The sequence below is a fragment of the Antedon mediterranea genome, chromosome 5 (genome assembly GCF_964355755.1).
Source record: "Antedon mediterranea chromosome 5, ecAntMedi1.1, whole genome shotgun sequence".
NCBI classification, from domain to species: Eukaryota; Metazoa; Echinodermata; class Crinoidea; order Comatulida; family Antedonidae; genus Antedon; species Antedon mediterranea.
In genome coordinates this window covers 23834957-24103085 of record NC_092674.1, presented here as the reverse complement: position 1 = coordinate 24103085, position 268129 = coordinate 23834957, and the positions used below count along the sequence as shown (strand labels likewise).

The window sequence follows — 268129 nt, the reverse complement described above, 5'->3', positions numbered from 1 at the left end:
ATTCTCTTTATTAAAAAAAAAGTATTCTTTGCATGCTCGGCCTACAATAGCAAATTTCATTGGTTTTATACGGTGGCGAACTTGTATCGTTCGTGAGGTTCTCACTGACGCAACGCAAATACGAAGCGTAACGTGATGGATGTCAGCGCATCCTGGGTTGGTCAAACTACACGCGTTACGCGTACGTTGTTTCATAAAGCTTGGTTCCCACTATGCCGCAGCGATAGTAGGTAATTTGACCAATCACGACGCGATGGATCATCGTAAACATAGCTTAAGGGCAATTCACATTAAATCCGATAACGAACTAACGGCGAGTCGTAAACGATCCCTGTGCTCTCCGGTTTGGATCTGGTATGAATAATGATAACGTTTTGACAGAAACATAAGCCGCGCGCGTGCTAACAGCTATACAATTGTTATCAACTTTTTAACGCGCAACAGATTATGTCTGTTCAAGGCGTCGATTTTATCCAACATAACATTTTAATGTAAACTCAATGTGACGTCATTAACGAATGCACTTACAGATATTAGATATTATAATACACAGTGAAAACCTCAAATATATATACATTCAATATTTTTTCCAAGATAATTCTTTATGAGGTCAGATAAATCTAAATTTCTTCTTTCAAGTTATTGAATAAATATGGATAAATCCATAAAAATATTTTATGTCATATTTTAATAACGTTATTAAATAAAACATTGATGGAAAACCTCTAGTTTATAACAACAAAAACATGTCTTTTAAGTTAGGTAGGTTCACATTTAAATTTCATAATATCCGTGAACAAATTCAGTAGCAAAGAATAGAATTATCGTAGCGCAACTTAAACAATAACAACTTTCGAACCTCCCAACCACACAAAACTGTACATATGTGACGCCTGTATTATGTTAATGTTATGGCCTATTATACACATGTGACACTGTATTATAGAATGTTCCTATGATACTGGACACATTATACATACAGCTACTGTACCAACAATACCTTTCAATGTCATTGCCATTGTCAAAGAAAATCTCAACCATCACTAGGTTTTAAATTAAGATTGCGAACTACTGCATATATTTACACATACCACTGGCAATTACGCACCAATTTCCGCCCTTTAAAAAGGAAAATATAGAGTAATTTATAATTTACATAAATTAATATTCATAGACCTTTACAAACTTTATGAATATTCATTAAAAAATGTTACTTAATTACCATTTCCAGAATCACTTCCAAACTATTTAAATATATTAAGTAATTTATGCATAATCATAACACCTGGAATTCACCCAAGTTACATGTCCTCTTACTTCATGAGCAAAATAAAATAAGTGATCATTCAACTAAAGTTACTGTAATATTATAAATAAACACTCTTCTCTGCAAATACCAGTACGATTACCGCAGTGGACATTTACCGCAGTACACAGTACGGTTACCGGTATACAGTAAAGTTACCACAGTATAGTGTACAGTTACTGTAGTATACAGTACAGGTACCGCAGTATACAGTAAATTTACCACAGTATATTGTAATTTACTGCAGCGGTATACTCAGTTAGTATACTTTACAAATACTGTAGTGTACATTAAAATTACCGCAGTATACAGTAGTTACCACAGTACACAGTACAGTTACGAAAGTATACAGTAGTTACCAATGTATTTTGTAAGTTACTGTGGCAGTACACATTACAGTTACCAAAGGATACAGTAGTTACCAATGTATTTTGTAAGTTACTGTGGCAGTACACAGTACAGTTACGGCAGTACACAGTAAAGTTACCAGGGTGTACAGTAACCACAGTATACTGTACAGTTACTGCAGTATTACAATTACCACAGCATACAGTACAGTTAACGCAGTATAGTACAGTTTACCAGTGTGTACAACATTTACTGCAGAATACAGTACAGTTACCAGAGTGTAATTGTAACTCTAGTTGAGTGATTGTAAAGTTCATAATAATAAGAGCAACATTTTTACAGACAACATAAAACATAATTTCTTTAGAGAATGCCTTAAATATTTTAATCAAACATCAAGATATACAGTATTCATTAGTCAATTCACTGATATTTTTTTTTAGGGGGGGGGGGGGATAACAAGGAAGAATGTTTTATTACAAATAAACATAATCTTTACATTGATAATGTACATAATTTAACATAATAATAAAACAGTTAATCAACAACAAAAACTAGCATTAAGAAATATAGCTCTGTCCAGACCATAGTTTTGCTTTAATGGTATTCACACTACTAAAGTTGTTAATTATGTTCTCATTACTAGGCTACACATGAGGCCTGTTCACACTGCTTGGGTTGCCAATACTGCCATGTTGTCATTACTAGGCTACACATGAGGCCTGTTCACACTGCTTGGGTTGTTAATTATGTTCTCGTTACTAGGCTACACATGAGGCCTGTTCACACTGCGTGGGTTGCCAATAGTGCCATGTTGTCATTACTAGGCTACACATGAGGCCTGTTCACACTGCTTGGGTTGTTAATTATGTTCTCATTACTAGGCTACACATGAGGCCTGTTCACACTGCTTGGGTTGCCAATACTGGCCATGTTGTCATTACTAGGGCTATGCATGAGGCCTGTTCACACTGCTTGGGTTGCCAATACTGGCCATGTTGTCATTACTAGAGCTATGCAACTGATTATTGATACTCTACTGAATGATACCTCATTATTTTAGTTGTGCTACAATCAGTGGAATGTTCATATTGATATTATTGCCCTGGACTCGCTGCATTTGTGGAAAATTATAACTCATTGCTTTGTCTTTATTACAAATGCTCGAGTGAAACAGTTATTTTTACATTTTTTCCTAAGAAAAGCATTTATAGTTTGAAAAGAGCTTTATTTCCTACTGCAACTATTTTGCAAATACTGGATTTGCACCCAAAAAAAAGTAAACAAAAAAACATTAATTAATAGATTTAAGTTAATAAATAGTCACCAGTAAAGTTTATCGATAATTATCAATAATTATCGATCAGAGCACTGATACAGCAGATACATAAAACTCACAAAGGTTTGTGTAAAAATCGTGTAAAAGACAGACACCGATTGCAACTGGTTATGAATTTTGGTGCAAACGTGAGCTCCTAGCTTAGTAAACTGTAACGAATAATGCATATGAATGCGGGTATAAGCCCACTATGGGAAATAAATCATGATACCAAGGGCGGACCGACTGGGACAATGCTAGTATAGCACTTTACCACCAAAGTGAAATTATGGACTTTATTCCATATGAATTTAATGTCTATTAATAGGCAAAAAAATAACAAAATGCATGGGAGGATGACCCTAAACGTCAGGGGTCTATATTAACAATGCACCTCCATTTCAGAAATCCTTGATCTACCCAGGGGTCGAGTACATTTTGGTCCTTGTTGGGGTATAAATCCGCCTCCAACTTGACCCAAATTTCCTGTTTAAACCAATGTTCAAAATGTAGAGATTTCGGTATCAAAACAGAGAAATTAAAATTATATAAAAACTATTGAAAAAAAAAATTGTTTACACTACACTTAAGTACCGTGCAGCATAACGCTATCAATCCATTTTGCAGTAATTTATCGTTTCTCATGTAAATTTACTAAGCTAGGATCTCTTGTATGCATCAAGAAAAGTATGCCAAGTAAAGCACAATTTTGTGCAAAGTTAAGGGCCATACTACTGTACCTTCTATGGTATTTCGGCCTAAAAATAGAAAAATACAACATTTGGTAATATTGGACCGCTACCCTTGGATATTTAGGAAGAAAAAGACAAACATTCTTTTGTCAACTGTAGTAATTAAGTTCAGATAATAAGGAAACATTTATATACAGATTAAATTCAAATGGTCATTTTGCCTGCAGGACCAACACAATAATTATAACCAAAAATCTTAACATTTTTACATAACTTAAGAAATGCTGCTACATACAGTACCATACTAGGAATTGCCTACATTTCTCTTACAAAACAAAAAAAATACAAACATTTTATCAAGGTAAAAATTTAGGATTTACAAATACGAGTGAACAACCATGAGGTTTTTATGTATGTAGTTTGCCAATGCGTTGTGCAACTGCCCTATGTGGGGATAAATAAAGATTTGTATTATAATATTGTTCAGTCCACCATAGGTGCAAAGCACACTTTTTAGTCTAAAACCTTGTCTATACTGTACTATCAAACTTTATGTGACAAACAAATGTGATGTGCCCATATATATGGACAAGATGATGTCATATAACTACCATTTGGGCATATCACTACCATTATTTGGGCACATCACACTTTTTTTTGTGAAACTAGTTTGATAGTGTAGACAGCTTTCAAAACCTTGTCTATACTATCAAACTTTATGTGACAAACAAATGTGATGTGCCCATATATATGGACAAGATGATGTCATATAACTACCATATTTGGGCATATCACTACCATTATTTGGGCACATCACACTTTTTTTTGTGAAACTACTTTGATAGTGTAGACAGCTTTCAAAACCTTGTCTATACTATCAAACTTTATGTGACAAACAAATGTGATGTGCCCATATATATGGACAAGATGATGTCATATAACTACCATATTTGGGCATATCACTACCATTATTTGGGCACATCACACTTTTTTTGTCAAACTAGTTTGATAGTGTAGACAGCTTTTAAAACCTTGTCTATACTATCAAACTTTATGTGACAAACAAATGTGATGTGCCCATATATATGGACAAGATGATGTCATATAACTACCATATTTGGGCATATCACTACCATTATTTGGGAACATCACACTTTTTTTTGTGAAACTAGTTTGATAGTGTAGACAGCTTTCAAAACCTTGTCTATACTATCAAACTTTATGTGACAAACAAATGTGATGTGCCCATATATATGGACAAGATGATGTCATATAACTACCATATTTGGGCATATCACTACCATTATTTGGGAACATCACACTTTTTTTTGTCAAACTAGTTTGATAGTGTAGACAGCTTTTAAAACCTTGTCTATACTATCAAACTTTATGTGACAAACAAATGTGATGTGCCCATATATATGGACAAGATGATGTCATATAACTACCATATTTGGGCATATCACTACCATTATTTGGGAACATCACACTTTTTTTTGTCAAACTAGTTTGATAGTGTAGACAGCTTTTAAAACCTTGTCTATACTATCAAACTTTATGTGACAAACAAATGTGATGTGCACATGATGATTAACTACCATATGTGGGCATATCACTACCATATTTGGGCACATCACATTTGTTTGTTAGTGCTACAAGTTTGATAGAGTAGACAGAGATAGTCAGGCCAAGCATACATAAATAATTAGGTTGTAGAACTTTATACTGTATGTTAAATTAAAAAACCAGCCTATATATAAAATAACACATGGTAGATTTGTTCAATAGAAAACAACAAGTTGCAGATGGATAGACTCAACGAAAAAACTCCCGCAAATAATCAAACAAAATGGTGGTAAATTCTTACGCTTCTTTACGCATATTTATATGTTATTCATAAGGTACATCTTCCCAATCATAGTCAACTCTTTAAAAATAATTTATCTTTATGTGAAGACAAATGAAGATTCTATAAATTAACATCATAATTACAGTTTAATAATTCAACCTCTGATTACAGCGTGGGTTATGTCGCCCTCATGATTTCTAATATAGTTGCCGACTGACAAGCGAGTACTACTACAGTCAATTCTCCCAATACCAGACCAACTTCAGCTGGGTTAATATGTCTGGTTTTCTAGAAAGTCTGTCTATTCCGTATGTGTTTTTGATGGTATAATTTTCAACCACAAGAAAAGTCTGGTTTTGTGAGAGTTTCTGGTTTTCAGAGAGTCTGGTATTGGGAGAGTGGACTGTATTAGTCTGGAGTTTCATAATTAGACTTTTAGAGGTGACTGAAAGAAAGATTCTGTTAATTTCAAAATCTTTAGTTTGTAATTTAGTTTCAATATATTCAAGGTTGTTAAGTAAATTATTATTTTAATTTTAAATAATTTAAAAATGTCATTTTACTGCAGTTACTGCAGTAAATATATTTTTTCTTTACAGTACTATACATTGTACTCACATGTTATTTAAAAAAATAAGGACCAATATTCTGCAATCTTTATTAGATTGTACCTAGGCCAGTCGCAGTCTAGCAATTGTGGTTTGATTCACAAGCACCTTGTTAATTGGATCACCAAAGGGCGACATAACCCTAGCTTAAAATAAGTTAACATTCAATAAACATCAATAATAAATATTATCATCATCAATACCTTAAATAAATAAAAAAATAATATACTGTGTGTTCTTTGTATCCAGAACAAATTTTACATATCTTAAAAGTAATTGTTGACAAAATAGGTACTATTTACAAATATCTTAAAAATAATAAGCAAAGTAGCAAAACATGGGAGGAGGTGCAATTAGTGACGACGTTGGTGATGATTTGGAGCTAAGCTGTGGGTAGACTTGAAGCCAATAGTAACGTGCTATTCCCACTCTTTATCTTGATAGATGCACCGTGTTCCCAGTTGCCCAATATGGTGGTTGTACCATTACAAAAGCACACAACAGTTGCTCTCTTCTGTCTTGCCACGATTTCTTGGACCTGTAAAAGAAAGACAAGATAGTGGTTGAAATGATGACACTATTACTGTACATGTAGTTTGTTGCTGACAATGACATGATCACTAAGCTCTGTCTACACTATTAAACGTTACTGTATATGTTATTGTTTAAAAAAATGTGATTTGCCCATACACAGTATGGACATGATGATGTCATCACTACCATATTTGGTATCATTACCACACTTTTTTTGTCAAACTAGCTTGTGTAGATAGAGCTTTATACAAAACAAAAGGATCTTACAGTATCTTAGGTTCAAAACCAGAATTTTTTTCCTGACTATCTTAAACAGGGTTAGGGTATATACAGTAAAGCCAGTGTCGTAATGGCTATCAGCGCTCACTGGTAAACCCATGGGCCCAGAGCGTTGTTCCGTCACATTTATTAATTAAAAAGCAATAAAACTTTTAAGATTCATATTTTAAAATAAAATAGCTCACGTACAGAGACATGAATTCATTTAAAATAATAAAAGAGACAGAAATATATAAAATGTCAGGATAATGATATGAATATAAGTAAAATGATATTCACTTTGCATTATACTTGTGTAATAATAATCTGTCAATGTTATTAAGGATCTTTAGGTTACAGTAGCTATTAATAGTGATAATGTTACATTTTATTTGTCTTCAACAAAGCAGACCTTAGCAACAGTCTGCATGTTGCATCTTTTAAAAGGATTGAATGCTTTAGATCAGTGTCAAAATTATTTACTATATTTACTGTATTAACTATACACCGTTTACTCTTTAACCTGCTTTACAATCAGTTTGGCGATAATTTTGTTTGTAATCATGTACAACCTGTTTATTATTTATATTGTCTCTAAAAATAACCTATAGATTAATTGCAATATAAAAAATGTAGTTAATTACAACAATTACAGAAAAAATCCTTTTGACATGATCCTTTAAACCAGCGTTACACAAACTTTTTATTTCATGGCCTAAAATCTTCTTGCCAGCACCAACACGTATCTACTGTACCCTCACCGTCATCCACTATGGTTGGAGATGAGGTACAGTAAGAACATTTTAGGAAATATGGACCTCTAGGTCCCTGGAAATTGAATTGTATTTTTTGGAGGGTAACAAGCCGCACAAATAATAATAACAATGAATAAACATTTTCAGAAACATCAAACCATGTTAGAATAAAAGCGCTTACAACGCTAAATTATCGTTTGTTTTTTTTCCCACAATTTCCAAAGCCACAATTTTCTACCAAGTGGTCCATAGTTTGTAGAACGTCGCTTTAAACCAAAAACCTTGTATACTGTATTATGAATAAAATATTATATACCTTGTGAATTAGGCTCTGGTAATGTTTCTCTTGCCAGTATATGCATAACAGTTGTCTTTCCAATAGGCAATTGTAAAGCTGTAAAGACAAAATCATTTTTCAAAAGTTAATCGATTTTATGACGTCCAACGTCTTAATCTTAGTGACCATGACGTCATTTGGTTGGATTTAAAAGAAATATTATTTTTATCAAAGACAGCATCAGTTATCATATAGTTCTACAGGTATAATTAAAAACTTTTCTATTTTATTTTGTTTTGTAAGAAAAATATATGTTTACAGTTTCTACTATGTATTTATTGTTGATCCTTATCATCCTATAGTAGCAGTCTTAAGTCCCCTACAAGCAATACAGAGTGGCACTAGTCAGACTGGTCTGCAATCCATACAGTTACCATCCACATGCTAGTACGATTGCCTAAACATTACATGTACTGTGTGTTTACATTGTCTACTATATTTATTGTTGATCCTTATCATCCTATAGTACTGTAGCAGTCCTCTACAAGCAATACAGAGTAGCACTGGTCAGACTGGTCTGTAACCTATACAGTTACCATCCACATGCTAGTACGATTGCCTAAACATTACATGTACTGTGTGTTTCCAGTTTCTACTATATTTATTGTTGATCCTTATCATCCTATAGTAGCAGTCTTAAGTCCCCTACAAGCAATACAGAGTGGCACTGGTCAGACTGGTCTGTAACCTATACAGTTACCATCCACATGCTAGTACGATTGCCTAAACATTACATGTACTGTGTGTTTCCAGTTTCTACTATATTTATTGTTGATCCTTATCATCCTATAGTAGCAGTCCTCTACAAGCAATACAGAGTGGCACTGGTCAGACTGGTCTGCAATCCATACAGTTACCATCCACATGCTAGTACGATTGCCTAAACATTACATGTACTGTGTGTTTACATTGTCTACTATATTTATTGTTGATCCTTATCATCCTATAGTAGCAGTCCTCTACAAGCAATACAGAGTAGCACTGGTCAGACTGGTCTGTAACCTATACAGTTACCATCCACATGCTAGTACGATTGCCTAAACATTACATGTACTGTGTGTTTACATTGTCTACTATATTTATTGTTGATCCTTATCATCTTATAGTAGCAGTCCTCTACAAGCAATACAGAGTAGCACTGGTCAGACTGGTCTGTAACCTATACAGTTACCATCCACATGCTAGTACGATTGCCTAAACATTACATGTACTGTGTGTTTCCAGTTTCTACTATATTTATTGTTGATCCTTATCATCCTATAGTAGCAGTCCTCTACAAGCAATACAGAGTGGCACTGGTCAGACTGGTCTGTAACCTATACAGTTACCATCCACATGCTAGTACGATTGCCTAAACATTACATGTACTGTGTGTTTCCAGTTTCTACTATATTTATTGTTGATCCTTATCATCCTATAGTAGCAGTCCTCTACAAGCAATACAGAGTAGCACTGGTCAGACTGGTCAATAACCCATACAGTTACCATCCACATGCTAGTACGATTGCCTAGAAATTACATGTACTGTGTGTTTCCAGTGTCTACTATATTTATTGTCGATCCTTATCATCCTATAGTAGCAGTCCTCTACAAGCAATACAGAGTGGCACTGGTCAGACTGGTCTGTAACCTATACAGTTACCATCCACATGCTAGTACGATTGCCTAAACATTACATGTACTGTGTGTTTACATTGTCTACTATATTTATTGTCGATCCTTATCATCCTATAGTAGCAGTCCTCTACAAGCAATACAGAGTGGCACTGGTCAGACTGGTCTGCAATCCATACAGTTACCATCCACATGCTAGTACGATTGCCTAAACATTACATGTACTGTGTGTTTACATTGTCTACTATATTTATTGTCGATCCTTATCATCCTATAGTAGCAGTCCTCTACAAGCAATACAGAGTAGCACTGGTCAGACTGGTCTGCAACCCATACAGTTACCATCCACATGCTAGTACGATTGCCTAAACATTACATGTACTGTGTGTTTCCAGTTTCTACTATATTTATTGTTGATCCTTATCATCCTATAGTAGCAGTCCTCTACAAGCAATACAGAGTAGCACTGGTCAGACTGGTCTGTAACCTATACAGTTACCATCCACATGCTAGTACGATTGCCTAAACATTACATGTACTGTGTGTTTACATTGTCTACTATATTTATTGTTGATCCTTATCATCCTATGTACAGTATCAGTGAGTCTAGAACCATTATTACGCAATATAGACAGTTAAATTGTATGTCGTATCAAATGGTCTTCCGTGTAATCATTTAAGTCATTTAATTAAGTTAAAAATAAACAGACAGACAGCCACAATAAAGATCACGTCTACAGCTTTTATACACTAGATAATGACTATTGATTGCAATATAAACATGATAGTTTGCCTTACTTCAAAATAAATTGTACACGTCTCTTTTGTTAACATAAATATGAACATTTTATGACCATTACAAAGTCAATAATCATATTATTGATTAATCCGTATATTTTGTTGGTATAAATAAAGCACAGTAATTATGTATTGATTGCTCTTAAATTATAATAGGTGGCATGTTTTACATATTACAATTTCTGTAAAATCTACCTATAATTTTTTTTTTTCCAATAGGAGCAAAATTAGTGCCCTATAAAGGCTAAATTAGTGCCATATAGAGGCTCGATTTGTTCCCTACAAAAAATACAATAAATTTGACAAACAATTCTTACATTTTCTACATTTTTTAGCAAGTACAACAGTTCTGCATTACAGTTTTAAACTAGTTCAAATTACTTATACAGTATCATTATTTCATCCTTAATAGTAGAAAGAGAGTGGAAAAGGATGAAGAAAGAAAACATGTGAAAATTTAGAACATGCACAGTTACAGAACACTGGAAATATAGTATTACATTAGAGGTGAAATTATTAGTGCAAGGAGTGATTTAAGACTGCGACATATCAAGAGAAAAGTGATCAACTTTACCAAAATAAAAATGAGATGACACTATCAAACTAGTTTGACACAAAAAGTGTGATGTGCCCAAATATGGTAGTGATATGCCAAAATATGGTAGTGATATGACATCATCATGTCCATATATGAGCACATCAACTTTGTGAAATGTTTAAAGCGTATATAGTGTTTAATGACATACTGTATTAACTATTATTGTATGTTTTTCATTTAATCAGACTATCGCAGTCTATTATTAATACGATGACACTAACTGTGACGCACTACTCCTCACCTAATATGAACAACATAAATTATGTGGACGTTGAAGTGGTCACCATTAGTTACCAAAGACAAAACAATGTAGACAACATGTACAGTGCTTAATAATAATACTAAATAGTAGTTTAAAAGAGTATGCTCTTAACAAAACAATTTGATAGTAATGTGACTTGATAAGTACGATGCACTAAAAGGATTTTTTTTGTTATTTAAATCTTATACAAATTATACGAAGTACTGTACACATGGCACATACATACATTTAACTTTATAATTGTAATTAAAACAAAATTAATATTCATGAATAAATTGATAGAAATAAATAAAACATTTGGAAGTGGAAAAACATCTGAAATTACTGTAGATTGTATATTGCATTTGATATTACTGTAAAGTTCAATATTAATATCATAATCGATGTTCAAAAATGAAAAACACAATTCTAAAGCTCTGTCTACACTATAAATCTAGTTTGACAAAAAAAGGTGTGATTTGCCCAAATATGATAGTGATAATACGCCCAAATATGGTAGTGATATGACACCATCATGTCCATATGAGCACATCATACTGTATGGTATGAACATTTTTTAAGCTCTGTCTACATTATCAAACTTTTTGCACGACAAAAAAAATGTTCATAACCAGAACTTGAAAAAATATTATAATCCTCATTTTTAGTCAATTAAAAGTGAGTCATTAATTTCCTATTTCAATCTCTTTTTATGTTGCGTGCCCACGTTTTAAGAACAATGATCGATTTGCTTCACTGCTCTCTGAAAAAGTGGCATTGTGAATTGTGATGGTAAAATAAATTTTACTAACAAATACTCAGTCTAATCTAACTGCTTTTAAAGCTTTACTATCACTATCAGATTCTATGTGCCCATATACTGTATCTGTATGGACATGATGATGTCATTCACTTACACTACCATATTTGGCCATATCACTACCATAATTTAGCACACTTTTTTGTAAAATTAGTTTTATAGTGTATACAGAGACTAACACTAATAACTGTCAAATGAAGTTATGACATGACAAGAGATGATGACTTGCTTTATTTACAAAACAAACAGCAATTAATTCATGGCAGACTGAACACAAACATATCGAATACTGATGTCTTAATAAACAATCAATAAAGTATAATATAAAGGCTTTAGCCCAAAAGATCAAAGTTGAAAACACTATTACTACAGTACTGTATATCATTATGATTATTATAATCAATATCATCATTAACTACAGTATACTTCCCTTATATTCAAATTCTCTATTGAGGTTTCTTAGGGCCTGTTTCTGCTGCATAGCGCCGAATATACTGTTTACTAAAAAAACATAATATTTAGGCCGACTGCATTTCTTCTAAATTTTCCGCTTACATTAACAATGCATTACCCACAATGCAAGATACAACAGCTGTCAATCAACTAATTGTTATTTTATGTTGTACAGCTAAAGGTTGCCCAGCGATAACCGGTTAAATGGCATTCTAACACCGAATCAATTTGGTATTTTTAACCGTTATTGATTGATTAAACTTATTGTTAATACTATTACTATTACTACAGTATGCTAAATATTAATCGACCTCTCACTTGCAATGAGACACAAAAACAACAACTTTTTTTTATGAATCATTTACCTTTAAGCTCTGTCTACAATATCAAACTTTATGTGACAAAGAAATGTGATGTGCCCATACATGATGATGTCATATCACTATCATATTTGGGCATATCACTACCATATTTGGGCATATCACTACCATATTTGGGCATATCACTATCACACTTGGGCATATCACTACCATATTTGGGCACATCACATATTTTTTGTAAAAATAGTTTGATATTATAACATACAACAAAAATTAATCCGTCGTGAGGTGGTTTCCCGAATGATCGTAAAATCAAAACGGAATTAATACAAATATACAGTAATTGAAAAGGAAAGTTTAAAACAAAAGAAAATCTTAAAACACTGAATAAAAGTCACAATAAACAGAAAAAGATAGATAAAATTATCAGTAAGATTTATTTTATGGTCATAAATGTACAAAATCACTATCTTTCTGTCATTGTATACTACTATAGCATCTTGTACTTGATAAACATAAGTAGCAAAATACACTAGCATTTTAGACAGCGAGTCTCCGGTTTACATTCCCTTAAAAAAAAACCAATTTATACAAAAACAATAATTATGTCAATCTTCTCTAGTGCTTGACAGGTAGATGCCACATTTTTATTAGCCTAGTTATTGGAATGAACGTCGAATGAATGATTCCCTAATGCTCTCTGTACAATACTACTATCAATAGCCTACTGTAGTTATTGGAATTAACATCAAATTAATTATTCCCTGTTCCTCTGTACAGTACTATCAATAGCCTACTGTAGCTATTGGAATGAACATTTCCCTAATGCTACTACTGTATCTGTACTACTGTAAACAGTATTTGTAACTCCAACATACTGTACAGTACAGTACTGTACTGTACAGTACTCTACTCTACTGGTCCGTACAGTCATTCGTCTTGAATAAATTTATTCCAAAGCACTCCGAAACTAACTTGCTTATGAGTTGTATTGTGATAATGATAATAGATAATAAAGATTTACTGTGCATAGCGCGGGTATTGCTAAACACCGCAAACCTTCAAAAATACATAGCAAACCCCACTGAACCAACATAAAAGTGATTGAATCATGTAGTGTACAACCCACTGGGTATATAATATCAATTATTAAATTTCTACTGTTAACTACTTTTTTGGTGATAAAACATCGTTTTTTGGTTAAAAATTAGCAATCATTTTTGACCAAAATTGATGTTTTAACCCAAAAATAATTATTTAACAGTAAAAATGTAATATTTTTTTTACATGGATATACCCAGTGGGTTGTACACTACATGATTCATTCACTTTTATGTTGGTTCGATGGGGTTTGCTATGTTTTTTTGGAGGTTTGCGGGGATTTGCGAGGTTTAGCAATACCCCATAGCGCCATATCCGCAATAGCGCTCATTGTACTGTGGACTTTTCAACAACATTCTTCTCTCCTAAGGGTAATGTCACCGGCTTCCAATTACGGTGCCATTAAGTCTCTCCGAAAAAGTTATTAGTTACATTAAAAACTACAGGCTGCAAGTGTAAGAAAATAAAACAATATTTTACCTCCTAGTGTAACATTTCCATGAATAAATCTGCCTTGGTAGATAAGCCGTAATATAATAGCTGAACTTACTCGGTCTGCCTCCCATTCTGATAAAAAAAGATTAATTCGCAATTAACGTATGACAGTAAATGTATAATAATAAAGATTTGAACATTGGCTGAGCTAAACTACAGTTTACACCAATTTTGATCATCTGTACCATTTTTTTGTAGTTTTTCCGTAAGTCTATATTCGAGAAGACCGGATTTACCAATAGAACTATGGCTCTATGGTCGAGGAAAGACTTGAACCTGTGATTTTATGGCTATAGCTTCCAGCACCCCTTAAGCTGAGAATGAGATCCCACACAACGTAATACTGTAAGCGTACCACAAGTAATTTGACCAATTACAATGCGATGTATCATCGGAACTGTCGCTTGTGATTGGTTCATATGCACTGCGTCTATGTCATTGCATCCAATTGGGAACCAAGCTTTACCACCCCATCACTCAACACCTTTGTGTTGACTTAAAATTCAGTACAGAGCCAGAGGCTTTCTTAAATTGTGTACCAAAATGGTCTTCCCTATTTAATGGTACTGTACTGTAGACAAGGTTTACTTTTAAGTTGACAAAAAGCCTAGATAATATTAAAAACACCGCATAATAACATTAACAACCATGTCTACAAAAAAAGTCCACACTGACATGCAAGAGTGAATCTTAATGATCTTAAGTGCATTGGTTTACTTAGCATCATAATGACACTGTGAATGCGACAAGAAAAATAATTTCAAATTAAAAATTGACAGGTTAGTAGTTCCTAGCATTACTGTACTGTATGTTACTAGCCTTGTCAATCATTATAACAATAACAAAATGTGTAAATTTATGCTTCATCTCATCTTAATATTATTGCACGATTTTAATTTAAAAACATTTTTTTTTAGTTCATTCGCATTCAACATTAAGTAACTTAACCATAATAGGTTGGATAAACTAAAACAGCACATACTGTAAACACAATATTGTGTTTACAATAGGTTTTATTTTAGTTTATGAAGTCGAGTTGTTTCAGGACAACTACAGTATGTGATTAGGTAAAGCGTGGTTCCCACTAGCGACGCAACACAAGGACGTAACGCAACGCAAGTGAATTGACCAATCACAAACGATGGCTTATTAGCTTGTGATTGCTAACTGTCTATAACTTCGCTTGTCATTGGTTAAAACGCTTGTGTTGCGTTTACGTCCTTGCGTTACGTTCTAGTGGGAACCAAGCTTTAGGATTGAACCCTTGATCTTTGTATTACTATTAGAAGACAAGCACATAAACCCCCCCCCCCCCACCCCCCCGCTACAGTACTGTACAGTACTGATATAACTCCACTACCAAAGCAGTAACTCTACTTTTGCAAATCTTTGTTGTACTATAGAAACAATAATAATAATAATAATAGTCCTTTTGCAAATATTCGTTGTACTATAAAAATATTAATAGACCAACAATTTCCCTTTTAGTGGATCAGCATATGAACTTTGATCTTCATATTTTGATTGTAAGAATTTAAAATGAAAAGTACATTTACTCTCACTTTATAAATGGATATGTGCAGTATGCGTAATAAAGTGTCATTTCATTCCATCCCACGGTATCGGGGTTTCAGAGATGGGTTTTGAAAACCATTTTTGATCTTTAAATTTCATTGGAAATCAACATTTATTCTAAATTTTATATGGATCTAAGGGTCATTCCATCTCAGTTCACCCAAAAAAAATGGAATTTTAAACCCTACCTCTTCCAATTTTGATGAAATTTGGTATATGGGTGATTCATAGCAATTAAAGCCAACATTTCAAATTTTAACTTTATCGGACCAACGGTTTTCGAGATATCGCAATTTCAATTTTCGGTTTTTACGCAAAAAAGCGCGCGGCCGCCACGTTTCAAAGAGCTGTATCTCGGGAACTATAGGTTCGATTTTAAAAACAAAGGTATTTTTGTAAAGGGGAGACCATAAGGAACCTAAATATACTAATTGTGTTTGTTTTATGTTAATTTTAAGTTGAATAAAACTTTGACATATATTTTGACCTTGAAATTGACCCCGTGGAACACGCCCGATTTGTTGGTGACTATCACGAAAAATGTAGCCCTACGTGTCAACTACAACATATAAAAAAATTGGAGGGGTTTTTTTCTTTGTTTCCATGAAATTACAATTTGAAGTTGACATACCTCTTCCTTTTAGTGTATTTTTGGTGTTGTTATACTTATACACAGTGTGAACACTAACTGTTAAGGTGTCTTATTGTTACGCTTTCTCATCAGGCCCACTTAAACAGTAGATGTATTTTGATATGAGAAATACTGGGTAACTCACATACTTTTCAAATCAATTTTGACACATAGTTTAGTGTCCTTACTATGTTATTATGCACATTAACATATGCATAATAAGTGATTGCAGAGAACATACAACAGTTACTGTATATGCCTTTTTAAAGGTTGTCATCCCCTATATAAAAACAAAACTACCAACCATGAAAAAAGTTCATTATTTCACAGATGGATGTGGCGGCCAATACAAAAACAAATATTACTTTATTAACCTTTGCCACTACCAGGAAGATTTTGGTTTAGACGCCGAGTGGAATTTTTTCGCTACATCACATGGCAAGAGTGCGTGTGATGGCATAGGTGGAACAGTTAAGAGGCTTGTCACTAAGAGAAGCTTACAGCGTTTGACTGAATGTCATATTATCACATCTCTCAGTATGTTCGACTACTGTGTAATTTTTTATTTCTATTTTATGTCTTTAGGCAATGTGGCCAAGGATTATCAATAGTGAATTAGTCACTGTCCTATCAGATAGGTGGTAATCCCCCTGATACAGGGGCTATTGTGTGAACCAGTTCACCGGGGTAACCCCCTACTCTTTTTCGAATAATGAACTGGGTCCTTTAAAGTACACACATGTTATAACTGTGTACACTGGACTATGGTTTATAGTCCTTATCCGAGAAGACTTGAAGAGAGGAGCGAGTCGGCCTCGAACCCTTGCCGATGTTGTTGTCTTTTAGGTACGGTAAACGGCGCCCCTGCCTTAACCGCTCGGCCATATGACTCGCTCATATGGACATTCCAGGCATCAACTTTTTTCATGTGGGAATAGATGAGGTATCTACTGTAGAAAAAGAAATAAAGCCGAGATTCAACCTCGCCCAGACCATCAAGGGTACATTACAATATCATCGCTTTGTTCCCGTTTCTCTGGCACAGATGCAGGTCTACAAACTTAGTACCCAGATAAACCCTCCGGATGTGGTAGTGATTCAAGAATCTTTCAGTGATGAAAATGAAATTGTTGCTGATACACAACCCACCATTATTAGACTTCAGAATTTTGTGTGCTGTAGTTATGATGGTGTCCCATGGATTGGTTTGGTGGTGGATGTCTCACTCTCAGAAGAGTTTGGGGATTTTCAAATTAAATTTATGCATCCTCATGGGTCAGCGAAAACCTTTTATTGGCCGTCCAAAGAAGACTGTTGTTGGATTCCTGAATCAAATGTACATTGTATTATAGCCTCTCCGTTTATAAAATCCTCTCCGTTTATAAAATCCTCTTCGACTAGGAATTACAGTATTTCCCAAAATGATCGCCACAACATTTCTAAATACTGTTTGAATTGTCCAGATGACAAGGAGTAAAGGCCAGACATAGACAATTGTAACATTATAATAATATTTAGTTTGTAAATAAAATTAATTTTGGAATACATCAAATTGACATTGAAGTAATGCATGGACAGACACCAAAAATACACTAAAAGGAAGAGGTATGTCAACTTCAAATTGTAATTTCATGGAAACAAAGAAAAAAACCCCTCCAATTTTTGTATATGTTGTAGTTGACACGTAGGGCTACATTTTTCATGATAGTCACCAACAAAACGGGCGTGTTCCACGGGGTCAATTTCAAGGTCAAAATATATGTCAAAGTTTTATTCAACTTAAAATTAACATAAAACACACACAATTAGTATATTTAGATTCCTTATGGTCTCCCCTTTACAAAAATACCTTTGCTTTTAAAATCGAACCTATAGTTCCCGAGATACAGCTCTTTGAAACGTGGCGGACGCGCCCTTTTTTGCGTAAAAACCGAAAATTGAAATTGCGATATCTCGAAAACCGTTGGTCCAATAAAGTTAAAATTTGAAATTTTGGCTTTAATTGCTATGAATCACCCATATACCAAATTTCATCAAAATTGGAAGAGGTAGGGTTTAACTCATTGGGTGATCTGAGATGGAATGACCCCTGTGCTGTATGCGTAATAAAGTGTCATTTCATTCCATCGCACCATCACGGTATCAGGGTTTCAGGACCTGGTTTTGAAAACTATTTGTGATCTTTAAATTTTGATTGGAAACCAACATTTATTCTAAATCTTATAATTGTACCTGTGCTGTATGCATAATAAAGTGTCATTTCATTTCATCCCACGGTATCAGGGATACAGAACCTGGTTTTGAAACTATTTGTGACCTTTAAATTTTGATTGGAAACCAACATTTATTCTAACTTTTATAATGGATCTGTGCTATATGTGTAATAAAGTGTCATTTCATTCCATCCCACGGTATCAGAGCCAGGTTTTGAAAATTGTACGATGAAAAAACCAACCAACCTTGAGGCCAATTGTCAAATACGTGATTCACTACATCAGTTGCAGAATCATTAGGTGTGAAGAAATACTCTTTGCTGTTTCCATTTACTGGATGTATAAGGCGTAACCCAATCTAGAAAAAAAAAAACAAAACAGGAATGTGATTACTGTACAATGTATTACAAAACTACAGTAGTGTGTTATACACTTAACCACTGTTTTCAACCCAATTCTGTATACTGCATCTTCGTATGGCATTCCAGTATCATCGGCACACTGTAAAAACTGTACAATTGTCACACTGTTTATCACATGTGGCAAACGGACCAAATACACTTGTTATTAAATTTAAAAAAATGTATATTTGCATACAGTACAGTATATTATACATGTGATACATTATGTGACACTGATTTAAATATAATTTGATTAAATAATACTTGACAAATACTAAAAAATAATACAGTACTGCTATAAATGAACATACAGTACAACTGTCATACTGTAAATTTTGGAAAAAATCCTGCTTAAAATTCACAGACAGAATACAGTAGGCCTACATATTATTGATTTCATAAAATAAAATCACCAATCAGCTTATATTACAATTTTCACTATGTTTCTGAAGCTGTTTTGATGTACATGTAATTCCATATGATTTTGATATGGCTATTATAACAATTTATTTATTTGATTTTATTCATTGCTGAAATATGTGCAGTATTGATTTTTTCATTAAATATCATGTTTATCCGCAGAAATAAAATGCATTCATGTAATCTCTATCAATGAATGAAAGTTCAAAGGTCATTTATTGATTGATGATCTAAAGCTGTCTACACTATCAATACAGTGGTTTGACAGAAAAAGTGTGATGTATTCCCAAATATAGTTAGTAGTGATATGCACAAATATGGTAGTGATATGACATCATATTTTTTTGTCAAATAAAGATAGTGTAGACAGGGCATTAGAGTACATGCTGTTGAATGTCTAATGCAACAATCTCCCTTATACAGTATTATCCACTTCTTTAAATTCAATATTTTGTCACAACTAATGAAACATGCCTTGATTTTCACGGATTACAATAAAAAAGAAAGGTACACAGTACTGTAAAAAAGAAAGGTACAGTACAGAAAGAAAATACTGCAACTTTACCTACGAAGTAGCTTCATAGATAGAACGTAGGCTCCATTGTTTGGCTTCGTAACCTAAATAAACAACCCTACGATGTTCTTAGTGACGTAAGGTGTGACAATTAATGTGTTAAATTTAACTGGCGGAGGACCAAGTTGTAATTACTAAAAAATATATAATATTTTTTAATCGTAATCATTTCCTTCGTGCGTGTTTACCTACTCAAAAACAGCGAATATAAATAAAAATTTCCCACGGTGTAAACGTAGAGACACATCCAACACAGGTGAACCTCAACAAACAGGCCAACTATTATAAATAATAACGTCCAGTCCATCCAGAAACGATGCCGAAAAAAAGATCGTAAACAATTCATTCTAAATATAGTATCAGAACGTTCAATCGCTCGCTCAAAAAGACTGCCGACAGAAGACCGTAATACAGACCTACTGTAGTTTTTTGGTCACATGGCATGAAACGCGATACTCTCTGCTTACCACAACCTCTCTTTTTTTTTTACTCAGTACGAGAGGGTGACTGCCGTCTGACGAGACGATACAGATAAAACAGTAATTAAGATCGTGTACCTGGATTTTGTGTCACATGACATGAAACATAATACTCTCTCTAAACTGCTCAGTTCACATGTTTTTTCCCCTCCAAATTCTGGTCGGGCCTTTTTCTTTATACATGTCGTAATCATTTTTTTTTTAAAGGCCTATGTATGTTAAATCTTAATATGGAATATATATTTATTTTGCATATATTTTGTTGGTGTCCTAGCCTATGTGTCGTCGTTTTTATAATTTGCTAACCCAACAAGGTAGGATTAAATAATTTATATTGTAGGCCACCGAAACAGGCTAGCCTCGACTCTCTCTACGTGAGCTGAGCTGATGTCTTTTCCTCGGCGGATTTCCGTCCAAATTAGGATAACCGATGCGTAGGGCGGCTACAAAAATTGACATCTACTATCTTTCGATAGGATTTTAATTAGCAAACAATACATTGTTTGTTGATGAATGTGAACTTTTCTAATAAAGGATGTTGGACTTTCTAGGACTGCAGCATCTGTCAACAATGTCAATGATCTGGGAAGCTGGTTCCAGACACACACACGAGAGGGGGGGGTAATCTGATGGCTATTGAATGAAAAAAAACCTGTGTGCACAGGCGATCATTGTGTCGGGAATTATAAAAATACTGTGCTGTAGTTCAGAACAGAAACCCCATCAAGAACTTTTTTAAAACAAAATAAAAAATTATAAAAAATGCCCTAGGCTAGCCTACTTTGGTAAAGTTTACCAACTCTCAGCAGACTGACATAATAGGCTACTGTAGGCCTACTACTAGATCACAGAAGAGGCTTTGGTTAGTTTTTAATAGGCCTAGTAGTAGGCTAGGCCTAGGCCTAGTAGTAGGCTAGGCCTAGTCTGGTGGCATCAGCAGAGCTGAGAGGGAGCTCGGAGCCTGTTTGTCAACAAGCAAAAATATTATACAATACAAGAGTTGAAAATAAACATGTTACCTTTTCACGTCTTTCTGACATTATTTTCAATTATTAATAGGGCTTATACAGTTATTATAACAGTTATCGTTGTTTTAGTTGTTTTTGCCCTCACATTGAAAGTCTTTGGTAATTTGTACAACCAAAATCAGCTGTTTTTTTCAGATCAAATCGTCTGTCCACCACTGCTGGGTCGTTGTTGACGTTTAAATCGTCCAGCCTTTCTCAAAACGTCAACAATCTTTAGGTAAAGCGAATTACCACCAAAATAATTATAAAACGGAATTCAACACCATACAAAATAGAGTAATATGTAATCAATACTATAAATCAAGTTATGCCTTATAATCAATAACTATTGGCTTTGTTTCTGATTTTAAATTCTCCTTGGTCCTTCTCCTCAATTCTTTACATCAAACAGCCATTTTGCCCCAATCTTCAACTATGGCATTGTGGGTATATGACGTCATTCTCAATTTGCTTCTGTAAACTAAAGAGGGCGATACTTAAAAAAGAGAAGAGAACTTATTATCAACAGTAAGTGAGAAGCAAATTAATTACGGTATCATTCCATGATGACCGGAATTATATATATTGTAAACCTATGCCTATTTCAAGATTCCGAGATAACAATTTTTGCTGATGACACCAAGATTTTTAGAAAAATAAATAATTTAGATGATGCCAAAAAGTTACAAGATGACATTGACAAGCTGTTTAAATTGTCTATAAAATGGCAACTACCGTTTAACTTAGAAAAAAATGTAGTGCCATGCATTTTGGTAGGAAGAACATTACATTTCAATACAAGATGGGTCATGCAGAAAACAAGAAACTACTACAATGGGTCTCCAAAATGACAGATCTCGGGGTCGTAATTGACGATAAATTAACTTTTGAATCCCATGTGGCTCAAGTTGCTATGAAAGCAAATCAAAAGCTGGGCATCATATAGGTCTTTTGATTATTTATCCTGTCACTCCTTATCTCTTCTGTACAAATCGATTGTAAGACCATCCATGGAATATTGCAGTACTGTTTGGCAGCATGTTTTTTTGAAGGAATCTGATAAGTTGGAAAAGGTTCAACAGCGTGCATCAAGAATGATAGCAGATTTACGTCAGTATGAATACAGTCAACGGCTTTCCAAAATGCACCTTCCTACTCTAGAATACAGAAGATTGAGATCCACAATGATTCAAGTATTCAAAATGTTCTACGGTTTCACTAAATGTAACAATGAGGATTTTTTTAGGTTAACCACTGAATCTAGAACCAGAGGACACTTTTTGAAAATTAGTAAACCTCGTACTCACTTAAGGATACGGCAGAAATTGTTTACAAACTCTATTATCGACACATAGAACAACTTGCCTCAGGATGTAATAGAAGCTGCAAATGTTAATCAATTTAAAAACCGACTAGGAACAGTTTTGGAAACACCACCCACTAAAGTTTAGTAATAGAATATAGTCCAGGAGCTTATGTCGAAAAAAAGGCACTTGTAGGCTTTTGATGTTAATTGTCGGCACCAACGTTTTTCTGACTCAGAATTTTTCGCTGAACAAGAAAAACTTTGGTGCCATTTTTTTCGACCATGGCAAGTGGCCGCCATTTTGATTTTCAATATGGCGGACTAACTTTAACAAAAATGATCGTGAGTGGTATCATTGGAAAGGGAATTAAATACTGATCATTTATTTCCATTACACCCATACCCCAAAATGCATAGCAACAGAGATAATCGCAATTACATTATGTCATGTGACCAAAATGAGGTCAAAGGTCAAATTTCGACAACTTATAAATACCATTGTGTTTGGTATCAACGGAAAGCTTTTTTTATACTTAGTACAGCTGTACATATAGTTTTTACATTCATCACACCATTTTCTAGAAAGTTTAAATTTTGTATATAAATAATATAGCTATTATACACCTTATTTCAAGTTTAAAATAAGTTAGTTTATTACTGTAACAATGTGTTAAAGCCCTACGACCTAAGTGTTTTCGACCTAATTTAAGGTCACAAACTACATTTTATGTAAAAATAAAAAATACTATATGATCCTATTTCGATAACTTTTTTCGTCTTTAAACTGTTCAAAATGTGAAAAATAAGTTGATTCTAATAATAATAATTTAATCGGCCCGCTAAATCCCACAAGGCATTGATATTTTCGTGTTGATATGGATGCACGGCCAGTTTCGGTCGGCGATCGTCAAAACAAATAAGAGAACCATAACTTTTTGGCGAAAATACCAGGTCTGCCCCAATTTGTATTAACGGATTCTGCCAAAAAAGAAAAGAAAATTATTTCAGCAATGAGAAAACGTCATGATAAGCATATAGCAAGCGTACGATGTTCGTACGTTACCGTTATCTTTTAATCATAATTAACTTTAGAACGTACATTTAAGACAAGACATGACCTGGTTTATTGTTTTTAAAATTATATATATATACATTATTTTTACAAAACGACAACAATTGCAGGTTTTGGGGATTTAACATACAAAATGACTATCAGATGTATTGTATAAATGAAGCCTATAAAGTATGCCACCATGTATAGTCAGGGGCGGACACAGGGTGTTGCAACACCCTTAATTTCATACTAAATGTTTTTTGCCAATAAATTAAAATTTAGATCCCATTTCATCATATATAAGAGCCTATATGTAAATTGACAGACTGCAGCGTACAATTGACCAGCAGTCAACAATACCGCGCACATATTATGTAGATAATTATGTTTGTGAACATGCTCAGAATGAATTTCTGACTGTTTAGTAGAATGCTTGTGCATCATGCGAAGGTACTGTATATCTTCATTTCCCATGCCCGTAATATTGGACCAAAATTCCGTAATAATTATGGACGTTCCGAACTTTGAAATAACAGTGTTAAAATTGCTTCTTTCTGCAAATTTCGATTTTTTCCTTTCTGGAGCGTGGTTTAAGTAACACTGTTGTACAGTTTATAGTAGATAAATGAAATTTATTTTTGGAAATTGTGGTGGTTTTACTGACTTATTCAGCATTTTTTCCAAAATATTTTTTATCTAACGTTTTTATTCCATAGTCGCGTAGTGTGTTACCGGCGGAAAAAATATGCGGTATACGATCAGTATTGATGTTTGCTACTGTAGCCCGATATCGAGTGTCATTTCCGGCAGTGAACTAGAGCTGCCATTTATCGTGAATTTTACGTGCGAGAGTACCATGCTAGGGGTGTCATTTAACCATGGGGGCCTGTGGCGCATATGCTCAGAATCGACAGCCCTGGATTCTTGGGCAACCCTATTCAAATGGTCCTGCTACCGCCCCTAATAGTACTTCAGAACTACCAGTGGATATATAAAATATACCAAGATAATAACAGTATCTTTCAATTCAAGATAATAACATTTCCATATCTGATGTGACCATGTCCAAACTGACATTCAATATTGTGTATTGGGTACACTTAGCTAACGTAGTCAAATTTCAACATCGCTTTCCTCTGAATCAGAGGCGGTAGATGGGTCAGTGTTTTCACATATTAATTTAATTTTGTTAAACTATATCGGGCTACAGTAGCAAACAGCAATACTGATCGTATACCGCATATTTTTTCTGCCGGTAACACACTACGCGACTATGGAATAAAAACGTTAGATAAAAAATATTTTGGAAAAATGCTAAATAAGTCAATAAACCACAATTTCCAAAAATAAATTTCATTTATCTACTATAAACTGTACAACAGTGTTGCTTAAACCACACTCCAGAAAAGAAAATATCGAAATTTGCAGAAAAAAGCAATTTTATTTTATTTATTTTATTTTATTTCACATCCAAACAGCGAAAAATTGCCAATTACAGGATGCCTTAAAACTCTTAAGATATAAATATAGAATTAAAAGCACATAAAAATACAAAACATGAAACATACAAAAAGGCAAACTTAAATCGATTTAAGAATTTTAGACCTAAATTTGGACAAAGTGTCAAAAAAAATATCGATAGTTTTATCCTTATAGAAATTGAATTAAAAAGCTTGGATAATCTTTGAATGAAACCATTTTTGGTTACGTTGACTCGACAACAGGCAAGAGAAAATAAGTCGGTGTTGCGAGAGTTTGGTCGACTAATTTTGAGAGAAAAAAATAATAAAATATTGCATTTAAAAAGGGAGTTGAAGCATTAAAGCTCAGGTACAGGCATGAATTTTAATTATAATATTTGGTTAATTGTACCTAAATCAAATATTTGTAAAAGAAATCAAGACGAAAAAACATGAATTTCCCTTAATATGGTCAAATACAAAATTTTGCAAAATTCTTCCATAAAAACCAGGATTACTTTTTTTCAGTAGTTACGTAGTTAACCTAATGTCTGTTGACTCCCTAGAAAGTGAAAAAGATGGTGGATATACGGTGGATAATTTTTGCTATAGCATGAAAATAAAAATCTTAAGTTGAATAAAAATACCAGAAATGTAATATTCAAGTTATATTACATATATTTAGTCATCTGTTAACATTTTTTACCACACCATTTATTTTTCATAGCTTTTTAAAATGCCTCTCTATTTACAAAATTTGTGTACAAAAGAATAGAGATTTTACTGTGTAATTTGAACTATCCCCCCACTGATAAGAAAGTGCTTATTTTCAACAAGCTCGTGTAACACAAATAAAATCCCAAAAATTATGAAACATAGAGGAAACTATAGATCGATAATTATTGGAATGTATGATCAATAGAAATTTTTTGCCCGCACCTGGCACTGTTTAACACTGTTATTTCAAAGTTGGGAACGTCCATAATTATTACGGAATTTTGGCCCAATATTACGGACATGGGAAATGATGCATGATGCACAAGCAATCTAAACAGTCAGAAATTCATTCTGAGCATGTTCACAAACATAATTATCTACATATATATTTTTGCGCGGTATTGTTGACTGCTGGTTAATTGTACGCTGCGGTCTATCAATTTACATATAAAAAGTCTATGATTCTCTTATTTGTTTTCATAATGGCCGACCGAAACTGGCCGTGCATCCATAACATGAAAATATCAATCCTCGCACGATGCCTTGTGGGATTTACATCGGGCCGATTAAATTATTAGAATCAACATATTTTTCACATTTTGAACAGTTTAAAAACGATAAAAGTTATCAAAATAGGATCATATAGTATTTATTTTTACATAAAATGTAGTTTGTGACCTTAAATTTGGTCGAAAAAACATAGGTTGTAAGGCTTAACATATCGTTACAGTAATAAACTCACTTATTTTAAACTTGAAATAAGTTGTTAGCTATAATTATTATTTATAGACAAAATTTAAAATTTCTAGAAAATGGTGTGATAAATGTAAAAACTATATGTACAGCTGTTTAAAGTATAAAAAAAGCTTTCCGTCGATACCAAACACAATGGTATTCATAAGTGGTCGAAATTTGACCTTTGACCTCATTTTGATCACATGACATAATGTAATTGCGATTATCTTTGTTGCTATGCATTTTGGGGTATGGGTGTAATGGCAATAAATGATCAGTATTGTATTCCCTTTCCAATGATACCACACATGATCAGTTTTGTTAAAGTTAGTCCGCCATCTTGAAAATCAAAATGGCGGCCACTTGCCATGGTCGAAAAAAATGGCACCAAAGTTTTTCTTGTTCAGAGGAAAATTCTGAGTCAGAAAAAAGTTGGTGCCGACAATTAACATCAAAAGCCTACAAAATGACATAAGCCCCTGGACTAATATACCGGAGGGACACACAAGCATTGCTTTAGATGTCCAAGATCAAGGTAAATCAAGGTAAATCAATAAGAGGAGTCCGTCTGTGAGAGATGTAAGGAAAGGGTCCGGGAATTGGTTGAACCCTGCTGTGGACAATAATTGCTTTCGATCTTTCAGAAAAAAACACAAACACAAAAGCTATATTTTGTTGAAATAATTTAATATTGTACGCAGGCAAACAAAAACGTGTTATAAACTGCTTCTTAGTGGGCGGAAGGTGGTTGGATAAAAAATAACCGGTAAATATTTTCACTCCCGAGGACGATCAAAGCATATTGATGATCGAAACGGTTCTTTTCTGAACTAATAATATACGTGGTGTACCGCAAAGTTTATATCAACAATATTTTAGAGATTTTGATATTGACGGTAAGATCCAATGAGGAAATCAAGGAACATGTCTGCACCGGATTTTTTTAAACCGGACCAACCGTTTTATAAATAAAATTCATTTTTCTCAGAGTGAAACGAATTTAATCATATTCACAGGGTGTGTAGAAAGCGACGACCTCGAATTGGACGACCCCAACGACCCGGGCGACCTCGAATTGGACGACCTAGAATTGGACGACCCATAACACGAAACCGACGACCCCTATAATAGCCTAGCCTAGCCTAGGCCTAAGTATGGTATAACATCCCGAAGCCGAACATAACCAAAGATCTTTAAACCATACCTTATATAATACTCGCAAAGCAAGCAATTGATTGAAAAAATACAGAAATATCGCCATTTGATACTGAATGTATCAAATTCGACACGAACAAACGAACAGATATGGAACGCCAAGAGTGCATCATTAAAACTGCATTCGACTCGATTAGCACACGAAATATCATAAACATGGCAAACCAGGCCCCTTTTTCAGCGGCAGGTAAGGTTTGACCAGGTACTCCATGGTTTGACCATGGAGGTATAAAAATATTTTTATACCTCCATGGTTTGACCGTATACAATGCATGTGTGAAATGTAAAGCTTTCTTATGGCCCTCCCCCATGCAGGATTAGGCCAAGTTGAGCCGCCGACAAGTTGAGGCGCCGCCAGAAAAACGTTATTTTCTATGAAACGCCAAATGCTTACTTTCGCCGGTGCTCGTTTCTATTTAATAGAAGTTCTATTTATATTAATTATTAGATATAACGATGTATATTCCAAAGTTTATATATCACGGTTTTTAGTATATATTATTAAATATTATAATTAAAGAGAAATAATTATGAATATCTGACTTGTAGATTCCAAAATATAAGGCCTAAAACATGACCGAAAATGATCGTTTTTAGCCAAAAATGACGTAAACATGTTGCCCCCTCAGGCGGCAGTTGAAGTAAAATAATTGCATAAAATCACCGTTTTTTAGTAAAATATTTTGTGTATTAACATTGTAAAATTCAATAACATATGATATTAAAAGATAGTAAATAAAAAATAATAATTATTTAACCTCATTCGAAGAATATCAATACTCTAGTATTAGTCCTGAGAGACAACGTGATTTTACGTGGTAGGCATACACGCGAGAAAAATATTATGGAGTGCACTGCATTTTTACCTTGAAAGATTAAAAACAATTAAATTATTAAATATGACTACTTTCCTTTGCTGTTTCAAACCAACAAAATTGTAGTATGTAATTATTATTTATTTTCATGACACAATAAACTTAAAGACCATGAACTTATGTAGGGCCTACTAGGAGACCACTCTATCACTACGCGAAATGTCGTAAAAGACGCACTGGCCGTTTCATAGAAATTACCGGCGGCTCAACTTGTCGGCGGCCCAACCGGTCATATCCCCCCATGCACATGTTACTCTGCTTGGTAGGCCTATAGTGTTCGTTATAAGAAGACGAGGAGATGTAATTATACGTCCATGGTTTAACCATGTATTGTATAATATTTATTTCTTTTTAATTTATTTTTAAAATGTCGAATGCAGTTTTAATGATGCACTCTTGGCGTTCCATATCTTTTCGTTTGTTCGTGTCGACACAATCAGTATCAAATGGCGATATTTCTGTATTTTTTCAATCAATTGCTTGCTTGCGAGTATTATAAAATAAGGTATAGTTTAAAGATCTTTGGCTATGTTCGGCTTTGGGATGTTATACCACACTTAGGCCTAGGCTAGGCTAGGCTATAGGGGTCGTCGGTTTCGTGTTATGGGTCGTTCAATTCGAGGTCGTTCAATTCGAGGTCGCCCGGGTCGTTAGGGTCGTCCAATTCGAGGTCGTCGCTTTCTACACACCCCATATTCACATAATAACTTTACAAAAAATTCGATTCGGTCTATTAATTCTCGTCGAGTATCCTGAAATAGTCGTATTATGTATTTACTAAAAAATTACGAGCGAAGTTGCCCTAGATAAAAATACGTGCTTAAGCATGATGACTGTTTTATGTGCTTAAAACCTCAGTATCAACAATATTACTTCTAGGGGTATTTCAACGTAGGCCTACTAAAACTATTTTAGATAAACGACGAACTTATAGAATATTAAAGATACATCCTAACGTGCAATTGTAAAATGTGACGCCGTTTTACGGAATCTTACTGAATACAATTTTGCAGAGAGTTGGGTATTAAACAAAGGCCGCTTAAATGTTTGTTTCAAATGATAATGTCCATTTCAATGACCATTGTACGACATATAGGCGTAAGTTTCGAAAGAGGTCCTGGGATATAGATAGTTCAAAATATGTCAGTCCTCCTCCTCAACAGACCTTTAACTGTTCTCGATCCCCAAGGGAATCATGATGAAGTGATGCCGATTCAGACGCACTCTGCCGTCTTGTCAAAGAATGTCTGGTAACACCGGTGTAAAGCTCGTGTCGAAAGATTTAAGCTTACTATGTTCTATATTGAGAGTGAGCTTATTTTATGGACCTATGGTTTAATAGCCACTCATTATAACTAACATTACCATACGGTGTCATGATGTATAACCTATGAATTTATCGTTGATTGCCTGAAACGAACAAAGAAGACGATTGTGTTTCCATTACTAATTATCAGTCTTAAGATTAGCTGGTTAGTCTTTGGTTTCTGTCCTACGCCTGTTTAGTGGGCCTATCTAACGAAGCATTTTGAGCGTTGAGATTGTTCTTAACGAAAAAACATTGTTTAACGCTTTCTATTCGAATGATTTTCTGTTGAGCACAACCCGTTCACAATTTACCATTACCATAACAACGAATCTTTATGACTGTTGACTACGAAAGTTCCACAATCGAATAGGCCTACAACAATTGCATTTGGACGTTAATACACCTTTTTTTTAAATACACCATAATGACGGTGTATTCGGTCATTCATAATCATAATTGATTTTAACGATAAATTTACAATAAATAAGCATTTCAAAAATAATTTTAAAATATAACTTTTTAATTCTTTTCTTCAAAGGATTACAAATTTTAACTGTTGAAAATAATTTTGACAATCTTAATTTTTACACATCTTTCATTGATCAAATTGAATACAAATCTGATTTATAATAGTACAAAAATTTTATATTTTGCGACTACTATAGTTGTATTGAACATTATAATTTTATATTGTATCTCTTTCTACGTGTTCCGTTTGTGACATATTACACACAATTGTTCTGGTTTAGTCTTATTTTCTATTGCTTGTTCTCAAATTCTGCAGTAACTGACGTAAAGATCCAACCTATTAAATTTCACGGGCTTTCGGAACGCAATACATTTGTTTCGTACATGAGTTGAGGACTTATGAAACGTCACAAAATAAAACATGAATAATTCATTGGTGATATCCATAAAGTATCCGCTTCCGGAACAACACCTATAGCATACATGAAATACAGGAAATGCCGGTCACACCACAACCACCTGGAATGGTTATAACCATACTCATGGTAAGGTGAATCCCAATCCTTGTTATGAGAACAGAAAATATACCAGCCTATCCTGGTTGTAATTAGACGAGGACGGACGCAACGAGCAAGAATGTTTAGGCCTAACTTTTACCATCAATATTTGGGGGTTGAATATTTTATTCGACGTTGACTTCTTTTTTTGAATTCACCTATTATTATTTACCTTTTAAAACCAATATGAGGTGATTTGGGTGGGCGTGAGATGGGGTGGTGCAGTCACCTAAATTGAGTTGTGTGCGTATCCGATAGTATAGCAATAGATAGGCCTACGGTAATTATTATTTTCGACAAAATTGACATGTTGACGATTTATATAAATAGGATATCATGTCATTAAAATGTGGCTTCATTCTTGTCAAGAATAACGAGCGATCTTGGCCTAGTTTACATTAATTAAAAGAAGTCGAATTTCTAGAGACCTCGCTTACATAATGTTGCATACGTCATAATCCTACTGAAATGAATAATTATGGTGATACAAAACTTTTTTTGTCATATCAATATTTGTTTTAGTATCATAGGTTACATTAGTTACGAAGAGTTAAGCTCTGTCTTCACACTTTATGCGACAAAAAAAATATGACACTACCATATTTGGACATATCGCTACCATATTTGGGCACATCACACTTTTTTGTCAAACTAGTTTGATAGCGTAATGCATAATGCGGCTTAGTGCATAATTCAGAAGCGAAATTTGGCGCGAGTCGCTGAAGTTATCACAATATCGGGTTGTAAGCACAGCATGCGCGAACGGTATAGTATCAACTCCATTTCTACGACACGTCTTACAATATTATTGAAAAGCCCCATTTATAAAAAGAAGTAAAAGTATACCATTGAACATAAAGCAGCAATAAGCCTATACAATATACAGTAAAATGGCATAATTCGACAATAGAATTATAAAACAGGGGAACAATAAAAATTACAGACGTAACTTTTTTTAAAAATTGCAAAATTTCGAATTTTTCAATAAAATTTACCTAGACACATTGGCCATAGAAAACATCGCAATCAATCCCAAGAGTAATCGTCGACGAATATGGCTTTACATTCTACTCAACGTGTAAACTTTGAACCTAAAAAATATACATGAAAAGATTATAAGAAGATCACTTCATTACAAGAAGCGGATTTAGAGATGTCGGAATATGTAGGCGGAATACGTCATACCTAAAATGACTGTTGTGTTTTTACAAAACATAATCTTTCTCTCCTACGATTCTCGCTCTTTGTCTAGGAGCGTACCATAGGCTATTTCGAAGAGTGGAGACATGAGAGTAGGCATCAGCAATCGTGAAGGATATGAACAATGTCACATGAAAGGCTGTATTTAACATAATTACATGAAACAGAATCGGTTTCTCACAGAAAAATTGCGTATTTCTAGACCAACCATCGCGTATATAACAGTAGTGTACTGGCCTTTATTTTTCAAATTACAAATCTTAGCAAACTACTGGTGTCATAAGAATTATTTAAGTGAACACATATATTACGAAACGTAAAATAATGTGTTCATTTACGACACCGTGCCCAAAGCGAACAGAATACGGCCAGCGAACACAGTGAATACACGACGACATCCAATAAAGTTCGAACCGACCGACCGGCAAAACCCTCGGACCCAACACAGTACAACTACTGTCAGGACAACGGGACGAAACGACCCGATTATCTGTCCTGTATCTCCTCACATTAATTGTCTATCATAGGCAAATCCTGTGAAACATATGCATCACATGTGGCTTATGGCCTATGATACATGTGTTACATAATGTGACAGCGTATCACATGATTTGCCCATGGAGATACCTCCATGATTTGCCTATGATACTCTACACATTATTGAACCGTCCACGAAACGCCAACTTGTTGAATTTGTACAAACCATTTATCATAATAGATTATCTTTTATAATACAAATAAAATTCTATATCTACTGAGTATTAAACAATTTCATTTGTCGTTCATATTTTTCGACAAGTTTTTTCAAGTTCGCATTTTCTTTCTTTAACTTTTGAATTTCACTTTTGTACGCGTTACTTTCTTTTTGAAGATATCCTGCGCGAATGGCAATTTGGTTTTCTTTGATTCGCCGGGCATCACGTGACCGCTTAGCTGCCGTATTATTTTTTTTTCTTTTCTCCCAATATTTGTCATCTTTTTGCTCGTCTGGAACGATTATTTTTTTAGATTTCTTGATCATCGGTTGAGGCTTCAGTTCATCATCATTAAAATTTGCAGTCTTGGGGTCAAATGTCTGTTGACCCGGTACCGTTGCCAATGCTATTTCCGTTGCTACTGGTTCGAAGTTAACGTCGACGTTCAGTGGTGACTGTGAAGTGGAGGGTGAAGAAGAGCTACCATTGACGGCGGAGGCTAAGATAAAGAAAATTATTATTATTTTCTTGAAAATCACAATAGCTTAGATGCAGATAACCATTAGTAATACCTATAATTAATTAATTAATTAATTAATTAATTAATTAATTAATGTGTACAACAGATAGCTAGGCCTACTATAACGAGCGACAGGGGTTGAGATGGACCAGTACACGTACCAGTACACATACATGGAGTAATAAGCTAACTCTTTTCCATGACAGGAGCAACACCAATGCTTTCTGACGATACACTAGATGTTCGTTAATTGCGCATAAGCCAGTGTCTGTACACTGCACCTCCAGAAGACGTGTTATATATCTTTATATTTCAACGAGAGGCTTGGACCTGTGCCGACTGTAAGCTTGGTTCCCACTAGAACGTAACGCAAGGACGTAAACGCAACGCAAGCGTTTTAACCAATGACAAGCGAAGTTATAGACAGTTAGCAATCACAAGCGAATAAGCCATCGCTTGTGATTGGTCAATTCACTTGAGTTGTGTTACGTCCTTGTGTTGCGTCGCTAGTGGGAACCACGCTTAATGGCTACGGTTTTGCGGGACCACTGCCTTAACCGCTCGTTCACTCGACTCGACATAACATAATTGTTTTTAGGGAAAAGATGGAGCATTATATTTACACTCACAGTGTTATTATATTTAAATTGAAAAGCCTAATTGATAATCTCTGTAACTTACTATCTTCTACTGGTTGGAAAGAATTCGCGGTGGCATCATTTGAATCATTCAAATTCACTTGTGACGCATCTGTCAGTTGAAATGGTGAGATCTGATCACGCTGATTTAACTGTGGGCTCTCTTCCATTCGTGGTGGTGATGAGTTGATATTTTCCGTTAGTTCCGCATCGGAAAAATTCGGAATTCCGTTCTCAAGAAGAAATTTGTTCATGTCCATATATTCCAGTTTCAGATCGTTGTAGGGTAAAGTGCGATCCCAGAGAGTTGGGCCCAGGAATGCCGCAGCCATATCTGCAGACACGCCGTTTGGCCCAACCCAGACATCTTGGTTGAAGTCGTCACATTTCTCTGCTTTGTCTGGATTCGTTTCTGAAAGTTAAACAAACGCATATGAAATCTTTTGTTTTGTTACTACTAAAGTAGAAATAAGTTATTTTTTTATTATTATCAAAAACAACTATTGTTTATTACGGTACAACGTTCAATCAACCAATTAATTTAACTTCATTATAATTATAGATTATCGTATAAACGTTCAACTAACTCAATTCAAAATAACATTTATTTCTTTTTTTATTATTATAGCATAGTTATTCTGTGGGGTCTGTTATAATGTAACAATCCCAAAGTTAACACATAAAAGACACAGAAAACAGTTATGGCTAATCAAAATGGATGTGAACTTTTCTACTGTCTAGGACTGCAGCATCTGTCAATGATTTGAAGAGCTTCTCCATAGTTCCCTGTTATGCAGTTTGAATGAAATTGTTGTTGGTGAGCTGAGTGTTTCTTTGATTGTAGAGAGATATCCCAAACGTCGAAGACTACAACTTCTTGTTCCTTCTACTTTCCCCCATAATGGCAGCAGTTGTAATTAATTCTCCTTTTCCTAATTTTGTACCCAAGATATTTCATTTGTTATCTCTTTTATTTTAGCAGACTCTGTTGTTAATTTTATCTGTTGAAAATGTATCAACTTAATTCTAATACATCTTTGGTTGTTTCCCTCATCGAGCATTTTTCATTTCCTTGTAAGCTATTGACCAGTTCAAAGTTCTCAGATATCTTGATGTCATCTCTCTGTTCTTTTTTTCCTTCCTCGTCTTCTTCTCATTCTTGGTTGCCACTCTGTGACTCTTTTAGTAGATCTATATGTCCGTTTTCGTGCTATTGTTTCCTACTCATAGGCCTACATTAAAGCTGTGTCTACACTATCAAACTTTATGTGACAAAAAAAAACGTGATTTGCCCATATATGGACACTACCATATCTGGAAATACCACTACCATATTTGGGCACATCCAGCTTTTTTTGTCAAACTAGTTTGATAGTGTAGACGTAGACAGTAACTTTAATTGGATTTAAAACCACGGATACGTTTTCATGATTCTTATTTTTAGCATGGAAATATAGGTCCGGTTCCCTTGATCGTTATATTTTACCTGAATTTTAATTTTGTATTATCATACTGTAGGCCTAATTGGATCTTATTGTAATGTAAATAAAATTAAATAAATAAATAGCTAATTTTATTTTATTTAAAAAAATACTATTTGAAGGAATTGCTGACGCACTAATAGTGGCTTCTATTTTTCCTGATCTGTCTTTGTTGTTTTTTTTTTGTCAAAACAAATAAATGAAAACCTATAAGGAATAATTGACGATGATTATAGTTTGAAGAAAAAAAGTGTGATGTATCCAAATACGGTAGTGATATACCCAAATACGGCAGTCATATACCCAAATACGGTAGTAATATACCCAAATATGGTAGTGATATGACATCACCATGTCCATATATCACATTAAGTTTGATAGTGTAGGCAGAGCTATAGAAGAGCCAACGACTTATCCAAATAAATTATCCAGTATTTTTAGCACAGTGTAAATAAAAGTATTGCGAATTTGATTATTTTTTCTGTATTAACAATTGTCTTGTTGTTGTAACAACGTAGAATATATACAAAGATTAGCATTATTTGGTTTTCAAAATCCGATATCATAAATTATTCGGTTGAATTTATTGATATCGTAAATTGGGGAATTACAACTAAATACAATCCTCGGAGAGAGAGAGAGAGAGTGCGCGCAGAGGATTAACGTCATCATAACAATTTATGTAAATTTACGACTGCCGTCTGATTCCGGAAGTATACCGGCACATATAACAAACGTGTTGATAGATAATTTAAACAAGAAATATTTCTTACAAAAAACGCTGCTTGCTTATTGACGTAACAGTTTTAAAGATATTATTGCCCCTCTGAAAAATATTTTTTATTTCAAATTTGTTTTTGAATTTGTCATTTTATTGTCACATAATAGTTATTTTACCTGAAAAAATGTAATTAGAAGCAAAAAATACTTCAATTGTCTCTCAGACAATGGTGTTTGAGTTATAATTAAACGTTTCTTTTCTCTTTTTATAATGTGAATTTTGTTACAGAAGTGAATAACTTTGATATGAAACAGACTCAATTTAGTTTATTTTATTGCTAAGGTCAAGTTAGATACTTCAAGTGTGAAGTATCATATTACAAACAAAAACTTTCCTGGACTGTTTTGATTATTCAATGATTATCTGACAGCAAAATACAGTATTGTCATGGGACTCATAAATACCAGAAATACAGTTGGTACCTATAAATTATAGTCGAGTTTCCATTTAAACAAAAATGTCAAAGTGTAGTACTATAACTGCTGCTTGATTTCATCTAATAAATGAGTCATCTCGTGTGACGTAGCGGGCTAGAGCAGCAGCGTGAAAAAAAGTGGCAAGTGAATATGCAACCCGTTTTTTTTACATGTGTTATTATATTTTTATTTTGTACGTAAATTTGAAATTTAAACCCTTTACACATTAATTAAAATTAACAAAAATATTAATTTATACACCATTACCACGACACCACTTGGCGAGCGCTGTTGTACACGCTGTTGTTATCACAAACTCGACAGTGGGGAGAGGGCTTGTTTGAGATGTTTGGGATGTTGGGGGGGGGGGGCGGGGGTGATGAAGTCTAATGAACTTTCATGACATCCTTCTCTGTACTTTCTCATTATATGCGCATGCAAATGCTGTAGGCCTGCAGTAATTACATACAGTCACAAAAGCACATTCTGCCTTGGTTAGACATGGCCTATGACGGCTGTGAATGTGAAGGACAGGTTATTCGGCAATACAGAATTTGTCCTTACAAATTATAGATCGGTTGATAATTTGCTACTTTTCCAAAGCTTTGTTATTGTTCTATCCCTTCTGCTCCATCGAGTGCATGATAACGCAATGTGGGCGCGCGCGTACAAATGACATACCGTATAAATTGGTGACGTTTTATGGTTTCATTGTGCATACTTTTCACGTTATATAATTCATTTAGTTGTACGTTCAATTGTTGATTTATTATTACGTAAAAAAGTTGACATATTGGACTGATAAATACCATATAATATAAACATTTTTTTTTTCAAAGGACAAACTGCACAAGCAAACTTATGATGATCTCTATAACAACTGTTGGCCCTAACAGTTCAGTTGTTAAAATCTCAAATTTGTATATACGGTAAGTATACTGTATATATGCCATCTTGTTTTTAACGACAGTTATTCGGCCGAAAACAATATTTTAGCAGGGCCATACACTTTCTCTGTTGATTTTGTCGAGTAAATAGCTCGACACAAATCCAACCACTGTTTTGGTGACGAGAATACACTGGCCTGGCTACTGCTGGGCTTGGGCAAGAGTGACGCATACGGATACAGTGTTATTTAGGGACGATCATTAACCAGGGAGGTATACAAATATTTCTATACATAGTCATTTATTATTGGAAGCCATACGTCATAATGGATGGCCATCATAAATGAAACATTATATTGCCCCTAGTTCGGCACCGTCTCTCTGCTATGTTTTCAGTGGCACACGTTTTATGATGAAGTTAGTTCTCAATTACTGACGCCTAAAATCACTTCCAGAGCCTAAAACATAAGTGGCTGTCATCTTTAAATACAATTTGACCGCCAAAATATACAGTTTTATTAGCCAATGTTTTTTTTTTGCCAAATTAGCCATGATTCACGGACTTGTTTTCAATAAACAAGTTTCATGCAATCATCTTTTTTAGACGGCGGTTATACTGGATTTCGAGAACTTGATTTTTGTTAGATTGTTCTCTAAAATCAACCTTGTCCAATCTCTACTGACACAGATCGTAAACAAGTTAAACCTCATATAAGAAATGGATAGAGTAATTACATCGATATGTCCTTTAGCTAATTATTTCCCGAAGCTAACTAATATATATAACACTGCAGTAATTACTAAATACAATGCACGAATTAATAATTAATCCTTGATCCGCGATTGCGCCTTGACTTTCACAAAATACAGTTTTGATATGAAAAAGGTAGATAAAAAATAACCTTTAGGCCCTATACAAGTTGATAACACAAAGGTCAAAGTGTATATTCATAAAATTAGTTTAGAACCGTGATAATACAGTTATTATATTTATTTACAGATATTTATGAAATAGATATTTATGAAATAGATCTTCCTAAAACCTGTTGATCAAATGTAGCCTACATATAATAATTATTAATTTATGTCAATGTTTTCTTTTTCTAAAGTAAATTTACCACACCTCTACACATATGAACAGATCTGACAGTTTTCTTGGAATAACTTACTTACTTTCTCTGTATTTTACCAAGGTCATCGTATTCCCTCTAATTAGCACTTCCTATTCTCACCCTGTAAGTATCATTGTCGTTATCAGGCTGTATATTACCGTAATATCATCCCAAAAACATGGTTCCCCAATGCCCACACTTTCTCTCGCACCGTCGGGAAAGATTAGCCACCTTATAATAATAGATACACAGCGTAGGGACAACCACTATTTATTAAAGGGACATGGGGTTCGGGACCCAACCAAGTTTCCCCCGTGTCTTCTGAATAGCGGTTAGCTCGTTACAAATATTTCCCCTCCGGTCCGTTCGTATATTTTTATATCTGTATATTTGTTGTTCTAGTTTTCCTATCTTGCACAAGCAAGAGTCTCCTGAATTGGGACATCCCATATGAGTGGTTCTACTCTCAGACTGTAGGCCTAGCCATGCACTAAACTCATACTGACTGGCTTATCAAGCGCCGCAACCACCTACCAAGCAACATCAACCAACCTTGGTATCAACACATAATAACACTCATTTATGTAAATGTGGTCGGAAATAATATGATACAAATATACAATACTTTATCGATTACGGTACATATCGATAAATAAATTTCATTATGAAATTCCTGAATAATGAATTCCTGATGAATAAACATAATGCCTTTCAGTCTTGTTTTTTTTTTAATCTGTTTTGTCGTAAAAAATATATCGTTGCTCGTTGCTTTGTAATTAGCTACAAACAAGTACCATCTTAGAGAATTATCTTACGATGTACATTATATACAGTGAATTTCACGATAGATTTAGTTACCAAGGAAATAGGCTCGTCATCATTCAAATACGCGGGTATAACTTGCAGAGTACAATACATACTATATTATGTATCTATTTGTGTTTGAACTTAATAACAAATTATATGCAAAGTCATTTATCGAATAGTCATATTTTTCATGTGATTTGTTCAGGGAGTTGTATTTTACAACTCCGATTTGATATACCATGGCATAAATACCTTCACATGCAATACAATGAAAAATATACCTAATAATACTCCTCTGACAATATATTCGTATGTCAACAACCCCGCAATCATTATCTACAATTCTTACAAATAATATTCACTCATCATAACATATTATAGTAGCAAAACAACCCGACTACCAATTGACACTGTGACGTCACTAACTTCTACGGTCAACACACTTTTCAACCTTCAATAATACAGAGAGAGATTAGGCTATGCTAGCTTGTTTTTGCTGCAATTTTATACATGTACAGTGCACTCGACTTACCTTCACAGAGAGGAGGCTGGTTGTTTAGCAGGCTCTGGCTTTCAAGCAGATACTTTAGCGTCAAAGTGTCACTACTGTGAATGGATTCAGCCATCCTAAAAGGTACAGTATTACCAGGACGCAATTTGGTAATACACGTACGTCGTACCAACACTAATCTTCCGCGTTCACACTATGAATACTGTATTCGTTTCGTCGCGTGTGCTCATTGTCATGTGGTGATATTGTATTATATGGGCTATTCCATTTTAAATTGGGGGAAGATTTATTTCCAAAAAATCATATTGTGATAATCAAAATATAGGCCTACTGACTATTACTATTATATTATAATATCAGTATGAACCCATTTTGGACACAACACATGGAAGTCCTCTGAATTATTATTATACATTTCCTATTTGTTTTTCAATCCTGATAGCAGTGTGTCCCAAAGCAGGGATTTCATTAGAGGTCTAGTAATTTATCGTTCTTGAAAGGGTAGGACTATATTAATACAATAATTATTGGATGTAGGTAGACTGAACAGTTTTTAATCAAACCACCCGCACCCCCTCTTGCATCACAAAGAGAAAATATGCATTCACTAAGTTAGTCGAAGATGTATATCCCCGGCAAAAACATGAACTATGAAGATCATTGAAAAAAGGCCTGCAGTCTCATAAAGTTAATCACTTCCGTAGGAAAAAAAAGTAGCAGCAAAATATAATATTATAATAGGTTTATGATTCCACCAAAAACCCATTGGACTTCCAGTTCCAATTTTTCAGGTAAATACATTTTTTTAAATAACTTTTGGTGGAAGTGAAAAACTGTTATGCGACATTAAAATGGCGTAGGCCTATTCAACAAAAACATTTTTTTCCTCAGAAGGTGGGAGGACAATATTATCTTAAGTTAAATATAATATAAACGAAAATAGTGGGTCTAGGTATACGTCTCGTAAGACAGACGTTAGCATACATTTTAGATTAATCCGATCGCTGAAGTGTCAATGGTATGCTGTTAGTAGGCTTACCTATCACGAGAATATCACACAATAAATGCAACTTATTCAATGAGAATGATGTAGAAACAATATTACACTGCAGAAGCTAACTAAACAATGCTGTCACATTAATCCTCGATGTAGAAAAAATGGAAAATAAAAAAGCACTCCCATCATTTACCTTATAATTCTAACTATTCTATATTCCAACCTTATAAATGGAAATGCATCATGGAATGTATGTTTTAATTAAGACATGGGTATTCTAATCGTTCATCGGGGCTTGCCCTATCCCGAAGTCAATGGTTCAATCCTGTCACAGGTCTAACTTCCCATGGTTCAATCCTAGTCACTCACTCACGACCGTTTCTCGAATCGGAAAAAGTCGATTGTCATCGAATGATCAGTCTGGGTTCCAGGCGGAGTTTTGACTTAATACTAGTAAAAAGATAAATATTTTGGCACATATGGCGTTTCATAAGTATACTACTTGAGCTTGTATTTCAGAAAAACATCGAAAAGCCTCGAAATAACTTTTGGGGAAAGTTATGTTATGTTATGTTGTTCGATTTATATAGCGTTTGTACAATCAAAAGATTGTCCCAAAACACTGAGAGAAAAAAACAGAACGAAATTAAAAAGAAAAAAGATGGGTTTTTAAAAGTGTTTTGAAAACTATGATAGAGGATGCATTTTTAATAGGACCAGGAAGATTGTTCCACAGTTTGTTAGGAGCTGCAACTGCAAAAGCAAGTCTATCATGATGAACACAGGCTAATAAATCAATCATTCTCGATCTCCTCATGCGGGTACCTCTACTTTTATTCCATTTTTCCACACTTTTTACAATTTTGTAATCATAAAAAACCGATAAACTTCACGATCAGTGAATACTTAAATACCAATAACCCGTAAGATCTACCAGACCAGGAAAAACACTGGCCAGATGTTATGCGACGTTAGGATTATTAATTTCAAATATACCTAGCACGTGCCACTGCCCTTCAAATGGAAAAAGGCGACGTTTAAAAAAAACACAGAGGATCAATAATGTTTGTTGACCATTTCAGTATAGACTAACCTATCTTCTCAACAGGAAAAATATGTTTCTTATCAAATGCACACACTATAGAATTATTTAAACAAAGAAATACATACAATTAAGTCTTCAATTGTTTATTTACACAAAGCATAAAAGGAAAACATTACAAAGCAATAATTGTTCTAATATGTGTCATGTTTCGGAAATAAGATAGACCCAAAGAGTAACGCTCAATCTACACTATCAATATTTGTGTTTAAAAATATGATGTGACCATATGGACATAATGATCACTACACCATATTTGGGCATATCACTACCATATTTGAGGAGATCAAAATTTTTTTGTCTAGTTTAGACAAAGCTAAGTTCGCTCTAGTGTTTCTATCGCCGTTGATATGATCAACCAAAGTTACATATTAATTATTAACTTTGTTACATAATCATAATTCATTCATTTTCATTCATTCATTGTTGAAAATCATGATTTCAATAACACAAGACCGTCAGAACAAAATTAACAAAACATTTATAGTAAAAACATGATATAAAAAAATTGCTTAAACAGTACAAATCTAACATGTTTATATGTAGATTGAGGTACACGTGAAACATTGCAGTCAGTTTTCAATTCAAGCCAGGGAGCTGTTATTCATCTTTAACAATTCAATTCTAATTCTCTAATAAAATATTTGTTTATCTTGTAAATGTATATCTCCCTGTTAAAACTAAGACTATATTGTGCCATTCTCCAATGGAAATATTAATAGAAATAGACATTTCAGAAAGCAGAATCCCTGTTTAATAAAACGGATTATACTGATTTTATGACGTAAATTGAAATTCATGAATAACATCTTAATGAAGAAGTCTTCCGTTTGTAACACAATAAAACTGTTACAACCACACGACATCGTGATGAGCGTTTGATCGCTATTCATCATTGCTGCATTAATTAACATATTTAATTAAAGGCCTAATTAACTTAAAGATGTATTGTCCCCCTGAAAAAATAAGTTTTGTAAAATATGAAATTTTACATTATAATAGTTATTTACTTTTACCAAAAATAAGGATCGAAAAAAAAAATTACCTTAAAAAACTAAGATTTAAAGCAAACAATAGTCAAATTGGCTGCCAGCCAATTGGGTTTTTGTTAAATGTAACCGTTGCTTTTGTCTTTTTATAGGTGAAAACATTATTTTTTTTGCATTTTTTTTTCCTACGAAAGTGATTGACTTTCTTTAACATCTTTAATGATTACAGCATTCTAGACTTGCCCCAAGTCTGTATTCATTGTCTTTTTTTATGTTAGTCTGCAAATACAAGCTCAAGTAGTATTTCAAAAACCTGAAAATACAAATTTACCGGAAAACCTCGAAAAGAAACGTTTCCAAAATAGGATTATTTATAATCAACACAAATTTCAACTTAAAGTTTCGAGGCCTAATGAGGCATTGTTAGCGTATTGTAAGGGAATCTAATCATTTGAATGAAAATAGGCTTATATAATTAACAAGGCAATCTAACAAAAGGATGCTGAGCTCCGAAGATCAATGGTAGGTATCTGTGGCTGCGAAACGATCTGTTTCACGCCTGCGACAGACTGCGCGCTGTTGGAGAATAATGTACAGCACTGTTGGTATTTGTCGCAGCCAGACATAAGATCAAATGACTGTTATGAGTTCCTATCTTGGCAAGGCGAGCTCAGTTTCCTGTCGTTAAGCCATAAGACATGTGTTAAGGCAGTCGCTAAGTATGCATCATATTAATATAATAATTCGATATTATAAATGTTGCTGTAGTTAGACGATTTGAAAACTTATCTACATACAATAGGCTTATATAACATTGTAAAAACAGTGTGGAGCTTTTAAACACGTAGTTACATGTTTAGCGTGTTTAAAACCTAAAAACGTGTTTAGCCGTCAACATGTCACTATTATGTTCAGTCAACATGTTTAGGTACGTGTTTAGCATTGCGTGCATACAATTTTAATGTGACGTAGCGGAAAAAAGCTTCACACATGAGCTCCACACGTGGCAAATTAAACACGTTTAAAACCTAAACGTGTCTTAAATTGCTCCACATGTTTAACAATCAACAAGTCACTGATATGTTGAGTTGGATACAGACTACATGTTTAGAATGTGTTTAGAATCTAAACATGTTTCATAAAGGCTAAGGCTAAATGTGTGTAAAACGTTATTTTTACAGTACATGTGTTAAGGCAGTCGCTAAGTATGCATATTAATAGGCCTACTGGCATGGAGCTATAGGCCTACATTCTAATTTATAGCTCCATGCTATTAGTATAATAATTCGATATGTTGCTGTAGTTTACTTGAAAATTTCTCTAGCCCTACAATTTAGACTTATATATAACAAACATGTTACATAATTATAATTGTCAGTAGGCCCATCTAGAGACCTTACAGCAACCTGTGTTTGAATCCAAGATGTGAACAACAATTTCATAAATCAACAATGATCAAGTGACTGTGATAAAGTTCAGATCAGTTATCGATACATTTTACCATATGAAAACAAGCAAATTATAATGTCGCCCTCTATCGATACAGTATGAAAACAAGCTAATTATAATGTCGCCCTCTGTCTAATAATAATAACTTTATTGTTTCTCCTTATAACAGAGGCATAATTCTCAAGGAATGTGCAACAAAATAAAATAAATATGGAATTATCTTAATACACAATCAAATACCAACATTTATAAAATGTTATTACATTAAAAAGTTTATAAACATTATGGTATAAAAATACATTCAATACATTTGAGCGAAAAGTAAAAGATTGTGTTATGAAAGGATATTAAAAATTTCGTTGCATTCTCTCCATGCAGTTGTTAAAAATAATTTACAATTATTTGTCAAAGATGTTACTTGCTAATACATAGTTAATATTGGTTATACATTGGATTTGATCGATATTCTTCATGAATTTCTAGCTCGTCAAAAAAAGGTGATATTTAAGTTCAGGTGAGGTTGATGTGAATAAGTTCCATATTTTATGCAAATCATTGTTGTATAGATCTTCTTTAAATATTGAGTTTCTAATATTTATTAAAATGCCGTATGAAAACAAGCTAATTATAATGTCGCCCTCTATCGATACAGTATAAAACAAGCTAATTATAATGCTCTAGCCCGCTACGTCCCATTAGGACTACTCAATCAGAAGCTAAAGCAAGCAGCAGTTATAGTTCTAAGGACGACAGTTTTACGAAAATGGAAACTCCACTATAATTTATTGATTCCAGCTGCTACAGTAGACCCAAAAAACGTCTGGTAAAAGAGTCTATTAGGACATATGTCATGCTAAAATTACAAATCCCAAAGCATTTCTGGTATATTCACTGTCAGATATTCATTGAATTATTATCGAAACAGTCCATTCAAGTTTGTGTTTGTAATAGGATACTTCACACTTGAAATATCTAGGGTGATGAAGTGACCCCCCAGACTTGAACAAAATAATATTTATTAACATATAAAAAGAGAAAAGAAACCCAAAAACCATTGTCTGACAGACAATTTAAGTATTTGTTGCTTTAAATTACATTTTTTTTCAGGTAAAATAACTATTATGTGACAATAAAATGATGACACATTTAAAAACATTTGAAATAAAAATTATTTTTCAATAAGCCAGCAGCGTTTTTTCTAAGAAATATTTCTTGTTTACATTGTTTAGTTAAGTTTGTGAATTTGTAACTTTTACTTAAGAACGCACCAATTGTCATTGATTGAGTGCCACCGATTTAAAGGTGTAAGTTCAAATAAATAAATAAAAATATGGCTCTGACCCAACACCCTCCCCCCCCCCCCCCGCCCGCCTCGTTTACAAACGGAGCATGGACTAAGGGGTCCTCCTAAATACCAAGACCTACCAAGAACCTGTCAATGTAAAGTGTTCATTTAACGAAATATGATATATATAGGGTTCTAGGACACCTACCCCTAGACAGTTACCCCCCGGATGTTTACCACCCGGACAACTACCCCCTTAGGACAATTACCCCCCGGACAACTACTTCCCGGACAACTACACCCTTAGGACAACTACCCCAGATAACAACCCCCCGGACAACTACCCCCCGGACAACTACCCCCTTAGGACAACTACCCCCTTAGGATAACTACCCCCCGGGTAACTACCCCCGGTCAACTACCCCCCGGTCAACTACCCCCCCCCCCCCCAATCCAAAAGTAGACAAATGTATAGGACCAGTTTCTGTAAAAATGAAATTATCTGTTTTTAACGGGTGTTTCGAAACTAGAGACCCGAGACCAGAGACCTGACACGAGACCCAATACGAAAAGGGAGACCTATATTTGGGTCTCCCTTTTCGTATATTAGGGTCTCCCTTTTGGTATAGTGTGGTCTCTCTTTTCGTATAGTGGGGTCTCCCTTTTCTTATAGTGGGTCTCCCTTTTCGTATATTTGGGTCTCCCATTTTGTATATTTGGGTCTCCCTTTTCGTATATTTGGGTCTCCCTTTTTGTATATTTAGGTCTCCCTTTTCGTATATTAGGGTCTCTCTTTTCGTATAGTGGGGTCTGCCTTTTCGTATAGTGGGGTCTCCCTTTTCGTACGTGGGTCTCCCTTTCCGTATATTTAGGTCTCCCTTTTCGTATTGGGTCTCGGGACTCTGGTCTCTGGTCTCGGTCTCTAGTTTCGAAACACCCGTTTTTAACCGATTATTCTGTTTAACAGCACGCTAGACCCTAGATGTGCTAGATTTAAAGTACCATATTTTTTGAAAAAACGGCCTGGGCTGTTTATTGTTCAGGTGGTTTTTAGGTGGACATTTATTGGAAGAAAGTTGTTTATTCAATGGGAGGGGGTATAATCTAATAGAAATAGACGCCGATTATTCCATATGATGTTTCATGGGAGTGACATGATCACCGTTTATTTGAGGGGAATTTATTTAAAGATCGCCGTTTATTCGGTGAGTGAACATTGAGAGGTCAAATATCAAAAGTGATATTATTCATCAAGTGTACAAAAATACATATATGACAAATTTGAGACAAAAATTAATTCTTTTAAGACCAGTGGTTATCGAAGCATTGTCCTGACGCAAAAATTATTATTATTATTAGCGAACCCAGTCTTTACAGTAAATACAGAGAGTACTATATAATACGTTCGACTATGCTATGATCATGTGTGACAATCTCAGTTTATACCAGGCTATATTTATGTTCAATCTTTTACTTTTGTTTACAATAATGAATAGTAATTCGTCAAAGTAACGAATTAAAATATAGTTATTAATTCCTATTATACACTGTTGCAGAGTCGACAGGTTGTTGAATGGCCTGGGTGGTAGTTGTCCGTCCGGAGGGTAGTTGTTCTAAAGGGATAGTTGTCTGGGAGTATTGTCTAGGTCCAGGAGGTAGTTGTCCTACGGGGAGTATTGTGTCAGAGGTAGTTGTCCGCGGGGTAATCACCCAGGGGGGGGGGGGTAATTGCCCGGGGGGTTATTTTCCGGGGGGGAATTGTTCATAGGGGGGTAATTGTCCGGGGGGTAGTTTTCCAGGTGGTAGTTGTCCTAAGGGGGTTGTTGTCCTAAGGGGGTAGTTGTCCTAAAGGGGTAGTTGTCCTAAGGGGGTAGTTGTCCAGGTGGTGGTTGTCCGGGTGGTAGTTTTCCGGGGGGTTAATGTCCAGGGGGTGAATATCCGGATACGATATAGACTTCTAATAGCATTTCCAATAATAAAACCTCAATTTTAGCGCGATATAGACACCAAAATGTTAAATGTAGGCCTACAACACAGTAGGCCTATACTACGACTAGCTGCGTCGAGTTTTTATTTTTCAAAACACTCAGGTCTAGTACTGTCTCAGTGTGTGAGTTCATCTCACGTTTATTTAAATTCTCATTGGTGAATATATTATATACATATAAGTACATTTGTGACAATTAAACGTAAGTGTTTAAAGTAGTTAAAATACAGGTATATTTACAAAGATGCTTGAATTCAGTATTAACCATATTTGTTTTCATTAAAATTTTAGATACGATGTTAATTAAAATGTCAAAATGAAAAATGGCGGTAAAATACATGATTAAAATTTTCTTGTTAAACTATCTTATTTGTAATCTTATTTGTGTTCGAGTAGAGAGGCTAGTACTGTTATTGTAAAGCAGTCATAAACAGCAGACTTGTTGCCAAAAGGGTACGTGTCTAGCCAGGACTGAAAGTTACAGACGAACGCTTTTCTCTGAATCGTTAATAATAATTTTTTTAAAGATAGCGTTTGCGACTAAATGTCTCGTTTTTCACGCTGCTGCTCTAGCCCGCTACGTCACACGAGATGACTCATTCATTAGATGAAATCAAGCAGCTTTATAGTACTACACTTTGACATTTTTGTTAAAATGGAAACTCCACTATAATTTATTGGTACCACCTGTTGAATCCAAAAACGGCTGAGAAAAGAGTCTAACGACAAATCCCAAAGCATTCTGGTATTTATGAGTCCCATGATATAATTCGCTGTCAGATAATCATTGAATTATTATCAAAACAGTCCATTGAAGTTTTTGTTTGTAATAGGATACTTGAAGTATCTAGGCGTGATGAAGTGACCCCCAGACTTGACCTTAGCAATAACAATAAGCGAGCAGCGTTTTTTGTAAGAAATATTCTTGTTTAAACCTGTATTTGACGATGAGACTGGAATCGAATGAGATATATTCGTCAAATAAATGTTGGAAATTTGCTTTCCTGTGGCATAACACACATTAAAATAATTTTAAAACAGAACTCATAAAAACAGTTACATACATGAAACAGTAAAAACATTCATAGTTAAAAGCTTATTGATTAAAATGTTGGGCTGAATTGAATTAAATGCACTTGAAAAATATATAAATGTAGATCTAGGCTATCCAGGCATTCAGGCAGTTGTCAACAGCATTGTTAGACCACTTACAGATAACTATATGCTAATTGGTTTCTTTTGTTTCAATTGTTGTCTGTAACCAGGGAGTTGTTAACAACTCCCTGCTGTAACTATAGTTAACAAACAAAAGGGTGTTGTGATCGGAGGCTCCAAGCGGAGCACATACCTTAGCGTTGTATTTTTCCTTAATGTTTCCATAGCATTTGTCCAAAATGGCTTCCCCTCTCGTCGGTTAATCAATATTATATTGAACAAAATTCTGTTTCAATTGTATTATGTTAGAATTTTGTTTACAACATCATTATTTCAATTTCAATGTTTTTTTAAACTATAACATAATAATACACAATGACATAATATTAAACTAGTTTATAAAATTGAATATAAATACAGTACAAGTATTTGGATGAATAACTGCCATTAAAGATTTGACATAACCAGTATCCTCTCTAGGTAGGTAAAATGGGCGTAGCATACAATGGGATTTTAAAAACCGTATCAGGGTTTTTTTTATATCTCGTTTAAACAATAACAAATACGCCATTTAAAATCAATTATAATTATATATATAAAGAATCATAATATCAAGTGTACTTTTTATGTACCCGTTTCTGCTGGCTAGAAATACCGTTTTTTAAAAATAAATCAACCCGTTTCTACCGTGAGAATATACGTACATTTTAGATAGACATGCTTTTTGTAAAAACTCGTAATAAAATTTTGTTTTTATCGTGAAAAACGGATGACGAAACGAAATTTTTTAATGCAAATGTTGTCAGATAAGCATAATTTTTACATTATTGTTCTGTACATTTGTATGATATGTTTTACTATTACTTTATGTAGGCCTAATTTTGTATTAATTTTTTTAATGTTTTTATATACGTGAAAAGCAAGATCATCAAGTTCAAGCCAGAGTGCTTGACGAAAGAAAATAATTGATTCGAATATTTTGCACGCGATATTTTTTTTAAGAATTAAAAGGAAACCACAATATACTGCCTGCTTCAAACTCTGACCTTACTTCATTATGTTATTGCATCAATGTACTTTATTATCTCATCAGTCTGTAAATAAAATTGTTATGAAACCGAAACTTGAACCAGAAATGAAATAGGACGGGCCTTAAAAAACCACGAAATCAGGCCTTTTAAACAGTTAGCCTATAATTTTTATTTTTATATAAAAAAATTAAAACGAAATGTCTAGATGGCTCAATAGAATATTGTACGGTATATTGTACGATGATGAAAGTATAGAAAAATTATCAATCGTTATATATAAAATGCTTGCCGGACCCATATTGTCTACCTAAGTCACTGGTCTACATACCAGTAGGCTATGTGAGGGGTTGTGCTGAACCGAGTATGGTGTTAGTGTTATGGGTTTAATTGTTTGATTATAGGCCTACACCCGTCTCGGTCGGTCCGAATGCTAGGCAAGCCCTTGTTAATGTCAAATTGTTGAAGTTTGTTGGTTTCTTTTCCAATTTTCTTTTTAATTTTAGTAGGCCTACATTATTATGGAAGGCCTACGCGAATCTTTGTGAGAGACCGATAATGGTGAGACTGAAGTGGGAAAATGATGAACCTCCTAAATGAATGATTGAAATGCATATTAATTTACCGTAGTGTCAGTCAAAAGGTTCGAAATAGCGCTGTCCTATGATTCGCGCCAATACAAAAACACTGCAAGGACGACTCAGTTGCAATTTGGGAATAGTAGGAGGGGGAATCATTTGCCGTGTATAGTCTCGGAATTTCTTGCTTTTGATGAAATACGATCTTTTTATTTTCTGATTTTTCTTATCATAATACTTACTTTTGGAAAATGTAAAGCGAAAGTTCTGGAAATCAATAAAGTTTGCACATTTCTTTAGTTTGCATTTCCTAACCTTGTACAGTATTTAAATTCGGCTGCAAACAACACAGAACACTTGTCTTTTTGCACTCCATTCTTACACACGAACCGCAGTATTTTGCGCACGATCCGTAGTATTTACACACAGTACTTGACAGTTGAATGGAATGACGTCATCTTTTTCACACGCGCTACATAGTAAAATTAGGATATAAACAACGTACAAAACAATAATGCCACATAAGTGATTGATAGAAACGGTAGCTGCTAAAGAACATTCTGTTATTATTACGAAGAAGTGCATTTCTACAAAATATTCAAGATGCCGAACCCATGTGAATGCAAGACAAGTAAGTACATAATAATTCATTTTAGTTTAAGAATCCTTAGTCGGCAGTGTGATCATTATTACTATACACTGTATATAGTTACTACTACTAATACTCACTTGCCTACTATGGCAGTTCAATTCTATGGCGATGGGAGAGGGGGATATGACCGGTTGGGCCGCCGACAAGTTGAGCCGCCGGTGATTTCTATGAAACGCCCAGTGCATGCGTCTTTTACGACATTTCGCGTAGTGATTAGGATGGTGTCCTAGTACACAAGTTCATGGTCTTGGTTTATTGTGTCATGAAAATAAATAATATATAATTACATATTACAATTAACAACACAGCAAAGGAAAGTAGTAATATTTAATAATTTAATTGTTTTAATCTTTCGAGGAAAAAATTCAGTGCACTCATAATTTTTCTCGCGTGTAGTAGGCCTACCAAGTAAAGTCACGTTGTCTCTCAGTCAGGACTAATTAATAGAGTATTAACATTCTTCGAATGAGGTTAAATAAATATTATTTTTTATTTACTAATCTTTTAATATCATATTTTATTGAATTTTACAATGTTAATACACAAAATATTTGACTAAAAAACGTGGGTTTATGTAATTATTTTACCGAAAAATGGAGTTCATACAACTGCCGACTGAGGGGCAACATGTTTACGTCATTTTTGGCTAAAAACGATCACTTTCTGTGATGTTTTATCATTTTGCAATCTACAAGCCAGATTTTCATAATTATTTAATTATAATATTTAATAATATATATACTAAGAACTATGATATATAAACTTTTGAATGTACATCGTTATCCCTAATATAAATAGAACGAGCACCGGCGAAAGTTAGCATTTGGCGTTCCATAGAAAATAACGTTTTTGTGGCGGCGGCTCAACTTGGCTTAATCCTGGGAGAGGTAGCATAGCATTGATAACAATATACAGTAATAATCATTGGCAGGTTGGGGACAATATACAGTAATAATCATTGGCAGGTTGGGGATCCGCAGGTGGTATGGTGGAAGATGTATTGTATTTTTCCAGGTGCGCGCCACATACAGGTGGTATTCCAAGTTTACGAGTAGGCTAAGCATGCAAATGTATACCCTATTTTTATTTATAATAATATAAGCTTAATTTTTAGGCCTCCTTCCATTTATGGGGGAAACACGCATACAGGCCGGTATGATCATGAATCCATGGTACGATTGACTGTTTTTCAAAGAAATGCCACATAATTGATCGAATGGTAAACCGTATCTTAATGGTATTCGCTCTCTTCTGATCCAATACATTAACCACATCCCCTGCTAACAATAAGATCTCTGATATGCCTGGGAAAACTTCCTTTGAATTACACCTCCCCTTTTTGTTCTTTTCTCTGTGTAGCCGGTAACTGTATCTGTGCTGGTCAAACCTGTCCAGATTCATGCAGAAACTGTCAGTGTGGACCATCCTGTAAATGCTCAGAAGGTGGATCATGTACCTGCAAAGGTGCAGCAGATTGTTGCGCAGGTAGGTTGTCTATAAATAGGTATAGGCCTACAACATCGTCCCTTTAAAACCCAACAGTTTATGAATGTCTCGGGGTGGCATCCTTTCCTAAAAACACAAAACTAACCGAACTCGATGGTCGTCGTACCTACGTCATACATAAACCACGCCTATTTTTAAGGCGTTGTTCACACAATAATTCGGATACATTCGACTTCTCCCTTGTGATTGGTCAAATTGCTTGCGTTACACGTATACATCCTATGTGGAAACCTAAGCTTCACCCGTCTTACTACTGTACTAGCGTTATTTAAATACCGTATTTATATGTTTTTCTACAGGATCCGACTGCAAGTGTGGGCCAGACTGTAAATGCCCTGCTGGATGCTCATGTTGCAATTAGACTGGTAAGCTACGAATCATTAGGCCTACACTTTTTTTCCTCATGGGAGTTAATTGTAAATAACAAAATAAGTGCCAAAATACATTACCATATGCTCAGTTTGATAGTTACAACAGGATATTAGTGTTTTATGAAATTAGTTGTTTTTTCTCTGTAATTGATCGCACTTTGATGGCCTGATGCCAAGGCCTGCGTATTATGTTGAAACTATACACCACAATAATACTTTGCTTTGTTTTCATATAGATTGACAAGTCGTATTACGTCATAAAATCTTCAAATGATTTTCAACTCGACGTACACCAGCAGGAACACATTTGACGTCATTTCATACAAGACGCGTATCTTGTAATACTCGGAACCAAATAGCCAGACTCAACATGAACTAGACATGAAACTCGTCACTTTGACGAGTTAGTTATCCGCTCGACAAACGCCACGTGCACGTCATACGTTAGAATATTGCACACAGAAAAATATTAAGGCATTATAACCTGAACTGAAGAATATGATATGTTATTTCTGAATTCTGTTATTTTGTGTCATATACATAGTATACACAGTACAATCTGTATACATATCACAAACAGTGTAAAATAGGTGAAATTACGGGACCCGTATTTTATTGTAATTTTTAACATCTTGACGGTTTCAAAATGAAATGCAAAAGTAGAAATTTCAGAATGAAATTATCTCGGCAACAACATATTAACGTGTAGAAGAAATTTGAATACGTGAAATATTGATGCGCGCTCTTTTAAATGTAATGAAATATAACGCAAAAGATGAAAATACAACTTTTTTTATATAACTGGCCATATGATGACGTCACAACATTCGATTGGCACAATTTTCACATGATTTTGTATCTACAATACAATAGCTTCCTGAAAACGTTTTAATCGTGATTATCACATTTTATTCTTACGAGCTATAACAGATTAAAATTTACTGTAAAGATGAAATTAATGACCAAAGTAATTTAAATTTTTAGGCACGATGACGTTAAAAAAATTAAAACATTTTAAATTCATGCAAAAGATAGTTGATTGACCTAGAATATATTAAAATCGGGGTGAAAATGGACAACGAATAAGTGGAGATGCGCTCTATTAAATGTGATGAGCTATGATGAAAGAGACAAAAATCCTATATTTTATATTCGCGTGGCCATACGATGACGTCACAATGTCCGGTTAGCCATATTAATGTATGATCCGATATCTACAACTCATCAACTTCCAGAATATGTAATTAAAAAAAAAGTTCCCCATGTAGTTTAGAATCTATGAATGTTTAAAAATAGGCATAATTTTGACGAATTTTTGAACTTTTTTACCAAAAACGCGTGCAAATTATCTAATTCGACGTGCTCGTATGACGTAATTTTAAGTCGAAATTGTTTAAAATTTGGTAACATTACTAGAAAAGGCTGAAAAAACATAAATCACGCGAAAAAAATATGTTTTTAACACTACGTGTGCACCGCGTGCGTAAAAATTTTTGCGCGCGTGGGAATTTTTGACATGCTCAAAATGACATGAAACGGATAGAAAGTTGATTAGAAGTTGATTTTTCGCTTTCTAAAATTTTAAACGCGCGTGCGCGCGTAACTTCTTGTGAAACATGCTATTTTTAATCCATACAAAGTTTGCGCTTGATATGACTTAAATTTTCACAAAGTGTCAAAACAAAAATATGTTTGGTTTTTAGTCTATGATCAATTATTGAAATTCATAAAATCGCGCGTAAGTCACGTTGCGCAACTCTGACGTCATTCAAAAATAGGAGGTGCACAAGTTCACGTAAATTTCGATATGTTGACAAAGTTACGATATGTTCTGTTTACAAGTTTTAGAGAAACATGACGCACAAAAATGACAGAAAGAAAGAAGTATAATACAGGAAAAAAATTTGATGAAACAGGACGATTACAAGGAGTTATCCGCTACTAAGCGGATAACCAATTAATAATTAAATTACCTTCTTTTTAAAAAACATATCCGACACTTAACCGCGACACATAGGCTTATAACTGTTACTATTTATTCTGTAGAACCCTGGAACAATGTATTCTGTTTAAATGATTTAAAAATTAATGTAAAAACGTGCAAATTATCGATAAACCGTTGTATTTGTTTTTGTATATAATCCAGAAAATAAAGAACTTTAATCTTACTTTTGTGTTGTATTTTTTCAATATGGTTAGTTCAATCAAAGTAGCGATACGTGTGCACATACAATCTGATTATGTCACTGGCCACTAACCTACGCTTGGTTCCACTAGGGCGTAACGCACGGACAGGCGATTTGACCTGTCGTATATCATTGGTCAACTCGCTTGCGTTGCGCTTACGTCGTCCTAGTGTGAACTAAGCTATGTGTTGATTTTGACAGACAGCTACGACGAATAACTCGCGTGCGTTGTTGCAGCACCGTATGGAACTGATCCGACATTTCTTGTTCGTTGTTCAAACTAAACGACCGAATTATAAATCATCGGTACCACCTAATCCATTAATAGTGTCATCTAAGCCAATAAAATTTACCAAAATGTAAGGTTTATGTATCCATGAGTCAATGTTATCCATGAGTCAATGTGATCCATATGTTAATACGAAGGAAGGAAACTCTTAATTAAAACAACTGCGAAAGTTAGTCTTGAGAAAAAATAATTGACGAATGAAATTATGTGTGATTGCTCACTGTGTAAGCTCTGTCTAAACTATCAAACTTCATGCGACAACAAAATGTGATCTGCCCATATATGGACACGATGACATATCACTACCATATTTGGGTACACACACTTTTCTGTCTAATTAGTTGTAGACTATTGTCAAGCTTTTAAAAAGCTTAAACAAATATTCAGAAAGGCACGCAAAACGAAATTGCAGCACTCGAATATAACATTGCACCCTCTATGACGTAATTAATAATAAAAATATTTTTGTAGGATGTGACCTCCCATCCTACAATCAAATGATAAGAATTTATTTAGAGGTATAATGACAACTCTATATCGAATCAACTGATATAAAAGGCAAGTGTCCAGTTCCTACATAACGATTTAAATGAATTATTACGGTAATATATACACAAATATCGTATACGACTTTAGACTTTAAACACAATTTCAGACCCAATACGACTTTAAACACAATTTCAGACCAATCTTCCTAAGCCTAAACAGCTCTAGATATAGTACTGTATATTAATACGAACCTAACCACCAACAAACATGTCTAATTCGATATCCGGATAAAACTGACCCCGTTAAACATTGCAAAAACCAATTATGATAGACATTAATGTAAATTAAATGTGTCACAAGTTATATGTACTTTATTAGAGGACGAGAGCCTGGGAACCGCCACACAAACCAGCTACCTTCTCTCAAGTTTGGTATAATTTCCTCCACATACAAAACATCATTCAATTCGTATGATGACATTGCATTTGTGGATGCATATACACGATTTCACATACTGTACTGTTGAGTATCAAAGGGTTTTCACCCCATATACAACTACAGTACATATCTAACCTAAACTAATCTAACTGTAAACGCTCCTAAAATGCCTCCACCTCCGTCCAAACCAAATACACTTGTGCAATTTAAAACGGTTGATATTCTGACATTGTTGATGGAACGCCAAATAATAGTACAGTATTAAACATTCATTTTCGAACATCAGATAATAAGCAGAAAATAATATTTGCTTACAGTTTGGTCAGTTGGTAATGTTGTGTCCTACCTAGGCCACATGTGTAAGGTACTGAACTAACATAGTAAGGATTGAAAGTAGTACATTAGTAGTATCTCATTAGTAGCATTTTGGGGGTTCTGAAAGAAAGGTGCTTTTATCTGCACAATATGCTAACTTCGGTGAACCTAGGAACTAACTCAACTGACTGGGCCAGAAATGTACCAGAATATGACTAAAGTAAAACCTTGTCTACACTATCAAATTTTACGTTTCAAAAAATGTGTTGTGCCATATATGGACATGATAATGTCATATTACTACCATATTATTACCATGTAAGGGCCACAATGGAAATAAGTTTGACCTTTGGTTACTTTTTTGTGTTACCCTGAATTCATTATTTGTATTTTTTATGTTGTGTTATTTTATGAATTCGAATAAAGAAATGAAAAAATATTTAAACATAGCACATTTGATAGTGTAGACAAGGCATAACCCCTACTCTTTCCGAAAGATGCAATGGGCTCTTTTAGTACAGACAAATCGGACATGGCCAATGGAGCTTAAGTCCTTATCTGAAAAGACTTGTTCTAATAATTTATAACTACTGTGAAGTACCTTTGCATGAATTAGGAGCTTTGTGATTGGTCCGATTCGTTTGCCCTACTCTGACGTAATTGTATTTTATTCCAGGTACAGATTGAGAACTCCTGCGAAGGGTTTTGTGTGTAAACGCATTACCGTGCATGCGACTGTATTCTTTTAGTTCTGAGATTTTTTTCATTTTTTTATATGTCATACGCATCCAACTGTGAGCAACTAGCCAATTAAGAATGGATAAACCATTTTATAATTGATTGTGCTTACATACACGCTCGTCACGCATGTACCAATCACCAAATTCAAAGGTACAATATCGTTCTTATTTTATTGGCTACGCTGATGGTACCCTTTGACCTCAGCTACGTCAAGTATAATAATCAGCCTTAGCCAAGACAACTCGTTCTTAGCATTAGGCACATTTTACTGTACACAGCTTATTGGCTACTCCCTAAGCCTCAAATGAGACTTAGGGAGTCGTGAGTCACAACCCTGGCACTAGGTCAGGATTAAACCTTGGAAGGCAACCATGTTAACCACCAAGCTAAAGTGTCATTAGGGACTTTACGAAACACGATGAGAAGCCACAGGACGGTGCTCATAAATAATTTATGCGTGAGCTTTAACAAAGTGGATGGAGCTTAGTGTGAAATTCCGTCGTCTTAACATTTTTGATGACGATAAAGTTGCTATTTTCCCGTTTACGGAAAACGGCTAGAAATAATGTGTATATATAACCTTAAATATACTGTTCAAATTACACGTAAACATTGAATTCTCAAACTCTAAATAATATTTGAACTTTTAATTTAACTGTTTAATGAAATAACATTTTATTTGGTTAAAATGGCTGTGTTAAAAGCGGAGTTTAAATGCCCTAGCTAGGAAGGCCTATGCTGTATCACCAGAGCCAAGTGATTCAGAAGGGTCCCGCGCCACGAGAGGGATCTGAGAGATATACTGCCGGCTGCCGTCTTTGCGCAAAGGTGCATAAATAATAAAACAGCTATGTTGACTGTGTATGATTTTAAGCTCTAACGAACACAGGATATTTGTCATCCTCCCCTAACCGTCGTGTTTCATAAAGTCCCCACTATTTATACAAGGTCTACATTTTCTACATATGCTGAAAAAGTATGAAACAAGAGACCTTCAATTTTCTGTACATCATATGTTTTTATTTAATAACAATGCGTCATATAATCAACCAGTACCTCTAGTCTTCGTTGTCAACATTGACAGTTTGGAGTCCTGCAAGATAAAAAGGAAAAAAACCAACAGAATTAGATACTTTTTTAATTGGACAGTTTGAAATGCAAAGAGTTTGTCTAGAAAAGAAACATTTTTCGTCAATGTAGCACACCCAAAGTATATTTATTGGCATAGCAAAAAAATGCAAATTCCTAATTTCAAAATTCATTTTAATCAGGAGTGGCTAATCAAAAATGTGTATTTTCCCCGGAAAAAATATGTTTGGTTGAATATGTTATTTTAATGTCACAATAGTTATTTATTTTGACCAAAAATTGGATCGAAAAGAAATTTATTTATCTGCAAAAACTGTAATTCAAAGAAAAAACGATCAAATTGGCTCCCAGTCAATGGGTTTTTGGTTGTATTTAACGATTTATTTAGTCATTTTTTATTTCCTGTTTTTTTTCTACTGAAGTGGTTAACAAAATAATAAAATTCAAAGTATTTATTAATCTTCATTTTCCATGTTTTTGGGGGACAATACATCTTTAATATGTTCTCTGCTAGACAGCTGTGAACAGTGAAATGTACCCAATGCTAAGAAAGTGCTATCTAGGCTGATTATACTTCAGTGTAGACAACAAGGATGATATTGTACCTTTGAATCCGGTGACTGGTACATGCGTGACGAGCGTGTACAACTTGTTGGCAGAATCTTCATCTTCGTTTCGCTTTCTTGCAAGTCTTACACGTACCCTGAAAGGAACGCTCCTGTATGGATGAACAAATTTATGTAAATAAATATTATTGTTTGTAAATATTATTTGCATACAAAATCTTTATAATCTGTCCTATCAAGAGCCTTTAATTTGTGAGTAGTGAATATGAGAGTGCAATTTTGTTATATGCGAATGCAATTTTGTTATATTCAAATGCAATTTTGTTATATTCAAATGCAATTTTGTTATATTCAAATGCAATTTTGTTATATGCAAATGCAATTTTGTTATATGCGAGTGCAGTTTTGTTATATGCGAGTGCAGTTTTGTTATATGCGAGTGCAGTTTTGTTATATGCGAGTGCAATTTTGTTATACGCGAGTGCAATTTTGTTATATGCGAGTGCAATTTTGTTATATGCGAGTGCAATTTTGTTATATGCGAGCGAGTGCACTCTTTCATTACAATGAACAACCGCATCATCCGCATGTGACACTAGGCTTTTGACTGATCATGTTTGAAAATAATTATTCTACTCTGTGTCCAAAATTGGAGTGCTACCTTCTCGAATGGTTATTCTTATTAATTAATTATTTTTACCATTGCACTCATAAGCATTCATTATGCTATTTGTATATGAATTAACAAACTAACCTGACACCACATGACCAGATGTGTTTGTTTAGTCTTGTGTCTATCCTTACATCGGTTGTCCCCATCATCTTGGTGGCAAATGTTTTAATCTCTTTAATGGCACGAGGGGCCTTTCGTTTGAAGGAGCTATAATAAAGGATACAAAAAAAATAAATCAATTAGTGTAATTTTTAAATAATTTGGACATGAAATAAGTGTTACTCATTGCTGCTGAACTAATGCATAATTATCATAAATATGAATGTTGTCAAAGTTAAAAGTGTATTATCACCAGATTCTGAATCGCTGTACTGTATCTCCTCCACATATCACCAGGCCTTGTCTTTTAAGGTGAACTAGTGCGATCACTCACCTGACACACTCCTAAACCACCCTCGAGGAGTGCGATTTAAGAAACGCTTAAATACACATTAAAATACAAATAGCACCCCTGAATGTATTGAGGAGTGCAATTTGTAGCACACCTATAATTTTTAAAAGACAAGGCCTGTATCCATCATTAACGGATACTGTTCGAAGTATAATTGGCAAATTTTGTAATAGTGTATCCCATGTGGTGCCTGTATTTTGTTAGGCTTATGTGATGGGGAATAATTTCGCCAGTGTAGCATGTAGCAAAAATCAAACAAAAAAACATTTCTAAAATTGTGTAGCAAAAAATAAAATACAAAACTATGTTTCCGGACTCAAACATTTTAAAATTAAATGTTTCCATGTACTGTGTAATTACAGAAATTGCATTTGATACTGGAAAAATTATACATGCAGTACAAAGACTCTGTTAGTATTGATAAATGTTGTCAAATAGTCAGGTTAACAGTTTCTATGTTTCCCAATATCAACATATTATGTTGATATTGAGCAAATTTTATTTTATGTGATCAGATACCTTCTACCACACAATAATATAAAAAGTATTCCTAAACTGCACTTACACGCCGTGGATTCTCTTGTGAAGATGGATGGTGTACTCGCGCGTTACCACCTCGTTCAAAGCCGAGCGGCTTTTTTTCTCACCCTTTTTAGCCATCTGAAAAACAAGGAAGTAGTGTCTAGTAGTATTTACAAATTATTGAACTCTAATTTTTTTTTAGGTCAGAATTTCAGGGAGGAAGTCTACATAACTAGTTTGTTACTAGTATAGGCTAGCCTACCTAGGCCTAGTACAAGTAACTCGGATAGCTATCTATTCTAGGTCTCCGAGTCAGTAATTAATTCCCTCCCATTCTCTCCACACATCAAAAGTTCTTTGATTATTTGAGAAAACCACGATTGGAGGTCAGTAGGCCCACGACACCAGTGAAGGGACGAAGTGACCAGGCATTGAGTTTTTAAAAACAGCCCAACAAGTTTCAACAATAATCAGGCAGGTAGGCCTACTCGAGGCCGAGGGCACACGGTCCAAACACAAACGACGATTTCATAGGTATTAGACAAAGCTGACTAATAGTCAACTGAAAAAACATAACTAACTCAGAATCAAAGATCAAATTCCAAAACCAGCATAGCTAACTAGAATAGGTAGCACTCTAGGCTAGCCTCCCTAGACCCACTCCACTGTGTCTGTGTTACAGAAAGAGAGTTTGCAACATTTCAGTTCAATTAAGGGGCTGTACAACTTTATTGTATTACAAAATCTGCATATGTTAGTGTTTAAATATATCATAAGCAAATTCCAATAATTTTATTTGCACATTCGAATAGAATTATTGTGATTTTTATGGATTTCTTTTAGGTATACAAAACAACACTTACATCCACGAAGAAAATTACAAAAAGGAAGTTTAAAGGTATGATGGGAAGGAAGGCAAGACTTGGATTATTATAGAGGGGGCTATGACTGAAAAGGTATCCATCAGAGCTGCTTATAATGGCTCTGAAAAGAATTATTATCGTGTGTCAAATTTAGTTTTCCACTGTGGGCGAGTTTGGTTTTACTACTTGCGCACAGTGAAAATAAATAGGATTAATTTAGCACTGTGCGCTACTATACCCATTTTGGTTGTAATTTGCGCACAGTGTGATAATAAATAGGATTAATTTTGAACAGTGATAATACATGGGATTTAGTTTGCCAATGTGCGCTACTATACACATTTCGGTTGTACTTGAGCACAGTGATAATAAACAAGGCCATATAGATGGCTGCAGTCGCGTGCTCATTAGTGTTTACCGACCGACCAACCTACCAACTGACCAAAATTACTGAACATGTTTAAAAATGTTGAAATGTTTAAAAACATTTATATTTTTTAAATTTACACGTGCGTAGCCTGTCACTTTTGACGTGCTCGTATAACATAATTTCGAGTTGAAAAGTAAGTCAAGAAAACAGAAATCGGGCAAAAAGAGTGCGCAATAACGTTTAACGCGCAGTGCGCGCGCAAAAATCTGCGCACTCATGGCAATTTTGTAAACGCTTAAAATTGCCTGAAACGTACTCTTATTTCATCGAAAATAAATTTTGAAAATGTTAAGCGCGCGTACGCATGCGTTACATGCGCTACGCACGTAATTGTATTGCCATATGATGATTTATGCCCTGAAATGTATGAGTACCAAATTTTATTTAATTGTGATTTATGGTTGTGAAGATATGATTACAAACGTGATTTCGTTAAATCGTGCGTACACCGCGTAATTATTTATTGCGCACCGTGAAAACGTAACCACATCGATTCCTGGCCATAAGGGAATATAATGTGAAAAATTGACCTAGCTAAATTAAACTGATATCAAGATAAGGTAAGAAAGCGATAAAACGCATAGTGATACCAGACCGACCGACCGACCGACCGACCGACATAGTGAACTATAGAGTCGCGTCCACGCGACTAATAAGATTTAGTTTAACACTGTGTGCTACTACTATACCATTTCGGTTGTACTTGCGCACAGTGATAATAAATAGGATTTAGTTTAGCACTGTCCGCTAGTATACCCATTTTGGTTATACTTGCGCACAGTGATAATAAATGGCTGATAGTAGCGAACAGTGCTAACCAAATAAGCGCCTAAATCTCTATAGGTACAATTTAAGAAAAATCAAAGAATTTAGCATTCCAAAAGTAAAAACGGAACGATCAAAAATGTTTATTGTAAACGTTGGTCATAAGTGGTAGGCATGATATCCTTTGCTGTTCTTTGATGTGTTTTCCGTTTTGTTTAATTGGATATTTTTTATGGATTTGGATATTTTCATTTAAGTATAATAGCAAAATGTCACCAAAACATGGTGCAAGAGGGGCGGATACATTTTGAATATGATGATGTAAGTTCCACACAAAAACGAAAAGCAAAAAAATAATAATTAATAAAATAAATTTTAAATGGTTATTGTGTTTTTGGCCAAATTATGCTTGATTTTGATACAATTATGCTACATACAGAAAATATAATAGATATCGCGGTGGTGGCGTTAGCAGGGGACGTGTGAGAAGTACGGTTAGTGAGGGTGTTTTCTCATTGGTCAGAAGTTCAGTATCGTTTTTATTAATTAAAAATTTTTCCCGGACATTATCGTTCCGGAAACAATCAATTGAAATGAATATATTTTAAGTAATAAAAGAAAAAAAAATAATGCCATGACATGAGGTGAATGATGACATGTTATAATAGACGGGAACCGATTCCGCTTGAGATTAAAATGAAAATGATAGTTTCATTAAAATCAGATAATTATCCAATAAATGCGATCATTTTTAACCTAAAATTGAAAATTATTATTGAGCGCTTACTGATTGATCACGCGCACTTGATTATTTGATTGACTATTAATTAACTGATTCAATCAGTGATTGGTTCGTTGAAAAAATTAAACAGATAGGCCTACTTCCTTCATGGCTAGTGCGGACACGCGCACGGAGACGGCCTTATAAAAAAAATGATAAAGCGCCCTCAAACCAAGTACTGTACGTGGATTTTGTAATCGTTGACCCATGACGGATAACAACATTTAATCCGCAAAACGAGACAGAACAATGGTTGTTTATAATCAAAATATTTATAGTTTTATGTATATCTGAACCACCGTTTGTTAAGGACATTTAAAGTAAGTATATTGGAATCATTTTGTCTTTAAATTAACGAAATCGGTAGGTTAGTTGAGAAGTAAGCCCAGTTTGAATTTAGGCTTGTGGATTAGCCCGTTAGCCGGATCGTCGCGATCGTACACCACCGCCCACAAAATGGGTTGTGTTTGCCGTCAATTTAATTCAAGGTTAAATCGGTGTCAGCTAAAGCTAGGCCTAACCGATTGCCGTAAAATGGCGTATTACCTATTGTTTTGGTATTACGTGGCTCATTTATAATCTAAGTAGGTGTGAAAGTACATTTTATTAGTCCATATATTGATGATTAATGTGATCTTCACAAAACTTGTCTTTAAAAATAAAAATTTTTAATTGTCAAAATAAATATTTCCTAGTTTAATTCGTGCCAATTATAAATGATGTCCAGACCTATATAATATAATTATTATATTATTATATAGTATAAATCTGTTTTTTTTTAGATCAAAATGGAAAAGGATCCATTGCTTAGTGAAGATCCATGTGTTAACAGTTTGTCCGATGACAATGATATTGGTCAAGAGAAACCGGTTATAAACACTGTCATACGTCCAGGTAGACTTACGAGTATCACATCAAAGGAGCCAGAGAGCAGCAGTGACGATGATGATATACGGATACGGGGATTTTCAGTTTCATCGGAGTCGCGCCAAAACATCGAGCACTCTACTAGGTAAAGACGTACTGAAATTTAACTCATTCACTGACATTACTGTACTGTATTGTATATTTATACTACTACCCTCGTTTCTTCAAATTATTTTATTATTATTCATAATCTAATATCTAATAGTAATACAGTGTTATATAATAATAATTACAGACACCTTTCTATCTAATAAAATAATAGTTTTTAGATTCTAAATTAGGCCAAATACAAATTTTGAAGCTGCAATACATTTTCTTAATTATTTGCTATTTTAATTTTTTTTTAAAGAAATGGTCATATTCATTTTTTTAAATGAGAAATTCAATTTTCAAATAACATTACATTATCATAATCATTAAATGTTATACAATATTGCTATTAGTGATTAAATAAAATTAAATGTTATTGAAATGACAGATTTTTAATCAATTCAAAGTACCAAATATGGGAATGATGGTTACATATCGCCATTTTTAGTTTAGACCCTCATAAAAAAAATTTAAAAAATGAAGTCACCTGAATTTATACAGTATTGTAATGTAATTTTTAAAATGTGTCCCTTTGTGCATAAACAGAAAAATAACATAATTATAATAATTGTAATTGTAGTACAGTATACAACTCAGGTGTACGGAGTAGGGCAAAAACAAAAATAAATAATGTTGTTTTTTTTAACAGTAATTTCCAGACACTTGCTCATCTTATAAAGGGCAATATAGGAACGGGTTTGCTTGGTTTAGCAGTAGCTGTGAAACATGCTGGAATTCTCGTAAGTTTTAATATTTACAATATATTATATATTATATAAAATTGTATACACTTTTTTTTAACTCGCTCTCACAATTATGTATATCTTTAAGACATGTTTAGACTATCAAACTAGTTTGACAAAAAATGTAATTGTGTAAGCTCTGTCTACACTATCAAACTTTATGTGACAAAAAAATGTAATTTTGTAAGCTCTGTCTACACTATCAAACTTTATGTGACAAAAAATGTAATTGTGTAAGCTCTGTCTACACTATCAAACTTTATGTGACAAAAAATGTAATTGTGTAAGCTCTGTCTACACTATCAAACTTTATGTGACAAAAAAAATGTAATTGTGTAAGCTCTGTCTACACTATCAAACTTTATGTGACAAAAAAATGTAATTTTGTAAGCTCTGTCTACACTATCAAACTTTATGTCACAAAAAAATGTAATTGTGTAAGCTCTGTCTACACTATCAAACTTTATGTCACAAAAAAATGTAATTGTGTAAGCTCTGTCTACACTATCAAACTTTATGTGACCAAAAAATGTAATTGTGTAAGCTCTGTCTACACTATCAAACTTTATGTGACAAAAAAATGTAATTGTGTAAGCTCTGTCTACACTATCAAATTTTATGTGACAAAAAATGTGATTGTGTAAGCTCTGTCTACACTATCAAACTTTATGTGACAAAAAAATGTGATTGTGTAAGCTCTGTCTACACTATCAAACTTTATGTGACAAAAAAAATGTAATTGTGTAAGCTCTGTCTACACTATCAAACTTTATGTGACAAAAAAATGTAAAAAAAATATACTGTAGACATGATGATGTCATATCATATTTAGGAACATCGCACTTTTTTTGTCAAATTAGTTTGATAGTGTAGACTGAGATTTAGTCTATTGTTATCTTCAATAATGGACCAAAATGATTAGATAAGCATGCTCAATTTCATTCAGTTTCTTTTATGGCCTCTTTCTACTGAGAAAGAAAATAGGAATTTAAAATTAGGATTTTCTTGCCAGCAGAAACGGGTCCACCTTAAAGTTCAATGACGATTGTTTGAAAACGATCAAGTTGAAATGATACAAATAGCAATTACCTTTCCTATAACTCGGTAACATTTCAATGTTTACATAGAAGATCGCTGATTATTGTTTACAATATCGTCGAATAACGTCGATAAAAGAGGCTTAAAAGAACCGATTTTTAAATACGGTTTTAAAAACCCCAATTGACTCTGGTGTCTATCGTCAAATACCGGTTTAAAAAAAGTTTCTTTAAGCAATTTTTAGCTGCAAGGTAAAACTGGTATTCACAGAATAACAGGCCCTTAGACTTGTATTCTCAAACATTTTACCAAAAAGAGTACAAAAAAAGTATTATGTGAATATTTTTGTCTTTACAGCTTGGGCCTCTTGCCATCAGTATCATGGCGGTGGTAGCAACTCATTGTATGTCTGTGCTGGTGGAGTGTAGCCATTATCTGCAGTCCAATAAGTATATACTTTATAATTATTAAGACTCTAATAACGGACCACATAAATATTGACAATTAAAGACCATTCCATTTTTGCACAATTTCAATATTAATAGATAAAAATTAAAAAAGACAATAATTAAATTAAAGACAATTACAGACCATTATTTTTTCACTATATCCAACTTCAATATTCCAAAAAAAATTATTGTTATTAATTAAAATTATTATTAAATAAAATACACTCTATTTTTCTTATTAGATTCCATTGGTATTAAACAAACAAAAAACATATTTGTGGCACTGTTCAATATTTAAGTCTCCTAAAATCTATAGCAAAATTAATTGTTTTGAAAATTTCACATAGAAAGAATTTGTTTAGAATTCATTGTTTCAGTTCTTATCCTGTGTAGTAATTGGTTAATTAGCTTTTCCAGATTAATTTAAACAAAACAATTAACAAACAGAAACCAAAATAATTGTTGCCAAGTACCAGTTGTGGCCCAAACAAGCCCATGATAACAACTATTTGTTACAGAAGTAGTGTTTCTATTATTATGTTTTAGTTCTTACAGATAATTACAACTTTCAAAACAATTTCTTTGGATTTGAACCTACGATCTCACAATCAGTTGTCCAACATGCAACACAATGTGCCACACGCCCATGCCACATACAGTATATACTGAAACCAGAATTGTTTTCACGGAAACTAAAATTGTTTTATTTTTTACAGAGTTGATGCTGTATCCTTATCCTATGGTCAGGTTGCAGAGTACAGCTTTCAGTATTCAAAATTCTCGTTCTTCCAGAAATATTGCAAGTTTGGAAAGTATGTATTTTATACACAGAAATTGTATTTCCTTTAATATAATTTTTTCAGCATTTTGAATTTGAAAATATATCAATATATTTATTTATAAATCAAATCAAACCCTATTTTTAAACAAAATTTGCAATAGGACCATATAGTTTTTATTTTTACATTAAATGTAGTTTGTGATATAAAATTAGATCTAAAAAACATAGGGAATGGGACTTTCTAACAGGGAAGTTACATAGACATATCTATAGATTTGTAATTTCCCTGATACATAAAACTGTATCTGTTTATGCAATGGTAATGTTAGCAATTATGTAGATCCTATACCGTCCTTATGTTATATTGCTGAATGAAATAGGAAGTAATATCCAGCTAACAGGAAAAGATGTGCCAATAAAATTATATAAATATTAGTAGTAAAGGATTTAATGCCCTAATACGCCTAAAAATTATGCAAAAATGAAATTAAGCAGGAAAAAATTCTTATCAAATCTTAATCTTCTTGTTTCATGTTTTTGCTGTTGTTAATTTCTTAGATCATATTCAAGCATAAACTTGTAACAAGTTGTAACCAGATTTGATCTTTGATATTACACCTTTTAATACACGCATACACGGACCCTGAGAAGGGAAAGCGTAATTGCGCTCTATTTTACTACTACTACTCATTGGTGAGAGATCTCACAGGGACAAATTTATTCAAAATTCACACTATGCAAACATGGTTACAAGTTGTTAAATTTTGCAGATGTGAACAGTTGGTCCCAAGAACCAAACAACTACATACTGTCTTTGTAATATTGTAACTTTTTTTCAGATATGCAGTGAATTTTTTCCTAATAATAACACAGTTTGGATTTTGTTGTGCATACTTCCTCTTTATGGGCGATAACATCATGCAGGTATGTAAACTTAACAATTGTATTCATTCTACTAGCTGCAGCTAGTACAAAAACGATAATATTCTTTAATACACTTTTTGTAGCCTGAAACTTTAAGGAAGAAAACAGTTAGGTATAGACCACAATAATCACCAGTCAAACAAGCGCCACATTCAATTTAATTTCCACAGACAAATAAGTGCCACATTCAAATAAGCTCCAAACAAGTGCCAGTCAAATACCAGTAGGCACCACAGACAAATGAGCACCACAGGCAAACAAGCACCACATTGAAATAAGTACTGCAGGCAAATAAGCACCACAGTTTAATAAGCACCGCAGACAAATAAGTACCACAGACAAATAAGCACCACAGTTTAATAAGCACCGCAGACAAATAAGTACTGCAGGCAAATAAGTACCACAGACAAATAAGCTCCAAACAAGTGCCAGTCAAATACCAGTAGGCACCACAGACAAATGAGCACCACAGACAAATGAGCACCACAGGCAAATAAGCACCACATTGAAATAAGTACTGCTATGCAGGCAAATAAGCACCACAGACAAATAAGCACCACAGTTTAATAAGCACCGCAGGCAAATAAGTACTGCAGGCAAATATGTACCACAGACAAATAAGCAACACAGTTAAATAAGCAACACAGTTTAATAAGCACCGCAGACAAATAAGCTCCACAAGCAAATAACCACTACAGAAAAATAAGCACCACAGACAATTAAGCCATGGTGCCACAAACAAACAAGCGACAGACTAATAACTCTAGACAAATAAAATATTGTAAAATTATACTGATACTAGCACATGTTCATTTACAGTAACTTTCTATTTTGTGTTCTATTTTTAGATCTACCAGCATTACTATGGAGTGGATGGCGTACCAGACATCAAATGGTTTATTGCAATGCTATTTCTACCAGTCGTAATCTACTGCTACATTCGTGAATTAGATGACCTTGCCATCTTTTCTATGATTGCAAATGTTTTACTAATTGCAGGGATAGCTATCATATATGAGGTACAAATGTTTTCCTAATAATCGTATTCAATTTCCAAACGGAAATAAGTTTTATATGATTTAAAACTTTCTTTGGTTATCCTGGTTAAATTAGTTTGTTTTTATTGTGTGTAATGTTGTTCATGTTTTGAACCAAACAAATGAAATCAATGCTACAACTATACTAGCTACTATTCAGTTTGTAACTCTTCTATGTAGTGAATATTATGTTATAATATGTTTGTTTAAATAGTAGAGTTGTCAATTGGTGGTTATGATGCTTGGCTACCAATCTAAGGGTCCTGGGTTCAAGTCCTGTCATATGTCAGGACGAAGACTTGTAATAAGACTTTGTAGAACATCTTGTGTGCGTACATGTTTGTTGTGTGAACGGGATTGCCACCTTTAAGAAGTGAATGAATTCGCTTATGGTTATCCATAGGCATTTTGCCTAAATATATCAAAACAAAACCAAATGAAATAAACAAACTATAAACAAAATGAAACAGTCAAAAATCAAACAACCAAAAAGAAATAGGATATGATAGTGCAAGTAATTTAATAATTATAATGATTTTGAATTTGTTGTTGTCTAGTACATGTTCACACATCTTGGTGAATGTCAACCCGTGAGTGACCTACCTCTGGTGGCGGATGTTTCTCAGTGGCCTATATTTTTTGGGACTGCTATCTACGCGTTTGAAGGCATAGGAGTGGTAAGTCACAATATTAACTTTCTCAATATTCCTGTCAATGAATTAGTCAAACATGGAAAGAAAATAAGACTATTAAATAAAAGCAAATAATTAAAAAATAAAAATAACTTAAATATGATTTGGTTTTAGTATAAAGCATGACAAGTTTCATAAAATTTGGTATTGACAACTCACATATAAATAGTTCAGGATATACAGTACACAATTTTAACTTTTATGACAAACATAATAAAAATGAGGCTCAGGTCAAACCAGAAAATTAACCTTCTTTTTTAATAAAAAGAAGAAAAATTTAATTACGCAGATGATTTCTAATACTGTACAATGCCTATATGGAAACACACAACAAAACACAGCACACACTATTTAAGAATTCCTATATAATTGCATCAAACCTAGATTGGACAACATTTAGTCCAATTGCTCAGGAAAAACATCAAACAAAATCCTCACATACACACTAATAGGACTGTTCATGGTCAATGAGTTCAGGTTGTCATAAAATCTAAACCTTCTTTAATATCAATATCTTTCAAGAGAAACTCTACAGTTCTTTTGAGAACTAAATATACAGAATGTACCACAAACCTTATACATCAACATTTGATTTCGCCATGCAAACCTTCAAACAATATAATATCTTGGAGGTTTCGCAACCTTACGAATACGATAACGACAACGGATATGTCACGCACACGTATTCGTTTTTCGTAAGCCAATACAAATCTGTTTCGCATGGCAATGAAATATTGAGGGCGCGGTCCAAAATATGACTGCGATAAATTTGAGCGAAGCGCAGGTACGTGTTGCTTGGTGCTTGGCTGCCTAGTAGGCCTAGCGTAACATCAAAGCGAGTGAAGACTTTCAAAACTGCTATTTATCAAAATTGACCTGGCATTTTAGTAAATTACTTTAGTAAATTACTTTCAATAAAGGTATAATTATATTATAGTCATGAATCATTCCTGATTCAAATGCAAAATGTGTAAAATAGATCAAAAACTATACTCGTTTTGTAGTTACGAATATGACTGGTGATATTCGTCAACACGAATACGCTTTACGAATATGAAATGGGGATCAGCTCAAAAGTTTCACAAATGTCTATTAACTTATTATTATTAGGTTCTACCTCTTGAAAACCAGATGAGGAACCCTCAGGACTTTAAGAAGGTTTTGTTTGGTGGTATGTCATTTGTAGGGCTTATGTATCTTATGATGGGAACCTTTGGATATCTAACATTTGGAGAGTGTTTACAAGATACAATTACTCTAGATATACCACAAGATGGGTAAGAAGACTTTCGAAGTTAATTTCAATTTTTTTTTAATTGTCCCCTTTTATGGATGACAACAGGATTCTGGCCTTTTGTCAATCAGAGGCACAGAACATACACAAAGAATGTTGTCAAAATTCTGTTTGCTTTTACAGTTTGTATATAAGGATAGCCCACTAAGTTCTTAGACTTGTTTCCAGTGGGGTCCTTCTGGTGCTGAATTGGGCAGGACACTGGGAGATGATCCTCTACTCTATTTCAACGAGTGTACTTTGTTCTTTAACGTGTTGCTTGCACACAGCAACAACGGAATCTATATTCCAAACTGCCAGTTGCAAGACACGGAAATCGTTGATGGGATTTGAACCATGGAGCAAAGGAAACCTATGGCATTTTACAGTTCAGCACACAACACAGAGACTACCGTCTGATTAGCCAGCTGCACTACTGAATATGACGTTAAAAATACACTAACCTGTAGAATGTCAACAGACAAACATGAATAATAATGGGGTTTTTTTTTATACAGGTTTTACATCGTTGTAAAGTTGTTGTTCATTGCTGCTATTTTTGTCACATATGGCCTTCAGTTCTATGTTCCTATTCAAATTCTCTACCCACCAGTCAAAAAAAGGTTCAATCTTCAGAACACTACATGGGAGTATGTCTTCAGGACTGTACTAGTATTTATTACATGTAAGTAACATATTTAACAAGAAATTGTAAGAATATATATAAATTCCCTTGAACCTCATCCAATCATCCCCCATTTAAAAAAAGATAAACTGGATTCTTTAAAGTATGAGCAAGAAGTCTACACTCTACCTCCAGTTTTTAATCCTTATCCTTAATGACTTGTTCTAACACCAGATCTACATGGTTGACAAGGCCTTGAACCTGTGCCGATTTGATGGCTATTGGTTGTCCCTGCTTTAAACTCGACATTATTTATGCCAAAAATAAGTTATGGCAATTGGAGCTAATAAAATGACTGCATTTATGCTCTTGTTTTTGTTTATGTCAGACATCTGTCGTAAACGACAATGTCAATTAGTTTTACATTTATCTGAATAATGGATGAAATTGATGGCTAATTGGTCCTAACATTGATCAAGAGCTTCTCTCGTCCAGTGCCAACCTTGACCAGAGGATACTAGATGCAGGGGCTGCCATAAGAGCCAGCAGTGCTGATTTCAAATGCCTAATGGGACCCTAGCTCCATTTATGCAATGCTGTACCAACATCCTAAAATGTCATCTCACAAAAATGTAATGCATTTATTCTAAAGATGTCATCATAATTTGTCTTTATTTTTTGCAGTACTTATAGCCATAGCAATACCTAAGCTTGCCCTAGTTATTTCACTAGTTGGATCATTCGCCAGCAGCTTCTTGGCACTTATCTTACCACCAGTCTTAGAAGAGTTAAACTACGCCGACCTTGGCTATGCATCAGGGAGAACAAAGTTAAGATTAACCAAGAATTTGATAATTGCAATTATAGGTTTTATTGGGTTTCTGATTGGCACTATAGTGTCGATACAACAGATAATTGAAACCCCTGCAAGGCCTTCACAATGTGACATCAAATGTCCGTTGGAACCATGAAAGAGTAAGTGAAGAACAGAACTGACAATCGACTATATAAATAGTGGGTATGTTCAAACCTACACACAATTATGGTTTTGTATCAATTCATATTTTAATTAGCATTCATTGATTGTTATAGGCCGCTATAATGATGCACTAGTTTATAGTCATAGTCATAGTCATATATACTTTATTGTCCATTTAAAAAAAAACAGAAATGTTGTACCAAGTGCTTTTCCTTATCTAGCTTCAGCTCAGTGGCGTAATGGCTCCGAGTGCTCACTGGTTAAACCGAGGGGCTAGAGGAAGAAAACAAGCATTAAAATATGTTAAAACGCTAAAAACGGTAAAGGCCTCCAGCGTTGGAGGGCCACTTAGAGTCCCTAAACCAGGAGCCCTGGGTCTCTGCGTTACGTCACTGCTCCAGCTGGTAAATAATCTTTCATATCTCTCCATATCTTAACACATTCCTAGTATACTGTGTGTGATACAACCACATAAAGGCCAAAGCAAATGGATTATATGGTTCTCGTCAATTCTGCTCACGTCAAGAAATAACTAGATTGACGGTGAAAAATGAAAAAAAAGGCAATAGAATTCGTTCTCTTCTGGTTATATATTTCACACAAGGTGACTTTGCATTTAATGTTAATGTAAAAGTGTAGGCCTAACAGGGTCTAGGACTGGGATAGGCTGACTTGGATGATTTTGTGGATGAAACATGTTTGAACATGCCATTAAAATCTGATGATGAAAAGTTTACCAAAATCTCGCACTGAAATGACGAAAAGCTTATAATGAAATTTCCCCTGGCCAAATATGGTAAATTGATGATATATAAAATATGAAGACTTGTATTTTAATTGAAATTCGGTGGTCAACATTGGGTGTCAGATGACCTAATTACCCAAAAGTAAGGGTATAAAATTATTAGACACGTAAAGTTGTTGTTGAACATATCTTGAGTACAACTAAAATATAAATGATACTTTTTAAATATTTTAGTATTTTATTTAAAAAAAAATATTTTAACCAAAAAATATTGATGTTTCTATAATAAAATGATAATATGCTATAAAATAAGTAAATAATACATTTTTGTAAATCTAATGTAACAGTTAATGTATGTTTCTAATTGTTTATGTATATTCTGGCTGAACTCTTAATTTGAGGACATTAACCTCCAATGTCAGGTAAAGTGATATAATAATTGCTTATTTGTGTAAATAGTTTAACAGTAAAATATATATTTTACCAATTTTTAATAACCAAAGTATTTTAAAGATTACTACATTTTATTTGTGATGTGCTATTTTAAGGACTTACAATTATAATAAATAAGTTTTCAGTTTAACAAAAAAAACAAAGACAGTTTAAAAAGCCTGGTTACCAATCCCTACAGTGGGCCTACATTGTGTCGATGCTGGCCGGGCATTAGCGATTCTATTTCATGAAAATGCTTGTCTATGCCACAGCTAGGCCGCCGCCTAGTCACTTTCTTGACCCTGACCTAGCCTACTTAGTACCTAATACCTTGATTCATCTTCTTGGTTGACTCGGCAAGTACTATCTGTTCATCTTTGTCTCACATCATTAAATACACGTTTTAACATCATGATAAATTAGACAAACAGTGCACATCAAATTCGCTGTTATTAAAACCCTCCATGATTGTTAATTAGTAATTAAGTACGACATGATCTTGCCTCTAGGATTCCTATCTGGTCTGCTGTATGCGCGCTTAGCCGCCGCACCACAACACGTGCATTGCTTGCAAAAACAATGCCACGCCAACAAAATGAGATGCCGATGACGTCGACTAAATTCAATGTGTGATTGGTTAATAGTTACCATTTAAACTACCAATCAGCAAAGTTTTGTTTGTTTTGTTTTACCACATACATAGTGAATTAACAATTACATAACATAATTCAGATAAATAGCAAGTTAAATTTCTGAAATAAAGTCGACTAAGATCAACTTTGATGATTGTTTTGTATGCGTCAAATATTGTATAGCGCGCGAATGTTGTAGCGATTAGAAAACGGTGTAAAAAAACAGACTTTGACATTTAAATGAAACAAATCATTTATGCTATAAATTCACTCAATGGAATGGTCTAGTCTTGGAAAACCCCTTCTATGCATTCACCAATAAACAATGTAAAGGGTCAGTCTGGTCGTGGCGTAAGCGTAACTGTAACTGAATAAGATGTCCTACAGTGTTACGGGCCAAAGTGCGGATTGGTTTATTCATAAATTATAAATACTTATATTGTACTAAATATTTGATAAGAGATTGATATAATCATTAGATGATACGTGTTACTACAATTAATATTAAATATTTTACACAATTCAGAAAACAAGGCATCGTAAATTTGAATTATTAATCAAGCTGCAGCGAACACAATTTTAGACGATAATTAGACCTACCCACCTGTTGTTTGATAAATTATTGTATTCACTTCGTTGTAAACAAGTTTTCAGTAAACGATCAAACCACAGGACAAAACAGTTAAGTGATCGAGCCAAAGACAATAAAAACATCATCAGCGCAAGTTTTTCATCGTCAAACTACACAATCTACACGTCACATGACTAGAATACTCTATGTCACCGAAAAGAAACTTCTTTATCCTCAAGTTCTAATAGGCATAGATTACGGCCACGATAAATAGGACTTCGAAGATCTCACTTGACTGTTTCTCAGATTGGGTTACTGTTGCTAAATTGAGATATTCAATTAAACGTAAAGGGAGCAAGACTAAAAGGTAAAATAGGCACCTCGGAGGATATCTGTAAGAAATATACTTTACTCGTGATGCTGTCACTAAATTCAGATAGTATTTTGTTGCTAAATTGAGATATTAAAAATAAACGTAGAGAGAACAAGAGTCGCAAGGAAAATAGGAACTTCTTCGGAGGATCTATCTAAGAAATTACTCGAGATAGTCAATGAAAGTACCTTTCGAAGTACCTTTCGAAGATCTCACTTGACTGTTTCTCAGATTGGGTTACTGTTGCTAAATTGAGATATTCAATTAAACGTAAAGGGACTGCAAAACTCGAAGGTAAAGATAGAAACTTCAAAACTCTCAGAAATACTTTACTGAGGATATGGTTTTTGTTGATAAATTTAGATATTCAATGAAACATAGTCAGAAGTAAGACTTGAAGGTAAATTGTAACAACTTCGAAGATCTCTCTCAGAAATATAGTTTACCGAGGATATTGTTTTATTGCTAAATTAAGATATTCAATGAAACATACAGTAGATATAAGTAAATCTTGAAGGTAAAGATAGAAACTTCGAAACTCTCAGAAATATAGTTTACTGAAGATATTGTTTTTGTTGCTAAATTAAGATATTCAATGAAACATAGAAATAAGTAAATCTTGAAGGTAAAGCCGGAAACGTCAAAGATCTCTCTCAGAAATATAGTTTACTGAAGATATTGTTTTTGTTGATAATAAATTGAGATATCCAATGAACAATGAAACAAAGTCAGAAGTAAGACTTGAAGGTAAAGTGTAAGAACTTCGACGATCTCTCTCAGAAATATACTTTACCGAGGATATTGTTTTATTGCTAAATTGAGATATTCAATGAAACACAGAGAAAAGTAAAACTTGAAGGCAAAGTATAAGAACTTTTTTAATTTCTCTCATAAATATAGTTTACTAGGGATATTTGTTGTTGTTCATGCTTAAGCCCTAATTGAGATATTCAATAAAACACAGATAAAAGTAAGACTTGAAGGTAAAGTGGAAGAACTAAAACGATCTCTCTCAGAAATATAGTTATTGTTTTCCCGCTAAATTGAGATAGAGAAGGTAAAGCAGCAGCAGAAGCATTACACTTTTCAGGGAACTTTCTTGAACGTTTAGAAAATTTAAGCAAAGAAAGAAACACAACTGGACTTGTAGCGAACTATGTACACTCTAACTACCAAGATATGTCTGACGTGCTTTGCCTCTATCGTCATATTGTTAAACGCTCTGGTTGCCTTTGCCATCATTCTTGTACGAGGTTTGCGGAAACGAAATAACATATTTCTTTTGCACGTCACCGTATCCGATATATTAAGATGTTCTGGACTTATTGTTTTTATCATTTTGTGTGACGATTGTAGTAATGCAAAGACAATCCCAACTAATATTGCAACATTGTATTACTTTAAATTATTTATGCTTATGTCAACATCACTTACTATTCTCAACATTTCGATAGAGAGATACGTAGCTGTTATCAAGGCACCAGCACAATACAAAGTAATATACACGAACAAATTATACATGAAATTAATAGTGGGTATTTGGATTATAAGCGCTTCTGTGACCTCACTTGAACTGTTATTTACAACTTGTAGATTCGAATTCCGACATGTGAACTTCACCATGTGTTGTTTAATTGTATTTGTAAACTTTGTACTTGGTGTTAAAATTGTACGTGGTATAAGGTCAAGCTATTTTAGAACATCTGGTAAAAGGAATCGCACTTTTAAACTTAGTTACCGAATTGCTTTATTTGCCATGATAAGAAGCGCTATATTTATATCTGTGTTAATAACACTGTATATTATAGATAGTATTTCATTACACAAAAACAACTCCCATAAAAAAGCAAATGACCCGGACCGGCCACTCCAACCGCAACCGTATTCAAATTTCAAACCAGACATCAAACCTACGCTGGGGGAATTTCCATTTCTTATCGTAATGAACATTGTAATGTCAATAGATTCGTTCTTAACTCCAATACTGGTTTGGAATTTTCACCCCTTCTTTAAAAAAGAAATTAAAAACGCTTTTTCTAAAAAATGAGTTTATTTTCATTTCATCGTACTGAACGATATCTTTTTCCACAAGCCATAAAACCTACAAACAAAAATTACAAACGATGACAATTATAAGTAAAATATACTGTAAATATTGTTTTTATATATATCAAATATGTTTATAGTAATGTAGTTTCAATGGTTATTTTGTAATTGTTAATGCAAGCAATGGAATTTCCAGAAATGGATGAGAATAAATTTGAATCTTTGATCTCATCAACATCGTAATCTCAGCATGAAGGAATTATTTACCTAGATTATTCCTCTTTCATGATCTCAGGAAGATAATAAAGGCAGGATCTGTTGTTACCTACCCGATCAGGTAGCTCAATGATGATACAAAAATGTGTAAATAATTTAACATAGGCATAAGCTTTAATCTTTTAATGTAAGCCTATATCTACATTTGTAAATTCAGCATTCTATTTGTTTGTATTTATATATTTTTAACCTTAGGCCTATCTTTTTTACTGTTTCTATACGTTCTTAAATGCTATATAATTGATAAAATGGTTAATGAATATGCCTATGTATTTTAAATGAAATGTTAGCCCTGCTTTTAGACGTACTATTTTCCATTTTATATTTTGACAAAATAAATTGAATCTTAATAGTATTAGTATTAGTATTGCTTTTTTCTATTTTCCATTTAATTCTTAGCTCTTGGTAGCGCATTTTTCGCGTCGCCAAACAAGATGCTGCAAGATAGTAATACGCATGCGTACAAACTGACGCTGTCGATTCGCCTGAATTGTATTGTAGAAAAAACTTATCATTGTTCAGAAGTAGTCCCCTACGTAATCTCGAATTTCTCACTTCGTACAACGTAAGACAGTCTGTTTTATTATTAGTATTTATTAATTCATACAAGTATTAAACATGTACGAGGTCTGGTGAAGACATTTTCATTTAATTTAGGTAACCAATGGTGATAATGCACTCATTTAAAACTTATTTCAACGTCATCATTTTGACTTCGCATACAACGCTGTAAACATACACCCACAGCTTATTATGATTATCTCGCTCTTATCTTGGATATTGTATTTTGTATTCATGTCAATATACAACACACCAAGCTGTGAAACATCATAGACACCAGTTCTTACTGGTAAATACGTTCGGATTTGTGGATACCGTATTCTCTTGTTTATTACCGGATTTTCATTTACATTAATTAAATGTAGTATGTGTTCATGTTTTTATGCGAAGAAGTCTTTGTCAAGATGAAGAGGTTGAAGTACAAGCAGCGAAACTGGATCACGTGTCAAAGTAAAGGAACATTTCGATAACATCTTTTTAAATATCTTTTAGAGCGCATCACTTACTAGTAGTTTTGTAACACAACCATATTGATTACGAGTTAATAACTACTATAATACTATAGAGCAAAGATGTTTGACCGTGAACACAATATGAGCTCATCAAAAGTTGAAATGGTCGTGCCTTTGATGTGCTTATTGTCTGTCGACATCCTGACCAACGGTTTGGTTGCTGGTGCGATCATTCTTCTGAAGAACTTGCGGAAGAAGAACATATTACTTTGTCACCTAACCGTATCCGAAGTAATACGGTGTTTGGGGTTTCTTGTACATTTGATATTCATGAAGAACAGAAAAGGTAATCGGCCTAAGGGTTGTCATGATAAACTATTCGTGTCAATGCTTTGCTTTAAAAACATTGTGTTTATATCAACTGTACTAACTATTCTGAACATTTCGATAGAGAGATACATAGCGGTTGTTAAAGCCCCGACACAATACAAAGTAATATACACGAAAAAATTGTACTCGAAAATAATAGTGGCTATTTGGATTGTGAGCACTGCTATGGCCTCAATTGAATATTGTTTAGTTGTAACAAGTTGTTTACGATATATTTTTATTCATAGTGTGTATCTTTTAATTGTACTTGCTAATTATACATTTGGTGTTAAAATTGTACGCGGTATAAGGTCAAGCTATTTTAGAACTTCTGGACAAAGGAATCGCACGTTTCAACTTAGTTACCGGATTGCTTTATTTACGCTGACAAGAAATACTTTATTAACATTATCGTTTATCGTATTGTTTGTTGTCCCTGCAGTAATTGACCCACATGCTGATTATGGACCCATGTCTAATGGTACGATAGCACCTAACGGCACGGCAGCAGCAAACGGCACGGTAGCAGCAAACGGCACGGTAGCAGCAAACGCCACTGTATCAGCAAACCGCACGGTAGCAGCAGCAAACGACAAGACAGAATGGTGGATCAGTCATCACATAATGCATATATTAATATCAATAGATTCGTTCATCACTCCTATATTAGTATGGACCTTTCACCATTCCTTCCGGAGAGAAGTGATAAAAGCTTTTCAAAAATTTAGAAAGACCAGAAAAGAGCGAAATTAGACTGTACTTTCACTCTTGCATGGTGATACCTTTCTGTAGTCTACAAACGACTAACGGTAACAGCAAGAGCAGCTATTCATGTTCTACACAGTAATTTGACCCCTCCCCCGTCACGCTTTATTGCTTTCAGATCCGAAAGTTTATTGTTTGACTACAAAACATTGGCCTAAGTCGAGCTAGGCATGTTTACGGCTTTCTCTCTTTGCGGGTGAAATCACTTATTGCAGGCGACGATACACTGCATTTGTTATCCAATGAGAAGAGTTATAATATAGACATTCGGTTTGTTTGTAAATAGGAGGACGCGGCACTATCATCAAAACTACGTTAGATCTGCTCGAAACACTCACTTGCACTTTGCGATTTCTAGTACAGTTGTGCACTAGTCTGAGGGGGTCACAATTACTTTTGCAGAAACTTTATACTTTAATCTACATATTTCCTTGTACCATGTTTCTAATATTTAACTTATCGCTGTCTCCTAATCATGAAGATTTTGATCAACAATAATCGACAAGACTAAGCAAAGATTGTATAGCGCCGCAAGATAGGTAACTGGGTGAGACCTTTGTAATCCATGGACGCCATTCCGGCGGACAAGTTTGAACCGGAATAAAGTCGTTGTCAAGGCAATATCCACGATGTTTCGGTTAAAGAACGAAGTTGTCTAACCAAACATATCAATGTAAACACACAGAATTAATCGGAAAGTGTCCAGATCCCAAAGAAACTTTTATTTTTTATTTGTTTACATAATTTCTTCCCTTTTCCATGAAGCAATTTTTAAACCATTTCATTTAAATCACAATAATAACCTGTCCGCCCGAATGGCGTCCATGGATTTACTGGGCGCGTAGTGTTATAAGATAGGAGCTTGGCAACAGTTACCTATCTTGCGCCGCGTAGCGGCGCTATATAATCTTTGGACTAACGCCCGTATTCTTAAACCGGACTTTAGTCGTAGTTCGAAGTTCGACTTGGAAAAGTCGTAGTTCGAGCTATTACTTCAAATTCGATTCAAAAACGAAGTAGTCGAAGTTTGCAGTTCGACTTAATGAAGTCGAGCTTTTAGTCGAGTTGCACACGTCTGGGTAACAAAGCCTATACATTGGCCAATGACAAGAGAGTATTTGAGGAGCAGACCTAAATTTTGCCCATTGATATCACTTTCCATTTCTTACAACACTTGTTACGCATCAGGACTATATACATGAAAAATAATTTTAATCGTTAATTATTAGAACAATATCAGTATTAATTTAACAGTGAAGTATATTTGATTAACAACAAATAAAATCTTAAAAATATATTTAGGAACCATGGCGGTACGGTAACTTTTATATTTTCTAGGCCCCCAACAAAGTATGATCGCCACGAACCATGCACTTCATAGCGTGACAAGAAAGCGCTAGGCCCCCTAAACATTCCATCGCGTGGTGAATTGCCGCATCTCCCATTGTCGCTATGGCGTGACGTAGCTCAAGTCGGACTTGCGCGAAGAAAATAATGTAATTTGTATACAGTTGTAAATAAAGATGATTTTCATTATTATAATTTATACCAATGTATATTTAATTAAGCTAATATAACTATAGATATTTCATTCTTCAATATCTGGCCAATATAACAACTCAATGACTGTTACGTTTTTTATAAACATCGTTTAAAAACCATTTAGTCGACCATTTTAGTCTGCCCCCTCCAGGACTAAAAAAATCGATCAAAATCCGTCTCGATTTAGTCGAGGTTGGCCTGATTTAGTCGGTGATTTAGTTGAAGTTCGGTTTATGAATTAAAATGACGTCATTTTTTTAGTTTTAGCTCGAACTACAACTAAAGTCCGGTTTAAGAATACGGGCGTAAGGGTCTTTCCGGCACCGAAAAATCCAATCGAACGTCAATGTTTCGTTTTCAAGCGGCTACGCTCATGTCGATTGGCGCATGGCCACGTGAAAAAGAAACATTGTTGTTCGATTCGCCGGACCGGAACCGTGCCGGCGGAACAGGTGTGAAAGTAAGTAAACGAACTGTCGCAGTTCAAGCAAAAACAGTTAAAAATGATGTAATCTTAATTCATATAATATTGTAGCGACGTATTGACGTAAAATGCTGTATCGCAGGTTTGATTTCACGCAGGCGGAGGCAAACACAATTAGGGCAGTTGCTTACGTTGCGTAGATTGCGTTACGTTGCGTAGCTAGTGGGAACCAAGCTTTAACCACTCGGCCACTCACTCAGGTTCTAAAACATTAAACATGACGTCATCTTAATTAAAAATATTGTGCCTTTGTTGTTTATTATAATTTTGGCTGAATAAATTGAACTTTACACTTTACATTTATTCGCACGTAACGAACATTTCTGAGGTCTGATTGGTTGTGCTTAATACACCAACTAAAAGTATATAATTACAAACAGTAGGCCTACAACAACAGTCTGTTAATAACATTATCATTAAAAATGTACGATGTCAGGAAGAGGAAATTTAATTCAATTTAAGTGAAATATAGCCATAATGCACTAAAAATTTATATATCATCAGTATCAATATCACAAACAGCCCGACATCAGTACTGGTTAGCTCACTCGGACTATTACAGTGATAGATTTAACCAAGGGTAAACACTATGCTTCCTCTAAAAGCTAAGGTGTCTTTGGTGGTGTGCTTATTGTCTGTCGACATTCTGACCAACGGTTTGGTTGCTGGTGCGATTATTCTTCTGAGGAACTTGCGGAAGAACAACATATTACTTTGTCACTTAACCGTATCCGAAGTAATACGGTGTTTTGGCTTTCTTCTATATTCCGTGTCCTCCAATGACACGGGTATGCACAGCGGCGACAGTGACTGTCATGCACCGGTAATGTTTTGTTTTAAAAACTTCATGTTCATATCAACTTTACTAACTATTCTGAACATTTCAATAGAGAGATACATAGCGGTTGTTAAAGCCCCAACACAATACAAAGTAATATACACGAAAAAGTTGTACTCGAAAATAATAGTGAGTATTTGGATTGTGAGCACTTCTATTATCTTTCTTGACTATTGTCTAGTTGTCATATTTTGTAATCCAGATGAAGATATTTTTATGCACAGTATGTATATTTTGATTATACTTGCTAATTACACATTTGGAGTTAAAATTGTACGCGGTATAAGATCAAGCTATTTTAGAACTTCTGGACAAAGGAATCGCACGTTTCAACTTAGTTACCGGATTGCTTTATTTACGCTGACAAGAAATACTTTATTAACATTATCGTTTATCGTATTGTTTGTTGTCCCACATGCTGATTATGGACCCATGTCTAATGGTACGATAGCATCTATACGGCACGGCAGCAGCAAACGGCACGGTAGCAGCAAACGGCACGGTATCAGCAAACGGCACGGTAGCAGCAGCAAACGACAAGACAGAATGGTGGATCAGTCATCACATAATGCATATATTAATATCAATAGATTCGTTCATCACTCCTATATTAGTATGGACCTTTCACCATTCCTTCCGGAGAGAAGTGATAAAAGCTTTTCAAAAATTTAGAAAGACCAGAAAAGAGCGAAATTAGACTGTACTTTCACTCTTGCATGGTGATACTTTTCTGTAGTCTACAAACGACTAACGATAACGGCTATTCATGTTCTACACAGTAATTTGACCCCTCCCCCGTCACGCTTTATTGCTTTCAGATCCGAAAGTTTATTGTTTGACTACAAAACATTGGCCTAAGTCGAGCTAGGCATGTTTACGACTTTCTCTCTTTGCGGGTGAAATCACTTATTGCAGGCAACGATACACTGCATTTGTTATCCAATGAGAAGAGTTTAATATAGATATTCGTATACTTTTTCCTGACCAGCATTATCTTTGGGGTGCCTCTGTCTTGGTTGTTGTCTCTGAGCACCCGGTCGTCTGTGGCAAGGCAAATGTGTATCCTGTTCCTTTGTTTGGTCACCTAGGTAGGGGTCTGGGACCGCGACAGAACGAGAACGGATGGGGACCCTCCAAAGAAATTGCATTTTATTTGTCAGGCATTTGTATGATTTGTTTTTATTTTTTTGAATGCGCCTTGAGCACTCTTGAGTGGTATGTGCGCTATAAAAATCCTGTTATTATTATTATATATTATTATTCGGTTTGTTTGTATATAGGAGGACGCGGCACTATCATCAAACTACGTTAGATCTGCTCTCGAAACACTCACTTGCACTTTGCGATTTCTAGTACAGTTGTGCACTAGTCTGAGTGGGTCACAATACTTTTGCAGAAACTTTATACTTTAATCTACATATTTCCTTGTACAATGTTCTCATATTTAACTTCTCGCTGTCTCCTAATCATGAAGATTTTGATCAACAATAATCGACAAGACTAAGGGTCTTTCCGGCACCGAAAAATCCAATCGAACGTCAATGTTTCGTTTTCAAGCGGCTACGCTCATATCGATTGGCGCATATCATGGCCGCGTGAAAACGAAACATTGATGTTCGATTCGCCGGTCCGGAACCGTGCCGGAACAGGTGTGAAAGACCCTTAACGCCCGTAAACAAACTGTCGCAGTTCGAGCAAAAGCAGTTAAAAATGATGTAATCTTAATTCATATAATTTTTTACTTTTGTATTTAATTTTAATTTTGGCTGAATACATTGAACTTGAAAAAAGATAATTGGCAATAGGCCTATAAGCCGTTTTGACTGGTTGCGCATTTTCAGCGTGGCATAAAGTAGTAAGTAACGAATATCTAACCTTCTAGAAGTATATTACCAACTGCACGCTGTTATTGATATTATCATTAAAAATTTACGAGGTCCGGAAAGACAAATTTATTAATTTAGGTACCGGTAGCCAATAGCGATAACGCACTGTAACTTCAACTTACTTTAACGACATCAGCTGACTTAGAACAGCTCAACAGCCAGTAGTGGTGGTTAATATGCTCGGATTTTATTCTCTTATATTATAAAAGATATACAGTACTAATATAATATAATATATATATATATATAGAAACACATTAGGCAATGATATATATATATATATATACTGTATATATCACTTGCACTGATGAAGGGCTAGTGTTGCCCGAAAGCTCTGCTAACTTTTCTGGCTGTTTTACTTCTCGTTTTGATTTAGCTTTTCGCTTTTATGTTGTATCTCCATTGAGATCCAGCCACTGATACCCACAGCATTGTCATTTTTTCAGTAATTTGCCTTTGGATTTATATTGTTAATAACAAAGACGATATTAAGCTGGAAACGTGTGGAAATGAGTGAATATTTAGTTCAAATCTTGGATATCTTTTAAGCCTGGCTAGGACGCAACGCAAGGACGTAGACGCAACGTATCGACGCAACGTTCCAAACATAACATTGCGTGTTACAAGTAGGGCCGACGACGTAACCACGGTGCCACAGACGTTTTTTGCGGGGTTTGTTTGTCGTACGTCGCAACAGTGACGATTTAACTTCTCATTAAGAAGGGGATGTAAAATTGTTGAAAGAGTATTTTCTTGAGTTGCAGGTTGCGTCGTAGTTTTTTCTAGTGGGAACCAAGCCTTAGAACGCATCACCCACTAGTAGTTTAATAACATACAATAATCGCATTAACTATTACAGTAATAGCTTTAACCAAGGATAAACACTATGCTTTCCCAAGAAGCTAAGGTATCTTTGATGTGCTTATTGTCTGTCGACATGCTGACCAACGGTTTGGTTGCTGGTGCGATCATTCTTCTGAGAAACTTGCGGAAGAACAACATATTACTTGGTCAACTAACCGTATCCGAAGTATTACGGTGTTTGGGGTTTTTCTTGCATTTTTTAATAAAAAGCAACGAGAAGAAATGTCATAAAGAACTCGTGTTTTATTTTAATCTCATGTTCATATCAACTTTACTAACTATTCTGAACATTTCGATAGAGAGATACATAGCGGTTGTTAAAGCCCCAACACAATACAAAGTAATATACACGAAAAAGTTGTACTCGAAAATAATAGTGAGTATTTGGATTGTGAGCACTGCTATGGCCTCAATTGAATATTGTTTAGTTGTAACAATAGATATTTATAAAATTTATAAAAATATTTTTATTCATTGCGTGTATCTTTTAATTTTACTTGCTAATTACACATTTGGTGTTAAAATTGTACGCGGTATAAGATCAAGCTATTTTAGAACTTCTGGACAAAGGAATCGCACGATTCAACTCAGTTACCGAATTGCTTTATTTATGCTTACAAGAAACACTATATTAACATTATGGTTTATAGCATTGGTTGTTGTTAACGGCACAATATCTGTAGCAGATAACGGCATAACAGCAGCTAACGGCACAATAGCAGATAACGGCATGATAGCAGCTAACGGCACGATAGCAGATAACGGCACGGTAGCAAATAACGGCACGATAGCATATAACGGCACGATAGTAGATAACGACACGATAGCAGGTAACGACACGACAGCAGCTAACGGCACGATAGCAGCTAACGGCACAACAGCAGCTAACGGCACAACAGAAGCTAACGGCACAACATCAGCTAACGGCAAGAGAAATAAAAGACCACCGTGGTACATGTCACATATATTAATATCAATAGATTCGTTCATCACTCCTATATTAGTATGGACCTTTCATCATTCCTTCCGGAGAGAAGTGATAAAAGCTTTTCAAAAATTTAGACGCAACTTAGGGTGATTTTTTTATCTGTACAAATAACGAGAATGTTAATAGCTAGTCTGTATATGAAAGAGTCGAATCGAGTCGAGTCTCGGTTCGAGCGACATGCCACAACATGTACATTATTTCATGGTAAAAATGTTTTCAAGATATGTGTCAGGAAGAACTACTAGCACTTCGCGATAGATACTCACTATATGGAAATATGATATTGACATATTATGTCAGTCTCTACTACACAGAATGTTTCTCGAACTATGGAAAGCGAATTACGAGGAACAGGCGAGAGAGCATGGGGCGGGGCGAGGGGGGAGGACAACTTAACCTCACAATCCGTAACGAATATGAAAACTCTCCAACGCAGAAATATGAACATTTTGTAGAAGTGTCTTCAAAACGAAACATGCGCGAGAGAAGATATCGAAACATGAACTTGATTGCCCATACTGTAAATAACATAAATATTTAATTGTGTAGAAATATAAATATCCGCAAGAGACTTAAGCTCCGTCTACACTATCAAACTTGTTTAACAAAAAAGGTGTGATGTGCCCAGATAAGGTAGTGAAATGTCATCGTGTCCATATATGGGCACATCACATAACGTTTGATAGTTTAGGCAGAGCTTAAAAATGCATTTTTAAATCAAATTTCATGTTATATAGCTGAAACATTTACTACTTTTAAACAAATAATAATTTTATGTTTTTTTTAACTTAATACCTAAAAACTTGCCCTTTTGAAAATCTAATATTTGACAGCTCAACTCAAGTGGAATGGAATGAAAATGACACATGGTCTTATAAAAATGTTTTAAACAAAATTTAAAAAAGTATTTGTTTAATTTATTCAATCAAATTAATAATTACAAGAAAAGTTATACCAATAAATGATGACCTAGGCTATTGTATCTTAACTCACTATTTAGTCCCAAAACAGAGAGGGAGTAAGTACGGTTGTTTGTTAAAACAGAGGGAGTAAGTAGTACGGAATAGCAGTGGAGGACTGATTGTTTATTTATTATTTATTTATTAGAAGAACAGTACTGAAAGTACTAAGCGTATTAAAATATGTTTTCACTCAATTATTGAAAAACCATAGAGTTCACTAACATAATAAAATATTGCAGATACTGAAATGAAAATACTGTATAGTGATACAGCCAACTCTCCCAATACCGGACTCTCTGAAAACCAGAAACTCTCCCAATACCAAACTTTTTTTGAGGACCAAAAGGTCCCAAATTTAATTTTACCATTAAAAACACATTCCGAATACCAGACTTTCCGGAAAACCAGACTTATTTGGCCGGCCCAAAGGTGTCCGGTATTGGGAGAGTTGACTGTAATAATATCCATATTATGAAGCGTAAGAACATGTATAAAATTTGGTTCATTTTGTGACTAAATAACATATTATATCGTAGATGAAAAATCTTTTCATATTTATTAATAAAATGTTTCTGTTCTGTGTTTCAAACTATGTACACCATTATCATTTTCTTGTTCAACATTTACATAATTATTTTTTTTAGCGATGCCTTTACAAGAGTCTGGACAAACATTTATAATTTAATTTATAAAAAAAAAACCATTCTCGCGAATTCAGGAAGAATGGTTGCATAACATCTTATGAGAATGCAAGATTAATTGAATGCGAGACAATGTGAGAAGATGACATGAATTGTGAGAAGTCATATACAGTGAACTCGGCGTACGCGAGGTAGTCTTACATAAGGCAACGTTAAAGAGCAACTCATATGGAGAGAAATACGAGACTCACACATGTGAGATATGGACATGTGAATATCTGGATGTATTACCCATGATACAACAAAAAGGTGCAAATAGATCATGTGAGATTCTACATGAAAATGTGAGATCCTCACATAAACATGTGGGATCCTCACATGAACATGCGAGATCCTCACATGAACATGCGACTCTCACGTCACATGAACATATGCACTTATGAATATCTGGTATTAACACATAATAGACCATCAAACTGTGAAAATACATGATATAAATTCATAGGCATTACAAGTGATACAGTCAGACAACTATCGAAAACAAAACAAGCGACAGACATTTGCGAGAATCACATGAGTATGCGAGATAACAACATGAACATATCAGTCATTATGAGCATACATACGTTCATGAGAGACAGGCATATATGAGGCATTGACATGAGCATGCGAGACTGACATTTCTTGACTGACATTTCTTGACTGGTCTTTATGCAGTTAGTTCTAACATGTAACTCCGCGTCAGCATTCTCATCTCTTCTAACCCATAATCCTCAGGCATTGGCAGCTTGCCAACATGATGGGCAAGCTGTATAGATGGGATTCTACTGTCTTCAACATTCTGTAATCAAAGTAATTATTGACATAGTTAACTGCTGTGTAGTATTTTGTTACAGCATATAGTTATTATAATAGGGAGGTTTCACAACCTTACGAATACGATAACGTAAACGGATACGTCACACATTTGTGAAACTTTTGAGCTGATCCCCATTTCATATTCGTAAAGCGTATTCGTGTTGACGAATACCACCAGTCATATTCGTGACTACAAAACGAGTATAGTTTTTGATCTATTTTACACATTTTGCATTTGAATAAGGAATGATTCATGATTATAATATAATTATAGATTTATTGAAAGTAATTTACTAAAGTAATTTACTAAAATGCCAGGTCAATTTTGATAAATAGCAGTATTTAAAGTCCTTACTCGCTTTGATGTTACGCGGCTAGGCCTAGGCAGCCAAGCACCAAACAACACGTACCTGCCAATTCGCTCAAATTTACCGCAGTCATATTTTGGACGGCGCCCTCAATATTTCGTTGCCATGCAAAACAGATTTTTCATGGCTTACAAAAAATGAATACGCGTGTTTGGTTATCGTATTTGTAAGATTGCAAAACCTCCCTAATAATGGGTAATGGATTCGTATTTGTACTGTGCCTATTTCAACTGTCGCAAAGTGCTGTGAACTAGCGATGCAACGCATTTGTACCCCTTAATATTCTTCGAACCCTTTACTGCTCCCTCATTCTTCCCTATTTGAGCTACTGTAACATTGTTTGGGCCAACACTTACGTATCCAAACCTAAGTAAACTGCAAATAATACAAAAGAAGGCTATCAGGATTATAACTGGCGCTCCACCGCAGTCCCATTCTTCCCATTTATTTTCCAACCTTAATCTCCTCAAACTCACTGATATAAACTTAATGCAACAAGGCAAATTTGTATTCTCCGCCCTGCATTACACTTCTCCAAATCATTTAAGCAATGTTTATTTGCAATTTTTCTATTCACAATTACCCTACACGTTCTAGAACAGATATTCACATACCTATCCATAAAACCAATTATTTTCAAAAAAGTATTAGATAATATGGTTCATCAATTATGAACAGTCTACAGCCTACCATCCCCAATTACAAATGCTGTTTCAATTACTTCATTTTCCAAAAAATTTAAACGACAATCGAATGTCGCAATTTTATTTTTGCTGCTGCTGCTACTCTGATCTTCTGTGATTTTGAGTTTTATTTTCTGATACTAAAAACTGATTGATTTTATTTTTATTTATTTATTTATTTATTTATTTCTATTTATTTCCCCCCGTCTGTGCGTTTTTTTGTTTTTGTTTTGTATGCTTGTTTCTCGTAATTCCCACTCTTATATACATATCCATTTTATTAGCATAGGCATACCCAGCACAAGATACCCACATCTTCTCGGGATTATGCCTTCCTGCATAGCCTCTTTTCTTTTGTCCATCCAACAACAATCATTAATATCCATATTTTTTTCCCTGATCATTTCTGTATACTATTTTGTATTGTTTTGCTATGGTGGAAAATAAATGTCTTTTTGAAATGAAAAAAAAAACGCAACCTATACAATGTAAGAAAGAAAATGCTCTTTAAATAATTGTGTTTGCCCCTGCCTGCGTGAAATCAAATCTGCTTGGTTGCGTGTCAACGTTAGTTAGACTTTTGCCTGGTTCACACTGCATACTTGACTACAAACTGTACTGTGTTTTCCTGTGTTGTTGCATTGTGTTGCGTGAAATTAAACTGATTTTATTTCCCGTAGGGGTGTTTGCAACACTGTTGCGTCGGTTGCATTCCGTCCTACTGGGAACCACGGTTAATGGTCCCTTTTGTTGATCAACAGCAATCATTCAATAATAACGACAAGGGCCAAGATGGACAAGTACACCATGGTTCATTAAAGTGTATAGATTTTTTGTCTTATGGTCTTCACTGTCCCTGCTTAACCGCTTAGTCGACACACTGTTTACAAAATGCTATATACCCAACATTCAAACATAAGCTAAATTTATGCTTTAGATAACTGTTGCGCTCTGCCTACAATATCAAAGTTTATGTGACAAAAAAATGCTATGTGCCCATATATGATACATGTCACATCACTACCATATTTGGGCATATCACTACAATATTTGAGCACATCACACTTTTTTTGTCAAACTTTTTTAATAGTGTAGACAGAGCTTAAAGGGGGGTTCCGGGTTTAAAATGAATAGTAAAAAATGTAAAATATATTTGTTTGTCTCTTGAACGGTAAAAGTTTCAATTTATATAAGCGCCCAGTGAAGCAGAACGAAGGCTGTGAAATGAGGCCAGATTACAAGTGCAGCTACGGCAAAATCACACTGTGGTTACAGAATACGAAATTCGTGAAATGGTCAATCTTCCGACGACTCGTTATCATTAACCATATCAATTACTTTTGTAAAATTATACTTATCTTATGTAATTTTAGTCGGTCTTCCCATTTATAAAATCAATTTTCTATGAAAATCCATCAAAACAGTGAAAAATTAGATAAGTTTGCACTTTACGTTTGCCGATTTTCGCACTGACTTAGGGAAAGCCTTCAAAATCAATGAAGCGTAACGTATACAATCCTGCACCACCTGCTGAGCGAGGAGAGCGAGACGACGATACACGTGCTCTCTCTGCCCATGCCTGGCATCGTCACGTGATAAGCAGATACAGTATACAATACCAAACTGGTCGGGTCGAGTATACCCCGTCTATATCACAACATGAACGATGTACAGTATTTGATTGAAGGTCGACTCAACCTACCGGAATGGTATAGATAATATAGCTCGAATGAAAGAGTTGGAATATTTGTAAACATAAGTACAGTATTGCTAATTTTAACAAGTGTAGCCTATAGTAAAAGGCCTGGTAGTATCAATTCGCATAGGGTCTACTACACTAGCTAGCTCAATTTTTAACTGGGCCGGATCGGCTAGGCTAGGCTAGCTAGGTCTCCTTCCTACTACATACCGGTCTACTTGCTTGATGCAGTATCCGCTTTTTTGGAGAGTAAACTAACTAGGCCTACTTATTAGACGTGCGGACGGCGATCGGACCTTGTTTTGCCTCAATATTTACAGCCGATTTTTGTAGAACGTTTTAGGTTTAGGCCTAGATTGTTTAGGAGTTTGGTTTTGATAGGATGGGTTTGGAATCCACTGAGTTTTGTTATTTATGGGCCAATCGTTTAGTAATAGGCTAGCTAGGCCCATGAATGATGGCCCCAATGCAATGTTTTAACGTAGCCATCGTGGCATGGAATCCCTAGTCAGAAATGGCTCTCACCCCGGCATGAATAAAATGATTTAGGCTAGGCCTAGCCTACTAGTACGTGAAGCCGATATACGATCTGTACTATTAATTCGAGGTATAAAAATAGTATAATTTATGACTCCGTAATCTGTACTAAATTTTGTATTTCATTAAATGTCAAATAAATATATGCTACTACTGTTATTATTACACTTTAGGCCTAGCTTAGCAAATCTACAAAAAAATGTATTTCACAATGATCGGGTGGTCATCGTTTGACAGAGGAGAGAGAACATAACGTACAAGCTTGACGTCGCGAGTTTGGAATCCACTGATGACGTGATTTTGTGAATATCTCATGAATATTAATGAGCTTCCCTAAGCTGCTGAAAAACAGACTTTCCATGAATTTACCCTAAAATGTATATGAAATTTAATTTTTTTAATTTCTCGTTATTACTTCTTCATTCTGACATGTCTATATTGTTATAATGTTTTTTATTTAATAAATAAACGATATTTAAAAGCAATTTTAAACCCAGAATCCCCCTTTAAGTTGCCATACATTATACCATTAGGTTAAGATAGAATAATCATACCTGTAAACGAATAACCGCCTTCATCATATTGGCAAGCTTTTTCGACATTTCTGACTGGCACAGCCTGTCCTTAGCAGTTCTACATTGTAGGCTTCGAACACGGTTGCAAAGAGACGCAAGCTGCGGTTGCAGCTTCTCTAGATCAAACGCATTACCGATGCCTCGTTGCAGCTCTTCAAGTTTTTCTAGAATGTGAATGAAGTCCAGAAATACCATACCATTTGTACTCCAATCTTGGATGAAACTGCAGCGATCATCAAATGAAAGTTCACTCAAAAACTCTTTTAAGTATGAGTACTTTTCTGTTGATTAATAAACAGAGTATATCAATACAAATTATGTACAGTACATACATACGTACATCATATAACTTTATAGACTCTAGTAAAACCTATCTACTGTACAACTTATATATTGTACACATTATATAAAGAAAAATGTATCTACTGTACAACTTATATATCGTACACATTATATAAAGAAAAATGTATCTACTGTACAACTTATATATCGTACACATTATATAAAGTAAAATGTATCTACTGTACAACTTATATATTGTTCACATTATATAAAGTAAAATGTATCTACTGTACAACTTATATTTATAAGTTACTTATTATTCCATTCTGTAAGGGGCGGGTTTCCCGCTGTTGAATGAGTTTGAATAAAATAAATAAATAAAATAAATAAAATATATTGTACACATTATATAAAGAAAAATGTATCTACTGTACAACTTATATATTGTACACATTATATAAAGAAAAATGTATCTACTGTACAACTTATATATTGTACACATTATATAAAGTAAAATGTATCTACTGTACAACTTATATATTGTACACATTATATAAGTAAAACCTATCTACTGTACAACTTATATATTGTACACATTATATAAAGTAAACTTATCTATTGTATTGTATTATTTATTGTACACATTATAAAAACAAAACGTATCGATTGTACAACTTTTTGAATAGGTTCATGCCAAAAGCATTATAAACAATTTCTTTTTAATGAATAATTTGCATAATTGAAGCATAAGTTACAATTACGAGCTGGTCGCTACTAGTTACAGCCAAAGCATAAATAATAAACATTAATATTAAACGAAAGAAGTAGGTTTCATTCCAGGATTTCATTAATAAAACATTCAATTGAACTTTATTTAACCACGGACGCCCAGATCAACACAATTTTAACAATATTATGTACAGTATATATAAATATATATTTTATATGAAGGGCTAGTATTGCCCGAAAACTCTGCTAATTTTTCTGGCTGTTTTATCGTTTTGATTTAGCTTTTTGCTTCTTTTATTTTGTATCTCCATTGAGATCCATGCCACTGATACCTACAACATTGTCATTATTTTCAGTAATTTGCCTTTGGATTGAAATATATATTTAAAAGTATTGCCTTACCATTAATGAAGGAATCTGCAGCTAGTTCATGTAAAACTATCTTATGGCACTCGTTCCAAAAGCCCGCCTTCAATAGATGGTATGCCTGGTCACTGTGGCGCCCTTCATATTTTGCTCGTAATGACTACAGAACAAGACAAAAATAATGTTAAAAGTTAAAGACACATTCCCTACATACTTGACGATTCGTAAAAATATTGCATATGTATTACTTTAAAACCAATGAATCCAGGTCATTCATTGCTTGAAATGTACATTTTATGGTAAATTATGATAAAAAGAGAGAAACAATGAACTACCTAAGTAGCTCACATCAAATGTCCTCCCGTGAACGGTCTTTAAAGACGAAAAAAGTTATCGCAATAGGACCATATAGTATTTATTTTTACATTAAATGTAGTTTGTGACCTTAAATTAGATAGGTAGATAATCGGACTTTAAAGGCTCATTGTTGATTTGTTCTTCAAAACTGAGGATTCCAACAATTATTTTACACAAATACGAATTACTTATCAATTATTGTACAATAGTATTATTACAAGTTGAATGGCGAGAAAAAAATATTAAAAAGTTAAAGATGTATTGTCCCTTTTGTCAAATTCCAAAAAAAATAAAAATTAGAAGATTTCGAAAAAAAGTGGGTCATTTTGAAGTATCATAATAGTTATTAACTTTCCCCAAAAATTAGTCGAAAAAAAAAATTATTTAACTGAAATACAGACGTTTTTTCAGTATTTCAGTTAAATAATTTTTTTTTTCGACTAATTTTTGGGGAAAGTTAATAACTATTATGATACTTCAAAATGACCCACTTTTTTTCGAAATCTTCTAATTTTTATTTTTTTTGGAATTTGACAAAAGGGACAATACATCTTTAACTTTTTAATATTTTTTTCTCGCCATTCAACTTGTAATAATACTATTGTACAATAATTGATAAGTAATTCGTTAAAAAAAAAACTGTGACTTCCAGTCAAAGTTTTCGATCAAAACATATCTCATAATGCAACGCGCTTGTTTGGCTACTATGTATGCATAATCATAAAACTTCCTCGCGATCTGTGTGAAAACACCTTCTCAACCGTGACGAGTTGTAAACAATCCTAATTAGGATCATGCATAATGCATACTCTTGGTTTGAAATCTTTGTTTACTTTCGCTTGTGACGATTTTCCAGACAAAATGTAATAAAACTAATTTACCTGTTAATTACGTAAAATTGTGGTTTTTGGCACGAATTTTTGACTTAAAGTGAATAACTTTAATATTACTTTGATATGGCCAATTTAAATTTAGAATATTTTGACTTTCATTTTTTTGTGTTTCAAGGGACAATACATCTTTAAGTTAAATAGGAGTCAATCTTTCAACGAATGAAAATACTCTTCCCATTCAAAAAATACAAAACACTTATTGAAGAGAATCCTGGCGTTTAACTACTGTATTTACTTTGTATTATGAAATATAATAAATATAAATCGTACAGTAGTAGTTTTATAATAGGCAATTCAATATTTCATATCTATTTTTTTCATACTATTTTTATACATGTCTTTGTAATACAATATTTTTGGACTTGTTCTGCCTTTTGTAAATGTGTTTATATACCAGAATATATATTGTTATGTAAAAGGGTCCTACAAAAAACGAAGCTACAGCTTTTTTATGCAGGATCCTTGTTATCAGTTGTATTGCAATTATGATGTAATTGATGACTAAATAAATAAATAAATAAATTATAAACTAGAAAGCCACTCCGAGAGTGCATACCTCCGCCTACTGTAAAATTCTCCTACATAAGATTTCTCCGGGAAAAAAATATATATTTATATATATTTGTGTGTGTTTTAATGCTGTTAGTGTTATAAATGATTTAGGCTAATTTCACTACAAGCATGTGTATGTGAGTTTGGTGTAATGGTTATGTAACAATTAGCCTTTCAATTAACAATAGCTTCAGTTGACTAACAATAGAACAGCAACGCGAAAATCAAACGAGTGAATTTGAAAAGAAATAGGTTTTTTAAACTACTCTCATAAAAAAAGGTGCACATTAAATCAAATTAAAATTACAAATCACCAATTATAACTCTTGCCTCTTGTACAAAAATGAAGTGTTTTGGACAAGTAGTTCTCAAGAAAATGCAATTTTAGTTTACTTGTTACTTTAAGACTGCTCGCCGGCTTTTGAAAAATTCTGTCCTATCTTTTATCACTAGCAGGTTTGAAAAGTATACTAAAAAGTGGTCCAGAATTGGGACCATGGTCCCAAATGGTCCCAAAATTTAATGGAATGGTCCTTGACCACATATCTATCTGTATATTTATTTTGGTAAAGATCTTATAATTACTTTTTGAGTAATCCTGCTAACAAACAAACAAACAAACAAACAGACAGACAAACTGTGTTGCTCTTATTTTAGCTGCATCTTGCCTTTCCAAGAGAGGGCGTATGTAATTAGGATCCATGTTATAAGTTTCGCATTGACTACATGTGTTCTAGAGTTCGGCTTCTAAATGTCTTATTGTGCCGAGATAGTGTGTAATTTACTAAACTAGTAGGCCGCACATTGCTTGTAAGTTGTTAGAGTATTATATTACAATAATTAGAATTATATAACCACAGTAGTGGCCTAGATTATTAATGCTATACTACATTGTGGTCGTAGGCCTATGCCTGCGTAGATTGAATCTTATACGATCGCTCGAACAGCATGGCGATAAACACGAGTCTCCGTGTTCTATTTTGTATGCCGTATCTATAGAAGTAGTCACGTCCGTATGAGGGCGCTGTTGATTATTTGATGACTTTGTTTAATAAGTTCTTTAGGCTTGTAAACCTCCGTAAGAGGGCGCTACGTTTGATCTGTTTTGCAGATAGTTTATATTTATGTTATGTTTATTACTATTTGGAGCTGGACTTAAGTTATGCTTAATTTCAGTTCACCCTGTTTATGGCTGAATTTGCTGTATTAACGAGTCAGTCAACAAGTGATTGTGTTGCAGTATTTTTTGTTGTGGATTGAGTTTATCTACTGAATAGCGAGGTTGATGGTTCAAGCTCGTGAGGTCAGCACACAAACAAACACACGCGATCGATTACATATACCTCCTTGGCGGAGGTAAATAAAGGTAAACAATATAGTTTGAATATTGCATTTATGTTTTATACCTTTGCTTCATGTATCCATTTTGCTGGTATCTGTAGCTCTTCAAGTAAAAATCTTTCTTTATTGCAAGTTTCTTCAGTTCGTTTTAAGCTGCACTGACGACACAACAACTTTTTCACAGATAATTCACGTCTATGAATATAAAAAATGGTTAATTTTTTATTCAGTAGTTTTATAGTTTTTTTAATTTGTTATCAGTTCACTATATGTTATAGAAAAAGACACATGCGAATACTTCCAAACCTATGGCTTTAAAAATTTGATCGCAGATTAATTTATTTATAGGCGCCGCACACTGCAGGTTGGTTTTCAAACGTGTAACAGTCACAGCTCTATGTTTGACAACATTTTAAAAACTTGTACAAAACCGGAATGACATGGCATGTACCGGCATGGTAAATGGTACGGTAATCAACCAATCAAATGGCAAGGATATTTTTTTAATATTTGTGTTCAATACGTACCTTCTATTGTTGGGAATATGTAACAGAACAAAGACAGCCCAGTGCCACAGTCCTAGTGCTTCTAACTGAGCTGCATAGCTTGTGTGTAACGTACACATTGCCTGTTCAGATATGTGTGAGTAGTGTAGAGCCTCCAATACTTGGGATAAATGCCAACTGTAACGAACAACAAATAGAAAAACAGGGTTTTGAGAATTAAAGGAAGTTAACATTTTATATTTCAATGTACATCATACATCATTAGTAAAGTAAGGTTTTGCAGTCAAGTCAATTCTTGTAGTGGAGCTGTAGCTTGGTGGTTAACATGCCTTCCAATTCCATGGTTCAATCCTGACTAAATGCCGGGCTTGTAACTCATGACTCTTTAATTTCCACTCCCTAAGCCTCAAATGAGACTTAGTTTATAAGCACAAAAAATTATAAAACATTTTATCAAGTGACTTGCTGTTGGTCGATCCCCAAATTTCACATAGGTGGATTGAATATCTAGTATATATATACATATATATTATATCTAAAATAATATAAATATCTGTCTATCTAATATTCAGAATTAAAGCAATCGTGTACGTTTTATCAAAATGTGATGATATCCTGGTAAAATAAACAAATTTTGATTTACAGAGAATCCCACACTAAAAAAGGCTATGTACCAAATTGAAATTTTTAATCTTCAAAACCTGCTTGGTATTGTAAATAAATGAGGGCTTTACAATACTGAGTTCCTCTTCCTAACATAAACTTACCTCAACCTATAGTCCATAGGGTAGCATGTGTGTGTGGTTGGCGCTAGTGTACTGTCCAATCGGTGCGATTTTATACTATAGATTTTTAATAAATGATAACACGTGTCTGTCACATCATCTTCACAATCCTCGGTCTCATCAACTACTAACGATTTTTCGTCTTCAATGTACGAGGGGCGTGGGGGATTGCAGTAGTGTCCGAGGTCACTCTTGCCCTGCAAAAAAAACCAAAAAAACAATTTAACTAAGTATAGTACTTTTACTTAAGCTCTTTTGGGACACCCCTTTCTGTGACCCCCCCCCCCCTATTTTGGGACACCCATCTTCTGGGACAGCCCTTTTGGGAAACCTTTCTTCTGGGAGACAAATCCTCTTTTGGGACAGCCCTCTTTTTTGGACACCCTCTCTTTTGGCACACCCATCTTCTGGGACACCCCCATCTTTTTGGACACTCCTCTTTTGAGACACCCATCTAGCATAAGTATACGTATCCCTTAATGTTATGGGTTTACACTGTATTTTTCCTTTTAATACACTTTTTAAAAGCAATAAACCATTTACCATAGCTCCTTTTTCATATTCTGACAAAGCTTCTGATATAGATGCAGTAGGTGGACAAAAATACCTACAATAAAAAAAAACAAGTATGTCAACTTTCCACTTGTTTTCATTTGGAAACACCATCCAAAAATACAATATAAAACACACACAATATTAGTAACTATACACCTTTCACATTGCCTAGCTAAACTTTGGAGTTTACACACACTGAGGCACAAGCCTTCTTCAAACTTAACTGTAAATTGAGGAAATTCGGATTAGGCTCTCCACCGACAGCAATGCAGTGCCTACCAGATCAGCACATCGGGAGACGATCCTCCACTCTTTTCGAATAGTGTACCATACTATGGTGACCCCCTGGATCAAATTAAGCAATCTCCTTCAGTGCGATCCTAGTCAAGCTAAGAAGCTAACCCAGTCAAGGAAGCCCTTCAACAGTCAGACCCAGCATATATTTGGATGCTAGAAAAGACTGCCTCTTGGATGCGACTGGCATCAGTGGGAGGAATGAAACTGTACTGTACTGAACCAAGTCCTTGAATTGCACTATATGTACATGGGACCAACAGCTTTACATCCCATCCAAGAGGTCGAGGCAATGAAAGTAAAGCATCTTGCCTAAGGATGCAATGAGTATCGCACAGATAGCCTCAACCCCATGCCTATCACATGCTAGTCAAATATTATCATTACACCATCACTCCCAGGTATATACAGCACCTGCCGCTATTTCCAGATGGTCTCCCATCCAGAACGCAACTGGCCCCTAAGTTTATTAACTTCGGTGAGCTGACGAAAACCAGTGTTTAAATGCAGTAGTTAGTTAGTAGACCAAAAGAGTTTACAAATAGTTTTTTTTAAAGTGATTTATTCATATCTGTTCATGGGAAAAATTATATTATTAAGGTTTTAACATACCAAAGGTGAATAGCTAATGCTCTTTTCCAGTCCATCTCCTCACAAGTGTTTATGTTACCAATTGATGAAGGCCATACAAGTTGACCACCTAGGAGAGCATACACGCACAGATGTTCTTTACTGATGTAACAGTCGGCCTGTAAGTAGTGAAATAAATCAATTACTTATACCCAATTCACACATTACTGCACAAATGTAAACATCTGTCTACACTATCAAACTATTTTTGACTCACAAAAATGTGATGTTGCCCAAATATGATAGTGATATGACATCATCATGTCCATATATGGGCACATCACCTAGGTTTGATTACAAAGTGATATCACAACTGGACAGAGAAGAAAGGTAAAAGCAGAAACATAAAAACCAAGTAGGGATCTGTGTGTTTGTACCTCTCTTAATAGCATCAACAGTCACGATCGTACAAAAAATGAATGAAAAACCAGACTTATACTACACTACCTTCACTTGTTTCCAATATAGAAGTTGTTCTGTAATCAACTGCCTGGTCCTTTCACATCCCTCTGCTTGTGATGTTAACATTGCTAGCCTAGGCTCACCAGAATCCTGAGCCAGCTTGCTAGCCTCTGCAACCAGACCACCACTTAATAAGGATAGGACACCTCGCACATTGCCATTTTCCTAGAATTATATTCAAACAGATTTTCAGCTGACAGAATTGGATGCGTTTCTTTTGGTAAGCATGCTATATATTGCAAATTGATTTTTAAACACTTTATGTTATTAGTTATTATTACTGGCTACTGCTTACTTGATATTTAAAATCTTGGACTTCTTTCATAACTTGATCACTAATTGATGACGTCAACCACTGTGTCAAAGCCTGCCTTCTTGCCTTCTGCCTTGCATAATCATTAGATGTGAAGCCTGCAAAACGAGTAAAGTAACAGAGATCAACAATACAGTATGAACCCTGACCCACCCCAACATGTAGATCCTGTAGTAGTAATGTTTTGTTTACATATACAGCTAGAAACATATAAACATAAAAACTTTTACAAAATCCACCGAAAACAAAATACAGTGCACTATTTATGTATTGAATAGCTAAAAATCAAATCACAGGAATGTAAAATCAGGGTATGTGAAGAATATGCCCTACTGTAAAAAATTGTCTTTGTAAAATGTGTGTTACCAATTATTTCCAAGTTTAAAATAAAGAATAATGTACAGCACAGAAAATTTCATTTGCAATTAAAAAAAACACAAAACATATCATTGTGTATTGACAATAAAATAAATTAATAACTCGTTAAATATTCATTAACATGCACCATACCTTCTTCATTATCCTCATCATTTTGTAAGTGGCCCCAGAGGGCGACGCACAGGTCCCACACTCTTTTGGTATGTTTCAGTTCTGCCGTATCTTTAGACAGATTGTTGCGTACATCCTCTCCGGAAACTGTTGAATACTCATGAAGTGTTGTGACACCAGGTCGAGGGGCAAATACTGGACACGTTGAATTGTTTGTGGAGCAGACACTGTTGTTGAGTTGTACAGACAGAGACCTTTCATGTAGTTCCTAACAAACAAAAACATATAAATGTGTATTAAAATAAATAACTCGTAAAATATTCATTAACATGTACCATACCTTCTTCATTGTCTTTATCAATTGGTAAGTGGCCCCAGAGGGCGACGCACAGGTAATCATTTGGTAAGTGGCCGGGTTTGCATAGTGTGAATACAATTTTGTGGAAAATGTCCTAACATTTCACAGGGGGAACACACTGATGAGAGGTCTATTTTTTTTTCTGAGATGTTCTAAATTCTTACTGCGCGCACATGTATTTTCTTGACATTAAACGGACCAATCATAGTAATCAAATACTCGCAAATACGCTTCTTTCCTTCCAAGATTTCTCAAGGTTCGCGTATGCGTGTATGAAAACGTGTAATAAATCGTTAGATCAAACCTGGTTACACGTTGTAACAATTTATGCAGATGTGAAAAGGGTATTATATTTTCGTTTATGTATGTGCAAGTTTTATGTAAAAATAGCTATATAGAATTCTTTTCTGAAAAGCAGTTAAATGCATACATTTTGTTTGTAGTGTGAACAAAACATATCAACAAACATGTAAAATAAATTATTGTACGACAGCTATTCCCTGGAACAATATGGCAACTCAAAACTCTTGGATCTCAAGTTATGAGTGCCAACATTATTTTTTCCAATATTGCTACTGCTTATTTAAGCATGGTTCCCACTAGGGTGCAAGCGCGATGCAAGTAATTTGACCTATCAATGCAAAGGATGATGGTTGGTCAAATTACTTGCGTTGTGTTGAAGTCCTTGCGTTGCGTCCTAGTGTAAACCAAGCTTTATTATTTTTTATAAGTTAATTCAAACTATTTAAATACATACCATAACGTTATTATCATTTGGTTTTAAATGTTCTCCAACATGAAGCTGTTCGATTGTGATTTGAAACGGTGAAGACTTTGTTCGTGGTTGCTCTGACATGGAAGGTAGAAAGCCAAACCCAACTGGTTCTACTTTAACTGAGGAGAAAATCAGTATCAAACGTACATAAATAAGTTTATATTGTGCAATGAATACATTAAACAATTTAAAATTAATATTTACTTTCAGAAGCTCACCAGCCAGATGTTACAATATGAAAAAAACATCAACTTAAATGATGCTTTGTAATTTAATGTATTCTGAAAGTGACACACACTAAAATGTGATGTGTCTATATATTGACATGATGATGTCATATCACTACTTGATGTAAAATAAAGCTGTACTTTTATATTCACGTTTACATTCATAAACTAATATGTGTATTATTTTTGTTATTACGGTAGAAATTAGGAACATGTTTCATTCAAAACTGAGATTAAAAAGGTTGCAAAGTTAATATCGTTTCTACAATATCTAATAGCTCCCCTAGAAAAACTATAAAAAGGGTGTTTAATACACATTTTTATCACGTGCACCCATCATCCAGAACAAGTATTGTTTACTATGGCTTACTTTTTCATCTCATCGTAGCCCAGGTCGTTAATTTCTAATGTGTCTAGCCAATTTCTACGACTACTTATTATTTCATATAACCAACAACATGTAAAATTGTATTTTTATTTATTTTTTTTAAAACTTGTTATTCAATATTTGATCAACGATTAGTCTTACACAAACCGTGAGTGGCTAAGCGGTTAAGACAGTGGAACCGTAATTACATAGCCATAGCATCGGCAACAGTTCCAGGCTCACTTGCTCCATGGTTCTGGTAGTAGAATAAGTCTTCTCAGATAATGACTATAAACCGTAGGTCCCGTGTACACATCTAGCTCATGTGCACTCTAAAGAACCTACTCGTCTCTTTCGAGAGACCAGTCTTTGACTGATGAGGTCACCCGGTATAAATAAATAACAAACAACCAGTTAGTCTTACCTTCATCTTTCTGACCTAACGGCATCCCTGCATGAACCAGCTTCCAATTCGGACCAAAACTTGCCCTGAATGACCGGCCCATCATGAGCGATGCATCTGAACAGTAATGTGACTTGCCATTGACAACAGACTCTTTCAGTGGGACAAGCATTGGTTGCCGTCTTGCCCCCACAACCCTAGGCCCTTTGTCATCTGGTTGATAGCTGTTAGGAAGGCGCAGGGATTGTGAGAGGGGAGGCAACAATGGTTGAACTGGGTATTTTGAAGTAGCAAAAAGCCCTGTTAAGAAGGGTAAATAAGTAAAAATATAACTTTACATATATATTTTTATTTCAATTTAACAATAACATTCATTTTCACAAATAATAGAGCAAACTAATAATGAACATATTAAAAATAAATGCAAGAAAAGAAATATAAGTGGAAAGGGATGCCACAGCAAGCAAGCTAAAACTCTCAATCCCAGACTCTCTGAAAACCGGACACTCTCCCAAAACCAGACTTTTCTCCAGGCCAGACATATTTGGCCAGTCCAGGAGTGTCCAGCATTGGAGAGTTGCCTGGAGTATTATTAGAAGGTTATATAGAGAGAGTTTTATAGAATGTAGTTTAAATAGAAAAGTATATCTTTCAACTAAAGAAAATATTCTCCCCTAAACAGTAACGTATAGAATTATTATTCCTTTGGGACACTCTTATTAAGATGAATAAGGAGAAACATATTTTTTTACAGTCATTCCTATTTAGGGTAAACTCCTATTATGGGGACACTTTGTTGGGGCATGTACATTTGTACAAATAAACTTTCTTGCGCAAGATTAATAATTTAACATACCTGGAATAAAAGACTCTCGTTTATAGCTTTCCTCTTTTACGCTATCGTGAATGAATTTAGCGGGACTTGACGAAGGCATGGGTCGAACTTTTCTTGAACGAAATTCAAAGCCTAAAATATTACACACAAAAAAATATCAAATAAACATATAATTGAATTTTAAATATTTTAAAACTATAGTTTTAGCAAGTCTAAAGAAACTGCCTTAAACAAAAAGAGACCATATTGTACTTGTTATTTGTACATATATATTATTTCTTAATCAACATTTACTTACCTGTATTATCAACATCAATGGACTGTTCCATTTTAGGCAGGGGTGAGTGCAAAAAGAGGCTATTTGTTGTGGATGAAATAGGTTTTGGAATATCTAGACAAAGAAATGAAAGAAAGTGAGCAATATATAAAAAAAACATTTTTGTTTTTTCATACGCATCCAACAGCAAGAAACTCGCCAATTACAAGATGGACAAACAATTCTATAATTTAGCATGCTTATAAACTAAGTCTCATGAGGCTTGGGGGGGGGGGTTGAAAGAGTCTGACACTAGGTCAGATTAAACTCTGGACCTTGGGATTGGAAGGCAAGCATGTTAACCACCAAGCTACAGCTAAGCTACATAAATGTAACAAAACAAATGTTCTGCAAAGTATAGGAAGAACAAAATGATATGATAATAATAATATAAAATAAATGATTATTTGAGGACTGTCTTCACCCACCATATCCATTGACACCATTCTGCATGCCAGGTCCTGAACTGTCTTCCTCATCCATAGCAAAAAAGGAAGCCTTCATCACTTGCATTCTATGAGTACTAATGCCCAAGGTCTTTGCTAGGTCAGAGGTCGTCACAGGTTCAAAATTCTCTTCCATTTTTTCTTCAGCTTCAGTGCGAGGTACTGTAAGAATTTGAGAAAAATATTTTAAACAAATTTTAAAATGTGATTTTTTATGTTCAAAAATTTAGAATCTATCCAAAACAAAATGTACAATGCTGTATATGTTTTTATCTTATCGTTCTATCCTCTTTATCTTGCAGTGGGTTACCTTTTTTCTCAGGATGTAAGTTATAGTTGCAAGTTTTACATTGTTTTTCTTGCAATTATTGTTTCTTTCTTTATAATCTTTATAATCTGTATGTGTTGCTATTTCCTCCTATAGATACTGTAATCAAGTACCTGCATCACTTTATGTAATCTGTATGTGTTGCTATTTCCTCCTATAGATACTGTAATCAAGTACCTGCATCACTTTATATAATCTGTATGTGTTGCTATTTCCTCCTATAGATACTGTAATCAAGTACCTGCATCACTTTATATAATCTGTATGTGTTGCTATTTCCTCCTATAGATACTGTAATCAAGTACCTGCATCACTTTATATAATCTGTATGTGTTGCTATTTCCTCCTATAGATACTGTAATCAAGTACCTGCATCACTTTATATAATCTGTATGTGTTGCTATTTCCTCCTATAGATACTGTAATCAAGTACCTGCATCACTTTCTATAATCTGTATGTGTTGCTATTTCCTCCTATAGATACTGTAATCAAGTACCTGCATCACTTTATATAATCTGTATGTGTTGCTATTTCCTCCTATAGATACTGTAATCAAGTACCTGCATCTCTTTATATAATCTGTATGTGTTGCTATTTCCTCCTATAGATACTGTAATCAAGTACATGCATCACTTTATATAATCTGTATGTGTTGCTATTTCCTCCTATAGATACTGTAATCAAGTACATGCATCACTTTATATAATCTGTATGTGTTGCTATTTCCTCATATAGATACTGTAATCAAGTACCTGCATCACTTTATATAATCTGTATGTGTTGCTATTTCCTCCTATAGATACTGTAATCAAGTACCTGCATCACTTTATATAATCTGTATGTGTTGCTATTTCCTCCTATAGATACTGTAATCAAGTACATGCATCACTTTATATTATCTGTATGTGTTGCTATTTCCTCCTATAGATACTGTAATCAAGTACCTGCATCACTTTATATAATCTGTATGTGTTGCTATTTCCTCCTATAGATACTGTAATCAAGTACCTGCATCACTTTATATAATCTGTATGTGTTGCTATTTCCTCCTATAGATACTGTAATCAAGTACCTGCATCACTTTATATAATCTGTATGTGTTGCTATTTCCTCCTATAGATACTGTAATCACTACCTGCATCTCTTTATATAACATGTATTTTTTGCCATTTCCTCCTATAGATACTGTAATCAAGTACCTGCATCACTTTATATAATCTGTATGTGTTGCTATTTCCTCCTATAGATACTGTAATCAAGTACCTGCATCACTTTATATAATCTGTATGTGTTGCTATTTCCTCCTATAGATACTGTAATCAAGTACCTGCATCTCTTTATATAATCTGTATGTGTTGCTATTTCCTCCTATAGATACTGTAATCAAGTACCTGCATCACTTTATGTAATCTGTATGTGTTGCTATTTCCTCCTATAGATACTGTAATCAAGTACCTGCATCACTTTATATAATCTGTATGTGTTGCTATTTCCTCCTATAGATACTGTAATCAAGTACCTGCATCACTTTATATAATCTGTATGTGTTGCTATTTCCTCCTATAGATACTGTAATCAAGTATCTGCATCACTTTATATAATCTGTATGTGTTGCTATTTCCTCCTATAGATACTGTAATCAAGTACCTGCATCACTTTATATAATCTGTATGTGTTGCTATTTCCTCCTATAGATACTGTAATCAAGTACCTGCATCACTTTATATAATCTGTATGTGTTGCTATTTCCTCCTATAGATACTGTAATCAAGTACCTGCATCACTTTATATAATCTGTATGTGTTGCTATTTCCTCCTATAGATACTGTAATCAAGTACCTGCATCACTTTATATAATCTGTATGTGTTGCTATTTCCTCCTATAGATACTGTAATCAAGTACCTGCATCACTTTATATAATCTGTATGTGTTGCTATTTCCTCCTATAGATACTGTAATCAAGTACTTGCATCACTTTATATAATCTGTATTTTTTGCTATTTCCTCCTATAGATACTGTAATCAAGTACCTGCATCACTTTATATAATCTGTATGTGTTGCTATTTCCTCATATAGATACTGTAATCAAGTACCTGCATCACTTTATATAATCTGTATGTGTTGCTATTTCCTCCTATAGATACTGTAATCAAGTATCTGCATCACTTTATATAATCTGTATGTGTTGCTATTTCCTCCTATAGATACTGTAATCAAGTACCTGCATCACTTTATATAATCTGTATGTGTTGCTATTTCCTCCTATAGATACTGTAATCAAGTACCTGCATCACTTTATATAATCTGTATGTGTTGCTATTTCCTCCTATAGATACTGTAATCAAGTATCTGCATCACTTTATATAATCTGTATGTGTTGCTATTTCCTCCTATAGATACTGTAATCAAGTACCTGCATCACTTTATATAATCTGTATGTGTTGCTATTTCCTCCTATAGATACTGTAATCAAGTACCTGCATCTCTTTATATAATCTGTATGTGTTGCTATTTCCTCCTATAGATACTGTAATCAAGTACCTGCATCACTTTATATAATCTGTATGTGTTGCTATTTCCTCCTATAGATACTGTAATCAAGTACCTGCATCACTTTATATAATCTGTATGTGTTGCTATTTCCTCCTATAGATACTGTAATCAAGTACCTGCATCACTTTATATAATCTGTATGTGTTGCTATTTCCCCTATAGATACTGTAATCAAGTACCTGCATCACTTTATATAATCTGTATTTTTTGCTATTTCCTCCTATAGATACTGTAATCAAGTACATGCATCACTTTATATAATCTGTATGTGTTGCTATTTCCTCATATAGATACTGTAATCAAGTACCTGCATCACTTTATATAATCTGTATTTTTTGCTATTTCCTCCTATAGATACTGTAATCAAATACCTGCATCACTTTATATAATCTGTATTTTTTGCTATTTCCTCCTATAGATACTGTAATCAAGTACCTGCATCACTTTATATAATCTGTATGTGTTGCTATTTCCTCCTATAGATACTGTAATCAAGTACCTGCATCACTTTATATAATCTGTATGTGTTGCTATTTCCTCCTATAGATACTGTAATCAAGTACATGCATCACTTTATATAATCTGTATGTGTTGCTATTTCCTCCTATAGATACTGTAATCAAGTACTTGCATCACTTTATATAATCTGTATTTTTTGCTATTTCCTCCTATAGATACTGTAATCAAGTACCTGCATCACTTTATATAATCTGTATGTGTTGCTATTTCCTCCTATAGATACTGTAATCAAGTACTTGCATCACTTTATATAATCTGTATTTTTTGCTATTTCCTCCTATAGATACTGTAATCAAGTACCTGCATCACTTTATATAATCTGTATGTGTTGCTATTTCCACCTATAGATACTGTAATCAAGTACCTGCATCACTTTATATAATCTGTATGTGTTGCTATTTCCTCCTATAGATACTGTAATCAAGTACCTGCATCTCTTTATATAATCTGTATGTGTTGCTATTTCCTCCTATAGATACTGTAATCAAGTACCTGCATCACTTTATATAATCTGTATGTGTTGCTATTTCCTCCTATAGATACTGTAATCAAGTACCTGCATCACTTTATATAATCTGTATGTGTTGCTATTTCCTCATATAGATACTGTAATCAAGTACCTGCATCACTTTATATAATCTGTATTTTTTGCTATTTCCTCCTATAGATACTGTAATCAAGTATCTGCATCACTTTATATAATCTGTATGTGTTGCTATTTCCTCCTATAGATACTGTAATCAAATACCTGCATCACTTTATATAATCTGTATTTTTTGCTATTTCCTCCTATAGATACTGTAATCAAGTACCTGCATCTCTTTATATAATCTGTATTTTTTGCTATTTCCTCCTATAGATACTGTAATCAAGTACCTGCATCACTTTATATAATCTGTATGTGTTGCTATTTCCTCCTATAGATACTGTAATCAAATACCTGCATCACTTTATATAATCTGTATTTTTTGCTATTTCCTCCTATAGATACTGTAATCAAGTACCTGCATCTCTTTATATAATCTGTATGTGTTGCTATTTCCTCCTATAGATACTGTAATCAAGTACCTGCATCATTTTATATAATCTGTATTTTTTGCTATTTCCTCCTATAGATACTGTAATCAAGTACCTGCATCACTTTATATAATCTGTATGTGTTGCTATTTCCTCCTATAGATACTGTAATCAAGTACCTGCATCTCTTTATATAATCTGTATTTTTTGCTATTTCCTCCTATAGATACTGTAATCAAGTACCTGCATCACTTTATATAATCTGTATGTGTTGCTATTTCCTCCTATAGATACTGTAATCAAATACCTGCATCACTTTATATAATCTGTATGTGTTGCTATTTCCTCATATAGATACTGTAATCAAGTACCTGCATCACTTTATATAATCTGTATGTGTTGCTATTTCCTCATATAGATACTGTAATCAAGTACCTGCATCACTTTATATAATCTGTATGTGTTGCTATTTCCTCCTATAGATACTGTAATCAAATACCTGCATCACTTTATATAATCTGTATGTGTTGCTATTTCCTCATATAGATACTGTAATCAAGTACCTGCATCACTTTATATAATCTGTATGTGTTGCTATTTCCTCCTATAGATACTGTAATCAAGTACCTGCATCACTTTATATAATCTGTATGTGTTGCTATTTCCTCATATAGATACTGTAATCAAGTACCTGCATCACTTTATATAATCTGTATGTGTTGCTATTTCCTCCTATAGATACTGTAATCAAGTACCTGCATCACTTTATATAATCTGTATTTTTTGCTATTTCCTCCTATAGATACTGTAATTAAATACCTGTATCACTCTCTGTAAGTTTAGCTATGATTTGATTATTAATCTTTGTATTAATCTCTGATTGTATTGTAATTTGTTGTTAATTGTTTTTATAATGTATTATTGAAATATAAGATTGAAAATAAAATAACATAATTTTTAATTGGTATGAATTGCATTGAAAAATGAATGAAACACTGGTTAGATAGATGAAATATTAGTTTACATAGAATTTTATAGAACTTACCACTAAAAAGTTGGCGGTCATTTGTAAGGTCATCACCACCTAGACCCCTAAAATATCCATTGCTCCCCTGGAATGGCACCTCCATGTCCTGATCAATAGGCATCTCTTCCTCCTCAACAGCCTGTTGTCCATTAAGAGCTGGCTGTTGACTGGTCTGTTGTTTAGGCTGCTGTTTGAGTGGTACATTCCTCTTAGCAAACTTTAGAAAACAAATAATACAGTTTAAAGATATATTGTCCCATGAAAACAAATTGTTGAAAATGACATTTTGACGTCACATAAGAGTTATTTATTTTAACCATGAAGGGGATTTGAGAGATCTCTTTTTATTTTTATCCTCAATGCTTTAACAAAAAATTACATCAAACACAAAATTATTTAACTAAAAAAAAACAGTCAAGTAATCAACAGTCAAATTGACTAGAAGAAGAAGGTTTTTGGTTGAATTTAATTGTTTATTTTGTATTTTTATACGTGAAAATATAATTTCTTTTATTTTTTATTCTATGGAAGTGATTAACATTATTAAAACTGCTAAATGGTCTTTTTTACTAATCTTAATTTTTCATGTTTTTTTGGGAAAATACAAGTGGACCCCCTGTTAAAGGGTTACTTCCGAGACCCAACATTACATAATATGAAGTTCAGTTAAAGTCAAAGCTTTTGAGGACCTTCAAATATATATTGTATTAATTGAATGCTAGATTTACCTGTTTTGTTGCTGGCTTTTTTGGAATTGTTTTTAATTTCTTTTGATCCTTCACAGTAGCTGTACTGTCCTCTTCTTCATCACTGTCTGATAATCCATACTTCGAAAAATGTTGTACCTATCACAAAAAAATTATTCATTTTATTATTTATAAAAATAGTTATTAAAAATTTTTTTGTTGAATACGCCATGTTATAAAATAATAATAATTATTTGACCAAAAATTTAATCATAATAAAATTCTTTACCTAAAAAAACCCTCTAATTTAAAGGGAAGAAAGTCAACCAGAAGCACTTTGTCTGACAATGGGGTTTTAGTTAGATTTAACCATTTATTTGGTATTTTTCATCAGTGAAATAGTTGATTTTGTTTTCTGCAGAATTGAGGGTTAAGACAAGCGGTAACAGTAATAAAAATAAAGAATGTATTTGATTTCAAATGACCATTTACACACAACGCGGAGCAGACGAAAATTTCCGTTTAGAATAGATACATATTTTCCATGTGGGACAAGCTACGCGCTATTTTGCTTACCATTACCGCTCTTCTGTTTAAATTGGCCTTTAAGGAGAAATTACTGCAGTGTGAGAGAAAATATTGAAACAAAAGAAATTTTCCCTATGGATAGAATGGGCAGTATTATTGTTATCTAATTAATAAATAATAAATTACCTGAAATACCCAGGAACCAGTCTCAGGTCTGTACTCTATAAACTTGGCTCCTAGTTTGATTGTCGCCTTTTCTAACTTCTCCTCAAAGCCAATAGCTACGAGCCTCTCAGGATCCTGAAAAACATTAATTTTATTTATTAATCCTTTTTTTTTATTAACCAAGAGAGGGCATTATTTGATTATTATTAGTTCAACTTTCAAAATGAAAAAATCATGTTCCGATACTTTCAAAAAGTGTACTGTGATTGGTCAGTTAAATACCAGGACACAAGCACAAACTTGGAACAATTAAGCAAGAACAGACATCTTATTTTTGCAGATGTGGTATAAGTCTCATTTGGAGGGAGGAAAATAGAAACGTTTAAATATCTGTGGCCGTATTCTCCAATCACACTTAAGTGAGATATTTCCCTTAAATAAGTATTTAAGTATTTCCCTTAAATTTATTATATCTTAGATAGGAGATCTATATAATTTTAAGGGTAAGTGTATCCCTTAGCCTAAGTGTGAATGGTGAATACGGCTACAGGACAAAGCACACATGCGTAGTACAAACTTGGGTTACTTTTTTCAGATGTGAAAAGGGTATAATTCTCATTTGAGACTTTGGGAATAGAGTAGAAACAGTCATAAGTTACACAATCCTGGCATTGTCAGGATTGAACCCTGTGAAGAATATTAACCACCAATCTACAGCTTTACTGTTTTGAAATAATAACCAATATCTAGGCTTATATATTTTGTTGTGGCCTGTACGTTCAATGATAATTAAATGGTTTTGCCCCTAAGCATTCCCAATATTCTTATATCAAAAACTAACATATACAAATTTCTATTACATTAATTGGTTGTCTTGTTGTCTTGTCAGTAGGCCAGGTGCGATCCAGCGTAACTTCTGCCTTTTTATTTAATTCCTCTCCTACAGATGGTTTCTTGGTGTCATCAGGGTAGATAACTATCTCCTTACGGCGAAAATGAACTAATGAGTAAAAAAAATGGTGTTACATAGACAGATGCTGTCTCTTCATTCCCCTACCTAGCCCTTAAATTGTTCACAAAATAAATAGCAACAGTATCAATCGTTGAAATGGAAGAAAATAAGATAATTCTTTATTGTCATAAACAAAATATATTTGATTTCCTGTACAAATATTGTACAGTCAACTCTCCCAATACCGGACTCTCCCAAAACCGGAATTCACGAAAAACCGGACTTTTTTGGAGGGCCCAATTTGTCGCTATTCTAAATGTACTGTAATTTATCATGAAAACCGGAATACCCAATTCCGGATTCCGGACAAATTATGAAGTACAAAACACGAAAATTAGCGTCTGAAAACCGGACTGACAGTTAAAAAACTCCAAATATTTACGAAAACAACGTAACATCGTCGTCGCTGACTCGGATTCAATACATTCACAATGTACAAAAGCTTTTAACCATACCCTCACCATGCATGAAGTGCGCGACGTTTCGTGGTACGATCAAATAATGTTGCCATGGAGCACTACACTGTGATTGACAGGTCAGTTTATTGTTAACCCACGAGGCGGCAATTGCTTTGTTGCGTATCGAACTGCGGTGGGTTTTTTCACATCGAAGCGCTATGTCTTAATGTCTATTGTTTTTAGCAGGGAGTTGTTAACAACTCCCTGTTTTTTAGCATATGAATTGTTTTTTAATAAAGTTCAATTTACATTCCACTTTGTGTCTTTGTTTTGTTTAAATTATTGTTAAATTCACAATTGCAATAGGACTTTAAAAAGGAATGTTTCACTAAAAACGTGCATCATTATAAATTTGGAAATCATTATGGCAAAACGTAAACGGAATGAACTTGACTTAACTAGTGTTAATAAACTTTGAAATGTTACCAATTAATTATTGTGTCATTATTGCTTGGCTCGTTTACCTAATCAATTTTCATCATTGCTATCAAATTACGTCAAAATAAAGGAGCTTAAAAAACATGTGGTCTAGGTGTGGGCGTTTTTATTTGATTATGACACCTCTGCACATGCGCATCAATCAAAGCCCTTCACCCATGCTGCTGCTGCTAGCTAGCTCACGAAAAACAATAAACAGACCGAAATTATGTTCACCGTACGTACGTACGTAGGCCTTTTTGCCGTTAAAAACACATTGAGAAACAATAATTTACTATTGTAATGTTTTATTGGTACAGTAAATAATGTAACTTTTAAAAAAGGTATTTTGAATTACTGTAGCTTAATATTAATAAAGTAGGCCTAGCCTAGGCCTATCAGTATTTATTTAATTAAAACTAGATTGACACAATCATAGCCTAGCCTAGGCATTCCCTACGCTAGGAGACCGTACCGGGCAGCATTCGGACCGGTGATTCAAAGCATTTTCAGTGACAACGTGATGACTTAAAAAATATGTTTTCAGGAAACCGGACTTTCGAAAAACCGGAAAATATATGCCCGCCCAAGGGTGTCCGGTATTGGGAGAGTTGACTGTACAGGGATGGTAACATTTTTTAAGATAAAGTTAATATATAATAATATTAAAAATAAAAAAAACATCTAAACCACAGAAATTCACTTGGTAAAAATAGCGCATTGCATGTGATACAAAATCGACAAATTGCAAGGACACACTGGTGTGTTATAATGTATAATCACTGTATTTTACTAATACTATTCTATCCCCAAGCTAATGTTATTGTTATGGTACTCACCAATCTCATCCAAATTCAAGCCTTGAGCATTGGTAGTACCAGGGAAGAACACACTACCATAGCCCTCTCTACCGATGGTCAAGTCCTCCACCAAGCATTCACCGGTCTCTTCAAAGATGTCTGCAAGCTGATCCAGAGGAGGAATACAGTAATAGCCTGGGCGTCGTAAAATGATGCCAACTGGGTGTGGCGGTGGGGTATTTTCATCTTCTTCTTGCGCAGCAAGGAATGATGATTGGTCGAGGTCGGAGAGTAAACTTTGATCTGCTGTTTGGTTGTTGTTGTTTCTAGAAGTTCCAACACCAAGGTGGTGTATGGTGCAATTTGGGTCATCTTGTTCTTGGCTCCTACAAATGAATAAAAATCAAATTTAATATTATTAAATTATTATATAAAAACAACCTCTATAAAGAAATACAAAATTAAGCTAAACATAGAGGTAGACTTTAACAAAACAAGGCAAATAAACAACGTTCCATATGATGTCCTTGATTAAAATAAGACCACAACAATTTAGACATTCTGATCCCTTTGTTGGCTCAAAATATTTGGGGATTTATTTTTCCAACATACACACACGTACACACAAAAGACCTTATATGCCCAGTGATTAAAGCTCTATTTACAACATTTGTGTACAAAAGAATACAGATTTTACTGTGTAATTTCAACTATCCCCCCATTGATAAGAAGGTGCTCATTTTCAACAAGCTTGTGTAACAAACAAATAAAATCCTAAAAATTATGAAACATAGGGGAAACTATAGATCGATAATTATCGGAATGTACAGTATTTTCAATAAAAATTGCTTGCCGTCCGCACCCGTCCAACAAACTACTTTAAAAATGTTGGTCAAGTAAAAATACACCATTCTCTCATAGGGAGATAGGGAATTATTATGCCAGTATACAGTCATCTTTCTACCTCTCTTATAAAAAAGAACCTAAGTATACATTATAAATTAGCAGCCTGGTTAAACCAAGGCAATCTAACAACAGGCAGGACGATGAGCTCAGCCAGATCAAAGCGTTCACCTCTAATTTCTAAAAACGATCAGACCAAAGTCTGTTGTGCGAGTGAGTGGCCAAGCGGTTAAGACAGTGGAACCATAGTACCTTGCCATATTAAAATCGGCAATGGTTCAAGCCTCAATCGCTCCATGGTTCTGGTGGTAGAATGAGTCTTCTTGGATAAGGACTATAAACCGTAGGTCCAGTGTACACATCTGGCTCATGTGCACTTTAAAGAACCTAGTACATCTTTTGAGATGAGTAAGGGGTTACACCAGTGTACTAGTATGCACACAGCCACTGTCACACTCATCAAGAGGGCACCTTGAATGTCATCATACACTGTTTAGGGTCACCCTCTATAAATAAGGTGAAATAAAATAAATGATAGCCTATGATAAATCGAGCTCAGCGTCCTGTTGTTCGATAGACTTGGGTAACCTAGAGCCACTTTGGATTTTCCCAGGTTTATATCTATACATCAATGAAAATAATTTTTTTTTTCTTTAATTACGTAAAAACTATATTTACCGGTAAAGACAACTTAAACGTGACTGATTTATAATAACCCTGGATATTTTAGACCCTGGACAGCCTTGATAATTCTTGACGAATTGCAGTGGCACACAATTACATCATATCATATTTATAAAATATTGAGGGGGTGTTTATAATTTTGGAAGTTATATCCTCTGTATAGAAACTAATTATCTACTGTGAATCCAAATAACCAGCTAAAGACAATACACATAGTTGGATATATAATAGAAAATTTGGATATACTATAAGAGTGAGCACAATTAGAGTGAATACAATAGGCTGTTCGTGCCATGGATCACATGCTTCGTCTACCAGACAAGAAGCACCCAAGCATATCCACAGTAAGGACAGTAAAAGGGTGATATAAAGAATAGTTATTTGCAGAAAGCAGATATCGTCCATTAGATAAAGACGCGTGTCTCAACTAAAGATATTTACCACACATTTTTCCTCCCACCCTGGACAGAGAGTGGCATATTTGGTAAGTACTGTAAAATAGATATATAGGCAGACTTGTACATAAATCCCACACAAAAAAACACATATTATAGTCTTTTTTGTGGTTAATCTAAATAATTGGCAGTTTAGTAGAGTTACAATACAAATCAGAGGGTGGGTAACAAACACTAAAACATACAAAAACTATTGAAAAAAAACTATAATTGATTACTATGTATTTAGGTAGCAAGAAAACAAACTAGAAGTAATTGTAAAAACTGATACATAACCCAATTGTATTATTTTATTTATATATAATAATGATTTATAAGGTATTCTTAATTCTAGTATTCTGACTTGCCAAATAAAACATTAACAGAGTCTGACAGGGGTCAAAGGATTTTCACAGTTCAGTGAACAGGTCAAATAATAATAAATAATATCAGTCAACCAAGTACATCAGAGCTTTCATTTTCTAATTTCAGCTTGTAGACTAAAACACAATGATTTGACTGACGTTTAGAAAGGTATCATGGCCTCCAATCCCCCATTTAAAGAGATTCCGTACCAGCATCTGGATAACCTACTTTCCATTGCCGAAACCAACAACACTATCGTATTCAGGGCTACATACAAGAAATGTACAGTCGCCGTTAAAGACAGCCGGTTCTTCTGCCAAACAGAGCTATCACATCATGCCACCTTAAGCCACCCAAATATTGTAAAATTTATTGGTGCCATCACAAAAGAGCACAGGAATATGATAGTGATGGAGTATACGCCATCAGGAAGTTTATCTGATCGACTACAGAGTGGAGTCCAGATACCGGCACAACTAAATTATTCCTGGTCAAATGATGCAGTGGCTGCCATTGAGTATCTTCATGGAAACAATATAATTCATCAAGACATCAAACCAGCTAATTTTCTCGTCTTTCCGAATGGTCTTAAAGCTTGCGACTTCGGTATTGCACGCACGTTGGAAGCAACGACCAGACCTTCGCAAGCGGGTGGAACAATGAGATACATGGCGGCAGAGAGGTTGAACAATCCACCGCTTGTCAGTAAGAAATCAGACGTATACTCTTTGATGATTGTCATCTGGGAGATCATGACAGGAACACGCCATTTTGATGGTAAAACAGACTTTGAACTGGCAAGGGAAAGACTAGTTCCAAGTCCTCCGTTATCAGTACCACAAAACTGGCCAGACACATTGAAAAACCTTGGCTTCCTGTGCTGGCAGGAAGACTATCAGGACCGTCCAACTATCACCCAAGTTCGAGATATGCTATTTGAAGTTACAGAACAAGAAGAACGTTTCCGTGTCGTTGAAATTGCCAACATAAGAACAATGCAACAGGTACCTGGTTACAGAAATAAGCTTTTATCCATATTAACAAATCAAAATGGAAACTTTCTTCTTGTTGTGACTGCGATTTCGTATACAAAGTTTCACAAGCGAGTCAAACTACTACCAATAAATTGCTCAGGGGCGGGCTTTACTCCGAGAAAACATCTAAACAATCAAAGCATACGCAATGCAAACATATTCAGCCAAAATCGTACAGAAGACATTGCCGCAAAACGAAAGAAAGACGGCACAACAAAGATAATAAAGTCAAATACGAATGTTAGTTTCTACTTAACAGACAACAGCGGGACAAAGTCTCAGCAATATGTTTCATCAATCGCAATTGATTCACAAGGTAACATATATGCCATGTGTCGGCAAAAATTACCATCACTATTCTCAGCCAAGTTTCACCGAAAGCGAAGCGTATTAAACATTTCAGATGAACTGCCCGGGCAACCATTGAGAGACGATAAATATGAATGGTTCTGTGTAAAATACGATCCTGACGGTACACTCCTACAGGAGTTGTTTACTTCTCCAGGATTCATTGCAAAACAGGCGAATCCAACTCTTAAAATTCACAAAGACCACATCTATGTAAACTCATGGTCATACAGGAGTGTCATAGAGAAGTACACAATTCATGGTCAACGCGAAAGAACGCTCCTGCTGACAAACATCAGGGATTTTACAATTGCTCCTTCTGGCATGATCGTAGGACTTACAGACAGAACAGTCGTACTTTACAATGATAATGGGAAACTCCTTGAAGAATTTGATCATAACCTTGCAACTGAGCCAGTTGTACAGCAATTTGTTGCAGTTAATGGTAGGCATATTATTGTCGCGAACAGGCAATATACTAAAGTTTTCAAAATACTATAGATGTCTATTGTCAATGGACATGACTACTATAAATAATATAGTGATCCCAGGCTCAAGTATAATCCCACCCTATCAATCTCAATCAAGTTTTATATATCTGGGAATATCAGTCAGGTATAAAGGTAATTGCGCTTTGTATGACGCTATACAAATGTTTGATTATTAATACAATCAATTCTTTAATCAGAGTTAAAATGATTCTAATTTAGTTAATGCAATAACTTTTTTTTACTGTGTATACAATGTATGGTTTTAGTTTATTCAAGTAAAATTTGGAATGGCAAATTTACTGCTAGCTAGAGTGCATGATTACCCAAAAAAGCTTGCTAGAAAATTGTATAAAACAGGTTAAAGTGTAGTTACTAACTGCACTAGAGTAGTTTGATACGGTTCAACAAAAAGATTATGCACACATTTTTAAAAATTAATATTTAATTTAAATGTTAATTGTTTGTAATGCAATATGGAAGGAATAGCAAATTTTAAATATTTTAAATGTTTTAAAGTACAGTATATTACAATGCATTATTTGTTTGTGTCCATTTCTGAATTTAAATTATAATAGTTTTAATTAATATATATATGGAAATATACATTTCTAAGCTTTTAAATTTTATATATATATCCAGAATTACACTGCGTCATTTGAACACATTAAAAAAAAAAAATGTAAATATTAAGTAAATAAATCGTCACAATTATCATTTATGTCATTCCATGAAAACATATTAAGAACAGCATACATATTGTATTTGCTAATAATATATATGCTACTAAACATCGGTGTTTTTATTCTGGTTTTCTGAAAAGAAATCGGGTTAAAAAAGCATTGTGGAATAGGAACGCACTTACAGCACAACGGTATCTATAAATAGCTTAACATTAAGCAATCAAAAGATGGTAAGTGTGGGGTGCCACAATAAACCACACAAACAATGTTGAAAAGTTCAAAATACGAAAGGTTATGATTGCATGGCATTTAGATAAACACAATTGAAAGAATTCTTTTCAAGCATTATTATTATACTTATTGTCAACTACCTGAAAATAATTTGCTTAAAGAAACAAAACAGTTGAAATGGAACAAGTGTAAATCTAATGGTGGTGTTCGATCATGCACGACATTAAAATGGTAGTACAGTACAAGTTTGTTATATTTAATTATTTAAGATTCTGTATAATGTTTAATTGTACAGTCAACATTAAACAGAATATATGCTTTATGTACAAAACCATTTGGTAGTAATTGTAGCCACTGTAAATTCACCAAATGATTTGCTATACTATAGAAACAAAAAGTTATTAAAATGAAACCTGTTTACAGTATCTATGGTGCCCGGATGTGTATACTATCATGGATGAGTGCTGTAGGAAAATTTGTATAACAAACAAACCAACACACTTACCATACACTTTTATATTTAATGATGAACAGGAAGTCAAAATAACAGAATATACACTTTTGACAGTAGCTATAGATTTACATGGTTTTTAATACAAATTCTGAAGTTAAAAAACCTGTAAAAGTTGTATAATCCTTGAAAATAGTAGAGTTTCTTTATTAAATTATTGTTCAATGAAATGGTAAAATATGTCATAGAACTGTGCTTATGTCGGGTCAAATTATATTTAATAGCTTTTTAAAAGTATTAATGAATTATTATTCATAAAACAAAATATTAATTCATCAATTACAATTTGAATTTAATTAAGTAGAACTTTTGTCTAGGGGAAAACTTCGTTTTGTTTATTTTTCCCCTCTTCAAACAGTTAACTTAACATAATTATATGGGTGGATGGAGGTCACTTCACTTCAGGGTACAACAAAGTGCTAAGGGGTCTTTCACACCTGTTCTGGCACGGTTCCGGTCTGGCAAATCGAACGCCAATGTTTAGTTTTTATGACGCTTCACACGGCTATGTGCCATTCAATATGCGCGTGGCCGCGTAAAAACGAAACATTGGCGTTCGATTGGATTTGCCGGCGCTGGACAGGAACCATGCCGGAACAGGTGTGAAAGACCCTTAAGGCTGTCTCAAAGGAGGGATTTATTTTATTCAAATAATGTCAAAGGCCCTGTTTCTGCTGCCAACTAAATACCGTATATTATACGGTATTTTTTGAATACCGTATATATACGGTATATTTTTGGCAGCAGAAACTGCGCTCATAAAAAATATACCGTATTTTGTATACCGTATTTTCCCCACAAAATTTGTGGATAAAATACGGTATTTACAAATTTATACCGTATTTTTTGTACCCGTTTCTGCTGCCAATAAAAAATACCGTATTTTTTTTTTACATGACAAAAGGTCACCATTCGTGTTTTTATTTTCTGTAGCTGTTAGCTGCTTTACACACATGTATAGATATATTCGGCGAAAATGTGGAGCAAAGACGTCACAGTTTTACTAAATAAATGTGTGTGGGGAAGCTAAAATGTCTGACCAACTAAAAGGTAATAAAAGGGACAACCACATTTATAAAGACATTTCTAAACAAGAAATATTTCTTACAAAAAACGCCGCGTAAATTTTTGACTGGGCAGTTGTAAGAACAGTCTTCATTAATCTAATATAATAGGTCGGCCAATCAAAACGCAAGTGAACAATTGGGACTTTACTTGTGATTTATGTCATTGGCCTGTCAGCACAGTCGTTTCTTTCTAGAATTAAACGCACAAACTTGTATTGGGAATAATGTATGTGGTTATTACTATCGCATTTAGGTATTGATAATAATAATAATATGGCTTTTGAATATATAATTACTGTCTGTAGAATAACATTTATACATTTTCGGTTCGTGATCAAAAGTTATATGAATGGATTTGTAATAGGTATTTATAATAATAGTATATGGGTTGTATTATTGCTAAGCTATCACCAAATCGCGTTATAACATTATTTCTCAGGGTTTTTTGCACCATTGATCAATACCAAACGCGTATCGGTATTATAGTTTTTAATGAATCATTACATTAATAAAAATACCCAATTAAATCAATCGCGTCAGTCCAATTCCGACTTATGTTTCGATCACATAGTTCTGTGTCTACACTGTCCCAACTAGTTTAACAAAAAAAGTGTGATGTGCCCGAATATCGTAGTGATATGACATCGTCATGTCTATATAATATGGGCACATCATATTTAGTTTGATAGTATAGACAAAGCTTAAGGATTATATTTAAAAAATGTTTTCTTACATTTTGAACGGAAGTATTTATTTGTTTATAAGCCCAATTTTCCAGTCTTAATTTTACATTTTGAAAAAAAGTATTTATTTGTTTATAAGCCCAATTTTCCAGTCTTAATTTTACATTTTGAAAAAAAGTATTTTATTTGTTGATAAGCCCAATTGTGCAGTCTTATTTTACATTTTGAACGAAAGTATTTATTTGTTGATAAGCCCAATTTTGCATTCTTATTTTACATTTTAAATGAAAGTATTTATTTGTTGATAAGCCGAATTTTCCAGTTTAATAATAATGACCCCTTCCACAGTGCTTATACCATATATATTTTACATGATATTGACCGTGGGTTCTTTACGCCTCTGATGCATTTGTTTTTATTGTACCTTTTTAATAAATTATTATATGTTTAGGCCTAATCACACCCAATTTAATGAAACGGTCAGATTCCGATTTCAATTGAACGAAAGTAGTACTGTATTTATTATTCATTGATAAGCCAAGGGTCCCATGGCGTTAGCTGATATCTTGAGCATTTGACTCTTGTGTGAACCTGTAACACAAATCATTCTTCAAAATCTAAAGAAAGAACCTCACACGTCTTTTTTGTGAGTGATACACTATGGATATGCCCACGGAAATAATATGTGGACATTGCAAACAATCATAGGCCTACAGTAACAAACATAGAATGGCTAATAAGCATAACATTCAGACTTGCTTGTTTTCTAGTGGATTTTTATTTACTTTAGCATGTAGAATAAAACTAGTAACAGTGGCTATATTAATAATTATACTGATTATCCTTGATGTTATCGCGTCTAATAATAAAATATTTTGTTATTGATAAGCCCAATTTTTCAGCCTTGATTTTACATTTTGAACGAAAGTATTTATTTGTTGATAAGCCCAATTTTGCAGTCTTAATAATGACCCTTCCACAGTGCATTTTACATGATATAGACCGAGGGTTTTTACGCCTCTATAGCCACTGATCAATACCATAATTAATGTACTTTTTTAAATGAATATTGAAATGTTTCAACATACCCAATTCAAAAAAACGGTCCGTTTTCGAGTTCAATCTTTTGATTAGAGAGGTTGGATTTTCATTTTGAATTATAACATTGGCCTAGATTGACAGTCATAAAAAAGAAAGTCATTGATAAATACTTCCCTTTATGTTGACAGAGCCAAAATAAAGTTTTGACCATTATCGAATGATTATTTGACAGTGACTTATTATAATACAGGCCTGGTTGACAGCAAAAACGAAGTTATTATTTATTAAACAAGATTTTACAGATTTCCGTCTACATCTCAATAATACTGTATTATCAGCAAAGGCTTTCATATAGACTCTCTTCTCCCAGACGTTTTTTGGGTCCAGCAGCTACCTATAAATTATAGTCGAGTTTCCAAATTCACAAAACTGTCAGCCTTAGATACTAAAGCTACCGCTATGAAACAGCTTATTAATGAATGTGTCCTCCTGGGACATAGCTGGCTAGAGCCGCGGCGCGAAAAATAAAGCAGGAGTATGGAATAAACTTGTCTCCAAAGCAAGTAAACTCAAAGCTGAAGAGCCTGCGAAAGCAGTACAACATTGCAAAATACAATAACTCGGGGAGGGAACGAATTAATTGTCCCCATTACGATGTTTTCTGTGCTCTCACAACATCTCTATCACTAGGGCTAGGCTGTTGAAAGTGAGACGTAAAACTTCCTTTATTGCGACTTTTAATTATCGATCAAATAAATGAATGGCAATTTGGGTAAAAAAGATGAAATTTAACACGACCACCCAAGAAGTATTGTTAGCAGAAACGGGGTACTAAAAAATACGGTATAAAAAATACCGTATTTTATACCGTATTTTGAGCAGTTGCAGCAGAAACAGGCCCAAACACTGTAAATGTAAATGGGGGAATAACCTGTCACTTGCAGCCTACTGGGCTGAATTGCGCACAGGTGTGGAAGACACATACCACAACTTTCAACTCCCCTAGGGTCCCTTCATGTCGAGTGCTACCACTGTCGGTAATTTTACTATCATACTAGCATAGGTGTTTAGCACCTGTTTGTTTGGCCTTTCCTTGGCCTTTCCTTGCCCTTTAATATTTCAATTTGTTTTTTCTTTGTATTGTATATGGCAGAAATTGAATTAAATAAAGTAAATTAATTACAAAGGCCAGGTCATTTATAAAATGTTGGAGGAATAAACATTGCTTTAAAAAATCAAATGCAGTATTAAAAGTATATTCTTTTTAATGGATTTCTAAAGATTCGACAGAAAGCATGCATGTTGCCAGTTTCCATAAAAACGCAGCCAGCATTGTCTTTCTTTCACGTCACAAGTTATAGCCGGCTAAATGCTAAAAAGCATTTCTTGATGATCACAAAATAAACTTTATTTAAAATACTTACACTGGTTCCTGACTACTACTTGCTTCATGTGCTGGGCTTGTTACCAATACATCATGACCATCTCCTATTGGATGACTGATACAAAATAGAAAGAAAAAATTCAATTTCAATGGAAACATGTCCGTGGCAATTAGCATAAATATCCAAAAGTAGTGAAGATTTGATAATTTAATTAATAATGTCTTAACATGGAAAGTCACCATAAAAAGTATTTTTAATTAACTAAAGAGGCAAGAATTCACCCTCCTTTTCAACCTCCCCTTTCTCGCCACTCTTCCCTCTCTCTCCACCCTTCTTGTCTCCCTCCCCTTTCTCTCCTCTCTTTCCTCCAGCCTTCTTTTCAATCTCCCCTTTCCACCTCTCTTTCCACTCTTCCTCCACCATTCTTTTGTCCCTTCCCTTTTCCCTCTTCAACTCCACCCTTCTTCTTTTCAACCTCCTCTTTTCCCCTTTCTCTCCACTGTTCCTTCTCCCTCAACCCACCCTTCTTTCCCCCCTCTCTATTTGGGGAAAATTTCAGATACTTTAATTGGATTTTAGGTCAGTACATAAGGAAATTAAAGTTATTTCTGGCTATTTCAAGCTTTATTTCAGTATACAATGTATTGTCATATTTGTTATGTAGGAGTCTTAGCAACAGGATCCGGTTCTTTTAAAGTGCAAAAAAATAAAGTAGTGTAAACAAAGCTGAAGGTGGAACAGGACAAAATATTAACAACAGCACCCATATAAATTCCCTAGACCAATGGCACCCAATTGTGGTTTTTTCTTCTTGTGGTTTTTAAGTATAGTTATATACAATGAATACCTTTAGCAATATATTGACATGGTTCACTGAACGAGTCAATACATTGTGTTATCTATACCAAAGATGCTATTGTGATGCTCCATTAAAATTCACCCATGTTGTAGACATTTGACTGCAACAAATCCCTTATTTTAAAAAGTACTTGTACTTCAATACATGCGCACCTGGATAGCCAAGTGTCCTAAACTGAAACTAACACTCAAAATAATCTAATCAAAAATTTAAAGACGAGCGATAACGGTGAGTGGAAAACCGTGTAGCTTGTCCCACACAGAATCTGTCTATCCTGGGTTTTCACTCAATCTTAAGACTTCTATAATATCTTATGTGATTACATTCTATTAGGTGTGCCAACCAAATTGAATTTCAAACAAGCTCCACATCACATGTATAAATAATTTCCCAAAACCATATGCAGTGTATTTCTGATTTCAATATATCACATTAGCAACAGAAATGATGCAACTAATATTAAGAGCCTCATTCACAGCTAGCATAAAATAGTTTCCCCTAAATAGTACTGTATATTAAATCTTTTCAATCTGTATTCAATTCAATATCTTATTACTGCTCCTCGTGCCATTGAATGTCAATACCTGCTTGTATTAAACAGTGTACAACATAATAAAGGAAAAATTAACAATACACAAAACTAGATAGAATCAGTACATGTTAATTGCTTTGTTAAACCACACCTCGCTATTGAGAACATCAGGCTTTCATTGACTGTTCAGTTGGCATATGCATTGCCTTGTGGGAGATGCCATCAATTTATTTGCTTCATATCATAATATATCTATTTAAGTTGATAATATATGGCCAACTTCTGTCGTAATCAACAATGTAAATTAGTCTACATTCATCTGAATGAAGACTAAGCCAGGACTGTTTAATGCACCTGTGGCTGGTCCCAACATTGACCATTGACTTCTCTCATCCAGTGCCCACCTTAACCAGAGAAGAGGAGCCAATACGTCTGAGGCAGATACTAGATGCAGGGACTGCCATAAGAGTCAGCAGTGCTGATTTCAAATGCCTAATGGGACCCCCGCTCCACATACAGCACCCGCTATTCCCAGATGGTCTCCCATCCAAGCTCTAACCTGGCCCAACGTCGCTTAACTTCGGTGATCTGACGAGAACCGGTGTGTCAACGTGGTAAGGCATTTTAGTTAAAGTCAGCATAAAAATGATTAATCCTATATAATTGTAATGCAAGTTCATGAAATCTAATAACTTAAACACAAGATTCACAGTGCTGGTTTTATGTTTTCAAATACTTTATATAAGATTATCTATATTATAATATAAGATAACTTGGTTTATATTTTAATGTAATTTTATATTTGAAATGTGAAGTTGTATATTTTATTGTTATTTGTATATAATTCAATAATGCTTATATCTTGTTGCAATAAAGAGTTTTAAGTGAAAACACTCATGCGACAAGATCACTACACTACAACAAAGGGCTGTCATATGGTGTGATTTCATAATATACATGTCTTCTTTACATAAATTGGTAGATGGAACTACATGGTACAGGTTGTTGTTGTTATTGTGACAATTCATTCATTGAAATGTATTGTGTCTATCACAAAAGAAAATTAATATCTGATCAAATTATTACCTTGTTTGTGACATTGAAGTGTCTCCACTTTGAGAAACAGATTCCGTTGGGAATAGAGGTAATGGCGAAACCAAGTCATCCTCAGATCTCCTAAAGCCAAGCGAATTAAATGATCCCTGGAAAAAAAGAACAAATAATATTAGATGGATATCACAAAGGTTGCCTAAAAAAGACAATAATATTCTGGGTATATCACTGTGTGATGTTACCAAATATGGTAGTGATATGGCCAAATATGGTTGGTAGTGGTATGACATCATCATGCCCACATATGGACACATCACATTTTTTTGTCGCATAAAATTTGATAGTGTAGACAGAGCTTTACACAGTGTCTGGAAATTCTCAGCCATTTTTTATACGTCACAGAGAAGTCATTGCTATTTAATGTCAAAGATGGTATGCTCAGCATGCATTGTACACCATTTCACATAATTCACTATTGTAAGCTGTGTATTGGACAGGTAACGGCGAATAGATATAAAATTAATTGCTTGGATGTGAAATTTTAGCTTCCTCAAAATATTTTAAACAAATATTAATTACAGTAGAACCTTCATTTTACGTACGGTACGGCACCGAAAGGCGTACGTAAAACATGGGATTTGTAAAATCCAGATGGACCTTAAATTGACCTCAAATACGTAGAGATCGTTGTTATAAAGGCTACCGTGTTTGCCTACTTTACTGTACAGCATGCAGGTGGTCACTAGCTAGGCCTGGCCTAGACTATTCAGGCCAGGCTAGCAGGCCTAGCAAGAGGTGAGGCCTAACTAGAAAAGTACAGTATGTACAGCCTGTGCGTTTAATATATGTTAAATAAAATATCAATGTTCTTGTATTTTCTATCAATAAAAACAGTCGCTGCTGTAGGGGAAATGCATGTGTGTAGCTTGTCACAAAGAGCAGAATTCCGCACACAGCCATGGCTTTGTTTGTTGTTAAATTGCTCCTCTAATGTAAAAAAATGATGACGTCATCGATTATTTTAAGCGTATGTAAAATCCAGGGAAACGTTAAATCAGGTTCTACTGTAATTTCTTTATTTTATAGTAAAAATAAGTTTAAAGCAAGAACTACATACTCCAGGAGATTTTTTCTTTATTACCAGCTTTTTCACACTTCGTCTAGGCACAAATGAATCTGATCTTATCACAGCGTCTTCCTCTTCTAAGCCTTCAAACAGCTGCGACTTTGTGCTAAGACCCTGAAGAGCTTTGGGCCTGATCTTAGGGCTCGGACGAGATGACACCTGAAACGAAATTCAATAGAATAAATGGAGCATTTTATACATAATGTATTACATTATCCATCCTGTAGCTGACTGTACAGGCCATTAAAAAACAGTCAGTTTACTTTGCAGTCATCATTATTTCATTTAAATGGAATTAATTTCTCATTTTAGTGGAACACCCATGTTTTACGACCTACGAGCAACTTAGGTGCTGTCAATCGTCTGGACCTATCAACCATAAAACCTGTGTCGAGGTCAAGGATTATTTTTATTAAACTTATACTTGTACATATTATTTTATGATTTGATGAATAAACAAATTCGTATAATGTATAACAATGTAAGTTGCAAAAACGATAATAAACATTAAGTCATTAATTGTGGACCTTGTTAATTTGCTTTACCATCAACTATCATCCTTATTTCAACAACCCTAAATGATTTCATTCATAGCATTGTTGTGTCAAAGAGCACCTAATTTGTGATGGAAACCGGCGGAATATAATTCATTATTATAAATGGGATGTTGAAGAAGCACATATTTTGCATAAATTACCAGTTCACATAAAATAATAACCATACCTTATATGGTGATGAAATGAGAGCCTTTTGAGCAGCGGCACTAGTAGGCTTGAGTATCTCATCACGCTGTCCTGTTGTCTGTATCATGTTGCGAAACAAAGGATTGTCACCGTACGGTGACGTGATAAGTGTCATTAATTGAACTTGTTGAACTTGTGCTGCATGGTCTGCGTTTGCACTGGAAATTAAGAAAAACAATTTTTTTTAAAAACTTTATCAAAGCAAAACATATTCCTCTGGTTTCGATTAGTATATTGATACGTAGCTAGACGAAACTGTCATAAGTTAAAATTACTGGTTTACAATCATACTACATATCAATATAATCCTATAAGCCCCAGTGGTCTAATGGTTAGGACATCTGCATATTAAGCAGGAGGTCCGGGTTCAAATCTCGGTTTGGGCGACTTTTTCTCATTCTCACAGATTTCCTTATTTTATCGTTTCAAATTTAATTAATACATTTTCAGTATATTACCAGGCGGTTTAGAATTTGTTCTATACCTGATGTGTGTATAATCCTATAGTAAAAAAATAACTTAAAATGTAACCCTCATTTAGGCATTATATCAGATGCCTGATCTAAAGGTAGTTCACAACGGTAAACTAAATTCTAGGCCTAGATCTGCAGACAGCCATACATTTTACAATTTCTCTTACCCTCCAATTGCTGCTCCTACACCTCCAAGATTTAGTCCCCCTCCTGTATTTAGGCCACTAGAAAATCCAGCTACAAAAAAGGTAATATAATATTATTACTGCTGTATCAACATTGTAACCATTCCAACAGTGGGTAAAAAATAAACCTTAACCCTCCTGTTGTTGGCGATTCATTTTGCTGTTGGTTTTGATTTTGAAATCTAAACAAAATAGAAATTCAAGTAAAAAAAATTCATCCCCATTTACAGTAGCGAAAAGTAAATTTACGTTTTGCATCCGAAATTGAGTAGAGATAGGATTTTTTAGGGGTTTTGCATATTGGCCCAAGATAGTTAAAAAACAATTATCATCCTGTTTTGTACATTGGTTTTATCTTTTATATCGGGTGTAAACTAAAATCAAATTTATATACTTACTTGAACCAGTATTGAAAGTTGTACCAAGGCCAGTTTGTTTGTTAAGACCACTAAAGAGTGAACCACTGGTACCAGTACTACCAAACCCAGTACCAAGACCACCACCACCGAAACCTGTGTTTGTTTTTGCACCAAACAGTCCTCCACTTGTGGATGTGTTGGTATTAAAACCAGTGGTACCTCCTAAAAGCAAAAGATATATAGTACATGAATAAAACTGAATAATTCAGGAAAGACAAGTGCGTCTATGGTTTTGGAATAAGAGTTTTTAATAGTAAAAAATGATCTTGTTACAATCTCTTCATTAAATGGGAGAAAATCCTATTTTATTGCGATTGTATTGTTTGTTGTATACATGGAATTTTCAAAATCTGAAATAATATAATAATAATCAATACTCTAATGCAGCACTTCCATCCCATACCCCCAGAGTAAAACATTACTTCGCTTCCTACTCTCCCACACCTTTTAATGCTTTTTATCACTTTAAAAAAAGATTTTTTTTTTTGCGATACGAATATTCATCATGAGTTTTAGGGTATGATAAATTGATTATATGGGCCTCTATCTCCGTCTTTATATGGAAATCGGCCAAGTAAGAATCAAATAAGTTCTTTTTTCCAATAAATAAATACAGGGCAATATTTTAATTCTTTTCCGTTAAATATTTCACAAAACATGACTTTCCGTAATGTTAATGTAAAACATTAGGCCTATACAGGGTATTAGACTAGCTAGGCTGCTTGACTTTTAGTTAATGAATGTTTTCGCGCATGCTATAAAAACTTGATAATGAAAGATGAAAGATCTTGCACCAACATTTTGAGACGTTCTGACTACAGAGGTCCCAACTTGGGAAAGTCCATTCGCAGGAGATTTTGTCGTGAAGCACATTCAATTCGTCGGGGCGTCGAAAGTCAACGTGCGGGGAATCGAAAATCAACACGCGTGTCGTTTACGTCTCTTAATTAACTAAATATGTTACATATACAGTATATACAATATTTACACATACATTTTTACATAGGTTTATCCAGTATATAAAATAATTTAACTTAATTACATAATGTACAATATTTACACATGATAGTATTGCCCAATAGAATTTACTCATTTTTTTAGGCACAGGCCTAGGCATAGGGCTTCTACTTCTAGGCTCTAGCTAGCTACCATTTTAAAACCCAAAAACAATCGAAATAACTATTCCGAATCCGTCTTATGCTACATTACGCGAGTTAACATATTATTTCAGATGAAAAACATTGAGTTTTATATTGTTTTATCCATACGTAATTACACTGGCATTAAAGATATAACATTAAAATGTATGCCGTTTATGAGCTATTTCGCCGATTTCTTATCGCTGGGAAATTCCCCACCAGCGACATCGATCGATCGAGGAGTAGGCCTAGGCTAGAAGCCTAGCGTGCATGCCGGAACGGGTGGATTATTACTATATAAATAACAAGTTTGAACAAAAGAACTTACGAAAATCTTAGGTAAATTTTTATTAAACGTAGGCCTACTTGCTTGGCGAATCCATGCCTTTTAAATCATTTAAAATGTTCGTATTATCGGATCGTACAGTAAAACCAAATAAAACACCGCCTCAACAACCTCGTGCGATGTGCGATCTGTTGTTCTTTGCAGCGGATCAACATTGGTAGAGTTCATTAATTATGAGGGTGTTGTATGTAATAACTATTAAAAACGTGTCTCAACCACTGTGTAATCAAAGCGTTTATTTAGTTAAAACTTGGATCCTCCCAAAATTGATAATCGCGTATTCCGGTTACCACGTGATTGATTCACGGTTGGTTGCACGCTTCTTTTTTTTCTAAGTCCGGCTTGTAGTGTACACCGTGCATGTTTATATTATTGTTACGGTTTAACAAAGGCAGTGCATACAAATAAAAATACAATAATAGACCACGGAGACTGCATGAATAGACATTGTTTCAACATCCTGCCTCACTTTTGTCTGGTTATTGACTATTGTTGACCTGGGCTGAGCCTGGGTGTAACCGTAAATCAATTTGGCCAAAAATATGGGGAAATTTGAAAATGCAGTAAAAAAATCAAATTGCGATAGAAAACGTTGAGATAGCGGTAGCGCGGTAGATGGGTACTAAAAGCGGTAGACTACCGCGAGTAGCGGTAGACTTGGGACCCCTGTGACTATAGCCTGGCCTTGAAAATGATATGTACGATATGGAAAGGTAGTGCACAACTAGAACCAAAAATACTACAGTCTTACCAAGATTCAAACCAGTTTGTTTAGTGGGTCCAAAGAGACCTGTGGTACCGGTATTAGTTCCAAAAGCAAAGCCGGTATTTGCTGTTGATGTTGTGGTTCCAAATCCAGTTTTATTTCCAAATAGTCCAGTCTATCAAAATAAATATATCAAAGATAAATAAATATTGTATAGCCTAAGCCTAACAACAAAGTAAAACAAAGCAAATAAATAAAACACTCTGGCAACAACTGAAAACATTCTTCGCATTCAAAGAATTATTTCAATATTTATAATTAAATGATGATGAAGGGCTAGAGTTGCCCAAAAGCCCTGCTAACTTTTCTGGCTGTTTTACTTTATCGTTTTGATTTAGCTTTTCACTTTATTTTTGGATCTTAATTGGGATCAAGCCACTGATACCCACAGCATTGTCATATTTTCAGTAATTTGCCCTTGGATTATTATTTATAATGGCAGTTATAGATGGCACCTAATACAGGTTGGTTTTTTTATTATGCAATAGTCACCAGAAAAATAAAACTGAATCCAATTATAATCCCCATCCTCAAAACAATTATGTATTTAATACCAGATAGACCCTGCTTTATAATTAAATAGAGCATTTCACACTATCTTACGTTACACTAAATGTGTACTAGGCCTACCGATTGTTAAACAACAAAAATTGATAATAAATTATTATTTATTAAATTAATAAAAAGAATATAAATTTTTAAAAAACATCATTTAATTGTGAAAGAACAATAATTAAAACTGTAACCTCAAAAAGCATTTTTTGTAAGAAATATTTATTGTTTAATAATGCAACAGTCCCCAGAAAAAAAAGCTACTGTGTAATGGAACCAATATAGAACTTTTAAAATATAATAGAATTAATAATTAACGTCATGATACAAAATTATTCATTCAAATGGCAAGAATACACTCAGGTGTGTTATAAAGACTTCTTCATAAACACACATACTACAGCTAACTCTTTCTAATCAGTATATATCAGTAACTTCCCAAATGAATTTTCTACGACTAAATGTAATTCTTAGGCTAGACATTAAATTAAAAGCATAACAATTTTTAATCAAATTTAAATAATGTTATGTATGATTGATTAGATATTTTTGAAATTTTCCCTAATAATATGCATCTCACCAACTAATACTATGCAGAATAATATTGACATAATCTCTTAAGCCCTGTCTTCACTAATTTTACAAAAATGTGTGCCCAAATATGGTAGTGATATGCCCAAATATGGTGGTGATATGAAATCATCATGTCCATATATGGCCACATCACATTTTTTTCCTATGAATTATAAAATAAAGTTTATCTGTATTTGTTTCTGTAGACTTTGAATTTACAAAATATTTGTAAAAGAATATACATACCGATGGCTGTTGACCAAATCCTGTGTTTTGCGTACCAAACGATCCTGTTGCACCAAAGCCAGTACCGGTATTGCCAAACAACCCAGTATTAGATGTTGCTGTTTGCTGACCAAACAAATTCTAGAAAAAAGTTTATTTTACGATTATTGCACTGATGCAGGTGTAATCCCACTCTAAACCTCTGTCTACACTATCAAAATAATTTGACAAAAAAAGTCTGATGTGCCCAAATATGATACAGTAGTGACGTGCTTAAATATATGGACACATCACATTTTTTGTCACATAAAGTTTGATAGTGTAGACATGGCTCACTGATTACGAATTTTAAAGAAATGTGTGCTGTATAAGTGCCATAACTGACCAAACCTACCTTGGCCGGTTGTCCGAATGTTCCTGTAGTTGCACCAGTAGCAGCGGCACCACCAAATGGTGTTGTAGTACCTGTTGATGTACCACCAAAAAATGACTTGTTCTGTCCACCAAAGAGACTGCTTCCTGGCTGTGATGTGGATGTCTGACCAAAGGTACTTAGCCCTGTATTTGTACTACCAAAGGCTACATTTAAACAAATCAAATGTATTAATAATTATGAAATTGATAGTCACCACAACCTATCGATACAGGTTACAGGTGGTAGGAACAAGTCCTCTTGGATAAGGATTCAACCTTATTTATAGAGGGTGACCCTAAACAGCCCTCATGAGGAGTTATGATAACTGTCTGTGTATGACAGAGGCTGTGTGTATACTAGTACACCAGGGTAACCTGCTTACTCATCTCAAAAGATGTACTAGGTTCTTTAAAGTGCACATAAGCGAGTGCACTGGACCTACGGTTTATAGTCCTTATCTGAGAAGACTTTTTCTACCACCAGCGAAACCTTGCCAATGTTAATTCAATTCAATTCAATTCAAAATTCTTTAATCATCCCACACGGGGCAATTCAAATAAAAAGGTCTGGATTAAAATGATCTTACACCATTACAGCCAATGAGAAGATGATGTTGATAACATCATCTTGGATGCGTTCGCTTGATATGAAACACTAATGACAGTAAAATGTTAAAACTTACATCCAAAACTTCCAGGTTTGTTTGCGGAGCCAAAGCCGAAACCAGCACTTGAAGTTGATGGCTGGCTAAACAATCCTTTGTCAGTTGTTGTGGTACCCAAGCCGCCTCCTGTAGAACCCTTGCGGTTAGCTGCATAATCTTCAGATCGTAACTCCTACAAAAGAAAAAACATCCAGTAAAAAGCGGATGAAATTGGCATTCGGTTCTGTTTAATGTATGCAAAGCTTTTTAAGATTTTCTAAAGGATTGGGCATCATATCTATACCTTCCAAGTCTGTAAAAAACCATGGGAAATTCCAGATATTTTAAGTGATCCTTCGTCTCCCAATACTGATAAATTTAGGCTCTACAACTGTGATGCCCCTTTTGTTTAACACAATACACAATATCAGCATAATGCATTTGACAGTCAGGCATGTCCATTTCTTAGGGTGTCTAGAAAACTCAGATCTCAGATATATCTGAGATCTGAGTTTTCTAGATCTGAGTTTTCTAGACACCCCATTTCTTACTATAGATTTTGAAGCCATAGATTTGTTTAAATAGCACCCTCTATGTTTGGATGCATTTTGTAAACATTATAGCACCCTATATGGGTTAGCTATGAATTCATAAAAAGTTGGGACCACTACTGTATAATGATCTTGTTAGACGCTGCATAAGGACAGCCTAATCCAAAGTTTCTCAGGTTTACAGTAGAGAATCCTAATTTCTATCTACTATAGCAAGCACAAACCTCAAATGATTTAGCTTCGTATTCCTTCATGGCTGTTATAACTTGGTGTCTTGTTTGTATTGTAGTGGACTGTCCACTTTTCATCATTGTATCTGTACCATTAGTGGCCTACAGAAAAACAAGATATATATATATAAATATACATATCATTTTTATCCTATCATGATTGCAAAAATTAGAAGATTTATTTCATACAAAAAAGAAAATCGCTACATAACCATTGTAACGTTAAGTTCTGTCCGACACTCCAGAGCCTGGAGTTGACCTGGCAAATTTACAGGGTACACAAAGGTCATCTAGGATTGTGTAATGACCTTTGACATATTTCCAGTGCGCTTTTAACCTGTACTTAATCGAAGAATAGCATTTGACTTGCAATTATCACACCAATAATTAAGATTGCCTAATTTACTGGCAGCTAGTTAATATTTTCAGTAAAAATTGTATGCATAAGAGAATTTTACTGTATATAGCATGCTTTTTTTAAGGTTTTTAGATTTTGGTCCAAGGTGTAAAATGTGATTGACCAGCCCTGTATTTTAAGTGATGCTATGCTTAAGCAGTAAACCCTTGCCCAATTATTTGAATATAGGCTTTCTAGTAGGTCTGGTAGTTGCAAATTGGCCTGGTAGTTGCAAAATATTCAGCTTGTTGAAGGCAGCAACTTAATAGAAAAGGATATTTTAAATTATACTGAAATTATTCAGTGGCTATTGGCACTTGGGTATATTTTGTATCAATGTGATACTGATAGAAATTAATCCAATATTATAGAATCTAAGTCAAAATTTGTCTTAAGCTGAGATATTGTGATTGACGCAGCAAACGGAATGAATGACAAATTTCAATCGAAACCGGACGACGAGAAAACCCTAGCGAAGAAAACTATGCACACCCGAAAGGAGAAAGAAATTTGCAGTTCTTTGAAACGATGAGTAACTCGACGAATGAAATAAACAATTAAGGGAAAAAATGTGCAAGGGTAATTTTTAGTTTCCCTGTAGCGGAATGGGCAGGCTTTGAACTGTTAAATATTATATAGGTTGCAAAGTCCCCCAGGAAAACCCCACAAAACAACAGTTCCTGCCTTGAATGTTTGACCAATCAGACTAGACTTAAAACACATGTTTTCAACTACAACATCCATCAATAGGCTATCTGCTGTCACACATGTTTTAAGTTGTGCATAGTAAGAAATCTGACACAATCCACAAGTATGAATGAGCACAGGGTCAGACTAACATGTCAATCACATGCATATTGTGCTAAAATGCCATAGTCCAAATAAATGCATAATAAACAATTATATTTTACTTTTTAACTACCTATGTACTCATTGACGATAATCACAAGGTACTTTTTACGATTCAGACTAAGAGTAAATCATTGAAAAATTACGAAATAATGTATTTCTTGCAAACTAGTAATAATTAAATGCTTTTGTCTTTCATAAAATTTTTTCCAACATTATTATTGTATACTAACTACTGTAATTAAAGATGTATCCCCTCCCCTCCCCCCCCCCCCTAAATCATGAAATAAAGATTAAGATGGCCTAGTCCAAGTTGGAACTTTGATTGGAGCATTTTGTAGTTTTAATAACATTTTTTTTTAAATGATTTCGTTTACAATAATTATACAAATAAATGGTCAAATTAACCAGAAACATACAATGAGTTTCTGTTTGAATATCTTTTCTTTAAATTAACATTTTTTTGGCTGGTAAATATTAATTTTTATATAAAACTTTTGGTCAAATTGAATAACTAGTATGTGTCATTAAAATGGCCTATTCAACAAAACATTGTTCAGCGGGGACAATATATCTTTTAAATATATTTATTTAGTACCTTATCTGAATCAAAGCATGTTAGTTCTTAGTTCACAATAATTTAGAAAAACATAGTTTAATATGAACAACATATGTTATTGTCTCTTGAGGAACACAGCAAGAAAAACATTAGCAAAGAAAAATTCGGTAAATTAGTTATTATAATTTAATGTAATGTGCATTGTTCTCAATTTATGATCTAAATATGATGCATAATACAATAGATGTATTTATTAAATTATTCATTTAAAAATAAGATGATTGAATATAAGAAATAAAATTTTATCCCTGTTTAAAAAACTTTTCTTTTTTTTTCAATTTTTATTTGGCTTTTAATTTATAGAATCCTCTTTTGTATTACTGTTTTAAATTTTTATTTATCGGGGTCGGTCAATCTGAAATCTAAAAGTCTGACTCTCCCTACCCCGTCCAAAAGACTAAACTTATTTATGATAATGTAGTATAAATATATTTTACACAATGTTTTTTGTGGAAATAAATTGAAAAGAAAGAGCTCTGAAACCATGTGACAGAATGAAATAACACTTATTACATGTACACAAATAGTGATCCTTCTTATGGATGATTGAAAATATTTTTTCTGCCATACCTACTCTTCCCAGCCATATTTTCATCTCATACTCACTATACACATATCTATTATTTTGATTACTGTACATGTCTGAGGTGTGTCTATTACCATTTAGAGGTTAGCACATGACTAGTGCCTTAATTTAGCCCATCCGTGGTTCCTTGATCCATCAATCACATAGACAAATAAGAATGCTACACAATAAACTAAACCAAGATTCAGTAATTTTTGTCCAATAAAAATTATTCTTTTTTTAAATGAGAAATAGGGTTTGTGGTTTACGACGGTAATTGCTACACCAGACAAATGGGAAATAACAAATTAAAAACAAAGATGTTTTTTGTAAAACTTTGTAGCCTTTAATTTTCATTTTAATATTTATTTAAATAAAAATAAAATGCAACATTCTTATAACCTTCTGTTTGGACTTTGTTAAACACTTCTATTCTATAGAAAAAAATTAAATCATAACAAATATTAATCTAAGGTATGTGTTTAGTGTGACCTACATGGCTATGTATTATTTTTTTTTTTTAAGTTATTTTAATATTTATGAGAATTAAACAAATTAAATTGTATACCTGCAAATGTAAACAAAAAAGATAAATAAAAATTAAATTATTGTTTACTCTTACCTGAAATGGTTTTGTTGTCCCATTTATAGGCTGTGTTGAAGCTGCACCGAAAAATCCACTCGTTGTTGTCCCCCCAAACATCCCCCCTGCGCCGGTTGCAGCAGCCTGGCCAAACGGCGCAGCCGTGCCAGACGACTGGCCAAAGATACCGCTCGACGGCCCACCGAACGCAGCTGAAAGAAATGAGTACATTATGTAGATTAAAGCGTTAATAGTAGAATGTTCCTACGTCAAAAGGGAAAAGGGACACTGAATCATAGGAAATAATAAAAGAATTATAGAACAGAAGTCACCGATTCCACCCTTAAACGCTTCGGTACTTGTACGCCCAACGCCAAGTCTACCGAGAGTAAAAACCTATGTAGTACCGTAAAGGGCTGACAACCAGCTGACAAGAAATCCCACATGGCAAACCTAATAACCTTGTCCTTTGAAATTATACATTATGAATATTCATTTAAATACTATGTTTATTCATATTCATTGATAAATATTCATTTTACAAGATTAGACATTGAATTCATCAGTAAAGATTAAACTTATGTACTACAGTTATCGAAAATTGTTTAAAAAGAAAGATAATTGTTTATTACTAATAGTAGGTATCCCAATGAAAAAATTCAGATTAATTTTTTTACATTTTCTTTCAGTTAACCATAAAGAACTTAATGTAATTAGCATTTTGCGATTTAAATGATTGAAATCCGATTACCCGTTCTAAAGTTATGGTTATTTAAAGTGGTAAAAAAATATACGATTTTTTGCCTAAAAATGGTGTTTTTTTGCAGTTGAAATTGGAAGCATTTTTAAAAGGTTATAACTTTTACAATAATTAGTTAAAAGTTTTGAATTTTGTTAAACCTATAGATATCACAGAGTTGTACAACTCTATTTTTTTTGGAGCCTCAACGAAACCTATTTTTTAAATTATTGGTCCGCAAAGTGGTAGGAAAGCATTTAACGCCCATTTTTGCTGGAATTCCCTAAAAAATGAAAAAACTGCTATTTTTCAATGATCTGTAACTTTTGAACTACTGTACTAATTCATTTAATTTTTTTTGTACTTGTTAGAATGTAGTGTATATTTCATTAATAAATATATTTTAGATGTGTATATGAAAAAAAAAAATTTTTTTAATGGTGAAATTTAAAATTATAAAAAGAAAAAATGAAAAAGTATGTTAAAAACGGTGTGTACTGTTTCCTTTCTTTTACACTAATTTTCGGTAAGTATAATTATTAGAATATTTTAATATACTTTATATTTATAATTTCAATCATAAATACTATTATATATAACTTTTGAATACGTAAAACAAGATTTTAGGTCCATATGATTAGGACACCAAATCTAAGCCGGGCTGCTAAGTAAGATATGCTCTTTTAAGGCAAACGCACAATATGGGTCAAAATAAACTCATTTAAAATAATCAATGTTAATTAAAACAATTAATTGTTTACCTGAATAGTATATATAACATTATAAAAATTGTTTTCTTTTCGTATTATTACGTTATTAAATTGAAATACGGAGCTAAAGTTTAGGCCAAGTCACGGCTTACTCGCGATCAGTAGTCGCTCCGTTAAAGTATTTCGGTCGCAGTTAATGACTTTCGGCCGCCGTATACAGAGTCAAATGTAACGTTGGTAAATTAGCTTAATAAATTTCCTCGGTACATTTTAACCTAACGCATTTGCATTGTATACTTGCATAATAAATCTTCCGCACATTACATCAATTGTAAGTTGTTAAATTAATGTGTAAAACCAGATATTCTACGACGGAAAAGGACATGTCAATCTCCGACATCGCTGCTGTCACACATCTCGCGTCGAGCCGGTCGAACTCGAGCGAGGAAAACTAAACAACGTGTTCAAAATATGGAACGTACCATTCGCTGATAGGGTGCATTAATGTATTTAACGGAAAACGCCACAACAAACACGCGCGTATTTTAGAGTACAATATTTTACTCACTACAATATTCACCGGATTATAATGGTTGGATCTTTAAAATTTTGAACGGGATTTACGCCTCATGCACCATTTTAAAATGTAGTTCGCTCAATTACCATGCACAATACGTTTGTAAACTATGTTTTATCGATTTCAATGTAGATTTAGCTATAATTTAATACCAAAATCCATAATATTTTTCCATAAACGGTGAATCAAAATTTGATTTTTGTCACAAAAATTGACTTTTCGTTACGAAAAACCTATTTATAGAAGACGATTTTCGTATCAAATTAAAGCTTATTTAAAGCCTGATAACATACAACAAAAATTAATCCGCTAGCTCCAATGGTAATCGTGCGATCGTGTTTTGAAAACTGATGGGGATTTTCCGATGAGGTTTTCAACGCGCGGAAATCGGCTCGACGGGATTTTAGAACCGTTTTAAAATCGCATTTTCTCGGCAACTAATTCATTAATTTTAATTATAAACACACTTATACATAGATTAAAACAAGTATTTTCAAACAATATAAATTTTGTAAGTATTAATTAAGATTGAATACGATTTATTTAACATCAAAGTCATACTACTTTTTCGAATTTCGTCAATATTTCAAAAGTGATACCCCTCTGTGCGCTTTCATTGGGATACCTACTAATAGTCACTATACTATTATTATATTACCATAAGACCTGGCCATAGATTTTTTTTAATTTAACATAGTGGATAAAATTTCTGGAAATAAAAAGCTTAGCTACTTACATTTTTGACCGCCTCCAAATAAGGAGGAACCACCACCGGACCCAAAGGAGGTATTTGAAGTAGGGGTAGTAAAAAGTCCAGTGCCACCCCCAGTGTTGGTACCACCCCCAAACATGCTGCCTGCCGCTGAGCTGTTAGTGTTGCTTCCAAAACTAAAACCTAAACAGAACAGTAGAAAATGTTATAACATACGAAAGTGTATCCTTGTAATGTGATTGGTTGATTAGTTATGTCGGGGGAGATCATTTAGTGTCTCCTTCCCACTCACCACCATAAAAAAGTATTTCCTAAAATAAAGGGCCAGCAATTTTTAGAAAGGATAACAATATTTAAATTTCAACTGGCCTCTGCTGACCACTGTAGTTTAAATGTTACAGTGTAGATGTTCCACCCCTGATAATGAATAATCAATTCATATATATTATATATCTGTATCGGACTAGTAGTAGCAGAAAAAACACAAAAGAACACCTATCTCTGTGACTTTTAACTTTTAATCACATTTAAACCTGTCATTGTCACGAATCAAAGCAATGTCATTCCCACGCAAAAATTAACTCTATCAACAGAAAAGGGAAATAGAATTTGAAATTATAAATTATTAAGAAAATTCCCTTTAGAAATAAGACAAACAAAATAGTTTACAGTAAATTCAAATAACATTTTTGACAGCTGTAATTTAATAAAAACATAATTACAGTACTACTAAATATTTTGTTTATGGGAAAAACCATATTATAGAGGGCAGCATACAACAAAGGCAGGAAATGACACATCCTTTCATAACAAAGGAAAAGATTTGTTTATGAATTGGTTAGTATGTAGTATAAAAGTATACAGCTCCGTTTACAATATGAAACTTTATGTGACAAAAAAATGTTCATATATGGCCATGATGATGTCATGGATATCACTACCATATTTGGGCACATCACATTTTTATTTGTCATTTAACTAGTCTGATGATAGGGTAGACAGAGCTAAAAACAGTAAGCTTGTGGTTCTAGTACTGTATAAGGGACACTTGATATAAAAATTAATGAACAGCTCCGGTGTTAACCCTACAAACAACATGCTAACATAACATCTGCAGTTTAAATATCGATGGTGGGGGTATGTTTTGTTGAGTATTTATTATTATAGACAAAACGAGGCGAGGAAATCAGGATTCCTCTCCCGTTCAAAAGAAAATATCAATAAATTATGATTGCATAGTGATGTATATGAAGTTCGCTTATTCACATGTTTGAGTTTTTTTTGTAGTTTGTGTTGCATAAAAAGTTATCCTAGAGAAAATTTAAAAAGTCGGGCGAACGATGTTAGGCTAAAAGACCAGTAAAAAATATGGTATCATCCCGGCCAAAACAAAAGTGTTGGCATTGCACATTACCGTAAGTGGAAATTATTTTGTGGCATTATAGAATTTAAAAAAAAGGTATTTATATTCAGGAGGATTAAGTGTGGTTCCCACTAGCAACACAAAGCAACGCAACATAAGAAAATGCCCTTTTATTATTTATTTATGATATTTATTTCTACAATTGTGTTTTCCCCCACCTGCGTGAAATCAAACCTGCTTGTTGCGCGTCAACGTTAGCATGCCATAGACTTTTACCTGGTTACTTTTAAGTATGCGCTGTACTAGTTTTCCAGTGTTTTGCCTATGCGCTGTTGCGTGAAATCAAACTGATTTTTCATAGCGATGTTTGCAACCTTATTACGTCGTCGGTTCCCAGTTCGCTGCGTTGTGTTCTAGTGGGAACCACGCTTTATAACATCTGATAAGACACTGACAGTCATTATTATTTACTAATTGGTAATCCTTGACCATGTGCCTAAAATATCCCAACTTGTAATTATCATACCTGTATTGCTGCCAGTACCGAATGAGTTGTTGGCAGTTCCAGTTCCAAACAGTGTACCGGCTGATGATTGGTTTGCACTTGTGCCGAAAAGACCAGTTCCTGAACTTTGACCTCCAAATCCGCTTGTACTTCCAAAACCAGTTGTTTGCTTGTTCGCACCAAATAGTCCTGTTAAAATTTAAATTTTATGTTAATTATACATGTATGGTCACTAAAAACAATCAACGTTATTAAATTCCAATGTACAGTACATTATAAGAACTTAAAGTCATCTAATAAAATACAGTAGACCCTTCCTTTAGAACACCCATACTCAGAGGATACCTCCATTAAGAGGATACCTCCATTAAGAGGATACCTCCATACTCAGAGGATACCTCCATACTCAGAGGATACCTCCATACTCAGAGGATACCTCCATTAAGAGGACACCTCCATTAAGAGGACACCTCCATTAAGAGGACACCTCCATTAAGAGGACACCTCCATTAAGAGGACACCTCCATTAAGAGGACACCTCCATTAAGAGGACACCTCCATTAAGAGGACACCTCCATTAAGAGGACACCTCCATTAAGAGGACACCTCCATTAAGAGGACACCTCCATTAAGGGGACACCTCCATTAAGAGGACACCTCCATTAAGAGGACACCTCCATTAAGAGGACACCTCCATTAAGAGGACACCTCCATTAAGAGGACACCTCCATTAAGAGGACACCTCCATTAAGAGGACACCTCCATTAAGAGGACACCTCCATTAAGAGGACACCTCCATTAAGAGGACACCTCCATTAAGGGGACACCTCCATTAAGGGGACACCTCCATTAAGGGGACACCTCCATTAAGAGGACACCTCCATTAAGAGGACACCTCCATTAAGAGGACACCTCCATTAAGAGGACACCTCCATTAAGAGGACACCTCCATTAAGAGGATCATTAAGAGGATACCTCCATTAAGAGGACACCTCCATTAAGAGGATACCTCCATTAAGAGGATACCTCCATTAAGAGGACACCTCCATTAAGAGGACACTTTCCATTAAAACGAACAAGGATTAGATCAAGACACAACTTTGAATTGATTACTAGCTGCATTATTATGGGAATATGTTTCCATACGACGCATGTTTGTTTGATCAAAAAAATGACCGGGGTAATAATGTGCAGCGCATTGAGGGCTTGCTTACACTAACAGTACATGCAATGTATAAGAATGAACTATTATTTTTATTACTGCATATCATAGGGTGATTTTCAAAGTCCACAATTTTCCAGTGACTTGGGTTTTGTTCCAATCACAAACAAATCAATTCATTATTGATTCTTATCAATTGATTATCAATTAATTGATTAGCCATCTCACCTGAACCAAAGGTGTTCCCAGTTGTTCCAAATCCACTTTTATTTGCCCCACCACTAAACATCTTGAATTATTGTAGATTACACCTTAACAAAATAAAACAAAAAGTGAACTCAGCAAGGAGTCATTGTGTGACACTGACAGGGTGAAAATTATTAATATCAAATAAGAAAGCAACAATGCAATAAAATAAATTGATGTTGCAGTGCAGTTAGTTTAAACAATACCATATTATTTTAATAAATTTAATTTGTCTGGAATCAAATATTATTTAAGTGATATTCTTAACGTACATGTAATGTTCTTGGCATGATTGATAATCCCTATTGCAGCTGAAACGAACCTACAGTATACTGGGATTGGGTGCAGGTGAATAGCAGGCCCCCCTCCCCCTCACCAATAATACTGTAACTGCTGTAAAACTAAAAGGGGAAGAATTTGAACCAAGACACAGTGTAACCCCCTACTCATCATGAAAGATGCCCTGGGCTCTTTATAGTACACATCAGCCATATATGTACATTGGACCTTCGTTTTTTAATGGCGTTATCCGAGAAGACTTGTCCTACCACCAGAACTATGGTCGAGGAGAGATTTGAACCTGTGCCAATATTATGATTTGCGGCACCCCTCCAGTAACCACTCACCCACCCACTTGACTCGAATGTTAGTTTGTACTGTATGTAAATTTGCTATTTTTATGAAAGAATTTTTAAATGGAAATTTAATACATTTTTATACTTTTAATGTTTATATTAGAATGTACATTTGGTGCAATTCAGATTTTTCTGCAATGACACTTTTAAACCAAAATTTAATTGAATTTTTTCCTTGAATACCCTAACACCAAGTCAGCCACATACACATTTTTATCTGTAGATAGAATAGATATGACCTATCTACAATACAACTTAGTGTACAAAGTATTTTGTTGACTTGTAACCAATTGTAATTTAATTGTGTTTATTTTCAATATTTTTTACAGTTTTACACCCAAAAAAAAAATTCCCCCTTAAAAACCCTTCAGAACAATGTTAAGCATTACTGAATCCATGGTTTATTATTGAAAAGATATGGGGGAGGGGGTCTCTTGATCCCTAGCCACTGGCTACAGTCTTGCAATATAATGCATTGTGACCGTGTTGTTCATGATATGGTGAGTGGTAAAGAGACAGACATTGACACACCATTGTTCATTGATGCGACGTACCATCTACAGTAGTACAATAGGCCTATGTTTTTTTATGCACCCCCTGTCACTGTGTCAATAATTGTTTGTAAATGATGCATCTATGTCACAACTTTCGCGGGGATCGTATAGTGGGTCATACAATTGACATGTGCATAAATCATGTATGTATATTTTTCATTCAAGGGTGATAAAAATATCATTGTTTAATACAGTCGACTCCGCCTAAGTCGAATCTAATGGGACCGGTATAAACTTCGACTTACAGATTTGCCCAAAAAAATGCTAGGCCTAGGCCTAGGTTCACTCACTAGCCGCGCTATGGCTAGGCCTAGTGGACCCTGCCCTGTCGCGATCGCGGCCCACGCGATGAGCCTTCTTGAATTGAGTTTGCTTAGCTAGCTAGCTAGCTAGGCCTAATAAATGCTAAGCCTCTTTATCGGCAATGATAAACTGTATTTTCTTTTATGGTTTAAGTCCGAAACAATACAGAAACGTATAATAAATACATTTCGGTTTTTATTCGAAATCGGTATCCATTGTTTATTGTCATCTGTCTAGCACAAAATAGGTAACCACAAAACGCCGCTCAAGTTCTCAACTCTGAAACAACTCATACACTATACACTAGCGCGTGTTGTAGGACGCCGCCTATACTATACAACCTGCTTGAGAGAACCGATATGGTCCCACATTATCCCCTCTGTTGTTTGTTTATCGAATTACGTACGTTTCATCGGCTTTTTTAGCGCGTTGTTGCCGCGTAATTTGTGACTTCGACTTATACGATATAAATCACTAAAGAATGTGTGTATTCGGACCGCAAAAAGACGTCGACTTAGACAAATTTCGACTTAGAAAAATTTGACTTACAAATATAAATTATACACAGTAATATATAGGAAAGAATTGGGACTTTCCTAAAAATTTGACTTTCGCGATTTTTCGACTTACGTGAATTCGACTTAGGCGGGGAGTCGACTGTACAAATGAAAATCTATATAGGTAAACCCAGTGTTGTTGACCAATATGTGAAGCCTACTATCAAATACACGATTTTTGTGCTATGGAGACCACCTTGCTGCAGTCGTGAACAGTTGATTCACGTTTTTTATCGTGGTGTCATGCACTCGCAATTTTTATTATACACTTTGGTGTTATTTTCGATTGATTTTAGATTTAGGCGATCCAAAAAATGTTTATAATTTTTTTAAATCATACTGTGATATATGGGGCCTAGGCTAGATCAATTTTTGTCACATTCAATTGAACTAAAAAAAGTTATCCTGACCACCAGCACACATAACATTCTAAAATACTATTAAAAATAAAAAAACAACCTATTTTTAAAGATGTACTGTCCCTTGAAACACAAAAAAAATGAAGGTCAAAATACAGTATTCTAAATTTAAAGTGGTCATATCAAAGTAATATTAAAGTTATTCACTTTTTAAGTCGAAAATTTGAGCCAACAACAACAAGTTTACGTAATTAACAGGTAAATTAGTTTGAATACATTTCATCTGGAAAATCGTCACAAGCGAAAGTAAACAAAGATTTCAAACCATGAGTATGCATTATGTATATGCTAAATTAGGATTGTTTACAACTCGTCACGGTTAAGAAGGTATTTTCACACAGATCATGAGGAAGTTTTATGATTATGCATACAGAGTAGCCAAGTTATGGGATATGTTTTGATTGAAAACTTTGATTGGAAGTAAAAGTTATTTTTTAAACAAAAAAACGTCTGTATTTCACTGTTTTCAGTTAAATTTTTTTTTTTTTTCGAAAATTTTTTGGTGATAGTCAGCGTTGCCAGCGATAAAATTTAAATTATGCCGTAGCCCATCTCAAATAATGCCAGATTGGGAAAAATAATGCCAAATCCCCAAAATGTGGCCCTAATTAGCACCACCAACGGTTGCATGTCTAAAAAACGTCTGTAAAACCCCAACTGACACAAAATAGAGCCTAAAATTGTATCCCCTGTCGTTTTGTGTGTATTAATAACTAATTTAATTTCCAATATCTGCTGGGGTGCGAAAATGGTAACTGCAAATGTCATCAGCCCCTACCCTGCAACTCCCACCCCCCCCCCCCCTCTCTCTACATCATCTGTGGGGATCCAATAACCTGCATGATCTCTGTAATAGAGCAACATAATCGGTCAATCGCGGCTATTCTCGGCGTTTCGTTGTGCTGACTATCGCACACACGGTAGTTTCTGAGCAGAAGCCTGCCAGCCTATCAGAAAAGTCGATTGAGTCCGAAATGAAAGGATGGAGGAACTATTGTACGGAAAAAACTTGACAGACCTGTTTTGTACGATATGATATTGTGCAAGGTGATATGCACGCAATTGCAAGATTAACCAAATATTATTCTTGTTCTGTGGTATATTATTTTTTTGGTTGTTCAAAAAACACAAAATTATGCCAGATTATGCTAAAAACGGCTAAATAATGCCGCGGCATTATGCCAGATGCCGTGGGCCTCCAAATAATGCCAAAAAGCATAATAATGCCAGAAATGGCAACTATGGTGATAGTTAATAACTATTATGATACTTCAAAATGACCCACCTTTTTTCGAAATCTTTTATTTATTTTTTTTTTGGAATTATGCACTTGTCAATTGTATGACTCACTATACGACCCCCGGGAGAGGTGCGTCATGGGTGCGTCATTTACAAATAATTACTGACGCAGGGGTGCGTCAAAAAACCTAGATGGTACGTCACATCAATGAACAAGGTGTGTCAATGTCCGTCACTTTACCACCCACCATATCATAAACAACATGGTCACAGTGCGTCAAAATGGGTGTGTCATGGTCACCTAAAGGTAAGTCACCTTTTTGACGCACGGGTGCGTCATGGTATTCAAAAGTATGACGCACATCGGACAAATGACGCACCTCTCCCGGGGGTCGTATAGTGGGTCATACAATTGACAAGTGCATTAGTCAAAGGGACAATACATCTTTAACTAAAAAATCAAATTACTGTACACGTTTGACACTCAGGGAAAAATTTCATCTGAAAATTTTGTTTAGCAAAATTGCTAATCAAACTGATTTTTTAGTCAAGAAACATAGTTTTGTATTGTATTTTTTGCTACACAATTGTAGAAATGGGATATGACCGGTTGGGCCGCCGACAAGTTGAGCCTTCGAACAGGAGAGCAATTCATCGCGCTCCATCTCACAGTGCGAGGTACCAACAAAGGGGATTCCCCTGCCTGCACGCATTCGATTCAAGGGCGAGTTTACTTCATCGCCTCATAGTGCAACCAGTACGGTGTCATAGAAACACCTCCTTTACAGGAAGATCATGTCCCAACCAATAATTTTTCTCTTTATGTTTTTATGGAACGAGTTAATAAAATATATTTAATTTTAAAAGGAAACATTAATATAGGAGGGCCTAAATATAATGTTTATTATTTAAAAAAGCTTAGCTGCTGGTTGCTTTAATTATGTCATTTTGAAGATGGATTATTTCTTCGAAAGTTCTAACCAATTTTGGTCACTCAAATCCTCCTCAAAACATGTGCTGACGTGTGACGTCAGCATCTTCTAGAAGCTCTCTCAGCCCTCCCCTATTGTGCGTGCGCCCATGTGTGACACATGTAAACACGATCAAATATCTTTCTTAATTATTTTAAAATGACACTTTGTAACTTATTATCAATATTTTAATGGCTGTTGCATGTTAGAATTGTATAATTTATGAATTGCAGGTAAATACTTTTCAGGTTTTCTGTCTGATTTCTAGGCCAACAAGCTAGGCTAGAAAAGCTAGGCTAAAGGCATATAGTTGGCCAGGACAGGATTCTCCAGGCTCCTGAAACCCAATCTACCCAGGCAGGCCATAAAAAAAAAATTGGCTTGAGTTTTTTTACTGTAGAATAATACGATCCCCACGGAAAATACTGTGTGTAAAGGTGGGTGTGGGGGATTTTAGGGGAGAGGTACAGTATACATTTGTTGATATTTGAGGAGAGCGATTTAAAATTTTTGCAAGGAGAGCGAATTGCTCTCCTCGGTGATTTGAGGAGAGCGATTTGTTGCTCTCCTGGGTTTTGCATACGTGATGCCCTGGAATATACATCGTTATATCTAATAATTAATATAAATAGAACTTCTATTAAATAGAAACGAGCACCGGCGAAAGTAAGCATTTGGCGTTTCATAGAAAAGAACGTTTTTCTGGCGGCGGCTCAACTTGTCGGCGGCTCAACTTGGCCTAATCCTGTAGAAATGTGTAGCAAAAAGGTTGTTTTGTATAGCTTTTTGCTATGCTACACTGGCGAAATTATTCCCTGACACTACTAAAAATATTATCCCACCTGTTCATACATTAGAGCTTAGCCTTATATTATTAACTACAGCACACAATGCACCACAAACAAAGTCAAACAGCAGCAGCTTAGCTCTAGGCCTGATGATGACCCAAAGAGCGTTGTTTGGGTTTCTTGACACATGCACACGCGCACGGAACACACTTCTTCACCAACAAAACCGACCAATAATGTATAAATAATGTGAACACACGCGGAAACAAATAAAACTAAGCAAAAGATTTTCAATATTTTCACAAGTCATACAACAAAACTACCAATGATAAAGGTGTTTGAACCAGTAATAATTTACCTGCATATATATAATCATAAATCGTGATTTAACCAGTTAAAACAAGAATAAGCTTGCAAAATCTCGATAGGCCTAGAATCAGCGAGCCATGATGATTACAAAATTCCAGGGTTGTTTGTTCGATGTTTATTTTCCCGCTGAATTATTTTTGTACTCCACAGCAAAATTCAATAACAATGGTGGCGTAAGAGTATATTTCTGCGCCGCGCTTATTCGAGAGGACGAACGAAGAATTAGGAAACTATCTACGGCTTGTGACAGAAATCATGGAAATTTGTAAACTCGGACTGGGCATGCTCATTTTGTTGGACATGATTTATTAATGAACGGCTAAGAGAGAACACTGATAACAAATATCATTAATCCTAAAAGATCATTATCGGTAAGTGTTTAACCTGAGCAAACTGGTGACAAAAATTACTGGAAAAAATTTTTAATGGCCATATTACCAGCAAGTCGTATCACAAAACAGTAATTTGTCCCAGGTCTGCGCGACTTCTTTCTACACGTCCTCTCCACGGACTATATGATCAGATTGAACGTTGAGTAATTATGCAAAAGAGCTCATTGAATTTGAGCACGAAAGTCCCCAATCAAACATGACAAATATTTTAGTATTAATTTTTCTTTCCCTCATTTTAGGTATTTTTTAATTTGCAAGATGTGCACTGATAAAGTGGCATTATACTTCACAATCTGCTGATAAAGCGTATTATCACATCCGGACTAATGTACCGTAGGCCTCAATATGTTCGGACAACAATTACGGATCACTTTTCTGAGAAACTGTCATCCAGTCGGGACTCAGCTCCACTACCGATGATGAAGTAGGCCTATAGTAATGTAAACATGCACCTATAGATTCCATATAACTTTATTTTGACAACATATAAAAATATACATTTATATTATATACACCGTATACATGTTTTTATATAAATACAAAAACTGATGTGTGCTATTATTGTTATTTAGAAATCTGTAGAAGAAGGTTGATTCGCATCATCGCACACAAAAGTCGGGAACAATTCACATACGATGCGTGACCGTTTGTACAAATATTCATAATATTGTGCATAACAATATTATACAGACTGTACAACCGTTGTCATTTACAATAATCTGGTTACTATAACTATGATTATGCACCTCAAAAATATATTAAATTTTAATGAAACGCGCCGCCCTATACAGGATTAGGGAAAAAATGTGTTGCAAAATGCTATAATAACGTGTAAGGCCAAATTACACAGACGACGAGCGGTAACGGTGAAATAAAAAATATAGAAAGTTATTCCTTATGACGATTTACACACAACGCGGAGCGACGGGTTGTTTCCGCTCAGGATAGATACAGATTCTACGTGGGAGAAACTACGCGGTTTTCCGCTTACTGTTACCGCTCGTCTGTGCAAATTGGCCTTAAACCCGGAGGTATACCCTGTTGTCTTGGTTCATTGTGGACATTTTACTTCTCATGGGACCAGGTGTTTCTAAAATATTTAATTTTTTGACATTCACGTCATCATTATAATAATCAAAAGATTAAATACAACCACAATCTACCCGTCATGTCGAACTGTTTTGACTTTATAAGAATCTCACACTAAAATTACCCGTTATTAGTAATATATAAATTAATATTTTTATTGTAATGTATCTATCCAGTGGTATCAAAGTTGGTCAGGCTTTTATTTGTGGTGGTGGTCCACACAACCCATGCGGTGTCCAAGGGAGCAACTTGCGCCGTCCAAGGGAGACCAACCATTATGTCGATGTGTAAAGGGTCTTTCACACCTGTTCCGGCACGGTTCCGGTCCGGCGAATCGAACATCAATGTTTCGTTTTCACGCGGCTATGCACCAATCGATATGCGCGTAGTAGCCGCGTAAAATCGAAACATTGACGTTCGATTGGATTTTCCGGCGCCGGACTGGAACCGTGCCGGAACAGGTGTGAAAGACCCTTAACTCGGTGGTGACGTCGAAGTCCTCCCATCCACATGACGTCATACGGGGTGACGTTAAAGTCCTGCCATCTGACGCGTATCAGTGACGTCATGGAGTCCTGTTCTCACTTTTAATATATTACGAATAGTGCCTAAGTCGATCTAATCAAACAGAGTAACAGTATTAGAATAATGAAGGTACCCGTGGCTACTGTTGCCACTGTGCTGGCTATCGCATCTTCCCGGGTAATTAGCCGCTCCATTATGGCTTCTCCGAGTTCAGGATTGTAAAAGCAAGGAATGTTGGTGCCTGGGACTGTGTACTTGTCACGGAAGTCGAGGTAGTCCTGATCCTCTACATACTTGCCCGACAATACGTACACGTGTTCTGGGTCGTAGGTGTCACATACCGGATAGGTGCACTGTTGTGAATAAACAACAATTTAGGAGATTAGTATTTTTTAAAACAAAAGATGTATTATTGACAACAGCACATTGTATTTTTTCACAAATTCAGTAGACGAAAAACCGGGGCTTTTCTGTGGCCTCCTTGTTTAGGAACCCCAAGTGGCCCTTCAACGCTGTGAGGCCTCGTGCGTTTTTAATATTTTTGACGTATTCTAATGCCTCTCTTCTGGGCACTGCTCAGGTGGCCCATTAACCCCGGGGCCCCCTGTGTTTAGCCAATGAGCGCTCATAGCCTGGCTTTGGGCTTTTGCCTGTGAATCCCACATTGGCTCGTTGTGCGTTTACATAATGAGTTACGTCACGTCGTACAGGGGCGGGTCATGCAAATTAGCTAGACAACTTGAGTTACTTAATTGTTACACATCACAATAAATATAATTTAATGAGGATCAATCAGGGATCGCGACCGAAATGTCTTCGGTTCCTATAGTGTTCTATTAGTATCATATACTTTATCGTGTAAATGGATACCAGTTTATATAATATTTTGAATATTCATATTAGGTCACGGCCAAATTCTTTAGACAGTCGGCATCGTCTACTTCACAGTAGGGGTGGGAAGTTCGCAGCAATCTGATGAGTGAGCTTTACAATTGTGTAACACTTCATCGCAGTTAAGTAAAAGGCTACGACCTTAACCCCTGACCTTAATCATTATTGAATAATGAGGTGAGGCCTTTATACTTACTTCTTTATCACTTCGATATTGTTTATCCGTTGTATACAGCATTGCCGTTCTATTTCGACGACGACTGTCCAAAAAACTCACAAATATTTTCAGACATTCAAAATCACCGTAGTCACAATACGTCTCATAATCACTTGATTCACTGGTAGTGTAACAATTACATTCTTTATTTTCCTGGATCTTAATATCATGTACCTTCACTTTGCAAGTAGTGGGTTCAAAATCCTTCGTTTTACGGTATGGGTGGACATAGACAAAACTCATTACAATAAGGATTATCAATGTCACTGATGCTGTAGTTCCAATCGCTAATTTGTAGAGAAATGATGAGCGCGTACCCATCGTGGTTATTTCTATTTTCAAAAAAGGCTAATTGGAGCCTTACTAAACGAAAAGGTATTTAATGTAGTGCCAGGACCACGTCCTTTCATTTAAACCTGGCTAACGCATTCCTACGACGACGCCCACATAACACTGTATTACGCAACGGGCTGTGTTATTATGGGATCTTCCATTTCAGAAACGGGTAAAACTACCTCCAACCCCATGTGACTAATTGTAATACATAGATCGTCAATAAGAAAACATTATAAGAACAAGTTAAAACAAATAAGAACATATGATCCAATAAAAAGCTAAGGTTTGTCATTGTGATAATATATTTTAAAATGGTTCATTTTCAGAAATCAACTTCAATGTGGACTGAAAACAAAGTTTTATCTATATATCATTTGCATACAGTAGTACAATATATATGGCTTTATTTAATTTCTTTGGAGTTTGTTGTATACAGATATCATCATTAAATATGATTCAAATTTTAAAAACAAATTGAGAAACTTCAGAAAAAATGCGCTGTGCACGTCAACGCATTATTTTACAAATTGTTGGGATTTCACTGTTTTATGTCCTTGCTAATACTATGGACTTGGACATATGGCTTGTTATACAATAAAGAATAAATAAACAATTAAAAAAGACAATTTCAATAACATTTTAGTCCATCAAGCCTACTCAATTTACTTTACATCCCAGACATGTATGTACTGTACAGTATACACAACAATGTTATGAACATACAGGAATTGGAAAAGAAAGTTTAAAAAAAAAGAGTATACACAATTTAAAACAAAAGAACTTTTACTTTAAAATGGTTGTGGTATTTTTATTCTACACAAAATACTTACGCCACTTTTAAATAAAAGGCGTGTCTAATACAGTACATTTCTAAACAACTTTATATTGTGCATTACTTTAAACTGTATTTATGTTTATATTTTGTGTTTCAGTTATTTTGAATTGAAAAGGAATGGTAATAATTTTAGGTCTACATGATTGATATATGTTACCAGGAGGATTCAGGGGGTAGCACTACTCAGAAGAAATGTTCTCCCTTTTCACAGCTGAAATGACATTATGAACTACTTTTTGATATCTATTTTTTACAGACTATTAATATTATTTTGTTACTTAGCACCCCCCGTTTGAAAAATCCTGAATTTCTGTTTCCATAATTAATATTTAATTTAACTTAAAGCTTGAAGATGGTCCCAGCTTTAAAAAATGAAATATCAAGCGAATGCAGCCAAATCATAAAGGGCACTATTAAAAAAACTTGGATATCAGCATCTATAGTAAACAGTAGTATGCCTGTGGCCATATTCACCAATCACACCTAGGCTAAGGAACATGGCCTTAAATAAAAATATCCTATCTAAGTCAATACACAATTTAAGTGAAATACTAAATATTTATTGAGTTAAATGAATATCTCACTTAAGTATGATTGGTGAATATGGCTACAGGCCCTTCCAAAACATGACATATGTGTCCCCAACAAATTTTTTGGCTTTATTGGTAGGAGGCCGGCAAACAGCGAAAATATCATAAAACTCTTGCAGTTCAGTTCTTATATCCGTTCACATGCATAACATCATTATGATCATGGTCTTCAAAATGTTTATTTCACAGCATTCCATTTGCCGCTAATGTGAATCCACACTTAGTTGTACACAGTTGATTTCTTTACTTTTAGAACCAATACTTTTATGAAATGCAATTTGCATTTCAACTAATACTGTCAAAGTGCCACGTAAGTTAAGATTCAGAAAAATGCTTCAACCTAATAAAAATAAAATACAAAAATTATATAAACAAAAATGTAAGTGGCTGAACATTTATTCTAAAAAGACAATAGATAGTGTTAATGGCAAACATTAAATAGATTATATTCACAGCATATTAGGTGTATTGGTATGTCTATGGAATGCCACCTATCAACACAGTATAAATTTCCCAAGTCTCCGAACAATAGCAGAAATTTCACAAAATGTTGGGTCCTGACTCCCACTAAGTGTAATTTCTCCAGATTCTTTTGGACATGGACAAAATTATCTACTAATAGGCTCTTGCTTGATAACCAAAGTTTAAAAAAAAACACATTTTCCACCTTTTACATGCCTGTAAAATGGCTGACATAATCATAACCATTGTTTACTGTCATAATACTGATGCCTTAAATTGTTTAAATAGCACCCTCTCTTGTTTGATGCTTAAGATTGTTTAAATAGCACCCTCTAGTGTTTGGCTATGCTATAACAAAGTTTCCAGATATTTCATTTTGTCAAGTTAGGACCTCTGCTGTAGGATATTCAGACTGGAGGTGTAACTGGACATTTCGGGTCAGTCAAAGGGTGTCCGGTTTTTCAAAAAGGTCACAACAAACAAAAGTCCAGTTACCTGTATAGTAGTGCTTGACCTTTGTTGTTTCCAAGGGTTAAAAACCCACTTCTTGGTGAAAAATCTAAGGAGTTCACTCGTCCTGTCAAATCATTTAGCTCAGGGAAATTTGAAAATACTGAATATGAAGGTAGATGGACCTAAAGAAAAGAAATTTGAATTGAATGCATTTGAATAAGTAGTGCCGTATTTGAATAAGTAGTGCCGTATTGTATATGTAGTGCCACAAATTTGAATTGAATGCATTTGAATTAGTAGTGGCAGATTTGAATAAGTAGCACCAAATTTGAATTAGTTCAACCATGGAGAAATAACTTATTTCTCCATGGTTCAACATTTAAATAAGTAGTGCAACATTTGAAAAAAAAGTAGTGCTACATTTGAATATGTAGCATCACATTTAAATACTATATTATATTCTACTAAATTTGAGTGGTGCCACATTTGAATAAGTAGTGCCACATTCAAATACATTGTGCCACATTCAAATACGTAGTGCCACATTTGAATACGTAGTGCGACATTCGAATAAGTAGTGCCACATTCAAATAAGTAGTGCCACATTTGAATAAGTAGTGCCACATTTGAATACGAAGTGCCACGTTTGAATAATTGCACTGCTGTCTGTCAAAAAATTATATAAGATCAGCACTGACTACGGTAATTTGATCATTTAAAATAGTACTGTAAAGACAACCATAAAAACTTACCAATCGGATGGCCTTATTAACAGCACTTGAGGCAATAGAGAGAATCTCATTGGTTGAATTAAATAAAACCTTAGAAGTTGGTGTTGTTAAATTTTTAATAGCTTTGCTTGGTTTTGGTCTTGTCTTCGATAAACAATCATGATGGTCATAGATATTTACAACTCCACTGTATGATCTAAAAAATAAAAGGTTTGTTACTATGAAGCCATTTTCTCACAGGAATTCCTGCATCATGGACCCTATTACAATTTAATCAGGTGACTAGATTTTGATCAACTTTCATCATCAGTAGGTCATAAGTGCATGTGGTCAAATTCAGTTAGATGCTCTAAACTTTAAGATTAAATTGTCAAGACATAAAGTAACATATATAAAACATAATATATCACAGGAAAGGGCTAAAAATAGTTAAAACTAATCAAGTTCAGAAGAGAAATTAAAATTTAATTTTTTCTCTAATTCATTAATTTATTTTCTTAATTCATAATTTATTAAATGAGCTGCATGTAATTTTCAACCGGTAAAAAAGATTGCAAATGTTCATCTGGCAAGCATGTAGGGTTCAAACAACACCTCTTTTTGCCTGAAGTGCCTTTTTCAACTATAGAAAAGTAGCAGAAGTGATGGTATATATGCCTAGTCTAGCTCATGAAGATTTTTGCCTCTTTTGTGGAAAAATGAACCTCACTGTAAAAACCTTGTAGTATCAAATAAAAATCAAAATTTCAACCCAATATTATTTAAATTGGGTGTCACCTGAGAGAAACAGGTGAGCTGCCAGGCCTGTTTTACTGTATACTTACCCACAAGCTAAATACATATTATTTGGTGACACAGCTATACTTGTCCCCTTCACACAGCCATCATCAACAAAGCGATGCTGACATGTCCTACTCTGCAAATTCCAAATATAAATCTGACCATCGTCTGTGAATAAAAACGAGAATGTAAATATTAAAATGGGCAGGATAGGGGGTTCTTTTTGTGCTCCTACCATGTTCCTAGAGGCTCAACAGAAAAAGGTGGGTGTATCGGGACGCAAAGAGATCAGTTTAGTAAAGATTTTTTTAGTATTAGTGGTGAAATTGCTGACTAGGTAGGACGGCCAAAACAATATTCATCAGTGAGTCTCTAGTTTGAAAAAGGCACTTTAGGAAATAGGGGGTCTATGGGCTTGTATTGACAAGATTCATTGAACGATTAAATCCCACAATGCATTCCTTGTTTCCATTTCTTAAACAATATACAGATTTGTTGTATAGTATTTATACAATTTTGATCATTTGATTACCTCCTGTGGAGTAAAGTGTTTTCCCATCCTTTGAGAATGCAACTGCTTCTGCAGATCCATTCATTTTCAATGTAGATATCCACTCTTTTGTCTGAAAAGAACAAAATGTTAAATGTCTATTGAATGTCCTTTGAAACTTTGATACTTGATAATTGTTAGGACAAAAATTAAAATATTATAGTATATCTACCTTAGCCGACAGTAAATAAATTTGCCCATAGCTACCAAGAAATGCCAAGTACTGGCCATCAGGTGACACCTCAAACTTTTCTAACTTTCGTTCCTGAATACCTGTGAGGAAGATAAAATAAAACATCATTATTTAATTCTACCTACAAAAACTATATAAAATGATTGAGATTTAAACAGTACTGTATATTACAAAATACAGTTTACCAGGGATTTCAATAAGCAATTAAGCAGTGGAATTATATTTGAATTGCTACAAAGGACTTAAGCAAAGTCTTATGTCCATATTTAGCCTAAATTAGGGGGTGGAATTATACTCAAGCATGGAATTATACTTGGGTCATTAGTATTAGTAAATGTATTTCACACAAGATGACCATCTTGCTACATAATCTTTGACAAGCTGGGCTCATTGATCGGCATTATGTCAATATCGTAGCATAGTGTTTGCTAATAAAGTTTTAACAGTGATGAACTTCAAACTAGTCTTTCTTACCTCTTATATATGGAATGTGGATAATTTTACCAGCAATCATATCATAAACATAAAACCATTTGCTTTTTGCACTCATGATGACCTCCTCGCCATTTGCAGAGAAGTGCGCCGTCATTATTGGAAACTTCTCCATAAACACGCTCTGAATTTTAGGGTTGTTTTTACCGTCAACCTAATAAAAATATCAACATACTTAAAAATGTCAGTGCCATTGGTCAATACTTTTTAAGGCGACACAGATTGGACACACAACAATCTGGGCTGGATTGCAATGACCTAAGCTTAGAATTAGTCTGCCTAAATTATACCTAATATTTTGTGAATGTCATTTCATTGTTAGTTCAAGGTATTCTAACAGGATGCTGAGCTCTGGAGATCAAAGGGTTTATCTGTAGCTGCGACATGATCAGATCCATGCCCACTAAATTTTTTGACTGATTTTCGATTGGCCAATTGGCTTCCTAAAACGTTTGGTTAATAGACACCACGCCACAAAGAATTTGTACATAGTACAGTACTGTTGGTATTTGTGACATAAGATCAAAGGACTGTTACAAGTTCCTATCTTGGCAATTCAAGCTGAGTGTCCTGTTGTTAGATTGTCATAGTTAGAAACCATAATGTTACCTGAAATAAGTTCAACCTCAGATCTTTTCCAGCTGTAAGTAGAACATGTGCATTGGGATGGAATTCTACTGACTCTATCCAACCCTGAAATACCAAATATGGTAGTGATATGCTTAAATATGGCAGTGATATGACATCATCATGTCTACATATGGGCACATCATATTTTGTTCACATAAAGTTTGATGGTGTAGACAGAGCTTTAGATAAAATAAGTCTTCATCTCTGGCATGTAGAGCCTTTTTCATCCAATTTCTCCTCAAAGTTAGACAGATCTCTATCACTAAGACCTCTAAAACAACCAACCAATCAACTATCATTAAAAATGATTCCAATCTTAGGTCCTGTTCAGACTCAGTAATTTACCCAGGTAAGTTGGTTTCTTGGGCACAGTTATCACTAACTTTGGTTTGTAGAAAACAACTTTTACAAAAAAAGTTAATTAATTATAGGTTGAGAGGTCATTTGTTTTTTAGACCTCTCTTAATGATTCGGTCCTTTAGTTCTCAACCTAGGAGAATTGAATTAATTCTGAAAACCAACAACAGGGCATCACGTATGCAAAACCCAGGAGAGCAACAAATCGCTCTCCTCAAATCACCGAGGAGAGCAATTCGCTCTCCTTGCAAAAATTTTAAATCGCTCTCCTCAAATATCAACAAATGTATACTGTACCTCTCCCCTAAAATCCCCCACACCCACCTTTACACACAGTATTTTCCGTGGGGATCGTATTATTCTACAGTAAAAAAACTCAAGCCAATTTTTTTTTTATGGCCTGCCTGGGTAGATTGGGTTTCAGGAGCCTGGAGAATCCTGTCCTGGCCAACTATATGCCTTTAGCCTAGCTTTTCTAGCCTAGCTTGTTGGCCTAGAAATCAGACAGAAAACCTGAAAAGTATTTACCTGCAATTCATAAATTATACAATTCTAACATGCAACAGCCATTAAAATATTGATAATAAGTTACAAAGTGTCATTTTAAAATAATTAAGAAAGATATTTGATCGTGTTTACATGTGTCACACATGGGCGCACGCACAATAGGGGAGGGCTGAGAGAGCTTCTAGAAGATGCTGACGTCACACGTCAGCACATGTTTTGAGGAGGATTTGAGTGACCAAAATTGGTTAGAACTTTCGAAGAAATAATCCATCTTCAAAATGACATAATTAAAGCAACCAGCAGCTAAGCTTTTTTAAATAATAAACATTATATTTAGGCCCTCCTATATTAATGTTTCCTTTTAAAATTAAATATATTTTATTAACTCGTTCCATAAAAACATAAAGAGAAAAATTATTGGTTGGGACATGATCTTCCTGTAAAGGAGGTGTTTCTATGACACCGTACTGGTTGCACTATGAGGCGATGAAGTAAACTCGCCCTTGAATCGAATGCGTGCAGGCAGGGGAATCCCCTTTGTTGGTACCTCGCACTGTGAGATGGAGCGCGATGAATTGCTCTCCTTTTCGAAGGTTGTTGATTGCGATCGCGCTCGTGATCCTTAAAAACGAGGGACTGCCATTAGGCTTGTAGCTTTATAACTTAGCTTATATATTATTAGCCTAGGCCTAGATTGGTTTTAACTTTTAAAAATCCACGTGTTTTTAGGCCTCTTGACAGAAAAATCAACACTGTCAAAAGCTAGGCTCTATTTTGAAAATTAAGGAGCGCGATAAATTGCTCTCCTCGAAGCCTGTTGAGGAGCGCGGAGGAGCGCGGTCGCGCAGGCGCTCCTTATAAATGATGCCCTGCAACAATGTTTTTCTTATTACCTCAGAGGGTGATGCTTTATTTGCATCAGTGTACTTTTTAACATCAATAAAGCCTTTTGTCAGTGACTTTGAAGAGGCCAGATAATCGCCTGTTCTCTTCATCAAGTCTTCCTCCTCATCATCCTCTTCGTCACTGCTTGCATCTTGTAAAGAAAAAAATATAATACAGTTACAGGCCTGAATTTATTATTACTTTATTTATCGCAGCTCAAGGCTATCTATCTACCACAACTTCACGCTATCTATCTACCACAACGAATGTGCAGTGACATGACATCATCATGCACTAGGCTTGAGGCCTACAAGCACCTACTTTCTGCCACACCGCTCGTGAATTCCGCGCTGTGTAAATGGGACAATCAACGTGGCTTTCCGCTTACTGTTCGTCTGTGTAAATTGGCCTTTAGGGTTGATTAACCCAGTAGATTATTAAAGAATCCAAAATTAATCCCTTTATCAACATTTTCAGAGACAGGATGTCTAAAAATGGGATGCCTTGGGCAGGCAAATGGTCCCAATTTTGTAATTTCATTGTCATCTCATGGAGGAATTATTTATCTAAATAATTCATCCCCAGCCATATGATATTAATGTATATCAATTTACAGCTAATAGCTAACCCTTTCTTTTACGATCTTCTTTCTCCGATTTCAACTTCGCCCAGTTTGGTTTTGATCCAGTTAAATTTTCAAACCTAAAAATAAATATAATTTATTAGATTTTGGATACTTTGGAATATAGAAGATAGAATGCATGCAGACACTGTCTGAGAGGCAGCCCGTAATTTGATTCATGATTCATATAAATGTTTAAAAAAACTGCATTTAACAAGTTCAATCCAAATATATACGTAACAGTATCAGGATGACAAGTTAGGGCTTAAACTTAGCAATTGGGAAGGGGAAAAGATTGCCTAAAATGGTATATAACTTAAATATATAGCCATAGTATATTGTATTTGTCCATCATATTAAATTATAAAGATTGATGTTAATTAATTTGGTATCCATTCCAATGGGAGAGAGATTGACATTTGGCTAAAAGTAAAATTTGATATTATTATAATATTTTCATTTCTAGAGAAATAAGGTGGGGTGGTGTGAAAAATAAAGTTTGGTTCACATTACTGTGATTTTAAGCGTTGCTTTAATTTATCTCCAGATAATTCCTTTTCATCTTTATGTCTTATATCTTGAAGTTTCTTACGTCCAGTCATATTAAGCCTGCAGAAAAAATTAATAATTTTAAACCTTGTCTCTTAAATAGCAAAGTATTAATTTAAAATAAAGATCTCTGTTAAAGATGTATTGTCCTCCTGAAAAAAACAAATTTTTGTTGAATATTCCATTTTAATGTAACATAATAGTTATCCACTTTGACCAAAAATTGTATCGAAAAAAAATGTATTTACCTGAAAAGAATGTAATTTAAAGCAAAAAATGGTCAAATTGGCTGCCAGCCAATGGATTTTTGGTTGAATTTAGCCATTTATTTTATCATTTTACAAGTAAAAACATTATTTTTTTCGTTTTTTTTTTAAGGAAATGAATAACTTTATTAAAGCTACAAAATAACATAATCAAAGTCTGATTTAATTAATCTTTATTTTTCATGTTTTTTGGGGACAATACATCTTTAAATCAGTGGCTAGAAAGAAAAACATTAGACTTTAGAATCTAGTTAAATATAAATATAATACTGTACCATAGGGCACTAATACGCTCTAAAAAAGGGATGATTTCAAATATACCATGCTTGGTTTGAGTACGATATTATGCTACACTATCAAAAAAAAAGTGTGATGTGCCCAAATATGGGTATGATATGCCCAAATATGGTATTGGTAGTGATATGACATCATCGTGTCCATATATGGACACGATGATTTTTTGTCACATAAAGTTTGATAGTGTAGAAAGAGATAGGCTTAGGCCATTACGAAAATCCTATAAAATATCTCTCCTCCACCCATTCATCAAATACATTACGATTAGTAATAGTATTACCCATGGGATAAAAATAAAACAAAACATCAGGGAAAAATTTCAACTTAAAAATTTGTTTAGCAATGTTGCTAATCAAACAGAATTTTGAGTTGAGAAACATAGTTTTTTGCTACACAATCATTAGCAAAAAGGTTGTTTTGTATAGCTTTTTGCTATGCTACACTGGCGAAATTATTCCCTGAACATACGTTATTTGATCATCATCTTCGTCATGCCATGCAGGCTTTGGTTTTGATTGATCTAAAACGCCCTCTGAATTGTCACCACGGTCTATAAAAAATAGTTCTTCACCAGACATCTAAGAAAAATGTAAATAGAAGCATGTTATAACATATTTATACACAAAAATGTAAAACTATGATTAAAAAGTTGATAATTAATCGAGTAATTTATAAGAGGCTATCATTCAACTGTCCAAAGAATTTAAAGTTTTCTATAGTATTTTCGATCGACACGATTGACCATGTGAGAACATTTTGTCTAGAGGCTGACACTCAGCTTGGTCAACCAACGTTCATCCAATCATTTACAAGGGTTCCTTGCCGAAATTGACAACAGACATATTACGGTCAACTGTACCACTAGAAAATAATAACATGCACAGTTGACCACTTCTTTCTGTCCAAAAAATCATGATTTGGCAAATGGAACCTTTACCAATTAGTTCGACCTAGTCTAGTAAAAACAACACAGTTAAATGCAATTACCTGTTCATTTAATTCTTCATCAGATTTAATTTTCTCAGCAAATAAATTATCCAATGTTGATTGCTCACCTCCAAATACAACTTTTTCTAACATACGTTCAGCTCTTTTTTCTGATTCTTCCTCTCCCAATGTTTTTGCAGTTTTTCTACGTTTACTAGGCAACATAAGCGGAACAGGAATATCTGCTTTAAGCTCATTGTCTAGGCCTAAGCCCAACATATCATTATCAACCCCTTCAGTGATCTCTTCTTTCTCCCCACCGACTGACCTTCTTCTTCTCGTCGACGAGTTGCTCGTCGGGCCTAGCATTTTCTTTCCTTGTGACTTTTTTCTTTGGGTTGTCTTATTAATGTTGTACTTGATCTAATTTAACCTGCTATACATTCATACACTTGTCGATGCACTTTCATATACTTTTCTTGGGTCTAGGCTGCCTTGCTAGGCTGGTAACAATGTGAACATGTGGTTACACCACGGCGAAACAACATCACCCGAAATCAAAACATCATGGCGGTAATACACACTATAGAGGGGGTAATTTCTATTTTATGGACGGCTTTTTGGGCCATAATAATTAATAGACAACCTTAAAAAAAACAACGAACAACAAAATATTCCAACATAAATATTAATTTATTGGATTTTAAATGTTTTTCTTCAAATCATCATAAAGTCAATTTGTATATTAAATCATTTTTATTTTACTATAGTTCTATAAAAAACTTTCTGAATGTTTTAAACGTTTTATGTACAAAAAATAATAGTGCATATAGAAATGTTGGACTATTAAGGGCCTAATACCTTTTTCACATCGCCTAGCAAAACTCCAGCTTAAACAAAAATTTTGTATGGTATGCGTGCCAGTGCGATGTGAAAGTGGAATTACTGAATTTGGCCAGAATAAAATCTGACATGACAGCCAATGTAAAATACTATATACCATGATTTTTTACCAGTATTAATTATACTAAATTTTGATAATGATAAGTGCCACTAGCTGACATGTAGCACGAAATCTGTGCCTGTAGGCTCATCAATAAAAACACTAAATCCTATAGCACCACTACATGGTACGTTGCATATGATATTTTCTTGTAGGCCTATCAATAACCACTATCCAGGGGAGGACTCATATTTGGGTCCTTCACTACTGAATGGTCCTGGGCCTATGATGTGTTTTTCAACTCTGTTCACTCTAAGCATTCCCTCATTAGACAAAGAGATTGGAAACTGGTCTGCAGCTGAGCAAGGCTGGTAGATATAGAACTTAGCGTCTCTTTCTGCAAGTAAAAATAATTAAAAATTGCTTGTAAAATACACATATACTTGCTAGCAAAAAGTAATTATATGCCGCTCAGCTTCATTTCATTAATTTTATTCATTAAAGAGAAATATAATTTGAAAAAAAATAGAAAATACATAAAAAGATGAAAAGGTCTATCAACAAAAAGTCTCTCCTCAGCCATTAGTAGAAGAAGTCTTCTTGTGCACATTTTAAAGAGCCCAGTGCATCTTTTGTCTGAACACCCATAGGCATGACTGACCTATTCACGCCACTTTCAAAAACTCATGAAACTTAAGGTTCCTTTTGCAAAAAAGGAGAGGTATATCACAAGTTTTTGTGTTAGTGGAACAAATAATATGGAACAATTTGCCCGTTGATTTGAGAACCGAGACTCTGTAAGGGTCTTCAAATCAAAATTGTATGATGTATTGATAACTAATTAGTCTCTGCTGAGTTTGTAACAATGTATAATGTTGCATGCAGGGCCTCAATACAAACCAGTTTAAACTGTTTGGGCTACCCTGGGTAAAGAAACGTAATAATAATCGTTTACATCAGTAGGGTTTTACTCAGTGTATTGGTCCATATTGGCTTCTGTCATGGTAGAGTACTGTGGCTGCCGTAAGTCAGCCCAAACCAAATTTCCTCAATTGAAGTTGAATGGTTTAAAACTAACAATAATAGAATGTCCAGCTCTTTAGTTTGCCATCAAGTAAGGCACGGAGGGGGGGGGGGGGAGTAAAAACCCTGGTTTAGTTTCGCATCAACTAAGCGAACGGCTCGAATGTGTGTGCCAATACATGCTAAAATATCTTACTAATTTGACATTCTTCAGATCAAATTCACTGGTCCAATCAATGTTGTTCAAGTTAGACGAGAGATCTGCGAGACAGGTCGCCATCAACGGGAACAGGTCTTGAACGTGACGATGGTATGTGGCTTCGATCTTGACGTAGTCGCCAACAAATGGCTGTTGAAGCCGTGTTATTAGCTGGTGCTTGGCTTTCACAACTGATTGAAGATGGGATGTTAAATCATTCAGTTGAGAGATTTTACATTCTGGTATGAGAAAATATAGAACTACACATTACGCAATTTAATTCATGCTAATGAGTGCAATGGTACAAATAATTTCATCAGGTGAAAGATGACACAAACAATTTTTTTCACAGGATAACATTTTCTGATCTGTTGTTCACTTTTTTGGCCTTTGCCCTTTTTTCAATTGTGTCTTTTTTTCATTGTTTATTTTTCTTTTTACTGGATGAATAAATGTTTAGTTGAATTAAATTATTTGTACTATTATAACACATTCATTTTTATAACACACCTACAACAAGTTGGCACAATTTACTGATTATGATCTGTCTGTCTAAATTAAAAAGCAACATTTTTACATAAAAAGATTTTGCAGAAATTACCAAGTATATCTACATGCGTAATATCTCTAGTCTCCTTATCCAGCAGTCGGCATTGGATATCTAAAGAAACCTGCAAGAAAAAGAGGGGAAACTTCTCATTACTACAGAGCCTTGTAATGGAACATAGCATTATGGTTGAACACAATATTGAATTTAAGAAACTCTCAGGAGCAAAGTCTCTTAAAACTATGAAAATTATACCTTTTTTTTTTCAGGTGTTTTTTTTTTATAGAGGATTGTATATTTTTTTATTAAATCTAATTAAATTATTTTTCTAAAGCTGTCTGCACTATCAAACTAGTTTGAAAAAAAAAGTGTGCACAAATATGGTATGAAATGAAAGCTTAAACAGGGTATGACATCATCATGTCCATATGGGCACATGACATTTTTTTGTGACATAAAGTTTGATAGTGTTGACAGAACTTTATGCATACTTTGTCTAGTTCTTTTCCTTGTTTACTTAGTTCTCTAAGTTGTTGAATCAAGTTTAGTGAATGGTGCGACATGCTTGGAATGTTTCTATTAGACTGTTCCTTGGTATCACCATGAATATTAAACTGAAAAAAAACCATTGAAAAAAAATATAATTAGTAAAGAACTAAACCAAGTATAATTATTAATAATATCTGGACCAAAAAACAAAATCTACAATCTATACATACAGACAGAAAAGCAAGCCTCAATTGATTGATTATTATAGGCCTACCTTATCTTAATCCTTATCCTTGCTTGCTTGCTATACTATTCTACTTAGGTTAGGCCTACTACTACTATTATACAAACTATAGGCTAGGCCTAGTAGTACTATAGCCTTAGGAGGACAGGGCCTTGCCTAGCCAAAGGCTAGAGGGCCTAGCCACAGCTACCATATTATGCCTCCCTCTTCTATCTATATTAGGCATAGGCCTAGCCTAGCTAGGGCTAGCTAGGCTAGGCCTAATAATAAGCCTAGCTAGGCCTAGGGAGGGCCTAGCCTCTAGCTAGGCCTAGTAGGCCCTACGCCTAGTTTAATAATTTAATAATTGATCATTGGACCTAGGCCTAGCCTAAATACTTTTCCATGATGAGTTAAATGCCCAGTGCGTTCAGCTAGCCTTAAAATTGCTCCAAGATTGGGAGATCTCGATTTGATATCCCATGGGTTACTCATATTAATTTTATTTTGTTGTTAAAACTTCGAAACAGCCGCCATCATACGTACTGCTGTGGTAATGTAGAAAGATAGAGGGCGATAGACTTGTTTTAATTAGTTTTTGATATTAATATTATAATTTGTTTATTCTCGAATAAACGCTCCGGGGCGTTTATTTATTTCCCGTGTTGGCCTAGGCCTATATTATTAGTCTATACATTAAATATTGTATTACAACGCATTTGTATTTGTAGTACAAATCATTGAATTCCATGATCTACAATTGACCAACTTTATTTTGTTACAATTTTTACTGTATTTTATCATTTCTTGAAATTATTATATTTTTTTCATATACGGGGTTTATTAGATTACCGTAAATCTTCTAATTCTAACCCTGATTGTTTCTTTAGGGTTGGTTACTATTATAGGGGGGGTTACTATTAGAGCAGTGGGTTACTATTACTAATCTTAAATTAGGCACCTGAAAATAGTAACCCACTCCCTCAACTTTTTCGGTCAGCAACTCATAGGCCTAATATAGCAAAATAATAAAACAGTACGAATAAACAAATTTGGTTGAACTCTAACTTCATTTTATAAACTCAAAATAAACACTCAATCCTCCTCCACTCCCGAGATCGGTATGTCACTACTTGTAGCCGAAAACAAATCGAAAAAATATTGATTGATGAACTGTCAAGGGTTGTATAATATCCGTATTTTGAACTAAAACTGGAACAATAATCGAGGCATACTAAAGCTGGAGTACATCAATAAGGATCATTGACACAATAATATTTTAAGGAATAAATCATGTTAAAAGTTTATTTTAGTGTCATTTTGTCAATAGTTTTTGTGACTCTAGTAGTAACCCATGGGTTATTAGAGTAGTGGATTATTATAGATGGACTTATAACTTATATATAATATAAGGTGGGTTACTAGAAGGTTGGGAGTACCATTAGAGTGTGGGTTACAATACGATTTACCGTATACACCCAAAAAATATACACCTCTTCCAAATAAACGTCTCCCTCGAATAAACGCCCCCTAAAAACCCTCCTGAAAAAAATAATAACATCCAGCGACGTTATTCGAATAAAATACGGTAAGCATTTTGTGACATCACTAATATATATACAGTATATGAAAATCAAAAGAAATTGTCTGTATATACCTTATTTATTTATTTATTCAGGTAGGCTATAGAATGAAAACATTTACAAAAAGCAGACAAAGTCTGAAACAAGGCCATATATTGAGTTAGTGTTTACAGACCAACCGACCAACCAACCAGCCAACCGACCGACATTAGCTATAGAGTCGCTAAAAATGTTAGTACAAAAATTGCAACATTATACACACAAAAAAAGGCATATAGGCATAAAAAACAATAACATATAACAGTATTGAAAGGTTATTAGATTAGTTCATAAAATTTCTACATAATTATATTCATTTTAATTATTTAATTATTATAGATTTTTAAATTTATTCATCAGTATTATAGGCCTACATATAAAAATGTCTCCTTGTTTATACATTTTAAATTTACTTATATTACATATCAAAAAGGATAGTTAAAACGAAGCACATGCAATTTAAACACACAAAATTAAAAATTAAAATGTAACTCCCCAAAATTACGTTGGACGGACATTAATGATACAAAGAAAGCAGGTTTTTATATACAAGTTGACATTTTATTTTGCCAAGTAATAAAAGTAGGTCTTTAAAATCGTTCAACCTTAATTGGCGTGGTTGGTCATCATCTCACCATGGATTAAGTAAAATCGAAAAGAATACCAATATAATTGTTCACGGTATCGACAATTTGGATATCCATTCCAGTTTACCGAGCAATGCCATCAATACAAAGTGATCAATGGCATCGACATTCTTTAAAATATTGAGTTATGGAATTGGATATTGCGTATGGTCTTTTGGCCGAATTCCCTGTTTAAACCCAAAGATGATTATTGACTATTGGAATTATCTTTTAGTCTATCCACCCATGGGGAAGAGTGAACGTTAATTGTATTTTGTTAAGTCTAATTAATTTAAAACTCAGTTTCCGCGAGGTTTTAAAACTTACATACATGCGAAAAGAAAATATACAGTTTTTGTAGAATAACTGGTGACGGCATATGAATTTCATTTTGTGAGTGGTAAGAATTAACCAAATCCCATACGTCCATAAAAAACACATCAGTATCAGCAAATACAGATTTCATAACCTGTCGCAACCTATGTATTAAGTAATCACTGCCGTATATAAATTGCGGAAGTTTCGTATGGTCTCTTGGATGGGGAGATTTTAACACCACGGGTGTGTCGGGACACCTCTCCTTAAAATGAAGAACAGCAATTTTTAATAACTGCAATCTTTCAATGTATGAATCCCGCGCCCATTGCGTATAATGTGCCCAAGGACTTATCACTATGTAGTAATCGCATCCGACGAGATTTTTCAAAATATCCACCTCAAAATGTAACTCAGCTAATTTATAGGTATGTTGAACGCCTATTATAAATGGGTGAAAATAAAACGTTAGGTTTAAGGTATCACTTCTTTCTTCAATGTACTGGAATGTTATCTTAGTACTTAAATTCAAAGTTTTTACCAGAACCTCCCCCCATTGTCTAGTAGTTGAGTCGCCCATTAATATTAGATGTTTCCCTCTGACACATCTGCGTATTTCAGATGGACTCCATTGTTTCGTTTTGCAGACTAGCGAATGCCATACTTCCCCAGTCCAGAAACCATCACTCAATGTACTGGGTAATATACCCTTACAGACAGGAAGATCAAACGATTCGACTAAATCTCTATTCACATTAGGATCTAAAAGAAAAATATATATATATATTATTATTGATTCAAGTTTTGCGGTACACCACGTATCAGATCAGTTTAAAAAAAACCCGACGTTTCGATCAACAATTCAGAACTAATATACGTGGTGTACAGCAAAACTGTATATCAACATTGGATTTCGCCATGAAAACATTCAAACAATGTGTTTGGATACAAGTCAAAGATGCGCTTCTTCCTTACGTCATTGCGTTGCCACCACATACTGAAAACAAGTTTGAAATCAGGTCGTTATATCAAGTCAAACAGTAGTTTACTTATCTTTTATTTATTTCCTTTATTGCATCAAGTAAACAGTGATGAAGTTGACATAAATAAATATCTTAATATAATTCATAATAATAACGTACAATACTTTTAGTAAAGCTCTGTCTACACTATTAAACTTTATGTGACAATGTGTCCATTTAGCGACATGATGATGTCATATCATTACCATATTTGGGTATGTCACTACCATATTTGGGCACATGACATTTTTTTTGTCAAACTACGGTAGTTTGATAGTGTGGACAGAGCTTAAAGATGATAAAAAAAAGGCTAAGCTTCATGCATAAACTGAAAAAAGGGGAAAAAGACAACGGCGCCTCAGAAACAATTAACAATTCAGTTAAATTAATTAAATTATTTATTTGTATTATGAATTGTAAAATTACATCGTTTGTTGTGAGAAAATCGATACGGCGTCACTGCCTATCATTTATAATAGGCCTACATTGTTTGAAGGTTTGCATGGCGAAATCAAATGTTGATATAAAGTTTGCGGTACACCACGTGTATTAGTTCTGAAAAGAACTATTGTGTTTCTCAAAGTTTCGATCAAAATGCTCAAAGCAAATTGATCTAAACGTTGAGAAACTCAACAGTTATTTTCAGAACTTATATACGCGGTTTTACCGCAAACTTTATATCAACATAATTATAATAGGCCTACAATTACAGTATAATAATTGATGGCAAGGATCTTTGCTAGCTTCCTGTGAGTTGTTCGTCTACATTCTGGTCAGGGTGAAGTCATTAATTAGGCTACCAAGCTTTCGAACAGAAATGACATGCTTCTTCGGTTTTAAGTGTTCTATAAAGGGTGAAACGGGGTGATACAGAAAAAGGATATCACTTCTGTGGTTTTGGCATTCATGAACAAATACAAGTCGTGTTAGATACCAGGTAAAGATTAATGCCTATTGTAACATACGAATTATCTTGATTAGAAATGTCCTGTTCTATAGTGAAACAGGGTGATACAGAAAAAGGATATTACTTTTGTGGTTCTTGGCATTCATGAACAAATACAAGTCGTGTTAGATAACAGGTAAAGAGTAATGCCTATTGTAACATACGAATTATCTTGATTAGAAATGTCCTGTTCTATAGTGAAACAGGGTGATACAGAAAAAGGTTATTACTATTGTGGTTCTTGGCATTCATGAACAAATACAAGTCGTGTTAGATAACAGGTAAAGATTAATGCCTATTGTAACAAACGAATTATCTTGATTATAAATGTCGTGTTCTATAGTGAAACAGGGTGATACAGAAAAAGGATATTACTTTTGTGGTTCTTGGCATTCATGATGAACAAATACAAGTCGTGTTAGATAACAGGTAAAGATTAATGCCTATTGTAACATACGAATTATCTTGATTATAAATGTCGTGTTCTATAGTGAAACAGGGTGATACAGAAAAAGGATATTACTTCTGTGGTTCTTGGCATTCATGAACAAATACAAGTCGTGTTAGATAACAGGTAAAGATTAATGCCTAAATTTTGTAACATACGAATTATCTTGATTAGAAATGTACATCTGATTTGTAATCACAAATGAATGTAAATCTCTTTTAATCAAAATTAGTTCTTTAAGGTAACGAAGAAGCCGTCAAGAAGGTATTTACCATCTAATTTCGTATTTTTCCATTGGGTTTGATAAAAAGAAATTTATACATTCATGAAATTATCTTATACAAAAATAGAAACATTTGGAAAACAAGACCTATGAAGAAATTGAGGAGCTCATCTTGCTGCATATGGACCTGATCAACCCGTGTGGCTCAGCTAGCTGCATATGGACCTGATCAACCCGTGTGGCTCAGCTAGCTGCATATGGACCTGATAAACCCGTGTGGCTCAGCTAGCTGCATATGGACCTGATCAACCCGTGTGGCTCAGCTAGCTGCATATGGACCTGATCAACCCGTGTGGCTCAGCTAGCTGCATATGGACCTGATCAACCCTTGTGGCTCAGCTAGCTGCATATGGACCTGATCAACCCGTGTGCCTCAGCTAGCTGCATATGGACCTGATCAACCCGTGTGGCTCAGCTAGCTGCATATGGACCTGATCAACCCGTGTGCTTCAGCTAGCTGCATATGGACCTGATCAACCCATGTGGCTCAGCTAGCTGCATATGGACCTGATCAACCCGTGTGGCCCAGCTAGCTGCATATGGACCTGATCAACCCGTGTGGCTCAGCTAGCTGCATATGGACCTGATCAACCCGTGTGGCTCAGCTAGCTGCATATGGACCTGATCAACCCGTGTGGCTCAGCTAGCTGCATAATGGACCTGATCAACCCATGTGGCTTAGCTAGCTGCATATGGACCTGATCAACCCGTGTGCCTCAGCTAACTGCATATGGACCTGATCAACCCGTGTGGCCCAGCTAGCTGCATATAGACCTGATCAATCCGTGTGGCTCAGCTAGCTGCATATGGACCTGATCAACCCAGAAGCTCAGCTAGCTGCATATGGACCTGATCAACCCATGTGACTATAATGAGCTGGTAACTAATTGTCAATGTTGCATGTTTAAAGTAGCATCTCTCCTCCCCCACTTCTTACCTGTAGACGAGTTGATGATTATATGAAATTGGTTTTTCATAACTGCATATCTGACATTTCTATGAAATAAAAGAATTATTTTGTAAAATGTATACATCTGCTACACGATAAGATAGCTCCGAAAATGTGAAGGACCGATAATCTAGGTTATATTTTATGTACGAGCAACTAGCTGTCATTTACCCGGACATGTCTCCCTTGACATTATTTCCACATACAATTGATATAATCCCTATTTTATATCAGACTCTTTGTAATTAAGCTTGTTTCCCACTAGGACATGAATATAAGACAGTAGTAATCCACAACCGGTATTGGTATTGATAATTTAAATTTGGATGGTACCTTTTATACGGTATTAGTGACGGTATAGTGGAAACACACAGTTGGGGGTGGGGAATAATAATCATAATTTTAATTCAATAATAGCATAATAATGTCACATTATCAATTGATCAATATTCTTACTTTGAGAAATAATTGTCTACAACATTCTTAGGAACCTTCTGGAAATTCTTTCCAACACTGCTCTTGTCAGTTCTTGTGGATATAAGCGAATCACATGGTAATGTTTTTGGTTTATTGCAAATAAACATTACTCCACCTAGTGCTTCAGGAAAAGCGTACTCGCATTTGTTTACCCAACTTCCAACACGTTTTATTGCACACGAGGATGTTTCAGTCAATTTATTTTTAATAAAGCTGCCGATCCAGTAAACGCGATCTTCTACCGGCCATTCGATGTTTTCGAGATAATACACAGCTTCTTGGGGATGAACAAGCTGGATGGTTGGTGTAGCTTTTCCTTCACTCGAAGCTAAGAAAATCACTTCGTATGTCCCGTTGTCAAAGTCAATTACTTTACCCGTGGACCGTGTACCGTTTATATCAATTGTTGCAAAAATAAAATCTCCACCTTTTATACGTTGACGACCAAATTTGTCTTTGAAATCAACAAAAAAACTAAAAAATTCTCCCTTTCGAATGTTGGTGTTATTAATTCGAAGTTTTGTTTTTGAAACATCAGGTAAGCCCATTGTACCTGCTGAACGGGCCATATACGTATGTTGAACTCCTTTGCTAATTCTGGACGTCTTCACAACCTGGTATCGAGGTATTCTTGTTTTAACAGACTTATATACTGTTACAGGCATATACACTCCCAACGTAGTCCTAAATACTCCAATTCTACTATTCGCCTAAAAAAGATAAATAAATAAATGTATTTGACGGTGAATAGAATTATCAGTAAAACTAACGATTACATCATGTAGTAAAACACATTCTAACCATGGCCATAAGTCAAACTATTTATGTTTTTAAAGAGTGGGCATGGTACAAAAAAGGACATGAGGGAAAACGACCCAGCTGCCATCGTGTATTTACTGGATGGAACACCAACATACGTCGTTTTAAAGCAACCACCATTCTTTACACAACAAGACATTCAGACATTAACAAAAGAAACAAGAATACTCAACCAAGTAGAAATTAAAATTACAGAACCAGTGGCGTAACGCAGAGGCTTGAGGCTCCTGACTTAGGAACCCCAAGGGGCTCTCCAACTCTCGAGGTCTCGGATATTTATAGCCTTTTCGACATATTGTAATGCCTACTCAGCACCGCCCCCTCCCCACCCTGCTCTCCCATGAGATCCGGGGCCCCTGGGTTTAGCCATTACGCCAAAGTAAAGAACAAGCTTATTAAATTTGGACCAGACGATAATGACATATTACGTCCTCACAAACGGGAAATAAGTCATGGTGGATATATATATTTTTTTTAAATTAAAATATTAACAAAAGACATAAAAAACATTGATTATTTTTTATTTTTGAATATATATAAAAACAACACAAAAATGAAGGTGTATATACAGTGTCTATGGTATTCTCTTTTTTTTTGTCTTGTGTGAGTTCATCTCACGTTTATTTAAATTCTCATTGGTGAATATATTATATACATATAAGTACATTTGTGACAATTAGGCCTAAAAGTAAGTTTTTAAAGTAGTTAAAATACAGGTATATTTACATAATAAGATGCTTGAATTCAGTATTAACCATTTTGTTTTCATTTAAAATTTTAGATACGATGTTATTTAAAATGTAAAAATGAAAAATGGCGGTAAAATACATGATTAAAATTTTCTTGTGAAACTATCTTATTTGTGATCTTATTTGTGTTCGAGTAGAGAGGCTATAAACTCAGAGGAGGAAAATGTAGTATCCTCCCTTTTCACCAAGATAAAAAGGAGGAGATGAAAAAAGAGGAATGCAAAAGTTTGAAAGTTAGATATTTAGAATGATAGCATGCAATGATATATTTAATGAAAACCGTAAGGTTAGAGTCCATACACTGTGCAAGTCCAAGATGCGATTTTGGCTCTGTGCGTATGTGAGACGCTTCATACCCGATGTCACCTTGGTACAACTAATACTTACAATTTGTATTTACGATATAAAATATTGCAAATATAGAAAAATATATATATTGGACAAATACAAATACATGCAGATAACATTGACATGCATACAATATAAATATTGCAAATATAGAAATATATATATATATATATTAAAAAATAAATACCAATAATTACAGATTATATTGACATGCCATCAATTATATTGCACCACCAATGATTAAATGATTCAAGAAGCGGGATATCATATACACATACATGTATTTGAATAATTGGCATCTTAAAAAGTATAACTGATGCCTAAAAACGGAGTTTACGTTAATATACATCCATTATGATAAGGTAAGAAAAAAAAGGAATCAATGAAATAATTACATTATTACCATTAAGTCTTTTGATAGTTTTAATAGTTTATCTTTTAAATTATTCGTCCATTTCTTTTGAGCCTTATGTAAATTATGCATAAATTCATTTGTTAATAAATCCTTTAATTCATAGCAAAATAATCTCCAAATTATTTTTGATTCCTGATTTTGTTTCTTTTCTTTTCTTATTACTAAACACGATTTATAAATGCAAATGGTAAATCTATGGTATTCTATTAAATATTAAATTTACAGCCTTAGGCCTATACCTTTGTTACCGAGCTCATTACTCGACTGCATAATTTCCTACATCTTGCATATTATAAACTTTAGTTTATCCTTGAAATATGGTCGCATTATACAATAATAATGATGTTGAAATCTTAACTAACAATTTTAAGGTGTATTCTCCCACAAAACATTAAAAATGAAGATTAATAAAAAACTGTGAATTGGCAATTTCGTAGTTTTGATCAAGTTAATCACTTCTGTAACAAGGCCAACAGCCATTAAGTCGCGTGCTACAATGCATAGTGATACCGGACCGACAGACAGACCGACAGACCGACAGACAGACCGACAGAAAGTTGAAAAAAGAGTTGAAAAGTAAGTCAAGAAAACAGAAATCGGGCAAAAAGAGTGCGCAATAACATTTAACGCGCAGTGCGCGCGCAAAAATATGCGCACTCATGGCAATTTTGTAAACGCTTAAAATTGCCTGAAACGTACTCTTATTTCATTGAAAATAAATTTTGAAAATTTTAAGCGCGCGTACGCATGCGTTACATGCGCTACGCACGTAATTGTATTGCCATATGATGATTTATGCCCTGAAATTTATGAGTACCAAATTTTATTTAATTGTGATTCATGGTTGTGAAGATATGATTACAAACGTGATTTCGTTAAATCGTGCGTAGACCGCGTAATTTTTTTATTGCGCACCGTGAAAACGTAACCACATCGATTCCTGGCCATAAAGAATATACTGTGAAAAATTGACTTAGCTAGATTAAACTGACTGATAAGGTCAGAAAGCGATAAAACGCATAGTGATACCGGACCGACAGACAGACAGACAGACAGACCGACAGACCGACCGACAGACAGACCGACCAACCGACCGACATAGTGAACTATAGAGTCGCTTCCACGCGACTAAAAATAACTTAAATAATGTTTTTACTTATAAAAAGACAAACTAAACGGTTAAATTCAACCAAACTCCCATTGAATTTCAGTCAATTTGACTATTTTTTTGCGTTAAATTACACGGTTGTTTCAGGAACATAACTTTTTGATCAAATTTTTGAAAAAGTGAATAGAGTATCACGGTGTGACGTCACAACAATACAGGGCGCTGCATGGTTGCTAGCCAACTAAAAAATGACTACTTCAATAAGCCTATTCCAAACCATAGGTGACCTTTGAGTCACTCAGGCAGGCTGAACGCATTTTTGGTTGCGCTAGCAACCACGCAGCGCCACTTACCGTCGTGACGTCAGCACCGTGATACTCTATAGGCCTAACTATTTGTTACCTATCATTTTAGGCTATACCCTCTTCACACACCAACCTTTTTTGCATTTTATATTTTAAACTATGCATTTTATCTGTATTTTAAATGTTTTATTTGCATTTTACCAAATTTGAACCTTTTTAACTCATTTTTATATTTTTATGTGAATTTTTAACTTTGAACCAACAAAAATAATTGTAGGTCTAAACCATGTATATATTTTACTGTGTTTGAATAAAAATAAATTAAAATAAATGAAATGTATTAGGCCTATGTGAAAATATTATTTTAAAATATATTTTTCAGGGGGACAACAATATATCTTTAAGTAGATGCATTCAAACAGATTATCAAATTAATGTTTGGTACCCGAACATTAACATTACTAATATTGTATAGAGATTTGTTATTCATTAATATTTAAGCATTACTTTTATTTAACCGTGTGTTTAATATTATTTATGAAAAAATGTATATAAAAATAACATATTAACTGCATTTATTTGTTTTAAAACAAACTTTTAAATATCACTCTTTATCATTTAAGAGACGTTGCTACACTTACTAAAGGAATCGATAATAATAACAACCCGATATTCTTACTTAATATAGGGCTTGTGTGATGCATGGTTTAATCATGGACCTATACATTATTTATAGGTTCATGGTTTAATTAATACAGCAATTTAACTGATAAATATAACTGCATGATGGAGCGTTCTATTTATCCGGTTACCAGTATGTCAGCATTTGGAGCAAGACATACGTATAATTTCTCTTTCATTCAGATTCAAATTCGATTTATTAAGTCATTCTTACATAGTATAATCGTTTTCTTGACAGAAAAACACAAGCAAAACAATACACATACTATTTACATTCGTGATCAACATGGAACTAACAACAACTGATCAAGCAATATAAAATACAACAGACCTAATGACATATTCTTTGAAAATAATATAATAATAATATGTCTATATGTTTTAACTGGAATTATTAAACCAATAATTATTACTATTATTATAAGTATTGTAAGTTCCTCGCTGGAACACTGAACGCCTACGTAGATCCTTTCTCCCATCTGCTATGAGGCATTTTAATGTAATGTGGAAAAGATAAACGCAATAAGTATCTTAGCTGTATTTTTAACTCAATTTGTATTTTTTGTGCCCTTTTTAAACTTTTTATTTGACATCTTGTTCTCAGTTTTATGTTTTTTTATTCTTTTTTTTTACTGTTTGTGCGACAATATTTTTAGACAATTTTAATGTGTGTACTTTCAGCCAAAGTTCCAAGCCATTCATGAGTTTGACAATAAAGTTTATTGAATATTGAATATTGAATAATATTTATGACAATGTTATTATTTCCAAAAAAATAGACACATTTGGTAAAACCTAGGGAAGAGTAAAATAATAAAAACGAGTAAAATCGATCTTTATCGATTTATTGATGATAATCATCGTACATAATTCGATGCCAAAAGGAATTGTGTTGCGGTGTTCTTTTATAAGTTTATATATCTGTACATAATAGTTCTTTCAATTATTTTTAATTCGTTTCGTTTAGAACTATCATTGTTTTTATGTTTTGTTCTTATTAGGGAGGTTTCGCAACCTAACGAATACGATAACGAAAACGGATACGTCACACATTTGTGAAACTTTTGAGCTGATCCCCATTTCATATTCGTAAAGCGTATTCGTGTTGACGAATATCACCAGTCATATTCGTAACTACAAAACGAGTATAGTTTTTGATCTATTTTGCACATTTTGCATTTGAATCAGGAATGATTCATGATTATAATATAATTATAGATTTATTGAAAGTAATTTACTAAAGTAATTTACTAAAATGCCAAGTAAATTTTGATAAATAGCAATTTTTAAAGTCCTCACTCGATCGCTTTGATGTTACGCTAGGCCTAGGCAGCCAAGCACCAAGCAACACGTTCCTGCACTTCCTTCGCTCAAATTTACCGCAGTCATATTTTGGACGCGCCTCAATATTTCGTTGCCATGCGAAACAGATTGTTTTATGGCTTACGAAAACGAATACGTGTGCGTTTGTTTGTTTGTTTTATCTTTATACTGGGTAACCAGGCCCGTAGCCAGGGGGGGTTTTTATGGTTCGGGCGAACCCCCCTTTACAGCGACCCCCCCCCCCCCTTAACCGACTGCGAACCCCTATCCCCGACATCCACAATACCTCACCACACCCTCATCTCTGAAAATCCTCCAAATACGTGCCCCACAATACAAAAGGTTGTTTGTAAATTGAAAAATTTGTAAACTCGTTCGTGAATAACTCATACCTTATTGTTAAACAAATGAATTGGTTGCCGATTTTCACCTGAAAAATAATACGAATTTTTGGTCCCAGGATGTTACATGATATTGACGCGAGCTTGGGCACGAACGAATCGTACAAAGAACACCGCTAGACAACCGCGTACCTATTGTTTCGATCACTGGCAGTCAGCATGCATAAAGTATATAGCCTTAAAAATGGAACGCGGCGGTTACCTACAATATTTATGTGTGGCTATGAAGTATAGTGTATCATCATCATAGAGGATTATAGTGAATTTAATATATTACACTATAATATCTATGGTATCATGTATACTGTAGTTTACATTAGGCCTATGGCATTCGATTATTTTTTTCTAGACCACCAGCCGATACGTAGGCCTACTCAACTGTATCAATACCACCTATTTACATTGATATATTTAGTTTCCTCAACAAATTGCTGTAAATAAATATAGATAGAGCTATCAGGGGCGGTCGCAGGACTATTTTAAGAGGGTTGCCCAAAGACTCCAGGGCTGTAGACACTGAGTATTTGAGCAAGCAAATTGTTAAATGACACCCCTAGATGGCCGCAAATAGTATTCTCGCACGTAAATTTATGATAATTTTTTTTCGTTCAATGCAAACGTCGCGGGGAAGTCTCCGATTAAGGTACTTTTGGTACGGTAATACATTCTAATAACTGTACTCAATTAATGTAAATTAATTATCAATTAATAATTTTAAAAAGTTGTACAAAAAATATGAAGCAGTTGCTATAAATATATTGAGCAAAAGGTTAAATTGTATAATTTGGAATTTTAATTCATTTAAAAATGCTAAATAAAGTCAGATGTTAAAACCACATTTTCCAAAAATTCATTTTCATTTATCCACTATAAACTTTACAAAAGTGTTGTTTTAAACCACACTCAAAATAAAACAAAGAAAATAATGATAGGAAATTTGCAGAAAGAAGCAAACTTTGCTCTGTTACCGGTATAACACGGTTCAAATTTTGGAACGTCTATAAATTACTACGGAAATTCGGCCTATTTACGACGAACGTACGGAAATGAAGATAAATAGGGTACTACACGCATCGGAAATACAACACTATACGCACAATTATGATTTGGCCTAAACATTGGCCTTAGATTATGGAAAACCCCCGGCAAAACGCAATAATTATGGACAAATCGATTATTAGCCTTGGCAATATGCTTAATATTTAAAAGGAATGAATATAGGCTATATTTCGTTTGTCGATGAATTTTTTAAATCATGTGTGAATGATTGATCCATTAGAGGTAATCTGTGATGGTTCTAGTAACACTGCTATGCGTGCGTAATTTGTGAATAACGTAGTAGTATGCTACATACACGAGCCTAGATAGGGAGGATCTGTACTGTCGTTCATTGCGAGAGGAGGGGGAAGTCCGGTAATGTGTCATGAAAAATGTAACAAGCCAGAGATGAAATAAAATTACTAACATTTAGCTGATTGTCGTTGTTTTAGTCGTCGTCAGAAGTTTATCGACCGACATCTATTTCTCATGTGTAGTAGAGCGTTTCTTTGATTGAATAATTTTTTTTGTATTATAACACAAGTTCATTTTGGATTTTCAGTAAATTACCAATTGTTTATTCAAAGTCAAACTGTAATTAATCCCTCACTATTCAATCAAAATGTTATTATACTACTGTATTGTTGAAAAATGGATTGCGTGACTTGAAAATAGATTGATAGTAAAATGTAATAAAGACACGTCCTTGTCTGGTTATTAGGTATGCATGCTCTGATAAAGCAGAGAATTATTTTTGTAGCGTTCCATTTAAAATAGATTTTATTACAAAGAAATATTTTGGTTGTGAAGGTCGTTTTAACAATTAGGCTAATATCCAAACAGTCAACAATGATAAAATGCCCTGCAACTCTGTAACTACTTTATGACTAAGCCTATCAAGTTCCGTGTCCGGATGGTATACGATGAAATGGAACTCTATTTCAATTTAGTGACAGAAACAACATTTAGTATGAAATTAAGGCTGTTGCCCGGGCCACAAGGGAAACACAGTGACAGTGGGACAGTGACCCAAATACTTAGTGTCCGAACCCCCCCTTGACAGATCCTGGCTACGGCCCTGGTAACCTCTTCAGTCAAAGACTGATCTCCCAGAGGGCCCAGTTGGTGATCAGTGGCTGTGATGTACTAATACACCGGGGTAACCCCCCTACTCATCTCGAAAGATGTACTAGGTTCTTTAAAGTGCACACGAGCAAGTTGTGTACACTGGACCTACGGTTTATAGTCCTTATCCGAGAAGACTCGTTCTACCACCAGAACCATGGAGTGAGTGAGCCTCGAACCCCTGCCGATGTTATGGCTACGTGATTACGGTTCGTGAACGGATGCGTGACGTATCCGTTTTCGTTATCGTATTCGTAAGATTGCGAAACCTCTCTATTGACGCGAGTGGCACGGATATAAATGTTCACTTGTATTTTCAATAAAGAATGATTCATTTTTAATTAAGTGTATAACAATTTGTCAATAAAATTAATAAAGGTCATCATAGAGGTGTCTATTCACTTGCTAGGTTCTCCCTTCCTTTGAACTTTTTCTCGTATTTGTATAAAGTTAAATAAATTAAATAAATGTTCAATAAAAAAATTAATAAAAAAACATAACATAACAATATTAATATAAATTAGGTATAATGTAAATCAATGCAATCATTATTTATTATGATTGTTATCATGGATTAAAGAATAGAAGGATATGCATCGACGTGAGATCAATGGTTCCTTGACTCTCGCCGACAGACCGCGGACCGCCCACAATAGGGAGGTTTCGCAACCTTGCGAATACGATAACGAAAACGGATACGTCATACATTTGTGAAACTTTTGAGCTGATCCCCATTTCATATTCGTAAAGCGTATTCGTGTTGACGAATATCACCAGTCATATTCGTAAGTACAAAACGAGTATAGTTTTTGATCTATTTTGCACATTTTGCATTTGGAATGATTCATGATTATAATATAATTATAGATTTATTGAAAGTAATTTACTAAAGTAATTTACTAAAATGCCAAGTCAATTTTGATAAATAGCAGTTTTTAAAGTCCTCACTCACTTTGATGTTACGCTAGGCCTAGGCAGCCAAGCACCAAGCAACGCTTCGCTCAAATTTACCGCAGTCATATTTTGGACGCGCCTCAATATTTCGTTGCCATGCGAAGCAGATTTTTTTTTAAATATGGCTTACGAAAACGAATACGTGTGCGTGACGTATCCGTTTTTGTTATCGTATTCGTAAGATTGCGAAACCTCTCTATTGTTACAGTTCAATTAACCGCATGGCAACAACGAACAACACGCTTCGGGAAATATATATTCCCTCGAACTTAATCATTCCCTCGGGGATGTCAAATCTTATATTTAACCTCTAAGCAGTCAATATCTGTATAATAATAAATGTATATATGGTTTCTTTTGACAGACATAGACAATGTTAGCAGGAAAAATGTTTTATGCATAGATATCATTATAAAAGATTGCCTTATTTGTATTAGTCAATGTTCAGGGACTGAACTTGATTAGTTTTTTAGTTTTTTTCATGATATTTTATAATGTCTGTTGAAGTCGTCATTATGATGGTTTATTGGCTAATTAAAACAAAGAAAAAGAAAGAAGGAAGAATTATACCATTTTAAGAATTGTAAAACTATTGTTTTAATGTTTGCTCCTCATACGCCCGACAGAACAAAAGCAAAACGTTAAACAAGAGTCTCTTTTATTTGTTAATTATGCACTAACTGCACTATAGAACATCGTCTCAATGTGTTCTTGGTTATCTGTGGCTAGGCCTACTGTATCTAGATTTGTCCAGGACATTTCATAATGCAGCAACACAGTATGTTTCACGTTTATCGCCTACTATCAGACCACTTAACTATAACCTTACCTGTAAAAGATATTCTGTATTTTTGCTAATATTTTGTAATCAACATTCAATAGAGTTATTGGTCTCCAGTTTTGAGGTAGAATTGTCTTTTTATTGTTTTAGTCCCGGTTTTAGTATAAGTTTAATAATTCCTCCAGGAAAGATTGTCCTGATTCCTCTTCTTTGTGAAAAAGATATTGTTTTGATTGAAAGTGTGATTAAAAGAGGCTAATAGAATTTCTGATATATCATCATCAAACATAATTATGTTTATGCTACCTATTTTATAGGTTATGAGCTTTTTAATAAGATAGGTGTCAAAATGGAATACAGTAATATAGGCTTAATATTTATCGAAAAAGTTTTGTTTTGCCTCTTATTCCTACTATTAGGCCTATATCCATCACAGAGCTCGCATCAAAACTCTAATCAATAAACCCTGCAAGTAAACCATTCTAACAAATCCCCATGTCGGACACCTCATACATTACGCAATATCTAAGAACACCTACAACACAACCACTCATACAATACTCGTTTATTTATATAGCATAACAAAACTTTGTTTGCTTATAAAAAGACAAACTAAATGGTTAAATACAACCAAAACCCTATTGACTTTTAGTCAATTTGACTGTTTACCATTAAATCACAGCTGTTTTTGATCAATTTTTTGGTCATAAGTGAATAACTATTACACTAAGTGGAATATTCAGCAAGCATTTAAAAAAAAATACTTTTTTCAGGAGAACACTATATCTTTAAATATTACTCTTCATCATTTAGGAGATGTTGCTACACTTACTAAAGTAATCGATAATAATAATAACGAGATACTGGTTCGATTCAATACCTTATTAAATGTAGGGCTTTTGTTATGCACGTGTAACGTTTAATTAATACAGCAATTTAACTGTATTAATAATGCTAAATATAACTGCATGATGGAGCGTTCTCTTATCCGGTTGCCAGTATGTCAGCATTTGGAGCAAGACTTACGTAGCATTTCTTTTTCATCTTCATTGACAACTAATAATTATTACTATTTTATTATCATCCGGTTTCGTCATAAGTGGAAATACTATTTATGACAATGTTATTATTTAGACATATTTTGTAAATCATTGTGCCGGGGAAGAGTAAAATAATAAAAACGAGTAAAATCGATCTTTATCGATTTATTAATAATAATTATCGTAAATAATTCGATGCCAAATGAATTGTGTTGCGGTTATTTTATTTTTTATTCTATTCATTTCGGCAATAGACATCATGATAAACTTTACAAAACATATAAATATAAAATATAAAAGTAGAAGAAGACGGAGCCGAGGAGAGACAAAAGCTTAACAAACGCTGTCATCGGTAGGGTGTGTCTCTCCAACACAGAAAATGACTATCTACATAGGAAATATACTATAAAATCATGAAAATACATAATATAATAGTAAATGATTTAAAAAGTTAAAAAGTTTCTCTATGAAATTTGAAATATTGCTTTAGAGTTAATTTAAAATTATTGAATGAACCGTTAAGAAATATCACGAATCTCATTGGGAATGGAATGGTTCTTTAATGGAAAGGCTGTAGCGATTTTAAGGGAAACCAGGCTTAAAAGAACCATTCCATTCCACTCGTTCATTGATTGTTTTTACACAAGTTTGTGATATTACAAAATCAATAAAACACTAAATACGAAAAAGAAAATTATAGCAGAATATCTTCCATCCGACGCCCCCTATTTAGAAGAAAACAACCGGTGCTGTAGGTAGTTTCAGTATTAACATTATAATTCTATTCTTCCAACTTCCAATCTAAAAGACTCATTTCTATAACCGCAATGGTAGCCCGGTATATGCCTGTTTTCTGGACTCAAGCAAAGAGTTAACCACCCGACATTGTTCAGAAAGCTTATTGAGAGAAATGTGCCTCTTGTTGTGATTAGGTTCCTTGTGTCCTGGTATCAATAACAACGTTTTCTAGTCAGAATGTTTTTTGTTTAGATCATATTGTATTAACATATACTGTTCTCCTTTATGGTCTAATCATTTAAAAAAAGATATCAACCGACTTAAAGTTTGTTATAATGATGCTTTCCGGCGGTTGTTGGGACAACCCAGATTTGTTAGTGCGAGGAATTTGTTTGTGGAAAACAATATTCCATCATTTTATGAATATTTAAGGATTTCGACTTACCTATTTCTTACAAGAATAATGAAAAGCAAAAACAGAAAGTTAATTTGTATATATAAATATTTGTTGATTGATTCAAACATGTACTACAAATGGAGAGAGGCATTATATACCAATAGATAAAAGTTTTGGTCCTCTCTCCTTCATCTTTTTTTGTGTGTAATGTATTATACCATATGGACAATTGTCTGAAATAAAAGTTGAATTGAATTGAATTAATTATAAATCATCATCGCTTCCCCGAACTAGGAACGCTTATCCAAAGAAAAATTAAATCAACAGGCGAATTACTGAAAAAAAATGTAAATGCCGAGGCTCTATAAGTGGCTGGATATCAATGGAAATACATTTTTTAAGCCCTGTCACGAACTCCCTTTACGCATGTTTCCGAGCGGTTGAAAATACTTTAGGAACTTCCTTGTGACATAAAAGTATACACACAAAATCTACAAAGTTGTAAAATAACTCAAAAACAAAGCTTTAATTTCAATCAACTTCAACTTTCAACAATCCAGTAAGCACTTTAAACAGCTTCACAATAACCTTTACAATCTAATATCCAACAACTAAGTAATATCCAACAACCTTACAATAGTTTTACATCCCTTTATATACAAGATGTTCCTATCCTTCTAGATCGTTCTTTATACTTCTTATTCTATTGTATTACAGTTTTATATTAATAGCATACTGGAATGTTCCTGATTGTTCTTATAATAATTATACATGGTTTCTTAAATCTAAACATACTCTTATTCTAGAATGTTCATGTAGAGACTATGATACTTTATATGTTAGGAATGGTAATTTATTACAAAGCCAAAGGCTAATTTAAAACTTAAAGTAAACCCAGAAAAAAGTTTTGCAGAGCGTTTCTGCAAAAGAGTATGAACTTGGAGATAAGAAGCAAGGGTTAGTTGTTATATCGATTATGTTAATGATGGATTTCTTTATCAATCGATAACCTTTTTTAAATTAATTTCAAAATTCACTGATGGATGAAAAATGAGAGAGGGACAATAACTATGGACCTAATAAAACTACGATTCACGAACCCATGTCATCAAGCATTGCCTTGATGATGTCATAATTAGGAGTGGAGCTGTGGCTTGGTGGTTATGATGCTTGGCTACCAATCTAAGGGTCCTGGGTTCAAGTCCTGTCATATGTCAGGTTTTCATGACAATTTACATCTCCACTCACAAAGACTTAATAATAAGTATTTGTTTATGTAGAGCATCTTGTGTATATGTTTGTCTTGTGAAATTATTAAATAGTTTATGCATCCTGTAATTGGCGGGTTACTCGCTGTTGGATAAGTATGAAATAAAAAAAAATAAAAAAAAAAAATTAAAAAAAAAATAAAATAATTCTTTTCTTCTCTTGATGCTAATAATTATAGTGCTAATAGTATAGTTATAAACAGCTGTTAAAAAATACTCTGACAAAAAATAAAACTATATTCTGTAAATCGTTAAATAATGTGTGGTGCTGCCAAAGATTATTTTAAAAGGGCTGTTTTGTTTTTTAAATTTTCGATGAAATCATTTTGCCAGAAGAACAGAACAGAAGGGTGGTGTGACCGGAATGTTTTCATATGAGTTGAAGTTTCTTTTTATACGATTTTGTGTCGAGAGATCTATTATCTACAGTTTGAGCAACAAAGAAAATGAATATGTAAGAAAACATAAGCTTGTTAATGAAAATATGTTATAGATAATATGTATAAAAAGAGGAAACTATGTAGAGAAAAAATAAACACAAAAATCAATGTAATAATATGTAAACAAATGAACAAAACTTTTTAAAAAACAAACATTTTTAATATAATAATATGTATAGTTTATTAAAATGAAAATGAAAAATATATGTAAAGAGAACATGGAAATAAAAGTGGGATGAACCCACATAAGATAAAACAAATGTATTTCCCCGTAACCTCCGCCGGATGCTAAAAGTTATAGTTAAATGTTAAAATAACACTGATAAACAAACATGGTTGGTTGGTTAAAAGATTATTTTGCCAGATGAACACCCAATCCCATTTTTGTGAGGGTGGTGTGACACGGAATATTTTCATATGAGTTTAAGTTTCTTTTTATTCGATTTCGTGTCGAGAGATCTATTATCTATAGTTTGAGCAACAAGATGAAAGTAAATTTAATCTTACCGATAATAGTCCAATAATTGCCAAACTTGTTACAAACAAGAAACAAATTAGTTTCTTCAGGGTAAGTGTCATCTTGTGATGTTGTGTTAATTAGAGTATGCGTTGTGTGAAACTGTAATAGAATCCGTATGTGTTACTGTATGCAAATCACTTTAGCCTTTAATTACCGTAGTACTTATGGAACGCCTCCTCTGCCTTCAGTTCACATTTATCATGCAGTACACACCAATGGTCATGCAGTACACACCAATGGTCATGCAGTACACACCAATGGTCATGCAGTACACACCAAACATCATGCAGTACACACCAATCGTCATGCAGTACACACCAATCATCATGCAGTACACACCAAACGTCATGCAGTACACACCAATCGTCATGCAGTACACACCAATGGTCATGCAGTACACACCAATCGTCATGCAGTACACACCAATCGTCATGCAGTACACACCAATCGCCATGCAGTCCAATATTGCGTAATTTATACCGCCACCTATCGACAAAATTGAATATCACGTGACTTTTATTAGACGGCTGTAAAACTAAGGCTATATACAAACTTTATACTACAGCAACTCACGCTGTCTACTACTACACCACCGCACGTGCTTTACGTCCTATAGATTCCAAGATTTATTTAATAGTTTTTCCAGCCATTTTAGTCATAAAGCACGTGCGGTGTAGTAGTAGACAGCGTGAGTTGCTGTAGTATAATGTTTGAATAGCCTAGTTTTACAGCCGTCTAATAAACGTCACGTGATATTCGATTTTGTCGATAGGTGGCGGTATAAATTACGCAATATTTGACTGCATGACGATTGGTGTGTACTGCATGACGATTGGTGTGTACTGCATGACGATTGGTGTGTACTGCATGACCACTGGTGTGTACTGCATGACGATTGGTGTGTACTGCATGACGATTGGTGTGTACTGCATGATGTTTGGTGTGTACTGCATGACGATTGGTGTGTACTGCATGATGTTTGGTGTGTACTGCATGACGATTGGTGTGTACTGCATGACCATTGGTGTGTACTGCATGACGATTGGTGTGTACTGCATGACAAATGTGAACTGAAGGCAGAGGAGGCGTTCCATAAGTACTACTGTAATATCAATTATGAAACTATAATGATGATTGTTATCATAACAGTGTAGAGGGCGTGGTTTAATACTTTTGTTTAGATTTATCTCTCTCTCATTGGCTGTCTAAAATGGACAAAAAACACAAGGACTTGTATAGGCCGGCGTTGCGATCAAACTGTAATGCGCAACGCGCTTACAAGCACTGCTGCCAATCAAAGAGATACGCTCTTTGAACACCATCTGTTGGCGCGAGGGTGTCTAGAAAACTCAGATCTAAAAAACTCAGATCTAAAAAACTCAGATCGCAGATATATCTGAGTTTTCTAGGATCTAGAAAACTCAGATCTGAGTTTTCTAAATTTTTTTTCTAGAAAACTCTAGAAAGTTGCACATAAACTGTTACTATTATTATTTTGTAGTGCCTGGTGATTGTCAAGTTATCAACCGGCCTAATCGAATCGGGGTCGACCCTGCTGGGAACTTCCTCCGCAGCGCCTCTGAAGCCTACTTATGTTGTAACACGCTCTGTCGGCAACGGACATGAAACCTTTGATGTTATTTTTTTTAGATTCAATGCATTTAGATTCCGGCACGCGTATTAACAAATGGTAACGATGACAAATCTCTAATGCTGTTTTTTTTTTATTGACGTGCCAACTTCGCTCTTTCCATTACAAACAAGATTTGCCTTTTTTATTTAGGCCTACTTCTAGAGATAGATGATTGTTCCACTTACATTGATAACAAGGTAGGCCTCTGAGCGTTAATGGACCACTGACCATACAAGTTTCAGTAGGCCTACATCTGACCTTTTTTTCCTTGATTGTTTGTTTTGTGTGTGTTTTTCCTTCATTGATGCCATTAGACAAAGGAAATTGTCATTTTTGGCGTTTCATACGTAACGCACAGACCTTTAAAGTTATAGAGGGGGGTATATAGGATATCATGCTGCTTGAGGTTTCAACGTGTGGACAGCCTTTCCGTTCCACGGTGTGATTAAGGAGGGTTGATCATTTTTTTGTCTTTATTTGTCCAAGTTATTTCAAATAATGAGTGACAAAACTGAGAGAACCTTTATCATGGTTAAGCCCGATGGGGTTGAGAGAGGTCTTATTCCTGAGATTATGAAACGTTTTCAACGAAAAGGCTACAAACTTGTAGCCGCAAAATTAATGAAGGTGAGAGAAAGTCTCACCATTTTTGTCCTTCAATGACATTGGCGGCGTACCCGGTTTATGCTGCCTACGCCTCCACTTCTTGCCTTGGCCTAGAATACTACTAGCCTAGGCCTAGTTATGAATGAATTGAGTTATTAGGCTCATCGTAAAATGTAATTCTTCTATTTTTGGATGGTTACGAGTACGATGATATAAATCGGTCGAGTTTTAATTAAATATAAATTTTTTTGTTGCAATATAAATAACGGGATATGACCGTTTGGGCCGCCGACAAGTTGAGCCGCCGCTAGTTTCTATGAAACGCCCACCGCGTCTTTTACTATATTCCGTGTAATGATTACGCCGTCAAGCAGTAGGCTCACAGAGTAGACCTGTTGGCGTTTTTTAAAATACAAACGTGCAAAAAAGTAACGTATACAAATTTTATTGTTTTTCAAGGTTTTAACAGTTAATAAAATCAAAATATAAACATACTGTAGGCCTAGGCCTACTTCATTTTGTTGTTTTTATCAAAGTCTATTATCTTATTTACAGAATAAATTAAATTTAATGTAAATATAAATAATGAAACAATCACGATTTTTAATCCCGTTATTTTAATTTTGGTTACACAGTATTACTTTAAAAAAATCTCTGTACTATAGTACAGGGATTTTTTTTAATTTATGTGACTAACAAGTTTAATAATAATATTTAATTTTAGCAATTAGACAGACCTACTTTACATGTGTCCAACATCACTATTAATTAAACTTGTTACGTCGTAAATTATAATATTATAAAACAACGAGCACCGGCGAAAGTTAGCATTTGGCGTTCCATAGAAAATAACGTTTTTCTGGCGGCGGCTCAACTTGTCGGCGGCTCAACTTGGCCTAATCCTAAATAACAATAACTTCTTCTGGCTGGTATGTAATACTTGTGGCATGCCATACTTGTATGTTGGTAGAGCGCCGAGCCCGGCCCTGCTAGCTAAGGTTTGTGCATTTTTTAAAAACAGTATTATGGCTAAAGTCAGTCTAATTAAGGCTGCACTGGTAAATAGAAGATTTTTATGGCGATCAACAAAATTAAGCAAATTTTATTTTATTATGACCCAACAAAGCTTCTGTGCAGGCGACCCTTGCATTGCTAATTGTGTGAGCAATTAAAATTGAAAATATGTTTTACTATAATTATACTGCTGGAGTTACCATGGAGTAATAATAATATAATATGTTACTTAAAAGTATGATTATCCACCCTTTTTTTGCAATTTCATTTCAGGCTGATCTTGATCATGTTCAGGAACATTACAGTGACCTGAAAACCAAGAAGTTTTTTCCAGGACTGTGCAAGTACATGTCTGAGGGACCCGTGTTCCCAATGGTATGGGAAGGCACAGATGCTGTCAAACAAGGAAGAATTCTTCTTGGTGAAACCGATCCTGTAAGTGTAGTCGAGCCTTTTTTACAACATTGTTTTTTTAATCTTATGTGGGTTCATCCCATTTTTCCCATATACATGTTCCTTATCTCTTTACATATACTTTTTCTCACATTTTCATTTTAGTACACTATACATTTCTATTAACAATGTTTGTTTATACCATCTGTTTACATACAATTTTCGTTTTAAGTTGCATTTTCCATTAACGAACATATTTCTTTTTCATTCATTCATTCATCAGTGGAAAATTACTTCCATTTATTGTCACTTGCATATAAAATATACATATGTTAATATAAATAATAATCTTATTTCACAGTTAAAATCACTACCAGGAACCATTCGTGGGGACTTTTGCATCAACATTGGACGCAACATTTGCCATGGCTCTGACGGAGTGGATAGCGCAAAGAAAGAAATTGGCCATTGGTTCAACAAGACAGAACTTACAGATTGGAAGCCAACCGAAAACGCATGGATCTACGAATAGGTGACTGTACCGTTTTAAACAAGTACAATAGTATCTGCAGTTTCCACTAGAACTAATTTGAGCGTGTTTGTGTGGGGTGCAGCAGAGAAAAATTAAAAACTGCTTTCCATGAAAGACAGATTTAAAATTTACATGGGTCCAAATGAATTCAGAATAAAATACTTAAAATTCCTTTAGGTTTAAAACCAGCTAAATAAATAATATATATTGTATAAATTGAATTGCCAGATAAAAAGCCTGTAATATTTTCAAGAGACCGCTAATAATATTTTGTCACAATAATGGTGTGGAGTTCACAATAAATTGATCATGGAAAGAGTATTTTGTGTGTTACTGTGCTTTACTATGGTAGTTAAATGCTTACACAGGGGCTGAATGGATCTGTACACTGGGGTAATCCTTGCCCTTCCAAAAGATGTACTGGGTGCACATGAGCTAGACGTGTGCATTTGACCTCCAGTTTTAAGTCCTTTACTTATGATTTGAAACTGTGCTGATTGTATAGCTATAGTTTGCAGCGCCCCTGCCTTAACCGCTCACATCATAATATCAGCACACATGTTCTGGTCATGTCGACTGGAGATTCAATGTACAATACACATCTAGACCACAATGAAACCCAATGGAAGTAATTTGACACAGATGAACCATTGCTTTTTTTAGTGGGACATCAAATAGAAAGGTTTTCAAGCACTTTTGCATGCAAGACCTGGTGAGACTTACCCTTGTCGAAATTATGGTTCTGCTGTCTTGGGCCACTCGGTCACTCACTCATTGAATATGAACTGATTTTTTTAGACACTATAAACACACACATCCTTGAACACCTGGGAGCCTAGTCACCCTGGGGGTTCAGCTTTACTCTTGTGATTGCACCCAAGTTCAAGGAATCGTGGCTTCGACCCAAACCATTTTCTGATTTACTGGACACGCCCATGGTTTTCGAATACAAAAAAATACAGTATAACATAAGTTATGTTTTTGTAAAACACTCTTTATTTCCCCTTAAAATAGAAAAGTATAAAATAAATAACTTGCTATACAATCTGTTATGAAATACATATACTATAAATACTAAACAAATATGAACAACCATGATTGACAATAAAATTCTCTTGTAAATAATGTTTAACAATTCAATACCGATTCTCAGTGGAAAGTACAGCAATGTTTGTCCAGTATAGCAGGCAAAATTTGTTACACAGCGTTTACATGTAACATAGAATAGGTTAGATTAAATACAGCACCACATGTGATATACATGTTACACTGAATCACATAATTAGTCTGGCAATTGTGGACCAATTGTAGATGCACTACAGAGAATTAGATAAACAAATTGCATAATCCTTCATAGAAGGAATGGAATCCAATATTTAGTATTTATGTACATCTCTATTTGCACTTTCCTATTAAACCTATATATGTTCTTGGATTCTATTTCAACAATATTTTTGTTTTATGAGACTGAGTGAGATATCTTTTTGTTTTATGAGACTGAGTGAGATATCTTTTTGTTTTATGAGACTGAGTGAGATATCTTTTTGTTTTATGAGACTGAGTGAGATATCTTTTTGTTTTATGAGACTGAGTGAGATATCTTTTTGTTTTATGAGACTGAGTGAGATATCTTTTTGTTTTATGAGACTGAGTGAGATATCTTTTTGTTTTATGAGACTGAGTGAGATATATTTTTGTTTTATGAGACTGAGTGAGATATCTTTTTGTTTTATGAGACTGAGTGAGATATCTTTTTGTTTTATGAGACTGAGTGAGATATCTTTTTGTTTTATGAGACTGAGTGAGATATCTTTTTGTTTTATGAGACTGAGTGAGATATCTTTTTGTTTTATGAGACTGAGTGAGATATCTTTTTGTTTTATGAGACTGAGTGAGATATCTTTTTGTTTTATGAGACTGAGTGAGATATCTTTTTGTTTTATGAGACTGAGTGAGATATCTTTTTGTTTTATGAGACTGAGTGAGATATCTTTTTGTTTTATGAGACTGAGTGAGATATCTTTTTGTTTTACGAAATTGTATGTTTATTTGTGCACAGTACAATACAGTAGTCTATACTACAGCATTTATTTTTATCAATAAAAATCTATAAAAGCTTATTATTTTATTACACCTTATAAATATACCTTCAGGACCAACAACAAACAACAAACATCTCCTTAATTGTAGTGTTAGAACATATATTTCTTCATGTTTGTTTCGTAAAAAAGTCCCAAAAGGGTCTCTTGTATTATAGAAAAAGATTCCTATATCTACACACATGTATGTAAATTCAAGTGTCACTCGCACCTCAGACACTTTCATATGTTGCATATTGCATAGCTGAATTTGGCTATAAAGTGAGTATTTGGTGAATCTTACACGCAAAGTTAGTTGATTTCTTTTCAATTATTTTAAATACTACACAATTTTTTATTTAATATAAAATATCTCTTTGATAAAATCTATGACCTAGCAAGCAATATCGATAAGTCATGAAATTTTGTTTGGTTAGAAGTTTAAGCTCTGTCTGTACTATCAAGATAGTTTGACAAAAAAGTGTGATGTGCCCAAATATGTATGCATCATCATGTCCATATATGGGCACATCACATTTTGTTTGTCACATAAAGTTTGATAGTGTAGTCAGAGCTTTATGCATCTCAAAATAAAAAAATAAAACACTCCAAAATTAGTTTTAAGGCCACTATTGTAAAATGATATGACATTAAAAAAAATTGGTTGAACAAACCATTCACAAGATATTTTCCAATCTTTGTCATTTCAAAAATATATTTTTTAAATTCAACAGTAGTAAAAAAAGATATCTGTTTTAGGATGGAAATGTTACTATAAAAATCCCAGCACCTTCTTAAATATAAAATTACAAAATTCTATTACTACTTGACTACTGTACAGCTAGGCTGCTAAACACGGAACAAAACACACAGATAAATTAACTAAGAAACCAAATGCAGTTCAAAGTAATATAGTGATACCACATTTATGTAATAGTGTGTAATAAAGAAATTACTGTACCTCAATTAATTGAAAAAAGCGGATATAGCAATCCAAATTTGGTCGTCATTCAGTGATGAAGAATATAGATACACATAAATGTGACGTAAAATTCATTAAAAAACTGTACAAAAGATAAAGAATAAAGTCATGCACTAAACACAGATACATCAATCAGAATTTGGTTATTCAATGATAATGAATAGAGCTGGGCATAAACTGGTACAGTATATAATGATCTCAGATTTTAGTTTGGTAAAATTCATCAACAAACTGTACAAAAGATAAAGAATAACAGCCATGCACTAAACACAGATACATCAATCCAATTTGGTTATTCAATGATAATGAATAGAGCTGGGCATAAACTGGTACAGATTTTAGTTTGGCAAAATTCATTAAAAACTACTAATGATAAAGAATAAAAGCCATATAAATGGACTCAGGTTGAAATGCTTTCGGGGTTTAGTTGTGGAACAAAACAAACAAAATAAGTGATAAAGGAAAGAGCCATTTATCTGTCTTTGGTTTCCTTCAAAGGAAGAAAACACTGATATCAAGGTTAAAAATAGCTGTTTCCTAACTTTGTAAATATTGAGAGAAAAAACTTAATCAGTGATTAAGATTTATGGAACTGAGAACTATTCACCACTTTTAAATACCAGTTGATGGTAAAAATAAAACAGACTCAATGATGACAAATAGGTTCCTAAAACGATTCAAAATTTTAGTTTGGAAAATGTTAATAAATCAAACACAAGTTGCACACTAGAAACAAGGTGAACATTTTCCTGAAAATTACTCGTCAGATTTTGCTTCAATATTTTCTGGCTGTTCTACATTTTTTGCTGCCTCCCTTTGTTTTGGCTTTTCTGTCAGTGGCTCATGCTCCCCATCTTGCGAGTCTAATGAACTTTGCTTTGATAGCTGTGCTTTGTTCTGGGCATCAAACTCTTCTAGCTTCTTAAGAAGTTTTGGGTCTTTCAGTTCTGGACATAGCTCTAATAATACCATTTCAAATAAAACCTGAATATAAAATAGAAATGATAAATTAGTTATTTTTTGTAATTTCCAAAAACAAACATTTAAAATGCCAAATGAAAACAGATCTACTAAGAATGAGAGGTTTATAATAATACTAATTATCTATATATATAATACACCTATGTATGTTCTTGGCATTTGAATGGTTTCATGGCGTTGATTATACTAAACAAGTTAATACTGAATACTGAATAACTTTATTTTTCTCCATTATCATATAAAATAATAATAATTATTATTATTATAATAATAATCTTAAAGATTAGCAAATATATATTAGTACAATTAAAAACAGATATATATCAAATATAAACAAACATTAAAAAATAGAATACACACATATTATTGCACAAAAACTTAAGTTTAACAAGCACGAATGTGCAATACTCGGGGTACAGCGAAAGAAGCTGTAATGACGTCATAAGACCGGATGTAACGTCACATACACATCACTAACCGCGCTACCGAATACGGCTATACGGTACCATCTTCGAGACGTGATATGGCTGCATCCGGTTTGAAATTAAAAAATCCGGCTCTATAGCTTTGAGGACATGTCCCTGTAGTATATTCATGCTAAATCCGAGCTCAATACTACAACGAATAAGGGGGGAGTAGTACTTTATAAATCGCACTTTTTGCTCAATAGTGTCTGGATGGTAGAAGAAGAGGAAAAGATGAGAGTCCTAGACTCAGGTACCCCGAGTAATAAAACGAGATATACTCTATATCATATTACGTATACAGTATATTTCACCATAAAGTTAAAGAAAAATAGGTTTCGCCAGGGCTCGAACAACCGGGACCTTCTGCCTGTTGTTAAGCAGACTTGACAACCACTACACTACAAAACCTCTTACACTAAAAATGTGGGTTACACAAAGTTTTTTAATCCATTTAAATTACAAATAAATATGGTAATAAGCACAAAGCAAAATAAACATGTATAAAAGTGATAATTACCGATTACACAAAATAGTTATTTAAAAAAATAATAAAAATAAGGTATACTGTGTATAATTATCATATTGCGTATACAGTACTTTTCACCATAAAATAAAAAAAAAAAAGGTTTCGCCCGGGCTCGAACCAGGTACATTCTGCGTGTTAAGCAAACGTGATAACCACTACGCCAAGAAGCCGCATATAACTACCTTACGCTGTGTGGTGTGTCACACATTGTGGCTTCTTAATTAAACAAATTAATTAACAAACTAGACTCGGGTACCCCGAGTAAAAAGCACGATTGTGCGATACTCGGGGTACAGCAAATGAAGCTGTAATGACGTCATAAGACGGGATGTGACGTCACATACACATCAATAACCTACCAAATACGGCTATATGGTACCATTTTCGAGACGTTATATGGCTGCATCCGGTTTGAAATCTAAAAATCCGGCTCTATAGATTTGAGGACATGTCCCTGTAGTATATTCATGCTAAATCCCAGCTCAATACTACAACTAATAAGGGAGGAGTAGTACTTTAAAAATTGCACTTTTTACTCAATAGTGTCCAGATGGTGGAGGAGAAAATGAGTAAGTACTAGACTCGGGTACCCCGAGTAAAAAGTAGATTTATGGAAGTTAAAATACGATAAAAAGCATAAACAATTTAAAAAGTTGTAGTTTAAAAAGTTTCATTTACTATTCTTAATTAAAATACAGTATTTTATCGATGGTGATGTGAATTAATAATATGGATAGCATTTGCAACAAAGGCATATCTTGTTCTGTTTGTCTTAGTTATTGGAACGTGTATTCTACCATTTCGTTTTTTTGTTAAGGGGGTGATCAGTATCCTTTATTATTTTAAATAGCTGCCTTAAGTATCCAATCAATGTATATGTTATCTAATTGTATCTAATTCTAATGAATGGTTCTATTCAATGGTCAGGTTTTCATAAATATTCTGTAAATTATGTTCGATGCGCTAGGTAGACCATAGACTGTGGTGTCTAAACTGCTTTACTACATGGAAAAAATCGCATCATAAAAAACCACTCAAACCCACCAAAAAAAGAGGCAAAGTTTATAGTAGTTTCACAATTTTCGACAGCAACCAGTCTAAGTCTCTGACAACCATATCTAGGCGATACTTTCTTGTTAATCGAATAAGAGGCAATATATATCGGCAACCCCAATGAGGGGAAGCCCCAATTAAGGAACACTTTGTTTGGTCCCCCAATGAGGGGAAGCCCCAATTAAGGAACACTTTGTTTGGTCCCGCAGGTGTCCCCTTAACAGGGGTTTCTACTGAAATTTGAATTGTTGATTGTTACATTGATTGTATCTTACATAAAACAAATGCTTGTTTGTCACCTCCTCTTGGAATGCATCAAAAATCTTAGCAAACCCAACTCGACTGTTTTGGCCTCCAACTGTATTCTGTAGAATATCTATTAAAACATAAGAAAAAGCATGAAGGCCAATTCACACGGAAAACATAGAATCTATGCTATTACTTATGACTATTTACATAGAATGTGGAGCGGACGGGGGTTAAGTGGAAATCTGCTTAGCCAGGCAAGCAGTGCCTGGAACATGCAAGGTTTACAACCACCTACTTTAGGAAGTGATCGTTTTGTTTTACACTTACCTGGAATGTTCTTGAGGAATCGTTCCTTCGCATCCAGTTTGGTTTGTTGCTCCTCAGCTTCTGTCTTTGGGTCAGGCATCTGGACAAATTTACCATCCGGCCACATTGCATTGCGAAAGTAATGGACGTAGTATATGACCATAGGTTCAGAGAAGAGCCAGTCAACGGTCGTTCGTATTTCTCTGATGGTTATCAATATAATAATAAATAATTATTTGCTATATTTAACTTTTTAAATTTAGAGCCATACAATTGTGACTATTTTATACTTTGATGTAAACTTTATCACAAGAAATGATAATTAGATAATATAAATAGGATCCAAAATGTGTTTTTGAGCTGCTGCCCTGGGTCTTAATTCAGCACTTCATTTTAGGCCCTACAACTTCATTGATAAAATGCGATATGCTTTTTAGCTAAATTCTGGTGATATATATTGTTTTATATATCATTCCTCAATAAATGTAATGATTATTTATTGTTTCACAAATAAATCTTTTTACATACTGTATACTGAGAATTAATACTTTGTTTACTTACTTATTAATTGTACCCCCAAAAGTAGCTTGTACAAAAACAATGAGTGTCCGTCGTAGCCACTTAAACATCCCTTTTAACTCAAATATCTCTTCTATCAAGGAATACATCGGTTTTGCAATAGAGTCGCGTACTTCAGAGGAGCTAGACAAAACATTAAAAAAGTTATGAATCTCTCAGACAACCGAAAGTACTAAAGAATCAGACACTTCTTTAATCCCAGGCACTGATTGAATCTCAGCTACCCTTCATTCCCAGGCACCTCCTAAATCCCAGGCACCAATTGAATCTCAGCTACCCTTTATTCCCAGGTACCTCCTAAATACCAGGTTAAATAATTGGTAATTGATTTTTTAAAAACAGTATTATACACTGACAGCCAATCATAAATGCTACACAGCACAGTGTATTTTTTTGTACTGACCAATCAGAGATGAGAAATTAGCTTTAGGGTTGTGTGCAATACAAAAACGACAGTTCCCATGCCTTAATTATTACTACTACTGTTGTAATACAGAAGTTTACAGAATCAGTCAACAAACCTATCTTCAATTGTATCCTTTTCCTCAGTACTTTCAGGTTGCTCAGGTGCACTCTTAAAAATTCCTGTTAATGAAAATCCTGCTTTTTTCTCTTTTCTAAAAATAAAAAGTCAATGATATATTTTCAACCATTTTTTTTTTCTTGGAAAATTCACATCTCAAACTCCCATACTTGCAGGCAGGTAATTCCACAGACCAGGCACCCCTATGTACCATTTAATAACAGGCACTTCTAGAATTCCAGGTCTTTCCTAAATCCCCAGGCACCTATGTTCTTTTAGTAGTTTAAAGTAATTTCTTTGTCTTTAATCATTTATTGTATAACATATAGTATAATCAATAACAATTATGAGCTGGAAGTCATACTCTACACAGAATGACTCAGACAGAGTGAAACTAATTGAACTTTAACCCTATGTCTTACTCGTCAGTTGGTTTTTGTATTGGTGTTGGCGACGGAAGAAGAAACCTGTATAAAGCTTCACTATGCTTCAACGTATCATCTTTTAGAATAGACTGTGGAAATTAGCATAAATTAAAATTATGAAAATCATAATTATTAAAGATTTGTATTATAACCGACGATGTTAATTCATAAACCTACCCTTAATCAACAGTCTGCACTAACAAACTAGTTTGAAAAAAAATGTACCTATCTACCCAAATATGGTAGTGACATGATCGTGTCCATATATGGGCACATCACACTAGTGTAGACAAAGTTAAAGCTTGTATTATCCATCTTTGGGGGCTTTGAAACATCAAGAACCTTCCATGATTATTAGGAGACTAGGGAGGTCTGGTTATCCACATTGTTGCATGGGCATGCCTATCTAGTAAAAGCTTGGTCAGCAACTTTAAAATCAATATTTATCATGACAAATAAATGACCCAGTAGATGACAACTTACAGTGAGGTAGTCTTGTAGCTGAGCTTTTGATGTTTCTAGGAATTCCTTATCAAGGGTTTTGAAAGGACGTCTGCTCATCTGAGGCAACTCATATTTTGCTAGCAACTTGCTGCACTAAAATTAATTAATCATATAACAAGTTTTTGAAAATATTTTGATCCGTGTTTCTGATACCAACAAAATAATGGACTCATCAATGTAAATGTAAGGCATTTTTCTTAAGATACAAAAAAATATATATTAAAAGAACAATTAGGTTTATATAAGAAAATTTTATTTTTATTACAATTACCAAGTAAAATATTTCAAATCATTGAGAATTAGTAAAATAATCAAATATGAAATATATTATGAAAAAGTCTTTAGCCTCTTTCTGCTTTACCCACACCACTAAAAATAAGTTGCGTCGATGGTGCAAATGTTTATATCTTATAATATTAGATATATTTTATATCCAGATCTGTTAAAAAGCTTGACAACTATGCAAAATCATTTGGAATGATGGTTACTATATTTATTTAAATAAACGCCCTGCTTTCAAAAACGCAACCCTCGACTAAATGCCTTAACGTAGAACATCATTTTGAATAAACACGTCACCTGCCTCAAATAGATGCTCCGGGGCCTTTATTTTTATCCTGAAATAAATGCTGCGCTACATGCATATTAAAAATAGGGAGAATTTAGCATATTACACCCAAACAAATTATTGCGACCTTCCCTCTCCGAGGCGTTTATTCGAATAAATATGGTAATATAAAAATGTATGAAAACTTACATCTTTAATCCTCTTGTGGAGCATGTGGAAGTCAGTGAGTCTTCTGGACACAACCCAACCTGATATTGGAATATTGGGATCAATGGGATGTACCACTATCACGTAGTAAGGCTGGTTTTTGTCACCATCTTCAATTTGCTGTAGAAAGGAAAGACACTTCATTATAATCCCACCAATAGCCCATAAATTTAGACCAGCATTGTTTTGACAACTACAATGGGGAATACAGTCAACTCTCCCAATACCGGACTCTCTGAAAACCAGAAACTCTCCCAATACCAGACTTTTTTTGAGGACCAAATGGTCCCAAATTTATATTTACCATTAAAAACACATTCCGAATACCAGACTTTCCAGAAAACCAGACTTATTTGGCCGGCCCAAAGGTGTCCGGTATTGGGAGAGTTGACTGTAGTAGACAAAATGTAGTGGAGCTGTAGCTTGGTGGTTCACATACTTGCCTTCCAATCTCAAGGTCCAGGGTTCAATCCTGACCTAGAGTAGGGTTGAACTTCACTCCCTAAGCCTCAAATGAGACTTAGTATATTAGCATGATAAATTATAAAATAGTCTATCCATCCTGTAATTGGTAACTTGCTGTTGGATGGTATGAATAAAAAAAAATGTAAAAAAATAATGGTACAGGGTATAGACCCAACTACTATAATATGCATAATAATCTCTGTTTATAGTACATTTTATACCTTTGTAGCAAATTCTCCTTTTTGTAGTCAAATCTAATTATGGAACTACTGTATTTATTTGTATTATTTATGTATATTATTTTTTTATATGGACTTGTTTAGAAATAGAATTGAATTGAAAAAAAAGGGCAATATTTATGTATGGAATTCACCCATTGCCTAATTTGAACAATTAAACTTTATCTACGTCAATTCGGGGACATGTAAACTATAATAATAATATAGAGATCATATATATATATATATATATAAACACAACAGGCATAGAAATAAATTCCAAACCGCCCGGTGATACACTGAAAATTATTTAATTAATTTTTGAAACGATAAAGATGAGGAAATCTGGGAGAATGAGAAAAAGTCGCCCCAATCGAGACTCGAACTCGGACCGTCTGCTTGATATGCAGTTGCCCTAACCATTAGACCACTGGGGCTTTCATAGTATTGTTCTTTAACTCGATCGGATAACGACCCTTTAACATTCTCGGCGTGGTACGGTTGGAACACAACTAGTCCTCAGTTGTACGCACGCGCACCAGAGATCAAATTGATACGCCCTCATCTATAATTCAGTATATTTATTCACTAAGCGGGATCTCGAGAGATACTTTTATATATATATAAACACAACAGGCATAGAAATAAATTCCAAACCGCCCGGTGATACACTGAAAATTATTTAATTAATTTTTGAAACGATAAAGATGAGGAAATCTGGGAGAATGAGAAAAAGTCGCCCCAACCGAGACTCGAACTCGGACCGTCTGCTTGATATGCAGTTGCCCTAACCATTAGACCACTGGGGCTTTCATAGTATTGTTCTTTAACTCGATCGGATAACGACCCTTTAACATTCTCGGCGTGGTACGGTTGGAACACAACTAGTCCTCAGTTGTACGCACGCGCACCAGAGATCAAATTGATACGCCCTCATCTATAATTCAGTATATTTATTCACTAAGCGGGATCTCGAGAGATACTTTTATATATATATAAACACAACAGGCATAGAAATAAATTCCAAACCGCCCGGTGATACACTGAAAATTATTTAATTAATTTTTGAAATGATATATATATATATATATATATATATATATATATATATATATATATATATATATATATATATTCAGTCTCCACCCACTATTCAACATGCTGTTTCTATTGTTATATTTCTTTTATTCCTGTCCACCCAAGCAGCACTTGCCAACTCATATGCTATGACTTTATCCAAATTCCCTCACTTGCACTGATGAAGGGCAAGTGTTGCCCGAAAGCTCTGCTAACTTTTCTGGCTGTTTACTTTATCGTTTTGATTTAGCTTTTCGCTTTTTTTTTTGTATCTCCATTGAGATCCAGCCACTGATACCCACAGCATTGTCATTTTTTCAGTAATTTGCCTTTGGATTTATATATATATATATACATAAACAAATCAGGCACAGAACATTAATTCTAAACCGCCCGGTGATATACTGAAATTTAATTAATTAATTTGAAACGATAAAGATGAGAACTCGATTGGATAGCGACTCTTTAACATTCTCGGCGTGGTACGGCGGAACAGCACTAGTCCTCAGTTGTACGCACGTGCACCAGAGATCAAATTGATCTTACAGTATTTTTATTCACGAGGCGGGATCTCAGATATATAAACACAAGAGGCAAAGAACATTAATTCTAAACCGCCTGGTGATATACTGAAATTTAATTAATTAATTTGAAACGATAGAGATGAAGAAATGTGTGAGAATGAGAAAAAGTCGCCCCAACCGAGACTCGAACTCGGACCGCCTGCTTGATATGCAGATGTCCTAACCATTAGACCACTGGGGCTTTCATGGTATTGTTCGAACTCGATTGGATAACAACTCTTTAACATTCTCGGCGTGGTACGGCGGAACAGCACTAGTCCTCAGTTGTACGCACGCGCAACAGAGATCAAATTGATATGCCCTCATCTTTCAGTATTTTTATTCACGAGGCGGGATCTCCGAAGAGATACTTTTTTATATATATAAACACAAGAGGCAAAGAACATTAATTCTAAACCGCCCGGTGATATACTTAAATTTAATTAATTAATTTGTAACGATAGAGATGAGGAAATCTGTGAGAATGAGAAAAAGTCGCCCCAACCGAGACTCGAACTCGGACCGCCTGCTTGATATGCAGATGTCCTAACCATTAGACCACTGGGGCTTTCATGGTATTGTTCAAACTCGATTGGATAACGACTCTTTAACATTCTCGGCGTGGTACGGCGGAACAGCACTAGTCCTCAGTATATAAACAAATCAGGCAAAGAACATTAATTCTAAACCACCCGGTGATATACTGAAATTTAATTAATTAATTTGAAACGATAAAGATGAGGAAATCTGTGAGAATGAGAAAAAGTCGCCCCAACCGAGACTCGAACTCGGACCGCCTGCTTGATATGCAGATGTCCTAACCATTAGACCACTGGGGCTTTCATGGTATTGTTCAAACTCGATTGGATAACGACTCTTTAACATTCTCGGCGTGGTACGGCGGAACAGCACTAGTCCTCAGTATATAAACAAATCAGGCAAAGAACATTAATTCTAAACCGCCTGGTGATATACTGAAATTTAATTAATTAATTTGAAACGATAAAGATGAGGAAATCTGTGAGAATGAGAAAAAGTCGCCCCAACCGAGACTCGAACTCGGACCGCCTGCTTGATATGCAGATGTCCTAACCATTAGACCACTGGGGCTTTCACGGTATTGTTCGAACTCGATTGGATAGCGACTTTTTAACATTCTCGGCGTGGTACGGCGGAACAGCACTAGTCCTCAGTTGTACGCACCCACACCAGAGATCAAATTGATACGCCCTCATCTTACAGCATTTTTATTCACGAGGCGGGATCTCCGAAGAGATACTTTTTATATATATAAACAAATCAGGCAAAGAACATTAATTCTAAACCGCCCGGTGATATACTGAAATTTAATTAATTAATTTGAAACGATAAAGATGAGGAAATCTGTGAGAATGAGAAAAAGTCGCCCCAACCGAGACTCGAACTCGGACCGCCTGCTTGATATGCAGATGTCCTAACCATTAGACCACTGGGGCTTTCACGGTATTGTTCGAACTCGATTGGATAGCGACTCTTTAACATTCTCGGCGTGGTACGGCGGAACAGCACTAGTCCTCAGTTGTACGCACGCACACCAGAGATCAAATTGATACGCCCTCATCTTACAGCATTTTTATTCACGAGGCAGGATCTCCGAAGAGATACTTTTATATATATAAACAAATCAGGCAAAGAACATTAATTCTAAACCGCCCGGTGATATACTGAAATTTAATTAATTAATTTGAAACAATAAAGATGAGGAAATCTGTGAGAATGAGAAAAAGTCGCCCCAACCGAGACTCGAACTCGGACCGCCTGCTTGATATGCAGATGTCCTAACCATTAGACCACTGGGGCTTTCACTGTATTGTTGGAACTCGATTGGATAGCGACTCTTTAACATTCTCGGCGTGGTACGGCGGAACAGCACTAGTCCTCAGTTGTACGCACGCGCACCAGAGATCAAATTGATACGCCCTCATCTTACAACATTTTTATTCACGAGGCGGGATCTCCGAAGAGATACTTTTATATATATAAACAAATCAGGCAAAGAACATTAATTCTAAACCGCCCGGTGATATACTGAAATTTAATTAATTAATTTGACCAGTGGTCTAATGGTTAGGACATCTGCATATCAAGCAGGCGGTCCGAGTTCGAGTCTCGGTTGGGGCGACTTTTTCTCATTCTCACAGATTTCCTCATCTTTATCGTTTTATAATTAATTAATTATATATATATATATATATATATATATAGGATAATTTTGCATAAAAAGTACTCCAACATAATTTAATTTTATGCATATTTAATTTATAGTGTGCATAAAAAAAAAGAAAAAAAAAACAGATTATAGAGATACATTATCAATACATAGGGTTCAAACTTTAGTTTCAACTTTAACACAGTATAAAGTTACAGAAAATAGAAAAATGACGCTTGAACTTTGATGGAAACTCTTTACTTGTTTACTTACTTGTTTACTTGTTTCCGGAGCTCAGCAATGCTGGGTCCGGAGTCGAGGCTAGGCTATGCCTATAAGCCCCTCTTGATAATTACATCAACTCTTGAATATGGCGCAAATTTAAGAGGGTGGTTGGACCATGCCCGTTCAAGACCGGACTTAAATTGATTGGTTGATCTTGAAGCTACTACATCCTCCGATAACGAATTCCATAATATAATAGCTTTTCGACCAAATGAGTCCCTCATCCAATTTGTGCGTGAGAACTTAAATTTTAATTTAAAAGAATGACCACGTGTTCTAACATCTTCATCACGCTCAAAAAAAGAATCAGCAGAAATACTATCCACTCCATGTAAAATTTTAAAAATCTGTATCAAATGAGCTCTTTGCCTTCTGTATGCGAGAGTAGGTAGGTTGAGAATTTTCAGCCTTTCTGAATAAGGTAAATGACGAATGGAAAAAATAAGCTTGGTGGCACGTTCTTGGACTTTTTCCAATAGGTCTTCCTCCTTACAATGTAGCGAGTTAAAAACAACGTTGCAGTATTCCAAGGTCGGACGAATAATAGCTTTGTATAAACGAAGAAACCCATCCATATTTAAAAACTTGAAAGCTCGATATACCATGCCCAACTTCCGATTTGCTCTCATTGCTACATCTGCCACATGTACATTAAAAACAAGTTTAGAGTCAATAGTAACACCGAGGTCTTTTTCATGATCAACTTCATTCAATAAGAAACCACGCATGGCATACAGATGTTTGTTGTTTTTCTTCCCAAAGTGCATTACTTTGCACTTACCCTCGTTAAAAGGTAATTGCCATTTGTCAGACCAGTCACATGCTTTCTCTAAATCTTCTTGTAGAACTTGAGCATCATTCACAGTGTTAACTACTCTATACAATTTAGTATCATCTGCAAACATGCGTACAGAGGAAGAAATAACAGAAGGTAAATCATTTATAAACATAATGAAAAGAACAGGTCCAACGACGCTTCCTTGCGGGATACCACTACGAACATCAGCCCAATCTGAAACACATCCATTGACACTAACCCGTTGTTGTCTATCGTTAAGAAATTCTTGAAACCATTTTAGAAGTTTACCTCTAATACCCAATGCACTCATTTTCAGAAGGAGTCTATGATGAGGCACACTATCGAAAGCCTTCTTGTAGTCAAGGTAGATACAATCAAAACAATCCTGATTATCAAAATAAGAAAACCAGTTTTCAAGAACATCAAGTAATTGTAAAGCACAAGAACGACCTTGCCGGAAACCAAATTGCTCATAACAAATAAGTGAGTGATGTTCAAGAAAGTCCAATAATTCCTTCCTGATAATTCTCTCCATAATTTTACCAACTACCGAAGTTAAACTCACAGGTCTATAGTTGCTTGGGTCAGACTTCACTCCTTTTTTAAAAATCGGTACCACTGTAGCCCGTTTCCAACTATTAGGGACGGCTCCTTCTTGAAACAATTTCGTAAAAATAATATGGAGGGGATAGCAAATGATATCCTTTAGTTCGACTAAGATGCGTGGGTGAATACCATCAGGTCCAGCTGTTTTAGTAATATTCAACGTTGATAAAATATTTAAGATTTCGTCACAAGGAAAGTCAACTTGAGATAAAAAATCCTCTGAAATGTCATCAATAGCCGGTACATTCGAAAAATTTTCATCGACAAATACACTACTAAAAAACGTGTTTAGCAACTCAGCCTTATCCTTCATCAGACACATGCCTTCCATTACTATCAGTTAAGTTGGGTATACCAGACTTTATATTGATCTGAGAACTGAGATACCTCCAAAAAGACTTTTCATTAGATTTGATCTCAATTGCTATTTTATTTTCGAAGTCAGATTTACCACAATAGAATACCAAGGGATATAAAATCAAAGCCTTAGATTCAAAACACACTCTGATATGTCAAAACATGGAGGATATAGTAAATATATCATGTATTCTTATTGACTTATTCATTACATTATTTTCATTGGCTTACTATTATTCTCTTGCATAATTCTCATTCGCTTATCATGATTGGCTTATATTATTTAATTATTCTTTTTAAACTATTCCCATTGGCTGGTTCTCATTAACTTATTTCCATTGGATTGGCTTATTGACTTATTCTCATTGGCTTAATATAAAATGCTTACTTCATTGGCTTAATATTTTCAAGCTAATTCTACCTGTCTCAATATCATTGCCTTTTTCCATTAGCTGCATTTTAGCTTATTTTTAACAGCCACATGCAATGCGGCTGATCTTAATACACACTGAATGTTCATGCCACACATTTTTTTTCATGCAACAAAAAAGTAATAAAACTAATTCCAGGTGTTTTCAAAATAGAAAGTAAATGAAAATGAAAGATGATAATAAGATGTGACGGAAACATTCATCCACGACTTGGCAGCAGATATCCGTACGGAAAATGGATTCCAGATTGTTGGGATTACATTATTTATTACATTTTAAAGTAACCCTTCAGTTTGGTATTGACATTGAAAGAGAAAGGTATTGTTTCGTTTCTCGGATTTCAAGATATAACTGGATATGGTAGAAAATTAAACATTTTTACAGGTGAGTCCTTAGAAAATAAAGCCTTGTCTACATATATAGATGTGATGATGTCATACCACTACTATATTTGGGCACATCACCGCCATATTTGGGCACATCATACTTTTTTTTGTTAAACTAGTTTGATAGTGTAAACAAAACTTAATGGTAATTTTCTACAAACAGAATTTAAAGTTTGGTTTCCACTAGAGGACGCAATGCAAGGACGAAATTCGCAAGCAAACAGACCAATCACAAGCTGCAGTTCGTATAATCCATTGCTTTTGATTGGTCAATTTGCTTGCGTTGCGGCTGTCTTTGCATTGTGTCCTAGTGGGAACCAAGCTTAATCACTCAATCTGTGGTCTGAAACTAATCTTACCTAAATATTATAATTAATAATCGTATTCAGTTTTATAAACAATTATAATAGTTAACAATTTTACAAAAATGTAAAAAACGATTTTAGTGGTAAGGGAGTTTTACTCTCTAAGACCATTAGCAGGGGCGGAGATAGCATCTGAGGCATTTTGGCCAGTCGATTCTATAATTATCTGAATATAGTGGGTTTTATAGACCATATTTTTAAATATTTAAAATATACGGAAATGGTTTTTTGTGTGCGCCTAAAGCCTGTTTTCCCGTCGCCAATTTTGACACATTTTTTACGCGATCGTTAATGCTTGCTTGGTTCTTTCGACGTTGCTGGGACACATGGACGTGAAGTTTTGCAAAGCCAAGGTCGGTCACGTGCAGCAGCCGGGCCCGTGTCAAAATTGAAAAAGTTACAGGTTTTGATGCTTCAACCCAGCCGGCCTAGGACATGTTTTCGCTGATATCTTAATCTAGTCTTTACACTAAAAACAAACATTAAAGTAAATTGTTTTTATAATAAAATTTGAAATATCAGACTTTAAAAGAGTACAAAAAACATTGTCGTGTTGCAAAAAATCAAGAATTGTCAGCGCGTACGTATTTTTTCACAAATTGATGACGTAATTTATGAACTATTTGATTGGTCAGTCAGTTTTACCGATCGTAACGTGAATGAACCAAGTTCAACTTTTAAAAAAATTTAAGATTTTAATGATCTTTAATGTTGAATTTCCCCGCTTTTCTTGTAAAATCGTATGTAAATGGGTGCATAATATTACAAAAGGGGGTCCGGGGCAGCCCCTCCCCCCTAAATCCGCCCCTGATTAGTACACACTGTAACATGCTGGATGTAATTGTACAAGTGAAAAAAGAGAAAAAGATAAAGAATAGATATATTTTTCCAAATAAATAAATCTATCAAAGATAAATAATCATGTCATACCATTACAACAACATCATAGAACCAATCAACCATAAAATATTTATTTCCAAAAAAAGAAATGATTAATTTTATTTTTGTTTTACTGTAAATCCTATAAGATGTTTGATATATACAATATATTTCCTTTTTTTTTTGCTTTTTAGATTGATTAACATTATATCATGGCAAGGATCTTACTGAAGGAATACTTTCTTTTTGCATATATAGTCACTTTAGTCATTCTATCATCAGGACAAACCACGCCAAAGATTGAAAATGTAAAAGACAATGAAACTACGGAACAAACACCAACTACAGAAGCGATAACAACCACGCTACCTGCAGTTCCAACAGCACCATTATATCCTTCTGATACCTGCAGTATTCCTGGTGTTCCGGGTGTCCCAGGGTCCGCAGGCATTCCTGGAATTCCTGGTACACAAGGTGAGAAGGGGGACATGGGTGAGCCCGGTCCAAGTGGTCCATCAGGCCAACAAGGCATCTCAGGCCCTCCAGGCCCACCAGGTCCAAGAGGCTTTACAGGTTTAAATGGCACAAATGGAATAGGTATACGTGGTGATGCAGGCTCGATTGGACAGAAAGGTGATAAAGGCATACCTGGTGACCTAGGACCTGTCGGTCCAAGAGGCCCTGCTGGTTTTAATGGAACAAATGGTATAGGTATTCCTGGTGATGTAGGACAAAAAGGTGACAAGGGAGATATGGGCATGCCTGGTGATATAGGCCCACAAGGTTTCAGAGGTCCTTCAGGCTTCAATGCCACAGGTATGACAGGACTACCTGGTATGCCTGGTATAACTGGGCAGAAGGGTGAAAGAGGACTAACAGGAGCTGTAGGCCATCAAGGTCCAAGAGGTTTTGCAGGGTTCAACGGAACAAATGGTATAAGTATTCCTGGTCCGACAGGTTCCACGGGTCAAAAAGGTGAACCCGGAGTACCAGGATTACCTGGGGTAACTAGTGGGTCTACAGGTCAAATTTCAACACTTATACCAGGACCTCCTGGCCCAGTAGGCCCACAAGGTCCCAAAGGAGAGTGCTTACTTGGTAGCATTGGACCAATGGGACTAAAAGGTGAAAAGGGCAGCATGGGGCTACAAGGAAACCCAGGTAATTACACAAAAGACATGAAAAAATCTGCATTTTCAGTTGTCTTAACAAACTTCAGAGGAAGAATATCTACAACGAAATCTGTGAAATATAACCTTATAATAACCAATATTGGAAATGACTACAACAGCGATACAGGGACATTCACGGTACGTATTCCAGGCACGTATGTCTTCTCGTTTATGGCGATGAAAACATCAAGACCTGGAGAAGAAGCCGGTCTTTACTTAATGCGCAACGGCGCATTTCAACTTGGAACTCGTAGTGATGGTTCAAGTCCTTATGCAACGTCTACGAACATCGGTATTCTAAATTTGAAGGTCGGTGATGAGGTTTGGATTCAACCATTCAAAAAGTTTCTTTACAGCGACGGGAGTAAATATCCTAGCTTTTCTGGATTTCTGCTTTACCCCGATTAAAAATTCTTTTTTTGAAGATGATTTTTTATGACAAGCATGAATACAAATAAAATTGGGAAATTGCATTGCTTTGTTTTTGCGAATACAAAGACTCAAAATTACAAGAATATTTTTTAAAAGATGTTATGCAAAATTGTGACATATTTCACCAAGGATCCTAGATACAATACAATTAGAAGAACTCTTCCCAATTGCAACGTTGAATATTTTAGCTTTTTTTGGACTTAAATATCAAACAACCCTTTTGAAAGAGTTTTATCAATACGAATCTTGCGCATGCGATACAAGAAAACTTTTTTTTTAATTGGAAAATCATATTACTTAACCTTGATATTATTTTACATATTTATTAAGAGACCTGCCAACTCACACTGCACATATTATCAGCACAAACTTTAGATGATGAGAATTGAAAATGAAACTTGGATTTGAGCCACATGGACTATTGTTATTTTCATTTTCCTCCATCTGGAACCAATGAAACTATGATGTTCCATTATTGGTAAATCATGCAAAATTATGTGCATATTTGTAAAATGCAATAAAGGAATTGAATAAAAAGTTACTTGAGTTTCACTGTGGTTTTTTTTAAAGATTTTTTCTGCCTTTAAAATATCTGATAATAAATATGTTTTAAAAAAAGACATTTAAATGGAGGTACTGTAAAGTGTTTTTTTTTTGTGCTTTACTAAACCTTAAGATGAGAAAAATATTGTATAAATATGATTTACCTCTACACTGCATATATCTGTTCTCCATTTACCGATATGTTCACACCATAGATCAGTTCTTTCAATGTAAAGTTCAAATTGACGTCGTTCAACCCTCATCATTTCAATCTCTTGCTCTAATGTCTCCTGCATCTGATAAAATATGAAAAATAAGATTAGAAAAAGTTCTTATCGACTAACAATCAAACTTGGTTGTTCTGCTTGATAAGTAGGCTTATATTCAAGACTGTTGAGTAGCAACAATAAAGCGCACATATACACAACAGAATGAGTGAGTCAAACGGCTGAGCAGTTAAGTTTACCGTACTAAAGAGAAAAATATCATCACAGGTTTGAGGCCTTGCTACCTTCTTAAGTCTACCTACCTTGGCATCTGGATTAGCAGAGGCTTTGATGTTGGCCAATGCAGTAGTCTTGTTGTCCATCTTCTCTTCGCATTGCTGTAGCTGTTTTACTACGGCATTTGTTTGCTCTGCAATGGTGGCACTTTCTAAATCATCATCTAACGAGCCTGGTTGTACCTAGTAAGCAACAATTATGTTTTAGTACAATAACTGAAATATTTGTCCAAAAAGCGTAAAATGGTCCGAGATATTAAATAGCATGCCCTTTGTAAGTTTTAAACTACAGAAAATGTCTTGTCTTAGGCTCTGCCTACACTATCAAACTAGTTTGACAAAAAAAAGTGTGATGTACCCAAATATGGTAGTGATATGACATCATCATGCGCATATACAGGCACATCAAATTTTTTTGTCACATAAAATTTGCTTATGTTTTTTCGACACGACCGTATGAGCGTTTTTGTAACGTTATCATTATATAAACCTGTTAATATACCAACAAATGTCAACAGACAAACAAAGCAAGTAGTATACAGGGCCGCAACAGCTATGAGCGTTCACTGGCTAAACCCAGAAGCCCTGGAGCTTATGGGCGGTGTCAAGAGGAAAAAACAGGCATCAAAATATGTCGAAATAGTTTAGCTTTGGAGCGCCACATAGATACGTTACGCCACTGGTAGTATATCAATATGTGAACAACAATAATTGTTGTGTTGGCAAATGATAATCAGCAAAAATAATATCCAACTAAGGCTGTGTTTATATTTAATTTTTAGCGTGTTTTAGGGGCAGAGGTCAAACCCTCAAAAACTTTGGAGTACTGTATATAGTATACATGAAATCGTAATACCGTGGTATATCATAGTTCATAATCCTAAGTTGTATTTTCTTCATATGCATTATGAATTCATATTAAGAATTGTAGCCCCTGATCCCTGGTTTAATAGTTAGTTCGTTAGTTATTGCTTTATAAATTTGAAATTTTAAAATTTGAAAAATTGTTTTGAAATTAGGATAAAACTATGCTAAATTTGTCATTAGAAAAAATCCTGACATATGACAGGACTTGAACCAGTGTGTTACTCCACCACCACAAAATGATCATTTGGGAACAATTGCATGTTTACAACCCAGCACCACAATATTAGACTACGAGAATAACAGCAAAAAACATTATCAGTGTTGTGTTAGCGTGTGTTAATGCAGCACCACGACCACAAACAGCGGCAACACAACACTAACCATTTTAAACATCTGTTCCTCATCTTCGGATTTTGGCCGCTGCGGGTCTTGTCTGGGATTCATGGTGGCTTGACAGTATTCAGGTGTAACTGGTAGTTGCATGTACGTACCTAATGCTAAACTCACCAAGGTATCATATTGTTGTTTAAGCTCCTCTTCTGACCTTTGTTTGGCCGGTGGTGTGTGTGTAGAAGCGTGGCTGAATTGTGTGTAGTTTTCACTCAGAAGGAACGAAGGAAAATATTCCTCGTCAAGTAGTTCATACACCTTATTTTGAGCTTCGTAGAAAGCCTCTGGACCCTATTAAGGAAACAATACATTTGTTATCAAACTGAAGTTATGAAGTTACTTCTGCATGTTGCATGAGTAATTGAATTGTTTGAATGTTGTTTGTATATTTTTGTATTGTTTTTAAAGCTCTGTCTACACTATCAAAGAATTGTGATGTGCCCATATATGGACATGATGATGTCATAGCACTACCATATTTGTGCATATCACTTCCATACTTGGGCACATAACATTTTGTTAGTGTAGACAGAACTTGAGAGGACCTCTTCAAGTCAGCTGTACTACGCAGTACAGCTGACTTGAGCTACCCTTGTAAAACAACGTTGAACAAATAAATAAAATAAATTGAATGTTTAGTTCTATCAGTATTTTTGTTTTAAAACATTTTTGTTGCAAATTTCCAAAAGCAATTATTTATTCAAAGGGAAAACATACACACAGCATGCTTTATATTTTAACAAATATTTACGAGTGAAGATGTTTTTGTTGTGAGAAATAATTGTAATCAATTTGTAAATGACAACAGCACTAAAAAGTACAGAACTTCACAAAACACAAAGTTGATTTTCATTTGGATTCTTTAATTGCACGGCTGTAAAGCTAAACATTTCAGCTATTAAGACTTGGTTCCCACTACGACACAATGCAAGAATGTAAGCGCAACACAACTGATTTGACCAGTCACATGTTTTTAAAGTAATATATATGCATTATTTTTTCAAAACGTCACAAATTGTAGGGAATGGGTCTTTAAAGTTGCTTGTGTTGCGCTTTGCTTCCCAGTCGGGACCAATGGCTGTATTTCCCTAAGTGTGAGTGGTGAATACAGCCACAAGCTTTAACGTCACTTCATGATGTCAAGGACGAATCACTTACCTTGTTGCCGATAAGGTATGCTTGCATCTGCTTCACTAACAATTTATCAAGGTTGACTGCACTTGTGGTAGCAACATAAACCTGATACAGGTCATTAGCCACTTTGTGTTGATCTCTCTGAAAAATAAAAGAATTCCAAATATCTGTATCTATTTTGTAAAACAACTGGCTGAAATTGTTCACAAAAAATAGGAGAAGAGTTAATTCTTCCCCTAGTGGAAGTGGAATTAATATAATGGTAAAAGCAAAAAAAATTATTTTCTTACTTTTTTGGTAGTTTTAAGTTTTTCAACTGCCTTCCAAAAGCTGCATGAAAGAAAAAAAAAATTATTAGCAGTTTTCTTCGGAAACCTATTCTCATAGGTATAATCCTCGGTTAAATTAAAAAATTCAAATATTTGTTGCAGTATTTAACTACTACTTTCGCGACATAAAACTTTTGCGAATTAAAAAAATAAAGTACATGAAACTGTTAAGAATTTAAATTTTAAGCTTAATACGCGCAAAAAGTTTCTGGTTTTACAGTAATACCTACTATAACAAATCATCTTTGCCTTCCTTTTTGAGGAAACTGCTGAAATACTTCAAAGCCTCTTTGTCTTGAAATATGTCCTCTAGTAACACGAGCATATTTGATGATGACGTGCTGTCTTCGTCACCAGTGCTATGAAAGTATCTGTGATACTCGGGCCCTCCAACGAGCCGGATACGTCGCTCACAATGAGCCTTTGCAAACCGACACTTAAAAAAAATAGAAAATATTATTTGGATATGACAATACATGTACATACTTGCATAGTTATTACATCGTGCTTCGGGCAAGTCAAATGGCTGAGCGGTTAAAGCAGGGGCGCCATTTACGGTACATAAAGGGCCAACAATATCTACATCATGTTGAACATATCAGCACAAGCTAAAAATAATATTTGGCGGCCATTTTGAGAAGTACCTGCTCTGTTCACATCACTATACACATAGTTGACTCTCTAGTTCTATATACCTCTATGCTGATAACGCTTTTTAGTTGAAAACCCCTGGCTAGCAACGAGGGCATATCGACATACTAAGGTTTTGGTTTTTAGCTTTGCAATGTATATTAAATTTTTAATTTAATCATATACTATTCATGTGAATCTTGAATGCAATATTATGTTCAGAATGTCTTTATTTATCAGTGTAAAACTATTAATAGAGTTTTTAAAGTATTAACAGTATTTAAATAAACCATAATCTTAAAATGAAATATATGATAATTTCATAATTATTATACCGAATCTCAATTTTTAAAACTGAATATAAATCTTTATATCGTTTTAGACTCTGTAATATAAATTTTCTCTGTATACTTAATTGTTTTAAAATATTTAGATTTTAACACAAGTTTCCTCACAAAAGAGAAAAAATAAAACAATTTTGAGTTTCAATACAATTAAGTGGTAAGGTTCACCTGATTTAAGTATCTCTTGAGGTTGCGTGCTTTTAGTAACTCTCCTTTGCCAGTTCCTTTAGACGCTTTGGATCCCGCTTCTAGACCTTTCGCTTTTTTCATATTCTGAATGTTAGTTGCCTGCATAATTTCAGTTAAAATATGATATCTGAAAAAGTAGAATTTATAAAATTATCCCATTTAACCTCTCATAAAATGTTACCCTATTTGGCCTCCCATAAAATGTTACCCCATTTGGCCTCCCATAAAATTTTACCGCATTTAGCCTCCCATAAAATGTTACCCTTTATTTGGCCTCCCATAAAATGTTACCCTTTATTTGCCCTCCCATAAAATATTACCCGATTTGGCCTCCTATAAATTATTACCCCATTTGGCCTCCCATAAAAAGTTACCCCATTTAGCCTCCCATAAAATGTTACCCTATTTAGCCTCCCATAAAATGTTACCCCATTTGGCCTCCCATAAAATATTACCCCATTTGGCCTCCTATAAATTATTACTCCATTTGGCCTCCCATAAAAAGTTACCCCATTTGACCTCCAATACAATGTTACCTCATTTAGCCTCCCATAAAATGTTACCCTTTATTTGGCCTCCCATAAAATGTTACCCCATTTGGCCTCCTATAAATTATTACCCCATTTGGCCTCCCATAAAAAGTTACCCTATTTGGCCTCCTATAAAATGTTACCCAATTTGGCCTCCCATAAAATATTACCCCAATTAGCCTCCCATAAATTCTGAATTCAAATGTGGACGTATGTGATTTCTGGCAGAATAGAAATATATGTTGAAGTTGTTAGAAGTGTAGAAAAGCGAGGTTTTAAGAGAGTTTCCGGTTTTCAGAAAGACATCAAAGGAGAATAAATAAATAATAGCAAAACCTGATTTGTTGAAGTTCTTGCGTGTCATTACAGCTATTGATTAGTTTGATGAAATCCTCATAAGTAGCCGAGTACATGTAGTTACGATTGTGCTTCTTTGCTAACTGTTCTCTGTACTCTAGATGCATGAGGAGGGTGTTGTTGACATAGCTGGGACTGCACAGTGTATCAATAGCTGGTTTAATTACTGAAAGACAAAAAAATAACATAATAAACTTAGTAAATATGTCTAAAGGTCTGTCTACACTATATAAAAAAGTGTGATGTGGCCATATATGGTGGTGACATGATGTCACATCACATTTTTTTTTAGAAAATAAAAGGTTAAAAACATGCAAAAAACTCTTCAAAACTTTCTAATCTTACTTTACATAATAATGAAAAACTGTTGATTTATTTTGCATTTTTTAATTCTTTGAAATTAAAACATCTAGGCAAAATGTGTCGCTTGCTTCATGGTCGTACCTGAACATGTGATTATTTCTCGTATCAAATGGCGCGCTGTCTCGGAACTGGCTATCCGTTCAGGTAGTAATAAAACAAGTAGGACTTCAATTGCCTCTCGTAAAAATTCTGTCTCTTCTTCAGTACCCTTTAAACATGGATGTAAATGAAACGGCTTAACCGTCCCCTCAACAAGGTTACTAAAAGAACAATTTTAGACTCGTTAATTAAATACAGCAAAACCCCTTTATTTGGACACAGCTTTTCAGGAGGCACCCTTATTTAGGGGACACTTTGTTGGGTCTGGAATTTACTCTTAAGCTCTGTCTAAACTATCAAACTTTATGTGACAAAAAAATGTGATGTTCCCATATGATGATGTCATATCACTACCATATTTCACACTTTTATTGATAGTGTAGACAGAGCTTAAGAATAGCTGAGCTGTCAACATTCTGAAATAAATCCAGTGATGAAAGATGAAATCATATTGATATTGGCTGACGAAGGTGCTGATGCGAACCATATAAGGTATTGAATTTATTTTGTTTGTTTTACCTTGGAGATGTCTCTCGTAACTCTCTGAAGTGTTCACACAATTTATCAGTAACATCTAAGGCCATGAATCGTACCTGTTTAAAAGAATGTTTATAAAAGTTTTATTATTAAACACAAAAGGCACTGAACCTGAATTCTAAACCATCCAGTAATATAATGAAATTTAATTAATTAATTTGAAACAATAAAGATCTGTGAAAATGAGAAAAAGTCGGCCCAACCAAGCTTCGAACTCGAAACCTTCTGCTTGATTGTCCTAACCATTAGACCACTTGAGCTTTCACAGTATTGTTTAAACTCGATTAGATAGTGACTCTTTAAATCTCTCGGCATGGTATGGAGGAACAGCACTAGTCCCTCAATTGTATGCACACACACCAGAGATCAGAGCCATATATAAAGAGTTACGACATTGAAAATTAAAAGCCATTTTTGTGTCAGAGAATTCGCACACTGAGGGCGCGCGCGTCTATTTTGTATAGCGTTTTCCTGTAGTTCATGCATTATTTTTAGATTTTTTTGTCTATGAAATAACGCTTATATTACACAAACCAGTAGTGGTGTTAGTAGTCTATGAGTGCTAGCTTACCTGTATAAATCGACAATAGCCCGTGCTCTCCCGAGGGAGGGCTTAGATACGAAAGTGAAAAGCTCCTGGAACACCCCTGTATTATAATGGACCCGTCCGCAACCACGCCCTCATGTGGGAACGTACCAACGTACCACCGTCATCATTTTCTTTCGTAACGTGAGAACGTTACGACGTGTGAGACTCCGTTTTTATTTTAGTAATTAATTTTATTAATGGTATTAATTTGGTAACATATATATATTGTGTCTATAATAACAAAAGAATAAATGCTAGGGCCTACATGCAAGTCAGGATACATCAAAGCATGAACCAATACAAAAAACACACAAATTCACCCCTCTTTTTATACAGTATATGGCTCTCTGTGTGTTTTTGACACAAACTTTCAGAGACTCGTTCATCATTTCATTTGTAATAATTTGCCTTTATTAATTTAATAGTGTTCATACGCTATTCAATATATTAACAAATATATCCACGACACTTTATTATTTTATTTAGTCATCAAAGCATGCATTATGAATTTAAAATGTTACATTATTAATAGGACGTAGTTATGGGATGTTTCGTTCCAGAATCAATCGAACTTTATAATGTACTAGCGCACGCGCGCGCAATATTCGTTGCCGCAAGTACTTCTTTACGCTGTGCACATCGATATTTCACCGTAAAATGTGCAATTACATTTTTTTAAATATAAGAAAAAGTTTAAAGTATTTTCTTGCTCCTATTCTTTACATGCATTAATAGAGACAAGTTTGACACAAATTGATCTGCATATCACGTGACTATAATCCAATGTCGTAACTCGTTATATATATGGCTCTGCCAGAGATCAAATTGATACGCCCTCAACTTTTCAGTATTATTATTATATATAAAAAATATATATAGTAATAAATTTAAAATCATTACTAACAAATTTTGTTTAGAATTTCTCAGCCTATTCTCGGTACTGTATCTATTTCTGAAATATCATAGAAATACTTTGGTAATATAACATGTATCAAGTAGTAGCCTAATCCCTAACCTTACATACATATAAATGAGATATTACCAAATATTCCTTTGATATTCAGAAATAGATAGTATTTGGAGATACAGCACTGGGAATTGGGTGAATTTCTAATATTTTTTCATACAGCCTGATTTAGATAGCTTACCTATTTTTACTCAACTGTAAATAATCTATACCTACTGTAGTAGAACAAAAAGGACATAAAGCATTATAAACACTTGAGTTAACATTTATACAGTGCAACAAACCACAATGCTTAAAATTCAAAACTAACTTAACTAACTTAACTACCTTTATTTGGATTTTGGAATGGGGGAAATATACAAAAATAAAATTATTATACAGTACCATATCAACTTTCTGCAACCTTTTCAGCAGATTAGTAATCAACTCCCACATATCATCTCTGAAAAACACATTAGTAGAAATAAAGATACTGTATTATTGATTTATTTCAGAAAAAAAATTCCATATATATAAAAATAGGATTTCCTCTCATTTAGTAAAGAAATTTGAAGTTCGTAGTACACCTAACAAGATCATTTTCACTATTCAAAACTCTGAAGCTCTGTCTGCACTATCAAATTAGTTTGACAAAAAAAGTTTGATGTGGCCAAATATTGTAGTGATGCTAAATATGGTAGTGATATGACATAATGATGGGCACATCACAATTAAAACATAAAGTTTGATAGTGTAGACAGGGTTTTATTCTAAAACCATAGACGCAGTAATAAGAGGGTATTCTCTTCATGTTATTAACACTACAGTGCATAGGTAAGCCTAGTAACATTCTCATATGAGTTGTTATAGCACACATCCAGAGATTTAATAGTTTTTACAGAGTGGTGTTACACTAAACACAGCAGTACAGACTAGACAAATATAAATACGAAAATTGTTTGACTTACTCCACGGCTGATATGAAAGTACCATAGTCTTTTCCGAGATCTTGGTACCAAACCATAATGAAGTCTTGAACAACTAGATCAAACACTGCAAATAAAAAATAAAAACTACATAATCAAAATATAACATTATAGGCAGCACACACAACAAAAATCAAAACAAAGCAATAGCAAAAACCATATAAAAATACCATTTAAAAAAAAACAAGTCTGTAAACTTTAAATCCACCATTTTGGTATTCATGAAGTTTATTGTTTTTATTTTGCTGTAATTTTCTGCTGTATATTATAGGTTTTATATTTATTATTATTATTATTATTTTATTTATATAGCGCTTTTCCAAATTAGTATAAAATGATCAAAGCGCTTTACATCAGCACACCCAACAATGAGTCACTTCTTAGGAAATAGATGTGTTTTGAGGACTTTTTTAAATTTTAAAACCGTGGTTTGTTCCCGGATCACAGACGGGAGTTCGTTCCACATCACTGGTCCAAATTTTGAGAAAGTATTATTTCCAGAGGTCCGCTTTTCGAAACAGTGATCCAATCTAGTGTGATCTATCTCGGACCTCAGGCCTCTCTTAGCACATTATTTCAATGAGATTGTATGTTTTTTTTTGTAATGTAATGCAATATATTTTTAGTCTGTATATAAATAATAATATCAAGTTATTTTATATCAATGTTTTCTGCTATAAGTTTTACAATTTTGTATATTTTTATATTAATTTTTTATATTATTGGTTTGATTTTAATGACTGTAATTTTCTGCTGTATATTATAGGTTTTATATTTCAATGGGATTGTATGTTTTTTTTTTTAATGTAATGTTTTTAGTCTGTATTTGATAATAGAGAGGTTTCGCAATCTTACGAATACAATAACGAAAACGTCACGCACACGTATTCGTTTTCGTAAGCCATAAAAATCTGTTTCGCATGGCAACGAAATATTGAGGCGCGTCGAAAATATGACTGCGGTAAATTTGAGCGAAGTGCAGGGCAGGTACGTGTTGCTTGGTGCTTGGCTGCCTAGGCCTAGCATAACATAAAAGCGAGTGAGGACTTTAAAAACTGCTATTTATCAAAACTGACTTGGCATTTTAGTAAATTACTTTAACTAGATGGTACGCTCGCTTCGCTCGCGTACCATCTAGGTCAGGTCGTGCCCACAGATGGTTCTCGAATACACAGTAATTTCAGGGTAAAAAATCTGGCGATTTCAAATGCACGTACCGCAGGACTATAATACATTGTCGTTTACAGAAACGAATAAGTAGACACAATGATTTATGTAGTAACAAATTAGCACCCTGGGAATTACTTCCGAAAGAGAAACTTACCACAAAATGAGTCCAAATTGTTTATTCATTTAAAGAAACCCAATTAGGGTTGAGGGATTGGAAAGAGGATAGGTACAAAGAGGAACAATTTTTAAATACCTGTATATTCTTTATCCACGTCAGTAACGAAATATTGTTTTCATTTTTTATAGGCCTATAAATAATATACCACTAACGGTGACTAAATATAGTAAAACATTTGCGATTTAATACTTTGTTAAAACTGTCACTGTCATAGTCGATTGAAATAGTAAAGTACATGTAACGATACACCACTACAACGTTTATATTTTTTGTAATTATTAATTAATGCAAACGTTGAGAAGCAACTGTCAGTAATAAAGTTTATTTGTATATAATTACGTGTGTATATATCTAACAGTAGAGCCTACCCATAATCACAGTAATAAAGTTTATTTGTATATATTTTTTTACATCTAACAGTATTCACAGTAAGAAATGTTTGTATATATTTTTTTACATCTAACAGTATTCACAGTAAGAAATGTTCGATTCAAATGACGACCAAAAATGGTTAATATGTATTTGCAGTACTGTATTGTCAAAGTATTACAAGTTTATTCTCCAAGGGCTCATAAATTTACCTACTTGTGTTAAACCAAACTGGCAGACTGAGAGATTGGAATGTTCCATTCATCGCAAATAAATACATTTGTAAAAACGTAAATTAAATCTATCAAAATAGTATTTTATAAAGAAAATCGGCCTGTCTTCAACATTATGATGCTGTACTCGAGCAGTTCAACCGGTTTTCAGCTATTAAAAACAATTATCGTAGGAGGAGATAGGAAAATGCGAAGCGTCCTCGTATTATTGTGTGCGGGTATTTTTCAAGTTGGACATCCATTAGACAGTGTATACCACGATCGGAAAACACCCCTATTTGGGGCAAATCGTTGAACCTAAATTCGTTTTAATCATCAATAACTAATTATCTAACTCAATTTAATTATTAAACAGGGTTACATCAGGTGGTTAAAATCAGTACCGAAAGTACGAACCAACTTTATATACCATCGAGTAAAAATTCTAGAAGTAAGGCACGATTTACCGAATTTTGCCCTTACGTAAATTTATATATAGATAAATTACTTTCAATAAATCTATAATTATGTTATAATCATGAATCATTCCTGATTCAAATGCAAAATGTGCAAAATGGATCAAAAACTATACTCGTTTTGTAGTTACGAATATGACTGGTGATATTTGTCAACACGAACACGCTTTACGAATAAGAAATGGGGATCAGCTCAAAAGTTTCACAAATGTATGACGTATCCGTTTTCGTTATCGTATTCGTAAGGTTGCGAAACCTCCCTATTGATAGCTGGTTTTCCTGCTATAAAGTTTTACAATTTTATATTATATTGATTTTTGTAATCTGCACACAATTCAATTTTATTGCAAAGAGTACAAAATAAAAAGCCATAATAAAAGATGTTGTATACTGTATGTGTACCATGAATTCACATGACCTAAATTGTTGGTCATCGCAAAAATCAAAAGCTCCCTATTCCTAAGAGTCAACCCTGTGAATAAAATTAAATATTCAAGCTTACATTACAACCTAAAATGGGCAACCACTTTAGTTGATTGCAGATTTAATCAATAAAAAACCCAATTCAAATTGCCTTTAATCCTGATATGCTAAATACAATAGAACCTGTAATAAAATCACCTTAATAGGTGTGTTGTCTGAATAGAGGTATTCCAAAGGATCGGTCGGTTCCACTGTATCTGGTAATCCATACAAATTGTAGAGGTTAAATTTGTTTAAAACGAAAGAGACAAAATGGTAGTCAAATGGTAGTCTACACAATTATCAAATTTTATGTGACAAAAATATGTGATGTGCCTATATGGACATGATGATGTCATACCACTATCATATTTAGGTATATTACTACCATATTTGGGCACATTACACTTTTTTTTATCAAACTAGTTTGATAGTGTAGACAGAACTTTATAGGTAGGCTTGTCAGTTGTAGGACAGAGATATATTTTACAGTGGTTGTGAAGCAGTCCTTAAACTGTTCAATTGTGAGCTAGTCAATCACCTTCTTTGATAGCTTTATCCATGGCTCTTGATATTACAACACCTCTTCGTTTTTGTTTTTTTTTCTTCCTTGTCCGCATTTCCTAGTAAAAGTAAATAAATCTTCCTTACATCAAAAGAGTTTGAAACTTGAATAATATATTCAATTCTTTTAAACTATTTGCCTCGTTTAAATGCATCTATCGGAAGAATATTAGAGGCATTGGCATAACGCAGAGGCCTCAGGCCCCTGGTTTAGGAAACCCAAGTGGCTTTCTAAGTTCCAATCAAGGAATCAAGCATTTTTAGCCATTTTCTGGATATTTTAAAGCCTGTTTTTTTTCTTTGGGCACTGCTCAGGGGCCGCCATAAGCTCCGGGGCCCCTGGGTTTAGTCAGTAAGCGCTCATAGCCGTTAAGCCACTGGGTAAAGGGTTACTTGGTTTAATCTGACAACAAGATTATTCTCTTTAATTTGAAGACTGCACATCATCACCCAATTGACGTTTCAATTATCTGAATGGAGGTATAAATTTTAAGCATGTACAAGGATTTCAATTAATCTAAACTTACCATCATTTTTAAGATGAGATCGTGAGTAGGGGATGGCAAACTTTCGACAGCTGATGGTCGTCTTTGTCTTCCAGAAGATGCAACAAGAGAAAAACCAACGATGAGCCCAGTAAAAAGTACGACAATATAGATGATTATTTTCAACGTAATTACCAGAAATCCCACTTGGTAGAGGATGGCTAACACAGCCATTGCTGCACCACATGTGTACACATTGAGAAGTTGTTTTAAGGCTTCCATTTTTGTTTCTAATTTTTTTTTAGAATTACCTAAAAATAGAGAGTTTAAATAAATATTACATGAACTAAAGCACAATAGATAAATGAATAGATTAAAATCTTTACATGCTTTTCCATTATCTACAGTACAGTACTGTTTCATGGTCAAAAAAGATCTTTGATTTTTCAAGAAATATTTAAATTAAATTAATATTCTGAAGATTGTTTGCTTTGCAATTCAAATTTGTTGATGAAAAGTCAACGCTGGATGCTTATATGTGAACGTTATGATGTAGTTTCCTAAACCTTTAACTTGGTCTTCCAAATGAAATGGGATGGCTTATATTCATTGGTAAAATACAGTTTTAAATTGCATTATTATTTGGTTTTTGTAGGGGGTTAAATTTAAAGATTAAAATGTTTTAGTATGTTTGTTTTATCATGTAACTGTACTGAGAAGCTGAAGACAAAAATACAAAATAAACCAACTTTTAAGTTTTCTGAAACGAAAAACCTATAATATAGCCTCTGGGACCCCTAGCTAGCAAGAACCTGGATGAAAGCCAGCCAGCCCTAACTAAAGTAAAAGTAAACACATTTCAAAAAGTGATCCAAAGAAATGACAGCAGGAGTCCCGAAAAATTGCAGATTTAAACTCATATATGACGTGGCAATAGATTTAATAATAACTTACTTTTGTGTGAGCCTGTCTAATAGGTAAACATTCAACGTAGACATACTACAAAAGGCTGTCACGGATCATGGAATCCTCCATGCCACACAACAATCAACTCTCTCTGTATCTCGCAGTGTGGGGTTCCCACACGATCTTTCCTGCTAGCTTGTTTCGTAATGAATGGCTGGGAACTCTAGGCCTAGGCCTGCCCTCAGAGGTACAAAATAACCTTAATGTACAAAAGTCGTTAGTGCAACAACATTAGTTTATACGTTGTTGTTCATTTAAAGCTATTAAACAGCGTATATCACCTTATAAATACACTATTTCGAGTAAAATAATACGTTTTTCAAAGCGTAGCGAAACCATGGTCAAAACAAAATAATCCGTCAGCTGAATATGGCGGGCCAATCATGCAAAATTAGACAGATAAGAATGAACGAACCACTTACCGCATACAAGATGAAAGAGAGTATATAATTGCCAAGAAATGTTTTAATTAAAAGACCAATGAGTTTTTGTTTCAGTTTCTGGATCCCAGTTTCTTTTTAAATAAATTGGTTGTGTGCATCTAAGGCATAGAATCCTTCCAAACAATATTAAAACGAATTCAATTAATTGTCTGGTGATATTACGCCAGAGTATAGGGCAACATTTTTAGTCGCGTGGACGCGACTCTATAGTTCACTATGTCGGTCAGTCTGTCTGTCTGTCTGTCGGTCTGTCGGTCTGTCTGTCGGTCCGTCTGTCGGTCCGGTATCACTATGCGTTTATCGCTTTTCTGTACTTTTTGAACTTTTTTGATGTCAACATGTGGGCATTTACGTGAAATTGTGCACCTCCTATTGTGAATGACGTTAGAGTTGCGCAACGTGATTTAAGCGCGATTTAACGATTTTCTTGTATTTAACATAGGTCAAAAACATTTTTTAAATTGAAACTTTGCAAAAGTTTAATTTATATCAGGCGCTAACTTTCTGTTGAAAAAAAATGTGTGTTTTACACAATGTTACGCGCGCACGCACATTTAAAATTTTAAAATGCGCAAAATTATTTTTTAATCAACTTTCTACGCGTTTCTTTTGAGCATGTCAAAAATTCCCTTACGCGCGCGGTGCGCACGTAGCGTTAAATACATACTTTTTTCGCGTGATTTATGTTTTTGCAGCCTTTTATAATAATTTTACCAACTTTTAAACAATTTCGACTTAAAATTACATCATATGAGCACGTCGAATTGGATAATTTGCGCACGTTTTTGATGAAAAAGTTCAAAAATTCGTCAAAATTATGCCTTTTTAGTCGCGTGGACGCGACTATAGTTCACTATGTCGGTCGGTCTGTCTGTCGGTCTGTCTGTCGGTCCGGTATCACTATGCATTGTAGTAGCACGCGACTTAATGGCTGTTGGCCTTGTATTATGTATTGTCCTGTTTTCTAATAGTAGACATAATTATATTCACAAACACAATATTATAACAAAGGAAAATCAAAATGTAATCAATGTGAGATCTCTGTTATCATTATGTGTTAACTGTTATACAAATAAAATTAATTGAATGTGGCCTACTGTTATATGATTAACTCCCTAAAGATGAAAATAATATCATACTGTATCAACAGCCGCTACTCAACATGGGTTAAACCATTCCGTAATAGGGGTAGAAAAGTTGGCAATCATAACATAAATCATCAATTAAAAAGAATGCAAGATATTTATATTTTGTGTACATTTGTAGGCTATATATTATGTAATTTTCACAGTTAGTTTTTTCTGTCATATATCTATATTTTAAGAGGGTCTCTTCTGAAATCCAACAAATGTTGATACAAAATAATAATCATTATGACCAACTTCTTAGAAAATCGTCTATAAACAACACATCTAAGTTTATACCCGTAAGTAAGACACAACCTAAGTCTAGAGGTAGACCAATTAAGCATTTCCATCCTCTCTTAGAAAAGGAGAAGCAACTATCTAATATTGTTCGTAATATACTACCGAAGGAAGTAGCATCTACATTAACACCACAAGGCTCGAGGTTAGCCCCTCTTTATGGTCTTCCCAAGACGCACAAAGAAAATCTATCTATTAGGCCAATACTCTCAGCCACTGGCACTTAGAATTTTAAATTAGCACAATGGTTAGATGAGAAGCTAAAACCATTAGCCAGCAACGAATACTCTATACCAGACATTTTTGATTTTGCTAAAGAGTTACTTCACTCTTCCCTGGTATAACGTTATTCCTAAACACTGATATTGATAATAAAATAATATGCGATTGATAATAATGATGATTATAATAACCAAATAATATTTTTAAAGATATAATATATTAACAAATTTAAATCAATAATCATATACCAATGATATTAATACTAAAGAAAAAATTAGTAATTAAACCACATCGATCATTGATTGAGATATAAAAATAAAGTGCACGGAACTATAAGCTGGATTGCACTCAACATTTGTTCCCATTCATTAAATGAGCAACAATGAAAACAAAACTTATAATTATATAGGCCTACCGGTATTTCATGGGAAATCCTAATACAATTTAACGCTGTTCAGTAAAATTACTTTAAAACTATAGGATCCAATACTGGATATAAGTTTACATTTAACTTTAAATTTCCCCAATGAAATTCATACATATACTAAATGATAATTATTTTTAAGTAAGTAATTAAGTAAGTAATTTAAGTAATTAAAATTATGATACAAGTTTATAATATAAAGAAACACTTTAGTTTTATACATAAATGAATACAAATTAGCAATGTTGAATAGAATATCAAACATGTGTATTTTTCATTAATGAATTGCTTATACCATAATTTCACCAGTAGCACACAACCATATTTATAATCAGTAAAACAACACATCAGGACTGGAACACTTAACACAGGTCACACAGCAAGGAGGATTTGCCTTTTGTTAAAACATCACAATACATGCCTTTTAACTGTTACTTTACTCTATGCTAATAATCTAGATCGCTACCATTATTAGAGCAGATAAACTGACTTTACCAAGGCCGTTCTGAAATAAATTCTAATAACAAAAGACTATCACAACAGATGCCACTTGTAATAGCTTATTGGTAACTACAGCATTGTCAGTGGTTCATACCAAGGGCCTCGAAGAGTCTATTGTTCGTGATCTGTGTTATGTAGATTTGAGATTTAATTCGTTTAATTTGAAAGAAAATAATATATAAAATTTCTCCTTAAAAAAAATAGTATTTATTCTCCATTGTTGTGGATTCCACATTGGTGTATATTTTGTATATTTCATTTTGTTATTTATATTTATTAATTAATATCTTATTATTATTTTTATTATTTTGTTTATTATTATTTTTTAAAATCTATTTTATATGTATATTTTTCTGCACTATATTATAGTCCTTTTTGTATTAGTTGTAACTTGATGTTGGTTTAAGTAGTTAATCTAAATTCCCATTTTTGTATTTTTTTCTACAGCTCACTATGTCGGTCGGTCGGTAAACACTAACTCAAATTTGAGTACGCGACTGCAGCCATGTATGGCCTTGTTTTTTAAACAAATCAATAAATCGTACCATTTAATTTTAATTTGTATGTATTTTCTATCTTTTTAAATGTTATTGAGTGACTGAAGTGAAAGTGTTGCTTATTGCTATGCGCATTGAATTTGCGCGGATCAAATATTTTACCAGGGCGAGATGCTAGTCAAAATAAAAACTGTTAAAATGGTTTAAAAGATCAATGTGCCCAAGAATTAGAAGTTTTCTTCCTGCCATGATAGGACAATACGACCACTACTTTAGGCGCGCCTACTAGTCTGAAATAGATTCGTCGGTCTTAAACTTTTACTCAAATTCATATTCATCGCATTCATTAATTGGGAAAATTACAATGGTTTTGCAATGCAAGGTGGTTGGTGTAAACATACCAAAAAATCAAATTTCTTACAGCATTGTAAGCATTTATAAAAGAATGATCTCTTGAATCAAGTAGTCAACCTACAACTACAATAACTATAGTTGTTTAAAGTACCATCACCTGAGAAATCGGATGGTTCAGTGAATTGTAAAATTCCACATTGTGATCGGCTCATCCCAATAGTTTTAGTAAACAGTCTAGTTCGGTTACCGGTCATTGCTGCCGAAGTCACTCATAAGTAAGCTACAAGATGTTTATACCTGCTGGCAGCCTTCTCAATACTACATTTCGTCAATTGGGCAGAAAGGTAAAGTAAACATTTTATATTATAGGACTGGCGTAATGTTTTCAATGGATATAGGGTGGTTGGTTACTTACCAGCTAATTTCGAGCTTTGATAAATATTTCACCTTTGGGGCCGGCTATAGGCAGTAGTAAAATCCATCGACCATGACATCACGAGTACCGTCTATTATTATAATTTAATTTTAAATTAAAAAGCACACTCATTGATATTCAGATGGCCATAACATACATGTCCACTCCAAAAATATTTTTATTATAAAGAGTCTACAATATAATTGTTATAAAAAAAAAAATACAACTAGGGCCTAATAAAGAAAGAAGATGCATTATCTTCACCAACGGCGCACCTGGTGGGAATGATATGTGCATCTCTCATAGATCAATGTATACTGCACATACCGTGGATCTTCTATTAGTAACCAACACTCTAATAGTAACCCCCCCCCCCCCCATTTCTAATTGTAACCCACCTTATAAGTCAATCTATAAAAATAACCTACTACTCTAATAGTAACCCATGGTGTTAAAATTCAGAGTCACATTATGAACACTGGTCGTTTATGATGCAGCCGTATTTTGAAAATAAGGAGAAATGCATGTTGATCGGGATTGGGGGAGGATTGAGTGATTTTGAGTTTATAAAATAAAGTCAGAGTTCAAACAAATTTGTTTATTCGTACTGTTTTATTATTTTGCTATGAGTTGCTGACCGGAATAGTTGGAGTGGGTTACTATTTTCAGGTGCCTAATTTAAGATTAGTAATAGAAACCCACTCTCTAATAGTAAGCCTAACCTTCTAATAGTATTGTAACCCACCCTAAAAAACAATCCGAGAATACTAACACAGGGTTACAATTAGAAGATTCACGATGTGCCCAATACAAATAATGAATCATCACTCGGTAATGTATCAATAATTAATTTTAATTAAAACATCATGTCAAGTTGCAACTTACCCCATCGACGGGGTAAGTTGATTCATCATGGTCAGACACAGGTTTTTTATCATTTTTATTGACACTTTTGTAATAACCTTACAGTAATAAATAAAAACATACCGATACGCCTAAATATATAAGTATATATATATATATTTTGATACTAATTTGGTTAACTAGATGGTACGCTCGCTTCGCTCGCGTACCATCTAGTTTAGTTTTAGTTTAGTTTCTTTATTCGAATTCACAAAAACACAACATATAAAAACAAAGAATGAATTCAGGGTAACACAAAAAAGTAACCAAAGGTCTAACTTATTTAAACACCATAAGAATAAACATTTACAATAAACAATAACACATGTAGTAACAATATAAATATAAATTATAATCTTTCAAGCATAACCTCTTTGAGATGTTTCCTGATATTTCTTTTGAATTGATTGATGGTTTCTGAACACTGTATCAATTTTGGCAGGTGATTCCATGACGTTATTGCCGTGTTAACAAAGGTTGTTTGGGAGTGGTTACCTATATATGGTCTATAAATTGATTGAGTTGCAAATCTAGTATTGTACTGGTGAATTACATTTGCTCTACTAATACCATCATTCATAAACGTAGGGCTTAATCCATTAATAATACGATACATGTGACAAAGTTTTATCTGTTTAACTCTTAAATCTAGTGGGAGCCAATTCAGTTTGTTTAATTCATTAGCCCCAATGTGATCCCTTGGTTCCAGACCAAGAATACATCTGACTGTCTTATTTTGTGCAGTTTGCAATTTAACTTTTAATGTTTTTTTTAATCCAGAGTACCACACGCTACAAGCATAATCATAAAGGCATAACACCAAACTATTTGCTAGTAACTTAAGATCTCTTAAAGTTAAGTACTTTCTATTTCTATATAAGAATTTTACCCTTGAGTTTACTTTCTTTATAACTGATTTACCTATATAATCTCCAGTTAGATTGTTATCGAGTTCAGGTCCTAGATAACTTACTGTCGGTTTGTTTGTGATTATATGATCATTACATGTAACTTTTAATTCTTGTTGATTTCTGAGTTTACGGTTAGATCCAAATAGAATTGAATACGTTTTAATTTGCCTAGATGCAATGACAATCTATTATCTAATAACCAAGAATTAATAGATTTTAATTCTTTTGACAATATATTTTGTATATTGGCGACACTTTTATCAGATACAACTATTGCAGAATCATCGGCATAAAGGAGCAGTTTACTACTCAATGCAGATTCCCTATCATTCACATACATTAAGAACAATAGTGGGCCCAATATTGACCCCTGAGGGACCCCACATGTTATTTTTTACCACGTTGAAAGAGTACCACAATTATCAACTACCTGCCATCTATCTATTAAATATGATTTAAACCAAACTATTGCTGTTTGGGACAATCCTAATGCTCTCATTTTGCCTAGTAAAATCTGATGGTCTACAGTATCGAAAGCCTTTTGTAGGTCTAAGACAATCATACCAGTTAAATTACCTTTATCCCAATTCTTTTTAATATGGTCAGTTAGGTGAATTAAACAAAGATCTGTCGAAAAATTTGCTCGGAACCCACATTGGAAATCATAGATAAGTGATTTAGTATTAAGGTATTCCATCAATTGGTCATGTACTAGTCTTTCAACAACTTTAGAAAAAGCCGAGAGTATAGACGCCGGACGATAGTTACCAACCACCGTTTTACTACCCTTCTTGTGAATTGGTATGACTCTCGCTACTTTCCATTCTTTGGGTACAATACCTGATGTGAAGGACAACTTAATAATATGTGTTAATGGTTTTGCAATTGCAGAAGCCCCATCTTTGAAGAATTTGGCTGGTAAAGTATCTATTCCGGTAGCTTTACTCGTCGATAATTGTGTCAAAGCTTTAAGAACATTTTCTTCAGATAATTCTATGAAAGAAAAATCATTAGGAAAGACACCTTTGCTACTGTGTTACATGCAAGGCACAAACAGAAGATAGGCAATACAATGGATAAGTTTTATACTCTAATCTACGTTTTATTCTTCAAACAGAAAAGCAAAAGATAACAAAATCAATTAAAATGATTATAAAGATAAAGATTAATTAATAATATAAAATAATTATCAAAGTATAAGATGGTGGTAACACACAATCAAAATACATAAAGAAATTCAAGACTTACAAATATAGCTGAGCCCAAGGCTAATATAAAGCTTTACTTCAGTTGTTCAAAACAGTCAAACAGACTTCTAGATACTTCAATAGACTTTAACAGCATTTAGTTTAGCTATGTCAGTATTCGTATTAGGACTGATTAAATATGGTTAATGTACCACTATTTATATTCTTATGCAGGATATGTGGGGTGATCATAATGATCTCATCAAATAACTTAAAGATGATGAAATTGGTTTTAAGATGAAATTCAAATGACATCATCATCTTAGTATGAAGTTGTTGTAACAATTTCCTTATATGGAATATCAAACAAGTGTCTCTGACAACTTGAGTTATGAGCAATCTCATAGGTACAATTACTAACAACCTGGTTACTGAACTTTGGTCTAGTCTACAACCAATATAATATATACAGTACAATACTATGGTAAAGTAATAATAATATAATAGTATAAATGTATCTCCTAACACACCCCTCCTTAAAGAAAAAGTTTGGATACAAACTTTTTAATACATTACAGTAATATGTAGTAATTGTATATAAAATCACAGAACAATATTTTATTCTTTAAAAACACTTGTGTACAACATTATAATATCAAGTTCACATTTCCTCTGCTGAATTCACATTTTGTTAATTGTTTATTTTGTAAAGTTCCTTGAAAAATGTTCTCAACATGATCTTGCTAAGTATCACTGTAGACAATAACATCATCTATGTAGCCCTCGCAGCCATTGATGTCTGCAATCACACTATTCAGGAGGCGTTGAAACGTGGCTGGTGCATTCCGCATTCCCAACGGCATTTGCTTGTATTGGTAGAGTCCGTCTGCAATCACACTATTCAGGAGGCGTTGAAACGTGGCTGGTGCATTCCGCATTCCCAACGGCATTTGCTTGTATTGGTAGAGTCCGTCATTGGTGACAAAGGCTGATATCTCCTTCACACGTTCGATGAGAGAAACTTGCCAATATCCTTTGAGTAGATCAAATTTGCCCAATTTGTGAAGACAATCATTAATGCGTGTTAATGGGTATGAATCCGCCTTGGGAACTACATTCACCTTTCGAAAGTCTGTACATAATCGGTAAGAACCATCAGGCTTTAAAACCAGCACACATGGTGAACTCCACTGACTAAAACTTGGTTCGGTTTGGAGCATATACATATCTTGTTTTAGATAGTTCTGCTGTATTATTTTAAGATGATAAGGATGTTCTTTAAGCAGCTTAGCATCATCATCATTATTGATTTGTACAGGTACATCGGGAAATGAACTGTGATGTCCGAGCACCAATTTTGTTAGTTCTGTCCTTTCAGCATCTGTTAAATGAACAAACTTAGCATCCAAATTAGCAAGGACCTCAGAATGTTGAAGTCTCAAACAACTCTCAGCATTAAGATCATAGTTACCACCATTATTATTTTGGACATTTAAGTTTAAGTCACTCTCTACCTTAGTGGCAGGGGTGATAGAAATTAGTTCAGTAGCGCTTAGAACAGAAGTCAAGTTATCTTCAGAATTTGCGCATAAAACAGAAGTCAAGTTATCTTCAGAAATAGTGCATATAGCAGAAGTCAAGTTATCTTCTGATATGACATTTTTATAAATATTAGAGTCGTCAACCTGCTCAGCAATCAATTTCTCCTTAGTCAAAGATACACGAGGCATAATGCCAGTAAACAAAGTATCGTCAGAGGGAGAATTAAACTCAGAGGCAAGGAATGTATCCCCTAAAATAACCTCATCAATTTGCTGGCTAATAGAATGCGTAATAGCACACACAGGGAACATACTAGGATCTGGGGTGGTTTCGTCCACTTTAACCATAGCCCCAGCTAAATCATTCCCTAAAACAAAGGTGACGCCCATAAATGGAAGTTCCTTTAGAACCCCAACTACTACAGGTCCGTTTATAAAATCGGACTTAATAACAATATTGTGCAATGGTACGTTAAAATACCCTAATTCAATCCCTTGCAACAAGACATCTTCCCAAGTAGAGGATCTATCAGACAAAGGCAAAATACCTTCTAAAAGCAAGGATTGAGAAGCACCTGTATCCCTAAGGATCCTAACTGGCTTGAGGTTTAGATCATCTCCAATTAAGGACACAAAACCATCGGACATGAAAGGAGAGTACCCATCAAGAACAGAGTCCGATACCAAATTTTTTAAATTTTCATTTTTCTGTTTCTTAACCAAGACCAACCCAGAAGGTTTAGTTTTTCCTTCCTTCCGTTTTAAGGCAAAACATTCGGACATAATGTGCCCTGGCTTTTTGCAATAATTGCAAATAGTACTTGGAGATGGAAATTGTTGGTCAGATTTGTTAGGAGTGTAGGTTGGTTTAGGCGGAGTAGAAGTAGTATCACTTTGAGAACTAGTATTAGGCTGGACTTTGTTTCCAGAAGACATGACTGACTGTGACTGGGGCTTTTGAATGAATGCTTGTTTATGCGTTAAGGCATAGTCATCAGCCAGTCGAGCAGCTTGACTTAAGGTCTCAGCTTTTTGCTCATCTAGATAAGTCCTCACATCAGGAGTAATACATGATTTAAACTCTTCTATCAAAATTAGTTGTCTAAGCCTATCATAATCTTTATTTGTTTGCTTAGATGCACACCAACGATCAAATAACCGTTCTTTGGTTTGTGCTAATTCAAGGTGTGTTTGGTTAGTTTGCCGTTGTTTATTTCGGAATTGTTGCCTATAGGCCTCTGGGACTAATTCATACCCCTTTAAGATGAGTTCTTTAACTACATCATATGATGAACTTTGCTCAATTGATAAATCAGTATAAATTTCTCTAGCTTTACCAGTTAGTACACTTTGTAAAAGCAAGGTCCAGTGTTCTTTAGGCCATTTAAGATTTTCGGCAATTTTCTCGAAATGTAAAAAGAATTTATCTACTTCCTTCTCCTGAAAAGGTGGCACTAGTCTAATATGTTTAGTTACATCAAATTTTGGATTGGAAATAGGTTGACTAATCCCACTAGCTAGCTCTAATTCGCGTAATTTTAATTTAAAATATCTTTCCTCTCTTTCGAATTCCAATTCCATTCTTCGAATTTCAATTTCTTTCATATTTTGTAATTCAATTTCTCTTAATTTAGCATCAATGCTTGAATCAACTTGGGAAGACATAACACTACTATCAAAAATGTCTTCCTCAACCAAATAAGTTAATAAACGACTCTTAATATCATTCTTTCGCATAGAGGATTCAACGTCCTTTAGACCTAGGTGCATAGCTAGTTTAAGCAAATCATCTTTTTTCAAACTATTAAATACCTCTTGGGTAGGGTCGGCAAAAAATGTTTCTGGTTCAAAGACCATTGTAACAGTTACTAATTTCACAAACAAATGTTTGAAAATAAAACAAATTTAACTAGGTATAAAACTATAAACCTATCGATTTAAGTTAAAGTTAAATTTAAAGTTCTTCCCGGATGACCCCCCACTTTCTGTTACATGCAAGGCACAAACAGAAGATAGGCAATACAATGGATAAGTTTTATACTCTAATCTACGTTTTATTCTTCAAACAGAAAAGCAAAAGATAACAAAATCAATTAAAATGATTATAAAGATAAAGATTAATTAATAATATAAAATAATTATCAAAGTATAAGATGGTGGTAACACACAATCAAAATACATAAAGAAATTCAAGACTTACAAATATAGATGAGCCCAAGGCTAATATAAAGCTTTACTTCAGTTGTTCAAAACAGTCAAACAGACTTCTAGATACTTCAATAGACTTTAACAGCATTTAGTTTAGCTATGTCAGTATTCGTATTAGGACTGATTAAATATGGTTAATGTACCACTATTTATATTCTTATGCAGGATATGTGGGGTGATCATAATGATCTCATCAAATAACTTAAAGATGATGAAATTGGTTTTAAGATGAAATTCAAATGACATCATCATCTTAGTATGAAGTTGTTGTAACAATTTCCTTATATGGAATATCAAACAAGTGTCTCTGACAACTTGAGTTATGAGCAATCTCATAGGTACAATTACTAACAACCTGGTTACTGAACTTTGGTCTAGTCTACAACCAATATAATATATACAGTACAATACTATGGTAAAGTAATAATAATATAATAGTATAAATGTATCTCCTAACAACTGTAAAAGACATTGACATGTTCCAAGTTATAAGTATTACTAGGAGGGTCAAGTTTGTTTACTAGCTCTCCAGCAACGTTGGTGAAGTACGAATTAAACTCTTCAGCAACTTCTTTCTTATCATGAACATATTCATTATCGATCTCAAGACTAACCTGTTTCTTGTCATTATTATTTGATTTAGAGGTTCCAAGACCTTTAAGAACTTTCCATAATTGTTTTGGTTTGTATTTATTTTCTTGAAGTTGTTCAGAATAAAAATTTACTTTAGCTTTTTTAATTTTATAATTTACACTATTTCGGAGTTTGCTAAAACCCTTGAGATGCATCACATCCTTTGTACTACGATATCTAATTAACATTTTGTCTCTTTGCCTAATATGATCTCTTAATTCGGAGTCAAACCATGGTTGATCTTTTACTTTGACCCTAACTTTTTTTAGGAGCAATTGAATCGATTATACGCAGAAACTTTGAAGATTGAACACAAGTTAAACTAATACAATCTGACCAGTCAATACTATTAAGCATATGAGTCAGTGAATCAGAACTGTAATTTTTCATTGATCTAACATCAATTGTTCTATGTATGCCAGAAATGATATTAGTCCGTTTTCGTCTACAAAACGTTAAAAAGTGATCACTTAATCCAATAGGAATTACTCCACTGGCTTTAATTTTTAAAGGATCACTGGCAAGGATCAAATCTATTGCTGAGCTATTGTTATCACTGATCCTAGTTGGTTCAGTGATAAGTTGTTCAAGACCGAAAATATTACAGAAGTTAGTCAAACATTTACATTAAAGTCTCCAAGAATAATACTTTCTTGAGCATTGAAGTTTCCAACAGTCATAAGCAGGTTTTCTAAACAGTTAAAAAATGTACCTTGTTTTGGCGGGCGATAGCAAACACCGGTTAAAATTGTTTTCGACTTCGGCAAAATTATATCAATCCATTTGCATTCAATATCCTCTCTGTCCAAATCATTTCTGACTGAGTATGAAATAGTATTGCGTATATATAAACACACTCCACCCCCTTTTTCCATTTCTGTCTTTCCTTTCTATGGAGAAATTTTCAATTTTTATTTCAGCATCATTGATTGAATCATCGAGCCACGACTCACTTATTGCAATGACTGATGCGTTCGTATTTTTTGCAATATCTCGAATTTGATCGATTTTGTTACGTAAACTTCTAACGTTAAGGTGAATAAATATCAAACCCTTACCACGAAGAAGTTTAAATTCTAACTCATTGAGCAGCCTATCCTCATTATCCAAATTGGCATTCAACAACTCCGTGTACGAAACATCAGATCTATTAATAGTGTCATCTTCAAATAATGAATCACTGAAGTTAGGTACCATACATGAGTAGCAATGCCAGTCCAAATCCGATTTGGCAAGGCGATTGTATTCTTTAACAGAGATATTCGCACATTTAATGTGGTACCACGAGTTGCATCCATCGCAGCAGATACCTCGTTGATTTGATTTTACAGATCCTGAACACAGCCCACAAGTCATGGATCACAAATTATGGGTCCAGGGTTAGTCGATATATCTCCACTTAAAACAAGAATAATAAAAGCAAGTCGTATTGCCCGTGTTTTTGTTTTTCCTCCGTGACCGTGTTTGCGTGGATATACATTTTCAAAATATGACGTAGGCAAACCGGTATGTCGAAACGTAGCCATGATAAATCACCAATCAAATCCAAATAAAAACCCACCTTGAGAAACTTACCGGCTATGAAATGACTCAATACAGTACCGTAAATAGCTCATACAAAAACACGATACAAATACAGTTAAAATCCGTACAAAAATTTCAGATTAAAAAGCATGTAAAATGTCCGCTTGAAAAAGCATATAAAATATCATCAATATACAGACAGCTATACAAACAACATGGTATAAAAATGTTTTTGTTGCTTTAAAAATTGCGAAGTTGAAAGACACTTGTTGAACTAGGCCCAAGGAGTGCCCTTGTGCCTATCTGTGTCGACCGGACTCGTTCAAAATTCCCGGGCTATAAACTGTAGATTGTTCAGAGAATTTTCATGCCTAAAAAGGGAGCTCGACTGAGACACGACCGCTGACGATGTATAGGTTCTCGAATACACAGTAATTTCAGCGTAACAAAACTGGCGATTTCAAATAATGTACGTACCGCAGGACTATAATAATACATTGTCGTTTACAGAAACGAATAAATAGACACGATGATTTATGTAGTCAACTAAAATTAGCACCCTGGGAATTACTTCCGAAGGAGAAACTTATCACAAAATGAGTCCAAATATTTGATTTGGACTCATTTAAAGAAACACAATTTGTGTTTTGTATGTAACATTAGGGTTGAGGGATGGGAAAGCGGATAGGTACAAAGAGGAACAATTTTTAAATATATTCTTTATCCACTCAGTAACGAAATATTTTTTTCATGTTTTATAGGCCTATAAATAATATACCTCTAAATACAGTAAAACATTTGCGATTTAATACTTTGTTAAAACTGCGACGTTTATATTATTGGTAATTATTAATTAATACAAACGTTGAGAAGGAACTGTCAGTATAAAGTTTATTTGTATATAATAATGTGTTTATATATCTAACAGTAGAGCCTATCCACAATCTCAGTAATAAAGTTTATTTGTATATATTTTAAAAAGTATTGCAAGTTTATTCTCAAAGGGCCCATATATTTACCTACCGTATGTGTTAAACCAAGGGCTCATAAATCTACTTGTGTTAAACCAAACTCTGGCAGACTGAGAGATTGGGATGTTCCATTCATCGCAAATCAATACATTTGTATAATCGTATATTAAATCTATCAAAATAGTATTTTTTTACGAAAATCGGCCTGTCTTCAACATTATGATGCTGTACTCTAGCTGTTCAACCGGTTTTCAGCTATTAAAAACAATTATCGTAGGAGGAGATAGGAAAATGCGAAGCCTCCTCGCATTTTTGTGGCGGGTATTTTTCAAGATGGACATCCATTAGACAGTGTATACCACGATCGGAAAACACCCCTATTTGGGGCAAATCGTTGAACCTAAATTCGTTTTAATCGTCAATAACTAATTATCTAACTTAATTTAATTAGTAAACAGGGTTACATCAGGTGGTTAAAATCAGTACCGAAAGTACGAACCAACTTTATATACCATCGAGTAAAAATTCTAGAAATAACGCGCAATTTACCGAATTTTGCCCTTACGTAAATTTATTTATAGACTAGATGGCACGCTCGCTTCGCTCGCGTACCATCTAGGTCGTGCCCACAGATGGTTCTCGAATACATAATAATTTCAGCGTTAAAAAACTGGCGATTTCAAATGTACGTACCGCAGGACAATAATACATGTCGTGTACAGGAACGAATAAATAGACACTGTGATTTATGTACTCAACTAAAATTAGCACTCTATTACTTCCGAAAGAGAAACTTGTCACAAAATAAGACCAATTGTTTAAGTCAAATTTAAACAAACTTAATTTGTGTTTTGTATGTAACATTAGGGTTGAGGGATGGGGAAGAGGATGGGTGCAAAGAGGAACAATGTTAAAATATATTCTTTATCCATTTAGTAACGAAATATTAATTGCTTTCATGTTTTACAAATAATATACCACTAAACACAGTAAAACATTGCGATGTAATACTTTGTTGAAACTATCACCGTCCTAGTCGATTGAAATAGTACAGCACATGTAACGATACATCACTACGACGTGTATGTTTATATAATGTAAAAAAATTTGTGAAAACCACCTCTATTCGGGGAAAATCATAAATTCGATTTAATCGTCAATAAATATTAAATTATCTAACTCAACTTAATTAGTAGGCCTAATGGTTTTCAATTGCTTCTTAGAGCCAATTCATACTTAAGTTGGTTCCTACCCTACCCACCAAAGTTGTTCTGCGTTTAGGGCATGTGATGTACCGTAGGCCTATTCTCTACTGGTTTTACAACGCTACTCATGCCAGTGAGGGAAAGGTGATGATGTGGGTGGTTTAACTGCAATAATAAAGATTTGTACATAATATACGGCGAGTGAAAACGCTAGCTCATTATCCGTTTAAACAAGAAATATTTCTTACAAAAAACGCTGCTCGCTTATTGAAAAATATTTTTTATTTCAAATGTTTTTGAATGTGTCATTTTATTGTCACATAATAGTTATTTTACCTGAAAAAATGTAATTTAAAGCAACAAATACTTAAATTGTCTGTCAGACAATGGTTTTTGGGTTTCTTTTCTTTTTTTATATGTGAATAAATATTATTTTTTTGTTACAGAAGTGAATACTCAATTTCTGTCAGTTTAGTTAATTTTATTGCTAAGGTCAAATCTGGGGGTCACTTCATCACCCTAGATATTTCAATTGTGAAGTATCCTATTACAAACACAAACTTTAATGGACTGTTTCGATAATAATTCAATGAATATATGACAGCGAATATACCAGAAATGCTTAGGGATTTGTAATTTTAGCATGACATGTCCTAATAGACTCTTTCCCAGACGTTTTTTGGGTCTACTGTAGCAGCTGGAATCAATAAATCATAGTGGAGTTTCCATTTTCACAAAACTGTCTGTCCTTAGAACTATAACTGCTGCTTGCTTTAGCTTCTGATTGAGTAGTCCTAATGGGACGTAGCGGGCTAGAGCAGCAGCGTGAAAAAAATTATATCCAACCTCTGCAGCACAGATTGAAAACAAAAATGGATCGAATTTCGAGTATACAGTGCTGTACTTGTCTTTACGACGCCTGAGGGAATAGACACTTGTGAAACAGAGATTGGAATGTTCCATTCATCGCAAATCAATACATTTGTATAATCGTATATTAAATCTATCAAAATAGTATTTTTTTAAGAAAATCGGCCTGTCTTCAACATTATGATGCTGTACTCTAGCTGTTCAACCAGTGTTCAACCAGTTTTCAGCTATTAAAAACAATTATCGTAGGAGGAGATAGGAAAATGCGAAGCCTCCTCGTATTTTTTTTCTTCAAGATGGACATCCATTAGACAGTGTATACCACGATCGGAAAACACCCCTATTTGGGGCAAATCGTTGAACCTAAATTCGTTTTAATCGTCAATAACTAATTACCTAACTCAATTTAATTAGTAAACAGGGTTACATCAGATGGTTAAAATCAGTACCGAAAGTATGAACCAACTTTATATACCATCGAGTAGAAATTCTAGAAATAAACCGAGATTTACCGAATTTTGCCCTTACGTAAATTTATATATAGATTAACATTATTAAAACAATATTACAGAACAGCACACGTCACAGCATCTGTTAAGGAGAAAATAATTAAATAAACAGTATAATAAACAAATAACAAATAAATTAGGTTAATGATCGGTCGTTATATGTCCCGTAAATTCTTTTTTTTTTTTAATCGTAAAATATTACTTTTAATCACAAACTGGTGAACATTAAACTACATTCACAACTCATTATAATAGCCTACTATACCAACATTAAAGCTACCATTTATGTAAGACAATCTATACAACCAATGCTATAAAAATGGATTTCTGTACACAAAAATGGGAATTCCCCTTCTAAAACACACGCATCAACGTAAAATCGTGACATGCAAATGGTTATATAAAGCGGAAGATTCACTAAAGTTGGTTTAGTTTGCAGACTTTTTTTTAATGATAAAAAAAAGAAACGCGGGCGCGAAATCGGCATAGTTGAAATGTGCTCCTAATTCGATTGAAACACCAAGCAGGGCTTCCAGGACACCATCGAAGGCCCGTGGCGGTCAATGTCCCCCAGCCAAAAATTGCTTGCCTCGCTCGCAAAATACTCAATTCTTCCCCTTCACCTTTGGAAATACCTTTATTCGGATTAATAATCCATTTCAAAAGAACAAAGCATCTGTACAGTACTTCAATCACTTTTAAAAGCGAAAAAGCAGAATTTCTAAACATTTGTTAATAAAGAAATTGAAAAAAACCTTCGAAAATATTTTGGCGCCTCTGTTACCTCTCTCACAATAGAGAACAATATGTTATACGTGGCATTGTCGTCATAACCAACCAAATAACCTTCATGAATTCTCGTGTTAGTTTACAATTTAAAAAAAAAAATGTCGCGCTCGGCAATTGTTTCATTGTTTCATAGGACAATTTAATGCCGCCGTTATGAAATACAAATAAACAATCAAAACACATTACGTTCAGCAATTTTTATATTGTATTTTAGGTGATTTGTGGCCCTGTACTTGTGACCAGATCAAAAAGCAGCCAACCATATGAACAACGTAATGAACTGACAAAAAGCCCTGTCTGCTCTTACAACGAATGGGACTGTTTGGAAGAAGCGATTGTTGGACGTGTTGAGAACGCTACCGTACCTGAACTAACACCCGAAATACAGGTTAGTCTTATGCACGGGTGATGTTTGGTTTCTCCCGCAACCACGACGGAAATGTATAAGATTCACCAACCATGACTTAAAAGCATTAAAAGAATATAACAAAACAATGGATTTTAGCCGAAATTTCGCGGCACCCACAAATCTGAAGATTAAAGTGGTGATAGTCTAAAGTTATAGTATATAGTCGTAAGTTGGATGAAACAGAACCGTGAAAGATAGATGAGACAAGGTATCAGAAAATCACCTAAGCTGCGGACAGTAGGTTAATGGACATCTTGAGTTTGAAAAGGAGGCGGTGCACATCTCTCCGGGGGTTAGTACACGTTTTAGGAGTGGGGAGGGGGGGGGGCACATTTTGAGGAGGAGCGGGTGGAATGTGGAGATGCGGGGTGCACATCTTGAGGACGTATATGCACGTATAGACCGGGCGCCCGGAAGATTTATTCATGTGAAAAGATACAAAAGGTTTGATGATGTAGTTAGGTGCGTATTAGGGCGAGATGCAATATTCGATATTGCTGCCGGGTCACAGCCTGTACATAGGGCCTGTGGGGATCATAACATAGGGGGGTAAAAATGCATTTATTCATGTGAAGCGATACAAGGATAAACTTTTTTGGATATCATTCGCAGTGGGCTACTAATGATTACATCACCAATGACAGCAACTTTATCCTGTACGGGGCGCCAAACAGCAACATTTTAGGGCCACGCCCAAATGGGTTTATTCATGTGAAGCGATACAAGGTTGAATCTTTTTTTAATGGCAGCAGTATATATTGGGGATGACAAAAACACCAATGACAGCAACTTTATCCTGTACATAAGCTCAGACAGCAGCCCTAAAAAGGTCCGCAGATTCCCCCTATTCGGCTATATACTCGGCGCGTATGTCGTCTTATGGCGTTCAGCTGAGTTAGAAATACGTGATACGGACTCCGACTGACAATAAATGCACAGCAGAATGATAAAACAATAAATAAAGAGAGCAGTTGTTTGCTGTACCAAATCATCAAACATCAAACTCTTAGGAACTCGCCCAAAATGGGTTTATCCATGAAGTATGAATCGTTTTTTCTCTCTTTCTCTCTTTTTTGCTCCATTCGTGTTTATTCATGTGAATAATACAAACACATTTACGATAACGAGTGACTTTTATTTTATAATTGAAATATATCTTTATTTTGGAATAATAAATAACACCAATAAAAACACTTAAAAATAACCAACAGCAGATTTGTATTTTAGGGTAACATTTTGAACAATCAATATTATATCAAAATCATTATTTCGATCAAAATAATATAATTTAAGAATATTTTTCAGATAAACTAAATAATTACACTCATAATGATTGACACCGGTACCGATTATTGTGCTTTATTATTAAAACAACTCGATTTAAATATTGTTTTAATTACACACTAGACACTAGTGATATGTCTATATGAAAAAAGGCAATGAAATCTAAATTTGCAACATTTTTTACATAACATAACATAATAGTAAAGTAAATAATAGTTCGAATTCAACATAATCACTTAGAAAATTGGTAAGGTATAGATTAGACTATTGATTGCACACTATTACTAAAAAAAAGTAACAGTTTTCATGTGAATTAGACTGACAAAAACCAACAAAAAACTTAATCTGCCAACATTTTAAACGTCGTTACTTGTCCATAATGGATCGACTATTGTATCGATTACTGTACATTGTTTTACTTTAACTGAACCAAAGTCAAACTTTTAATTGCTACTGTACTAACATTAGACAGTGATATCTGATAAAAGGCAACATTAATTAATATTAATAATACTGAACCAAATTAAATATCGTTACTTATCCACAATGGATCGACTACTGTATTGCATGATTATTGCACATTATTTTACTAACTAACATAAGAAAGTGATATCTGATAAAACGCAACAACTGAATCGAATTAAATATCGTTACTTAACCATAATGGATCGACTACTGTATTGATTACTGCACATTATTTTACTATAATTGCACAAGTCAAATTTAAAATTGTTACTGTACTAACATTAGACAGTGGTATCTGCAACATACTCAGGACCAAATTAAATATCGTTACTTATCCATAATGGATCGACTACTGTATCGATTATTGCACATTATTTTACTGCCCAACTGCCCAAGTCAAATTTAAAATTGTTACATTTATAACACTGGACCAAATTAAATATCGTTACTTATCTCCAACTGAACCCAGGTCGAATATTTTGCATACCGACATACTGTAAAAGCACAATGAGCAAAGACATCGAGTTTACTGGCTGTATCTATATATAAATTATGGTTAATTCTGACATAGGCGAGCACAATGCAAAAACTTCGGTACAAATCTCCGCCTTGGATACCTACCTTATCTATCCGAGATGTACCGCGAAACGTAGATTTGATAACATTAGTGTGCACGCCGACGCTATTGTTCCATATTTATATCTTAGGAAGATATTATAAAGAGTTTTTTAACAACATTTATGATTTCAACATTGGATTTTCCTCTCAATTTCAATTCTTCCCGGTCAAAGTAATTTCTGGGTTTAAGATAAGTTCACCTTAGTTTCAAATATTTTCTCTCTTTTATACACCAGGGAGCAGTTAAAATAATAGATTTGACCCTAAAGGTGACTGGAAACAGGCACTTTCCATCAATCAATACAGTGTCCCTTTGGAAGACGAAAAAAAAATTGGCCATTAATCATATAGCCATTTCAGTTTTTTGTTTATTTTAAAACATACCACACGTGTGTGAAGGTACAGTAGTTAAATAATAGGAATTATACTGCAAATTAATAAAGATCAAATTAAATATACGCCATAAAGAATCAGAATATATTGTGGGGAATAGTATTATAAAATTACATAGGTAGATTTGATAAAACATTTTTCGAGTGAAATCCCGATAGCTGAGTTTTATTGAGTAAGCTTGCAGGAATAACTGTAGGCTATCTTCCTGTGTCCCGTTAGGACCGAGATGTCTGCCCATCTTGCAAGCCGTAATGTCTTCTTTCTTGGGCCCACTCTGTCACGGCAGTTAGTTTCAAAAGATGATTAAATTAAATAATGTATTAATAATTATTAGGATGGTATTCATTTGAATAAACGCCTCTCCAATAAAACATCACTTTGAATAATAACACCCCCCCCCCCCCCCACAACCCAACTATCTAATAAACGTCCATCCACATATTTATAATAACACAATTATACTATTTGTAGTAGAATTCACCGCACTGTTATATGCAATTTACCAAGCATTTGTTATTCTTTTTTACCACTTTTCATATCTATGAGAGGATTTCATTTGATTATAAATGTTACCATATTATTAGAACTAAAAAAATTAACATATATCCCTCGAATAAGCACCTCCCTCAAATGACCTCCGCCTCCCCAAAGGGCCCTACCAAACAATAAAAACTATACTTTAAAATGTTATTAATCATCTAAAACACTGTGAAACAAAGTAGTTTAGTTTTACGAATGTCAAGCATTTTCAATAATGGTAACCGACAGAAAATGTATAAGAAGAACATTATCATTCCGAGAACCATCGTCTACACTTCCTAGAGGGGGAGCGAGCGAAGCGAGCTCACCCTCTAGTGCATTAAATAACTAAATATTGTACACTCCTCATATTCCATTACTAGCTGAACAGAATACACGATATAATAAAACCAATAGGGGCTATTGGATTTCTTTTTTCATGATTTGTGACAGCGTAATTTATAAATTTGATTATAATCACACTGTAATGATACTGGATTTTACCGCAAAGGCAAGTCATTGCGATCGCTTTGTGGTGACAGGATGGACAAACCCGCAGTCACTGCCTATGTATGCAAGATATAATGGGTTTAAAAGCATGAACAGTATTAATGAGGCCAGGTACCAATCGTTTCGCAAAATGACAACTGGAAAGAAGAAAGTCAAGAAGATCAACTGTTCGTCATTGCCACCATGTGAAATCACAATCACTCAGCATCTGTTGAGGGCAAATTATGTATCTTATGTGGAGACACGCTCATGCTCCTCAGCCAACACAAAACCTACGCCCATTAAACTATGGATGGGTTGATAATGGTGATGGAAGGTATGTACCGAAATGGTTTGATGGAAATGCTCTACCAGATCCGTTGACTAGTGATCCACACTCGGAACAAAGTTCTTGACGATACTGATGCAGGAATATTGGAACAAACTGATGATGAAGAACTTGAAATAATAGATTTTGAAGCTGAAATCGATGATGACCAACCTTAGAGTGATGACAGTGAAAGTGACTGTGATGATGACGAATAGATAAACTAAAAAGATTATGCATTACGGCTGATTTAATAGTTTTTAATCGTTTACATAAAACATTTGACAGTTTTGAAGTAAATATTGTATAATATATCAAATGTAAATACTGAACTATTTGATCCATAGATAGTTGGCAAGCAGAATCCAGTATCATTACAGTGTGATATAATCAAATTTATAAATGACGCTGTCACAAATCATGAAAAGAAAGAAATACAATAGCCCCTATTGGTTTTATTATATCGTGTATTCTTTTTAGCTAGTAACAATGGAATATGTTGAATGTACAATATTCAGTTATTTAATGCATACAGCCAGTAACCTCGATGTCTTTGCTCAATTGTGCTTTTACAGTGTGTCGGTAGTTACACTGCATGTAAAATATTCGACCTGGGTTCAGTTAGAGAAAAATAATGTGCAATAATCAATACAGTAGTCGATCCATTGTGGATAAGTAACGTAGGCGTACCTCCAACCTACAACCGGAGGCGTACGACGTCATCAACAGATTGACGTCAAGAATGACCAAGCTGCATTAACACTCCGCAGTCAGTTGAGAAGGATCTCTGATAGAGATCGAAACGTTCGAGTAAGTACTCCGTTAACTTGTGCTTTTACAAAAACGAAATTTGTCATCTATACAAAATCGAAGCTAAATGAAATTCTTTCAAGATTTAAGAGAAAAATATGGTCAAGAAACCATCAACATCGTACGCAAACAGGAAAATATCGCAGTGAAGTGAAAAAAGAAAAGTGAAGAAATATTATTTACAATATCACTTATGTAAATCAAAAATAAAAGAGGGCCCAAAACTGACCCTTGTGGTACCCCTGAAGTAACATTTACCCACTCTGACTTTTCTCCTCTGTAAATAACCCTTTGGCGTCTATTTGAAAGAAAATCTGTAATCCATGCATTAGTGTTCCCACCAATGCCACAGTTATTAAGTTTCTTAATTAATCTTTTATGAGACACCTTATCAAATGCAGACGAAAAATCAAGAAAAATAATATCAATATTTTTACAGCCTTTAAGTTCTACGCTCTGTGCCCATGAATGAAAAACCTTTGAAAGTAAAAGTTCAGTACTATACATTTGTCTAAACCCAAACTGATTTTCTGAAAGGATATTATTATATTCTAGATATTCCCTTAAACGATAGCAAAGCAATTTCTCAATAATCTTACAAATTATGGGAGTTAAAGACACTGGACGATAGCTTTTCATTTCGTCTTTGGGTTTTCCATTTCTTTTGAAAATAGGTACAACATTTGCATCCTTCCATTGTTTTGGTAAAATACTTTTTTGTACAGTTAAATTAAAGAATGTACATAAAACATTAGCCAATTGTGCCTTACATGACTTTAAGAATATTGGAAGCAAACAATCAGGTCCTGGTGATTTGGATACATTTAACTGTGAGAGGGCATAATACCTCAGGCATCACAAAGGGTTCACATTCAAAGTTGGTAAGACAATCTATTGTATCCAAATCACAATGCTGATCATTATCTATATGCAAAAGTTGTTTACAAATTGTGTATTGAAAAGATTAGTAGTTAAAAAGTTATAGTTAAATAATGTGCAATAATCGATACAGTAGTCGATCCATTATGGATAAGTAACGATATTTAATTTGGTCCTGAGTATGTTGCTTTTTATCAGATATCACTGTCTAATGTTAGTACAGTAACAATTTTAAATTTGACTTGGGCAGTTATAGTAAAATAATGTGCAGTAATCAATACAGTAGTCGATCCATTATGGATAAGTAACGATATTTAATTCGATTCAGTTTGTTGCGTTTTATTAGATATCACTTTCTTATGTTAGTTAGTAAATAATGTGCAATAACCAATACAGTAGTCGATTCATTGTGGATAAGTAACGATATTTAATTTGGTTCAGTATTATTAATATTAATTAATGTTGCCTTTTATCATATATCACTGTCTAATATTAGTACAGTAACAATTAAAAATTTGACTTTGTTTCAGTTAAAGTAAAACAATGTGCAGTAATCGATACAGTAGTCGATCCATTATGGACAAGTAACGATGTTTAAAATGTTGGCAGATTAAGTTATTTGTTGGTTTTTATCAGTCTAATTCACATGAAAACTGTTACTTTTTTTAAAATTTAAATTGAATTAAAAATACAGTAATAGTGTGCAATCGATAGTCTAATCTATACCTTACCAATTCTCTAAGTGATTATATTGAATTCGAACTATTATTTACTTTACTATTATGTTATGTTATGTAAAAAATGTTGCAAATTTAGATTTCATTGCCTTTTTTCATATAGATATATCACTAGTGTCTAGTGTGTAATTAAAACAATATTTAAATCGAGTTGTTATAATAATAAAGCACAATAATCGGTACCGGTGTCGATCATTATGAGTGTAATTATTAATTAGTTTATCTGAAAAATATTCTTAAATTATATTATTTTGTGTTGTGAAATAATGATTTTGATATAATATTGATTGTTCAAAATGATACCCTAAAATACAAATCTGCTGTTGGTTATTTTAAGTGTTTTTGTTGGTGTTATTTATTATTCCAAAATAAAGATATATTTCAATTATAAAATAAAAGTCACTCGTTATCGTGAATGTGTTTGTATTATCAACATTTTTTATCACGAATGGAGCCTCGGGTATTTGAGCTGCTGTGTACCGGAAAGTAAAAAAAAAACACAATTTTTTTCAAAAATGATTACACACTTCATGGATAAACCCATTTTGGGCGAGTTCCTAAGAGTTTGATGTTTGATGATTTGGTACAGGAAACAACTGCTCTCTTTATTTATTGTTTTAGCATTCTACTGTGTATTTATTGTCAGTCCGAGTCCGTATCACGTATTTCTAACTCAGATGAACGCCAATAGACGACATACGCGCCGAGTATATAGCCGAATAGGGAGAAACTGCGGACCTTTAGGGCTGCTGTCTGAGCTTATGTACAGGATAAAGTTGCTGTCATTGGTGTTTTTGTCATCCCCAATATATACTGCTGCCATTAAAAAAAGATTCAACCTTGTATCGCTTCACATGAATAAACCCATTTGGGCGTGGCCCTAAAATGTTGCTGTTTGGCGCCCCGTACAGGATAAAGTTGCTGTCATTGGTGATGTAATCATTAGTAGCCCACTGCGAATGATATCCAAAAAAGTTTCTCCTTGTATCGCTTCACATAAATAAATGCATTTTTACCCCCCTATGTTATGATCCCCACAGGCCCTATGTACAGGCTGTGACCCGGCAGCAATGTCGAATATTGCATCTCGCCCTAATACGCACCTAACTACATCATCAAACCTTTTGTATCTTTTCACATGAATAAATCTTCCGGGCGCCCGGTCTAGTAGTAAGGTAGTCAATTTAGGAAATTACTGTTGCGGGAGTAAGAATATTACTAATAATTATTTGACGGAATTTTGCTAGGCCTACAGGTCTTGCAGTTTCTTTTTTCTAAAGCTCTGTCTACACTATAAAAAAATGTGACAAAAAATGTGATGTGTCCATTTATTGACCATAATGATGTTATATCACTGCCGTATTTGGGCATGTCACTACCATATTTGGGCACGTCACACCTTATTTATCAAACTAGTTTGATAGTGTAGACAGTGCTTAAGACAGCAGCAATAATAAAAAAAAAACAGAGCTCGAATGGCTTTAATAATTGTGCCGGATAGATAATTGGTCTTATAAATAATTCATGGCTAATTGTATAGGCCTATTTAGAAAATTAATTTTTAATTATGTTTTGATTGAAGTAGCATAAGGTTTTTCTGTATTTAGAAATAATCTGTCAAAGGTGTAATGTGTTTTACAGGTATTGTCAAAAGAAATGTGTCGGTAATAATAATATAGATGTGCACAGAGCAAGTTTTAAAATTATATACAATTCGGAACCTTCTAAAAGAATGGTGGTTCACTTGTAATATCTAACAATGTTATAAATGTTAGCAATACCAGCAGACTATATGCCCTAATTGGTAACTGAAGAAAAAATTATATTTTATTCACAATTCCGAATCTTCTAACAGAATGGTGGTTCACTTGTAATATCTAACAATGTTATAAATGTTAGCAATACCAGCAGACTATATGCCCTAATTGGTAACTGAAGAGAAAATTATATTTTATTCACAATTCCGAATCTTCTAAAAGAATGGTGGTTCACTTGTAATATCTAACAATGTTATAAATGTTAGCAATATCAGCAGACTATATGCCCTAATAAGTAACTGATGAAAAAAATATATTTTATTCACAATTCGGAATCTTAAAGAATTGTGATTCACAGTTTCTAACAATGCAAAGCTCTGTCTACACTAGTTTGACATCATCATGTCCATATATGGGCACATCACATTTGGTCACATAAAGTTTGATGGTGGAGCTTTATATCATGTTTTTAGGCTGTTATTCCAGAAACGAGCTGGGACTATTTTAAGGAAAATGCAGGAAAGTTCTTTCCCACCGAGCACATGCGAAAAGCGAGATCGGAGATTGCTGAGTTTTGCCGAATTTTAGAACACGAAGGAATAACTGTTCGGCGACCAGATATAATTGACCACGCTAAATCGTTCTCAACGCCGGATTTTACATCTACGGGTATGTATAAGTTTGCCTAGACGAGATATTTAAACATTTAACACCATCAAAGAACTTATAACACAAGAATCTCCTGTTCGTCCGAAGCGCGTAACAATTTCGAAAGGCATTGTGGGATAGAATAGAGCTATGGGTGGCGCCATTGTGAGCCATGGAGTAGGGCGCCCGCATCAAATTAGAAAGTCAAAATCATAGAGGGGATCTGCTAATGCTCTAGGGGGGGATAGAGTAATTGACTGAGGAGTAGGGCGCCCGCATCAAATTAGAAAGTCAAAATCATAGAGGGGTTCTGATAATACTCTAGGGGGGTAGAGTAATTGACTTCCTAGTTTGGAGGGGGCGCTGCTCCATGCTGTGAAATGGCGTCGCCCAGTTTGACCTTTTAACCCTGTACTTCCGATACTGTGTTTTGAATGCAAATTGAAGAACAGGAGATTCTTGTGTTATAAGTTCTTTGACACCATCTAGAAACAACCCAAGAGCTTCTTTGCTCATGTACATAAGATCTGCTGACTGTAACCAGCTTCCTTGTTCCATTCGTTACACTCCATCCCCTTTTTATATTAAACCTCTCGCGAAAACTAACCCATTACAATATGTATTCTTTTGTTGCGCTGGGAGACTCCGGTAAATAGTGCTTTATAAATGTTCGATACTATTGTTTTAAATTATTATATGCCTACGTTATTTCAGTTTTTGGAACTGTCCTTTGTATCAGAATGAATCCGCCAAACAGAAATTAATCGACTCGATTACACAGCTGAGTCGAAAAGTCATTCTGACGATTATACTCAATAGCTGCATAGTGTCAGAGTAAACTGACATCAATTATTGAAAGGCGATAGCCTACAAATTTGTTTTTTTTTTGTTTTTTTTGAATAATTATTATTAAATATAACCTGTAGGATTATACGCAGCGATGCCACGTGATCTGTTGCTAGTTATTGGTGACGAGATAATTGAGAGTCCAATGGCGTGGAGGTGCCGCTTCTTTGAATATCGGGCGTACCGTAGTCTGATGAAAGAATATTTTAGAGATGGTGCTAAATGGACAACGGCGCCTAAACCACTGATGAGCGATGAGCTGTACGACATGGTTAGTAGGCCAGACATTCATTTCTTTCCGTCTTTGTGTATTTTTTATTTCAAGACATTGTGAGTCAAAGTAATTATATTTTATTCGTTTTCTTAGGACTATATTAAATCTGGAAAACGGTTAGAGCTCCCTGCGAAAGGACGTTACGTAACAACAGAGTTTGAACCTTGTTTTGATGCAGCTGATTTCCAACGTGCAGGAAGAGATATATTCTGCCAACTGAGTCACGTGAGTTAATTCTTACGCTAACACCAAATTTGGAATCCACAGTTTACATCATGAAAACCATTTGGATTTTGGAACAAAATACTATAACCAATGTATTCGGTCTTTCTGCGCATGCGGGGACAGTTGTTTGTGAATTGAATTTGAAGTAATGAGTGTTTGGTTTGCACCAACCTATTTTATTTATTTTTAATTATTTAAACGTGCGTCACTGCTGGCTGTATCGAAAGTTATCGAAAGTTAATGAGTTGGCTGTTGGGAGTTCCCCGTGTCTAGCATGTGTATTGTATGTATGTTTTATTGTTCATGTAAAATCAGGAATTAATTGAATTGAATAATCTTCGTTAGGCCATAAATATTTATTTTCTTACAGACAACAAACAGAATGGGGATTGACTGGCTTCAACGTCAAATAGGTGACGAGTATACAATACATATTGTACAATGTCAAGATGATGCCCCGATGCATATAGACGCGTCGTTGTGTTTACTGAAACCTGGATTGGTTTTAGTTAATCCAGACAGACCGTGCTACCAGATTGATGTCTTTAAGAAAGCTGGATGGGATGTAGTTGAAGCTCCACGGCCAACAACACCAAGAGGTAATCTGGACGCTGGCGATCTATTATTCTTCCAACAGCAGGCTTATATTCTCTTCCTGTTTGTAGGCCTACTTTAGTTTGGCTTTGTTCACACCACTGGCGTAATGGCTATGAGCGCTTACTGGCTAAACCCAGGGGGCCGGCCCAAAGCTTTTGAAATATAAAATGTGTCGAAAAGGCTAAAAACATCCGAGGTCTCCAGCTTTGGATGGCCACTTAGATTTCCTCAACCAGGGGCCTCATGAATATGCGTTACGCCACTGGTTCACACACACACACACACACACACACACGGAGAAGCTGATCTCAATCATCCGCGTTTACAACTGAGAGAAAACGTGCTAGTATAATAAACTGTCATACCTCGGTGTCAATAATCTATCCGTGTCGATAATTCCGATATACCTCAAAATCAAGCAATCTAATAGTCCAGTCCCTAAGGGGAGAAAAAGGGGTGGGATGTTACCAGACTGGATACAAATTTTTCAGTATAGCAGTTTGGTAGAGTATAGTGTGGAGGTGCCAAAACAAAGTTACTGGAAATCTGATTTGACCTCTGTGACCTCTGACCTCAATTTTTATATTTTTCTATTATATAACTAAAAATCGCCATATCTTGACAACGCATGGACATTTTACATTTATTTTTTTTTCAAAATGCTTGGAAGATATATATTTATATTCGCTATAATGATAAAAATTGTACAAAATAGGCCGCAAAGGCTTTATTTTTCAGTTTGACCTTTGACCTTGATTGCCTAATATCTCAATAACACGCAATCTCAGAGATTTGAGAATGGGCTCAAAATGTTAAGAAAATAAATCTAATATTTAGTCTAATAGAAACTTTTTTCAAAAAACTACCATAAATTAAGCTTTTTTGACCCTTGACCTCTAATGTTTGAATATGTCAATATCTCGGTAACTATTTGTCCTAAAACGTTCAGTTTGGTGTCAAATTGTTTAGAATATACACATTTATATTTGCTCTAACAAAATATTTTGTCAGAATTCAATTGGAAATGTCATTTTGAGCTATGACCCATCGTTTTGCATATATTTAGCAATTAATAATCTATAAAAAGAGATCGAGAGAGGGGAGGGGGTTGGGGTGGATGGAGAGACACATATTTTTGTTACATGTTACACAAATGTTAAACTCTGTCTACACTATATGCGACAAAAAAATGTGATGTGCCCATATATATGGACACGATGAATGACATATCACTACCATATTTGGGCACACCACACCTTTTTTGTTAAACTAAGTTATAGTGTAGACAAACGTGTAAAAAATATGTGTCTCTCTATCACCCCAACCACCTCCCCCTCTCTCGCTTTTCCAATGCTACTGCATGCATCTATACACATCAAAATGGCCGGAATTGTACTGGAAAGTTTTTAGCTACATTTGAAAATAAGTTCCAGAGGATGGGTGTATTGTAATGTTATCAGAATTATGGCAATTGTTTGTAATGGGAAAGTTTTAAAACTACATTTGAAATATTTGCTAATAATATCACATGCTATTAAAGATATACTTATTTTCCCCCTGACAAAAGTAATTTTGAAAAATATTTTTGTTGAATATGCAATTTTAATGTCACACATAATAGTTTCACCAAAAATTGGATTGAAAAAAAAATGATATAGTGCATACCCAAAAAAAACTGTAATTCAAAGCAAAAAATAGGCTGGAAGTCAATGTGATTTTGGTTAAATTAACTGTTTATTTTGTCTTTAAAGTGATATTTACTCTATTTTTTAGATTAGCTCTTTGATTAAACACCTCTTCCAATGCAGTGAAGATCTTAAGTGTTGCCTTGTCTTACTAATCTTTCTTAACTTCTCTTTGAACGATCGTAATCAATATTTGTTGAGGTATAATATTTCCCTCTAATATGGTAATGCCTGTTTTATTGAGCCAAATGCTTTCTGATAATCTCTAAATCAAAGATTTGGTGATATTCATTTCCTTTTTATTTTAGTTGATTGACAAACTGTATAAGATGGTCCTACTGTATAAAGCCTTATTGGTTTATTTACTTCTAGTCGGTCTCTGATTTTGTTTTTTGATTACTTTTGTAAATTATTTGTGTACATGTGATAATGTTCGTTTGGTCGGTAATGGTTGATGTTAGTTTTGTCATGTTTTTGTGGATTAAAGTATAATTATCATTGCTTCTCTTAATTTCTTCTGGTTTCAAAGATTTTGTTGTATAGTGTTATGAGCTGGATGTGTTATTGCCTCATCAAGCCAAGATGGTAATTTTGACTGCTCACTGGTTTGTTTTCCTTTTATATTCCACTACAGTATGTTCTTGAAAAGAAATCAGCTTTGTAATTAATTTGTCTTTGATCCTTTTCAGATTTCTAATATTTTAAAATATGTTTTTCTTTTCTTCGCTTTTTCCTCACTGTTTCAAACATTTTATTTTTTCAGCATACTTCAAGCAATTAATTGATAATTAGGTCATATGTTTTATGAGTATCAAATCGCATTGGTTAATTCTTCTTTTCTTTCTTTAAGATCCTGATTTTCTTTCTTTTTTTAAATGTTATTTAACTTTTAAGTTTATCTAATTTTTTGTTGATATTAAGTGTTGCTCTTACGGTGTAGGCCTACCATGCGATGGAATTATATATTGAAATTAAATTAAACATTAAGTTTTAAGAAAATTGTAAAAGGCTAAATAGGATATTGAATGTAGTTCTGGTCCATAAATCTATATTTTAGGTATATTATTATAAGTATGACACACGCACGCTTAACTGTATATCCTGGTCATACCTCAAACTGGCATTTTCAGTAAAAATATGATAACATCTTCTATTAGAGCTAATATAAATGTTTACATTTTGAACATTTTGACACCAAGTTGAACTTTTTATGACATTTGGTTACAGAGATACAGACATATTTAAACATTAAAGGTCAAAGGTCAGTAAATGACATTTCCTGTGGATTTGGAAGAACATGTTTAATTAGAGTATATATAAATATGTATGCTCTTAACAATTTGAAACCAATTTCAAGAAATTTTGATCAGTAGTTATTGAGATATAGTAAGTCGAGGTCAAAGGTCAAAACATTGAGAAATTACATTTCCGGTCGTTTTTTTTGGAAAAAGTTCTATTAGAGCGAATATAAATATGTACCCTCTGATCTATTTGACACCAATATCATTTCAATTGTCAAACCCGTTGCGGAGATATGGCTGTTTAAGATAGAAATATAAAAATTGAGGTCAGAGGTCACAGAGGTCAAATCAGATTTCCAGTAACTTTGTTTTGGTATCTCCATATCATGTTCTATCAACATGCCAAAGGGCACACTTGTATCCACTATGGTAACATCATTTCCCCTTAGGGACTGGACTATAACAACAGGACACTGAGTTCTCTTTGCCAAGATAGAAACGTGTAACAGTCCTTTGATCTTATGTCTGGCTGCGACAAATACCAACATTACTGTACAATGTACATATTCTCCGCAGCCACATATAAACCCCTTTGATCTCCGGAACTGAGCTTCCTGTTCTTAGATTGCCTTGCTCATACAACCGATGAGCTTCGATATATTTCAGGTAATGTAAAGTTGCGGGCATGTTTCTTGAACAACTTAACATAATACATGTTGAATCTTAAAATGATAGTACTTTTGTTTAGCAGTCTCTGACAAATTCTCCTCTGTTCATTTTACATTAAGGTTTGTTGGGGTCAAATAAATAAATGAAATGAAATAAACATTTGTATTTCTTCATCATATCGCATAATTACAAACAGGCTCTCATATACAAGAAATTCCAAAATAGATGAAAGAGCTAAAGCTAAACATATAGCAACAAATTTAATACTAATAAATACTAAGTCCTAATAAAACATTTTTTTTTGGTTTAGATCATACTATGTGGTTTTCGTCAACCTGGCTGTCGATGAATGTGTTGATGTTAGATCATAATCGAGTAGTCGTAGATGTCAATGAAATTCCTACGCAAAAACTTTTTGAGAAACTTGGTTTGGAATGTATCAAAGTTGATTTACGTTTTGCAAGCTCTTTAGGTGGAGGTAGTCACTGCTGGACATGTGATGTTAGACGGAATGGTTCTTTGGAATCATATTTTTAAATTCTACATCTAGAATTATGAAACGACTACATTGTATGTCGAAATTTAATTTTTTTTTCAATTTATAATTGTGGTCTATTAATTAATATCAGCTTTATATAAACATATAGGTATAGGCCTATTGTCGACGTTTTATAACGCCGTGTTTAATTTTAGGCCTAAAAAGTATAGAGCTAACACGTAATTTGAGTGACTTTGGTACGGTGGGTTTCAAAATTGACAATGACATTCGGCATTGATATAGGTGAAAATTGAGGCCACTCATTGCAATACTGTACTGTAAAATCTTACTAGTTTGGTTATTATAAGTCGAAATTCCTGTTTTTATTAGGAAAGTAAATATGATTAAACAATATTTTATAAAAAAACTACAAGCATTGACCTAAAACAGTCTTTTTTGTAATTGTTTCGTTCATGTTTTTAAAAATTCAAAAGATGTGTTAAATAATAAATTAGTACTTAGCGAAAGTCGACCTTGTATGCGTGACAACTTAAGTGAAAAGCGCATGCGTAGTCTAAAAAAAGATATATTCACGCGAATCGAAAATTCCTGAGTTCTGATTGTGGTTGTGCATTTTTCACGTCATAAAAAGTCGATGAAAATACCAATGCGCATGAGCATTCGTCAATACTTTTGATTCGCGCGAATAAAGTTGTCTAGTGGAAAACCAGCTTAAAGGACGGACGCAGGCTACTAGTTGACCAATGGCAAATCAATATTCCATCATTTGTGATTGGTCAAATCACTTAACTTCCGCCTACGTCCTTCCGTTACGTCTCTAGTGAGAACCAAGCTTGTATTATAAAATAAATTTCCTAGCAATAGCAAGCGAAATAGACATTCTCAGACAAAGCAAATAATAATTATCAGAGGCGTTTTAGTTATTGAAGGTGAAATTAAAACATAAGTTTAAAGATGTATTGTCCCCCAAGAAAATGAAAATGAAGATTTATAAAATCATACTTTTAATAGGTCATTTTTGCAGTTTTAATAGTTATTAGTACAATAGTATAAAAAGTTATTCACATCTATAGAAAATTTTTTTAATTTCACTTAGGCCTATAGAAAGACAAAATAAACGGTTAATTTTAGCCAAAAATTCATTGACAGATAATGTAGGCCTAAGTATTTTTTAATTAAAATTACACCTATTTTCAGGTATAATTTTGTTTCGATCCAGTTTTTGGTCAAAGTGAATAACTATTAGGCCTACGTGACATTAAAATGACATATTCAAAACATTTTTTTAAATTATTTTTCAGGGGAACAATATATCTTTAAAGATGTATTGTCCCTTTGACTAATTCCAAAAAAAAAATTTGTTTTTAATTTCGAAAACTCCCTGCATAATGCATACTCATGGTTTGAAATCTTTGTTTACTTTCGCTTGCGACGATTTCCCAGACGAAATGTAATCTAATTAATTTACCTGTTAATTACGTAAACTTGTTGTTTTTGGCTCGAATTTTCGACTTAAAGTGAATAACTTTAATATTACTTTGATATGGCCAATTTAAATTTAGAATATTTTTTTTTTTCATTTTTTGTGTTTCAAGGGACAATACATCTTTAACATTAGTGTTAATAAGTACTATATAATATTTTATATTGTTTTAAGCATCTTTTTGACAGTTCTTAATATACTTATAAACTTCTGTTTTAAAGCTAGGGTGAAACATCCAAACTAAAACGGGGGTAACAAACGAATCAACCGACAGCAACAGATTTAAAAGGGAATAAAACCAACAATGATATCTAGCTTGTAAGCTCACAATTATTACATAAGCGCAGGAAAAGACAGCATTTCTTCTCAGGTTAAGTTTACCAATTCGGTAACTATGTTTAAATGTACGATTCCTTTGTCCAGATGTACTTAAATAACTCGATCTTATAGCACGAACAATTAAAAAGACAATAATAAAATTACTAATAATGGGTACTATAATCACACAATGCAGATAACGAAAACGACAATAAATATTCGTTTGTAGAACTGTAGTAGCACAAGAAATACAGAGACTGACGATCCAAATTGATAATACTATTTTCCAGTAAAATGTTTTTGTGTAGATTAGTTTGTATCTTATTGGAGCTTTGACGACGGCGATGTATCTTTCTACTGACATACTGAGAATGATCATCTGCGTTACTAGAAGAGACGTCTCTTTTATTACGTGAAAAGCAATTAATTCAATGTGTTTTTCCTCATGGTTTTTTCGAAAATTACAAATGATTATTATAGCCGTACATCGAATTACCTCAGATAAGCTAATGTTACACAGGAAAATGTTATTTCGCTTCCGTAGGTTTCTTAATAAAATGATAGTTAGAAAGACTAGTCCATTCGTCAGACAGTCTAGACATACTACGGCTACGGTTACTTCTTTCCACACATTGCCCATAAACGCATGTTCCTCTTCTCCCTCACATTCAGTGCGACAATGATTCGCATTTACATTTAAGGTGTTGTTGTCTTTATCCATAATTCCGTATTCTAACCTTTGACACAAAAGTGGTACTTTGTTCGGTATACCTTTGCGGCTCAACCGAAGCAAGCAAAGCGAGAAATATACAATTTAAATGAGAACTGAAGAAAGCAACAGTAAATTAAAAACTTGCCTCGGTGTTTTTATCAGCTCTCTGATGGAAGATAAGGCGGCTTCTCGGATGAATAGGCCTACAACAGCGGTTGGTAGCAGGTTTTAAATGTTATACTTTGCAGGTAGAAATTTATAGTTGAAGTCAATGATGCAACAGAAATGTGTGGTTTACAATAACAAAGTATAGTACTCTGAGTGACGATCCTCAATCTTCAGTCAGTTAGTTTTAAGCCTGTAGGCCTTATTTCTGTATGTCGTATGCCGAAAAATACATCAATTTTCAATAAATATGCATACGAAACATGTATAATTTAACAGTTACAAAATCAGTGTCATGATGCTTTATCTGCATTATGAATTATTTATTTACAATGCATTAAGCATTTAATATTTTATATATATATAATGTCACCAATTAAAGTGTTGACAATTATAAACAGTAAAGTAAACATAAAAAGTATTGATTTAAACTCACAGTTCCTTATTAAAGTAAATTTTGATGAATTTCCTATCTTATATCATTACACAAAATTTCTGAAAGCTAGGCTTCACTTGGATTATTTCATAACGCTCTTGTTCTGCTTCACTGCTGTAGAAAAATAGTTGTTGTAAAGATTTATATTTCAGGCCTACAATAAAACAGATATTTTATCCGCCTAGGTTCGTGTCAGATTGATACGATTTAGATGTTATACTCTTGATGATGATAATTCTATAAACAGTTTCAATATTTCAATTTCCCTTTCTAACAAAATGTTTATAAACTTCTGTTTTAAAGCTAGGATGAAACTTCCAAACTAAAACTGGCGTAAAGAAAGAATCGATCGACAACACTAGATTTAAAAAGATAGGCAAACATCGTTTAGTAAAGCGTAGAGAGTAAACTAGTACCAGCGATATGGCAAATATAGCATTTCTCATCAGGTTAAGTTTAGCTATTCGGTAGCTGTGTTTAAATATTCTATTCCTTTGTCCAGATGTACTAAAATAACTCGATCTTATAGCGCGAACAATTAAAACGACAATAATGAAATTACTAATAATGAGTACAAAAATAAAATATCTCAAATTCTGAAAGTTTTTGTCTTTCGGAAGAAAAGCGGCACAAGAAATACAGACACTGGAGATCCAAATTGCTAATACTATTTTCCAGTAAAATGTTTTTGTGTAGATTAGTTTGTATCTTATTGGAGCTTTGACGACGGCAATGTATCTTTCTACTGACATACTGAGGATGATCATCTGCGTGGCCAGTATTGTCGTCTCTTTTGATACAACAGCAACAGCGAAGAACTGCCGTTTCTTGTAGTAGTCTGTATTGTTTGCTGCATCATTGGTATAATTAAAAATTTCCGACTTTTCTACCTTTTCATAGTTACTTTTACAAAGAACAATAAACATGATAGCAGTACATCGAAGTACCTCAGCTAAAGTGATGTTACACAGAAAAATGTTATTCCTCTTCCGCAGATCTTTTAACAATATGACAGTTAAAAAGACTAGACCATTCGTCAATATATCTACAGACGAGTGTGCTAAGCTTAATTCCTTCACAATCTTAATAAAGTCACGATTACATTCGCCTGCCATAATTTAATATTAGACTCTTTAAACTGGTATACAATTTTCAATACTCTAATCCCACCAGTCTGTTAGTTTAAACTATATCAACATTGTAGAACTGTAATGCCGTATGCGGAGAACTGAGCGATGTATTCTCTTTTCCGATCGTGAAACTGATACGCATACGAAACATGTATAATTTAGTATTTACCAAGTCAGTGCCCTGGTGTTTAATTTAGAATGATGAATTAAATATTACCATGCATCAATACTTTAATATTCAACGATCAAAACATAATTCAAACTATGTCTTTCTACTTTGAGTACCGTAGTAGGCCACATTCTCCAATCAGCTATACACTATTCTGAACAATATATATAAAATTGTCACTGACAAACAAGCAGCCAAATGCCTACAACAAAGAAGAAACAAACATCTACAGCATACAACACATAACATTTTACTGTTCTGGTCTTTTTTTATACTATATTATAGGCCTCTGGCCAAGAATATTTACATAAATTGTTACATTTTTGGTGCATCGATAAATAATGATGTCTTCTTTCAAAAGCATATATACAAAATCAGGTAACGATATTTAGCAACAAGTGATACATCGAAATGCCAAAAGGAACTAAAAGTGAAGTATGGGATCGAAGGCCTATGGTGGTACATTGGCGTATGTTATGTTAAATCAGAAGCAAGAAGTTCCTTACCAAAAGACAATAACAAATGCTTCATCCTTGTCGACAGCCCCGAAGGAAGACATGTAGTCTATAATCTCAAACGCCTCAACACTAAACTACGCAGTAATGGATCCAGGATTTTGAAATAGGGGGACGAGCCTAAAAAATGTAAAATGAATTGTACTATGTCCTATCTTTTGCATTGATAGTTTTATGTCGCTTCCAACGCTCCAGAATTATATTTAGAAAGATCTACATGCGAATTCACAATCTGCATAGCTTCTCCTCCCGCACACGCAGATTAAGCTTATGTTCTAATCTTCTCCTTTTCAGTTCCTATATATTTATAAACTTCTTTTTTAAAGCTAGGATGAAACTTCCAAACTAAAAATGGGGTAAAGAAAGAATCAAGCGACAAAACTAGATTTAAAAGAGGGTAAAACAGACACATTACTTGTACAGAATAGACAATCAGCATCACAGTTGTAAATATAGCGTTTCTCATCAGGTTAAGTTTAGCTATTCGGTAACTATGTTTAAATATACGATTCTTCCGTCCAGATGTACATATTATATAAATCGATCTTATAGCACGAACAATTATCATGACAATAATGAAATTACTAATAATTAGTAGAATAATCACACATTGTAGATAACGAAAACGACAATCAATTTTCTTTCGTAGAACTACTGTAGCACAAGAAATACAGACACTGGCGATCCAAATTGCTAATACTATTTTCCAGTAAAATGTTTTTGTGTAGATTAGTTTGTATCTTATTGGAGCTTTGACGACGGCAATGTATCTTTCTACTGACATACTGAGAATGATCATTTGCGTGACCAGAAGGGTCGTCTCTTTTGATATATAAACCAAGTACTGTACACGGTCTGCAATGTTTTCTGTACTTGTATAATTAGTCACAGATCTGAACATATCGCTTTGTTTAAAGGCTTTCCTTTCTTCATATTTTGATTCGCCACCATGATGGAAAATAATAAATAATCCTATAACAGTACATCGAAGTATCTCGGAAAAGTTGATGTTACACAAAAAAATGTTATTTCTCGTCCGTAAATTTCCTAATAGTACTATAGTTAGAAAAACAAGTCCATTAGTCAGAATATCGATAGATAGTATAGACAATAGTAAGGTTGATACAACTTGCTTAGCTGTATAACTTCCCAGCTTTACACATTTAGTCGTCTCACAAAACCCATTCTCTGTGTGATTATCACGGGTGAAATTGTCAGCATAGGACATGATTTCGTATAGCCCTATTATGGTGTACAATTAAGTATTCTGCAGATTCTATCTTCTATCCTGTCAGTTTAGCTTAAGCAAAAATTGTATAACTGTAATATTCCATTGTCTTCCAATTTCAATATGAACTCGATACGCCTACAAACATGTATAATTCATGTAATTTACAAATTCAGTGCCCCCAGGATGCTTAATTTTAAATGACGCATTCTTGATTTACGGTGCATTAGTAATTTGGAAATTCAACGAAAGTATCATTTAATTAACGTAGCAACAACATTTTAAATTCAAATCCATGAGAACTAAGGAATAATAGAATACGGTAGAATTTAGAACGATGATGAACATCAATAAATATCGAAACGTCAATTTATGGCTTCAAATTATGTTGAGTTGTATATTATGTTATTTAAGCATAATCAGTGCATCTATTGGTTTTTAAATCTTTTACAAATGAAAGATTTTTTATTGTATTGCCATTAACAATAGAGTTCTAAAAAGTGTAATGTGGTTCTTCATGTAGACTTGCCTCAAGTCTGTATTCGTTGTCTTTTTTTTTATTTATTTGTTTTTATTTCGATTTTTTACTATCGAAACTCAAGTAGTATACGTATGAAACGCCATATGTGCCAACATATTTATCTTTTTACTAATATTAAAACAAACTCCGTCTGGAACAGACTACTCTTCATGGTATTTTAGGTTATTTATATAACATAGTATTTTGAGCCGATACGGTGGCCATTTTAAAGAGTCCCTGTCCTGTTTGCATCACTTTCATCACTAATAGTATACACACATTGTCTTAAATTAAATGTATACCAATGTAGCTAATCTGCGTGGTAGACTTGATCCAGATCATGAATAAGAGTCGGGATAAGAGTCCTCGATACAGAGGCAGAGCAATATAAATGAAAAATTAAGACTCAGGTTAATATTAAAAACATATTTATTAACACTACAGACTGTTTCACGAGAGAGATAAAAATACATCCTCAATCTTCAGGTGTTAGGCTCTGAATCTATATATATAAATCTACAGTCCATTGTCATATATATATATAATATATATATATATATATACTGTATATATATATGTGTGTGTTTATAAATATAGCTGTGCCACATAATCAACAATGCCGTGTACGGATTTGAAAAAGTATGTCGAAATACTTATTAAACATACCGTTCTATATAAACATGGCTGTAGTCGTGCGCTCAAATTTCCGTTAGTGTTTACCGACCGACCGACCGACTGACCGGCCAACCAACCGACTGAGCTGTAGACTAAAAACTGAACATTTACTCCTACCTGCCAATGGTTAAACTTAACTTAAAATTAGAGGGCGCCCCTATTAAAAGTACAAGCTAACTTTATGATACATCTGAACTAAACTATCACCACCATCCAGTAGCCTTCCTGATTTCACAGCATTAAGACCTGTTAACAAGGCATGTTCTTAAATTAAATAGGCATTGCATGAGTTCGTTTAAATACAGTACTTTACTTGAAAGATAAACAAACTGTGTCTATATCAGCAAGTTTTCAATGTCGTGTTTTTGAAAGATACGGAATAAGTAACATCATTGTTATTAAACTGAAAGCCGAAAACAGGGAGTTAAAATGGGTA

At 34.3% G+C, this 268129-nt stretch overlaps 16 protein-coding genes and 1 pseudogene across 19 annotated transcripts; 6 read left to right on the top strand and 11 right to left on the bottom strand.

Moving 5' to 3' along the window:
• Positions 1 to 4919: 4919 nt before the first annotated feature.
• On the bottom strand, positions 4920 to 22167 carry LOC140048971 (ubiquitin-like protein 3). Its single transcript, XM_072093775.1, has 5 exons — positions 21758 to 22167; positions 19111 to 19222; positions 14431 to 14517; positions 7985 to 8062; positions 4920 to 6659 (listed from the first exon to the last, which is right to left on the bottom strand). The coding sequence occupies exons 1-5, from the start codon at positions 21776 to 21778 to the stop codon at positions 6607 to 6609; spliced, it is 351 nt and encodes a 116-aa protein (XP_071949876.1). The 5' UTR covers positions 21779 to 22167; the 3' UTR covers positions 4920 to 6606.
• Positions 22168 to 30972: 8805 nt separating this feature from the next.
• LOC140049979 (thyrotroph embryonic factor-like) lies at positions 30973 to 40733 on the bottom strand. Its single transcript, XM_072094955.1, has 3 exons — positions 40511 to 40733; positions 34538 to 34906; positions 30973 to 33835 (listed from the first exon to the last, which is right to left on the bottom strand). The coding sequence occupies exons 1-3, from the start codon at positions 40602 to 40604 to the stop codon at positions 33393 to 33395; spliced, it is 906 nt and encodes a 301-aa protein (XP_071951056.1). The 5' UTR covers positions 40605 to 40733; the 3' UTR covers positions 30973 to 33392.
• Positions 40734 to 50681: 9948 nt separating this feature from the next.
• LOC140049834 (uncharacterized) lies at positions 50682 to 55756 on the top strand. The gene is made up of 6 exons (XM_072094781.1): positions 50682 to 50733; positions 51596 to 51690; positions 53071 to 53196; positions 53517 to 53582; positions 53825 to 53963; positions 55546 to 55756. Exons 1-5 carry the CDS (start codon positions 50682 to 50684, stop codon positions 53897 to 53899), a joined length of 414 nt encoding a protein of 137 aa, XP_071950882.1. The 3' UTR covers positions 53900 to 53963; positions 55546 to 55756.
• Positions 55757 to 59044: 3288 nt separating this feature from the next.
• Positions 59045 to 61513, bottom strand: LOC140048950 (large ribosomal subunit protein eL31-like). Its single transcript, XM_072093749.1, has 4 exons — positions 61391 to 61513; positions 60456 to 60581; positions 59741 to 59853; positions 59045 to 59139 (listed from the first exon to the last, which is right to left on the bottom strand). The coding sequence occupies exons 1-4, from the start codon at positions 61483 to 61485 to the stop codon at positions 59105 to 59107; spliced, it is 369 nt and encodes a 122-aa protein (XP_071949850.1). The 5' UTR covers positions 61486 to 61513; the 3' UTR covers positions 59045 to 59104.
• Positions 61514 to 64393: 2880 nt separating this feature from the next.
• Positions 64394 to 75911, top strand: LOC140049976 (proton-coupled amino acid transporter 1-like). Its single transcript, XM_072094937.1, has 11 exons — positions 64394 to 64506; positions 64969 to 65198; positions 65853 to 65943; positions 67342 to 67433; positions 68150 to 68245; positions 69054 to 69138; positions 69987 to 70157; positions 70733 to 70852; positions 71978 to 72144; positions 72659 to 72825; positions 73450 to 75911. Exons 2-11 carry the CDS (start codon positions 64975 to 64977, stop codon positions 73734 to 73736), a joined length of 1500 nt encoding a protein of 499 aa, XP_071951038.1. The 5' UTR covers positions 64394 to 64506; positions 64969 to 64974; the 3' UTR covers positions 73737 to 75911.
• A 12178-nt stretch (positions 75912 to 88089) lies between these two features.
• LOC140049974 (nuclear pore complex protein Nup98-Nup96-like) lies at positions 88090 to 136510 on the bottom strand. The gene is made up of 32 exons (XM_072094935.1): positions 136368 to 136510; positions 135632 to 135785; positions 134929 to 135113; positions 134556 to 134675; positions 133170 to 133299; positions 130913 to 131095; positions 130497 to 130566; positions 129837 to 130014; positions 129105 to 129272; positions 128021 to 128136; positions 125583 to 125657; positions 115725 to 116071; positions 113859 to 113998; positions 113020 to 113133; positions 112348 to 112464; positions 111638 to 111836; positions 106155 to 106334; positions 105709 to 105801; positions 105432 to 105542; positions 104597 to 104875; positions 103561 to 103697; positions 102467 to 102713; positions 101939 to 102054; positions 101629 to 101808; positions 101164 to 101300; positions 100246 to 100309; positions 99685 to 99899; positions 98939 to 99094; positions 98477 to 98606; positions 95305 to 95428; positions 93871 to 94172; positions 88090 to 90012 (listed from the first exon to the last, which is right to left on the bottom strand). Exons 1-32 carry the CDS (start codon positions 136452 to 136454, stop codon positions 89881 to 89883), a joined length of 4986 nt encoding a protein of 1661 aa, XP_071951036.1. The 5' UTR covers positions 136455 to 136510; the 3' UTR covers positions 88090 to 89880.
• LOC140049975 (uncharacterized) lies at positions 117327 to 122755 on the top strand. Its single transcript, XM_072094936.1, has 2 exons — positions 117327 to 117756; positions 118199 to 122755. The coding sequence occupies exon 2, from the start codon at positions 118246 to 118248 to the stop codon at positions 119953 to 119955; it is 1710 nt and encodes a 569-aa protein (XP_071951037.1). The 5' UTR covers positions 117327 to 117756; positions 118199 to 118245; the 3' UTR covers positions 119956 to 122755.
• Positions 127445 to 127562, bottom strand: LOC140050623 (5S ribosomal RNA; annotated as a pseudogene).
• Positions 136511 to 139222: 2712 nt separating the features above from the next.
• On the bottom strand, positions 139223 to 151345 carry LOC140049833 (uncharacterized). The gene is made up of 6 exons (XM_072094780.1): positions 151225 to 151345; positions 145383 to 145465; positions 144014 to 144181; positions 142149 to 142307; positions 139426 to 139598; positions 139223 to 139237 (listed from the first exon to the last, which is right to left on the bottom strand). Exons 2-6 carry the CDS (start codon positions 145441 to 145443, stop codon positions 139223 to 139225), a joined length of 576 nt encoding a protein of 191 aa, XP_071950881.1. The 5' UTR covers positions 145444 to 145465; positions 151225 to 151345.
• A 1852-nt stretch (positions 151346 to 153197) lies between these two features.
• LOC140049472 (uncharacterized) lies at positions 153198 to 154808 on the bottom strand. The gene is made up of 2 exons (XM_072094363.1): positions 154329 to 154808; positions 153198 to 153594 (listed from the first exon to the last, which is right to left on the bottom strand). The coding sequence occupies exons 1-2, from the start codon at positions 154668 to 154670 to the stop codon at positions 153325 to 153327; spliced, it is 612 nt and encodes a 203-aa protein (XP_071950464.1). The 5' UTR covers positions 154671 to 154808; the 3' UTR covers positions 153198 to 153324.
• A 166-nt stretch (positions 154809 to 154974) lies between these two features.
• Positions 154975 to 165446, bottom strand: LOC140049970 (U3 small nucleolar RNA-associated protein 18 homolog). 2 transcript variants are annotated; one of them, XM_072094930.1, is made up of 13 exons: positions 164872 to 165446; positions 164353 to 164462; positions 163286 to 163381; positions 162779 to 162852; positions 162159 to 162301; positions 160381 to 160464; positions 159754 to 159925; positions 159259 to 159359; positions 159069 to 159159; positions 158581 to 158704; positions 157778 to 157952; positions 157068 to 157207; positions 154975 to 156450 (listed from the first exon to the last, which is right to left on the bottom strand). In XM_072094930.1, exons 1-13 carry the CDS (start codon positions 165178 to 165180, stop codon positions 156426 to 156428), a joined length of 1644 nt encoding a protein of 547 aa, XP_071951031.1. In that variant the 5' UTR covers positions 165181 to 165446; the 3' UTR covers positions 154975 to 156425. The 2 variants fall into 2 exon arrangements, with proteins under 2 accessions (XP_071951031.1, XP_071951032.1); XM_072094931.1 differs by lacking the exon at positions 160381 to 160464.
• A 102-nt stretch (positions 165447 to 165548) lies between these two features.
• Positions 165549 to 168769, bottom strand: LOC140049972 (uncharacterized). 2 transcript variants are annotated; one of them, XM_072094933.1, is made up of 5 exons: positions 168635 to 168769; positions 168015 to 168137; positions 167578 to 167647; positions 166974 to 167215; positions 165549 to 166151 (listed from the first exon to the last, which is right to left on the bottom strand). In XM_072094933.1, the coding sequence occupies exons 1-5, from the start codon at positions 168728 to 168730 to the stop codon at positions 166062 to 166064; spliced, it is 621 nt and encodes a 206-aa protein (XP_071951034.1). In that variant the 5' UTR covers positions 168731 to 168769; the 3' UTR covers positions 165549 to 166061. The 2 variants fall into 2 exon arrangements, with proteins under 2 accessions (XP_071951034.1, XP_071951035.1); XM_072094934.1 differs by having other exon boundaries at positions 168675 to 168760.
• Positions 168770 to 170220: 1451 nt separating this feature from the next.
• LOC140049971 (NXPE family member 4-like) lies at positions 170221 to 189512 on the bottom strand. The gene is made up of 4 exons (XM_072094932.1): positions 189361 to 189512; positions 174903 to 175633; positions 174435 to 174493; positions 170221 to 171560 (listed from the first exon to the last, which is right to left on the bottom strand). The coding sequence occupies exons 1-4, from the start codon at positions 189430 to 189432 to the stop codon at positions 170800 to 170802; spliced, it is 1623 nt and encodes a 540-aa protein (XP_071951033.1). The 5' UTR covers positions 189433 to 189512; the 3' UTR covers positions 170221 to 170799.
• Positions 189513 to 191422: 1910 nt separating this feature from the next.
• LOC140048936 (nucleoside diphosphate kinase B-like) lies at positions 191423 to 193872 on the top strand. Its single transcript, XM_072093737.1, has 3 exons — positions 191423 to 191633; positions 192900 to 193061; positions 193381 to 193872. The coding sequence occupies exons 1-3, from the start codon at positions 191505 to 191507 to the stop codon at positions 193549 to 193551; spliced, it is 462 nt and encodes a 153-aa protein (XP_071949838.1). The 5' UTR covers positions 191423 to 191504; the 3' UTR covers positions 193552 to 193872.
• Positions 193873 to 196933: 3061 nt separating this feature from the next.
• LOC140049965 (sorting nexin-25-like) lies at positions 196934 to 227790 on the bottom strand. Of its 2 annotated transcripts, none has more exons than XM_072094921.1 (23): positions 227428 to 227790; positions 226516 to 226784; positions 225966 to 226047; positions 222540 to 222624; positions 221977 to 222034; positions 220019 to 220092; positions 219482 to 219660; positions 219017 to 219203; positions 218130 to 218277; positions 217218 to 217423; positions 216949 to 216988; positions 216683 to 216799; positions 215516 to 215815; positions 214295 to 214450; positions 213930 to 214061; positions 202982 to 203119; positions 202204 to 202317; positions 201718 to 201809; positions 201294 to 201389; positions 200755 to 200895; positions 200215 to 200396; positions 199914 to 200014; positions 196934 to 197595 (listed from the first exon to the last, which is right to left on the bottom strand). In XM_072094921.1, exons 2-23 carry the CDS (start codon positions 226753 to 226755, stop codon positions 197368 to 197370), a joined length of 3096 nt encoding a protein of 1031 aa, XP_071951022.1. In that variant the 5' UTR covers positions 226756 to 226784; positions 227428 to 227790; the 3' UTR covers positions 196934 to 197367. The 2 variants fall into 2 exon arrangements, with proteins under 2 accessions (XP_071951022.1, XP_071951023.1); XM_072094922.1 differs by having other exon boundaries at positions 215642 to 215815.
• On the top strand, positions 210286 to 213756 carry LOC140049966 (uncharacterized). The gene is made up of 2 exons (XM_072094923.1): positions 210286 to 210372; positions 211813 to 213756. Exon 2 carries the CDS (start codon positions 211831 to 211833, stop codon positions 213196 to 213198), a length of 1368 nt encoding a protein of 455 aa, XP_071951024.1. The 5' UTR covers positions 210286 to 210372; positions 211813 to 211830; the 3' UTR covers positions 213199 to 213756.
• A 3732-nt stretch (positions 227791 to 231522) lies between the features above and the next one.
• Positions 231523 to 260658, top strand: LOC140049964 (glycine amidinotransferase, mitochondrial-like). The gene is made up of 7 exons (XM_072094920.1): positions 231523 to 231648; positions 245185 to 245358; positions 254132 to 254327; positions 255233 to 255423; positions 255520 to 255651; positions 256022 to 256250; positions 260154 to 260658. The coding sequence occupies exons 1-7, from the start codon at positions 231592 to 231594 to the stop codon at positions 260378 to 260380; spliced, it is 1206 nt and encodes a 401-aa protein (XP_071951021.1). The 5' UTR covers positions 231523 to 231591; the 3' UTR covers positions 260381 to 260658.
• The last annotated feature ends 7471 nt before the right edge of the window (positions 260659 to 268129 follow it).

What these genes read in the sequence shown, in the direction of transcription:
- LOC140048971 (XM_072093775.1), bottom strand. Translation starts at nt 21,778, where the DNA reads ATGTCAGAAAGACGTGAAAAG. An exon ending in ATTTGACAATTGGCCTCAAG is followed by an intron (nt 14,518 to 19,110) that starts GTTGGTTGGTTT and finishes TTTTTTTATCAG; the next exon opens with AATGGGAGGCAGACCGAGTA. An exon ending in ACCAGAGCCTAATTCACAAG is followed by an intron (nt 6,660 to 7,984) that starts GTATATAATATT and finishes TTTCTTTTACAG; the next exon opens with GTCCAAGAAATCGTGGCAAG.
- LOC140049979 (XM_072094955.1), bottom strand. Translation starts at nt 40,604, where the DNA reads ATGGCTGAATCCATTCACAGTAGTGACACTTTGACGCTAAAGTATCTG. An exon ending in CCAGCCTCCTCTCTGTGAAG is followed by an intron (nt 34,907 to 40,510) that starts GTAAGTCGAGTG and finishes TTTAACTTTCAG; the next exon opens with AAACGAATCCAGACAAAGCA. An exon ending in TTTCCAACCAGTAGAAGATA is followed by an intron (nt 33,836 to 34,537) that starts GTAAGTTACAGA and finishes TCTTTATCTTAG; the next exon opens with CCTCCGCCGTCAATGGTAGC.
- LOC140049834 (XM_072094781.1), top strand. Translation starts at nt 50,682, where the DNA reads ATGTCTAGATGGCTCAATAGAATATTGTACGGTATATTGTACGATGAT. An exon ending in TATATTGTACGATGATGAAA is followed by an intron (nt 50,734 to 51,595) that starts GTATAGAAAAAT and finishes AGTGATTGATAG; the next exon opens with AAACGGTAGCTGCTAAAGAA. An exon ending in CCCATGTGAATGCAAGACAA is followed by an intron (nt 51,691 to 53,070) that starts GTAAGTACATAA and finishes TTCTCTGTGTAG; the next exon opens with CCGGTAACTGTATCTGTGCT.
- LOC140048950 (XM_072093749.1), bottom strand. Translation starts at nt 61,485, where the DNA reads ATGGCTAAAAAGGGTGAGAAAAAAAGCCGCTCGGCTTTGAACGAGGTG. An exon ending in CACAAGAGAATCCACGGCGT is followed by an intron (nt 60,582 to 61,390) that starts GTAAGTGCAGTT and finishes CCTTTATTATAG; the next exon opens with CTCCTTCAAACGAAAGGCCC. An exon ending in ACCAGTCACCGGATTCAAAG is followed by an intron (nt 59,140 to 59,740) that starts GTACAATATCAT and finishes TTTATCTTGCAG; the next exon opens with GACTCCAAACTGTCAATGTT.
- LOC140049976 (XM_072094937.1), top strand. Translation starts at nt 64,975, where the DNA reads ATGGAAAAGGATCCATTGCTTAGTGAAGATCCATGTGTTAACAGTTTG. An exon ending in AACATCGAGCACTCTACTAG is followed by an intron (nt 65,199 to 65,852) that starts GTAAAGACGTAC and finishes TTTTTTTAACAG; the next exon opens with TAATTTCCAGACACTTGCTC. An exon ending in CTAGATATACCACAAGATGG is followed by an intron (nt 72,145 to 72,658) that starts GTAAGAAGACTT and finishes TTTTTTATACAG; the next exon opens with GTTTTACATCGTTGTAAAGT.
- LOC140049975 (XM_072094936.1), top strand. Translation starts at nt 118,246, where the DNA reads ATGGCCTCCAATCCCCCATTTAAAGAGATTCCGTACCAGCATCTGGAT.
- LOC140049974 (XM_072094935.1), bottom strand. Translation starts at nt 136,454, where the DNA reads ATGATGAAAAGTGGACAGTCCACTACAATACAAACAAGACACCAAGTT. An exon ending in CAAACCTGGAAGTTTTGGAT is followed by an intron (nt 135,114 to 135,631) that starts GTAAGTTTTAAC and finishes GTTTAAATGTAG; the next exon opens with CCTTTGGTAGTACAAATACA. An exon ending in AACTTTCAATACTGGTTCAA is followed by an intron (nt 130,567 to 130,912) that starts GTAAGTATATAA and finishes CCTTTTTTGTAG; the next exon opens with CTGGATTTTCTAGTGGCCTA.
- LOC140049833 (XM_072094780.1), bottom strand. Translation starts at nt 145,443, where the DNA reads ATGTTTAGTGGTGGGGCAAATAAAAGTGGATTTGGAACAACTGGGAAC. An exon ending in TGGGAACACCTTTGGTTCAG is followed by an intron (nt 144,182 to 145,382) that starts GTGAGATGGCTA and finishes AAATTTTAACAG; the next exon opens with GACTATTTGGTGCGAACAAG. An exon ending in CGGTACTGGCAGCAATACAG is followed by an intron (nt 142,308 to 144,013) that starts GTATGATAATTA and finishes TGTTCTGTTTAG; the next exon opens with GTTTTAGTTTTGGAAGCAAC.
- LOC140049472 (XM_072094363.1), bottom strand. Translation starts at nt 154,670, where the DNA reads ATGGGTACGCGCTCATCATTTCTCTACAAATTAGCGATTGGAACTACA. An exon ending in AATATCGAAGTGATAAAGAA is followed by an intron (nt 153,595 to 154,328) that starts GTAAGTATAAAG and finishes TATTCACAACAG; the next exon opens with TGCACCTATCCGGTATGTGA.
- LOC140049970 (XM_072094930.1), bottom strand. Translation starts at nt 165,180, where the DNA reads ATGCTAGGCCCGACGAGCAACTCGTCGACGAGAAGAAGAAGGTCAGTC. An exon ending in ATAAAGCATCACCCTCTGAG is followed by an intron (nt 160,465 to 162,158) that starts GTAATAAGAAAA and finishes TTGGTATTTCAG; the next exon opens with GGTTGGATAGAGTCAGTAGA. An exon ending in GGTCAAGCACTACTATACAG is followed by an intron (nt 156,451 to 157,067) that starts GTAACTGGACTT and finishes TATTTTTATTAG; the next exon opens with GTTGAAGCATTTTTCTGAAT.
- LOC140049972 (XM_072094933.1), bottom strand. Translation starts at nt 168,730, where the DNA reads ATGAGTAACCCATGGGATATCAAATCGAGATCTCCCAATCTTGGAGCA. An exon ending in AAGGAAAAGAACTAGACAAA is followed by an intron (nt 167,648 to 168,014) that starts GTATGCATAAAG and finishes TTTTTCTTGCAG; the next exon opens with GTTTCTTTAGATATCCAATG. An exon ending in ATCTGAAGAATGTCAAATTA is followed by an intron (nt 166,152 to 166,973) that starts GTAAGATATTTT and finishes TTTTACTTGCAG; the next exon opens with AAAGAGACGCTAAGTTCTAT.
- LOC140049971 (XM_072094932.1), bottom strand. Translation starts at nt 189,432, where the DNA reads ATGACACTTACCCTGAAGAAACTAATTTGTTTCTTGTTTGTAACAAGT. An exon ending in GTAGACAATTATTTCTCAAA is followed by an intron (nt 174,494 to 174,902) that starts GTAAGAATATTG and finishes TTTATTTCATAG; the next exon opens with AAATGTCAGATATGCAGTTA. An exon ending in AATCATCAACTCGTCTACAG is followed by an intron (nt 171,561 to 174,434) that starts GTAAGAAGTGGG and finishes TTTTTCTTTTAG; the next exon opens with ATCCTAATGTGAATAGAGAT.
- LOC140048936 (XM_072093737.1), top strand. Translation starts at nt 191,505, where the DNA reads ATGAGTGACAAAACTGAGAGAACCTTTATCATGGTTAAGCCCGATGGG. An exon ending in TAGCCGCAAAATTAATGAAG is followed by an intron (nt 191,634 to 192,899) that starts GTGAGAGAAAGT and finishes ATTTCATTTCAG; the next exon opens with GCTGATCTTGATCATGTTCA. An exon ending in TTCTTGGTGAAACCGATCCT is followed by an intron (nt 193,062 to 193,380) that starts GTAAGTGTAGTC and finishes CTTATTTCACAG; the next exon opens with TTAAAATCACTACCAGGAAC.
- LOC140049966 (XM_072094923.1), top strand. Translation starts at nt 211,831, where the DNA reads ATGGCAAGGATCTTACTGAAGGAATACTTTCTTTTTGCATATATAGTC.
- LOC140049965 (XM_072094921.1), bottom strand. Translation starts at nt 226,755, where the DNA reads ATGGAAGCCTTAAAACAACTTCTCAATGTGTACACATGTGGTGCAGCA. An exon ending in AGGAACAGATGTTTAAAATG is followed by an intron (nt 214,451 to 215,515) that starts GTTAGTGTTGTG and finishes GTTGCTTACTAG; the next exon opens with GTACAACCAGGCTCGTTAGA. An exon ending in CAGATATATGCAGTGTAGAG is followed by an intron (nt 203,120 to 213,929) that starts GTAAATCATATT and finishes TCCTTTCTACAG; the next exon opens with CAAATTGAAGATGGTGACAA.
- LOC140049964 (XM_072094920.1), top strand. Translation starts at nt 231,592, where the DNA reads ATGTTTATACCTGCTGGCAGCCTTCTCAATACTACATTTCGTCAATTG. An exon ending in AACTAACACCCGAAATACAG is followed by an intron (nt 245,359 to 254,131) that starts GTTAGTCTTATG and finishes TCATGTTTTTAG; the next exon opens with GCTGTTATTCCAGAAACGAG. An exon ending in GCGATGAGCTGTACGACATG is followed by an intron (nt 255,424 to 255,519) that starts GTTAGTAGGCCA and finishes TCGTTTTCTTAG; the next exon opens with GACTATATTAAATCTGGAAA.